This window comes from Apis florea, unplaced genomic scaffold (genome assembly GCF_048593485.1).
Source record: "Apis florea isolate Af1SG1 unplaced genomic scaffold, ASM4859348v1 contig_3764_pilon, whole genome shotgun sequence".
Classification (NCBI taxonomy): Eukaryota; Metazoa; Arthropoda; class Insecta; order Hymenoptera; family Apidae; genus Apis; species Apis florea.
In genome coordinates this window covers 193,199-481,556 of record NW_028256841.1, presented here as the reverse complement: position 1 = coordinate 481,556, position 288,358 = coordinate 193,199, and the positions used below count along the sequence as shown (strand labels likewise).

The following is a 288,358-nucleotide window of genomic DNA, read 5'->3' as shown; positions in this document are numbered from 1 at the left end:
ACGTACGAAAAACAAAATGAAGGCGCTTGCGCCGCCGCTTCGGTATTGAGCGAGGCCCCCGGCGCCTTTTTGCATTTTCACCCTTTACTCCACCTCACCCGGCCTGACCGTGGCTGCCCACCCCCCTGCCGGGACCCCTGCGTGCCCCCCACCTACCCCCTGACATCCCACCTCGCCAGCAGCCTCGCTCGTTCTCGTGCTCGTCGACCTTTCTCCACCCGCCCCTCCTCCTCTCTCGCTCTTTCGCTTCCTCCTCCGCCGCTTCCTCCTCCGGCGAGATTCCGGTGTTTCCAACCATCCCTCGCGTCCCACCGTCGCGCGACCCTCCGCCTCGCAACCTGCCGCTCGCTTTTTTGCATTTTAACACGTTTTTAAATGGATGGAAAAATAAATAGCGCTGCTTGATTCGATTACGGTCCCCGGGTAATCGGTACCCTGCGACTCCTCGCGGACGCCGCCACTGATTGCCTCCATACCTTCCCCCGCTCGCTTTTTCTTCGCCTCGTTTCTCCTTCGGCCTCTCGTTCCTCCTTCGAATCGAGAGCGAAGGAGGAAGAGAAATTTCGTCCTCGTTCGAAGGACTGGCCGAACGATTTCCTACTCTCGAATTCGATCGGAAGGTTCGTGGCGTGGAAGGCGAAGAATGTTAATTCGGGGTGTCCTACGCGAGGCACGGTTACGTGGCGCCCTCTTTTCACGAGGGATGCTGGAAATATCGAGCGAAAGGGAGAATCTAATCGCACGGACCCCTTCAGTAATTGAATCGTGCGTTAGAAGTAGTGCGATTCGAGAAGGCTACGTTCGCTGTGAAGGGGGTAAAGAAGTTGTGGAGATGAGGTTTCTTTTTTTTTCTCTTTTTTTTTAGAAAGTGGGACATTTTCCGAAAGACAAAGTGAAATGCTTGGTTTTGGAGTAATTACGTGATATTTGATAATGATATTTCGTGATACGTTGCATTAAGAACGAGTGCATAGATAATTAATTGATTCATTTCATTACGTAAATTAGGTATTTATGATTGCTTTTCTTTTATCAATAATTTATTCTTATACCTGTGTTTTTATACCTCTTAGAGTTTGATAATGATATTTCATGATATAGATAAGTTTTTGCATACAGCGAACCAAGCAATTCAGTTATTTTCGAAAGTATTTCAGAAATATATTTGCGTTAGACGTAGAAGCTTCCATTATTAATCTCTCTTTTTCCTCCCTTCCCACTCGTCTTTAAACATTTTTTGAATTTTAATTAATATTCCACGTTCTAAATTCACCACGTTCCACCATAATTACCACTAATTACAAAATTCAAATATTAATTATTACAATTCTACCAATAACGTCATTATAGTTTTTCCAATTATTCGCTCAGAAGTGCAAAACGGTTCTAAATAAATTTCACAATTTGCTCACTTCCACGTCATTAGGCGCGTAAAATTATAATACGCCATCATCCTCCACATCCACACATTTGAAAATTACAATTCCAACTACCCGTTAATTCTACCGTCCAGATCTCCATTACCATCACGGTATACTCTCTCATTTACCATAAAAAGTGCTCTCAACTTTCCTTCTTCCTTACCTCGTACCCTTAAAGTTTGCCGAGCGACCGTGCCACGGATATTTTTCTCCCGTGAAAAACACTCTCGCGGGGTTTTCCTTCGCTGCTGCGAACGAACTTGAGCCGAGGGGGGAGGGATGCTCGTTGAAACTTTAAGAAGCGCTCGCAAAGTATAATCGTGTCTCTCGAGTAGGGCCAACAACGAGAAAAGAACAGGAGGAAAATATAAAAGAAGGAAATATGTGGTTTATAATGCGGGGACATATCCGACGAAAGAGTAAAAAGTGGAGAAATGTTTTCGTAGGCGTGTAGTACCCGCGGGGGCGGCCCCTCTTAATAATCTCACATTCTTAAGCACGTCGACTTAATTTACATTTTAACCGCTTCGCGAGAGAAGAGGAAAAAAAAAAAAAAAGAAAAGAAAAGAAAAGAAAAAAGGAAGAAGAATTACGTTTCTTTCTAGAGACGCGACCGACCGTCACCCTTGACCACTCTTCTCACCTTTTTCTCTCTTTCTTTTAAACCCTTAGCAATCCTCGGACGATGTTTCTCGGGAGAGAATAAATTTTTATTTCTCGTGACATCGAATACGTTAAAGGCAGATGAAAGAGATCGGATTAAATTAATAGATAGAATCCGAGAGGGAATAAAATTGTTCCATTTGATTGAACGATGAATTGATTTCTTCAAGGCGATCATTCGTAAGGAATCTATTATTAAATATTGGGAAAAAAATATGATTGGTTTTAAGTATTACGATTAAGTAGAATTATATTTTAATTACAATTTAATGTTTCTTTTATTAGTGATGTATAACAAATATTTCATTATTTGTTTTAATTCAGTGAACGATGCTATAGAAAGAGATCGAGTTAGTTATATGATATGCGTTCAAAATGCATACGTATGCAATAGAAATTTTGTACGAACTGTTTTTTAATAAAAGAAACTTTCAAATTTATAATTTTCAATATTATCATTGTAACTCATTTGATATAATATTTACAGAAAATTTTATATTTCAAGAAATATTTAAGATATAATCCCTCTATCGAACACTTTATTGTTACTAATTAAAAATTACTTGACAAAAAATATAAAGTGATTCATTGAAAATTTACACTTTGAAATATTTAAGCTATCCTCGCAAAATATAATTCATCAAGGAGAGATATTCTAATCTACATCCCCTTTTCAAAATTTAAAGATCCAAAAGTGTTCGTAAAAAGGAACATTACGGGAGAAAGATCCCAAAAGATCGCGATTATTGCTACGTCATATAAAAGGTTCGTAAAATTGTAGGTTAATTCCATAAGACAGCCTCGCGACAATCTTTCTTAATGCTCTTTCACGAGCTGCTGCGCCCTCTTCGAGTGCGCATTTATTAAGGGTTGTTACCCCCTCCACCTCGATCCATACACGCTTATTCGCTCGCAGCTGCGTGTGTGCAAGTTTCCCCACCAGCCTCGAGCGAACCCCACTCCAACTCCTTTCCTGGCCCTTTCATAGAAAATAGTGGTGGGGTGGCGCGATTAGATGCATAGGGGAGGTTAGATGAAAGTTTAGATAAAATGCAGGGTGCGTCATCTCGACTCTCCGCTGAAACTGCTCGCCTTGAATCTAAACGTGCACGAATGGCGTCCAGGCTACTACGTACTCTTCTCTCAGACAAACGAATATATTTTATTCTTGCGCTTCATGTGATCAATTATCGTTTCTTTTTCTTCGTGATAAATATAATATATTATACGTGGATTATTTTAGAAATTATATTATTTATATCGCTTTCTGAGTTATATATATTTTCCAATAAAAATTTTATTTTCAAAATGTAATCATTCCATCATTGTTAACTTCTTTTTTTACAAAAATTTTGAACTTAATATAGGTTTTAAACTAAATACGTTTCTACAAAGATAAAAAAGAAATAAAGAAATAAACAGAATATCGATAGCTAGAACGTTTTTTTTTTCTTTTCACTGATAATTGTATGGAATTGGCAGTATTAATACATTTTATTACATCGTTAATAATCAAGCGTAATCGGTTCAACGTGATCGTATATAAAATATTCTGTGTATAATATCGGAAATCTTTAGATAGCGGAAGGACCTTGGTTAAGAGAGAACGTTGAGAAGCCACTTAATTAATACCGAGAAAATTAATAAATGTATCCATAATGGTTGTTGGAATGTGAAACAATCCGTGGAATATACTTGATATCAGCACGTTTTTAATATTTAATTTTTCAATAACGTTTAATGTGAGAAACGATACATTTCAATCGTAACAAAATTTCGTTTTTCGTTTGTGCGATTAAAACTAACTTTGGCCATGAGATTGAAACTGTTTCGAAAAAAAAAAAAATGTTAACACTTCGACGAATGAACAGATTCGATTACGTGTTAGATAAAAATTATCTAGTCATTGTTTTTCTTTTTTAACATTTTTTTTATTATTGCTTTATTTAATTTTTGCAACTTGATGATACTTCGTAAAAACAAAAATGTATTTTAAAAAAGTATAATTTAGTTTTTTTCAATAAATTGAATATTTAATCGTTGTACTACTTTATATTCAATAAAAGTTTATTGTGAATACAATTTAATTGCGTAGATTACTTTACACATTAATTGTATTTAATTCTATTACGATTATTATATTACTATATTAAAATTTTATCGTAATTAATTAATAATCAGAATAGTTCGTGCAAATTTACATTTTTATTAATGAATAATTATAAAAATCGAGTGTGAATAGAAATCTGTTTTACAAATATTACAGCAAGCGTGATATATTATTATTTAAAAAAAAATTTCGTTTTGTTTTTGCAAATATAAATTAAACATTCAAAATTATCTTATTTTTAGAAATTAATTCACCTACGTTTCCTCTTTCTCTGCCGTATTAATTCTACCATTCTAGCTGTATAATTCTACTTTGGCCAGCGAATCCAACCAAACACAAACACCTCGTGACTAAACGAAACTCATCTCTAAAATGGTTCTACCTCAAGTCTACTACAGACTCCTGAATAGTCTTGCTCTGAAACAGATTAACAACCTTGCTGTAATAAAACATACAATATCCAACCTCCGAAAATCTATTTGCCAATCTAGCCAAAAAAAAACCGATTCTTCTTTCAGCCACACAATACTCCTTTTATATCCAGACCGACGATATGCATTTATCATATTCAATCCGTTCAAAATTCCTTCCAATATTTTCTCAACACTCTCAATTCGAAATCTAGCTGCAATTATATCGCACACACATATAGATTCCAGCACTGAATCTCATCAGAAACTCGCGACCATCCCCAACTCGCAACGAGCCCCGGAAAACCGATTTTCCTCGGGCGACCCCGCGATATATTCGTGGACGCGATACCGTGGGTGCACAGGGCCAGGTGGACGTGCGATGACGTTGAATTTCCAGGAAAAGGGGGGGGGGAGGATCGCCGTGCATATCCAGGAGCGCCGCACCGACGTTGCATCGCGCATTATTTAATGGACGGTTTTTCGCTTTGTTCGGTCGACTCATTAACCACGGGGGTTCCCGATTGTACTTTGCGCCGGTTTTCCGGTGCAACAGAGAACCAGCGGCCTCCCCGTTGTACCAGGGGGGATACAGTCGCGTCGTTGCATAATGAACAGGACGCCGCCACCCCCCTAGAGCTCGTGCTCCGTGCCTCGCCAACCCCCCTGTTTCCCCGTGGCCGCCTCTCGCCGCCTGCGTGGCCGCCGCCTCCTCCTCCTCCTCCGCCCCTACTCCCCTCCCATCGTGTAACCACGTTCATCCCCCTCATCAACCTATTATTTCTCCGTATTACGTTACGTCGCGTTGCGTTACGTGCCTCGCAACGCCGCGACGCTGTTCGAGCCTCGTCGGAAACAGCAAAAATGATGGGGAGGGGAGGGAAAAAGCGCTCGCGTGTTCCTGAGACTCGCGAGACGAGTCGAGGATACGGGACCAAGATATAGTGCGCACGAGGAAGGGTTGTTGTGGTTGAGGTGGAGGGGGGATGGAGGGCAATGCCTCATCGAACTTTGACACGTCTTCGTCCGATTGGCGGGGGGTAGGATCGAGGGTGTACATTCGGTTTCTGGTTGTTGTTGGCGATGGTATACGGGGCAGTGTGTTGGAATTTTGATAGGGAATCGAGTATTTCGAGTATTTGGCTTGGAGCTAGGTTTTTGGCGAGGGATAAAATAGATTTGACGAAAGTTTGTTTGGACGGATAGGATTATGAATATTGGTGGACCAAATATTTGTATTTTTGGAAAGAAGAAGGATGGACAGGAGTTTTATTTTAATTTATTCTTTGTTGTCGATATTGGAAAATTTAGAAATACGTTTGAATTTATGGGGATGAATCTATATGTATACGTAGAGTTTTATTAAGAAGGATGTAATCTATCCCTAAGAAAAGATTCTATAGTGTTTCTATAGTAAAAAATTTCTACAGTTATACGATTGATTTTACTTTCAATTATGCTTCTCTTCTCGGAGAGTCATTTTTGGAGAATTTTCAGTAAATTATTTTCAAAGTTCGATGTTTATGATCGAACAATTCCCATTATTTTTCGTATTTTTCATCATTAATCGATCGAAAATTTCTCTTAACGACAACATTCACAACATACGTACTCCGAGATCGAGATTATAATTCCCCTAATAGATTATTTTGCATTATATCGTTATGTAGAGAGGGAAGAATGACGCGTCGAACGAGCGGAATTCGAAATATATACGAGAGTACTTTGTGAGATTAAAGCACGTTCGCCTTATCCCCCATCTCTTTTAGCCGATCCCGATAATCCGGTTCCAGGCACGAGCCGCCTCATTGCCGATTCGATGTTAACGTTCGATTCTTCGATCGAATGAAGCGGGCGCCACGACCATTTTTCATTGACTTTTTTCCTTTTTCCTTTTTCTTTTTTCCCCCCAATCGCGCGCGTCCATCGCTGATAAGAAGCAAAGAAATCCATGGGAAACGGCGATAACTGATAACGAACGTCTGTTTGCCGTCCGAGGACGGGGAAATATGTTATACCTGTTTTTTACTACGACTCAGAGGGTAAATTACAACAAGCGTTTTTTGTAACTCTTCTCTCGGATCTCTATATATGTATATTTCTTCGTTTCTTTGTTTCGTTCTTCTCGACGAATCGTTTCCCCCCTTCCCCGATTCGATTAATTGATTTGTCGAAAGATATAATTTCGCGAGATGTTGGATCGGTTTTCTTTTTTGCCATTAGTTAAACTTTTTTTTTTAACTGATCTGATGACAGTCGTTGATGTTAGAATTCGACGAACGTGCAAATAAAGTTGTTCACGCTTCGTTTAAAATGAGAAAGTGAGCACGTATGGATGTGAAATATATTTATGTGACGTTTGTTTCGTATGTAATTATATATTGCAATTTAGATAAATTGTGAAATTCTAAATTTATGTTGCTGGAAATTCTTTTATAATTTTATATGTTTAAACTTGGATATCTTGTGAATTATCGTCTTATAATATCGACGATAAGACAAAATTTAATAACATTATCAATCAAATTGAAGAAAGCAATTTAATATCGTTCAATTTTTCAATTTTGTTTCTCTCGTTTTTTATCGTTCTCACTGAAAATGGCGAGGTGAAATGATCTCATCGTTGGAGAGAAAAAATTGCGAGCATGGGTACAATGATAATGAAACTCTGAGAAACGAAAGCACGACTGGTACGTGTTCCAAACATCGATGTAACGTATAAAAGAGATACATAAACTTTGACAAGTTTACTTTGTACGTACATCGTACGATTAAAACCGATTCTCCCAGTAGTGAGGCAAAAAAATCTCGATATCTGCACGATAACCCTTTGTTGATCAATGGTTCATTACAATTATTCGAATAAAACTAAAAATATTCTCCTATCAAGTTTCCCATTATTCTAAAAAAGTGTATTTTATTCTCAACCATGATTCAATCGTGATTCGAGTTTTAATTTCATCTTTTCTCGTTCCAGTTTTCCAGTTATATATATAGAATTATTCATCAATATTTATTTCATCGCGAAAAAGTAAACGTCGTTTCTACAATTTTATGACGGATTTCCTAACATCTATATAAATATAAATATATCGTTGCATTTATAAAAAGAATCAACCATAAACAATTTCCAATCATCTCCTCAAAACTAATTTTAACATCTGGACGACATCGTGAAAAAGATTTCGTCGATATCTTAGACGAAATTCGATCGGCCGAGTCGAACAATCGAAACATAATTGATTCCCTCCACGAACCTCTCATCTTCCCGCGTGACAACGAGAAAACGCATTAAATCAAGCTCCGTTCAAACAAGAGGAGCCCTCGTTTGAAAGCCATATCCCCCTCCCCCTCTTCCAATAGAGGAACCCACCCTTCTCTCGGAAACAATTCGTCGAATCAATCTTTTAATCGGGCAAAGAAACGAAACAGCTCGGCGTAAAGGATAATTACATCCATAGAATTCTTCCTCCCTTTATATTTATCTTATGGCCGGCCACGCGAATTCCGAAACGCAGCCTGCCTCTCGTTCGCCCCTGAATTTCTCCTCCGTGTTTTCAGATATCACACGCGAAACTCTTTAATTACGAGATAGAACGGGAACGAGGAGGCGGAAATGGAGGGACAACCGGTTTCCAAGCACTCTTTTTCCCTTCTTCTTTTTTTTTCCCACCACCTTTTCCGTCCCTCGTCTCGGCGTGTTTATCCGCTACCTTTCTTTCGCTTCATTCAAATGTCGGCCAGACGTTCGCGAATTAATGCAACGCGGTATGCGAGAACCACTCTAATGATCCGTGAATTTTCATCGCGACCAACCACCCTCCTCTTCCTTCTTTTTCCAACGCGCGCGCGTGCATGGCCTCTCCGCAATGCGTCCTAACGTACAACTATGCGACACATATTGAGCCAACGTTTGCCACCCCTGATGCTAACGTTTGTAAATAGAGTCGGTTTTCTTTGTGCAATGGATACGTGTTTAGCGCGATGCTACCTGCCTGTGAAAGATATGATATAACGATATACCGTACACCGAATGATGATGGTGACGAGGGTGGATTTTTTGAAGGATTGAGCGAAACGTTAAAGTTCCCGTAGAGAGAAACGAATATTCATAATTGATTAAAATTTGAAATCCCTTCCTTGTCGATAGATTCTCTTGGAAACACGAATGTTAATTGATTTTAAACGAACGAATCTACCCAAATGCAAAGATACAGTTTCGAATAATAATAATAATAATAAAATCGGAGCTCGATCAAGCGAAAACAAGGAGTGAAAGAAGGAGCGGTGGAAAGAACGATCGGGGTGCAAATGACGAAGAGCCACTAGAAATTTGGTAACGAGGACAATCAGGTTCCAAGAGACTTTTCCTTCCACTTGCGGCGAGGATGGGGATTGTCAGGATGAGGATGGTGAGAGGGATCGGCGTGAAACTATGCAAAAAGTTTCCAACGACGAGCCGGAAACCGCACCGATTTCGCTCCCCTCCCCACCCTGGCCCCGTTGTTCCGCTCGAATTTGGAAAGAGGACTGTACGATGAAAATGGAACGCAACTTTACAACATGGACAGACACGTACAGGCGTGACAGGGTGGTGCCCTCTGCGGGCTAAAATTAGAGGGTGCTGTCCGAACTTCTCCACTACACGTTTGCATTTCCTATGCACTATTTCCCAGGTGTGGGTGCGTACAGTCGGCGATGAAATCGCGTCGCGGGCGAGTTGATACAAGTTGGCCGAATTTGTCAGCTTATAGGCGAGCAGGATCCGTGGTGTGGAGCAAGGAGCGATGAATAAAAAGCTAACAACATTCGAATTCGAAAGAGCGAGAAAGTTGGGGCGAGGGGGATGGGGTGGGGGAGGAGTAAAAATGAATGAAACTCACGAATGAAATTGCTTTCGTTTTTTTTTCCACGGTTGCTCGAACCATGCGTCGCTGTTTGTCTCTTCCTCTCTCTCTCTCTCTCTCTCTCTCTTTCTCTTTCTCTCTCTTTCCTCGTTTACGTTTCGCTCTCGTCCTCTTTTTCCTACTCCTTTTTTTTTATTTTCTTCCTTTTTTTTTTTTTTTTTTTTTTACTCATCCATAATATTTTATAAAATCGATTTATTAACACGTGTCCAAAACGGTGCCGCGTTTTTCTCGCGTTTTCTTTTTTTTTTTTCTTTCGAAACGATTTCAAAAACAATTTGGAATACAAATTAAACGATCGTTACGAATAATAAGTAATCGAGTCGATCAGGTTCAATTTTTATAATGAGAAATCTCTAAAACGGCTATCTCAGAAATAAAGAAATAGTCATAAAAAAACAGGAAAGAATTTACTTTCCGTTCAAGAACAACATCCAACCGCGACACAGGAGTCCAGCTGAGGCGCGCTTACCCCCTGTTGCTTCCTGCCCCCGTAACGGCATTCTTTTCGCCCCTCTGTGCGCAACCCTCTGACCTTTTTACCCCGGCTCGCGTGACCTCGACTTTTGCCACGGACTGTACACACATGTACACACTCGCGTACCCTCTCCAGAGGCATTAGACGCAGTGTATCGGCGGCCGTGCTCGTGCGCGAGTATTAGACACCATGCCCACAGCTCATTTGCCAACTCCGGCAAATTTACCAAATTTAAATGCAAAATCGGCCGGTGCTACGTCGCTTCCCGTGAGCGCGAGCGAGTTGGAAATAGACAGAAATAGACGAAGAGAGAGAGAGAGAGAGAGAGAGAGAGAGAGTGGATCGAGAGGCGGAAAGAGAGAGAGGGAAACGGGGATACGAAACGAGATAGATCGAGCGAACGAACGTTGGGCGATATACAAAGGGGAGGTGGGGGGAGGAGAGGTTGAAAGAGGACGGCGGAAGAGCGAGAGAAATATAGGAATATAGATAGATAGAGGAACGATAGTATCCTAGTTGGCGCGACGAGGAGGAGGAAAGAGGGAAAGAGCCGGTGAAAGCTGGATGGAACGAGGGGCCGAGAGAAAGGGAAAGAGGGCGAACGTTGTAGTGTAGGAGACTCAAATGGTCGCTACGGTGCAGTATAGTAGTCGGCTGGTTGTCAGGCGCAGCATGCGATTGGTTCACCGACCGTGTGTTGTCTCTCTTCTCCTCTCCGCTGCGCTCCTCCACCCTGCGTCCGTCCTTATTTTCCGCCGTTTCCACTGTGTTTCGACTAGCGGCCCCCCTTTCGTTTCTATCGAGCACCACTATTCCTACCCCTCGGCTCCTTCGCGTGCCTCGCCTTTGCTTTTGCGCGTCGGGAACCGATAGGGGGATGATAGTTCGGGCGGGTGAAAGGAAGAGAAATTTGAGGGAGAGGGAAGGGAATGGGATTTTGTCTTTTTGTTTTCGAGGATTCGGGAGAGATGATGCATCGTTTTGAGGAGAGGCGGTTGAGGGTTGAGGTTTTCAAGGTTTTCAAGGCGATGTAAATGATAGAGAGGTTAGATATATTTTTATCTAGATGGAATCTGGAAATAGCAATCGTGCGATTAAGAAAAGTAAGTCCTCTGCTTCAAATATCATTTCTATAATGATATATATATTAAAGAGTTTTAGTTCATCCAGATTTCTAAAAAAGAAGAATAGATTTCAAAATTCAATATTTATATTTATTCATTAATAAGAAGAAGAAGGAAGAGGGAAAATTTATTTTGAACGAAGTAAAGAAAAAAAAAAAAAGAAAAAACGTATACGTTCAAAGCGAACCGAGTTATCACTGCGAGCAGTAGGTTAAATGCCACACGACCACAGGGGATGATTACTGACCGCGTTAATTTTTTCGCTTCGGGTGATCTTTTCCTCGACTCAACAAACGCGGAATGGACACCCTCGAAACACGGCCATTTACCATAAACCGAGAGAACCTCTCACGACTCGGCTCATCCCCTAAAAGAAGCAAAAAGAACTGGCGGGATATTCCTCCTCGATATATCATTCAATCCCAATCTACGAGTCGATGAAACGCGATAAAAATATTTCCCGATAATCGAGTGCATCCTCGAGTTCGGATTTGAGGAGGACCGTGCAATCTTTGTTCGATTAATTCGATAAAACTATTATCCTAATCCACGTAACGTTCCCTTGTACGACCACGTGATCGTATTTTTCGAATACGATCAAAGAATTATCGTACCAAAATTTTCAATATGGAATACGTTCATATTTCGATACAAATTTACAGAGAATAATGGCCGATGACAAGAGATTTCGTTTAAATTTTAGAAACAACCAGTGACGAACGAATTGTTAATTCCTTGAACAAATTATATCTCATATATTCGCCAATAAACGAAAATTTGTGATGGAATGCATCTTTATCTTAATGGAATAAGCAATTCCAAGATTACCAAGAACGAGATACCAGATGAAGAAGATCAACATCAGGATCGAATCCTAAATCGTTCAATGTCTCGAAACCTTCCCTTCCCTTTCCCTCCTCATCCAACCCCCTTCCGGTTCGGTCGATGGTCGCGATCGAATTGTTGCCAATTATTATTTGCGGTATACTTCGCGCCGTTTTGTTGTTCATCGACAGTGGCGTTTATTATTCATCGTTCATCATATTGCGGTGGCCGTTACAGCATGCAGTTACAGCGGAACGGTCCGGAGCAGGCTGCACTGGCGCGTGACGTTACAGCTTTACATCGACGGTTACACAGCTAAACGGAAAAGAGAGGGCCGCGGTGGCGGCGCGAGCGCGAGCTTACGCGCGTGCACGCCCGCCCGTTTCCGCTCGTGTGTGCGTCGAAATGCAAAATGGACACGGCACGCCGCAGGGAGAGGTTTATCGCGAGACTCTCCTACTTTTTCCTTCCTCTTTTTTTTTTTTTTTTTTTTATTTATTAGGGGGGTTCTCTCCTGCTAGACGATAGTTTCAACTTTCTCGAACCCTCTCTTTATTTTTCCTCTCTTTCGTTCGACTGTGTGTGTGTGTATTTTTTCGGTTTTGAGCGAAAGAGAGACGATATGATCGGCGAGAAAACCTTTCTTTTCTTTTTTCTACTTTGATCTATTGCTGATGATTAAGATTTTTCTTGAATTCTAAACATTCTCGAATATGGAATTTCGATAAGAAATATTCGATCAATCTGTTGCTTGAATGTAATCAGACGTTGAAAGATTGGATGAAACGAAGAAAGGGTGTGGTTTTTTAGAGTTCCTAGATAATAGAGATAAGTGCTATTTTTTTTAAAAAGAGTTCCACAGAAATTTTTGCATTGTAATGAATAATCGTTCGATGCACAGTGCTATAAGTAACCCATGCACATACACTTACGTTTCAGAAATTGATATATTTGAAACAATGCATTGAAATTTTCGTGCTCTTTCTGTAGATAGACGTTAATGTCACTCGAACGAAGCAGCAACTTAAATGCATCTCGCAGAGAGACAGTTTAAAATTCGACGATATGATTTTTAAAAATCCTACAGCTTTCGAAACATCACAGATGCAAATGAACTATTTAAAAAATTGCGCTCTACTACCTCTGTTGCAAATAGAGAATATAACAGAAACTGTTTTTTTTTTTTCCCCCCCTCAACTGTCTGACGCGCGTCAAAACTTTACAGCATCGATTCGTGCATTATATTTGTAATTCGTGCAGGGAAGAGAGGGGGGAAGGGAGAAGGGGGGGAGGTAGGGGGCTCTCCCATTTTCTTTTATTTCACCGCCAGGAATGGAAGCGATAAATTGTCGCGGCGCATTTCGCTGGATCCTGAGAGAGCAATAAAAATGTTGAGTCTATTTTTTTATCCTTCTTTTTTTTTCCGTTCCGTTTTGTTTTTTTGTTTGTTTTTTATTTTTTTACCTTTTTTTTTTTTTCTATTTCTCCCGCTCGCTTAGCATTATCGAACCCTTCGAACGAATCGATTTTCCTTCGCGGCCAAAAACGATATTACGAGTTATTACGCGTTTGAAGGGTTTATCGATGAAAGAGGTTTATCAAAATGTAAATATATTAGCGGATTGTGTGTATGCAATGATTACGCGTGTCTATTTGCACGGAATATCTGCGGAAATAAAGCGGCCGTTACATTTGGTTAATACAAATCGTTAATCCGCGATTGGCCTGCTACGCGTCCGACATGAATTTCCATTAAAACCGAAAAATATAAATATTTGTCGTTGCACATCTTTACACGTGCACAGCGTAACGCATTGTTGGCTCGGTTTCAAACACGCCCCACCCCACGCAGCCCCGATCCACGTTGTAAACGTTTTCGAAAACCGCTTCGTAATTATACATTAATTTTCACTTTTTACATCTACCACTTATCGTAGGCGGGTGGATGGCTGATCGGGCGCATGCGACCAACCAAGAATTTGTTTTTACGAATATATATATATACACACACACACGTACACATATATACGTGTACACGATGGGGTGTACACGCGATGTGATCGCCAACCCGTGTTAATTATTAAAGACATTTACCTGTTGAATTGATTTATTTCACCGTCAGAATATTTCGGCCCAATACGAAAATTACAACGGGCAAATTATCTTTTTAATTAATCGCGGAATAAAATATAAATTGACCGCGATGCCACCGATTAAATTAATACGCCGCTTACATCGTGAACAGCTGTTAAATAAATTATACAAAGAATTTCATTCGAGAGATCAACAACTTTCCCCTATAATTCGATTTCGATATCGAAGCGGAACGATACGTTTGAAAATATATGCGGAAGAAGTCTTTAAGAGGAGGAATTGATTTGATTTGAAGAAGAGAAACAAGGATGGCTGATATTAAGGGTAATGATATAAAGGGAGGAATAGCCTTGCAGAAGATATATCTCTCTTTTTCTTCTTACCCTTTTCGTTCGATGTAATTTTCAATCCCCATTAAATTTATAGAATCGTTTCTCACTTTACTTTCCCGTGAAAAGATAAGAATAACGACCATCTATACTCATAAAATACTTTATTTTCATGTTTCTTCTCGTGGTTCGATTATTTTTAAATCAATCAGAATTCGATTTTAATTTTGTAAAAATAATTTTACTATTAATATTTAATATTCGTGTGCGCCTTTTATTTCTTTTATACGATTTATCATTATTGTGCAATTGATATTATAAATAATTACATGGTGGATACTTATTCATACTTATAGAAAAGTATGATGAAATTTAAAACAATTATGTATTTATAAAACATATCGTTATCCTCGCTTACAACGTGAGAATTGTGAGAATTCTGGATCGGTTTCTACATTTCTTGACACAATTACTAGCTGTGTATATTCAATTCAATTTGGTTCGATCTTTGGAAAAAAAAAGAGGGGTTCCACGCTGCGTTTGCGGAACAAAGTAATTTAACACGAATTAACATAAATCAGTCGAGTTTCACGGGGTTATTCACTCGGCCGACGCTGCAGCAACCCCCGGGTGCCACTCTGGAAACCACCCTCGCCTGATCCCAGTCAGTGGCCGATTACAACGTTCCGTCAGAAGTTTTTCATTTTCAAACTTTTCATTTCCAGCCCAGTCCAAGACACGCCCCAAATTGATTTCACATTGCCGAGCTTTTCCACTTTTGAACAGGTTGGCTACGCGTTTCAATAATTTTCGGTATGAATACTGGATGTGTTTTAATTATTTGAATATTTTTCTTTAACATTTTTATATGGAAATGTAAAATGCCCATTGTTATGTTACGCGGTTGACAGGGAATTTATTAATCTTTAATTATAATTTACATGTAACTTTAATGTGCTGTATACTTTATGCAATAAAATATGAAACTGCAATTATTTTCTTTCTTCTTTTTTTTTTTGGAGGGTTTTATTTTTTTTATTTTTTTTTTTTTTTGCTTTAATCTACAAAGGGAAACACGTGTTATGTTCCCACCGAATATTTATGGTTCATTAGAAACAGATATTAATTAGTCATATTGTGTTTTGGATTTAATGTAAAATTCATAAAATTTGTGTGATAAAAAATATTAATATAAAATATTGGCATATAAAAAATATATTTCATTGCTCAAGAAAAGGAAAATTTATTCGAAGAAAATATCCGTATTCCGAGAGCGGGAAAAATGATTTCACAATATTGAAACCGAATCTTTGGAGTTCATTGAAATTCATTGAATTTCATAATTGTTATATGTGATATACAGAGAAAAATAATGAATACGTAGAAAAGGTAGCGAAATAATATCTATCGACTTCGTTACATTGACTTTAACAAAACGCGTTTTAATATTATGAAACATTACAATAAAAAATGAAACTCAAATATACTCAAACGAAGAAAGTATTGAAAAATTCAAAATCATCCAACGTGCATTGATTTCATCGTGATATTATTTATATAACATGTGTTAGAAATTATATATTTTCCAAGCAATTAAAATTAAGAATTTAAAAAAGTTCCTTTTAATCGTACGTTTAAATTATTAAAAAAAAAAAGAAGAAAAATTTTAATTATACATATATATCATACAATATAGATGTTATTAAGTAACCAACATAGCTCCTCGATCATTTCTTCTGTATATAGATAGAAGAGCGTGTAATAGAACAAATAAAAATTCATAAAATCTGTGCAACTCTGCTTTGTAAACACCTGTGATTATTAAAATGATAATTAAAATTTTAAAAAATACGTAAAGCGTATTTACAGATAAAGTTCTCGTACAGATATCGTGTTCTTCAAAAATGGAAATCTGGTCAATCATCTCAAGAACCAAAAACAAATACTTGTGTAAAGATTGCATCGAATAAGAGTTTTCTTTTCGTAACACAATTTTTTCCCAATTAATATCCATTTAACACGATGATTTAAGAGTCGGATATTAGCGTCTTTTTATATTTTCTCTAAAAAAAAATATATGCATTTGAGAAAAATAATTCGTTAGAATAAGAAAACTCGTTCGAATTCTTACCCCTTTCGCGTTCAAGAGGAAAAATTGCCTCGACATCGTGTAACTTATAAAACGTAAAACTCATCAAACTATTTATACCGGTCGTTACATTTTCGGAGCATTGTTTTTTTTCGCTTCTCGTCCAATTTGAAACGAGCAGCGCACGATTTATTTCTATTAATGTGGAACGGTGGCACGCGCGCGCGCTCGGCAAAAGGACGTAAAAAAGCATCTTAATATTTTTCGAATATTCGTGACGTTTTATGGGAAACCCCTCGAATTTCGCTTTTTCACGCAAACGCTTGCCGAAACTGGCTATACAACAATTATTTCTGCTATGCACTCGATGTTGAATGTGTTGAAATCGAACAAAAAAAAAAAAAAGGAAGAAAAAAGAAAAAAGTACACGAGAGGTCGTGGTGGGGGGATAGAGGAAGAGGGAGAGAGAAAGAGAGAGAGGGGGAGAGGGGGAAGAAAAAAAAATTCAGACTCACATGCCGCGCGCATCTTGTTCAAGCGGTTACAATTCGCAATACGTGGTGTCCCACGCGAAATGGATACAAATGGATTTGTACGATGGAAATAAAACAATACCATTTACAAATAATAGACACTTGCGTGAACCGTTTTTCCCAGTCGTCGCCAGCTAGTGCCATTTACATTTCAAAGTTATTCAATGCCACGCTCTATGTACTTTCTCGTATTATATCCATGATTTTTTTTTTTTTTATAAATTTTGAAATAATTAATTATTATTAATAAATAAATCAGCGAAAATTTTTTTTAATGACGTAATTCATCTTGAACGGGAGAATTTTTAATTTATCACGTGAACGCAATTTATCATACATTGCGTTCAGAAATAGATACTTGGAAATATTCTTGTCATCTTGTACGAGTGGCTCTCTTATACTGAAATTCACACTCGGTTGAAATGAAAATGATTTTGAAGGTAAAAGTTATTTCGCCGTTGAAATAATTCGACATTATTGTTTATGATTATAAATATATGAAAAATACAATATATATTGAAAGACTTCAAATATTTTTTGTTATTCCATTTGAAATTACAAATAAGGATAAAAATTTATTTAAAAAAAACAGTTGCCCGATATGAGATACGTGTAAAAATTTCTCTCGTGTAATCATAATCAATAAGAAATTATTTGAATTCCTCCAGCTATGTTTTATTCGAGGCACACTGTGTTGTTTATATTTTATTAAACTTGATTCAGAGAACAACGATAAATAAATGTATCATTATGACGAATAATTTATCGACTTTCATTCATTCAGCATGCAAAGGAGATAAATAATTCGAACACAAATAACTGAAAATTAAGAAAGATTAAAAATCAACTCTGACTCCATGATACTTACTATCGTACCATTAACCATGAATTATTATCAAAACTGATAATAACTCGAAGGGAATAAATCATTGTTCAAGAATTATACGCAAAAATTGAACAAGTTGCAGAGGCGCAATAATTTTCAATTTCATCGAGAAGCGCCGATTATCGCGTTATGGAGAAAAGATCGTAGAGCGGCGTAAACAAGATGAAAAGAACAAGGCATTAATGGCCGAACGATGGCCAGTGTATCCGCCATTTATTTTCCAAGGGGCCGTGAACGCACGGCCATGCGGGCATCATTAACGCCAACCTTAACCACCCCCCATGTGTGTCTTATGGCCGATCCACGCTCTCTTCCAGGTTTATTAACCATTTGCGGCGGGCTGACCTCTCGCTATCCAATAACTGTTCACCGCCGCTCGTTCCTTTTTATCGTTAACCAGGATAAGGCCAGGTGTATCGCCTTTATTTGCACCGCTGGTCACGTACGCCGATCAGTTCTGTCACTCTCGGGGACGCGCTCGTTCCCGAGGAGCTGTCGCGTTTTTATTATTTTTTTTTCTCCTCTCTCTCTCTCTCTCTCTCTCTTTTCCATGGATATGCATTGTCACGTTGTATATTTGATACACGCGAAAGTGGCGGAATGTCGCTTTTTTTTTTTAATGGGAAAAAAACGGAGCTTTTTTTTTTTAATGGGAAATCACCACGATGCTCGCCGCTTGTTGTCGTCGCTGCTGTTGCCGATGTGACGGAATTATGAGCGCAGACTCGTTCTTTTTTCTAATGTTATGAGATTTGTAATTCGATCGTTGGAGATTCGAAGCGACGGTGGATTCACAACAGATTTTGTTTTTTTTTTTTTTGTGATTAATGCAATATGCTAGTTCATATTGCATAATCTCTTATATGAGATTAAAAATTTACCAAAATAATATATCTAAACTCTTTTCGTATTCCTTCCTCCTTTCTCGACCCCCTAAAATTTAAAATTCAAATGCATTTCAATGGATATTCTTCTCAACGAAAAATACGAGGATCATCTCGAAGACGGTTAAGATGCTTCCTCCTAATTTTTCCCATCCAACAGGATCAACGAATTTTTCGCGGAACGAGTTTCATTTCCTGAATGGACCACCACGACGGTTGCCCGTGACCCGTTTTATAAGAAACCCGTTTATACTGGACCGCCACGAGGGATGCTGCGAGTCGATAGCGGTAACACGAAGCGTATCCCCACGTGGAGAGATCAGTGGCGATCCAGTTTTTTGGAATGAACCAGATGAACCGGTGTAGACCCCACCTGGACCGACGAGAGAGACCCCCAGCCGTCATTCAGGTTTCTATTTGGCCAGGAAGTTCCTTTGATATTCAGATTTGACCAGGTTTCACGCGATCGCCACGCGATGCTTTGGGGGTCCTCGGTGCTTTCAGTTTAGTTTGTGGCGTGCGTCAATGTGATCCAGCAAAGAGATGGACACAGCCGAGACATTTTCGCGACCAAGAATAGAGGAGGGATCCGCGAGGCACATCTCTTTGAGCCTCTTTGAGCTACAAAGGGCCTACTGTGAAGCTGTTGAAGCAAGAAAGGATATCATGACTCGGCCATGTTTTATTCGCTCTCCTTTTTTCCCCTTCTAAATGTCGCAGGTATGATTTTTCTTCGGTATTAAGAATTATTGCGAAAGTAAAATTGAAGGTAAATTCGGAATAGACGAGGATATTTTACTTTCATATTTCATAAAAGATATAATCTTATCGCACAGGTCTTCTTTAGTTCTCGTATTTTTAAATATTATTTGAAAATGATTCTGATAAACATATTATTTCGAATATATTCTACAATTCATTACGACGTGTATGATGTAGTGATATTAGTAATGATATTAATAATCTTAGCGGTATGTGTTTTTATAAATATAGGAATTTTTATATAGGTCTTTAAATGTTTATATTTTTTTTTTTTGCATTTCGATATTTTTACAAATATATGTGTCAATACTTGGAATACGGGTATTTTTATTAAATTTTAAACTACATATTTTGTCACTTACAGAATTTTTCCAGTGAGCCCAATTATTGCAAGAAATATGAAATTCGAATTTTGTTTTTGTCACTTATCCGACATAATATGCGACATAATTTTGCCGTAAAAATTAGTTATGACAATAAAAAAAAAAAATGTCATAAACACACGAAAATAAATGAATCTAAAGAAAAACCGCTTCATCTATACTTTTAAGCGAATCATTTTGATATCATTCGTTGTGATGTATAATTCAAAAGATGGAATATCTTCAAATTTTAAGCATATTTAATTCGTGATGAAATTTTAATCGTACGTGCAAGTGATATTTCATCGTTTTGATACAGAGAATCGAACAAATATTAAAGAAAATAGAAGGAGTCATCGATTTATCCAACCATTTATCCATTATTACATAAAAATCATTTCGAAAGGAACGATTAAAACCTCGAATAAAATAAAAAAAAAAGTATATCCTGCCAAAATTGACTGTGGTCGTATTAATACAAATTTTCTAATTCAATTTCGCATTTTAAATCATAAATCGACCTTCATTTAAATTTATTCCTGTATACAAAAAGTACGTGTCCACATACACCATATAATTTCATTTTCATCCTGTATATACGATACATAAAACGATCATAATTTCGAAATTTATTAGCCTTTCCGCAGAAATCGATGTACGAAATTATTCCATTACTATGCTCTCCCGTTCCCACAAATACGAACGCTCACTCTCCAAATATAATATATGTCTTTCACAGTTTTACTTTTAACCAATGTTTTAATATCAGGGACATTCGATTAAATTTCTATCGGATAATATTTCCCGACGCGAAAAAGCATCAACCGGTACGTATGATCCAGTATCCGAATTTAAACAAGCCAGTTGGTTTGAAGGTTTATCGAATTCTTCGATCTCTGCCTTCCTTTTTCCCTCCACGTCCATTTTGTTCCTTTTATTTCGTCACCCGCGTCGAGCGGCCGCGCTCGCCGCTCTTTTTTCTCCATTCGTCGAGATCGCTTTAAAGCTGCTTTCACCGGCATCCTTGCAACATCCCGCCTGCCTCTCGTTCTTCCTGTCTTCTTTTTCCGCGTCGAGCAACGCTTTCATCCTTCTTTTTCCATCCCTCTTCCTCCCCCCTCTCACTCTTTTTTCCTCTTTTAATCCGGCGAATCGATCAGACGTAACGGAATTAACTCACGATTTACCGATTTATTAGCAGCACGCTCTTCTTTAACGTTTCACGCGTGCACCAGTCGCTTTTATTTCCCTTCCGATCCCTTCACTTTCGTTTTGCATTTCGTTAACCGTTATCTACGCGTTCGGGAATATTTATCGACCGATTTATAAGATTTATCGATAAGAATTTTTTTTTGTTGCTCGATGCTAATTTTGATATAATCTGGATTCTTTTTTTTTTCTTTTTTTTTTTTTTACACCTTCGACTGAGATTAAGATTATACTGTATTTTTAGGATATGTCTCCGTGTTGAAATTGATTTTAAAATATTGATGCATATATTTTCGGTCAGAAATAAAACGAATCGTGGCGAGATTGAAGAAGAACGGTGGAATGGTTTTATTCGAATCAGATGATTTTAAGCAGCATCTTTTGGGATAATTATTTATCGAGCATAATAAGCATAGCGAATCAACGAATCCCAAATTAAACGTATTGGAAATTTTTACGTTGGAAGAAATAAATGAGATGATTTATAATTTATAATATTCTATTAGTAAACTTTTTATTATTATTAGAATTGATAAGTTATAACTTATAAAATTTTAAATAATATTAATTTCATTTTGTAAAAAGACTGTAGTTTTACTTTCTTGTTCCGTGCCTAATTTTTAGAAGGAAATGGAAACAATTTAATGAATAATGGATATGTTCTTACGTTTTATTTTGTAAGTATTATTTTTTATATGTAAAAAAATTCCATTTGACGTAGAAAAATGTTGTGTAAAATTCTATTTTAATCCAAATTAAACGAATCTTCTCTCAAAATCAACGAGAACAATTGATAAAACGATATACGTACATTGAAATACAAACAAATAGAATCGGCAAATCATACGAAAAACAACTATCGATCGTTCAATTGGTTTGTTTTGGTAAACTTTCATTCTGCGCACATAGTTGTCAATGGCAATGATCAAATAATTTCATATCTTTCGTCAAACACCACGATTTTTAATAATAAAAATCCGGAAACCTAGATACACGCTAATTAAATTAGAAAAAAAAGAAAAAAAAATCTGTTTCCAATCAATTGAAACGAGATAACTGTTAACATAAATCATTTCATAAATTAAAATCGGATGTTAAGGATCAAACGATTCCCCCAAACGTATTTCCAATTCATTTTCCACCCCGTTAAAATGAACGTGTACACGAAAAACCGTAGGACGAACGTGAGAATGCTCGGCATTCTCGTGGCGCGTTATAAAACGGCCTTGACCGAATGATACTGAAAAGAAGCTAAACTTGAAAGCCGGCCGCGACGAGCAAAATGAACAAGTAACAGAGGGTAACCCCGGCATTCTTGGAAGCCTGGCTAAAACCCGTTGTTCAGCCGGTGCTTCAGCGCGAATTGCAACTAAACTAAACCGCGTTTTATCCACCCCCTTCCCTCCTTACCCGACCATTCTCTTCCATCCCTCTTTCACCCCCCCCCCTCGCCAGGATCCTCGCCGTCCTCCACCCTTGGACACCGAGTCTCCCGCGGGAGAGCGGTTAAAACAAATGAGCGGGCAGCGGCGGCCTTAAATTAGCGCCGGCAAGGGGTGGTTTTCACTTCCACCCTTAAATTAGGACTAAGCCCGGTGCCTTCAAGTTTCCCAGTTTTGATCGGGCGAGTTGCTGTCGTAAAGAGTTACGCGGATTAATCGCTCGGTGCCGATGATACCCCGGTGTTGGAGGTCGATGGCTGGAGTAGAATTTTAGGGGTAGAAGGGGTAGGTGGAAAGATGGCGTTGTTTTTTAAAACAACAAGTTCGTTGTATTTTGTAATATTTGTGATTACAATGTTAATCCATTCCTGCGGGACTCGATTTTGTGGTAGGATAAATGTGGTTAATTCGTCAATGTTATTTATAGGTAATGTAGAATATATATGTGTGTTCGTGTGTGAATTGTAAAATATACGTACGTATGAAAAATATGATAATTTATAGAAATACCGTGATCAGTTTGAAAATGGTTGACCAATTAAAATCGGTTAAAGCGGATCGGATATTTAAGAAAAGATTGGTATCATTTATTCATTTTGAAACATCGTATCTATATTTATATTTTCATTGTTTCAAATTCAAAATTTTAATTAATTTCTTAAAATATACGAAGCTTATTTAATCATTCGTTAAATCTGCGATAGTTACATCCAATTAAAAATTGTTTATTCATTCTTTTACGTATCAACTAAATGAGAAATAAGTGCTCGTTTCCCTCGACTCAATTCTTAACAAATACACGCGAGAGAAAAGAAAACTGAAAGGTTTGAATAAAAGAGGAAAAAAAATCAGATTCGATTAAAACACCTATCACCCAGGGTAATACGAGACTTCTCCTCGAAGAAAAGATCCATTAAGATCCAGAAGTTAAGCCGGGAAGGTTAATCACGCGAGAAATGAATCCTATTAAAAGCCACGAAAGATCCTCCCGGGTATTTTACGACGAGGAGATTAAATTCTTTTCTCCGTTATTGCTCGCCAACCGACCCTTCATCACTTCTTCCAACGACTCTTTTGTTCCCGCGTTCCCCAGACCCAAGACTCTCCTTCACCACCCCCTCCTCCTCCCCTTATAATAACCTTCTCGTCCGAGCGTCTTCGTTTCACCCTTAATCACGAATCTAATTACCCTCGCCTTACCTCTCAGAGCCTCACCAGTGCTCCCGAATCGGTGGTGCGCATCGGTTTTCACCCGGAGCAAAGTTTAACCCCCGAACGCGTCGTTCGTCGGGGGTAATCAAGCCGAAGGGTGGAGGCGTTCGACCCAGGTTCGAACGGCGGGCGAATGTCAGCGAAAAACACTGTGAGAGGATTTGGTCAGGGAGGGGGAGGGGGCGCGAAATCAGTCGCGGAATCGCGCTTAATCCAATAGCGGTCCTTAATAATCGAATAAAGCCGGGTCCGGAGAATCGCATCTAAGCAGACGTTGGCCATGTGTGTATGTGTGCGTGTGTGTGGATGGTTCGAAACGGGTGGGTCACATCGAGGAGAGAAGGTGACGCTGGCATAGGAAATCTAGTCTCTCTCAACCCCCTAACACCACCCCCTGGAACACCATTTCCCGGAACTCACTTGGTGTACGTCGCGCGGCTCGGTCGCGGCCATGTTGCCAGAATTGCCACCACCTACCCCCTTTCTCCCTCTTAATATCCCACCGCCTAGTCATCTAGTCCTGCCGGGTCCGCTATGTAAATGTGAACCAACCCGACCCTCCCTCTTCGCCGACCCCCTATATATACCTCGCCCCTCTTCTCGCCCCTTCGACTCGCCCGACTCTTCTCGCCGTACCCCCCGCGAACTACCCCCCAACTAGCAGCCCCTAAATCTAAGTCTACCAGCACCGGTACAGTCCCGGGGAAAAAGGGATCGAGAAATAAGGAGGCAGATGCGCGGCCATCGCGATTAGATGCTCGGATGGTGGAATATTTTCGATTGTTCGGGGAGGAGAGTTTTTAAGCGGAATGGAATGTTTTTTTCTCGGCGGTGTTTCAATTTTCATGTGTTGCTTTTAGTGGAGAATTGCGGGTGGAAGGGGTTTGCTTGTTTCTCTCTCTCTCTCTCTCTCTCTCTCTCTCTCTCTCTCTCTCTCTCTCTTCTTGTTTCATGAAGTATATTTCGCGAAGTTGCGAGAGGAAATGGAGGTACGAAAAGTAGTTGTGCTCGTTATAGGTAAAGGGATGTGATGCGATGCGTTTCGATGATTAAAAATAGAAATGTGTGGAAAATATTACTATATTATTATTATTATATATAATATTACTATATTATATATTAATATCTCTTTTTTAAAAGAATATATCTATTATGAAAAACGTATTAAATTTTAATACATTTCCTGGACCAATTCACAATTGCTTGTTCCATTTGAAATATTCATTGTAAAATAAAAAACATCTCGAAACATTCCGAATACATTTCCGTAATGCATATATCATTTCCAAAAGGAAACAATTCGATCGTATCTCCTTAAACCGTCCAGTCCCCAAACACCCCCAAAATTCGCAAGAATAATCCAATCCTGTAAAGGTAAAAAACGAATTTCCATTCCTCTCGGAATTCCAACCCCGAAATAACAAAACGGCCGATTCGTTCGCGCGTCGCCCCCGCACCACCCCCCCACCCGGCAATTGAGCGAGGGGTTGACTCATTACGGGCAAAGAAGTAACAGGAATTCCCAGATTGCTAGCAAGCCGGGGCTTTCGAGCCCGATGCCCCCCGGGCAACGTTGTCGTCATCGCCATCGTCTACGTCCAGGTCGGACGATGCTTCGTCCGCATACACACACACACACACACACACAGATATACACACACGCGCGCGCATACAGTTACAGAGGAAGGGCGCCATTACCCCACGGCAGCAAGTTCTAAGCGCGCTAAATAATGGCCGCTAGAAATTCAACGGGGGGTCGAAATGCCCGTATGGCGCTACGAGTATTCCAACCACGCGATTCTGTGTTCGTTCGTGTACGTGTGTCTTCTAACATACGCCCCACTTCCATCCCCGTAAACCATACTTAAACGTCCACACGTGTGTGACCGCTTTTCTACGTTGAAAAGACCACCTATATATCTATAGTACGTGTATACGAATATACATACCATTGTATTTGTGTTCGAAACTTGGGTTAATGTATGCGTGCGTGTACCAGTCGTGGGAGTGGGTATTAATTTAGGCACGTAGTCCTTTACCGGGCGAGCTAAGAAAAATGCCTGTACGTTGGGGAGCTGGCCCGTTAGAATTTAATCTCACGTCATAGAAGGGCGGCCCGGCTCATCGACGCGTGTCCGTGAGGGTGTGAGCCTCGCTCACGCACGTACACCGCCACGCTCGGGTGGACGGGGAGAGCCCGCCTCGGCCGGAAGGCCGAGTGGAAGCGGAGGAAAGGGCGACGTAAGAAAAATGCGACTGCGGGAGGGAAAGGGAGAGGGAGAGATGAATGTGAAGGTAAGGACGGGCGAAAGTGAAAGAGGGTTGGACCGCGAAAGTGGCCGGGGACGCTTCGAAATCACTTATATCCCGTTCCTGGTAACTCCTGGATAGAGGGCAAGAGGATAGAGACACGTACGTGTCCACCGAGCGAAAGAATGTAATTGATTACGTTTAAGCAATTAATTAAACGATTAAGTGACGGGTGTTGGGAGATCGAATCGAAAGGATTTAGGGGAGAAATTATTGATCGAAGAAGATAGACTCAAATTTTTATAGATACGATCGTGTTAGTTCCAAAAATAATAACTGCAATTGATAAAATGGGAGGAAAAATTAAATTCAAAAAAAATTTCGAAGTATATTTCTAAAAATATATATACTACTTTTAACTCGTGGAAGGAGTACAAGCACGCAATGGTGATAAGTATATTTCTCAAAGCGGAGAAAAGAAAGAATCTGATTTTCTCTTTCCTCCCCTGATTTTCACAATTACCACGAGAGCGTGTCCTAAGGGATGAAGAAACGAAACGAAGAATCGGAATCCCACTCTTAACTCCCCGACAATCAAACTCTCCCGCTCGGTTAACGCGTCGAGGAAGGGAAAAAACCTCTCTTTCTCTCTTTCTCCCTTTCTTTCCCTGTTCGTGTTTCGATGGAGGGAGGAGCGAGGTGGTTGGCCGCAAAAAAAAAAAAAAAGAAAAAAAGAAAAAAGAAAGAAAGAAAGAGAGAAAGTCTGAATGAAAAGGTAGTGCGCAAACAAAGGAGAAACCTGATGGCGGTGCCAACCTGAGACGACTTGAAGGGGAAGAAAGAAGCGTGGAAGAGGGAAAGATACGTGTGGAAAACACACGAAGGGAGGAAAATTCGCGAGGAAAGGGTACGGCGTTGAGAAAGTTGGTACGGTGGTCTCGCATTGTCGGTGCGGTCTTCGGGCGTTACACAAACACAATGAGACTAGGTTGAGCGTGGGTTTAAGCGACTTGCGTGTTGGTTAGCTGCTTGTGAATCCGGGTAGGTCCGACGACTAGGAGAGAAAAGGGGGATACACGAAGAGGTGGCGTGTGATGTGGAAGAGGAAGCGGAGGGAGGGGAAGAGGGGAGGTGGAGAGAGAGGGTGCAGAGGCAAGGGGGAGGCGAGAAAGAGAGTGAGAGGACGGCGGCGTTGCTGGCTGTGGCGATGGTCGGGGGTTGTCCCTTGCTAAGCCAGCGTTAAGGGTGGCTTGGAGTAGGTACGTAGAGCTTACAGGAAGGTAGGAGGGACGAGAAATTCATGGAAGAGGGACGGAAGGAGATGGGAAGAGCGAGAGAGTGACAATACCGGGGGGAGGGGGGGCCTGTATGCGCGTTTGTAAGCGTTTGGAGGGAAGGAGAAAGGAGATAGAAACTAGAAACGGGAGGAGGGAGAGAGAGGGGAAGGGGCGAAACGATGAGGCGGCCAGGTACAGAGGAAGGACTGGATGGAAAGAGAGGAAGGAAGGGTACATCGTAGGAAGAGAAGCCGGAGGTGGTGAATGTGGAGAACGAAGAGGAGGGCGGGTAAGCAGAGTGTGTAGGTTGGCAGTCTTACAGATCAATAAAGCTAACCACCCTCAACCTCCCACTTCCCTCGGCCCACCCTCTTCGAATCACCCACCTGACCACCTTCCACCACCTTCTCCTTCTCATCCGCCACCTTCTCTCCCCTTCATCGAGCTGCTTGCCTCAAGAACAAACCTCAATATGTCTGACAACAATACGGACCCGATGGATTAGACGCTTCCTCTTCTCTCTCTCTCTCTCTCTCTCTCTGTATAAACACCAATATATATATACGCGTGTACACGCAATGTGTACGTTCTCGAGTTTCAACCCCTGGCAGTCCATCTTCCAAGGGGATGCCTGGTCGCGGTGGATGTAGACGCCGCGGACGCATACGGATGGAACGATCAAACATCGGGGGCGATATCACTTCTGGCCCACGATACGTTACCCCTCGTCGTTTCTTTTCTTCGACACTTGTAGTATAGCCACCAGGTCGGCGGAATCTACCGGCTATTAAATTCTCCGAAGGGGGGTTGAATATTCATGGGCCGATCTCCGCATCCAGCTTTTGCTTTCATCGCCGTTAATTGACACTGATTCCTTGACGGGCTTTTGGCGCGATGCGCTCGTTCTACACGACGTGAAATTAGATTTAAATCGATCCGCGACGTAACCTCGTTGCGGTCATTTTTTTTTTTTTTTTTTTTTTTTTTAATCCATCTATCCGCGGCAACTTGGAGCCCCGGAAACCGACACATGGTCGTCGCATAATTATCTATCCGGCTGGATACGGTCTTCTTGATCCGAAGTTTTACCGTATTTTGAAGTGAAATTATCGGATATTATAGTTTCTTTTGGCGCGTGATCGTTCTTTTAACGAGCGATCAAATATTGGAAAATAAAGACCAGATGAAATAATAATCTTTCTCGCGATACGATACTACGACTTCTGTTGTTATTGTAAGCTTTTATAGATGCATATAAGGGAAAAAGAGAATCGGATGCGATTTCACACGCAAAAAAGTGTAGCCCATATCGATTCCATAGATTACATATAACGTTCTGGAGGAGCCCGTATAGCGAACCACATTCAAACAGGTGTACGTATTTTTCTCCGCGCAGAGAGAAGTCGTCGGGAGTTACGTAGTTGTCGGAAAAAAGATAGAGAAAACACGTAAGCACCAGAAATTGCGATTATCGTTCTCCTTCTTTCCTTCGTTTCCTTTCATCGGTGAGAGTTCTTAATAAAATTTTACATTAAATAATTTTTCATTAAAAAAAAAAAAAAAAGAGAAAGAAGAAAATTATCTTACACAAAAGAAATCTTACAAAAAAAAAAAAAAAGAAAAATTTCTCTTCCTACGAAAAAAGAACTCATTCACCCTTTGAATGGTGCGGTGTTTACCCGCGGAAACGAAACAGAGAGGGAGAGTAATTGCTCGTGCGATTTTTTTTCCTCCCCGTTCTCTACTCGTTTTCTCCGAAATTTTCTCCAAGCCAACAAACCCTTTCCCATCGTGAAGCTCTCGAGGAATGAAACGGGCACACGTGGAAGAAGCGAGACGAACGAATGGAGAAAGAGCGGACGGATGCTCGCTCTTACGTGTCCCCGTACGTGTGTAATCTTGCCGTGGTTGTGTGAGGGTGGCGCGCGTTCGGGAGGGTGGGAGCCAAAGTTCACGGACTGAGCGTCGGACACGCACACACAGCCCCTGTCACGACCCCTTTCAGAATATTTTCTCGGTTCTTTCTTGCGGACCCTCACCCTAAGCAGGACAACGTAGGGGGTAGCTTGAGGTCCTGGTAAGACCCCCCACCAGCGATGCTCCTTATTGATCGTCCTCCGGCCCACCTACCGAAAGGGGGGCATACACCATGCTGGTGTATGCTTTCTCCTTCTCCTTTATCCTCGCTTAGGTCCACCCTCACGGGCCACCCTCTCGCCTTTGTAGCCCACCTACCAAAAACCACCCTTGCTGTCTCATTCTCGCTCGAACCTGGCTCCAACCTCTCTCTCTCTTTCTCTCCCTCTCTCCGACCGGCTCGAAGCAGTTTCCCTTCGTCTTCGTCGCTCCACGGTGTTGCTCGATGGTAACCATCGGAGCACAAAGAGCCACCGTGATCCCCCAGCGTCTGGGCTAGCTACCACCACGAGGGTAACCGATAGTCGTGCAAGTATAGTTGGCCTAGCCGAGGAGACGACGCTACCGGCGACGTCAATTTGCCGGCAATTTCGTTCCCGGGGAAAATTGATTGCGGTCTAGAGAAATTCATAATTAGCTAGACGTACCTGGACCGACGTCCTGGACGGGAATGCTCCTGGCGGAAGTTGGCCCTTAAGCGTGATTAAACGTCGGGATGGATGACGTGGATCGGAAACTGTGCTACGCCCCGCGTTGCGGGGGATTTGAAAGTAAGAAATGGGGATAGGTGGATGGGTCGGTTCGTGATTTATTGGGGATGGTGATTTCGAATTGGAAAATGGAATTCGATATCAAAAAAGTTGAAAAATTTACATGAGAAGGAGAAACGTAATAAAATCAACTATGAAATATATTCTACTTACTGATCAGACTTGTCCTTATTATCCTAAATTCTTGTCTTATTATCCTAAAGTCTTGATTCAATCGATATGAATGATCGTGTTTTGCGTATATTTTCTTTGACGTCAACGATTACGATTAATAGCACTCTTGTAATCGGAGGAATAATGGAAGTAATAATAATTCATACGCGGTCGAAAGAAAAGGAAGTCGAAGAGGTGGGTGACGTAAGTGTTTACAAAGTCGGAGAAAAAGAGCGGCAAAGTCGAACAGGTGCTGAGCACGTGGTGGATCGATGCCCGGCCAGCATGGGTTACCTCCTTTTTTTCCAGGCGGGGCTTTTCCCGAAGAACCGCGCATAGCCGTTTTTCATTCATATTTCCACGGTCGTGACCCGTTCATCGAAGGCTATAACGCCGCGCTGCGAAATCGATTTTGAATGGCGTACCAGGCGCGCCCATCTCCGCCTCTTTTCCCGCCGCGAATGTTCCCCTAGGTCGGGGTTACATTTATGTACCGTCGTGTCACGTTATATATATATATATATATATATATGTATATATATATATATTTTTTTCTCCCCTCATATTTTACAATCCGTCGACCCGGCTGAGCAATAAAAATAATGCGATACACAGACAACCACTGTCACTCCGACTGTAAAATTCGGTAGTTCGTGAAAAAAATGTACCGTGAGATTCGAGATAGTTTCTTCAAATTTAATCGCGATAATGGATAATTTAGGCGAGATTGTAATATTTATGGTCGCAATTTTTTTTTTCTTTTGAATGGCGTGATTAGAGCATGTCAAACATTGGTGCGCCATTTAATATATATAATGAGGATATTAAATTTTGTAGTTTTTCTATTCTAAGAGAAAGATATGAAAGAATGTCGTAAGAGTATTAAATTTGTTTTTATATAATGAACATTGAACTTATAGGTAAAATTATTGATTAGCTTTTCGTACATCCTGCGAATATAAAATTAAAATCTATATTAAGTAAAAATTTTATAACTATATTTTATAACTTCATCCATTCGAGAGAATAGACGTTTCCACGTATCAAAGTGAATAAGATCAAGTAAACACGTGATCGTTTACATTATCAAAATGAGCTCGCTTACAAATTTCGCTCCTATCAACCCTTATAAAACGTTACACGGAATGAAAAATTTTCCTGTATCATCGACTAAACATTCGCATCCGTTACAGAACGTAACAGAATATCTTTCCACTCTTTCCATATCTTTGTAATTACAAATCATCGTTCCTCCGGCAAGGTAAACCTGACATCGTTACAATTTTATTTTCTCGAAGCTACTCCACAGAGGGACATAAATCCATGGTCGTAGATTACCTTACCTGTTTGTAAAGTCCCGCTGAAATCGGAGTATTTGTCCTCCTCGTAGGTTTCTCTTGTCAGTCAGCCACCGAACGAACCGGATAACTCGGTATAAGTAACGTGATTCACGGCACGGCCATTAAACGAAATAGATACTTCGAGTTTTTAATTGGATGTATTTTTATTTCGGGACGAATTACTGGACGAATTACTCCCCTGGCTGGCCAGAACACGCCGCGCCAGACTTCGTTAGATTGCCCGATCCACGTTCGCTTTAACGTCCCTCTTTTTCTTTTCTTCTTTCTTTCTTTCTTTTCTTTTTTTTTTTTTTAGTGCCAACATTTCATGGTCCGTAGACTCGCGAGACGATAAAAAATCGCGCGACTACGAGGATATCGCGCGACGATCCTGCATGACGTAGGAATTTCGCTCGATAAAATTGTCTTAACGAGCGACACATTCAATGGCGTAATGAAACTTTTCCAACGACGGTTTGTTCGCTCGATGGATGATCGCCGTTGACTGCGACGTAATACTATTACTATAAGAAGAATGGAATGAGAATAATATAAAATACATCGACAGATTTAAACGAGAGATTGATTATTATGAAAATTTTGAAAATGGTCAAAAGTGATTCTTTTGTAATTATTTTTGTATAGATTTGGAATTAAGATTAATTCAAAATTACTTTTGGTTTCGCCGCTGCCGAAGTTAGTCGCTTGTCGAACTAATGCCGGTCTTTTTTGGAAGTTGTGTCCCAACTCAGTATGACCATGTCCGACAGTCAGAGGCACGATGTCCAATAATGATTGACTCGACATGTGAATTGACTACGACCTTTCTGTTGGAGAGTTGGTGCTGTAGTTTTGACTGCTCGAGAAGTATTTCGGTAATGATCGTTAGCCAGGAAGTCTGTTCGACTCTCTTCCTGGCTGATTGGGGAGTGTCTCAATTATGAGTGGGGAAGATATCGATGTTGTGATTGGGTATCAACATCACGCGATTCGAGATATAGGCTCAGGGCGGGCGGGCAGGTGGCTTGATCCAAAACATTCGACGGTTAAGGCGATTGTTATAACGTAAACATAACATAGACAAGAGACGCAGCTGTCTTTGTTTAGAGTTACGGAGCCTCACCGTCGCGGTCGCGAGAAAAACCGTAACCGAAACCTTCTCGAATGTTTACAAGTCGCGATAACACTCGCGACCACACTTATCGTGAAAATCAGATATGTGTTAGAATATTGTATCAGTGTATGTAATAAATTGTTGTATAAGAATTTAATTAATTAGGAATCTTGAATGAATAACAGTATATTTTTTTTATACTTACAATATGATAATGTGTTATAATTTGTAATTTATATTTGTAATTATACCTATGCATTGCAGAGCAGAGCAAAGGAGATTTAAATTATTGTAATAAAAATTAATTAATTTAATTAGATACGTAAGATTCGTCGAGACATTGAATGAAAGCGAAAAAATAAAATTCTCACTCTATCATGTTTTAAACTGAAAAATATTTAATACATTTTTCTATGTCATTTTTATATCGTTTAATTACAAATTGTCGTAGTCCTCTGGATTAAGTATCACGATTAATTTTGTCTCGCGTTACGTTATAACAAGTGCGATCAATTTCGCCTACGCGAATGTACCAACTTTTTTAATTCTAATAGCTATTATTACCCATAAGTAAATAATTAAAAAAAAAAAGAAAATAACGTAAAACCATATCGCATCAAATACACTTAAATCGTTTTATTAAAAATTACCACACATCTTATCATAATCGTTCCATGAAATTTAAATTCTATAATATCTCAATTCTAACAATCATTCGCAAAATTTCAAAGAATCATCTTTCAGAAATAAAAACCAAAGCGATAAATTATCTCCAATAATTCCTGATAATGCGTCATCCCTCCAAAGACAATAATTTCTTCGTTTCGAATCGGCGAACGAAATCGATCTTGCGGACGAGAAAAAAAAAATCATCCGTGACGACGATAGCATCCATAGTAATCCAATAAAAATCAAAATTGTCGAGGAATCCCGCGATGGGATCGGGGATTGCGCCAATTAAATCGCTTTCGCAAAAATCCATCGATACCTCTTTCATCCGTCCTTCGAATGGAAAGATGATGAGCGAGATGATCGGCCCACTCAGAGTGCCAATTTATGAGGGACAATTTAGGGGGATGGACGGTGGTCACGCAGCCACCCGAGCAGATAGGAGATATAGCTGATCGGCGCAACAGCAACAGCTGATGGCTCGCCGTTATCTATCGATCCATCTATCGGCCAGGTATCGATATTGTAATAGTTTACTAATAGTCGTACACGATTGTTCGCGGAGCTTGGACCCGTGTCCATTGGCGAGGGTGTGGAAACAAGGAAGGCGGTGATACGGAGGGGAAGGAAAACGTGTGCGGGATGAAAGAGAAAAGAGGGTAACAAGCGCGGGCCGATTGCCCGGCCACGGAAATTTTAACGTTCTATAACGTGCGGTAAATTCGATTATTCTTGGCTACGGATTTCTCACTTTTTGCTCGACTTTGCTCCAACGTTCGTTTGCCGCGGTTCATGCACACCTGTACCGGGAATACCGGCGAAATTTCGCCACGCGAAATCGCCCGTTCTCTTCCCCCCAATTTGATTCGATCGAATGTCGGATTGCGATTTGGAGGAGGGTGATTTGTGCTTTGGAGGGAGCCAAGGAGTCGGTAATTCTTTGAGAGTTTTTTGGTAATTATTGAAGATCGTGAGAAATTTTATTTTATATATATTAATATTGTGATATCGATACGATAATAAATATTTTGTTGAATATTGTTGAAGGAAAGATTGGAATAATTTGTATATGATATAGAAAGTGATATAGTAATTTTTCAATCGATTGAAGAGTAGCAATCTTTATATTACTATTGGATTACATTTACACTCGTATTCCATAGGAAGCATTAATAAATGTATTAATAAATTAAATTGTGACGAGCAAATAATATAATTAATTAAATATTACTAATTAAGGGAGTAGATGAATTAAACATTTCAAATGGAAACTAATCAGATAACACGAATATCCAATGATTAAATGTTAAGTATTAAAAAATGATTTAATATTTTCAGTATACAATGCAATCTGTTCTCGATAAAATTACCATCTTTTTATAAATTTTCTGTTAGTTCTATTTTCGTTAGTACTTACATATATAATTATTTATACAATTATACGTTTAATTTAATATTGTATTTAATCACAAGAATATTTCCCAAGTATATTCTCATGTACAAAAATTAAATTCATTTTTACTTGCTACATTTTCCCTCAGAAATTTTATCAAACATTCTGTTTGATCACTATTATACTATCTAATCGGTCCATTATCATTTAACTTCTTTCATTTTCTATTAGAAAAGTAAAATTAAGTATTATACTTTCAAATATTACTCGATAATATTTCGTTCCCAAAGAAATTGAATTTAAACATTTTTAGAATACATTTAGTGTTCCCTACATATTTCAACGAGGTGTCTGTCTACAACTCGTTACTTCTACTTACACGAAACTCGCAAATGTAGTTGCTTGCCTGAAAACAGCGCAACAGGTTTTAATAGGTCATTCATTTTTTATCGCCTGAATGAGAACACATGAGAAATTGTCCTCTTTAATAACTGCTTACAATTAAGAATATTATGAAATATTTTGCACCATTATAAATATGATGAATTACATTTAGAAATATTATCTGTATAACCAGAAAAAATACTGCTAAATATAAATCAACGTTATACTTTATGATCAATCTTCACATTGAATTCATCTATTTCTCAAATAATGTTATATTACGTAAATTTAAATATCAATATTACATTTCTAACATTACATTTCATTTAAAAACTTTCGAATCGAATATAAAATAATAATTACGCGCAAAAATATCGATACAATTAATTAATCAACGTTCCTCCTTTCTTGATATTATTATACTTAAACATCAAAATTCAAATATAATCGACAAACAATAAAAATTTTCCAAAAATTTCACCCCAAATTAATTGTCCCAGCGAAATCTCCCCCAACCCTCTTCATCTTTTTCCGGTGGCGGTGTACAAGATGGACAAAGAAGGAAGGAAAGTGACCCATCCTCGGGTATTGCCTCGCGCGCGAAGTTGCGCAAATATTTCACGGCGAGTAATCCATGTTTCATAACGTTAATGCACGAGATACGCTACGGGCCCGCGAGGAAGGAATGTTAATTTCATACGCGCGATATGCATGTGCATGTATTTAAATATTTTACAATCACGAGCCCGGGGTACTTGTAGTTTTTAATATTAAATAGTTGTTCGCTAACAAGCACTTTATTGTCTAATCTGGATCCACCGTGGCACGGGCCTGCTACGAAAAGTAGTTAACTTCCAATTAACATACGCCGGAAGGGGGAAATATTACTCCCTCCTCGTGAGGGAAATTCGTAAAACGTGGCGATTGCAAATTAAAAAGCGGCCGGTCACCGCGATGTTTCATTACGTTCGAAAGACGACGGCCGGCTTCGCTTTTGCAATAAAAAAATTTTCGTTCCAATCCTTTATTTCAAACCCGATATGTGCGGATATCCGTGAACGATGGCGAGCAACACGTCGCACAATAATTTACGCTCCTCGTACGTGGCGCGTTCAAATGTTACTGCAATAATTAATGAAACTCACTTGTTGCGAGAATCTTTTAACGTTTCATGAATCGTAGCCGCTTTGGAAAACATTTCATTGCGGCGGACGCGTTTAAATGTCGCTGAACGCCGACCTGGCTACGTGCGCGAGTTTCGAGAGCATCGAGGGCGGGCATAAGGGTTGGTTTTATGTTATTGGTAAGCGATGTCTAAATATTTGTCCACGATAAATGATAAAGAATGGTTTAATTAACGTTTGATGATGCGAAATAGTTATATTTGCCTGTGAAAGTGAAAGAGTGTAGAGGAACGATGATTCTATTTGTATAGAAAATATTTGTAATTTCGCCATAAATAAATTATAGGTGAATAAAATTGTTATGATTTCATGATTTTGTTTATAAATTGGAAGAAGCTGTATGTTGAATAATCTACATTGTACAGTACATTGATCGTTGTTTCTTTATTTTTTGATATTCGTAATGAAAAAATGAGAAGCTCATTGAGAAAATATAAATTTTCAATCCAAAAAAACTTTAAATAAAGTTACATTTTGAAATAAAAATGTATATCTTAAATATTAATGTTTATTAAGTATGCATGGATTTTTTTTTATTTAATAATATGTTAAATTATCATGACTCTATAAATATTTTGGATTATTTTTATTGCAAAAGTTAACATTTTTCCCTAAATGTTCAACTAATGCAACAAGCATTATTTAGAGATATATCTTCCTATATATTTTTAGCTATTAGTTCGTGTTATTATCATTATATCAGCACTTCCTTCTCCAGATATTACGATATTACATGCTAAGCGATATTGAAAGCATTTAACCTAGATAGATAATACCAGCTAATACAAAGTTCAAGAATTTCAAAATTCGTTAGAAACTTTGGAGAAATATTAATATTGTGCACAGAAAAAAAAATAGATTCTATTTAAATTAATTTAATCGATATTCGAGTTATTTCAGATCAAATCTTAATTAATTAAAGATTTTGATTATATTTATATCCCAAGTTAGTAATCTTCTTAAATATAGATTGAAGTCAGCTATATTATAAGGTAAATTTCACTTCTTAAAATCCTAATTAATAACCTAAAATCCAAAATTCATCAAATTTCCTTGCTATACAGAATTCACAAAAACATTTCCACCCTGTAATTAAAAGAGACAGTTAAATTACTTACGAAACACGCAAAAACCATAACACATAACGAACCAACGAAAAAAATTTCTACCAAAACCTCTCTCTCTCTCTCTCTCTCTCTCTGCCACGAATAAACGAATAATATCAAATTGAAGAAAGTGAAACAAAACAGCTAGCCAGCCACGTATACGTATTTTAGAGTGTTGTGAAACCACTTCGGCCAGTGAGAAACAGACGACTTTCTGTTTTGACTCGTGGAATTAAGCGCGCCGCCCGATCTTGGGCGGATCCCGGGCTCTTTGTAAACGCGTGTAAACACTTTTTACCGTCGCCATTAGCGATGGCTAGCCGGTCATCGTGGACTTTGGCCGAGGAACACGGTGGATCGCGTGTCCTCAAACAATCTACCCCCTTTTTCTTTATTTCTTCCCCCGTGCCCCCTAATTATGTTTGCGCTCCTGAGTGCTCCCGCGCTTTTTTCTTCTAATTAGTCACTCGGTTAATCATACTGCCAACGCGTCGTACGACTGACGAGCTCGCCTCACCCTTTTCTTACCCCTCCTCCTCCTCCTCCTCCTTCGTGTGCATTTTCAGAAAGGAAAAGTGAGCGTCGCGAGATCGCTTTGCATACTTAAGGCGGGACGCATCTCATGTATAATAATTCGACCGATGTTAATGTACACCCGTGCGAAATTGCTGAGACTTTGTTAGAACGATTGTGTGCACTGCAAATTTTACATCTCTTACCTTTTGGTTTTTGGAATTTTTGGGATGGGGAGATCGATTGCATTGAATGGATGGAATTGATTGAACTTGGGATATTGATTTATAATTTCTTTTGTATCATTTATACTGTTGGTTCGTTCATCTGTTAAATAATTTTAATAATTTTGCTCCGACTTTTTGTTTTATTCTTTAGAAATTAGCCATTACGTCAATAAAAATTTTTGCTGTAATATAAATACGAATGTTAATGAGTGGATCGTAATGGAATATCTTGCTGGTGCTTAAACAATGATAATAAATAAAACAATAAATAAATTGGTATAAAAAGTTCAATCCAATTCTCCAAATGTTATAACTTCGACTACGTTTTATTTTCATCCCTTATTTACAGCAACATTTTATCGAAATTATGAAAATAATTAGAATTTCAAATATGATATCCGAGTTACTCACGAAAATTCTTCTATACGATTTATTTAGTGCAGACCATTGATTTCAACTCAAAATCAAAATCAAACCCACCTTTGTCCAACACGAAAGAAAATTCAAATACGATTACCAATCGTTAAAATTACCCATTGTTTCAAATCCTTTGAAAAATAATCTACAAACCACGTTTCTGTCCGATTACTACAATCGAAACTAGTATTAGAATTTCATATTTTCTCGAATACACGAAGATCGATATTTCCTTTAAAAAAAATATTATCCAAAATATTCGATAAACGAAACGTAACAAACGAACATTATTCATAAACGAAAAAAAAGAAAGAAACAAATCCACTGATACCCCACCGAACCGATGGTCCACGACCGATAGAACAGTTCGAGTTGGTATGGGACGAGGCACGCGGATCCGCTCTTTTTCGCGGCGCGTTTGCGCGCGCCACGCGCCGGGGGTGATGGACCAACAGCTGTTTTCTCATGTGTCGTGACGGCGCCAGAGCAGCGAAGAGAGGAAAAAAAAAAAAAAAAAAGAGCGCGGAGACGGGTGGCAGGGGAGGGTGGAGAGGAGCGAAGCAACAATCGAAACCATGTCGGGCAACGACCGTGGCCCGCGCGTCGCTCTTCACAAATCGTCGTAGTCGTTGTTGTTTCAATGTCGCTGCCCCGCATCGTGGCCGCAGCTCTCCTTCTCCTCTTCAACCGTGGCTATTTACTTTTTCTCCGCGCTCCCTGGAATTTTCGCGGAAAAAAAGCGGAAGCTGGATGGTCGTTAAAGTATCAATTAGTTGGAGGAACCGGGCGAGAAAGGGGGTAGTGGAAGAAGTGGTCCGGCGAAAAAGAGGGTTTCTTTGCTGTAGTAATTAGTTTCCTGGTCGGCGGGGAAGGAGGGAAAAAGGAGGAGGTTGAAGGGTCTTCTTTTAATGATAATTGGTTTGCTCGAGATTGGGGAGAGAGGAAGGGTGGGAGGGTGGGAGGGAGGGAGGGAAGGTAAAAAGTCGCGATCGGAACTGTATTAAGCGGTAATCGTGCGAGCCGAACGTGTTCGATTGAGAGGTAATTTTCTCTTTTTCACCTCGATAAGGTGGGATATCGTTAGCAGAAAGTGATGTGGTTACTTTGGCCTGGTATTGTTTGAGAAAACAGCTTTGATTTTAGGGATGGATTCTTTTGTTTTCTTGGAAAAGAAAAGAAAAGAAGATGATTTATTTTATAATTTATTTCGAAATGTATTAATAAAAATTTGATCCTTTCTTGTTTTGTTCAAATCATTCGATCCAAGGTTTCTGCATAAACTTGGGAAACTTACTAACTGTAGAAAATATAATTCGAAGTTCCGTGCAATATTAACGAAAGATAAATTTCAAATAGAAAATTTTCTAACAAATTTTGCAACAAATTGCAAATGTTAAATTATCACGTGGGAATTTATAATGTAGCCATTTCTTTTTCATAGTTCAGAGAGAGAACAAAATTTTCTTTCAACAAAATTTCCTAGAAAATTGTATTTGAAAAGTCATCGAAACGTCAATGAAATGGAAACCGAGTGTTTCAACCAACAAAAAAGCGCGCGAGGCAATGCAGTGGTTTACTTTCTCTTTTTTGAATGAATAATGAGCTGAGGTCGTATTTATTCCCGTTCATTTCACATGCTCATTAAAGCGTCGGACGGAAAGTGTATCGGTGCTAAAAGCTCGGCAATAAATACAAGATAACCTGGTTAATTCATATTCCTCGGTACCGTTTGCTAATTACTCGTAATATCGATTTCAGGTGTGCAATTGTAAACAAGATTAACGACCGTCAAAATAAACTTACATCGTCAAAACAAGGTGTACAACCCGTTTCCTTTAATTCTATATTGGACGAACAAGCATACGAGATTATCGATAAGATCTCGAAGCATGCCTTTATTAGACACGTTAATTTTTATCGTGTGTTATTCACAATTATTACATTTGGAGAAATATTCATCGTTCGATACTATGCATTATTGTCAAATATATTTTCCTGAATAGAATTTAAATTTTATAATTGTGATTACTATTAATTAATTAACTGCTTCTTGAATTAATTAACAGTCATTATCCAATAATTGCTCGTGATAAATTTTGACGCAAACTTTTTACAATCATTGTCACACATACAACTGCCTATTATAAATCTTTTCATCGATTTATTTCAACTATATGTATATTTCCTATGGATAATTATTTCATGTTATCATTTTACGTTAAATATTTTCAATAAAATAAAGTATACCTGTGGACAATGATGTATCTACATATCGATAAAGGAAAGAGGAAATATGAAATGGATTAAACCGATAACGAAACATAATCAATTCATCGATTGTACGTATTAAATAATTCTCCTCGTATCAGTTTTTATCCATCCGTGAATTTAATCCATCATCTTGAGTGAAAGTTTTTTCAATGATAAAAAAAAAAAAATATGAAGAATCGAAAGGAAGACTATTCCACGTACGAGTTTCATTCTATTAACTAGTTTTTAATTAATCCCATACGATACCACAGGTTCAGCTCAAAAAGCTAGGACAACCGGCAGGTATATGTATATTCCAGCCGCATCAGACTTTTTCAGAATTGTTTAATTAATTATTTATACGCTCGTATATTTCGTCGGTTTGGTGAGTGACGATACGCGATTACCAGTGTACCAGTCGAACTGGAATTCATCGTGCCGCTTTAATTAGTTATTCGTTCGCTTTCGTTTCGCTTCGATCGAGTTTTCTTCCAGTTATAAGGCCTCCATCGGAATACATCCGACACAAAACTCTTCTTTTCCCCCCCTAACTTCGTGTTACATTTGCTCGATTGATTCGAGGGTTAATTAATAACAGATAGGATAGATTTTGACATTTAAATGTGAAATTTCCAATTAAAAGAAATTGTCTAAGAATTCGAGTTCCTCTCTCTCTCTCTCTCTCTCTCTCTCTCTCTCTCTCTCTCTCTGTTTTTTCAACTTTCATATCGATGTGATAATTAAATTTTGGAATATTTAGAAAATCTCTTTCTTTGGAGTAACAACGGATAATAAATTAAATATATTGCTTTCATTTACCTAAAATAATTGGCAACAGGAATTTTTTTTTAAATTTAACGTTTGTTCCCTTAAATTTGCGAATTAGGAAAAAAAATATAAGCGTGGAAGAATTCGGGGCGCTTAAAGAATTCAATTAAGTGACACGGAAATTGCGTGAACAATGAGGCACCGTTTTGTGTGCTATTGACGGTGGAATTTTTTAATACCCACCCGTGGGTAATATCATCGTCAGATTAAAAACGTTATCGTTAATTTATTACAAAACCAGATTGATCATAGAAATTCGGTTGAATCAACATGTTTTGGCGCATGCCTTAATAACAACTTGTAGCTTTGACCACCATAAATTCTGCGCCTGTCATTTAACTCTGATTCAATATGCAGTCAGTCATTCCAGTGATTCGATACACGCGTCATTAATCAATCTCGTAGCAAAAATTGGCGTGAACGTTGATCTGGGATCGATACTATCCTGATAAAGATCAAATTTGAGCAAGTGATAACCTTTAAATTAATATTTCCAAATAGAACGTTAACAGATTATCTTAATAAATTGCAGATTGCAAAGTGTGAAAATTATTTTCACACTTCTAAACGTATAATAAATAATTTCTCATCAACACTCAATTTCTAATAAAACGAATACTTTATTGTAAAATTATCTCAAATATAAAGGAAAAGCAGAAAGACGGAGACAAAGAAAACTATAAAAGAAAAGAAAAGATATCCCCTTCTTAAAGAAAGAATTAATAAAAAAAAACAACCTTGAAAATTCGATTCCCTCCAAATTAACAGACCGCCTACGACGCGTTTCGACAGCGAAAGTGTATAAGTGCACGTGGCTCGGTAAAAGTGTTTCCCGAAGAAATTAAAGAGTGTGTGCCCCTCGAAACCGTGCCACAACCTTCTTTATCCTGACAAACGCTGGAGGAGGGAAGGAGAGGGAGGGTGGAAAATCGCTGCTGGCCAAGACAACACACACACACATACACACACACACACACACTCTCTCTCTCTCTCTCTTTCAGGGAACGGTCGGTGTCTCAAAGCTCGAATTTCCATATTTCCAGCGAGGCGAGGTTCGAGTTAGCGAGCTTCGCTGATCACGTAGACACACGATCGAGCAAGCTCGACTCTCGTAGTTTCGCGCTCACGCTTTCGCCCTCGGGGGCTAGACAGCACCAGGAGGCGGTTGTGGAGTGGGCCGACGAGGAGGAAGGCGGTGGGAAGGCAAAGGAGCACCGTGAAAGGAGGGACGGAGAGGAGCGAAATCGAGGACGAGCGGGACAGGATGGACGGAAAGAGAGAAGAGAGGAGAGAGAGAGAGAGAGAGAGAGAGAGAGGCGACCGCGGGTGGCTAGTTGGAGAGGCGAGGAAAGAGGGAGGAACGCTTGGTAATTCCTGGGGCAAGGAAGCGAGGGTCAGTGGGGCGACAGGGGGTGCGTTAAGCCACACCCGCAAAAACAGCCCCCTGCAGCTCCAGCAGCGACCGAGCGCATCGACCGACCAGTTTCCCCACCATCGGTACCGCACACAACGCGAGCGACAAGTTCGACTCGGTTTGCAAAAGCTTCTCGAGGATACCGGCTCTAACCCTCCCGCCCACCCCGAAAACCCCCTTTTCCTTCGACCGCCGCTGCTTCTATTCCCGCTTCGGGATCCTCTTTTACACGGGTTATATGTGCATCGTTAGGTGGTCCGTGATACTCTCCGACACCCCCGTACCCCACCCTGCCTCCTCCACGATTCACCGTTTACCCTTAAAGGTTCATTTGCACCTGTACGCACACATGTATGTATGAATCCTGTGGGAGAAGTGAAGGCTGGACAAGCGTCGAGAATTGGGTAGGTAAGATAGCTTGGAACTCGGTTCCAGGAGGAGGTTGTTGAGAGTATTTTTGCTCGTTTCAATCTATTTAATTTTTATTTTTAACGGGTGGGACTCTTGTATTGGAGGGAATATATCGTTAAGGATAAGCGTGATGTTTTTCGTCAGTTGTTTATTTCTGAAAAGAATGAATTAAAATGAATTAATATTTTTATGTTATATGTGTAAGATGTTTAAAAAATTTTAGGTACGAAAAGTGTAAAATATAAATTAAATATTGTGTTAAATATTCGTTAAATTTAATGGGAAATTTGTAAATGCGAAATGACAGAGGAAATGTGAAAACAAATAGGAAAATTTTGATTTTCGATCGATGTCCATTAAAAGATGAAGATCGTTGAGGTGTATTGAAAGATGGACACCGTTAATAACGCAATATCACCTATTTGCTTCCGCGTTAATCACGCTTGATATGAAAACAAAAGATTAACGTCGATTGCGGTATTGTATCGATTACGCGACGTTGCCCTTTTCTCTTTTTATCTTCGTCGTGCGAGGGGTGATTTATGCGTCCTTCTTTTATTTCATCTGGAACAAGTGAATCACTTACGCTGCAAGAACGGAATATCATTTTTTATTATGCTAGAGGCGAATGTTATACCGCTTTTTTCTCGACTCGCTTTTCTTCTCAGCTTTTCATCTATAAAAATTATATTAATCCCGTTCATAATACGAGATTTACAAGTGTTAGAATCGTTTGTATTTTTTTCTTTTCACCAAACTGCTGAAACAAAATTAAATTTTCTTCTAAAAGAGAAACGAATTAAGAATATCATCCATCTGTATACTCTTCTTTTATCGATGAATTAATTGACACGTGAACAATTCAGATTTTAAATATTAATTTCGCATCTTTAGATTTACATTCTCTTTTCTAAATTGAAATATTTTTAAATTATGATAATATTGAAGAAATCTCCATTATTACGCATGAATTGTTTTAATAATATTACGGAAATTAATGTAATATAAAATAAGTAAACGATTCAAAATATTTAAGAAACGAAAGAAAACAATTATCGTGGAAAACCAGGCATTCGTTTCATGTTACGTTTTAGATTGTTTATAGCCTCGGGTAAATTTACGGGCGTAGCGCATTAACATTACAAATCTCCGCAAAACGTTTCCTGTGTTTTCCGAAAACACTCGCTAAATTATTCGGTCGTTAAACGAATAAAATGAAAATTCATTGAAATCGAGCAACACTCGGGCACCGTGTCTAAAACTTGCTCCACCTCCCCTCCCCACCTCCTCTCCTCCCTATTCCGCAAATATTTAAGATTCAATCTTCAAATGGAATCGCGATATTATTCCTTACAACGAAACGAGTTTCTATTCTCCAAGGGAATTCTAATACACCATCAGCTTATAAGCTGCACGGGGAGATGAAAATCCCCTCCTCGAGCCACCCCCATCTCTCCCTCCTTCCGCTTCTCTCTTATCTGTCGATCTCCCCACTCCTCCAACTCCTTCTTCTAACCCTCAGATGCCACCCCCAACATCGCCACTTCCACTAACGGCACGGCCAGCTCCATAACTACCCGCCAACCCCTACAACTTTACCCTCCTCCTCCGTGACACTGTGCGCACCCTCTCGCGCAGGCGGCCAAGAAAACTGCGAAAAACTCGGCTTTTTACGCGGGAAAACTTTTCGAACTTCTCCACCGACACAACGTCAGCGCACACGCAGATGGGACGAAAGTTTTCCGAGGGGGGGGGGTGTGGGAGAGGGCAAACATTACCGCGTGAAAGAAATCTCACCCCCTCCAACTCTCGCCCGGCGAGAAAACTGGATGGGTGGGAGAGAGAAGGAGATATAACGAGGGTAGTTTCAAAGCTCTTTCTCTCCGTTAATTCGCTTTATATAATTAACCGAGGGAGAAAATAAGTGGCGGGACATATAAAAATATATTAACGCCAAGTTTTACCTCGTTATTTTTTTCTTCTTCGGCTATCGCGAACTTTTTATATAAAAGAGAGGACGGAACGTTAGAAATGTGAATTTATGATTATTTACGAGTGGAAAAGCGAGGAGACGTGAGAAACTTTTATCGTCCACTCTTTTATTTCAATTTCATTATTACTTGCAATATTATAATAATAAGAAGGATGATGATAATATAATTTTACAATAAACATTTCCTCATCTCCGATTATAATTTTTGATATTCAAAACTTCTTTTCACAATTACAATCGTGATCCTGATATCGATATGTCTCCTTTAAATATTTTAAGCTTTATTTTTACCATAATTGTAAATTTCCGCCCAGTGATAATAAACGATTATCAAACATTGAAACGTCATGGGACGATCTCTAAATCCCTGTATTAAACGTTCACCGTCTTTGTTCCGGTTGACATTCGCCGTTAAACGCAAACCTGTCAGGGGTGGAATCGTCGTAGATAGGGTAAATACGAGCGAAAGGACGCAGGATCCATAGACGCAGAGTCATAAGGGCGGTATGGGTGGGCTTTAATTAAGGCAAGTAGAGGAAAGAAAAATCCTGAGGGAATTTATAGAGGTCGACGGATCCACGACGGGGTTTAAGGGAGCGAAGGGAATGGAGAACGGAGTTGGTTGAGAACGGGGGGTCGTTCCTAAACTCGAAGGATGTGCCCATGGTAATTTAGACCTACGGAACGACTGCGGCCCACGTAAAGGTCCAAATGTAAAACAGACTGTCCTGCGTTAATTCCTTTAGACGATTAAACAAATAACTGTCTGACTCCTCTTACTCCTCTCCCCATTTCGTTAAAATGGATTTATCGGATTTCGATAGAATTTTAAGATACATAGATTTAAAGTTACGATTTTTAACCTCTTGATATTATTTTCCTTAGATATATTCGATAATTCAATTATGATATATTTCTTTTCGTGTTTTTATTTTTATTATTATATCAGATCTTTTCATAAATAATGCCATCTTACAAGCTTTTTCAAAGAATCTTTTATTATGAAATTATGGTATATTGAAAATTAAACAGATTGTTAAAACAAAAGAAACGAGTAATTTTAATAATTCATTTACAAAATCTTTTAAATGACAAATCGAATTGGCATTAGCATTGGACAAATTTCCCAATTGAAACGAGAAGAAATTTAATCAAAATAGAATTAAGTGTAACAGCTTGAATATAAACTATTGCTTCGCGAGATTTAATTTACATAAAAATCGTGATCGAGCGATAGAGTCAAAAATTCGCCTCCTGGCGAAGACAAAGCCACGAAGGCGTGCATACGGTATCCCTCGAGGAAGGGGGCGCCACGCCGGAAATCTGGGCATGTATTCCGGACCAGAATCGCTCTCGCGATGGTTCGGGTCACGCGATGTAACACGCTCGTCTTTTTACCGGAGTTAAACTCCCGGGAGAATTTTCCTGCGGGAGGGGGTGGCTCTATTAGTGCACCGAATAATGATGAGTTTAAACATGGCGCCGTCGTGTACGGATACATAGGCGCTGGCCACTGACCAGGCCGAAGGTAGTTCGCTCGGATTAACTTGGTCCGTTGACGAGGTGATTAAACGTTGATTAAACGCAGACTAAATTGCAGTCAAAAATATCGATCCTCCTTGCCTTGACTCCGCCATCAGCCTCCTCCGCCACCACTCCCTTCCCCGCCCCCTTTCACGGCGCCGTCTCATCGCGGTACACGCTTTCCACGCTACAACTCTTGCCGCTCGCATTTTATCCGTTCCATCCACCTTTCCAACGGGTCACCTTTCAAACCCCTGGTAATCAGGGTTATCTTACTCCCGTCCTAATGGAATTACAGCACCGCTTTGATACAGTTGCGTCTCGTACTGCATAATTACGAGATTGCTTAACGACGCGGATTGGTATGCGCGCATTATTGCCGAAGACCGCGGCCACAGAACGATTCTTTCGTTGGTGGAAATTGTCCAGACACGATGAATCTTGATGAAATCCTTTGTGGGAGACGCATTTTTTAGAAATATCGATATTTCGTGCATAAACATCTAGTAATTTTGTTTATTCATTTCCATTTTTGAATTTAATTTTTACACAAAATAATAATAAACTTTTAATTCGAATCAAATAAACTTTTCGGATTCCATTAATTTGAAAATATCTTGAATCATTTGAATCGTTAATACTTATTAATATATATATAAATCTCTAAAATAAAAATAGAATTGTCCAAAAAAGGAATTATTCGTCAAAATGAATGAAAAACATAATATTACGATACTTTTACAGAGAGTTCCGTCCACTCGACGATCTAAACTCCTTCCAAAATTATCGCTTCTATGGCTAATTTCATTTACATAATTCCAAATCACGCTCGACGAGAATCAAACTCGACCAATTTCCAAAAATCCTTTGCCTTTCGATCGAAAACCTTTTCATCAACGATACCAGGAACAGCTAGTTAACGCATTAACGCCTTTCGCATGATCGAGCGGGCACGATTTTTGCACGGTTGTTCGCTGAGCCCGGCAACGTACAATTAGCGGCTCATTAACGATGGATGCGTCGACGTGATACCAAGTGCTCTCATTGATTCCGCGATTCGAACGTCGGCGTTCACGTGGCCGGGTCTACTGTGCACACGCACACGCGCCAACGCGCACAACATCCCGTGAATCCGGTCTAGGAATCGTTTCCCATAGTCCTCGTCGCCCAGGAGTTCGAGATATCCTCGATGGATCGGCGACTTTTAAGTCAATAATCGATCCGATTATCGTCAGAAGCTGGCAACACTTTTCGTGGATGCGTTTTCATTTTTCGAATGCGTGATTTAAACGCGGCGACTTTGAATCGGTACAAACGATATTAATCTCATCGAATGGACAACTTTTGTTTTTAAATTTTTCGATTTTTGAATTGAATTGTTATATATTAATAACTTAGCTTAATATCATGGGAATGTAAGAAGATTTGTGAATCATGTAATATGTTAGGTTAACTTATTTTGTTTGTTGAAAGATGTTAAAACAAATTGGAGTAATTGAATGAAGACAAATGAATTTTTTCAATTTTAAAAATTCAATCTCTAATTTAAGAAATTAACATTTGTATGTAGTTTGGGTGCTTCGAGGTAACAAATGTGTTACTTATTTTATTAATACTATTCTCTTCTCTTTATTCAATTAGTATTCAAAATTTACCCCTTTTTCTTGCTCTTGACTTTGTATATCTATTCTTTTTTCGTTTCAGCCTGTTGCAACCATTCTCTCTGCATCGTTCGATAGTTTCGATACGCGTTTATGGTTACGCAGATGGAGAAGAGGCTTTCTCGATCGACCTTAATTGACTCGTACACGATGTTCTTTTCTTCTTTTTCATTGCCTCCCCCTTATTGGCCTGGGAACGACGAGATAATTCTGCGGGTTGGCGCGACCCCGCCACAGAGAATTGAAAATCGAAGAAGAAAAATATTTTTCTTGAGGGAAATTAGCTGGTTAAGCGGTTCTCCAAGGTGGTTTTCAATGGCTAAAGGATCGCCCTCCTTCGGGAAATTCTTCTGCATTTTTTCTTTCTTTTTCGAGAGAAAAAGAATAATTGACCGCACGTTCTTAGAACGTCAAGGATCGAGATTAAGTAAATGTTTGATTTCACGGTTCGACGTCTTCCTCGATTCCTTTGAAAATAGAAGAATGCCTGGAATCTTGATGGTGAATCGTCTGTTTGAAGATGCAGATTGATGGGATTTTAAAGATGAAATTTTTATCTCCGCCTTAATTTGATAGAATTTATATGATGTATAATTTGTTTGATTAAAGAAGATAATTTTTGTTTTGTGATTATGATAAACGAACGATACAAACTGTTTTAAATTAATTTTTATTCGTGATATAATGTTAGAATTAATATTAATTTTGATTTAGTTTAATCTAATATATTTTAAGAATATAAGCAAAATAAACAGGCATTTTTAAAATTCTTGTTAAATGTTTTTCTTGTTAATGTATAATGATTGAACAAACTCATATCTCTCACGTTTTTATCGAACCCGGCGATACGTCACGCAGCAAATACTACGCAGAATCCGCTTAAAGATCGCCATTACGAAGCGAAAACCGAAAACACCGCATCCCCTTCCCAAGAATTCCCCCATTTGCATAATCTCCATCTAAACAACCCCCTAATTCCGAACATTACCCGATACCGCTCCCTCCCTCTCTCTCCCTCTCTCTCTCGCATGAACATCAAACGCGGAAGACAGAGAAAAGAAACGAAAATATAGGAGAAGAAGGAGAATAACGGATAAAAAGAAAAGAGACGAGAGAGAGAAAGGGAGAGAAGATTGGCCCGATATCCGCGTGCCAATACACCCCGATCGGTGTGCTTAGGTGGCGAGCACGGTGCCTCGAATCACAATACAAGTCCGGCTCTCCCACGCCGGATAGCGCACACGCTCACAGCAAAGAAGTGGACAGCCTGGCCCTGACACTCAGAAGCACCATCAGTTATACAGAGACCACCCGCGCGACTCGACCATGCTCGCACACCATCTCAATGGAACCGGTGACACCAACACTATCGTCGAACTCACCACCACACACGCGAACCGTAACACATGGCGACGTGGCCGCGCGAGGGGGAGGGGAAGAGAGGGCAGATCGGCTAGATGGGGGGATGGTTTTTTAAATCTAGCCATCAAGGATCCATCCTGGCCTGGCTGAATGCCCGCACGGCACACATCGAAACCGATCTAACGCGGCCGCGCGCGTATTTGTCGGCCGCCCATTATCCTCGTCGAAATTCAATTACCGGTGCGGCCGTTGATTCCATTTTTGCGAGCACCTGCACTTCTGCCTTACCTTCGCCTTTTGCCTCTCCCTCCCTTCCCTTCCTCGCGTTTTACTTTCACCAATCCCGCTTAACAACATTGACGATGATTGTCAGAATCAGAATCTTGTTTAAGAAGATGAAAATACGGCGAGTATTTTTTTTAGTTTTCCTCGGCAGAGATTCGAGTATTGGGATTTTAAGTATAAGAGGAAAATAGGGGGTAAGGGGGGGGGGTGATAATATTTTTGACGATGTAATTTTTTAAAATAAATCAACGCGATGAAATTTATCGCGATAGGATTTCTGTGTGAGTATATTATATATTATTCAGGAGTGGAAGGAAGCGAGTGGTACGAGTCGATGAAAAGGGGGCATTGTCGCTGTTCTGTTTTTTATCGATCTACGAGAAATTAAAATTAAAAAAAAATATTACGATTAAATAATTTTACTATTCCTATTTGGTAAAATTACGCATCACACTTTGTAACAATGCTTAATACAATTTTAAATACAGAAAATTATTGACTTTCTTATGATGTAAAAAGGATAAATAATAATTGGAACGTTTCAATTAAACCATCGTATGAAAAATACATTATTGCACGAAGCTTTATAAACTATTTATATATTTGGAATATGCATGGAAACACAATTTCAAGTAATAATTTTACAAGATAAATAAGTAATTACATCATAGAATGCGTATTGTGAAATTTATTTAATTTCTTTCTTTCTTTCTTTTTTTTTTTTCAGAAACTTTTTCCCGCTATATAGAATATAGAAACAACAAAAAAAAAAAAGTCATTGTTCGCAAACGACCACGTCAAAATCGAGCCGCGCATCATTAAATTATCGATCGTTAGAGTATCGTTTATTTTTTCTACGAGTTAACTTCATTTTCTAATCAACTTAAACGTCTGTTTTTCGTTTTTTTTTTTTATTTCTTTTTTTCTTTTTTTTTTTTTTTTTTTCGTTTCTCATTCCACGGAAACACGATCGAAAAGTGAAAGTAGCATCATCTGGTCCCGCGATACAAATGCAATTCTTTTTAATCAAATGCAAAGTGTAGGGAAAACGAACAACGAGGAGATATAATCACGGAACGAGAACCGTGTAACGCAATCCCGTAAATTTGTCGGCTTCCTGTTATTCTCGTTGAAATTCAATTACCGATACCAACGGTGGCAAAGTTACATTTTTGGCACGGACTGTACCACCAATTGTATTGTTCCGTCGACCGCCACTTATTTTACTTTTGTTCTCTTCCTTCGGGCTTCATCGTTTACGAAGTTTTCTTTAATTATCGTACATACAACCCGCCGGTTAAGTAATTACCGGCAATTGATACGTAATATAGGGGTTAACAACGATGAACGTTGGATGCCGATATTAAATTTATGTTAGCTGAAGAAAATTGTATTTATTGGATATGATCATTTTTTCTTTCACAATAGAATTGGCAAATAAAATTTTCACATATGTTTTATTAGAAAAACGTATAGATTTGGATAGAGATATAATTGTATTTATTTTCATAATGCTACTATAATAGAATATAATAGATAATATTACGTTTTGTGTAGATGATATTGTAGATTCGTAGTTCTAGTATGATAATAAATGTAAATGGTTAAAAATATGGATAAAAATTTTTTTACGGATATTGTTATATTATTTGTAGCGACGTGTGTAAATGAGTCGTAAACCTCTGTTGAGTAGTGGATAGAATGGTTATATTAGCAGCATGTGTTGTGACAGTTGTATAACTACAATGTCACACGGAATTTAAGTGGTTTATAATTAATGATTTTATAAGTAACGTGAAATAAATGGAAAGTATTTATAGAAACTTAATATTTAGTCTGTTATATATAATAGTTTTTAGAGAAAGTTAATTTTTTTTTTTTTTTTTTTTTTTGATTAAACGAAACGATTATTTCTGCAGATATCTTAAAATTGACCATTTTTCAGATTTTCACTTTTTTTAAATTATTATTGTCTACTTTCGTGTTAAAACCTGAGCATGAGTAAATATTATTTATCAATTCCTAACATTTTAATTTATGATTATCGAAACTAATGATATTAATGTATTAATTTATTCGATACTTAATTAAAAAAAAAATAAAAATTTTCACGAATCATACATACGAAATAATATTAAATTAATAAGTAATCTAATGTTCTTTAAAGAAGATGAGCATAGATGAAATTTCTTTAAAACTTAGCACAATTTAAAAAAATTTAAATTTAATATAAAGAAGAGAGAAGTCTGAATAAGTCGAATTAATTTACGTTAATTCAACACCATTTTTTAGAGATCAACTTAAGTACATATATTATATATTTTCGTGTAACTTTACTCTGCATTGCTTTCGAAGCAACGAAAGCTAAACACCTTCGCGATAAATTGAAAGTAAATTTGAAATAAAATGCAGGATTTGGGCAAGATTCTGCAAGATCAGTGAAAACGAGGGGAACAAAAACAAACGTTGGAACCTCTCGACGGATATTTTCATTGCAACTTTTTCACCGACCGACTTCCTCCGATATCTCCGATAGAACAAGGGAAGGTAAACTCTTTTTTATTTTTCTATTTTTTTTTTTTTTATTTCTACAAAACAAAAAATTTTTTTTCAGGTTAATCGAGAACCGATCAACCGCACGGTGCATTCTCGAAAGCCCGGCATTGTTTATCTCGCGATTGGTAGACGCGATTGAAATCTTTCTCTCGCGCCCTCTTTGTTCCCGGTCTCTTTTGATTCAGGATGTTCATAGACAAGCTGCAACCGTCTCTTTAAAAGCGCGAATCCACCACGCGTTGAAACCTGAGACGACGTGACGTTGATGCAATTAAGCTTTTGTCTCACGTCAAAATCCTTTGTCATTTCTCTTTTTTTTTTTTTTCTTTTTCTTCTTTTTTTTCTTTCTTTTTTTCTTTCTTTCCTTCTTTCTTCCTTCGTGTAATCGCGCGTTTGTAATAAAACGATCGGTAAGCTTTGCTTTTATAGCGAGAAATTTATTTGAATTTTTCGTGGAAATGTTGCTGCGAAGAATGTATCACACCCTTTGTGTTCAACGCGTGAGTTGAATTGAAATTTTCTATTTAATTCTTTTACAATCGTGTTTACAGATGTTTATGACAATTGTATGTTACACGTGTTTGTAAAGAGGGTCCGTGTTTATTTCACTTGATTTTTTTAAATATGTATATATTCACACAGCGGTGTGGAACATCGCTGTTAATAATTTGAGTAACATCGCCCCAATGTTTTTCATAATTCTTGTCAAATATTATAAGGTTAATGGTCTCGCTAGAAAATCACATTTTTCACATTTCATATACTTTTCATCGTAAATTTTCCACCGCATCGAAGGAAAACAAGGAAAAAAATACACAAAAATTAGAATAATTGAAAGACGAAATCGAATATTTAAAACAAAAAATCTATTATTTATCACCTCACCGATATTGCCCAAATTTCGGCACGATTTAATCCTATTACCCATAAGTAATCGGAATACGATTACACGACTAATTGTGAGAAACCATATTCTTAAAAAAAAAAAAAAAAATTCTTTCATCACAAAATTTCCACCGCAAAGAGAAAGAATGAAAATGAAATTTTCTCTCGAAAGAGAGAAAAACTAAATAACCAAGATAAATGCAAAAAGGGTGAAAAATTAAAGTATCGGATATATCTGACTAATTAAAGGGACAACGAATTCGTGATAAAATTCGGAACTGTTCCATCAATCGATGCCCCGATGAACAAGGATGTCCATTCACGAATGTTCAATGGGCGAGGAGTCGCGAACTTAATATCCGCGTATCGCGAAATTACCATCTGCCCGGACTCCCTTCATTTATTATTTCCCTGTCTCCTGTCTCCGATTCACTTTCTTTTTGCTTTCACGGTCCCCGCCTTTTTTTTTTCCTTCCCAGACGAAGGGGTTGCGTGTGCCGAAAAAAAAGAAGGGAGAAGGGAGAAGGTTGTTGTTCCGTGCGGGAAAGAAAGAGAGAGAGAGAGAAAGAGAGAGAGAAAAGGAAAAAAAAGAAAGGAGGGGAGGGGGAAAAAAAATGAAAAAGGTTCGTTGAAAAACGACGTGCCGGGCCACGATGACTTTCGGAATCATTTTTCAAAATGTCTGCCACTGCCTCGAGGGGGGGAGGTGGGTGGATGGTCGGGTGGGTGGGTGGTTGGAGGGGTCGGAACACCGACGAACGAGGAGGGGGGGTGCGCGGGGGGGGGAGGAGTGGGTGGTCAACCCCCGTAGCGAAGGGTGGCAAGATGGCGGCGCACGGTAAATCGATGGAGGCTAGTCACTGCAGGCGCCCTCGCTTTCACAATCCCCAAACTCATCCCCCCGTGCCACCGCCGCACCGCCAACCTCTCTGCAACCCCCCTCATTTTCGAGCTTCACGCAAGCGCCCGCACCCTGGACACCGTGTCTTTGCTCATCTAAGAATCATTATGCACCGATGACCCACTACTCGTGACGAGAAAAATGGAAAAATTCACTTTTTTCTTTTTTTTATTTTTTTATTTTTACCCTTTTTCTTTTTTTGTTTTTTTTTTTTTCGTTTTTCTCCTCTTTTTTCCTCGGTAAGGAAAAAAAAAATGTTATTTCTCGGAGTCGTAATGCGGAGAGGAATAGTTTCTTTTTTTTTTCTTTTTTTTTTTTTGGAATCGTTGGATGGATCGTTGAAATTGTGTTTGGAATGTTTATCTTTGAGGATTATTCTGTCCTATAGAAGGAATTCGGGAGTGTGTTTGATGGTATCGTTGGTCATTTTTCGTCCCTTTTTCATCGGGCCAAATACTACGTGCTATCCATTGACTGGAACACGTCGTCGTATCGGCGAAAGCGGAGAAAGCACAGACGAACGTATTTTTTTCCCCTCCCCTCCCTTCTCTCTTTCTCTGCACGGACCATTCGTTCTTAACGATGTATTGATGAATTACAGTTTCGCCTTGCACACGACCTTATTGATTATTAACGTTCGATCAAAAACGATTAAAAGTGGACTCGTTTATCGAGTTACATAAAAATCCCTTAATCAAATAAAGATCGCAGTTTGATAGAAATCTATTTATTTCTTTGCATTTTTCCTTTTCTTCCGGAAGAGAAGAGGGAGAAATACTTTTAATTTTTTGTCGTTTAAATTTTCTCTAAATATTGAACAGATGAAATGTAAATTCATTTTAAAAATACTAAATTTTTTTTCTATTACTTATCGATCTTTCAAACTCTTAAAATAAAAAAAAAAAAGAAAAAAAGAAGAAGAACGAAAAGAAAAGAACGAGGATTTATAAATAAACGATAAAAACGAAAGAAATCGGATAAATCTGATCTCGTTTGTCCGCTCCGTTTAAAGCTCATCGATAAAGAACGGAGAAAGAGCGTTGGATAAAAGAGAAAAATAAAAGAGGAATATTAAGTATGAGCAAGCTGATCGGAGGATTATATCGACGTAAGAGATAAAAAGCGACGAAAGAATCGGGGAGAGATTGATTTTTATTCGCCATCGCACACATGGACGGACACAGGTTACGCAAACCTGTTTGATTCTGTCTGAGAAACGAACCCTCCTCGCCAAGGGTGAGAACTTGCGACGGCTGAAGGAAAAAAGAACACGCGAAACCACCACACGTAGTCGGCCGGGGCACAACAGGTTTCCGTCTCTTAAACCTTTAACTCCGAGATTTTTCCTTTCGGTCATTTATTTCGTGCCCCGAAGGGGATTACACGTGTGCCGCGTAACACCGTTAAAATAACTGAATTAAAGTCTGCTAATCGCATAAAAACGCGTTAAACAGAGAGCTGTTCATTCAACGACAAAGGATCTTTATGAAGAATGCTAGGAGTTTCCGAGAAATCCATAAGGAATATTGTTTAAAGAAAAAAATTATTCGAAAGATAGAATTTATTTTTTTCTTTTTTTTTTTTTTTCATGACGGTGAACTGAAAATTGTGTTTGAGATAATTTTATGAAAAAAATTTTTCAAGATACAATTTACTCGAAAATTATCGTTTTAATTGATTTTAGAAATTTTGTAAGGATTTTTCCAATAATTTATCGTTTGTTTCTAACGAGTAGTTTTTTGCAGTAATTTTTTGCCAAAGGGACTTGAAAATAGACTGATGAAAACTATCACAAAATTCACGATTTTCTCGTTTACATCGTTGCAACGCTGTTCTATGTATTTAAACAATTTTGGAGACTAAGAAATTTATAATATAAAAAAGGAAAAGAATTATACATTTAATTAATAAATAATACAAAATAATTTAATTTAATACATTCATATATATTTAAGAATTCGAAAAATTGAATAATTTTTAGATTAATATTTTCATAGTTAATTTGAAAGAGGAAAATTTTTCTCCACTATTGAAAAATAGAAAGTTAAATAAATTTTTTTATTTCAATCTATTTTAATAATTAATATATACGATAATAAAAAAATTACGTATGCGTATTATTTAGACTATATATCTTTGTACATTAATTTTATCAAAATCCTATTTTTTAATTACAAGAAGTGGAACGAATCATTTGTAATTTTAAATACATATTCTTCTCAATTATTTTCGACATTTAAAAGTAATTTTATGAGACAGTGGAATAAGCACAGACGCTGTCAAATGTTCGATTGCAAATTGAAAGCCGTTACGTGTTGCATGGCTCTTTGTTAAAATTATTCCATAACCTGTCAAGGGAAACGAATCTAATAGTATATATCGAATCAAAATTTGGTACGTTTTACATGATGTTGATACAAATAAATGAATTAGCATCGCTCATTGTGATGCTTTTACTGAATTAAACTCTCGTTATTTCGAATACAATATCGTTTCATGCAGTGTTTGCAGTTTAAATAAACTAACGGAAAGCGTCAGCGCACGGTACAGGTTGTTTAAAAAAATATGTTCAACATGTCCTGGGCACATAGGTAGAGCTTGAGTAAACAGAGAACACATGGTAGAAGAAATGAAAATTATATTTTCACCAAAGATATTATTTTCCATTTTGAGAAGAAAGAAATAATTATATCGTTAATATATCTTTTGTGCAACATTAAAAAACAGTAAATGTTTTTTTTTAAGAGTCCGTAATAGTAGGAAGAAAGGACATTTAATAAAAGACAAAAAATTTCAAAATTTGTAACAAAACACTTTTTACGACAGATAAAATGGAAATAGTGAAACGAAGAAAATATTTGAATTTATTAAACGAAACTGGTATCAATATAAATTCAATGATTCTATTATTATTATTATTCAGTAATGGATGCAATTTAGTATTGCAATATTAATAGAGTTTTGTACTAAAAACTATGTTTCAATCTTGTAAAAATGGAAAATTATTACAGTTGTTATTCTTCAATAAGTAATAAATAAATTATAATTAATTGTTAAACGTTTTCTATTATTTTCACTACTTCACTATCAATTCAGTTAGCATAATGTATGAAACTAAATAATAATCAACAGCTTTATTGCAAGAAGAATATCATTTTATAATTTGTTGTAAATTATGATTAAAATACAAAATTAAAGCAATGCTAATAAAATTTCATTATATGTCAATTGATTATGCAATTAGTAGAAAATTTTGTCGTAATTTATGCCATGCAAAATTTCGTTTCGATCAATGCTGTTTTACAACTTATCTTTTGATTGCAATACATGTAATTATTTTGTAAAATCATATTTCGGGTTGAATGTCCCTTTCTGCTTGCCATTATTGTTATAATTTATTCATAACAGTTTTAAGATCCTTAAAATAATCGTCGAATAATTTCTAGTAATAAATAATATAGAAAATTAATAATTAATAATATATTAATATAATGTTATTGATCATATCAATAAATCAAATTTTATAATTTTTTAGAAACGTAATAATATAAAAAAATAAATTACCACAAATATAATGTAGCAATATAGCAATATAAATACATATTTTCCTTTTTTTAAAAATATTTTATATAATTTATAGAATATATATAGACAATTGATGAACTATTTCCATTAAACTATATGAAATATTAACTGCATCATGATAATACGAGTATTATAATAGTTATTTCATATTTTGTCTAGTTTCGTATCAAGTAAATATTACAAGCCATTGAACAATAATACTTTATTGATCAATGGCTCACATTGTGTAAATTATAATAAATAAATAAAAATCATGAATTTTAGAGTTTCATTTTAGAAATAATATTTTTAATTATATATAATTGATCATTATTTCACAGATGACTGCTACTCCATAATGAAATAATCATTACACACATAGACTTAGATTACGTATATAATTATCAACAAAATTGGCGAATATGGTATCACATTAAATTCATCAAATTTTCCATAATTATGTTTTGCATAATCTCTAGTAGCTATCAAGAGATAGCTGATCATTATCCATAAAGAAATTAGACGATTATTATTGTTTTCGATGTCTCTTCCATTATTTTACGAAATTTTACTACATTTATTTAAAATAATTAATTATTTGTATTTCAATATTCTTGTAATATTGAATTCTAGGAATATCAGGTACGAGTTAAGAGTCTCTGATTTTTTTTTTAAACTTTCTGTTAATTTTAAAGTGAGAAAAAAATTGAATAAAATGAAATTAGAATGGCGAAAAGAATAATTAAACATAAAAATTCTTTTATTGGTTGTTGTTAAATGTTGTTACATCAATAGTTGCAGTTTTTTTCAGATGTAATGTCTGCTGCACTCGTTATTCTGAGCGTTCTGTATATTTGATACGATACATTCTTGTTTATAGACAAATATAAATTTTACCTGGAATGTTAAAAAACCGTCGTCACTTTTTTTTATTTTTTACTGAGATTGTTTTTATTCGCCCACTTCAAACATTATCTTCAATATCGTCCCCACTATTGATCAAACAAATGAAATGTTCACACTTACACAAATCGCAATATATTTTTTTTTTATCATTTAATCGAATATTTTTATGAATATTTTTATATTTTTATTTTCCTTTGAACTTAAAAATTTAATGTCAATAGTATTCGAGATATGTGCTTATTGATTATCCATAGTAAGTCTATACTAATAAATTCAAATATCTTCATCCCTTTCTTTCTTTTTAAACACCACGATAAACTTGAAATAATATTTCAGTGAAATTGTTTATCGCAAGTTTTGAATATTGCATAGAAACATAAACGAATATCAGACAGAAAGAATATAGTGCCACGTTATATTTTACGTTAAATTTTTAAAAATAATTTTTTTAATAATGTTTGCTGAATTCTATATCTTTTCGTTTCTATTAAAAAAAGTCACAACGAAAGTTCCAATATGTTCTTTCTTTCAACAAGGATAATGTGTTAATTAGCAAGCTTTGTAAATGATCTAACGCAGAGGTGAATATCGTTGAAGATGTTCGAGTTTCGTCAATGGTGGTCTGTTTGAAAGGAAGGGATAAAAAGCAGCTTTTCGTGTACGTGGAATTCCTCAGGTGGACAGAAGGTACGGAATGACAATGGATATACCTGAAATACTAACATGGAGTGAAACATTATCCTGCTATGGGATGTCCCAAACAGGAATGCACCTGATGCCGTTTCAAAAAAATCCAGGCTCCAACTACAAAGTCCTTTGCGGATCTGTGCATCCTGAAAAAAGCCACCTTTCAAAGTTATCCCCTCCCCTAGTGGAAAATTTTTTCGTAATGTCATTAAAAGGATAAATTATTGATGACAATGTCGACAATTGTTATTATTATGTAAATATTGAAGAATTTAATCGAATAGACGTTTAATAAAGTTGAATTATAATTTATAAAATTCTATTGAAAAATGTTCAATATTTATATATAAATATTCAATTGTAGTTTCAAATTATATTTTGAGAAAGTTGAAGAGGAAAAATAATGAATTCAAAAGTCCGAGGTTTTATAATTAATTATTTCTTAAATGGAATTTTAAATTGATAGCATTATTTATTAACAGTTTTATTTCATATTTAAGTTATTTTTGATCAAAATAACCTAATCTTATAAAAATGTTGTTAAAATGTAGAAAAGAGAAATTATATTCAAATATATCTCTCGAATTAATAAAATTTTATAGTTTAATAATATTTTATATTTCGTAATTTTTTAAAATGAGAAAAAATAAAATGATATAATTTGAGACAATATATATTTGAAATATAATTAATAAATGTGACATCTGAGTTTAAAGAAAGATCAAAACCGGAACCGGAAAAATTTCACTCGAATTTTATTCTAATCTTAAAGAATACACTTATTTAATTTCGAATCGAATATAATAACACTCGATTGTTTTCTATGAAAAATTGACAAAAAATTAAAAATAATAAATTATTTTTGTATAAAAGGACATTATTTATTTAAAAATAAAAAATTTTATAATTAATCATTATTAATAATTATCCAAAATCATATCTTTTATATAAACTTATTATTAATCTGCATTTATTAAAAGAATCATCGTCTTATCAATGCAATTGATAAGATTCACAATATGCTAATCTTAATAGCATTTAAGCATTCATTTGATATTAATCATCTTTAATATATTTCACAATGAATATATTTACCTTCAAGAAAAATCGATTCGTTATTACAAAAAATCATTTATTCTCTTTTTCCTTCCATATAATTCGGTTAAAAATAAACACGAAATTATTCATAGCGACATTTAAATGATAAACACATCCGACGTCAAAGTGAATTATCGATCTTCTCTGCTAAGCATACGATTATCAACTCAGATTTTCCATAACCTTTCCATTCCTCGATTGAATATTAAGTAAAATCTGCGTAATATCAGTCGAAAACGAAAAAAATATATACAAATAACGAAACATAAAGTAATGTATCTAGATTTGATAAAAATTGCTTATCGATCAGCCGCCCGTTCAATTTTCGAGTGGTCACTTTACTGGAAAGCAATTAATGTTGTTTTCTGTTCTAAACTGTCTATCACTAGCAGTTAGTTTTTCAATTGATCGACTCTGAGGCAATCGGAAGCGCCAATAATCTACCCTTTGCCGTGAATATTAAAGCTTGCCCTCGTGGCTAGTAAGTAATTCACAGGTGTTCCCTTTAACGCTTTGAAATCATTTTGCGGACCAGCCTTTAATTCAATTTCTAACGTATATTTCAATTCCTTTGTTGTTTCAGCATATCGTCATACTATAGTTTGAAGAAAGATTAACATTTGTTTAATATTTTCGTTTACACTTCTTGATTCTATTATAATTGAGTTTAAACTTTAATTTATGCTATTCAATGATATTGATGATATATTAGGCTTCGTTTTGCACGATGCTAAAAATAAATGATTAACAAATCGAGCAATTATGAAATATAAATATCTCTTCAACGTTGTTAAAAATTTACATTAAATAGTATTATCGACTAAATTGTGATTTCTGAAGTTTGCTTGTAAATTTATTGTTATTTTTAATTAGTAACTCGTAAAATTCAATTATAAAAAAAGAACCAAATATATATCGAGCAATAATTAAACCAACCAATAATATCTGATGTGTTTTTCGAATACAATAAAAACTGTTTATGACAAAACTTCGACCTCGAAATTTTAAAAATTCACACAAAGCAGAAATCCTCTCGAAACAAACTATTGATTGTTTCTCATTTACCATTTATATAATCTACCACAAACACGATCTCATATTATGAACTAAAACAAAAAAAAAAAAAACAAAAAAAACAGAAAGAGAAAGAAATTAACCATTCTAAAACCCAACTCAGAAACCAAAATAACCCATCTCTGTTCGCGTAACAATTAGTGGAGCGAGCGTTGGTCCTCCGATCGAACCATCCGTAACGATCGGTCATCGGGAAACGAATCCATCGTGGCAGACATTTTATAGAATTTCAGCATATTTGCGCTGCACTTGTGCACATTGCCAAGTGAAAATTGCCGGCCGGGAAAATTGTCTTCCCGGCAGAGGCGGAAATCGCGGCCTAAAGAACTCGAGAGCTGCATCGGCACCAGTAATTCTTGTCATCTGGCCGCCACGTGGATCCGCTTGGCCGGTCAAGATTAAAATCCGAAATTGACGCCCAGGGAGAAATTAAAGTTGTAAAGTTTCCGGTATCTATCAACGCGGCTGAACTCCATAAATCAGCGAAAAACGGCACCCTGTTCCTCCGCTTCGGCCATCGAAATATTGACACCGTTCGCCACGCTCGTTCTCTTCTCGAGCGGGGACAATATTTCCCCCGCCCCGTGTCCTCCGACATTGGTCATTTATTTTTCTCAGAAAATTGATGCTCGACGAGATCTCGCTCGTACCCTTTCCCTTCCTTTCTCTTTTTCCCTCCTGTTGTCGGGAAATTCACGCTATGCTCGGGTTCACGCGTCGAGGATTAAAATTCTGAACTGCTCGTTTTCGAATTGTTTCTTCGAGATATCGTATTCTATCGGTTATTTTTCTTTAAGGGGAAGGGAATATGTGGTCGAAAATGAATGCACATTTCGAGAGTATGATTTTGTTTCAGTTTTTGCGATCGCAAAAATGATACTTCTGCATTTCTTATTATTAAGTTTTATTCAAAATTCTCATTGTAAATATGCGTGACAATATTTTAATCAATGATATTTATTTCGAAGAGAATGATTTTTTATTGAAAAAAGAAAAAATTATATTTGTATCGCTAAGTAAGTAGAAATTTTTACGAATCGGTGTTTAAAAGAATGAAGAAAACTAACCCCAAAAAGAGAACGCATGGAAGCACGATTAACGAGGAAGTAACGTACACGTTTCCTCTGGTCACCCTTCGAGGTATATTTAATAACCACTCCTCGTTTTTTATACCCTTGCGGAAACTCGTTTCGTGACCACTTCTGACCGTGAGAAACCGGGTCGACGAGGGACTGAAAAACCTACTTTCTCGAGGGATACTTGCCCTGATATCGCGTATTAGGCGCACAATGGTAGAGAATGCGACATATATATATATTTACGATTCTTTTCCTTCATCTGCAAGAACAAACGTACGAAAAACGTACAGTTCTGCTTATCAATCGTTTTTCAATTCCGTTCTTTTCGTTGACCCTCAATTAGTCATGAAATTGATCAAATTAGTAAACGGGCCGCACTCGTTTCGAAATTTTCCACTTTGTTGGCCGGGACGATCGTGTGTGAATACATGTTCCATGACGTCTTTCACTGAATTTACGCGTGCATTGCATAAAATAATTGCTAAATGAATCGCGACCCTGTTTTTCCCCGGCGTACTTATTAAGCAAACGTTTCGATTAACACGGTGATTAATAACCAAGGTCATCGGTTGATGATGATATGCATCATATTTACAGTGCGGACCACCGCGTTTCGCAGCCAGAAAACAAGCGAAATTTTAAACGATCATCGAAAACAATTTAAAGCTCGTATCGGCTCGTAATATCTCCGATAACGTGCTTCATTATGCCCCGGTCAGAAGTAGTACGTCAGTAATTAATTGAAAGTGTTAATCGAATGAATCGAATTTCGAAATGTGCCGCTGTTTCAATTGAATTCCAAAAGTTTGAGATATTTTTATCGAAGTTTCTTCATCGATTTTCATTCATATTTAAGATTGTAGAATTTTGATTATTTGATAATTATTTGCTTTGATCGTCTTATTATTGTAATTGAAGACAAATTGTAATAATGATGAACATTTGTATTCGATTTAAAATCCATTCGAGTTTCTATTGTTTAAAAAATTTAATGATATTTATTTTATAAGTTATTAAAAATATAATACGCTTCTTGAAATAAAACTTGTGATGAATTCTTATGATACAAAATAAGTTCGATTCTTATTAAAGTAATTATATTTTAAAACTTGTCAATTTTTTTTAAACACTTCTAATTGAATGACATAGAAAATAGAAAACAGAAAATAGAAGTTAAAAGTTTAATAAAAATAAACTTATTTTATTTTTCTTCCAATGATATTAATTGTTTAATAAATTAAATATATATACAAAAGCATAAAATTAAAAAAATTTTAATATTTACATATTTTAAATCACGATAACAAACTGTTGCGTATAAAGTTTCTATATTAAAAATAAAATTTTGACTTTTCATTAAAAAAAAAAACTAGAATGATTAAAAATTTTGTCATCAAAATCCACTCAGAAAATAGAGAAAACTATACCATTGAAATCCCTTTTTGATTTATCCCGATATCTCAATCGGTTGCCGAGATATAAGGATTCAAAGTTTTCATAAGGCTTAAGACGGCGCGAAGATTATGAATGGGGCCGCGACGCCGTGACCTACATTTTTTCCTGGAAATGCGTACTACGTTCTTCCAAGAATTGTTTACTACGCTTTTCCAAGAATCGCGTCTTCCGCTTGTCTGGAATTTGGGATAGGTCAATGCGACAAGGTGTAAGCGAAAGATCCGAATAAACAACAAGGACGGAGATAATAAATTATTAAAAATTATCCTTTCCTTTACACGACGATATCTCGGGAACCGGAAGTCGTATCGGGATAAATAAAAAAGCGTTTTAAAGAGGAAGGATCCGCGCTTCTAATGGTTTTTCATTTATTGTCCAGGGATAATTATCTTCGGAGATACAGTGATTTAAAGTTTTTCTAATTTTAATAGGATTTAATAAGGTTTGCGGTAAATGATTAAAAATTAACTTTTCTTTACATGACGATATCTCGGGAACCAGAAGTCGTATCGGGATGAATAAAAAAGCATTTTAAAGAGGAAGGATCCGCGCTTCTAATGGTTTTTCATTTATTGTCCAGGGATAATTATCTTCGGAGATACAGTGATTTAAAGTTTTTCTAATTTTAATAGGATTTAATAAGGTTTGCGGTAAATGATTAAAAATTAACTTTTCTTTACACGACGATATCTCGGGAACCAGAAGTCGTATCGGGATGAATAAAAAAGCATTTTAAAGGGGAAGGATCCGCGCTTTTAATGGTTTTTTATTTATTGTCCAGGGATAATTATCTTCGGAGATACAGTGATTTAAAGTTTTTCTAATTTTAATAAGATTTGATCAAGTTTTAATGTAAGTTATGTAATAAATATATATATATTTTTTTTAAAATATTACTTAATAATATTACTTAACGATATTTCAAAGATATCTGCATAAAAATTCAAGTTAATAATCCAAGAAATCTAATTATTTATTTATAATTAACTCTTCGAGCTATATCGTATATACATTATGAAAATTTTCATATATTTTTTTATTCCATTTATATATCAAATTAATATAATATAATATACAATCAAAGTACAAAGTTAATCGTATTTTTTAATGCTTATTTAATGCTAAAAGAATTGAACTTTCCTTCGACTTTGTTAAGAAGAAACCAGATGTCCAGATAGAATTTCTATATAAAGGGGTCAGAGTGAAGGAATCGTAATGCAAATAATGGAAGATCGAACTACGAAACGAGCATAATTTCAGATCATAAATACGTAATCGGAGTCAACCCAGTCGGTCACTTAAGTTTAATTGATTCTTATAATGGTTATCTTAATTGATCATCTAACTATTATCGGATTGAATTACCGTGTATTTCGACGATGCCTTATGGTCTCCCACAGTTGTGTCAACATCTACATCTACCCAAGGAATAACACGATCTGTGTGATCTGCATGGATTTATCTATCTAGTAAATAAGGCAATACGTCAAAGTCGTACAACAAAAAATTTTGATAAGATTTGAATTAAATTAAATTAATTGAATATTGAATTTGAGAAATTTAATTTTAAAAAAAAATTAGGAAAATCAATCAAGTTTATAACATTTAGGTTATATAAAATAAAGATTTGAAGATTTGGAATTTTAAGATTTTATTTAAAAATCATATTGAAAAAAATAAAAAAAATTCTTCTAATCAACTTAGAATCTAAAATTAATTTTTTTAATAAAATATAATTTATTATAAGACATATTTAAGAATATTAAATATTAAAAATATAAAAAAATATTACATCATTATAAAATATTAATATAAATAAATATCATTTTGTAATACGCAAAATTTTTTACTTTTTATTTTTCTTATCTACGTATATTTCTCAAAAGAGTGTTCTATATTGTCTGAAAAATCTCAATTATTCATTGTAATACAATTATATTATTTACTATTAAACAGTAAATTAAGCTCATTGAGTATTTCTATAAGTAGATACAACTTTAATTATTTACTCTATTGAACAATATATTCACAAAATTTACTTGCATATATATATATATCAAAATTTATAATAGATTTATAATATACCAATTAACTATAATAATATCTATTATTACGAATACAGGACAGTAAATATTTAAATATATATTTTTTATATCTTTCTATAAAGTAGAACAAAGAATTTAATACTTCCACTGCATTCTTTATCACGTGAAATAATTGAATTTTTATCGATATTAAATAGAACATTTTTAAATAGTACGATTAAAACTTAATTCATGTAAAACTGAGAAAACAATTATGCCAAATATCTCGTATACTTGAAAATTCTGTATTAATAAAAATGGATAAGAGTATTTAGAATTCAAAACTGTTTCAAATTTAAGTAGGCAACTTCTCGGTTCGCATAAAATCCGATGGATTACTCGAGAACATTACTGCTAATTTTGACTTAACTGAATTCATTTTCAGGTACCTAAAACTTTCGAACACTTCATATAATTCCAAGCAACTCGTAATGAAATTTTTAAATGTTTAATCCATTTCAGGTATTCTATATTTCCTCTATGATATCAGAATAACTATCCCTTTTATGATATTACATATCATATTTTCTTAAGTTCAAGAAAATTGTTTAAAAATAATAAACATTTTGTTTTTAAGATTCTTATTAAGATAAACGCATTAACCAAAATTTTTTTCAGTCTTTTTTTATAATTCAAATGGTTTTGGATTAAACGTTTTTATTTTATCTAATTCGTTCATTCAGATATTTCGAAAATTTTTTAATATTATCCGTCTCGATAATAATTATACTTTGAATAGATTCGGTTCACATTTTTTTCTCAAACGTTATAAAATAAGCTCGACATAGCTTTACATAGCTCGACACATGTTTCGAATATTTTCAACATCTGTATCTGTTTAAGCTGCTTTATAAAAATCCGCAGTCTAATAATTGCAAAGCCAACCGTGGCTACGTCCACGTCAAAATTCCAAAAAGTGGCCAAGTCAGGATCGGAAGAGCGTACGAGTGTGGACAGGTCGTTAATAAACCTTGAAGGAGGCCCATTAATCATCGGCTATCTCGTGGTCGAGGTTGGCCGTGTAAACACAGGCTAGGTATTTGGCTAAACGCGCTTAAGTTCCGCGACCATTCTCTCTCTCTCTTTCTCTCTCTTTCTCTCTCTTTCTCTCTCTTTTTTCTCATCTCTTTGAGTTGGCAGTCATACAGGGCCTCGAAGAACTCCTAGGGACGAAGGATGAGAATAAAAAGCAGGAGGGCGAGGGATAAAGATGGCAAGGACGTCCTTAATTCAAATATTGACCGTTCATTTATCAAGCGGCGTGGCTTCGATCCGCGCTAATTAGCTTTTCCTGCTCGTTCCTGGATTCCGTTTCCGAGCTGTTACCTCGAGCGGGTTCGACGCTCCTTTATTTATCGGCCGTTTGATCTTGCCGCGTGGCAGATAAGCAGAACGCTTTGTCTCGCGGCGCGTACATTTGATATCGATGGGAGAGGCCAGGACGAAGGGTGGACGCGTGAAAAAAAGTCGCCATTCACCGCCCATCCCTTATTAATTAGCAATCGTCGATTGATTGCCATCGACCGTCTGAATTCCTAATACTTTGCCTCGTTTCCTCGATTGAGATCTTATAGGATGGGTGAAAATGAAGGCGGAAAGAAATCAATTTTGTACGAGAATCGAGTTACTCGAATAAGGCTGATACTCTTAAAGCATTACTGCAGTGATTTTAATTGTAACTTAAGTTTTTTTTTCTAATTCGAATAGAAGAAATCTGTACAAAATGATATATAATTATTATTATATCAGAAGTGTTCATTAATTTGAATATTATATTATTTGTATTAATTATTGAATTACTTAAAAAGGGCGTAAAATTTATAATTAAGGGATACACATCCAGAAATTTAAGTATAATTTTAAAACAAATTCAAATATTCAAATTATGATTTTTAAAGAATTAGAGAGGGATTAACAATGAATTTCGATTTTCGCTGAAACAACTGTTATATGAAAACTATTTATGAATACTGTATTGGAAATAGAATTACTCATATCAGTTTATAATAAAAAACAATTGTACCATTGAGACAATGGTCTGTTTTGATGTTCCGTTCATTTACATAAATATATAAATTAAAATAAAATATATCTATCAATCGCATCAAATTGTTTAATAATTTCCAACGACAAATGTAAAATATTGCCAAGATATATTGAACATCTATAATGGAAGATTTCAATATTAAAGTATTAATGATCAATTATTATATTATACACCAGAAGAATCTTGTTGTGTTTAAAATCTGCAATTTCTGATAGAAAGACATTTCACCATAAAATGTAAATAGAAATAATCTTTTGTAAGTGTACAAGTTAATATTTATTTGAAAAAAGATAAAAATCCAGTTTCAAATGCAAAAAAAAGTTTCGAAATAATTTCATTTAAGATTTTATAAGAAGGATAAATTTCATGTGGATAGAATATATAATTTCTCTAGAAGCTTCTCTAATTAATTATTAAATTCGAAAATTTTAAAATCTTTTAAACCCGAGGAATTAATAGATCATCGGGATCTCTAGTATAATATCAATAACTCTCGTAATTACAAATAATTGAAAATAATTGAAAGCCTATCCTCAGAATTTAAACGATATAAAGTATAAAGAAAAGCGATACGCGTTTTAATAAAGAAACCGAATATTATCCTACAAACGCTACGATAGCGTTCAGCCACTTTCACCCTAAAACACCTCTTTACACGTTCCTACAACAACATACGTCGATAGTTCTCGTGCCTTCACATCAAAGACATCCGACAACCTATCGAAACCTTCTACCCTTCATTAACCAGTTAACAAACCGACTCTCCATAAACGAGCGCACTTCCAAAAGTCAAACACCCTCGGCCCCACCATATGTATATTCATCTCCCCCTCCTCCCCCCATAACCCGTTCTTAACCCAGAACACGGAAGAATCGAAGATGGGCCGCCGCTTTAACACGTGGAGGGGCCGATCGGCGTTACAAGTGAACCAATAAACGTCACATATCCGCCTCGAATTGCGGATCAACCGCAAGATCGATTATCCGTCTCGCAGACGCGCTTTAACAAATATGGCCGACTACGAACCTGCTCGCCTGAGCAACGCGCTCCTCGTGCACGCGGATAGTCCATCCGGGGCAGTCCAGTCAGTGTTCATCGTGCACACGCGCACCAACACGCGAAAATGCACGCGCAATCACGCTCAAGCACACAAGCACATACACGCGTAGAAGCGGACGAACGGCGCGCCTCCTCCTCCTCCTCCTCCTCCTCCTCCTCCGCGCGTTCCCTGGCCGGGGAACCACTCTGCCTCCTCCTCGAAGAAGGAGAGATCGTACGGAAGAGAACGGAAATGAAGAAGCCGAAATTGGAGAAGCCGATCGCGGGCGTAGGAAATTCGCGGAGAGAGGTTGATGCGGCTACGACTGGCTGGTGATGCAACATAAATTAAACTGCATAGCTAGCCTGCACACCCCAATCAGCCCCGTATCCCATGGCCATCGTGCACAGTATTATCGGACAGCTGTGTTTGCGTGGCCGTTGCGTGGGTGGGATCCATGACACGTATAAGCGTGCACACCATGTTACGGTGCGTGTGCAAAAATTGGCATTGCGCGAGGGTTACGCGTCCGCAGCCCGCGCGATACCGCGCGACGCGCGGACCGAGCACCAGCCCCCGCCGTCCCCCAAAAATACCACCCACCGGATCCCTCTTCCTCTCTCTTCCTGCCACTCTTTCTCTCTCTCTCTCTCTCTCCTCTTTCGCGATTACGCGTCATCCCTGCTCGCGGCCGCTTCCCTGCTCGGCTGCCTTCGTTGCTCTTCGCTCCCCGTGTCACCCTTCGCCTGATAACGTTCTACGTTTCTCCTTTTTCTTTTTTTCCTTTTTTGGTTTTTTTTTTTTTTGGTTTTTTGCACTCTTGTACTCTTTTTGGAAGAGGAACGGCCGACTGACTGGGCTCCACTGAGTTGCGCCGATCGCGCTTTTTTAAATTATGCGCGTTTTATGCGGGGGCAGAGAGCCTTCGCTTTGGGATCAGTGGAATGGAGAGACAGTGACAAAGGGACGTCTACGAGTGTGAAGGGAGAAAGTCGCTGGTTGCGTTTAAATTTGTGTCCGCCCGATAACGATTGACGGAAAATGGGGTGTATCTTGTCTCTTCTTGAACTTTGTATCGAGATGTTAATTAGCATAGGTGGGATGGAGTACGTATCGTGAACAAGTAAATCCTAGCGATGATATATTGCAAAAAGGAAGGAAGAAGAATAATAAATTTATGCCACCTAAAGATGTTCGAAGTCAGTACTGTTATTAAGTTCTTCGTGGAAAAAAAGATACTTTTATATAGCAGTCTTGAAAATTTTATAACAACAATTGTACCAACAAGCCCAATTCTAAATCTCTCCTTTCTCTAAAAAGAAGACGGTGACAACTCTTCTTAGAAATCAACAACACTGTTATCCAATTACAAAAGTGATTCGAACACGGGAAAGATCAAATCTACTACGAATCTCGTGGTGGTGAAGTCACCGGGCGACACACATAGAAACTTTAATAAATCCTTGCCAACAGGGCGAAAGAAAATCAGGCCGTGGTGTGTCCGCCCCCCCCCTCCCACCGCTCGCCAATATTTCCTAAATATCGCGCGGATAGCCGTGGGGATCACCGCAGAGATAGATTGGAAACGAGTCGGCCGAATTTCGAGGCGAGAGACCGCGCGTCGCGTCGCGCCGCGGCGACTCCCGTCCGAGAATTCGGAAACGGGGTGAAGTGGGACAATCCGGCGCGGCACAAGTGGCGGCCAGGAATTTCAATTTTCGCGGGTGCGTATAACCAGATGAAAAAGTCGCGACCGACCTCCATATCCGCGCGATAGAATATTATATAGCGATCGCTCAACGCTTTCGTGATCTGTTCGCGAGTCGGTGGAATATCGCGTTCAATATCGTCTTCTAACGGGTCGAATTCGATGAGAGGGGACGCGACAAGGTACAAGAAATGGAAAACTTGGCGGAGGAGGAGGAAGAAAGGGGGAGGGTGGCAGAGAGAGGGATATGAGAGAGGGAGAGGGGAGGATGTTGGGGTGGATGTGGGAGAGAGACGGGTGGAAATCGTCAGTTCCCTTTTAATTGAAAACTCAAGTGCCCTCGCGATCTTAATTAAGGGTTGGAAATTTTCAGCTCGATCGATTGGATAAACGAGAGAGACTGGACCCTATCGGTTGCTCCGCACTCGACCAATGGTCATTCGCGCACCGTGCACTTTACACGGCTATTTTTTCGTCCCTCCTTCTTCCTCCTCTTTCAATCATCCCCTCGCTCTCTCGCTCTTCCCGCCCAGTTTCTCTCTTTTATCGCCACTTCTCGCACGATTCTTCTTCTTCTTCTTCTTCTTCTTACTCTTCGCGTGGGGATTCGTGTAATGTCGTAATTCTGTATCGAGTCGATGATTTTATGAACCGGCGATGAAACGAAGGAGGATGTCGATTGTGCACGACACGTCTTGGAAAATATTAGATCCTTGGATATTTACGATACCACTTTAGAGTCGTGGAAAGCAGATTGCATCTAAAGAGAAAAGCAATATCAAGGGCTTCATCTCGAAATCGTCTATCAGTTTGATTTGTTTAAATATAATCGGAATCATCTGTTAAAATTAGTCAGATTTTACAAATGACTATTCCAGATGGTATGGTACAACATTTAGATCCTTATGTATTTATGCTTCTATCAATTCCATGATTCCACCGCCCTAAACACGATTGGACAATTGATCATTGTTGCTTTGTTGCTGTACTGATAAATGTAATATCAAAGCAGATCTAATGTATCATGCTATTTAATGTCAGACTTTTCGGAAGAAGTTATTATTGTATATTAAAAATTATTATGATTTAAAAACTTTAGATCTTTGTTTTAATTCACAATTTCTTCGAATTCTTGAAGAAATATAATAAGGAAAGTAAAAAAAAATTTGTATTATCGCGTAAATTATATGAATTGGACGAGCCTTTTTTGTGATAATGAAATAAAAAAGTAAAACTTCACGAAACTTCTTCATCAAAATGAAATCTAAGCAAGCTTTTCAGTGTTATACGTGGTTGAAACAAGGGCGAAACTCGAGGCTTTCGTGATCCTCGAGTAGCAGAGGCCATAAGCTCGGCTGCTTGCTCAGAGAATGATCGATATTTAGACTCTCCAGGGTTTCTGTTTCTCTCATGCACCGTTAATTCCGCTTGTTGGAAACGCGGCTGCAATCGTAGCTTGATGTTCTCCGCGACTAATTTGCGCGTAACACGAGCCCACCTGAGTATCGGCTACGCTTGCCGGAAAATTTTGGCGTTGATTACGCCGACAGGCTCTTTGTCACAGTGTTTAGATAATAGACGGATCATTGTATTGTATTGTAATGGGTTTTCACAGGCATTTCCAATATCATGTGAAACGCGTCGACCATGTCTATATTACTTCGAGCATAATACAGAAAATCGTCGGTGATCCAAGGTGGGTATTTTCATTAATTTCGTTTGTCCATGGAAGAGATATCGTCTCGTTGAGTGAATTTCTCGATGAATTTTATCTCGTTAAATTTCTTCCCTGGTTGACATATTTTTGGAATGTTATGAGAACAAGAAAGATCGTAAATAATGACTAGGAACACAAATGTACTTTCTCTTCTAAGAATGGTATAATAGAATAAATAAAGATCCTTTGATTGTATTCTTCCTTTGGTTTAATGTTTATTTATAATGTGTGTTATGACCAGGTACTTCTCTCTCTTTCCATTGTAATAAAAGGTAATATTGTACTTTGACTAATTATATTACGTGTATAATTAGATGTAATCAATAAATTCTTTTTCTTTAAATATTGTATCAATTTTACTATCGCATATATAATTAATTTAATAACACGAGTACGAGTATATAGAAAAATTCAGTTTCGAATTAATGCTAGAATCTGCATTGAGAAAAGGAAATAATTTAATTTGGAATATTTATAAACATGAATAAATAAATCACTCATTAAATAATCTATTATATTTAATTCTTTCTTAGAGAGTAATTAATAGTTTCGATTTATAAGTTTTAATTTTATAAAAAAATATTAAATTATATTTAAAAAAATTTATATAAATCATTCCTAATGTTGTTATTAGTTTATTAATATCGATAGAAATTAATTCATTAGCATTATTTTTCAATTTAATTTTATTTATTTAATTTTGCATTGCATTAAGTTGAAAATGCAACTAATGGACGCCTGCAGTCTGCAACCCGTTGTACACATCAGTGATGAAAGAGTCAATCCTCAGGCGTCTAAAAAAAAAATTCTTGTAAAAAATGATCACTCTTCAATCCTATAATTTTTCTTTTTTTTCGAAATTTTTATTTTTTTAATTTTTCTATGTATTTTATCTTTTTTTTTTTTTTTTTTACAATTCGTACATCTCTTCGAGGGCATGAATTCTGCACGGAATTCGTAGTTTCTTCTCGCTATCGATTTCGTTAGGAATCTTCGTTACCGATCATCCCTATTTCTGAATTTTTTTCCACAGAATGCGCATGCGTTAAACTCGATTAGTTCGCGTAACACACGGTAGGTGGCACCAGCGACCTGCTTAAAAAACGGTCAAAGTGTTGTCCGCGATACTCGCGGGAATTAACAGAGCGGCGAATCTTTTGACCGGTTCCACAACGTTTTACGACGCCCTTCGGCTCCATGTTGCGGTCTTATGGCTATTTCAGTAATTAATTACACGAATTAAAGCATGCTTACTATGCAAAAATTTAAACGAAAAGAGATTAAGAAAATTTACCTAATAAGCCGCAATATGTATACTTAATTGATTAATGAATTAATTTTATCATAGACTTATAATAGTTTTATAAATCCTAAATTTTAAAAACTTGTTCTATATGTTATTTAATTTCTAATTTTATAGTAATAAAGTATTAAACTTGGACTGTAAAATGAAAGTAGAATATCAATGTCAACAATGATCTAAATTAATTTATTAAAGAATCTTTTATGGTTAGAAATTTCGGACCTTTTTTTAAATAAAATAATATCCATTAATACGATATCTGTTTCAAAACAAATAAATGAAATAATTACCTTATTATTTAAAAACGTATTAATTATCTCTTCTTATTTTACTAAATAAAAAGAATTGAAAAAAGAAGAAAAAATGGAAGAATTTTAAAATCGAAACACACTACGATGAAAATCATAGTCATAACGAATGACGGCCAGCGGAGACGCGTGAACATTTATTAAATTCAAATTTAAATAACGATTTATTTATTTAGCGTCAAGTAGAATTCGATTGTTATAATGTATGCTAATTGAATCAATCGGTGGCCATTAACTTCTACTTCATAATTAAAGCCTCGTTATCAAGTGAAATTTGTTATCGGTTACCGGAATAAAATAATTCCGGAAATTATTACCGAGAGAATGTGAGCTTTTCCTTATTCGTTCGACTGGCCATCCTCTATCGCATTACCGCGATTCCGAACAACCCCCCCTCCTCATCCCCAATAAAGTTGTAAAAGTCGATTCACGTTTACACAACCACGCCGAACAACATGTTGCGCGTTAAATTAATAATTTACAACTGGATTTGAATTCGCCTCTTTGTACGCTTATACTATATAACTATAGGGTATAAAATTATATGAATCATACATCGATTTTTAGAAGCAAGCCAAGTGTAGATATTTTATCATAATTCTGTTTAATTGCGTGTACAATAATAGCATTGAATATTAACTACATATTAACTTATAAACTCAACTATTGAATGTATCTACGTACAAATTAATGTATTTATCTTTCGTTTCAAATTTCGAATTCAAGTTCAAATTTCAATAACTAATTCGCCTTTTGCTTCGCTTTCGTACTAACAAATAGTTTCAAGTTGCCAAGTTAATTATTTTTTATTGAAAATATTTGTTAGATTTTTAATGGATTGAAAATAATAAGATAATCTGTTTTTGACTAGACTAGAATAATTAATGTGAAAATATTTCCTAATGTTCGATTAATCATTATAGTTTCTATTTTTTGATTTATAATTATAAATATTTTCCATCGTTCGATTTAATATTACATTCTTGAATAATTATTATAATGATACATATTAAAGAAATAATTGCACTGTTAATGAAAATATTTGTTTATTTAAAGAGGGAAGAATGTTTTTAAAAAATATTACTATATATAAAGATATTTATAATAATAATGTTTTAAATAAAATAACAATTATTAATCATCACATTTCTCGATATTAATTATAAATATTCTACTAACTAATTTCGAATATTTTTATGAATATATAATAAAATTTAAATATAATGTTCATATTAGATTACTTATAAAATATTAATGTAGACCTTAAGTGTGAAATTAATAGATATTACAAGTATTTTATAATTTTGCTTTTAACTATCAGATGGCGCTAAACATTCGATAATATTTCATAAATTGACTTAAAGTTGTAACTCATAACAGAAAATCTTCTTACTTAAATGCCACAATTTCACAACATATATATATATTTCAATTTCACCGTAACAGTTAAAGTTTAATTTATAATAATTATACGACGATATAGATCATTTAAATATAAGTTCCTCATTGTTCCTCGTGAAACGCCACTTATCTCGCTCGTTTCCGTAAAAGAACTTTGAAACACGCGTGCACACCGATTCCACGCTGTAAAATATCGTTTACCAGTTACATCGTTGTGGAAAACTACACGGCCGTCCCTTTTTAGGATCTGCTCCCCATAAACCGAACCGTGGCACGCCTGATGCGAGATAACTGTGTATGCATCCGAGGCCACGCCACGTTCATTCCCTCTTTACGATCTTTTGCACGTTTTGCTGGCGTATTTAACAAAAACATGTAAAAACTCGATCGTCTTTTTTTCTACCCCTTTCTTTTTCCTTACAGAAAACGGGACAATGATGTATTCCAAGATTTAAATAAAATTACATTAAATTCTCTTTGATCTTATTAGTCTCTTGCCCGAACAGGGCAATATTTTAATCTGGCTGGAATCACTTTAATCACGAATCGCGTGCCAAGGAATGACTGACTTGTTGGTCGATCCAAAGAAACGAATTATGCGCATACATAGTTGAGCAAAACTAGAAACATATCAAGGATCAATTATTGCGCATGTGAATAAATAATGTGGAACGATATCGTTTCGCGTGGAAATGTACTTCAGTGACTCTTCCTCTTTTATGTTGAGTTCATTTATTTGTTTATCTAACCTACATTTTGAAATTTCATGAAATGTAACACTACATGCAGATACCGATTCAATCGACGTTAAACGGCTATACTAGATACTAGTACTATATCTACTATGCTTAGATATAATAAAATCCTCTTTCAACTAGTTGAAATAAATCTAACCTAACTCAATCGAATCTACAATTATTTTTCAACCACTTATGTAATTTAAGATATCTCTTTCGTTGTTGAGAATCTTATTCGAACATAATCTAAAATCAATAATCATTTTTGTGTAGACAAAATATAAATTATTTGTAACGCACACGATAAAATATGCATTATAGATTATTATTTTTTCGTATATCTTATAAATTACCATCCTTTTGATTTTCCAAGCATTTCGATATCCTACAATCGAGCAGCAAAGCACACGCACTGAGAGCTCTCCTCAACGAACTCGAGTTTCCCACAGTGACAGCTCGTTAATTCTCAACCGTCGAGTCTTTTTCGTTTCTCGTGGTTCACGGATCGTTGTCCGGCTCGCATTAAATATACAGGGCGCATCTGGTCACAAAAGGCCGGAGTACGGCCATTTATAATCGGCCGGTCTTGGCGTGGCTACTTAGCGGATATTTTCCGGTGAAAAGGTGCCGGTTGTCGGAGGGAAAGGTAACAGTTCAAAAGTTCACGTGAAAAACAGCGTCAGGAAATTGCTAGGAAATGGCCACCCTTTTTTGACCAGCCTCGTCTCCACCCTTGTCCTCCTCTAATGGCCTAAAACGGCCGCAAGAAAGAAAAGTCTTTAAAAAGGCACGGTGGCCGTCGACTGAAAAATGTCGCCTGTTCATCCATCGGGCTCGATACAATCGCGTCCTCGAGGAAATTAAAGAAATCCCCGCGGATTCTTGGTGAAATTCGTGTTTACCAATGCCTCTCCTTTCCGCTCGATGGCCCTCATGCGTCTCTTTCCATCGTGATTGCGATCGAAGAAGGCGAGAGAATGGATGTTTCGCTGTTTCATGCTCGTTGATTGGATTCGTCGAAAGAAGATTGTCCGTGAATCGATTACGCATTTTTTTTTTTATTTTTTATGCGAGAGAAGTTAATTTAATCGAAATACACGAGTCGAAAGTCTTGATTGTTACATTTTTGCACCTTATTAATCTCTGGCCAAATTCTGCTTTCTCTTCGTCTGTGCCTTTTAATATATTTCGCGAAATTGTTAGAAATAACTTGTGGCCCGTAAGTGACAGAAAATATTCTGCAAGTGAAGTTATAGAACGATTTCTACACGAGTGTGTGAAATGTTGAAAGTTTGGAATAAAGTTTAATTTAGTTTATGGTGATATGGATAAAATTATATTTTTGGAATTAGAACTGGAAGGATTGTCACAAATTTATGAGTTAGTTGAAAAAGAATAGACCGATAATTGCGCTTGAATGCTTTAAAACAAGTGTTGCATTACAAACTATTTAGAGTGTAAGTGATGTTTGTGTGCACGCATATACATTTACATTTACTTGCATTTACATGATATTTACATTTACTTGGAGAATTAACTTTGTAATAATAGATTATATACATTTATACAATATACAAGATTTATGCATTTATTGCATTTATACAAAGGGATATACAATTGAAAGTAACTTTTATAAATTTACCATTTGAATAAATAACGTTTACATATAAAATGCTAACAATTGGAATTGCTTGCGTACAATTAATATTAATCTATAATTAAATTAATAATAAATGTATTAAATATTGATCGAATATTAATATTGTCTCATTAAACAGAGTGTTTTTACAAAATTTTTAATAAACATACACGTGAAAAGTTGGCTCGTTTTGCGCATTTTCAATCAATCATTGAATCACAATTCCAACGTTTATGGTTTCTTGACGACAAACCATTTCACACTGTGCCCATTTAACGAAGACAGTAAAATCGAAATTACACGAGGGTGTATACGAGCTCGTCCAAGATTTTTACGTCGCCGCTTCTAGCAGTTCTAAGGTCGATTCCTTTTACCGTAGCTAAAAGTTATTACCAAGCTCCCTTTCTTGCAAGAAATTCAAAGAGCATAACTTCTTGGAACTTTATTTCTTCTCCGTTTGCGATCAGTAGGGTGTGTAAGATTTTCATCGGAGCGAGAAAAGAAAATAAGCATGTATTGTTAAAAAACTAATTTCTTTGGATAAAAATAAGAAACGATATTTCGATATTTGAGTAGATGTTTTATTATAAAACTTACGATTTTTTATCACACTCTAATCATTCCTCGCTCAAAATGCGCGTTAATTAAATTTAATTTATTATGCGGATATTACCGTAATTATTAGTGATATAATATAACAATTATACACATTTTTCATTTAACTCGCGGTTACAGAAGCACAAATTATCTAAAAAAAAAGTCTAAAAGTCAAAGCTAAAAAAAAGGAAAACAGAAGAAGTTTAACAAAGTAAAGCGTAATTTACAATTACAAAGTGTAACAAAATTTTTCATATTTTTAATTTATACGTACGCACACGTGTATAAATTAAATATACATATAATCTGTCAAGTAAACAAAAGCTATTTTAGAAGCTCAACTGCAGAATGAAAAGTAAATTTACCGTGATAAATATATCCTTGCGAAACCAGCTAGAAGAACTATACGCAATTAACGAAAGAAGCCTTTATTCTTCGGTAACAAAAAAGAAAAAGAAAATAACAAAAATCCTTTTCCAACGGATGACCCATTATAAACGACTTACTTTCATCCACCATTCATCAATGACACGCGCAATCGACGTACAATCGTACACAACACATCGTAAAAAAAAAAAAAAAAATGTAAAAAGCGACGACAAGTGGTCTTCTTAATCTTCCAGAAATAATCGCAGCGAAGAGAGAGCTAGAGAGAGGGTTTCTTCACTCTTGATGAAGCTTAACGCGATCTCAGATTACACGGCTGAGAGGATAAGCCCCGGAAGAAATTAAGAAGAACTGTTCCGCGCGAAACAACGACAACACAACTGAGAAATAAGGCAAAGGCAAAATAAAAAGAGGGGGCTGGAAACGAGAGAAAGAAAGAGAGAGAGAGAGAGAGAGAGAGAAATGTTGGAAGATCGCTCAAAAGGTATCCAACCGCGTAACGTGTAATATTTAAAACACCTCAAAGGCGATGTAACGACAATGGAAAGCGGAGGGGAGGAGTGGATGCGTCTTTATCCACCAGAAACTTTATCCACCCCCAAACCTTTTCGTTTCACTCTCTCTCTCTCTCTCTCTCTCTTTCTCCTCGTTTCACGTGCACACCTTTCGCCTCGCTTGGGGTGCACTTTTTCAGCCGCGGGCACAGCTAGACTCACACACACACAGCTTGTATAAATACAAGCAAAGAAGCGGAGAAACATAAGAGAGAGAGCTTTCTCCTTTCTTAACGCGCCAGGCCGGTCACCCTCCCCCCATCTTCCCTCCCCCTCGGCCGTAAGAGGAAAGATTTATATGCGCGGGTGCGCGTGACCGCAAGAGACTGCAAGAATAAAGCCACATCGTGCTCTCGATCCCGAGCTTTTTACTACAGCCGAGAAATCCTCTTATGCAACAGATAAAACCTGAGCTGCGCCGCTCTGTTTACCCCCGCCCCCTGCCTTGTGTCTCACCACCCTCCTCACTATTCCACTTCTACCACGCACGCCACCCTCCTCCTCCTCCTCCTCCTCCCCGTATCCGTTACTCCTTTCGGGTTAATGGTTTCATACGTTCACGGTTTAACCCCGGATAATACGGGTTGACGATTTACAAAGCCGCCCCGATGATGGCAATGATAAAAATAATAATCGTAATTCGACCACGATAATAATCCGCGGTGTTGCGTCGTATTATCGTGTTAGTTCGTTGTCATCGTCGTTATTATATATAAATATATATATATATATACATATATCGTCGAATAATTACACGAGAAACTCGCCCCTCTCGCCCCTCCTCGTTGTATAAAACAACGCGCGATTCGAAACGCGGAGGGTGGAGGGTGGGGGGCGGGTGGGTATCTTCCGGTTAGCGGGAGGGCCGGGGAGTTGGAAATCGCGGCCGCACAAATGCTGATTAATAAATTATTGAATTTATTTAACACGAGTGTTATTTACATTTAATGATTGATTTTCATACTTTTAATCCTTGGCCGCGTTACGGGGAATCCGCGCAATTTACCCTTCATCCTGATGGCCGATGCGGCGGCCAAAGTAAATTACCGTTTATCGCCGATCGTTGTTCGTCATTTTTTACTTTACCCGGACCACGGTAATCAATTAACCGGCTCGGTTTAATCATCGCTTTATGCGTTATTAATTTATTATCCGGTCGTATTAACAATATATAATGCCGCCGAGGATATTAAATAACGATATTCAAAATCGACGGGACGGGAAAAAGGTGTAATATCTTTAGGACGTGTCTTTATTCCTCGATAAATCCGTATGTTAATCTAATATGATTCTGTTCCGACAACAGGAGGAATTTAATCTGTGGACATTTAACGTCAGAATTGCAAAAATGTATGTATTTAAATTATCAAGAAAATTCGTCCAAGCCTTTATCGTAAAATCCATGTCCCTCAAGTGTGTCAGGAAAAAGAAAAAAAGATCTTTCAATCAAATATGAAAAACAAGTAAGAAAAATATCTGCTGGACGTCTTGTCGCAGAGATTCGTCTCGAAACCCATACCTTCCCACGAATTGCCAAGTTCCAGGTTCAGGGAGGGCAAAGAGTGGCGAATAAACGAAGAAACAACTGGCTGCCAGTTTATATCTCTGGCGACGCTTTTTCGTGTTTCTCTTTTACGGTTACCGCGCCACGACGACGTGCACGAGATATATATATATATACATATATACGAGGGCCCAACTTGCCACCAGCGTGAAAGGAAAGAGAGAAAAAGAGGCGATCGTGTCGGCAGCTTTCGCCCAACAGGGCAGGGAAGCTTTACGAGGTTCTTTCTGCCACCTCGTCGTTTCATTTTACGGGTCGTCGCCTTCTTCTTCGCGATTTCAAACGGAGAGAACGGCCTATACGAAACTGAGCCTCGCTATCGACAATTCTCCTGCACTCGTTTCGATTTCTTTTATACCCTTCCTTATGTCTATCGAGCTATCATTCTTGGCATCCGCGAAGATCTGCGAAATTATCGTCCAACTTTTCTCTTCTCGTTTTTTTCTCCATTCTTCTGGTCCGTTCGAGCGAATAATGTTCTTTTTTTTTATTTATTTTTTTTTTATTTTTAATAAAGTGAATAGAGAAATTTACATTTGCGCGTGATTTTAAATAGTCGTTACATATAATAATATTTATTTATTTCGATGAAAGTGAAAATATAGGATTTCGCTTTGAGCAAAACCATGGTAACAAGTTCCCTTTGGTGGAGACAATCGCGGGATATCGGGATAATTTGTCCTATCATCGGAATTGGGACAGTAAAACACTGTCTAGCCGTGGTAGCTACGTAGTTTTAGTTAATTCGCAGAAGGCTAAGGCTTCTCTCCACGCCGATCGTCTCCACCTCGTCTGTCGAGGATGCATCGCGTGCCCTCCCCCCGTTCCAATGGTCAGCTCAGGACCCTCGTGCACGTAAATCACGCCGCTGCCGCAGATCCAATTATCAAATTGTCCGGCACTTCACTCGAGTCAAGAGAGAACCGCCTGAAGCCGCAGGGGAAAGAGGGAAGGGAATTCGATGCGAAGGCGAATCTCCGACCAAGAAAAGAGGGGTGTTAAGGGGTGTGAGAAGCGTCAAGATGAAGTTGAGATGGAATGGAAACCGGGAAATGCGATACAATGGAAAGGAAAAAGAAAAGAAAATCAGATTTTTGGAGTACATTTTTTTCTTTTTGTTTTTTTTTAATCCTTTAATCTGTGTCTACTTTTTAATTTGAAATTGTTGAAACATGATAGAGTATAGAAGAGAAGTGTTTCTTTTTTTTTCTCTCTCTCTCTTTCTCTTAATGCATAGAAAAATCTGGATATGTAAAAGTTTAATTTTTTAAAAGGAAAATATTACGTGGAAGAAGGAATGGATATTTATGAATACAATGAAATATTTAGGTTTTGAATATGTATATGTGATCAATGTGTAACTTGTTATTTAATAAATTATGATTATGGGAAGTATATCGTTGAATTTTTAATTCGTTCGATTTCCTTTTTTTATGAAAATTTAATATTTAGTATAATTTTCTAACAACGTGTTGTATGAATACGCAACTCGTTTTAATATTACCTTTCAATCCAGTTACAATAACGGTATTTTGATATATCATAATGGTATTTCCATCGGTACAAGCATTTCTGAATACCTGCATTGGTATACAATAAGCTATTTACCATAACAAAGATAACTGGCTTTAAATAGAAATGACACCGTCGATATTTCAATAAAAGTATTGTAAACATAAACAAAATAAATTAAATGTATCTATTATCCTAATAAAGTTGACAAACTTAATTAACGATAAAAAGGGAATTATCTTATATTAAAGACACTTCGATGATGAAATATTTTTGATAAATTTTCATCAAACTGTTACGTAAAATATAGCCAACGAAAAAACTTTAATAAATTTTCTCTATTAAAATAATGATAATTTCTTAAAATCCATTTTTTAAAATCTGGCTACCTGTCATTACATATTTTCCACCATCTTGCAAAATTAAAACTTACTCTATCATTTTTTTAACTTCATATTTAATAATCCCAAATTTTTAATTTCCATTTGTAATTTCAATCCATGATATCTCGTACAAAAATTTCTACAACTTTCTATTTGTAATTCTAAATTAACTACTATTTCGGTATATAACGCACAGAGCAGGCGATAGGCAAGCCTAAGTGCCGTGAAATGGCCAACTAAGGGAGCAATAGATTCTACTGGGCAAAACCGCTAAAGACAGCTCGACGTTAACAGCGAAAATTTATCACTTAAGTGACTGGGAAACACGCGAACCCTGGGGACGAGATGTATTTCGTCGTTAGATAAGGTGATAAGTCGATAAAAACAACTGTAATAAGTAGTAAACACGGAGGAAAGAATTGATTATAAAAATGGCGATGAAGAATCAACAAGGCGATCTTATGATCTTTTCCTTCACAGAAGTTCGCAATGAGTTAGAGGTTGCATTCGTTTTTACGAGATTTTTAATTTACATCTCCGTATCGTGAAAACATAAATATAAAAATTTTATAAATTATACATATAAGAATTTTTCGAATTGTTTGTATAGAGAATTCTTGAAAAATTATGCAAATATATCAATATGAGATTATTCGAATAAAGTATAAGAAAATAAGTTGAAATACATTATTTTGATAATCAATTTTCAATTACAATTTTATTAGAAATGAACTTAAATGAAATTATATTATATTATTTTTTAGATGTTATTATAAAATATATTTGTATTATAAAATATATTTATTTATAACAATAGATGTAATATATATAAAATATTTAATACAATTAATAAGTTGTTTTTATTTTATTCATTTATTATCTATTTTAAGTACAATGGACAGAAGATAGAAAAGGATAGAAATTACTTAAAAACAAGTACTAAGTGCTTGTGTACTTAGATACAATCTTAAACATAATTAAAAATCAACTCATAAATTACAATAAAACGTTCCTATTGCAAAAATTACTTTATCAATTATATCGATAGATTTTCAAATAGATAATTATCAGAAAAATTCGTAACAATCATGCTTAAGTCATACTGTATAATTCACGATCCCTATCAACAACAACCCTAATTACACTCATAATGCAATTTTTTTTCTCTCCCCTTCATAAAAGCTAATGCCTATGCTAATTTCTTTCTCACCTAAGTTCAATGTTTCCTTCTTGGCGCTTATACCGGAAGGTGGTTGTTAGTATCTGGAAATACAAACCGGATGTACGTGCAGAAAGTGTACATACACCCTCTTAACACGCGATTCTAATGTAGACATCGTCTTAAAGGCGAAATTAATTCAGTTACGACATACACGCAATAACGTAATCGCAGCAACAAGTTAACTGCTCCTTCGAGATCGAGGATAATTGAATATGTTATAGCAATGTTTAGTAATTTTTCCTCTAAATCAAAATTTTTATATATTTTTTAATATAAAATTCTTAAAGTAAGTAAAAATTTGCTTTTCAATCTTTTAAAGATTAATATTTTGTCGATTTGTAAATACTTTTTTCTCACATTAATTTTTAATGTTTTCTAATATTACCAATAATATTTAAAAATACAATATCTATAAAAAAAAACCAATATGTAATCTTTTCTTCTGTTCTAATGCTCAAAGTTATCTATTTCTAGTTAAAAATAAAATTGAAACGAAGAATGGATTATTACTAACCCTGAAAATTAATCGACATCGCGGAAATTAACTTGCAAACTGCAATAAACAATACGTTTAAGAATTTTCCAAAGTCTGAGAGCGTTCTCGGAAGAGATATCACTTTTATCGCTTCTTCGTAACTGACCCTGAGATTGATAGACATCACCTCATTTCACGAGTAACATAAGTTGTAGATAGTTTTTCATATTTAATAAATGATCATGTATCATGTTCTATAAACAATATTCTATTTGTTAATACTGTTCAGAAATTATCGGTCTGCTTATTAAGTATAGTAATTTTTATAATTGAGAATAAGGAAAAATTAGCCAATAAATATTCTGATTTATTAGAAAAATTTTTTAAAAAATAATAATTCTAATCTAATTTATCAGAAAATGTAAAGAAAATAGAATAAAAATTTTAAATATATGGATTTGGAATAATTTTCTTTTAATTTAAATAAAAAAGAATAGTGTTTTTAGAATCTACGATAACAGGATTTTTCAATTAATTAAGAGATAGAAAGTTTTTGCAGTAAATTTTAATTTATAGATCTACTGGCTTTATGTATTTACAAAATTTAGAATGATTTGGAAAAGAATAATTATTGATGAAAGTGATAAATAATAAAACTTTTTGATTATAAATTTCTTGCTTAAAAATATAAAGTTTTTAATTATTTAATTTATGAAATTATTTCATAATTCATATTGCATTGAATGAAAATTTTTTTAACAATTTTGTAAAATAATTATTTGAATGTATTCTGTTAGATTGAATATTTTGTCTGACTAATAATTATTGGTTATTTATAATATATTATTCCATCTACATATTCAAATGCTTTCTCATTACATATTCGAATAATTTATTGAAGCAACTACTCTGAAATTATCCAAATAACGATACGAATAACTATTGACAGTTTTCAATTCTACCTATAATCTATATTGGACAATTGTTAATTTTGCAAAAGTTACTCACAAATGCAGCATTTGAAAATATTAAATATAGATGATGATTTCGATTAAATGAGAAATATCACTACGTATTTTGATATATTGTTATATTTTCAATAGTATTTTATTATAAGTTTATATACATATATATTACATATAATTCAAATCTAATCACTAATCGTATCAATAGATACATTTCAAAATTTAATTTTAAACTTTAAATTATCATACTAAGATTTACGTTATTTGAAATTTCATGTACTATCTACAACACAATATATCAATATTGTCAACAAATTGTTATATGTCAATATTGTCAATACACAATGTTGTCAACACCACAATATGTCAATTTTCAAAATAACATAACATGATTTTGTATAGTTACAATATTTTGTACATCACTATCTTTAAAAACCATTAATTAACCATCGCTATCTTAAAATTGAAATTTCTTTTCTTCTCCTAATTATTAAATAGATCTTCGATAAATCGCATACAGATACTAAATTAAAAAATTAATACATCAATAATAATAATAATAATTCAGAAAATAACACAATTTTGATATCCCCATCTTCAATATCTCAAAATCTCTTACGACATTAGAAATGATGATGAAATTCCTCATTAAATATCCTCATCAAAATCGATTCTCTTCTAATCTTCTAACTTTACCACAATTTTCAAAAGCTATCAGCAAAAAAAAAAAAAAAAATTGCTTGTAACCCAAATGAGGCAACAGAAACGCAACAACTCGATCTCCTTCTGGATGCAACGAATTAATCGGAACGGGCATTTAATTATCGCTTCGATAAAATGACTGGTCGCTCGTTTGTTTGCCGATTATCAAAACCGCGCTCGATAAATGTTTTAATTGTCTTCATTGTATTAAATTGCAAGCAATAATGCACTTGACCAGGCGTGTTCATCAGTCAGAGAGAAATATTATTCGCGGTTAACGGAGTCCCGGTTGCATACATTTTATAATAATATCGTGTTTACGTTAAACACGTGATCGTCGATTCAAGCAGCTCGTTGCCCTCCCCTCTCTCGATGCTCCGTCTCGCTCGCACGGCCGTAATCGCGCGTATCGTGTCTCCGTCTCTCTTTACATTTGGAAAATTTAACGCGAGCTTCGTTTTTGAACTGGTAACACGTTACCGGTGTACAACTCGTGTATCGTATAAATTTTATTCGTCAATGAGTGTAATTTGACCTTGTAAGAAGACACGAATTGCTGAGTTAGAGATTTTAAATTTTCAAAAAGGGATAATTGTTGTAATCGATCGCGTTTGCATTATTTCCTTCTTGATAATTTTTTTCTTCTCGCATCATTAATAATGATATTAAAAATTGTGAATTAAAAAATATTAGGAAAATATAATTTGTAATAATTCCAATACTGATTAGTAATATTTTGCAAGTTAATCCATTATAACGATAAGAAAATTGATGATGAGATAAATAAATTTGCAAGATAATAAATTTTGAAAGATAAATTTTGATATAATTTGTTAATTCACTGATATAATTAGTAGGATTATTATTGTATAAAAGAGACGATTATCAATGAGAGGGTTAAAGAATTTCGAAACGAGTATAAAGTTAAAATGTTAAACTTCCATAAAATTATAATACATAAATTCATCATTACAAAATCAGATTTACGATATTTTCATTGAAATTAATTATAATATTGATTTAAATAAATACAATTAATGAGGTAGAAATTTATCAATCTATCGGATCGTACATTTTCTCTATCAGATCGTCAATTTGTATTAAAAATACATGTAAATCTTAATATATAACGATCTTACGGATACCATGAAAAAAAATTAATGAATATGTAATGAAAGCGATAAGCGATATCAGCGCGCGATTTGAAATTTTTTAAGGTGAAATTGGTGACTGCGTTTCCAACACCGGCGTAAATATGTTCCATGATAAAATTTTAATAATACAAATGATATTGAATTCCATAAATGATTTTGTAAATCCTTTATGATCGTGCAAATAATAAATTTCGTTACTTTGTAACTTTCGACGATGCGTTTTATTTTATAATGTTTTTTTCCGTTTACCAACCGTGTTTTCCAAACCTCTCGATATCGCTCTTTTTAATTTCGTAAAAATCCTATCTGATCTTGCGATATTGCTCGACGTTTTTAACGAAAAATTCCATTTACGATTTAAAATTGGAAATGAGAACGAAAACATATCCTAATTAATTCGATTTCAAACGAAAAAACATTTGAAAGCCAACTCTAAATATTTATTTCATTTCAACATCGTTCAATTGTTTCTATCGTCTTGTTTTTTCTAATACATTCTTAATGCCGCGCAACGGCAAACTATTGTTTCCATCCATCGAATGATACAGAATCTTTCGTATTTCATAATATTTTGCAATTTTAATATCAAATAGAACAATTTTTTAATTAAAAAAATTTCCCGATATACTTTCAAATATAGAAAATGTAACTTTTAAATAGGATACATTTATTATGGAAGTTTCATATTTGCAACAATTTTATGATCATAATAAAAAAAAAATGAATATTTTGATAATAAAAGATTCCATTGCAATGCATGTTAATTTTATTAAGTTGCCTATTCTTACATTATTAAAAGACTATTTTCTTTTCTGTCTACGTGTCTATTTAATCGTATTACTTTCTATATTCTCTTCCCATTAATTCCTTTAAATGCGATACAAGTTTAATGACATTCTCTAAAAAAAAAAAAAAAAAAAAAAATACTTCACGCTTAAATTTCTTTCATTTCTTTCATCATATATAAATACACAAATTTAAAACCATTATTTAATACTAAATACATTATAGAAAATATCTATACTTCTATACTCAATCACATAATTGCATTCATTCTTTCAATATTGCACGAATTTTTTCTTATAAGCATCCCTGCCACTTGTTGCAGTGTTGCCGGGAAATCAAAAAGAATCATTTTCGAAATAACAAGCTTGGAAAAAGCAATTTCAGTCACGATTAAGGAACACGTTGCACTCGATTTAACGCCTTGAAACATTCAGCTTGGAAGTTTATCGGCTGCGTGTTTTCGTGCCGAGTGAAGCGTTCGATTGCACGGAAATAATTTTTAGCCCCGAGAAACACGGGATGGAATCGAAGGGGGAGAGGAAGGAAGCGACGACAGCAATAAAAAAAGGGGGGGAAGGGAAAGAAAAAAAAGGGAAAAAGAGAGAAAGAAAGTAATAGCGGTTAACGGATTTATTCCGGATTCCCAAAAAATAAGCGCGCGAGGAGGTCCTCTCTCTTTCCCTCGGGGAACGACAATTGAATCAATTTACAGGGCGGTTTTGATAGGCCGTACGACATGTGAACGCGTTACACGGCAGGTGTTTTGAAATATTACGCCGGTGTTACGCCAATTATCGTCGACAGGCTGCGGAAAAAAATGCGATCGACAATTACGACCAACGTCAGATCGCGATATTTTTTCGGGTTTCACGGATTCTGGGCCGATACGGATTGAAAAGTATCAGGGAAATACACTTGTATATTCGTAAAAGTGATTAATATTAATATGAATTAAAAGTAGATTGTACATAAGTTTTTTATAGAGTCAAATATATCTTAAAGGAAAAGAATTCGTTTAGTTAAATTTTATTATAATTTGAAATTGGTACGAACTTTTATAGGAAATACAAAAATTAATGAGAAGAACGATAGGGAATGTATTATTCGAAAGATCAGAAATCCAGAGATCAAAATCAAACACAAATGTTTGACGATGCAAAAATATTGAGACATATTCATTTATTTGGTAAGATTTTTATTAAATGAGATGAGATAGACGTGGAGCGAGACGTCTTTATCTTCGTCTCGCATTGTAAAAATTATACATGAGCAATATAGAAGGCAAATTGATCGACCTCATTACCATAAACGTAAAATATCGTTTGAAGAGATGAAGCGAGTTCAAAAGTTATATTATCTAAAAATACTTTGCTCATATTCACGAACAAACAATCCTTTGTAACCACAAAAGTTCCAACTAACTTGTTTCATAATACCTCATTTTATTTAGGGAATATTCATTTGTTATAGCTTGTGCTCTTATATGCATAATTGACCCTTCGTATAATGATATCGATAATAATGCTTCGATGCATGCAGTTATTTCGATTTCATTGAAGTTTTTTTTTTCTTTAATCTTAATCCTGGTAATGTCACGAACTCTTTTTTTCAATATTTAAGCCTTACTTACTTACCATCGTGCCTGAAGATTTTATCATCGTTTCTCGTATTTTTGTATCGAAATTTTATCTTTAAAAGAGAAACGGTTAAATATAATATGATTACAGCAGCATAAAATAATTATTTCATAGTTAAACATTAATTACTCGCGATTCTTAATTAGAATTTGCAATATAATATTAATCAATAAATACAAATAAATGCGACTGTTTATTCCGCTTATTTTAATGAAAGCGGTGATTCTGAAAGTCCATCTGTTGACACATACGTTGACGCATACTCTCATTCATTCAAAGCTTCAACCTAATAATAAATAAATATGCATAATAAATAAATATAAATATGATATCTCGTATTAATTTTACACTTCTTCCCTTTATCTTCTACGAGGTATAGAAATATCATTTACATTTTATTACTATTATTATTCATTTATTTCATTAAGATTAAAATACATGGAGCTTAATAACGAAACATTTTATTCGATCAATTAGATCTATCAAAATAATATATTTTGTAAAACAATAAGCAAAACGATTAAAGCGACAAACTGATTAAGGATTATACGATATAATTTATTGGATTAAGAGGAGAGAGAAAGAGAGAGAGAGAATAAATAGTTACTAAATAATAGAAAGAGATTATTCGAAGCATAATAATAGTCGCGATAAGGACAATAAGTAAAATTTTTATTTCGATTTGTCGAGATAAAAATTTGTCGAACACATAGAACTCTTACATCAAGTTCCAATATTGTCCTGGTTAACAATAAACAGAATAATGAGTACACAACGTCGTACAAAATTCAATCATACAAATTAACTGCTTGCATCAATTTCGTTTACTTTGTAACCCAGTCGAACTGGACGATTCGATCGAACGAATGGACGAAAACGCCAAATGTTTGTTATACTTTCAAATTATACTATCGAGGAATTAATGACGTACCCGGAAACAAGATATAAAAGTTTGATTTCGAAAATACCGATCGTGATGTAGGAGCACGAATTCGAAATCTGTTTTACAACAATCGATAACAGCTGCTCGCGATTATCTTCGATTATTCCACGTGTTTCTAATTTATGTACATTATATGAAATTTTAAACGTGTAAACATGTTATTTCTCCAAATGCATTATTATATTATTATAATAATTATTATTTATCATTATATTATAAATTAGAATCATAATTGTATTATTATATATATATTATTATCAATTTATTTTATTATAATTATTATATTATTAAAAATATTTAAATATGTTATAAATCTTATAAATAAAATACATAAATTATATTATAAATATATGTACGTATTATTGAATGTTAATGATATTCAGAAAAATATATAAGAGGATCTTACATATCATTTCATGTACTTATATTTACCTTGTATTTATCTTATTTGTGGAAAAAAAAGAATTATTGTTTCATTGAACTGCTTGTTCTACTGAGATAAGAAACGACAGGGGGTTTGGCATTTTTCTTTAAGATTCCTAGAAACAGAGAGATAAGCGCAATTTGTTTATTCCACAAGTTTACCTTGTGGTCGGATCTTGATAAAATAGTATCAGCTGCGATCAAAAAAAAAAAAAAAAAAACATCTGATATTTCGTCAAAAAATAGAAAAAAATATTATCTTCTGATTTACCGATTGTATAAATACCCATGTTACAACGAAGATGATCAGAGAACTGTAAGTGATCGAAAAAGGTAAGTCAGTTATTATTTTAATTATATACATTTGTATTTTTTCAAACAAACGAACTCAACTTCTCTGATGACTTTTTTTATGATATCCTTGCTGCAATTTTTTATAGATATTTTACAATTTTAACGTTCGTTTAAAATGAGAACACTGTTTGTAATTCTGGCCATTTGCTTCGCGATGATTCCATTAATCATGGGTTGCAAACCACCTGGTTTACTAGTAAGTAATCTTTCAACAATAACAATTAAATTTAAGAATAATTTTTTAAATGGAATATAATTGTTGGTATAATTCGCATTTTGTTATTAATATTGAACTAGTGAGAAATGGATGCAAAATGGATTTAGTTAAAATTCAAATGACATTTCCGTTCTTCAATCATTTTCGATATATCCAATGATGACTGGCTCCAATTAAATTTTCATAATCCTCAATGAATTTCAGTTTTGGATTAATACTTATACACCGTTTCTGTTAAATATAAATAAGATTGTTATTTAAACATTGTTCCGTTTCAAATTTTCTCTAATCGATTTATAATAATATTTTACTTGAGACGGACGAAAAAAATAATACAATTCGAAATAACCAATTATTTTAATCATTATACAAAGATAGAGACGCAAAAAGAATAAATCGTTTACCTCATACAATACACGGTATAAAAGTATCTGATGATAATAAGTACTCTTTTAATTGAAAATATTTCATTCAGTTGAAAATGTTGATACAATATAATCATTATTGTATTAACTTTTATGTAAATACAAAATAATATCTATAAGATAAAAGAATTGCTACGTAGCCAGATAAAATTATATCCATGTAATAAATATTCATCGTTCAAACTTTTTCTTAAAATAATGTCCAATACCTATACACAGTTCCAACCAACGTGTATAACAACTTTTTAAATGTAATCCGATACGTTATTTAAATTGCAAACGATCGAGAGAGAGAGAGAGAGAGAGAGAGAGAGAGAGAGAGAGAGAGAGAGAGTATAAATACATTTTCAATCCGCTATATGGCACGCAATTTAGTGATAGACTCGTCGTACATTTGTTTACAAAGCGAGGAATCCCTGTGCGACGTCCGATAATTTTTCGAAATTTTTCGCGACACGTCGACCGGCTCTTTTCGTACGCACGTGAATGGCTAATCATCGGGTGTAATTTGCCGTAGTGCTCCGACGACAAAGACTGCTGTGGACCGTTAGTATGCAACCCATGGGCTGGACGATGCACCAAGAAAATGAGTCCACCGGTACCACCACCGGGCTGGGTAAATCAGTCAGAAGATCCAGCCACGTCACCTGTCCAGACCCAATGAATCAACGATGGATCGATATCAATGTTATCTCGTAGCCCTAGCAATCTAGTTAGATATTCGTTAAATTGAAATTTTAAAAATCTTCTTTACGTATATTTATATTCTATTTATGTTCTATTATAATGATATTATGTTTAATATAATATGATCAAAAATTTGGAATCATTTCTCTTTCAACATCGAATATTAGTTATTAGTTTTCGATTGAAAGTAATAGTTGATAGATATATAGATTTCTTGTGAATATATGTATATGTTTTATTTCCAGGTAATGGAATTTTAATAGGATTCTTTTTTTCAAATTTTTTTATTTTAAAAGCTCTCAAGTGATGATAGAGTGGAGAATTGATATGATTTTTAAGTTATGTATTTTTTTTTAAGTTAATCTTTTAGCATTATTTCTAGATGATTGATAAGAAAGTATTATAATAGGTATCACTACATTTTAAATTTTTATACATATATTTACATTATACCTTGATGATTCATAAAAATCAAGAATAGTTTTTCTATTTCTTTTCCTTTAAAATTATAATATAAATGTTTTATTAAATTTCATTAAATAGCTTTTCCAAACTTTTCCAAATTTTTGCCCTATAATATATCTATAATACATAATTAAAATAGAAAATAAATAGATATAAAAAAATTTTCTATCTCTATCTATAAATTTTTTTCGATGAAAAAAATATGAAAATTTTAAATACATTTAAGATATTAAGATAAGAGATTAATAATTTATAATGTATTAAATAAATAATTGGTAAATAAGCAAATAAGAGTCACTGAGAGTGATGACATATTGAAATTTGTTATCCATTGATCGAATCGGACCGCATCCATTTATCAACAGTTGCCTGATCAATTTCGAAAGAGTATGCACATATAACGTTATGGTTGAATTTAAGTTTGTATGTTATCGTGTGAATTGAAATATTCGCAATTTAGAGAGTTGCATTAGTAAATGATAAAGCGGAGGAAGGTTCACGGGCAACCACATTTTCCAATGAAACATAATATGAATTATTTATCGTTTGACAAATATTGTTTAATTTCTTTACTTTATTGACAGAGTTCTTTTTACTAAATATAATCTTTATTTGATGTAATTGATTTACAGGAAAACTTTTACACAAAAAGTGTTTTTAATTCGACAATAAACACATCGATTAAATGTAAATATTTTAGTGATTAATTTGATCCAGAGTTGGAAACTGTAAAAGATCAGTGATAAAATAAAATATAATTTATATATACATAAAAGTAAAGAAGTTTTAAAGGATAAAAAAGATAATCTAAATCTAGAATTATATTCTTAAAATCGTTAAATATAAAATTATTTTCAATTTACCTAAAAATTTTAATTCAAGTCTTGAAAAATCTTTTATTTATATTTCAAAAAAATTTTAAAATTACAATTGTTTATTGAATTTGTGCAAAAGAATATATTCATGAAAAATACATTAAAGACAATTTCTAAGTTTTATCATTTTTTTGGGATATATTATTCAAAGCTAAAAAGCTAGAACTTAATCCTAACATCAACAATTTCATTTTCATTAGGAATAATGCTAAATTGCAATTTTAATAAAATATAAAATTTCAAAGCACATTAAAGTGAAAGAAAATGATTTGAACAAATATTTTAATTCTGCAAGAAATTTTAAATTTGCATTATATCTATTTTCTCGCTCTGAAAGGTATTGAATCTCTGTCCTGTGAAATATAATTATTAAATTTTTGAGGAATAATCGCAGAACCCGCTGAGCCATACGTAATAGAAGTAATGTTTCAATTTCACTGCACATTTTGTATTGCACAAGTATAACAGTAAAAACGAATGTAATGGTGAATTTTTATGAGCTATGTGCAATCGGATGAAATTCAACATAAAATATGAGAAAAGTTTGCAGTTATGTTCACAATGCTCTTGTTATATTTTTCTATTAGATTTCTCTATAAAAATATATATAATTAGCACAAAATGCTCATATACGTCCACATAAAGAGAATAAACATGAAAAATAATTTATGATTTGCTTATTAATTTAATTATAACTTTGTTCATTTTATTTCTCCATAGTTTGTTTATTAATTTAATTATATATAATAGAATAACTTCATTTATTCTTTCTTCGATTATACAGATCGTTAGTACAATCAGATAGAGGATAATTCTATGTAAAAAGAAAAAAAAAGTAAGTCGAAAAAAATTAAGTTTATTTCATTTGAGGCTTCGTTTTCGAATTAATCAAGTTTGGAAAATTTTCAAATACAAATAAATGCTGATTAGATATTCGCAAATAGTGATGATATACATTTATTTTTATCACATTTATGACTAAGAATTACTCATAAACTAATATATTGAAATTTTGTTTTAGGAATAAAATAGCATGAAAACTAAAAAAGTTATTTTTTATTCTTATAAAATAATATAAAATAATATAAAATAAATCTTTAAACGAAATAAAAATCTATTGCTTCCATTTATATCACTAATTTTAAAATCTTATTTTAAAATAAAATAAATTTATTTTATTTAAAAAAGTGATCTATATTCACAATTGATTGGATTAAAATAATACATCTACTTATTGTTTTAAGCTTTAATCTTGCGATAACAAGATATTTAAATAACTTTGTCAATAATGTGAAGATAAGAAAATATCGATAAATTATATCACGATATTTAATATTCTGTATGTTATAACAGAAAAATAAAAGTAATTTTCGTTTGCATTTTTTTAATTCTTATAATACTGTTATACATAATAATAATAATTAATTAATTTAATTGTTACTAATGAAAAATATAATTATTCAATTAATGATTTAAGAATTCTGATATGAATATTAATTGATATGTAAATGAAAAATAATACCATTTTAATAACAATTCAAAAATTTGTTGTAAAAATTTATCTACATTTTATATATATCATTATAATCAAAAAAAGATTCTTTGCATACATTAAAATAATATAAAAATAAATTTAAAACATATATATATATACATAGATATACATATTACTTGTTTTAGCGTTAAAGCTCTTCTCTTTAACAATTCACATAGACGGAAGGTACACACGTTGCGCGAAGCTTTTCAAAAATGATGAAAGGACACGGTACACTTACGGCCCGTACACTAAATACAAAACTTGGCAAGGTTGATTTAATTATGAGCGTGCCTATAATTAAAGACACGTTGTTGCTTTACGCATAGTGTAGTAACCATGAAATAATATCGTATGTATATGTATATAAATAACGAAAAAAAAAAAAAATACACTAAATTTTTCTTTTTGCCAAGAAAGAAAAACTTATGCATCCTTCCACGGAAAAGATCAAAGCTTTCAAACGACCCAAACTTTCTTCCAACTCGTCAAAACTCGTCTCGACGATAAGTGAACGAAATTGAAATAAAAAAAAAAAACAAAAAAAACGACAAAATACATAAAAAATTGTAAATTTCGATATCACAACGCACAGTCGTATCGTATGGTGATATTTTGAAAAACAGAGTTATCATGGAGAAAGAGAGGGGAAGAGTGAAATCCATGGCGGATCGTGGTACGTGGCGAAATTCAGTGACACTAAAGGGAAAAAGGAAAAAAAAGAGAGAGAGAGAGAGGAAAGGAAAAGAGAAATAATCGACGTTTTCACTTGGCTACCGTCTACGGATAAAAGGACAATATTACCGGATGATTCGGTTTTCTTTCCTGTTGTTTCCTATTAAGCGAATTAAAGAACAAGAGGGCTTTGTTGGCAGATCAATGGAATGTATAAAGCCTGCAATATGCAGTCGATGGAATATCGGTGCAGAAAGCAAAAAGTGCTCGACCATTTCATAGCGACGAATGGAAAAAGAATGTTCGCGGTGGCCGCCTCTTTTCAATTGTTATACAGTTTAGAGTATAATCGGAGTGAATTATAATTGCGATGAAAATAGTACATCAGGTTTTGACTTTCTCTCGAATCTATCGAGAGATTTGATGCAGGAGTATTATATTTCTCGCAAAATTAAATAACAGAGGCCAAAAAACGATTCTACAGATTTACTATAATTCAACGTATTTCTTTTCGTTATCTCCTCTCTCCTTCCTCTTTCCTCTTCCTCTTTACTTTATATTAAAACAAAAGATGCGCGATACGAGATACGTATACAGCGAAATATTTGAGGTCTAGTACAAGGATCAAAGGTGAGGTTTCATTGCTTACGCTCACACAGTTTATCGTGAAATTGGAAAATGAAATTTGCAAGCAACAAAGACATCAGATTTCTCTGCTTTATCGACTTCCGTGTTATTTTTATTCATGCCGCGTTAGGAATTTATATATTCTCTAAACGTTATCCATTCGATTTTTTCCTTCTCGTTTTTTCTTTCTTTCTTTTTTTTTTTTTTTTTTATTTGAGGCAAATAATCACAAGGTTATATTGTGGTCTTAAATCTAAAATATTTTATCAATATAAACCTGTTAAAAAAAAAAAAAAAACAGATAAAAATTTATTGTGTATATATATATCGTGTACATTCAGCTTCCAAGAACGGAAAGTATCACGTATTTTCCATTTGCGACAAATTCATCTTTTTTAGCTATAAATTTTCGTATCTCTCTTGAATATTTTTTATTATTGAACGAAATAATTTATACATTGTATAGTACGTGATTATTAAAATTAAAAAAATGAAAGGAATCTTTTTAAATATTTAATTATAAATAATTTCATTCTTTTCCTTTATCTTAATATCTAATTCATATATTTGATATTTATTTATCATAATTAGATTCATTATATTTTAATTAACTTAATAAGAAAAGTATCTTACCTACTAAAAATCGAGCGTTATTAGAATAAATTGTAATTATGATCAATAAAACAAAATGGCAAATAAACAAAAAATAATTTTTAAGTTTGATTTTAAAATATTAAAGTCTATATATAAGTCTTCGTACGACTTTTATTTACTGATATCTATCAATTTTTGTAAGGTAATTGTATCATTGTAACATAATATTCCTGGATAATTTCCTTAGAAAATTAATAATGAAAAGTGAATGATAAAGATTCTAGATTCTCTTTTTCCCCCTCCGAAAAAGAGAAAGAACAGGAGGAAGGAAGAGAAGAGTGGAAAATTCATTCAACTGAAAATTGTTAAAATGAAAATTCATCGGCGTAACAAAGGGCGAGACAAACGCGTGTGCATTTCTTAAACAATGAATCACGTGGGCAAGAAGTATAACATTTCTCGTTATTACCTCTTGTACTCGTCCAGCCACGCGCGCGTGTATACACACATGCACACACGGGCAGACGTATATAATACACGACTTAACAGCGGCAAGAATGACGCGATGTCGTGGTATAAAAGCATAGTATATGGCAAGTTGAGAAACCAGTTAAGGTCGAACTCTTGAGACTATCGCTGTGTGAAGAAAGCGCCGTGAAACCATTCCACAGCCTCTTCTGGTGAGTAGAATTTATGCGCAGTTTCTTCATCGAGGATAGATTTCTTCAGATTAAAATCGAATCGTGAGGAAGTGTCGAAAACGAATCAATTAAAAAAAAAACATAAATTTGTTTATTTCAACAATAGTTTCTAGTGATTGAATTTTATTTAATCGTGATTTTGTAATTGAAAAGGTCAATGGAAAAGTGATAATACAAGTGGCTGTGTTATCTTTGATTTGAGAAAATTGTGATTAAGAATAGAAATTTATTCAATTCTTTTTTTTGAATATTATTATAACCATTAACGTTTTTTTTATTATATAGAAATATGTATCATTTATTATATTTTATTATTATAATTAATATTAATACTTAATGAACATAAAAGGAAAATGTAATAGCTAAAATACTAGTGTAACAAGCAATGTATAAGAATATAATGAAAAATTGATAGTAAAATGTATTTTTAATAGTGAATTATAATTCGTGTTGAAATAATATATTTTTAATGTTCCATTTATTATCGTAACTGATTTATCGTATTTAAATTTTTTGAAGGCTTCTTCAAAGATAAGAAAATGTTCAACAAAAAATGATTTCGTTAACTCGTGCAATGAACTTTGAACTTTTGTTATCACGTATTATTGTTTTCATTTTAACATACTATAGATTTCTATAGATGGATACTATAGATTGCTATAATATTGGTATACATTCAACTTTTGAGATCACTGTATTTTTTTTCTTCAGATAAACTGAAACATTAACATTTACAAAATTATTTTAAAATATTCGTAAAAATGATTTATCACTACGATACAATATTGTATTGTACTTTATTTTGTGCAATAGTTTAATTTTATTTTATTATTACTTTATTAATAATCGATAATGAAATTTGTTATATCTGACAAAGAAGACAATGAAAGCTTTATCATTCCTAATAATTACGAACATCTGTGTTTTAGGATTAAAATATTATCTTGAATCGTTTCATAAAAATAGAAAAGCCGCGATCAATAACAGAATTATATAGGGTGTCCTGTATGTATTAGTAATTCTATGTAAAAAATTAATCGAAAATACACAATCAAATTTGGGGCTTCGTTTTCAAGTAAAATGAAATTGAAAAATTTTAAAATACAACTATAATCGGTTTTCCTAATTAGATAAGAATGTATTATTAATAAATAATCTACATGTGAAAATAAGTAAAGAATATACAATGAAATTTTATCGCTTCTTGTTTTTAAAAAATTCAATAGTCAAGAAATATAATCGATGAATTTTATCAAGAATTAACTTTTAAATAAAAAAAAAATTATTCTATTCATATGTATAAATCAGCTATCGATATTTAATCAAGATATTTAATCAAGAAATAGCTAAATTTTAATTATATTTTAAAATTTTTTAAATAAAGCCTCGGTGAAAAAATTTTATTTCATATTTTCGATTTATTATTTCACATAAAATCATTCTTCGTATAATTAATGACAGGATACCCTATAAATATTCATAAAAATACAAATAATTTCGATTGAATGAAAATAATCAATTCTTCGATGAGTTTTGCAAAAGGAAAAGAGCGATGAGTTTTATTAAACATGAAAGAAGTTTGCTATAGTAAATACACGATAACTGTTTGACTAAGTAGATTGATGCCGTTCATGGTCAGCCGTGGCGATACGCTTTAGTCATACTTTGTTCGTTATTCAAGAACGAGTCAGGTCAGTGGTTAATGATTCATTCACGGACACCTGCATACGTTCTTCCTGTGCAGATCTTGTATACGTATTTACCAAGTTGCGTAATAAGCTAGAATTTCATGAATTTATCTAACCTTATCTGATTCGCGTCTTTTTATAAATACGATTGGACGAGAAGTAACTGCGTTGAAAAGTACAGTCTTTAATTTTTTCGTTTGTTTTATTTTCCTTCGAATTTTTTTATGAATAAATATATATAAATTTAATAGTTGAAATAACAAGTTTTACATGTTCGTTGCTTGACTATCGAGTTAGGATCACATATGATTTTTTTAGATTATATAAGGTTAAATTAAATGTGAAATAAAGAGAATCAATAAATAAATATATGATTGTGATGATTGTAAATAGCAATTAATTTTTGTTAATCATCAATTACATCATTAATAACTCTCGGATGCTGTAGATAACGTTTCTATCGTTTTAATCAATTTTACTTTACATTTTCAAATAGATTCAAGTAAAAATAATAATATAAGATATTGCAAATTATGTACTATTAAATTGTTACTTTTCTTCGAGATCTATATTGAAACGATATAATCACAACAAAGATTCTAGAATGTGATATGAATTTTTTTTTTTTATTTTCAGTGTAAAAATACATTGCAAAATGTCCAAGTTTTTGCTTCTCGTTTGCATCCTTTTGCTGACTACGAACATCGTTTCAGCTGCCTCTAAGTGTGGCAGACACGGCGATTCCGTAAGTATAGCTTTATTATTTCTACATATCACGAAATTTTATAATTTCGTACAAGCTGACGACAATAATAATAACAACCATATGTTTCGTAATCTCATAATCTTATAGAAATAAAAATATCTATATATTTTTCCACTTTAGAGAAAAGACATTTAAAATCTTCTAATTATTCGATGATTCTTAAATTATTTGTTCTTCTCTTCAAAGAAGCAACGGATCAAAAAAATTATTTTCTCGATGAAACTTTCACTTTTAACGATTATCACGGTGCCAAAAGAACGTGTCAAAAATATTCGAGAAACGAGTCACAGAGCGTTCCAGACGTAAAAATAATAACAGGGTTACGCGAACCTGGCTCGCTAACTCATGAGTCTCGTGAACGTTGAGAGCCTAAAATAGAATTTTAAAGCAGTCGTAATAATATACAACACATACTGTTGCCCAACGTTTATATCAGATGATAAATAACGTGAATTTATTTCTTCATTTCAGTGCATATCCAGTTCCGACTGTTGCCCTGGCACATGGTGTCACACGTATGCGAACAGGTGTCAAGTGAGGATCACGGAGGAAGAGCTGATGAAGCAGCGTGAAAAGATCCTTGGTAGAAAGGGGAAAGATTATTAAGTGATTAAGATATTTTTAACGATGATTGTATACGTATCAAATTTTCTGGAATGGAATTGAATGGAATCAACGTTCGAAACGAAATTAATTTCTAAACAATATACAAAATATACGGATAGACGAATGTAAATATACGAGGCGAGGCGAAAAAGAAAATAAATGGGATGAAAAGTGTATGCGAGTACAATCAAATTAATATAATTTTGTCTCACGTGATTCTTCTTCTTTTAAGAATTGAATTCGAAGGATTTCCTTGTTATTGGATTGATCAAAATATTGGCTTGATATTAAAAATTACTTTATATTTAAACACATTCTTTCATTTCGACTGAATTTGGTAATGAAACGGAAAGACAAAATCTTATACTTTGGTAGTTAATTTATAATTAATTTTTTCGTAATGAAATAAAAGAGGCAATACGCAAACAACAACAATAGAATTATCGTATCCATATAAAATATCTATTTGATTTTTATCAGACAAACTTAAAAAGCGATTTTTAAAATCCGAAACGGCTTCAAAATTAAAGTAGAAAGATTTGTCCAACTCCAATAATTTCTTCAAACATCTAACAATGACTCGTCCGAAGCGAATGAGGTTAAACAGCATAGAAGAGATTTCCACACCACGAGAGAGGTCACGACTATTAGGCACACGATTATTATTATCAGTTCGTACGAGATTATTGCGTTTCTGAGGCCTGGAACGCCGCTTGCGCGATAATAGCTTGTTGCAACGGGAGGGGATGCCGTTTTTATGAAATGAAATTCCGCCGATTCGACTCGAAACGATATTCGAACAAGCTTACTTGGAGGATAAACATTTTAGAAAATTATACGCGATCAAGCATGTAATTGCACGACGCCCGGTGGAAAATTGAGCGGCGTTCGATTGCGTTACGTGCCGTATTGCCCGATCGCGTGTGTCGTATCGCGATTTTCGAACTTGCTATCACCTTTAAATTCCCCATCTTGGGCAAAAACATTATCATTTTCCGTTGTGAAACGCATGCCTCGTCTTTCGATAAAGGCTCTCCTCGATCGAAAATGCGAAAAGATTAGAGGAAAAAAAAAAAAAAAAAGAGCAATCTGATAATAATCTGGCACGAAAAAGGACAGGTGCGCGACAAGAGAAAGGGTGTTGTTTAATCGCCTCGACTTATCATTCGATAAAGTGGCAACTGGATCAACCATATGTGGCTCAATCGAAATCGCCTCGTTCTAGGAGCACGAGCAGTCTTTCTGTGTCTCGAGATTCCTCACGGATAGGGTAATAGGTCGTCACTGGTTTTTTTTTTTTTACCTGTCGAGCAAATGAGTACATCTAGGAACGTTAATGTTCGCTCTCTGAGAATCGACTGTTTTTCCAACATTAGTGGTTCCTGGCGCATCGATTTGCTTCCTATGTTTTTTCTGTTTTTTTAATCAGATGCCCCCTTCTGGAATGAAGAAGTTCGTTTAAATTCGACTAATATTGTTTTTTTTTCTTTCTTTTTTTTTTTTTTTTTTGATCAAACTTTTACGAATGTATATTTAAGCAATTTGTGAAATGTTTTTTCATTATGATGATAAATTGGTTATTAATTTTTGTGAAATGAAGAAAGGATGATTGACGTGTCGATTTTATGAATTATAGTATTTTTTCTTTCCTGATTATTTTTATAATATGACTATATTTGTATTTAGTTTAAATATTTTTTATAAAATAGTCTACAATAATTGTTAAAATTTCTGATAATATAGATATTATACTTTATTCAGTATACTACAAATTATAAATATAAAACGTAGAAATTAAAATATTATACACAAGATTTTATTTTAGAATACTTTTTAAAACAATTATACTATGAAATATTCTTCGATTAAAATTTTACAATTAATTGAATTGCTTTATGACATTGTTAAATCTATCTCTGTATCTAAATAGCAATTGTTGTAACATCGTGACTCTCCGTACACGCTTCAAACTTTCCCATTAAATCAATGTTGCAGTACATTGAAACGATACGTACTCTAACCGGAATGATATACTAATTCCTTGAGCAATTTCACGTATATTTTGAAATCTATCATCTCTACTCGTAACATGTTAACGAAAATTAGAGACGGAAACATAATTTGAAACATCGCTTTTCCGTCTCCATGGTGTCGCCGTACTTCACGCTCGAGATTTTAATTTCCGAACCGAAGTTGTTTAAAAATTCGAAGAGGAGGCGGGAAGGTAAAGCCTCGTCACTTGGAATAAGTTATATCGGTCGAGCTGCCGATGGTCCATTAAAAAGCATCCTAATTTCGAAAAGTGGACGTACTTTGAATCAAAGACCGAAAGCTTCTTCCGTTCGTTAGACAAAATTTCCGTCGCGTTTCAATCTCATTAGTTTCAGCTTAAAGTTAAGCGCCTCAACTCTTTTTGGCCGGCCTGTTTCCGTTCTTTGACCATCGTGCAGCTTACAAAGTTCTTTTTGGCCCAAGTTACGATCGTGGGAGGGGGAAAAGAAGGAAGAAGATGGGAGCAGGAGGAACGATGTCCCAAACTTGATCTCGAAGACGTATATTTTCGTTAAATTTCGGCTTAATCTATGATAATCGAAGTCAAACGTTGACGATGAGGAACGAAAATATAGTTTTGGAACAATGGAGTAATAATATTTCATTAATCTCTTAATCTTAAATCCTAAGTGTTTGAAATTATAAAAATTAATGTTTGTTTCAACGATAATTACCTTACGATACATAAATAATAACATCGATAACATAAAATTGTAAACTGTCTTTTATACAATTTTGAAAATCTTAGTAAAAAATCCTAATACTTAAATTATTGTATTATACAACGTGTTAAAAATAATATGTTCAAACAGTAATTATCGATAGAAGAAGATAGATAAAAGAAAAAATTAGATTTTATTTCCCTGGTTGATTAAAATACTTTTACTTTTGTTACTGAATTTTATTTTCACAAAGATGATTCATAACCCGTTCAATAAGCCAGGCAATGAAATGAAGTCTTCCTTGATCAGCGTTTATTTAACTTTTATTCCCCCGAATCTCGATCCGCGCGACTCTGATAAGATGGAAAAAGTCCTATCTAGTGGATCGAAGGTAAAGGCATCACTGGGCAAATATTTGTACGTCATACTTTATCGTGTCCCAGCTTAATTGCCATATGTTATACTCTCATACCTTGTGTGGGTATACCTTCTGTCTTAGGTTCGATGCGCATAAAACGATCAATTTCAAAGAGATTGAACGTTGATTCTTTCGAACGTTTCTGGATTTAGTATTAAAGAGATATTTATTTAAATTTTCGAGTTATTCGAATCTTTGTGTTATTCGATCTTCACATAAACAGAGATATTTCATTGATTTCTTTTTTATAATTAAATTAAAAGTGGTAAAAAATTGAAATAGAGAAGAGTAAATATTTCATATAGTAAAGAAAAAGTTTTGGAATTTTTTTAAAATTATTCTTTTATTTCTTCCGAAAGAAATTTTAGTATACTGAATTTCCATCTTCTTTTTTACATTACATGTGACTTTTATAAAAAATTGAACGCTTCACATTCAAATAACATCGGGAAGATTTATAATAAGAAACTATTTTAAAAACTCGTGCTTCCATATTTCTTACAAAAAAAAAAAAGAAGCACAACTTTAAATCGAGGAATTTAAAATATTTTTCGATATTATTACTCTTCTTTCCCGCGCTACAGACAAATCGTATCAAATATAAGAACGAAAAAAAATTATGGCCATATCATAATTCTTCTCTTTCTCTAAAAAAAAAAAAAAAAAAAAAACAAACAAACAAACATTAGATATTCGATTTACAAATCGCAAAGAGGGATCGCGAGAAATTAAATTTCATCGCCGATCGAAGCAAAAATTACCGATCACCTCGACCCGAATCAAGAGGATCATCGATCCGTAACCTCGAGGTGACTCGTTCGTCACGCGAAGCGTTGAACTCGTTGGGGGAAGGGGAATTGGCGCGAAAGTTGGGAACCAAACGAAAAATCGTTGCTGAGGAAGGAGGACGGCAACACCGACAGAGAATCGTTCGAGGGAAGGAAAGTGGACGGAGACAAACGGAGGAAAGTACTCTTTGCCGAGTCGAGTGTCCCTTTTCGTGGTTCCTTTCAACTTCTGTTCCGGGGAGGCGGAAGCCGAGTCCTTCACTGCTTTTAAGCCCGTTCTCGTCGGAAGGCAGAGAAGCTGCTCGGAGACACGTTCCAGGCCAATTCCGGTTCGCGCTTTCAGGAATTGGCGAACGTCGAAGAGAAGGACCGCGGAAGAAGGACTCGTGGAGAGGTACGGGCAAACGGAAGAAGGAGGAGGGGGGATGATAATGGAGCTGGCACGCCGTGAACATTCGGGGGCCATGATATGAAAACATTGTCGGATGTAAGCCGGAAGGCACACAGCAATGTGCTGAGCTTGGCTGAGCGAGGCCTCTGTCGGCGCGCTGCAACGTCAGGACGTCAGGATTTCAGGCAGCTCTCGTTCGAGTCGCGGATTCCCCAAAAGCGCTCTCAGGCCGGCAGGCAGGGTGGTTGGAAGGACAGGGTGCAAGGAGCGGGCGCCGTGTTCGCAAACCGTGTACAACAACGAGTTGTTGAAACGCTGACGAATCTGACGCGCGCTTTTTGCGTCAAATTGTTCCTTAACTCGCCGGGGACCGGTCTCCGCGGCAAATTCGGGGATTAATCCGAAAGCCTCGCGTTGTTTGCGCCGCATGCGGATTTCCTCCTCGCCCTGTAAGTCGCTAACTCGCGCCCGCAACTCGTCACTCGCTACGCTCGATGATGGATTAAGCGCTCTTCCTCGATCCTCGCTTCTTCCCTCTATTTCGAATCGAGGTTATGCGATGTAATTGAGATCGTCTCTGATCGGATCGAAAAAATACACCGATTTTGAAAGAGATTCTTCAAATTTAATATTTTTGGTAATATTTTTTTGAAACATCGATTTCGAGGCTTGGACATATTTATCGAATTATAAACGATATAAATGAAGCGAGGACTGAGAATTTAAATCACTAACATCGTCCTACGAATTAACGATAGTTTACACGAGAGAAAGATTTTTATTAGAAAATTCTGAGAAAAAGGTAATCCAGCAACCTTCTTCGTCGCGTAAAACGACTTATTCACGATAGACACGAGCGGACATTAGTGATTTCCCTCCCTTTATCGTATCTCGATCTCACGTTCACGAATAAAGGGGGTGGTTGGGAAGCGCGTATAGGCCTATACGATAGCGAGAGCAGTGTTGGTGAGAGAGGGCGATAGTCAGGCAGCGCACGGTCGACACAATACAAATACCTAGAGCTACTTAGAGAAGAGGGAAATGGGACTAGCCATTTAGGGCAAACTACCCTCGAGTTGGCTCACGCGACTGATCTTATCGCCAAGCCGCTTTCTGGCTAGGATGTGCGTTCTACGTGCACACACGCGGTTATCACGCTGTAGAATTGATTTCTTGCATTCGTTATTTCCCTGAGACCCGGCCTGGTGTCGTATCTTTCAACCGGACCGGGAATGTAACACGCAATAAAGTAACAGTGGAAATCGTATCTCGACAGGTTGTGTAATGAACGAGGGTACGGTCAAATAATTTACAATAATTGATCGTGCCATGACAGCTTTTTCCTTAAGCATTCGAAAGATTAATCAAATGAACAAACCGTTCGAGACGCTGTAACTGTCGACTAAAAATATTGTTCGAGAGTAATCGCAAGCTAAGAAATTAGATATTATTTTCTTTTCTTTATCCAGTTTTCATTAAAAAGAATTTTAAAGAAATATTCATTTATATAGTTTTCAAAGAAGATATCTCTAAGAAGATAACATTTATATAGATACCCTCTTTATTTTGTAAAGGAATTTTCATCGGATGATTTTTTTCTTTAAATAATTATTTTTCACCAAGCAATAATATTATATTTACGTAACAAAATATTAGTTCACTATAGAAAGAAGTTTAATTTTTCTCTTCCCGTGGAATCTCATCACGATTGGAACACGTGTTGATTCGATTCGTAAGAGATTCCTGTTATGGCTCGTGGAATCTCGTGCCCCTCTCGCGTTCGTAGTTCGCGCGTCAACATTCGTCGTATTCCAAGATTTCGATCGAAACTGGGATTCCTTCCTTCGTTGGCTGTCACGCGGTATTCGCACAGTCAACTCCTGATGCATTTTCCTACGATCCTGTGGATTAAACGGGTTCAATCTTCGGAGTAACTCGAATCGAACTTAACAGTCGGTTAAGTCCGAGTGGATAGTCGGTTTAGACCAGAGGCCACAAAGTTCGAAACGTAAGCCGGTGTACTAGGACTAGGAGGGTCGGTCGAGATCGTGGATACTTGCCAGTCTTATCTCGATTTGCATAAATTCATAGTTTGAATCAACGGACGTAAGGAAACCTCGCCAGAAGGACCTCGCTCCCATGCTGACAAAACTTTCGTTTCCTTTGTCCATCCATGAAATTTAGTAATAAATATTTAATGTAATTTTGAAATTTCTAATTCTTGATCTCGTTTTTGGAAAAAGAATCGATTTTTCTTTTTTTTTCAGCACGGATTTCAGAGAACAATAAACAGATCTTTCCATTCCAACGATGAATGGTAATTTCTGTTTCGATATCTATTTTTCCACTATTTTTTTTCTTTTTTTTTGAACTCGAAATAACGATTTTGCATCGATCACAAATTAATTAGCCGCATATTTTTGCGAATTTATTAAATGCTGCTTATCGGTTGCCATTTTTGTACTGTAATATCGATTAATTTTTGATTTTAAAAGCGATCAGCTACTTTTTCCCGTATATTATTGCAGATTAACGACGAAGAAGATGCCGCAAATTATTTTGAATTTTACTTACTTGCCAGAATAAAAAACAAATCGACACATAACATGTTATTAACAATACATCGATTCAATAATAAGATTCGCAGCAAAATTACGATTCACAATAGAAAGAATGGAATACAAGATTTCGATCCGTAAAATTGCGTTCAATCCGAAGAGAAGGCCGAGTATCATCGCTATCATCTTTTCTCAAAAAAAAAAAAAAAAAAAAAAAAAAGAAACTCGATGAGCAAACTTTTACGCGCTTGCCTCTCCTTCCGGTTGGCGCAGCCGTTGCACGACGCGGCCGAAAATTCGACGAAAGTTTGCAGCGACGAAGAATACTTCCGGCGCGTGCAGAGGCGAGCTTTATGGAATTAATAAAATATTCACTCGGCGGACAGACGGCAAAGTAAGGCATATAATAATTTTCTGGCACGCCACCTTGTGTGCTGTCTCCGCGGACGCGGGTCATACGTGACCATTATCACAGGATCTGATCAGAAAATGGCGCAAACTCCGATAAATAAGATAAATAATGTAGCGGGGGCTTTCTGTATAGGAAATTCCCGCGAAAAACTTCGAAAGTCGCGTGCACGTCCATCAGCGTGCCGAGCTCTAATATAGTGTTTCAAACCTACGATTGCCCCCGTTCAAGGAGATTCGCTCTGGAATAAAAAATCGTTACACGTCTATTGATTGGTAAATTATTGGTATCTGGGTTTCACATCGCGTTAGAAACTTCAAAAGTTGAATTGTACGCATAAAAGATGACTCTTTTAAGGGATATTGGAGGAAGATCTTGTAGGAAGGGAGAAGCAAATCAAATTTTTGACAGCTTTTTTCGGGCCTAATATATTTTCTCTGTTGCGTTTTATAATTTATGGAGGAGGAAGTGGAAAATGATTTCTATTCCCTCATCTTTTCCTCGTTTTATGAGGAATGAGTTTTAAAAAAATTAGAGTTAAATTAGAGTTAAATTATTTCCTGAATTAATAATTTTTTTTATCTATCTATCTATTCAATGGTTACTAATTAATGTATGAAAAATGTGTTTTTTAAATGTGTTAAGTCAAAGTAATAATTCTAATTGGAGCGGTTTCTTTTAATTTCCCTACAATTGTTACAAATGGTTCTATCCTGTCTTTGCTGAAAGATGAAATTGATAAATGTTGCCTGACAATAAATTTTAATTGCGACGTTCGATCATTTTCACCGATTGCAGCGTGATTATATAATCAGTAATTATTCTTGATGCATTTAAAAGAAAATTACGTGATGTTAAAATAGATATGTTTGAACAGAGAAAGGAAGGATGCATTAATCAAAGTACGTTGCGCGGCTTGCAGTGATCTACACGTCTCATGGTAATTTTGTGTTATTTGACTAATGAATGTAAGAAACGTAGGTCTCGTTTATAAGTAACAGAACATCTGTTAGTAATAGTTAGTCTTATATAAAATAACTGATAGTTAAGTTAGATTATAGAATTTTAACAATTTAAAATAAAAATTTGTGAAATATTTGATACACGTAAAAGAACAAAAATATTGAAAACTTGTTTTTTTCCCTTAAAAGAAAATTTATGTACAAGATAAAAATTATCGTAAATTAAATAATTAGATATATACTTCTTTTTTTATCTAAAGAAGAAAAAAAAAAGAAATACGAAAAGAATTTTAATCGATCAATAAATCATCAGAGAATACAAATGGATTACGAAATGGATTACGTTCCAAGAAAAATACAATCAATCAGATTTAATTGCATTAAAATAATAATCGCTCAAACAGACATCTTTTTCTCTACAATTTGACGTAATTTATCGGTATTTACACGGTACTGAAAATATCTATTTGTATATTTTATTCCCACAACTTCGGAGCGTTACTATCACACAGTAATCCCATTTCTCTCGAATCGCTACAGGTTTTTAAAAAAAAAAAAAAAAAAAAAAAAAAAAAGGAAAGAGAAAAGAGTGGGGAAAAAAGAAAGGTGAGGGAGAGGAGGAGGGGGCAGGATGGAAAAAAAACATATTGTATCCACAATATCAAGCAAGTTTCATTTTTCACAACACGGATACATTTGTTTACAAAATATTTTGGATACAGAGGTTCGAGATATCATGTTTATCCCGTACGTACATTTCGCAAATGCATTTCATACATGCGTCACGCATGTATCCATCATTATCATCCACCAACGATACCATTCTAAAACTCTAACCGTCGTCGTCCCTATACATATATATATATATTCCAAATATGTCAAAATCCAAATCCTCCACACACTTTCTACCACCATGATTCGATATTAAAAGCGCGGTAACACCACCACCAAATCCAACCACACATCCCCTCACACACATACCCTCCCCCTTTCGCAGTACATACCAACGTACATACCATCGAAGAAGAAATCGAATCGTATCTCGAATTTTTTTTATTCCAGCGCTACACGAACCGGTGTGTAGAAATCGAATCAGTGTGTGTCCGGCTCTTCTTCGGTGTTTCGATCTTCGAACCTCCCCTCCCCCTCCTCCCCTTCCTCGCGAAAATCTCGCGGAACGCTGACATTTTTAATGAACGCGGAAGTCTGAAATTTCATGGGAGATGCGGCGGGTGGTCTGGCGAGGATGCGCGATAATCATTAGACATAGATTCGCAGGGGTGACTGTCCGTTCCCCCGCGACCCATTCCTCCCCTCCCTGCCGGCCTGCCTAGCGCCGCACTTATCCACCGAAATTCAGGGTCCCCTCCCCCCGCCGCCGCCACTCACTCACCCCCTCCCCCTCCTTTCCCCCGCGTACTCCCCTCGCCGCCCCTAACCAACGGTCGCTCCCTCCACCCGGTTCTGCAGGATGCAGTTCCGCTCGCAAACTCAAACTGCAGCCGTGGGGGATGCACGGGGTGGCGAGGTGGTGCAGTCGGTTACCATGGCGACCCATCGTCACTGGACACCCTCATCCCACGTTTCCACCCACGTTCAACCCCCTCTCCTTTCCTCCCTCCCTCCCTCCTCACTCTGTGCACGGTGATCCAGCGGCCGGACAACATCGTCCCATGCCGAGCCAAAAACACTGGTCTCTTATTACGCGGCTAAGCCCGTGAATTGTCTTCCCTCCGAGCCCCCCTTTTGCCCCGTTCGCCTTTCATGCGAACTCTACCCAAACCCAACGGGGTCCAACTTGATTTTCGACTATCTTCGCCTCGCCCCGAAACCCCTTCGCCGGGGAGAGAGAGAAAGAGGGGAGGAGAGGGGTTGCATCGTCCTTCAAGACGCGAACGAGTTCCGGGATATGAGTTGAAATAGAGCGATTCTCTATTCGAATGTGGTGGTGGTCTGATGCGTTTTGAGGTTTTTTTTTTTTTTCATTATTATTATTCGCTGGGAAAGGGAAGGATTTTTCTTTTTTTTTTTTTTGCTTCTCTTTTTTCTCCCCTCCCTTGTTGCAATTTGTCTTGGAGGGTGTTGGAACGAATGGGGTAGAGAGTTTTGGGAAATTATGGGCAGGTATCGATCCGGTGTTATTAATATGATGCAACGGTTGGTTTCGTTGTCGACGTGTTTTATGCGAGGACGAATTTCAATTGTGCGAATTTCGAATTGCAAGTATGTTTTAATAAATGGAGAGTTGCCTTGGAAAATGTAATTAGATTTTATAGATATACATATTTAGATGTTTTCGTTGTTCTTTCTTGTTATAGTATTGGATTGTAAAGTAATAAGATGGAATATTTGTAAATATAAATTTAGTTTCTCGAAGAAAAATGAATATATTTATTTCATCTTCGAGTTCTCATACTCGCAATTTGAAATATCGTATTACACGTGGTTTATATACACGATTAAATGGTTTCGAAAATACATACGGTATAAGAAAATACAATTTTTCGAAAAAGTACGACTGCGAATTCATACCTCAATTTTTACCTGTAATACAATTTTTAAATAAAAAAATTTTCACGCAAGAGTTACCTCAAATGATTTCTATTCCCTTTCTCTCTCTTTTTTTTTTATAAATTCACTTACAATGTTCTTTTCGAAAAAAAAAAAAGAACGAAACTTGTTACGCGAAAAAAATTTCTCAATTCGTCATGAATAGAAAAAAAAATAATAGTTTAATTTCACTCTTCATCGAATTCGCCAGTATGAAACGGTATATAGTTAGATTAAAAATATTTTAATCAGGATAGAGATGAGACTCGGTCGAAAGTTGGAAACTAATCAAACGTAGGTTTATAATCTACGTAGGTTGGTTAAATGAAATAACAGCACGTCAGAGGTTTTACATAACCGGTAAGAGAGCGTGACGTCTTAATATCAGATATCCGTCGACTAACCGGATGACAGCCACACCCCTCTCTTGGTCACGCGAGAGACGACTTTTCAAAGCCGCCTCAAGCAGACATAATTAATGAAACACAAGGGAGTGGAAAGTGTAAGCATTTTAACGACTGAAGTCCCTAAAACTTCTGGATCATTTCATCCTCTCTCGCAACACGTTTCTGTGTATAATTCAGAAATATAATGTCGTGTAAAAGCACCCCTTTATTTCATCTCAGAATATTCATTGCGCTGTTCTTAAGATATTTAAAAGGGCCATTGTAAAGTTCTAAAGAATTTAATACTATGTGATGAAAATGAAAGGATAATAACGAATTGTTTTGTGAATTGTTCAAAATAATCTTAATCTTGTTATAATTTTATAATACGCAGCAGATACATTTTGTAAAATTAATGATAAATTTTTTTTTTAGAAAGAAGTATAATTATTTACTTTTATGATCGTAATTTGAATCGGTAAAGTTATATAAATTTCTAGATATATTTAATATGATTTTATTTTACCAATAAAAAATTAACTATTTCAATGTCACTTTTTTTAATTCCTATCCAAATTCTCAACACACTTGATACTTAAGAGTATAAATTTCATCTGATCTGAAACTTCATTCAACGAAATACAAATGAAGGGACCCGTCATAAAACGTCGAACAATAAAATTCGAGATCGAACGGCTTCGAAATAAAATTTCAACCCCCGATCGTTTATCCCGGACGATTTAACATTAATAATTCGACTTACGCAATCCCCGTCAATAATTGGTAAACAGGACACGCACCTGAAACGATAGTAAATCCTGGCGGCGCGTTTATAGATACTAAAGCTACGGCTCAGTGGAGGATCGATCGATCGAACTTGACGATACGATCGGCCCGTCTACCATTACGTATGATCGTATCGGAGGGGGTGCACAACCCCCTTAACATGTGTCCCACTGGCACAGTGACCCTGTTACCCGTACACAAGACCGGCACATTCTCGCCGAGTACACAGCCATGCCTGGCCACGTTCTACCCCTGCCCCGTCTGTTGTGTACATGGACACGCACGTATTGGTCCTCATCGATACCGATCAAATACCGAAGATTCTGAGGCAACCCGAGTGTATGTGCCCTCCGACCGAGGCGCCTGTTGCTCGTCGCCTCTTCCTACGAAACATTCCTGGATTTCGCGCTTTCGATGCCACCGATTGCCGCCCCTGCAATATCTGAACATGATTGTGATTTTTCTCACTTGGGATTTGGGAAAAAATAGAAAGAAATGGTTGAGAATCGAATTGAAAATTAATTATCATAGTGGAATAATCGATTGATATTGATTTTTTGAAAGAATTTTTTTGGAAAATTTTAATTAATTAACTATTAAATATATATGAATTTCTTTTCGATGAAAAGTAATAGAATTAACTTGTGAAAGAGTTAAAATTAAAGTTTGAAACAAAGAAGTTAAAAGTTGCAAAGAAGTGTTAATAATAATTTCTCGAAGCATATTTAAAGGATATTTAATATTTATTTTGGAAGAGAGTATTATATTATTTAAAGTAATACTAATTTAAAAGTCTTATAAAATTCCTTTTTTATATTTTAACTTGGACAATTATTTCTATCAGCAATTGTTATTATTCAAAAATTGTTTTTATCGATCAATTCTTAAATTTACAACGATAAAAAAATCTCGAAGCTTCGTTGAATTTGAATCGATATATCTGTATAAAAAATCCACGACAGAAATAAAACAAATTTTTATACAATTTATGGGGAAAAAATATTAAACACACGTATAATAAAAAACAGGTTGAATAATTTTTATTAAGCAACGTTTCGTTAAAAAAAAAAAAAATCGAAGAGCTATCAGCTTAATAAGCTCGAACGCAACCCCGATGTCAGCCACATTGTCCTCGGCCGATGTCATTAACTGGAAACGTTGTAAACGCGCGATTGACCAATTATCGAAGGGGTCCCGATCGAAATACCGATCGAAATATCGATCGATCATTGATACCAAATTTATTATTGCATGTATTTGTCCAGCCTAATGAACAGCGCGCGACCGACCTGATCACGTTGTTGTTCCACGCATACGCGACACGCGTGCACGTATACGCGTCATAGACGCGATTACACGCGTGTATATAATATATACACGTATATGTCGCACCCCGTGCGATCCCGTGTTTATTTCCACAATTCAGTCGAGTCATAATACTATTATCAAGGGGTGAACCGTGGGTGGGAGTGAACCACCGTGTCGGTGTATCGTGGCACACGACCCACTGATACGATGACCCTATTGAACGTGCAATATCGCACGTGTGTCGACCCATAGTTAGGCTTCAATTTCGATCCGGGTCGATAGTCTATCACCGTATCTTCTTTGGAACCCCTCGACGCGAGAGGGAAAGTTTTTAATTTGAGGAAACGAAAAAAAAAAAAAAATCTATGCGTTTCTCTGATGTTAAAATAAAATGCCTGATACAATGTACGAGCTTGAAAAAAGATTTGAAAGAAGTTCGTGGAAAAACAAGATTTTCGTTTCCTCCTTTCTTCTGTCTTAATTTTGGCAACAATGCACGATGATTTTTTATGAAGAAGTCAAAACAAGGAAAGAAACTTGAAAGAAATTTAGACATGTGTATAATGATTAGTAGAGAGTAATATGAGCATGAATTTTAAAAATATTTTATTCGAATTATATAAATTCCTTCTGAATATCTTTCATAAACTGCAATCTACGTATACACCGAAAATTCGTGTGATCTGCTTGACACGGATCTCACATAACCGATTTGCATATAGATCACGAAGAACCTCGGTATTTCGAAGAGTATTCCCCTTTGAAAAGGAACCTCAAAGGTGTACGATCGAAACAGATCCTTGAACGTAATATAATCGACGTAATTTGTTCGACGAGTCGTCGTTATATATACGCGGTTGATTTATTGTGACGGCGTACCGTTGTTGCCAGTAATTTTATCTCCATCGAACGTTTTTCCAGGAAATCGAAATCAAATGGGGGTATTAATATCTCATTGTACGGTCGCGTGTCGGCGACACTTTCCCGGCGTGCGCCGCGGTTTTCCATCGGTTTATTTCCCCTCTCCCCTTTTTTCCACGCGCATTAAAGCGAACGGCCGCCAGTCCACGTGCAACGAATCAACCGTGCCCGCTTATGGAAACGACAAAATATTCGCGATCGTCGAAACAATTACTCGATGTTTGTCCTCGTATTAACCAATCGCGTCGGTGTCAATGAATATAATGACGAGGGGAAGTGTTTGCGTGTAATTAGCATAAAGGTAAAATGGCCGGTGGAAAATGATTACGCGAGGGAAAGAAATTCTTGAATACGTAACTTTATACCCTTCTGAATCATTGCTGTGATGGCAATGTTTTCCCCGATCACGTGTTTGCTTTCGAAACCAAACTTTCGCCTTTAAAACATTTCGCCGAGCGTTTAGGATTAGTCGCATACTGAACAAACTGTCGGTTGATAATTAACGATTGGAACATTGGTCGAAAATAATGTATTTCTAATTAAACCGATGCTCTATGTTAATTTCAACCCTAATTAGAGATGTTACAATTTATTGCGGGAGATTAGGTTATGTTCATTAGTAGTAGGTATTTGTAAACCGATGTAGAAACCAGGATCGACTATTTTTGTGTAGAAATTGATTCAGGTATCGATGTTATCTATTGTGTTTCATAAAATAACATGATATCGATATACTATATAAACATAACATCATACATCGTAAAATTTTATATGTAATATTTAAATTGCGGATTTTTGTCCAAATATTATATTTTTCATATTACACATGCTTTGCATGTTTTACATATAATAATATAAATATTTGGTTACAAGTGTGGTTAAAACTATCATAAAAGTCCATAAAATCTGTTTGATTAATCAATATAATTGAATTCGTATGGATATATTGAATAAAGATCTAATTTATTTTAATTAACTTTCGAAATCAATTTAAACTGTATTATATATGGTTAATAAGATTGTTGCAAACAATATTTATCCAAAAATAAACATATTTATGGCATAATTTATCTTAAAATTCGATTAAATCGTATTAAAATTAGCAAAAATTTAAGTCTCTGTAACTCCGAGGATAATGATTTTCAATCAATGAATGAAAAACCATTAAAAGCGTGGAATCTTTCCCTTTAAAATGCTTTTTGATTTATCCCGATACGACTTCTAGTTTCCGAGATATCGTCGTGTAAAGAAAAGTTAATTTTTAATCATTTACCGCAAACCCTATTAAACTCTATTAAAATTAGAAAAACTTTGAATCATTGTATCTCCGAAGATAATGACTTCCGGTCAACGGTTGAAAGACCGTTAGAAGCGCGGATCCTTCCTCTTTAAAACGCTTTTTTATTTATCCCGATACGACTTCCGGTTCCCGAGATATCGTCGTGTAAAGAAAAGGGTAATTTTTAACTATTTTATTATCTCCATCCTTGTCGCTTACTCGGATCTCTCGCTCGCACCTAGTCTCATTGACCTATCCCAAACTCCAGACAAGCGGAAGACGCGATTCTTGGAAAAATGTAGTACGCGATTCCTGGAAGAACGTAGTACGCATTTCCAGGAAAAAATGTAGGTCACGGCGTCGCGGCCCCATTCATAATCTTCGCGCCGTCTTAAGCCTTATGAAAACTTTGAATCCTTATATCTCGGCAACCGATTGAGATATCGGGATAAATCAAAAAGGGACTTCAATGGCATAGTTTTCTCTATTTTCTGAGTGGATTTTGATGATAAAATTTATAGTTCTTCTCGTGTTTTTTATATAAAAAATAAAAGCTTCATTCGTAATTTTACGCGAATGTAATAATCTATTGAGGTTGGTTCAAAGTATATATATATTGGAATAATTTAGCATATGTCTTACGAATATTCGAACGTTCTAGCTCCATAAAAATTTATAATCTAATGATATTAATAGTTTAATGTAATATATTATATCGTATATTATGTCACGAATATATCATGGATTTTTTTTCTTACTTATGACTATAAAATTGTTATTTAAAAAGAAGGCACTGAACAATTTCAGTATTATTTTCGATTAAATAATCATGAAATATGATACAAATAATATTAAATATTTAACATTAAGATAATATTCAATATTATTTAACGTTTTATTATTTAACTAAGTAACATAAAATTATTATATTAAATATATTTATTTGAATTATTGATTTCGATATATATATATATATTTATAAATCTGAAAAAAATAAATTAAATTTTATGTTTAAAAATATATACAGGATATCTTAAGTAGTTTGACAAATTGAACATAAATCATTGTGTCTTTATTCTGACGAAGCTCTTAACTAACCGGTCGGTTGTTGCTCGAATGCCTGTTAGTCCGTGAATAGAGTGAGTTTCGAAGGTTATTGCAAATAAAGATAGTCCCTTCTTGATAAGGCGGTGCTAAGATACCACAGTCCCGAAGCCAGTGGCGTATCTTGATTGGAATCTTCAACCCTCGTGCAATCCAACCTTTGCAGGCAATGCACAGAAGATTCTGGATTTGTGTGTAAGAATCGATTCTGTTTGCATCATATTGCTGACTGGCACGAAACAAAAGAGAACATGATTCTTGTCACTAGCAATGATAATATTCGTAGCGAAAAATTCAAAAGACTTTAATATTTTTTTCTTTTTTGTTTTTCATTTTTGATAAAAGAACTAATAAATTAAAAAATTAATACGAAAAAGATTTTACAAATTATAATATTTCGTCTCATTTATTTTAATAAAAAAAAGCTATAAAATTCGCGTAAAGTGAATAAAATGGATTCAGAAGCATAAGTTAAATTTATTTATCTAATAAAAATTTAAATTGAACTCTGCTGCTTATAAATAATCAATTTAAAGGTAATAAGTAAATCCAAATAAATAGATAAGGGAGTGAATTTAAAAATAATTATCAATATAAATTCTATCGAATAATTTGAAAATAAATTAAAGCGGACTGTTTAGCATAGTCCTAAAGATTAATGGATTGAAGAGATATTTACAAATTCAGAATACTGTAAACGTCATATGATGATTACACAATCGATCACCTACACTCGAATTTCAATTTTTGAATTTTATCGTTCCACACGAAAGTGGTAAATTAATTATATTATGCTCGTGTAAATACGGCAATGGCAGATAATATATAAATAATTTCAAGCGGCATCATTAAACGAAGTGTTACATATTGCATTTATCAGAAGCCGCAGATAAATCGTCATTTCAATTACTTTATGATTATTTTCGTATTATTTACGTATACTTTAAACGTACATTTTTTCTTATTTCGAATATTACAATTATATGAAACGCACACGTATACGTGTGAAAAGGGAAATAAGCTTATTCCATCAACGCGATATATTTCAACGCAATAACAAGGAAATAAAATACATCTATTAAATATTCAACGAAACAGATATTACTTCACATTTTCTTTCGATATTTGACACTAGTTTCGCATACTAATGTCTCTACTTATATCAAGACGATAAATTTTCATTCTATAATATATTTATTTAATAAGAATTATACACCGTCCACTTTAAATTTTCGCTTCTTCGTTCAAACAACTATTATTGAATAATTGAAGCATACGTCATAAATATAAAACACACGAAAAGATAATACGACTTTTTTATTTAAAATACCATGTGAAATAAAAATATTCAATAAATTCCTAATTCGAAACGAATGTTGAAACATATCCTTCATCCTTCCCTTCGCCGATTGACGAAAGGAAGGGTTGGTTGCGCGCGAACGAATTTCGTTTCCGCCACTGTTAAAAGTCGTTGGCGATATCGTGCGTGCGTATACACGTGCCTGCCGTCACGCCCTTTAATTATCATACTGGCCATCACGCCATTACACTTCCGTATACAATTACTTAGCCGTTCTATCGTCGCAAGATTCATGCGAAGATGTCGGCCCATCAAGATTAACCGAGTTTGTCGTTTCCTCGAAATAGAATCGTCCTGCTAATTTATCACGGCCACCGCGTATATACTTACTTACACTCGTGTATTTTGTATATTATACAGCATAAGAATATTATAATATATAGATTTGATATTTTAAAAGGAGATAGCTTTATACATTTTTTTATCGATTTTAAAGTGATTTATATCAGATAAGCATATTGTTTCAACGTGAATTGTTACGATTCTTAACTTATACGCTGTATTTATACTTTTTAAATATTTATCTTTTCTCCCTCTGACGAAAGATTATAATAGGAATTGTATAAAGTTGAACAGCAAATAAAATTTCGCGAACTCGTAACTAATTAATTTTCAAATTTTTAGAGATCAAAGATTAAGAATGGATGGTGTTTCATAGGTAAAATAACGCACAGAGAGAGAAAGAGAGAGAGAAAGAGAACTATGTCGTTCGTTTCGTTGAATCAGTGCATTACGCGTCATCGAAGCGGCGATGAAACAATGAATTAGTCAACAAGTGAAAAGCCAACTCTCGGGGTTCGGGCCGATGGAGTCGCGATTTACGGGTTGGGAATGAGGCGCGTTATTTCAGTAAAATTTCCTCTCATCGCGTCGATCGACGCAGAAAAACTAATATTTCTGCGCCGGTATTAATTACATTATAAATCCACATAATCCCACATTATCGCACGCCCTCTAATTGCCATCAATAATTATCGTATATCTGTCAGCGGCCGAGAGCGTTGTTAAAATAATGTTTAAACTGCACGCTTTAATTACATTGCTACCTGTTGCTGGCTGATTGCAAAATAAATATTTATTTGTTTGAATATTAATCCGTTGCCTCTGCGTTACCCGGTGTTGCGAGACGACACTGGAAAAATTGAATCTTTAAGTTCGTAATCCTGGAAAATAAGTCTGGATTTGGAGGAGCGGTTCTAGCGTTTTCAACTAGACTATCTGTGTGCGTGTCTATCGATAAATCGGTGAATTCAATTGGAATTTATCTTCGTTTAATTTTTTTCTCCTTTTATATATTATGAAATTTTGAATTTTAATCTTTCGTGCTTTCCTTTGTCGAAAATTCTAGTACCGCAAAGTAGTATCGTTATATACCTTTTAGTCGGATAATAGATTTTCTATTTTTTTTCTATTATTCTTTTTTTTTTTATCTTATAAGAAAGAATTAAAAGCTAGACATCAAAATACATTTATATATATATGCTTCAAAAATATTTTTTATAAAAATACTACGAAATATAAAATTAATATAACCTCATCGTTTCCTCGTTGATTGTCAATAATTAGATTAAAAATTTCAAAGGGAGGAGGAGGGGAAATTATCCGCACTTAATTCGTTGGAGAGAGAAAAAGATAAACTGCGCTCTCATGCTTCGCGAACTTTCCAGGAAAGGATGTAAACGTATGGTGATATCATAACTTCCGACTTTGAAGTGCTAATTAGAAACTTACAGGGGCGATCGTAAAAAAAAGAAAAAAGCAAAGAACGAAAATAAAGAATAAAAGGGTGCAAAAAGGGCGAGGAACTTGGGGGGAAAAAATGAAAGGGAGAGAAAAAAGAAAAGGAAATATCACCCGTGCAGCTCAACAAGGCGTTCGTTCGCCTGTCGCCTGTATTTCGTACGGCCAGTTTAAAACGTTTAACAGCTCACGTGTGTATCCGTGCACGTATTAAAACCTTGCAAACTTCTCGAGCAACGGTTACGGTAAAAGTTATCAAACAGCCGGTAAAATTTACTGCCGGTCAAACTTTCTTAACTTTTCCAACGGCTGCCGTAATGGCTTCGATATTTAACGAGTGTCCGCAACAGGAAACCGTTACACCGTGCCAAGGAACGGTTACGATAGTTTGAAAGATAAAGAAGCCGACCAAGACGAGACGAAGGAAATCGCGGTTGGGGAGTCGGTTAAAGAAACTCAAAGGGTGGCCAGGGTGCGTGTCGTGGGATATGCACCTGCTGGGGGGCCCCTTAAGGTGCATCGCAGCACGTGTTGTAACGTTGTGCTTAACATGCGTGACGAAGACGTTCAGTGGCCGTTTAAAGGACCGGTGTCTTCTTGATTCGAGTGCCCTTTAAAAAAAACCAACGATTTTACTTTTGGAACGTAAAATATTTAAAGGATTCGAGAATTTTTAATTCTCTTTTATCGAAATGTATATATATAATTTATTCTTTGTTATATCGTCAAATTTTTATATAAGAATAATGAAAAATGCAATCTTTAATAAACTACCGTTCACGTTTTCTTCCTTTCTCCGCGATATATTTCAATGATAATTACACCGCGAACGGCTTAAATCGAGAGAAAAGCGAAGAAAGAAGATTGGGCCAGACACAATCGAGTGTCAGAACTTCATAAAAGCCGGAACCGACACCGGGCGTCTCGAAAGAGAGCGTTGCTCTCATTGAAAAGGCATGCCGAACGGTGAATGAAGAAGAGAGCCAGCCTATTCCTTTTCCTCGCTTCTTCGAACAGAGAAGCTTTCACGCCGGCTAAAGACATCCCTTAATTGAACGAGGACTGGGTGTTCATCACCAAAATCCGCCCATTGGTCCTACTCTCAGTCCGCGCCACTTAACGGGCTTCGTTAAAAGCAAGCAGAAACGTCACCACGAGTCATATAATAGAGAGAGCGGGTATAGCTTTGCCAAGTCTCAAAGAGCCTTCGATAACACTCCGCAGCCTCTGGCTGTGGAAATCGTTTTTTCTTTCTTTTTTTTTTTCATTCGAACACCTTGAACACTCCCCCCTCTCGCATCCTATCTACCCCCTCCTCCCCCTGAAATGAAACGAGCGGAAGCGAGCCCTTAATTTAACCTGAAACGCCACTCGTCACGAAATTTCGGTGGCCGTTTTCGAAAGTGAAAGAGTCCGAAATTTGACGGCAAGCGCATCCCCCTTACGAGTGCACTCGCGAATGTTAAACGCGTATATACGAGTGCGTGGATGCGTGCGTTCCTGAGTGAGGAGAGGAACGTGTTGCGGATTCGCGCCGCGGAACCATTCGGAGAATGTGGTGGCCCGGAACGGGGGATTTCGGGCGCCATTACCGTGGACATTGTCCACCGGAAATCATTAAACTAAAATCTAACTACGGGCTAATAATTGTAAACCCGCCGCCTATTCTGAAAGCTTTCTGTACTCGAAACTTGGATGGGATCGGGGGAAGGTGCGATGATGGAGCGGATTGCCGGACGGATGACGAGTTTCTGCGAATGTTTCGGACGAATTGTCGAAGGGTGGTGTATTATCGATACACGATAGAAACGCGGCACGATTGCGACTACGAAACTCTTCGTAGTCGTGAATGTTACTTTCCAGTTGAGGCGATTTCGAACCTGTCTGTGACAGGTTTCGAAGCTGGATTCGATGATCTTGGATGAATATTCTTTTCTCGAATTATATTCTATCGCGACGACTGTATCGGTTTTTTGAGAGAAAGAGAGAGAGATCTCAATCGAGTATTCGATCTGGATTGAATAAATTCCGGAATGTAATTATACAATAAGAAGTGTAAATGTGCAATTATTATCAATACGCTTTGTGTTATTAATTTTCAAAGAATTCAGTCGTTAAAAGCTCAATTAATTCTTTCGCAGAACTGATATAAAGCTGATAATTGTTATTTCGAATTAATACCGTATTATGCATACCTATTACACGCGTTCCGCTAAATCTTTAAATCCTTCGAAACATCTTCCATCATCCTTTACAATAAATTACACTAACAATATTTATTAATAAAAGAACCGAAACTCCGTCAAATTCCGCGAAACAATTGCGTTTCTGACGCAAGTGTTGAAACGATTTGCTCATATTTACCGATAACGCTTAATAAAATCACGAGGCAACGAAATTTCTTTAACGAAATCGCAGCGGATCAAAGTCACCGTTAATCCCCAGACGCAAATCAAAATCGACAGGACCAGCGACGAATCCGGTCCAGTCTGGAGGAAAGAACCCCTGCGTCGCGGAGTTTAAATAACAATTTCACGGTAGAAAATGAGCCATCAAAAACAATGCGACAGTTAAAAGGTTTAATTCGACTGGTCAAAGGTGGAGTCTGTTTGAGTGCAGTCCTGCAAACCTGAGCAAGGGAGAGCGAGAAGCGAGGAGGCGGGTTGGCGTAGAGGAGGGCGGATGGAAAGAGAAAAAGAGCAATTCCGGAGGATGAAGGGGATGAAGGAGGGGGGGGGGGGTCGAGATATACGGGTGGAGAGGACCAAGTTGAACCTGTACCTTTCAACCTACGTAGCCGACAACCTTTCGTGCAAACGTAGATACGCGTGTACTTGTACATCGCCGGCGAATTATTATGGTAAAACGGGTACGAAAGCACCCCCCGATATCCCTACCTGCTCGTGTTCAAATGTATGTAGTCGTTGCCCTCGATGTGTGTAGCCAGCCAATACGTGCGTGCGTGAGTGCGTGAGTGCGTGTTTTCACGTCCCGTATATATCCTCGGCTATGAGTAGTTACCGGTCGGAGTAGGAATGTTAATACCGCGGCTGTCACCGGCAGAACGGCAGGGCCACCAATCCGTCTCGACCGGCCTCAGACTTTTCCCACGACTCGTGGAAATCGAACACCGACGATCGTGCTGCCTGCTCTGTTTCCTGCGCAGTTCTCGTTCGAGCCACGTCCCCTCTCCCAATGAGAATTGTTGATATATGGCTTGTTCTTGAACAATAATACGTATTACGTATTATTTGTCGAGACGTTTGTTTATTGTGAATGAAATTCGAAGAACGAGCGATAGGTATTTCTTCCGAGAAATTGGATTAAGCCTCGAGAAACAACAACGAGAATTAGTTTACATTTTGATATTTATAAAGAAACTGAGGAATACACTCAGATTGATTGGTGATCGATCCATCTCGTCTTGTATAAATAATCGACTTGTATAAGCGTGTAAATTATCGAAGAGCAATTAAGAGAATACAAGTGTTGCTGATATCCGATAAAACGGATAGAAAAAAAAAAAAAACCACTCGGAACGGAACCGATCTCGATGGTCTCTTAATCATCGAGAGATAAGTTTCTCGTAATCGAGAAGCAGAAGGGTCGCAGAAGGAAGGAGATTAAAGATAGATCAGGGATAGAGGAGGACCGGATACTTATTGTTGCGCGGATAGATGGGGCTGATACAGACGCCTCCAATTAAACTTCAAATTCAAGTTATCACCGTTACGAGAAATCATGAGAGCATCCTACGTATTGATTATCCATCGGGCGCAACATTTTTCCGATTTATTTCCTCCGCTTTCGATAATAAAAAAATTGACGTAACCCATTGATCGCGTTTAAACATTACACATTATGAACATTTCAACCGTTTAATCCAACTACAATTCGTTCTACGCATTTCTGCCGCGTGTTCCGCAAACATCTTCCGCGTGTCAATGACGCAAGAGACTGCATCTCCCTGACGTGTACGTGTCAGAGAGAGAGAGAGAGAGAGTTTGTGCATCAGTTTGTGCTGTGCATCCATGTGACTCGTATATGGGCGCACTCGAAGCTGATGGAGTAGGAAGGTGGAAAAGACTGACTCTAGGGAGTCGATGCTATCGATTCGGTCGATCTATGGAACCTGAACGCTCACAAATCAACCTGTACACCCGTTTCCCTCTATTCCGTGCACGTTGCTAACCGATAACTATTACTTCCCGTTGCTTAAACGCGCCGCGCAACGTATATATTTTCCTCAACATCGAAGCGAGGCAGCAGGGTTGTAGGGAGGGGAGGGGCAGAGGAGGCGGTGGATGCAAAGGCGTGTCAAACGGTAATTACTTGTAATTATCGATTTCGGTGGGCGGGGGAGGGGGAGCACAATCGAAGAAAAGGCATCGCTAGTCGAAGAGAATTTTAATTAAAATTCTGTCAATGCGCGGGCATCGCCCGGAATGAAATTAACCGGATAATATGAAATTGCGCCCTGAACTACTTAACGTAGTTTGTAATATGGATATACTTTTGCATTCGGAAGGAAAACGAACGGGATGGAAGAACAAGAGAGAGAGAAAGAGGGGGGGAGGGAAGGAGGGAGGGAGAGAAAAGAAAAAATAATAAATGGGAGGAAATGGGGGAGGGGAGGGGGAGGAGGAGGAAATAAAAAATGCGTTTTTTCGTTCGGTGCATTAGCCGGGGACTCTTGCGCTGCGCGGCTTTCCCGCGCGATTAAAAGCAAAATGACGTTAATTAACGTGAACGAGCTTACAAATATACTGCTACCCTGTGTAATTCCATCAACTTGGCGATTTTTCAATGCGTTTTCTTTCCCATCCGGCGCGGGAGCAGTTCGAGTTTCCTGGCCTCGCGAATATTCGATTTCGCGAGACACGAGCAAAACCTCGACTTCTGGACGTGGAGCGGGGCCGTAATTGAAGCCATTTACATACAGGGGCTGGAAAGTCAATTTGGAATTTCTGATGGTAATTCGTAACGCGAAATGAAATTCTGTATTGTACATTTTTTAGTCACGGCAACGATTTCTTTAATTTTGGATTTGGAAAAGCTATATATATATACGCTATATATCGCGGGGAAATAAAAAATTCAAGATAAATTGATCGTTGCGAGTTGCATTTTTTACAAACGCGTAAACGTGTAGATAGAAAAAAAAAGGAATGGGACAAAGAGAGGGACAATAACTATCGTAAAAGAATGGGGAAAAAAAAAAAAGAATAAATAAATAAATGAACACGACGATACAAATAATCACGCGAGCAGAATCGAATTTTCGAAATTCCCGCCAACTTTTAAACATCCTGCATATCCTTCCAAATCTTTCCAAACCAATTCCAAACAGGAGAACAGAAACTTTACAGAAATGATAGGGAAAGAGAAAAGAAACGTGGACGAAACGCGAAGATGAAGATGAAGAAGCACGGAGGGAGGGCCACGGGGATGATACGAGTTGTCCCCTTGTTGTTGTTTTCGTTACGGGAGTAGAGGGGGAGTACGTCACGAGACTAGCGAAAGCTGCGCAAAAAAAACCGCAACCCGAACGATCTGTAAAAAGAGAGGAAAAAAAAAAATAAAAAAAGAAAAAAAAAAGAAAAAAGGGGGAAAAAAAGGAAGGAGGGAAAAAATCGAGGGGGGGAAAAAAAATAGCGAACCGCTCCATCCCCACCGCTTTTCCTCCCGCCCCGGGGTCTGCGTGGTAGGGGTGGAAATGAAATCGACAGGGCGTCCACCTATCGGTCCGATGGCACGTATACAACACACGATCGCATACATCGGCACGCCTCCCACACGGCCGCCCGTGATGCTTTGTCCACGTGTGTCGCGATACGTCGAACGGAAGCTGGCACACCGACACCCCATTGCACGCACGCTCCGTGCGCGCGGGTGTGTGCGTGCGCGTGTACGTGTGTGTGCGCGCGCGCGGCGCCGTGTTGACTGAACGTGTGTACGCCGACATAACTAAACAAGCAACAAGTGACCTTAAAATCTGCGAATAAAAATACCGGCCACTGATCGGGTATCGTGCGCAGCTGCGAGCCTGCCGGTGGCGAAGGGGTTGCAGGGTGTGTTTCGCTATGCCAAGGAACCACCGGCAACTCGTTGCCGCATGTAAACACCGGGATCGTAGTTTTAGAGAAAAAAAAAGGGAGGGGGGAGAGGGGGAAAGGGAAAGAGGAAAAAAAAGGTGGGGGAGGAAAAAGAAACCACTACTGGCAATGTCAGTCGCGCTTTCCTTTTTTTCACCTCCCTCCCACGCTCTTGTTTCTGTCAATAGGAGAAAAGTTTTACCAATCGGTTACGCGCGTGTAACTTAAACTGGTTTCCTGGCTATGTCGTTGGTCGACTCGTAGATACACGTGATGTTTTTTTTCTTTCTTTCTTTCTTTCTTTCTTTTTCTTTCTTTTTTTAGGTTTATTTTTTCCCCCCCCCCCTCCTCGTTTCTTTGAGACGCGAAATTGGCACGCGACATTGGCGAGTTGATCGTCGGAGTTATTCACGGGTGGTAATTGGTGTATATGGCGGAGTTGAACGAGTTGGAACGTAGTAGGCACGTAGGTACGTTTCGGTAAAGAGCGAGCGGAGTTTTCATAATGGAGAGAGGGAAAAAAATTGAACGATCGATGAGGGGTGGAAATTTTAACGAAACTGCGTTCGTTCATTCGAGTATTATTCGATAATGATATTTTCATTACTTTGGCGGGGGAATAGAACGGTGAATATATTTAATCGAAGGTATTGGGACGTGTAGAAGGTTTGAACGGAAGGAAATGGATTAATTATTTTTCTTTCTAACACAGGGAAAACAGCTGTTTCCCCTCCCCCTCTGAAAAAAGGGAAACAGAATTCGATCGGTGGCGGAGATATGAAATTAAAGAGCAACAAGTGACCTCAAAATGAAAGAACATAAAAATGCAAACGGCCGATCGAGAGTTTTTACGCGGCTCAATCGAACTCAAAGCGGAGCGCGAGATCATTCGGAAAAGGGGGATACGGGGTTAGAGTAAACCGAGAGGTAAAAAGGGGTGAGAGCCGACATGGGCAAGGGTAGTGCAGATAGATAAATACTTAGAAGTCACGCTGCTTTATTGACCATTTCTGACGTCATCCTCGACTACAAAGAAAACCGAACCCCTCTCGTGGTGCATATCTTGGGGGATGAAACGAGGGATGAACCGAGTTTCATCGGAATTAAAAGCGCAAACATCGAGATCACGAGAAGCTGTTTGTGTCAAATTGAACGAAGCTTTTTCTTCTTCTTCTTCCTCATTTTCAAAAAAATTAATCAAATGAATAGTCCTCATAAAATTTGGAAAAATTAAAATTAAATCGAACAAATTTAATCTTGAAATTAAAGGGAGAATGAATCCCTAAACTGAATTTCGCGTTTCGAACGCGAGTGGAAAATCGAACAGCCCGAAAAAAAAGGGGGGAATCGAGAGAAATAGAAACGCTCGCAAAGAGAGAAGAGCGTCTTTGATTCAAGCCGTTTCTACGTTAGTTCCAATATCGGCCGTCTAAGCAAGAGCTCGCCACTGTCCAGCGACCCTTTCACCAGCACAAGCAACTTTCAACCCCTTAGCGCACACGGACACGTCTCCACAGACGGGGGTGATTTTTCTTTGGAACACCAACACTGGCCCGCGGCAGTCTCACCATCATGAACACAGACTCGATACGAGCATGCATCAGTGGGGTTGCGCGTATCCTCGTTTCGCCTCGTAAGGGATAGCTACCCCTCTCTTTTCTCGAGAATCGCGCATGACCGAAATCATTTGCGCTCTTCCTCGCGCTACCTTCATCGAAGCAACATCAAATTGAACCGCTCTCTCCACCGTACGTGAAACTACTTCGATTGTTATTATTAACGTCGTTGACTATGATAAAAAAAAACTATAAAAAGAAAAAAAGTATATTACAAACGTACGACATTATATCGTCGTGTATAAATACGATATACGTATCATCCTATCCAATAATATATCCGAAATATTATCCCAAACCAACTGATTTTTATAATACCTCCTCCTATAATCAATCCATTTCTTTCCATTTTTATCCCCCTTTTCTTCCCCTCCCCTCCCCCCGTGAAATAAAAATAATTTATGCCTCCATAAATCATCTTAGTCTGCCTAATTTCCGTTGCATTCGTTTCGAAGCTTGCACGCGTCCAGCCTATCCGATATCAACGTACACCATCGCCTCGAAACTCCCTCCTTCCCCCCGTTACACCTCGGCGTAGTCGCGCACACGTACACGGGGCCAGCGTGATAAAGTAGAAACGCTCTCCGTTCCTGTTCGCAACGTGCGCAACGCGTACGTCCATCCTTTTCGCTGGTTCACCGTCGCGAGCGCGTGGTCAGCTTGCGAGAAAGCTCTCCCTCGTTCCAACGGTGTCTATTCTATCATCCTCTTCGTCTTCATCCACACCGACCGCGCGGCGAGCCCTCTCTTACCCGCCCGTTACCGCTCCACGAGCCCCGTCTCCGTCCCACACGAGCGCTGGCCAGTCGAGTACGTCTCGGACGAGTTCGGGGATGTTCGTGTCGTTCGCAGTCGTCCTCGTCGCGCCCCCGTGGACACCACCGCGCGTCATCTTCTTCTCTCGCAATTTATCCCCTTCCCTTCGGCGTAACCTGTTCACCCACCACCAACGATTCCGTCGCGAGCTTCCACGATCGAGATCCTCCTCCTCGTCGCACAAACGACTCCCTCGTTGATATCGTCTTCCTCTGAATTCATTCAGGGCCGGCTGCTGGCCTCTAGTTGCCCCATGCAACCATATCTTTCTTCCAATCCAGAATCGATCCGATAAACGCGTCCCCTTCGTCTTCTCTCTCTCTCTCTCTCTCTCTCTCTCTCTCTCCTTTCCTTAAATGCAATCCGCGTGCAAGAGAAATCCGTGGATACCGTGACAACACCCGATCTAATGCTAATAATTAATTCCTTTATTTATAAGAGAAGAGATCGTGTCGATCTCTTATAATCTCGCGTGAAGAGAAAGAAAAAAAAAAGTAGCGCGACAACTTAGTTGGCGTGAAACGTCTCGTATAAATCTTGAATTTTGCCGGGGCGGGTAGTCCGTGGCAAGGGGCGGTCATGTCCTCCTCGTCGTATTCACTCTCGTCCCCCTTCCTTCTCGCGCCGCGAGAAGGCGCATAAGTCGGTCCTTGTCGGCCGTCCGGCTCTCTCTGTCCCGCGAATAGGTCGGCGCCGTTCTCGCCCACGCGTAGCCCGCTAGGAGAAGCAGAAGCGGCGAGCTTTCGAATCCGGACGGTAGAGGAGCCACCGTCCGGGGCAGCGGCCAAGAGGGGCCACCGGCTTTCCTCCGCTTGCTGGCCGGCGCGCGTGTTTCTCTCCCTTCGGCTTACAGCATCCGCCGGAGCTTCTCCTCTCTCCGCCTACGCGGTGCGAGTGTGCCGTGTGCGCCAGTGCGCCCGCAAGCCCGCAAGTTCGCGCTCCGCCACGCAGCCCAAGCTCTCTCTAGCCGCGCGCTGATCGGCCACGTTCGTCAGCCGGGCCCCACGCAAAAAGGCAGCGGGGCCGCGCGCGAGCCGACTGGACACACACGACGGACGATTTCTTACTTGGTAAAGATTCGAAGACGTAACACTTAACGGATTGGACTCGACGGGCCGGCTTGGCGAGCAAACGCGTTCCGAGAAGAAGAACAGTTTATACGTGTATATATATATGTATACACATGTGTATAGATATATATATATATATATCCAAGGAAACCGATCGTTCTTATATTATTGTATTATTAGTACGTATTTAAACGCTCGCCGCTCGAGGAAACAGTTCGACGACGTGGTGTGACACGTAACACGAGTGGGAAACACACTCGAAACACGCGCGCTCCTAAATCCGACAACGCACGAGAAAGAAGAAAACCGGGCAGTGACTGTGAGGAAACGAACAGGATATCACGGACCGCTATCCAGTGCGCTGTTTTCGTTTGTGAACACACCGTTTACGCACGTCCTCGAACACGTCTTCTTGGGATTCGCCGCGATCGCACAGGTGAGTCCACCGGGATTTTTCTCCTTCCTTTTTCTTTTCTTTTTTTGCTCTTCTCCTCTCCTCGATTCCTCTTTTTCCAAACGGAACGATTCTTTCACGAGGTGAAATATCTCGAAGATTTTTTTCGAATGTACGTTGTTCAAACGTAATTACGAATTATCGTCAGACAGGATATCGAATAAACGTGTGTGATTCCCCTATGCTTTCGATAGTTTTTCGTTTCTTTCTTCATTTATTTGTTCGTTATTCACGATATTTCGCAACGAGGTTGAAGGAAACTGGTTTAGACTAGTGTCATTATTCAAAGTGTTTCCGTTCAATACTCGTAACCCTGTCTTTTGTAAAGATAATCGTTTTAATTATTACTTTTACTTTTCTTTCGTGTTTTCTTCTTCCAGTGAGAAGGATTTATAAATATCTTTGTTTCCTCCCCGTTTAGAACTACGATTAATTATTAATTCTGGTTGCTCGATCGAATTGTTTTCGCGGTATAGTGTTGTTTCGAAGGTGAAGGATATGTTTTTTCATTCACGATTAGACGATTTCTCCCCTCGGTCTGAGTGGCTTGTCTGTCATCCACGGATACATTCCCCTTATTGTAGCCGCTTCTCGAGCAAAGATGCGTGTCCGATTGTGTGGTGACACTCGTGGTGATAGTGTACAGTGGTGGTGGTGGTGATAATTGTGGGCCTAAACAACGCGATTAAACGGCATGATCGCGATACGAGGCGGTACAAATTTCGGGATCTAATTGACGAATTCGTGACACGAATCGCCCTGAATGAAACAGTGAACAGAAAGTGACGTTTGTTTCTAAGAATTCGTTTGAAAAACACGTGTCGAGTGTCGGATAATTTCGCGTAAAAAAAAAAAAAATAAATAAATAAATAAATAAAATAAATAAAGATCCATCGACATAAAGTGACAATTACGTAACATTAATATCGCGATTATTAAATCGCGAAAGGCAATCGTGGAGGTGCGAGTATAATGAAAATCAAAGTCACGTGTGCGCTTAATTAAAATATTGCGAATATGAATGTTTCATTACCGAACATATTAATATTTCAACACCGTGTAACGCCAATAAACATACGTCGTTGAAAAATTGTGCAATTGTTGTGCAAAACGGAAAATAGAAGAATTTTTCAACACCAAATACGAATCTCCGCCTAATTTGAGAAATCGTAGTCGGTGAAAATCGTATGGATAAACGGACGTGTTTCGATTTGAACAGAAACGGGATTAAAATCAACGTCGTTTAATTGTTATAAAATTTGCAGAACGATCCATTTCTTTTTCTACCTCTAAATAATCGTGAAAAAGTATAAACAAGTTGAATTTTGAATAATAACAAAAATATAGAACATCATAATTGTGAAACGTGTTTTTGTGCGTGTAATAAAAAGTAGGTACTGTCGATTCTCGTCAGACTATACGCCCGGAACAACTCTTCCGTCGGAAGTCGGTCGTGTTTAGAAAGCAAACACTGCAAATCAACTGAAATAGAGCAAAATAGAATACCATCGATCCCCTAAAACAAATTTCTATTGAATGTTAAATTAAAAAATTCGAATACCATTTACGTAAATAAAATTGATCGATCGGGACAAAAATCTAACGTTCGAATAAACCGAGAATAAACAATCTCAAAAAAATATTTTCAAAATCTTTACCGAAAACGATCGTTCTAATATTCGTTCTAATAATCAATTAACAACAACAACAACAACACTTTCGTGCTGCACTTATTGAAACGCTTAAATTTCGCATAAACTCGAAGGAACTCGTCGAGAGATGATAATTCTCGAGAAAAATTCTCCATTTAAAACGCACAATCACCACCACGAAATAATCTGCCGAAATAAATTCCCGAATTGGCTGCGTTGGAGGCTGCAGAGAATGGTCTTCGGCGTAATCACGAGAACTCCATTGAGTACGAAAAATTAGACACTTCCACGATACTACAAAGGCCCCCCGATCGTGGCGGCGTCCCCGTGGAACTGAGGGTCCGAAAATGAGTATCCAGTATTCGATCGCGAATCCGGTGGAACCAGTTTCGCCGGTCCGAGGGCGAGAAGGGTTGGTAGAAAAGAAAGGGTTGGAAAAAAGAAAAGGGAGAAGGAAGAAAGGAAAGGAAGAAGGAAAAGGAAAGGAAGAAAGAGAGAAAGGAAAGAGAGACGCACGAGCAAGGGCGGTCGTGCGGGAAGGGTTACTGGCGGAACGCGGAAGCGTTTTGTTGTTGAAATACCGCGTGGCAGTTGGCAACTCGATCGATGACCGCGTATAAACAGCTAATAATCAAACGAATCGTGTCATAAACAATCCCACGATGGGGAGGGGGGCGGTAGAGTGGTGGTAAAAGTATAAATGAGTTTCGATCGCGGAGTGGGGTGGACCGGGCCGCGGGGGTGGGAGGTGATCAGTTTGAAAAGCACAGGAAAACTCGACCCGTTGAAAAATTTCGTTTCGATGTCCAGCTTCCATTTCGATGTTTCCAATTTTCGGGTTACACCGACGTGTTGTTCCCTGATTTTTCCATCATTTCTGGATTTTTCCCCGTTTTTTCCAGACCTTCGTCTAATCTCGTTCAATCCACTCGACCGGTATTATATGAATATAACCGCGATAGAATAACCGCGAACAATTTGCAAAGTAAATTTCTATTAATTTTGTATTTCGCGCTTCGCGTGACAATTTATATTATTTCTTTTTTTCTTTTTTACGTTGATATAATCGAACGCGTCGAAAGTAATAATTGCCATTTTCTATACGACGATAATATACCGATTATAATAAGTGGTATAACCGATATTTCTGATGTCTTTTCGAAGATTCTGGAAAGAATAACACGGAAAGAGAAACACTTGATGCGCTTGATCGATCTCGAATCGGATCTTGTTCAATCGATGCCCAACTTCTGAATCATTGGATGCGTTCAGATTTTGCGTAGGTTGCATTGAATACGTCGCGCGCATTTGATCAAGTCCGCGCTGCTACTTTGAAAAGCTGAACGGTACTTTTGCGTTGAAAGGTTTCATTGACGTTTGTTCTTGTTTCTATTAAATCGTAGAGGCGATTGCACACGCTGCGGGAAAGAAACGAGCTCGTTCCACTGCGAGAAGTCAGACAGTCGGGTATGCTCGGTTTTATTCATCTTACTCTGCACACGGCATGTCACTAGATCAAAACGTATCTCAGACTCGTCCTGCTTAAACCGTTGTTCTCGTGTTAAATTTATATTTCCATTTCGTATTGAGACTCGTACCTGTTCTTCTCGTAAGATCTTCTCTTATCGAAATAATTGATTCTTCTCAAAATTTGCATTGTATCCAATCGAAAAGGAGTGACAGGCGAAAATCTAGGGAAAACGGAGGAGCATTTTTGCAAACACTCACACTTTCCAAAATCTAGCAAAATTTTTCCATCTCAAAATCAAAGTTGATATCGTGTACACTCCCGTGTATAAATCTCGTAGGAACGTAACACGGATCACAGGCTGTATTTCATTCTTCTCTCTGTCATCCATCGCCAGTTTAATCTTTCGCATCCCTTTACGCTTCGTGTCAACACTTCCGTTAAAACCAGACAGACCACTCTGTCCCTTCGCTAACTCGCAAAACCGGATTCGAACGGGGCGCGGAATCTTTTCGAGACCCAGTCGAACAAATCCAACCCCTTATTCCCCTTTAATCGGGGGGGATGAAAAAGAAAAAAAGTCCGAAATTCTGACCTCTTTCTCTCTATCTCGCGAGAAGGAAAAAAGAAACGAAAAAAAAAAAAAAAAGAAAGAAAGAAGAAACCAGATTCGAGAAGAATCTGGGCGAAAACTAAAACCCCGGAGGTAGCAGCAGGTAGCAATAGTCCGATCAGAAAGAAACCGGGGCGAAAGTGATCTTGCCGGCCACGTCACAGCGACACTACGCTGGAATTGAATACATACATACGTCGAAGATCGATGTGCCTAAAAAAAGGTTCGAAAAAAAAAAGAAGAAGAGAGAGAAAGAAAGGAAAAAAAAACAACAACACACTGACAACAATATATATATATATATATACATATATATACCGATTCTGTGAAAAAGCACGAGGTCGTTCCCGTTGTTGTCATCTCCCGCTGGTGGGAGACCGAGGGTGGTCAAGGTGGGGGGTATGTATGTTCCGAGGGTGAACGGTATGATAACGTCGAACAGGTCGACACGCGATGTATCGGTCGGAGAAGAGAGGAAAAAAAGGGGTGCAGGGGAGGGGAGGGTAGAGGATTGAAGGTTGCCCCCGAAAGAATCGAAAGTCCCGTCGAGTCGAAAGGAGAGGGAGAAAGAGAGAGAGAGGGCGCGATCGAGCGAAGAAGAAAGGAGTAGGAGAGGGTTGAAATGGGGTTGGGGGTTGCTTGCAAGGGCTAGTGCATAGAAAAGAGAGAGAGGAGGGATCGGGAAGAAGGGGTAGCCCGGTGTCGAAGCGAGAAGGGGTATATAGATGGTAGAGAAGGTATAAGGTGGGGTGGAAGGAAAAGTCTGTAGGTTTGGTAGGGGTAGGAGGCGAGGGTGAGTGGGTTAACTGCAAAACCCGATCGCCCGTGTTTTTATCTTAAGACGACTCTCGGAGTAGAAGCCGCGTAGGAGACGGAGAGAAGAAGGGGATCGGTGGTTCTGGAAGGGGTTCTTCTCAAACCTCGAGCAGGTCCAGCTGGAGGGGTAGAAACGACAGCGGCGGCGGCGGCGGCGGCGTGGACGTCGGCGGCGGTGGCGGCGTGCGTCGCGGGGTATCGAGGTTTCTGGTGGTGGCAGTGCTGGACCGTCTGGGGGTGGGTGGGGGGTGGCAGTCTCGCTCCTACGGAAGAAATGGTGGGGATAAGACTACCCTCGGAGGCAGGAGTGCGTTTGCGCCGCCGCCGTGGAGGTGGCATCGGGTGCTAAGGGTTGCTTATTCGCCCCAGTCCCTGGCGGCGGAGGGGTGGTCTCTCTCTCGCCCGCTCACGACGGGGGTGGGGAACCCCTCGTCCCCGACTGCAGGGTTAGGGTGGTCTTTAGGTCTGTCAGTAGCAAAGCGGCGGCCTCATCATACGGAGCTGCCGGGCTGACCAGCCAGGCCGAAATCACTTAAGACGCGTACACCTTGTAATATAACCACCGTAGAGGCGCGCGCGCGCTCCCGCGTCGTTCGAACTCACACACGTACATACATACACACATACATACACATATATATATATATAACACACGTAACATACACCGATATACACGGCTTACCCAACATTACGTACATGTGTGTACACGTAAACGCGCGCGCGCGACCAAAATTGTATATGTATATATAAGCTCGTACACGCACCAACACTGCGACTCACATACGCACAACTGCCCAACCAATACAGGTCGATTCATTCGCGTCACACACGGTGATCCATGACACACGGTTGTGCCGAGAACAACGCGCACTGCTCTATCTTATACGTGCACCGAGATACATCGAGCCAGTGGACGAACGCGAGCGCGAGTTATCGGCCTTCGGTGCTTCTGAGTAAACGTACGCGACACTAAAGGACACGGTACGGAGAATACGTCGTGCGGACACGCGTACGTGAACAGTGGTGGTACGACAGTTTTAGACAGGAGGTGAGATGTGAGAGGTGGGGTACACACCGGACCAGTGTGTGGTGCTCGTCAAGTAAAGAAACGCGAAAGGACGAGGTGATTCGGTGCGTGAGGAACCCTAGAAAGAGAGAGAGAGAGAGAGAGAGAGAGGGAAAGAGAGAGAGAAAGAGGAGGAAACGGGATCTATATGTGTCGTGATTGGTATTCGTCGTTGTGTACGTCGTCGATGCCAGTTATCGTCACGATGAAACGATCGTGGATTAGTTTACCGCCGTAACAGGACGTGGTTAGTTTGTTCTCGTGGATGAAAGATGCTCGGGATTGTATAGAGGAAAGATGACCGGACAGTATCGCGTTGGTCAGGCACAGTGTGAAAGAACATTGTGAGGTGCCGGTGGAAGGCAGACGGGATCCCCCCTGCTTTTTCGTCACCTTGGTCCAGTGCTTCGTCGACCTTCGACCGAGACTGTTGTGTTCCTACGTACACCTCCTATGTGATCGACTCGACTGTTCGTTTAAACAACCTCGTGTTATAATAATATATATATATATATATATATACTACGTCGTGACTCAGTGTGACACGTGTATTTTTTATCGTCCGGATAACGTGGCTGCGTCGAGAATAATATAAGGTAATACATCGTGACGTCCCCCCCCCCTCCCGCCCCCTCTTGTTGACATGTGTTTCGCTGTTCGGACGAGTTCAAGTGATTCCAGTGATTATCACAGATCCACGGAATATTCTTGGATTTCGGTCGACTTCGGTTGTGCCTCGAAATATATTATCGACAATTATTCCGTGATAATCGGGAAAGAAACATGTGCTACGAGAAATTTGGCCAGAATATTGACCCATCTTCTTTGTGAGATTCGATGGTTTTATATCGCGTAGAAAGAGTTTTGACCGATCGAACGAAAAGGACATCGTGATGTATATACATACATATATGTATATATATATGTATATATCTTTTTCTTTCCCGATTATTGTGAAGTGTATAATAAAAATTAACCGTTTCAGTGAACGACAGTTTGATCCGTTTGAAATTTTGAAATAGAATACGTGGTGGAACGACAAGTATATAGCCGAGTCTCATGAAAAATTTCGTTTGTCAAAATTTCGGCGACGATAAATTCATGGTTGTTAGCCGGTGACTCTATCAGTGGCCACGGATTGTAATTTTAATGAAGCCGCCTTTTGCGATTTGTACGGAAACCGTTGTTCGACAGTGATTGCGTGCTGTTTTTCAAGCTCAATGAACACGCGGGCCGGTGTTTAACATACACGCATAAACACACACACACACACACAACATACGCGAGTACACACGGAGGGAGAGAGAGTGAGAGAGAGAGAGAGATAAAGAGAGGAAGAGCGTGAGAGAACGAGAGAGTATTTAAAAAAAAAAAGGGAAAAAAGAAAAACGCGTTCGCTTGTCGAACAGCATTGAAAAGAGCAGCGGATCGTATTATTCGGTGGTGTTTAATTGAGATTTAATTGACCCCTCCATTATTCATTGCGATTGTCAATGAGCGGTTTACGCGGTGTATGCAACCAGTGTTTCACTTTCGTTCCCTCGAATACTTACAACGAAATACATTTTATGTTTTTTCTGTTTTTTTTTTTTTTTTTTTTTTTTGCGTTGTGTTGTGTTGCATTTTTATTTACTCCTTCTCCTTTGTCTTCTCCTTTGATTTCCCTTGATTTCGCAAGTTTGATCCGTGCAAGTTTCGCGTCACTCGCTCTAGCGATGATTCGACGATTCATTCGATTATTCTTTCGTTTCGTTCGAAACGAGAGAGAAATCTAGCAGGAAATAAGAAGAAGGAAAAATTCATATATATAGAAAAGATTCTTGCACTGTCAAATTACTCTTACGATTTTAAGTTAAATTTAAATTTCTTTGGTACCTCTGTAATTTATTCGCGCGTTGATTCACCCGTGTCACGGCGTGAAAATTTCGATAATTTCGCTCGGAGGAAACGGGTTACGGGCAAGAATAAAGGGGGATACGAATAAAAAGGAATGAGCCGAATGAGCACCGTGACAACGATTAATTAGCACGGGAACGAGAGCATTGCAGCGACGTATCGAGAAGAATGGGTACGCGTGACGTTTCAGTAATCATTTTAAACCCATTTCGTCATTCCAGTCCGCCCCCTCCGTCGGGAATCTTTCGTATCGGGCCATAGACACGTTCCCCTCCCCTCCCCATCCTCCCCTTCCCCTCCTCCCTCGCGATATGCATCGCGTTCATTGCCACTCTCTCCCTGGTTTTTGTCCATCGTCAAGTGGATTCCATCCAATAATGCATCAAAATCGTACTGTCACCCAATGAACACCGATATTTCACTCTGTCGCGCCTATCTATCCGACAGCTGCCCTTAATAAATCGTTCAAACACGGGTCGTCCTTAACACGCTCCTAAATCCGAAGAATTAAATTTAAACAAAGGATCTCTTTTATTGGGAGGGAGGAAAGGGTTAATTCAGAAGTTTCGAACCGAGAGGGAGTTTCATTGGTCGATTCGACGTGGATTGAAACGCGAGTCGAAGAAGTGGATTCAGATCGTCGAAGTCGGACCTCGGAAACGCCTCTTAGTGGTAACAGACGTGTCTGGTCAGACGGCGACCAGACTACACAGGGGTTGCGATTGTCGTGCGTATGCAATGGTAAAGCTTCATTGAAGGGAATTATATTTATTATGATCAATAACTAAAACTCTGTTCATCGAGTAACTGGCTACCAGTGTTCGGTGTGCTGTTCGTTTATTTATCAGAAGCGAGAAACACTTGAGTTTGTTCTTCGATCCTCAATAATTCAACCTGACGTTGTTATTTCGGTGCCGTATATAACGTTTCCCAGGGGGGATTTCTTTCTCCTTCGTATGGCTCCTGACATGTTCCAATTATCGATGTTAATTAGTTCAACTTGTTATCACGGAATGTACTCAAAACGATACAAAATTTTCTATGAAACTGTAATCGATTTTAAATTTCGTCTATTTATTTAGCGATTTTTATTAAATTTCAAAGATCCTAGAATTCGAAATTCCAACCTTCGATCAGAGTACATTTCATTCGATAAAAGGCCTAATATACCCTTTCCCTTTTTCTTAAACTCGATGGAAAATTAATAGAAAAAAAAAAAAAAAAAACGAGTGACTCGTCCTTCTTTATCAAAAAACAAATTCAAAAGATGAATCATACGCGTCGCACGAAATGTCACTCGACTGCATCATCGAAAAGTGAATAATATCTTCGTCAAATTCGACGAGAAGAGAGCTGCGTTTCTTCTGCGTTTTTTGAAGAAGCAAGAGAGAAAGAGAGAGAGAGAGAGAGAGAGAGGAAAAACTATGCCCTTCTTCGATAATTCTTTGATTCGTAAGGGGCCTTTGACCTATAATCAGCGTACGTGTCGAACAATACGGGGCAGCTGTCACTGTCCCTGTCTCTGTCGCTGTCGTCCGTTATCAACATCTGCCTCGTAAAGCAGCGCGTTCCGCGTATGCATGTACGTGCACGCACCTACACACGCGTACCACGGGTGCAAACAACGCCGGAGCCAGCATAATCTACGACAGCTTCGAATTCAGAGTTTCACGCTTATCGCGAGCACTCCTTCCAATATTTGTTCTCGGCGAAAGGGGGATCGAGTGACTTTTATCAAATGGATGTATTGTCACCGAGAGAATGGACTACGCTTTCCCACACGGGAACAGCCTCCTTAACGTTCCGCGATCGGTTTCCACGGGGTTCGTTAACCACGCACGGCGTGGCACAAAGCTCGCCTCGTCGTCCGTAAGGAAACTCCTCCCTTGCTTTCGACCGCCGATTTGACAGCTCGATTCGACAGCGTAACGATGGTGTCGCTTGTTTCTGGCTGACGAAAAAAAAAAAAAAAAAAAAAAAGGAAGAAAGAAAGAAAGGAGGAAAGGAAAAAAGAAAGAGAAGTTGAATGCGATCGTGAATTCGATTCGAGGTCGTTCAATTAGTAACGAACCGTGGATGAAAACGACCGTGGTGGATGGTTGGAATTTTTTTGTGCAATTTATATTACACCACTTTTGCGTGTCGTGAAAAAGAATCGATTATCGAATTTTATGGAGCCTGTAAAAGTTGTCGTGAAAGAGGAGGATAACGCAGTTGCTAATTACTCTGATGATTCCTTTCGTCCTTGATCCGAAAGTCTGAAGCGCTTCGAATCGATCGTTGTTTTGGTTATTTATGCAAATTTTAAAATTGTGTGAAAATTAAGCAATTTTTTTTTTTGTTTTGAAAGTGAATTTTTCTTTTTGGAAAGGAATTTGAAGGTTAAGATAAAGAAAAGCGAGGAGGGAAATGATAATGATGACAAGAATTTTTTCAATCGATTGTTTGAAAAGCTTCTTTGATTAATGATTTAAGCAATCTGTCACGTTTTATCGCGAATTGTTAAGTCATATTACGCGGAAGTTGGTCTTTTCCATCGAATATGTCATATGTCAGGGATCTTTACAGTATGCTTTAATAACCAGATAAGAAAATCAAATATTCACACAGCGGTACGACACTTATAATTTCAGCAATAAACTTAATGAAATATACCATCAGACGAATCCATTTTTCTCAAAGAAAGTACATTTTGCGTAAAAATATTCCTACGATAATAGAGAAACGAAAGATTCGATTCTTTTTAAAAAAAAAAAACATTTCTTATATATCTTTTCCTATTATTTACCATTCATGAGATTCATATATTTAATCATTCGAACGATGATGAAATGTCTCATTTTGAGAAAAATTGGTAGAAAAAATTCGAGGATGAAATCCGCCGACGGATTTCTTCGTTGCTTAGGTTCTTAGGTCTCCGCGATCCACGGATCTTAATTAATTTTCCTAAAACCAATTTGCCACGGGGATCACGCGAAATCTCGGTAGCACCGAGTCGGCGAAAACTTTTTCCTCGAGCGCGGGTGTTCGAGGCTTAAAACCGGGTATACGTTGCCTAATGAAATCTCAGAATCTCGCCATTAGGAATCCCGGGGGTGCGTCGCGTTTCTCAAACTTCTCGTTCACTTCGCCCGCGAAACTTGAGCTCCGCTTCCGGCTTAACTTTACGCCGCGTTCCGGCAACGTCACCCAACGCGGCGACTCTTTGATTTGAAGAGGAAACGGAGTCAATTTCGCATTTCAACTCTTGCCTGAAATTTTACATTTATTTTCGAAATATTTCGAACGATATCTTTTAGAAAATATGTTAGAAAAATGATAAGAATGTTTATTATTTCCTCGTGTAATTATTTTTTTCTATCAGGGAGGAATATTGGAACGAAACATCTATAAAAATTCTATTAAATTGTAAGTTTCAGATTGGATAAAAAAAAAAATCATGTGTCTCGAACGTATAGATTTTGGCAAAATGAAATTTTAAAGAAACAAATGAATCTTAAAAATACTAAATTACAAGTTCATTTAATTTCTGATGAACTGCTCCAATTGATTCAACTGTAAAAGTCATTTTTCATTCAAGACATTAAATATATTCGCGAAGATCGAACGATTAGGCGAGTTTCCAAACGCTGTCTCGCTTCATCCACTGCTAAGTTTTCAGAATGCAGGGTTATGTGTTGGCAAGTGTTGAGAACGACGACTGTTCCCAAATGACGGCCGTTGTCAGAATTCGCTAAGTTTTCGAGTGGCGCGCCGTGACGCATCTTAACGTATCCTTGTCATCGTTTGAGCAACAAAAGTTTCATCGTTGTCGAGCCTAATCTCGCGAGAGTCGCGAGTTACACAACGCGAATATCATTTAATGGAAATATCGTCCCAACACTAGGCAGCCGTTCTTACCGTTCAATTTGTAAGTGATTAGACAACATTTTTAACAATTGTTATATGACACAATATATAGGAAATAATTATGAAATATTTCTCAATTTATCTTGTCGCGATCTTTTCGCGTCTTAAATCATTTCGATAATATAAATTAACAGATTTCAAAATAATATTCTTCTGTGTTCCATCCAAAAATATCTTTCTATATAATCTTTCTTTTGTTCGAGAGACAATTTTCCACCAATCGCTAAAAAAAGTAACGCTCTCTTCCGTCAATCATAATTACAACGAGTTTCTTCTTACATGCAAAAATACGATTCTAAACGTCCTTAATACGTCAATTGATAAGCGTCTTAATTAATAGGACGTGATAAAAACCAATAATCGAATATTAACCGATCAATGTCCCCAGCGGGAAAAAAGTTAGAATTTACCGATGTCTCGAACCATCTATAATTTATCTCCTTGGGTCAATCACGAAGAAAGAATTGCCGTTTATTCGATTCCAAGCATCGAAAAAAAAAAAGAAAAAAATTAATCGAATTTACTTTTCTATCCATCGATTACCCGAAGATCCTACACACACGTGTACACGTGTTCACCTCGGCTCCTCGAACAAAGGAAAGGAAGAGGAGGGGTTGAAAAAGTGGAAGAAGAAGGGAGAGAAAGAGGGAGAGAAACGATCGCGGCTGGGAAACAACATTCGCGCACCGTAGCCGTGAAAATGAAATCGAGAACAATAAAAGAGCACAGGAAGATGGAGGGCCGGGGCGCCCCTTGTTTTTGAAAGATTTCAGGCCACGCAGCGGACTTTTACGAGCCCTCCGCGAAGGAACCTCCGCCGCTTCTAAGCTCGTTGAAACAAATGTAGCCGAATGCCGGCCTATTTGCATACTCATTGTGCCTATAAGTGCTTCACCCTAAAGCCTGGTTGGCTGCTCTCTCGTCGACGATGGTATCAAGCTGGAGGAGGAGACGAAAATTTCGTGATCAACTCCTCTAACCGACCAAGATTTATCCTCCAAATTAACGATGCTCGTCTTTCTTTCTTTTCTCTTCTTTTTTTTTTTTTTTTCAATGCTCACGGTATCGTTATATGTTTCGCGATATCCAAAATCACACGCGCGCGCGATAGAGCTTATTTTTCCTCGAATATTTCGAAGCCGAAATATTCGATTTCACCGGTGATGAAAAATAATTTCATTGGTATCTGATTGAAACGATATATGTCGGGAGAAAAAAGGGAGGGGGAAGGGAAAACAAAAATGGAAGCCGTAAAAGTTCTTACAAGCGACGTTTAGTATCGACGTTACGTATAATCATTTTTACAGTTTCACGAGCTTAACAGGGGAAAATGTTAAAAGGATTCCCGGTTAAAATTTTATCCTCTGCTCTATTATTATTTAAATTGCGGGGGAAAAAAATCGGATGGAGGGAAATATATCCCCGAGCGACGGAGGATGAAAATATGGATGAGGAGTTGCGCCGCGGAGAGAGAGTTTTGGAGAACGTGGACGCCTTGACGAAATCATACTCTTACAGTTGAGAAATCGCTCTTATCGGTCCCCGTTTAATATCTCACTTCCGCCAACAATTAAGAGAAAACCGCAGAATATTCTTTCTTCGATGGAAAAAAACTTCCTTGAATCGACACACGATGGTTATCAACCGTTAATTACGGTCAGTTAATCGAAGGAAAACCAATTTTCCGATGAACTTCGAATCAAGGAACTATCGTTGGGAGATTGGATACTTTTTACCAATGGTTGATTACGAGGATCGTTTGAATTTCTCGTTCTGCATGTCTTTTTGTTGATACATCGGTGAGATATATATTTTTCTATCGAGATCGATACGGCAAATATGAAAAATTGATGGAGCCGAGAAGATTTCGGAGACGTTTCATGATTCTAATTAAAAAAAGAAAAAAAAAAACAACGAAGAAATCCTTTAATTAGAAATAATTTAAAATAGACTCATAATAATCCATTATCTCACGTTAAATAGAAAGATTTGGTTATTTATAAGAATATCCCGAATCGATATTTTCTTAAGAAACAAGAATTTTAAATATTCTGTAGTTATTTATTAATTGCACGAATACACAATGATATAGATACAAAATTGAATTTCACATACTCTCTAATTATATATTAATTCTTTTAGTGTCAAATTTTTGTCCTCGAGTCTTTCTACCTCTACGAAATAATAATAATATCATAAAAATATACCAATCGAAGTATAAATTAGATTGTCTGAAAGTATTTCTCAAAAAGTATTTCAAGAAAACTATTTCTACCTCGTTAATTTCTCGATAAAAAAAAAGAAGTTTGAATCGCGTCAATTGATCCTCGAAGATATTAACTTTTGCACCGTTTTGACCTGTATCTATCATGAAGACTGGGAGTACAAATGTGTTGCAAACAAATAATAATAGGTGGGTGTATGATTACACGCAGGTTCTCGCGGGTTCCTTCAATTATCCGGTAGCGGGCGCGAAAAGCATCGGTGTTGGACGCTGGCCGAAAATGGGGAACTCGTCGCAATTAATAATATTGGTAATTGGTGTACGCGTGTCGCGTGCCGATGAACTTCAAAGGTCATCGATTGGCAGCCAGTTTAATTAACGCAATCAAATGAAAATATTAATGCACGCGTCGCAGTGTGCGTGAACGTGAGGGAGGGGGGGATCGGTGATGGTGGTGGTGGTGGTGGTGCGCCCCTCGCGACCGTGAGGCTCATTATGCAAAAGTTCGTCGCGCCTCCCCCACGCAATTCGTGCAATTTCGATATTCGTTCGGCCCCCAAAAAGACTGGATACACGCGTTAAATCGTGGCATTGACCCAAATCGAATGATTTCGAATCCGGTTGCGTCGCCAAGTTGCCCGCGAATTTGTTTCGAAAATTCGATTTCGAATCACCTCGCTTCCATCTTCAACTTCTCCTCTTCAACGTTGTTTAAAATAGTTTCGTTGCTCGTTTATTAACAAATACCAATTATTTGTTATAAATGTAAGTAAGTATATAAAAATTATTTAAAAAGTTGATTACAAATGGCCTATCTAAACGTAGCGTCTCACGAAAAATTATTTCAAGAGCGTGTGTACATTGTGACGAAAGAGATAGCCTAACAGCGGACCGACGCCTTGCCGACCACGCTTTTGATAACGCGTGGTCGCACAGTTTAGACGATAATAGAAATAGAGGATTTTATTATTAAACATCGCGAAAAACTATTAACTGATAAAGTAAATCGAATATTAAAAAATTTCGAAACAATAATTTCCATAACGTTAATACCAAACGATTCACAATCTACAATAAATATTGCACGCTGCAAAAATAAATTTGAAAAAGAAAGAGAAGAAAATATATATATATATTGTACTGCCGTGTAAATATATTATAAGCTATAGTTCAAATTTATCAACGAGGAAGGATGTCTAAAGAGTTTGATTGCGAGTTTATATCCGTTCGGTTGGTGCTCGAGGCCGAATTTATCGCGCAAGGAAGCCAGGAAAAGCGTCGCGGCCGCGGAAAAAAAATAACATCGAACATTTAATTGAAGACCCTGCCTCGTTGGTGGGTGCATTAACGATAGTTTTATAGAGGGCAAAAGGAGGAGAGGGGGCGCAATCGCAATTTGAAAACGGCTTTTAATTGCGTTTTCCCTTCCTTCTCCTTCCCCTCCTCCCCTCCTCCATCCACCTCCTCCCCTCCTCCTCCTCTTTTTTTTTTTTAAACGATCTCGCGTAGACCGTGAAATACCATTAAATTATCTCGACGATCGTTCCGAAACTAATTTCGAAAAAAACGTCGGTATAATAAAAGTAAAACGCGCTCGTGCTCAACATTTTTACGTTTCGAACAATGCATTCCCCCCGTTGAAAGGAGTGCTCGAACGAAACGACACTCGAGCGGAAAGATCCGGAAGGCCGCGATGAGATCGCGAAATTGAATATGTTATTCAATATTCGTTTCAATTTTTTCTTTTTCTTTTTTTTTTTTTTTTCCTTTTTTTTTTCCGACCAGAAACCGATTATTTACCCGGATTTCTTCTCCTTCTCCTTCCTCCTCCGATTTCCACGAAAAAGACGGGAAGGAAGGGAAAAAGGGGGAGGTTCTCTAATGTATCTTTTCCTCGATAAGGTCCTCCTCCTCTTATCTCGAACGATCGTGCGCGCAGCTTCACGCCGCGCAGCCAGATACGTTACATTAACGTCCCGGAAATCGTGCGGCTTTCTGCTGTTGGCTCAGTGGCAATTGGTCGTCCTTCGTCACCCTCCGCAATTGTCTCGAGGATGCGAGCCGATTCTCGCACGGTAATTGCGAATCGACGTGTCGCGTTAATGCGTCACAATGCGCGTCACGCATCCCAGCGGCTCGACTCCGCCGTTAATGCGTAGTCTTCCACCCGTGGGAACACGTGTCCACGACTTTGGTCGGGATAAATAAGAACGCAGTAACTCGAATCATCTTTATTTCGAATAATAATAAAAAAAATCTTAATTCTTATCCGTGATCGATGTTTCGTTTCGATCTTCGGCGTTTAAATCCCTCTTTAAATCCCTTTCGAGATTAAACAATTTTTAACCGATTCGGTATTCCAATTCGAACGCATTTCATATCTAGGAAAGTTCTAATAAAATTGTCAGGACATTAAACTTCGAAATTAATTAATTAAACCCGCCATCTTCCTCCTAAAAAAATTTTCACCTCCTAAACTTCCAATTACGAGAGCTACGAGAGCTACCTATACACCCTTCCATCGCCTATTTATCATAGAAAGATCGATTCAAAGGATGGTGACAGGCCGGGACAGAGTGCTTCTCCCAACGATAATAACGCGTCCACGAGCGCGTGCACGCGAGCGCGGTTGTCCATGGATGCACACTCGTATTGACAGTGATGCGGCGAAGTAAACGGGCGATGCGTCAAACACGTGAACGCGCGCACACGATTCACCCGTGTACACGCGTGTGTATTCGTGTGTGGACAAAGGACACGAGAAAGAAACCGACCCGTAGACACATACTAATTAAACGGCGCCATTGTCCGCCCCGTTGTGCGAAGACATGCTAATTACATTTCGAAGGAGAAGTCTTTTTTCGCCCCATAGACTTGGCCGTGAATGAAGCGCGAATCTCTCGCCACCGTTTTCTTTTTTCCCTCCGAGAATGAAAAGGATTTCTCCGTTTCTTTCTTTCTCCTTTTCCTCTCTCTTTTGCCTCTGTCTTTCTCCGCGCACTGAATCGACTCGTGTGTAACAGTTCGTAACATCCACGGGCCGACCCTAACGTCGTCATTGTATCGTGTCGACATATATGCACGATGAATATAACGATTCTTTTAAAAAAGAGAAAGAGAGAGAGAGAGAGAGAGACCTACTCTCGTTCGAGACTTCTCCTGAGACAAAGTTCTTTTTCCATGGTTGAACGATGACGATTTCACGTGCTTACACGAGCACGAGTTATATGTATACGCGTGAATAAATATATCGGTGTCGAGGCGCGAAACAACACACGCACACGCTTCCAATCGAACAACGAAATCCATGAAAACGAAACCTCGATATACTGGTAATTAGCGATCGAGGCTCGATAATCATGTCGGTTTGTCGGCGGGCATTGTGCCGCGCCGCTTTATTCATCGCATTTTGTTGTTATTTTGTATAAATATTTGCGGATTTTAATATGAAGTGGCCGGCGGGACGGCATAATGCGAAGGTGATGCAATTTAATAGAAATTACTTGAAATTCATTAAAACTACCGGCGCGCGAGCATCGAAATTAATTTATGCCCGTCGGTGAAACATTTGCCGCGATAAAATCGAAATTATTATAAATTCCGATGCCGCTGCTCTTGACCTTGTTGCATCGAATTAAATGTTTAAACGGATTTCGAACCGATTCGTTCAGCGGCCGCTTCGAAAATGAGAGGAAAAACAGTGTGTTTCGAACAAAATACGATACGAGAATGTAGGTTTAACCGACTAACCGTTCTTTCCCCGTTTCGTTTGCCCTCTAGATTGACGAATGACGACGTAACAGAGAGCTGGCTGGTGCGCGGATACTGGGACACAAGAGGTGAGTCGAGCTATGATTAACAATTTATCGAATCGTTGTTGTTCTCACACTTGAAGATGACAATTCTTCTTTTTTTTTTAATTATTGGTGCAATAATCAATTTTGCACCGCGAAACTTCATCAACTGATGATTAATATTAATGAATTGTAAAAATAATTTAGAAACTTTATCTCGTAAAATATGATTACAACATTACAATAATCTTATTAGAAGAGAGGCGTTTATTTTATTTTCAGAAATAAAAGTGCATTTTTTTTTTTACAATTATATATACATTACAAAGAGTAAATATTAGATATTTATTTATTTATAAATTCGATAAAATGAAAAATAGAATGCAATGATAATAATAAATTTCATAAATTCTCAAATTCAAATCGTATGATTATATCTTTACGCGTATAAGAATCTGAATACGTATAATAGAAAAAGAAAAAGAGATACGTATTGAGATATATCTATACCGATCCAGCCAATTCACAATTGTCATCTTCCAGTTGAAGCCTTTCATATCCAAAGATTAAATAATGCAACTATTTTGAATATGCGGCTTCCTTTGACGATGCATTCGTAATTTCCTAAGTGTCGGTATCGTCGAGTCGCTCGAAAATCATCACGCGCGGAAACAAGCGCGAAATTAAGCGACCAGAAAACGCGAGGAAACTGAATGCATATTGATTACGCTCGCTGAGAAGAAACGAGGGAAACGGTATTTATATACGATGAAATATGTATCGCATTGACACGCCAAAAGAGCGAATGCAACACGTGTGAAAGATAGCTTTCAATCTGGATATTTCAATATTTTTGTCTGCCATGTTCCTTTCGACTTTTCGACTGTTCGACCACTTTTCAGCCGCCTCGTTAAAATCTCTCGTTCACCCTCTCTTCTTGTCGCCTCATCGATCGGCTAATAAAAGTGCAACTTGTTTTTCATCTCATTTCGTTAGATATTTTTAATCCTAAGTGGACACGTGTATATAATTATTAACGCTTTAATAATTTTTAATCACAGAATTTAGTTAGTAGTTCGATTGAATCGTAGATATGAAATTTAACGATCGAGTGGAATTCCTTGTCAATCATTGCCGTATTGAAAAATAAAGACACAAAGTGGAAAAATTACAAATTTAATATCCGGTTGTTTAATACGTAAAGATGCAAATTAGTTTCATGCATAATTCACGAAAGTAAAAATGTACTTTTATTATTTCAAATTGAAATTGAATTTGTTTCCTTCTTTCCCTCCCTTTTATCCATTTTTATTTCCGAATTAACAATTTTCCTAGATTCCTTTTACGCCTATAATTCCGTTACAATGTTCTTGAAATTAGGAATATCAAATTATTACATACTTCATTTGATAAAAATTTGTAAGATCTGTTTCGAAGTAAAAAAAAAAAAAAAAATACAAAAATTAATCCATCTCTCATCGTCAGAAAGACGGTATTAATCTCGAGTACTTTCGAAAACAACCGTTCCGTGAACACAAGCTTATCAACTTTCCTTCAACTTCCCCTTAATGAGATCTATCAACTAAAGTTTGTGCCTTACAGGGGGGCGTAGCAAAGCGTCCCGAGCACCGCAACTATTCATACGAAACAACGACGCAAACGACGATGAGACAGAGTTGCCGTCGAAGACGGATACTTTCGTCGGACGAAACAAACTTTCGTGGCCGTAGGCCGCCCCCGCGTCATCCGGCAAAGGTTCTGATTCGACCAGTGTGCATTTTAATTCCTCCCCGTTAGACTCTCCGCCGTTCTTTTTTAACTTTTATACACCACCGTCAGGATTATGCAAGCAAAAGAGGCGAGGTCTTTCCATGACGCGGGCGAATGCTTAGAATTTAAAATGCATTTCATATCGTTATGCTCTCCGCTTTCTCTTTCTCACCGCGCTCTTCTTTTGCCGGGCACCGTCTCTCGCTTCTTCTTGCACCATCGCGCGCGGCCCGTCTCCCTTTTTTTCCACCCTCTTCCTCTGAACACCACCTCTTGTATCCCTCTTCCTCTCTCCCTCTCTCTCTCTCTCTCCCTTTCTCTCTCCTTCTCACCCTCGCCACCCCCTCTCTGTCTTCGTTCCACTCCTCTTTCCAAGAATCAGTCCTCCTCTGCCCGCCCGCTCAACAGACGGCATATATGTCTTTATGAACGGTATGTGGAGTAGACAAGTGCATTAAAACCTCGGGCGTTAGTTCAAGCTTCAAGAGGGAGGAGGATGACTGGGTTTGTAGGAGGAGAAGGAGGAGGAGGGTTTGGATGGAGGGCCGAGGAGGACACACAAAGGAATGCAAAGTAAGAACCACGACCTCCGCCAACCCCCTTCTCGCGGCTGCCTGCCCCCACTCCGCGCCTCATCCTTCTTGGCAACCTCCGCCTCCGCTTCCATCTCCGCCGCCCATCGCCTCTTCCTCCTTCTTCACCGTATCGTCCTCCTCTGCCGGAGGTTACAACGCATTATCATACAAGGCGGTCCTCTCCTCGCCTTCCCTTAATTGTTTTCCAACCCCGCCGGTTCTCCGCTTCCTTTCCCCCCATCCCGAACGATCCACCTGGCGAAAGAGTCGTGTCTCCCTTTGCCTTGGACTCAGCGAGGCACTCGTCGCTGATCGACGAGTGGTCACTCGTCGGGTGCCGAATTCCACGCCTTCGAGCGCGATCATCCGCCACGGTGTTTCGACATCAAAGGCGAGGAACACTTTGTTGGAACACGATTGTGAGGAGCAAAGTGTAACCACGGGAGGGAATCTCTCGTGAGGATCCAGCTGGAGGATCTCCTCCTCCTCCTCCTCCTCGCGGAAATAAGGATCAGTTTGGTGAATTTCGAACGAGAAATTCTCTTTTTTCTCTTTTCCTATTCCCCAAGCGGCGAGGGATTCTTTTGAGGCGAGATTGATTGAAAGAGGTGACGAAGGACCTTCGTGTCCTCAATTATCGCGCCGTTTCTCTCGTTTACGCTTTCCGCAAGGCAAAGGGGGCGTCGATCGTGGTCCTTTAAAGACGAGAACGTTTGGGGAGGGGGGCTGCGTTTTTTTTTTATTTATATGAGAATTATGCTGAAAATCTTCGTCCGTTTATTATTTCTTTGATTCGATATTTAACACGTATGTGGTAAATATGTAGTTGTTAGGAAAGAAATTGGTACAAGTTATGCATAGTTTGCGTCCTATTCACTTTGAATTATTATTGGACATTAAGGTATTGATAATTTTGCGGATACGACTGTTTATTTAATTTAATCGTTGTAATTATGGTAATCCTCGTTTAATTGCACGACTTGTGATCGCGTCGTTACACTATTATCGAGAGAGATAGAGAATTATTGCCGTTGCCAAGCGGCATTCTTGTTCGTTTCTTGAGCATTTACGAGAGTGAGAAATAAAATGAAAGAAAGACTGTTGCTTTACAATTTATATCGGGAAACTTATTATTTAAGTTCGTTTAAAATTAAAATTAAATATAACATTGCTCAAAAATGGTTTAAATTCTATGCTCTAACTCTCGATTGGATTATTTAGATTGGACAATTTATATTTAATGTATGTTTATGACTTCAATGTATCTCGTGCAACGATATTCGAACGTTGAATTATCGACCAGATAGTTACAACGAAAAGGTTAAGAGGTTAACTGGCAGTGGTTTACACGTAACCACCGGTTGTCGTCTCAAAAGGACCATAGTGGTCACCGGTATTTCCATTTATATCTTCTAGAATGATTAAAGTGAGACGAGTTTCATCGATATTAGACAATTTTTCAACAACAATAATATACCGAGCAGGAACGACAATTTTTGCAAATTTTCGTCGTTACCTATTTATCCCAGAATTATCGGCAATTTTCCAATAACACTTTCTTTCGTTCCTTTTCTGGACCTCATAGCTTGTAAATTTTTATATTCACGGTTTTTATTTTAATTACCTGTTATCGAACGCTCATCTTTATAGTTAGCAGTTAATCTTACCGTAAAATCGTGTGACCATACAATAGCCAATAAGCAAACGTATTATTGGCAGTAGAAAAAGAGAAAAAAGGAGAAAAATAAAGCTAAGCATAAAAATACCATAATTTTGCCGCCCCTGGCCGCTAGTGGCCAACACTAGCGATCCTAATGCCGGTCGTAGGCACCCATACAGGTGTCGACGTGTTAATGCGTAGGAGGCGAACGAATCCCAAAACGGTTCCATGTTTTCCGCGTGCTCGTATATTTTTTCCTCTCGCGACGCGTTTCATTCGCGTTTCGCTCACCGATTACAATTTGCCGGCAAGTTGTTTGCCGCGCCAATTTATATTCGGCCAGCTCGCCAGCACGTACGCGTTCTCCGCTAACGTTCGGTTGCTAGGAGACGAACCGGGCCGCGGTCTGCAATTGAAATTAATTTGGTTGACTTTTTGAAAGCGAGCACGGACAATGGTTGGCGCGCAACCCGAGATGCTTCTCGCCACGGTTCTCGGTCGAAATTTCGTTCGATTCTGTTCGCTTTTTCGACGTGACTCGTTTCGTTGTATCGTTACATCCCCTCCCCCCGTATTCCTTGATTTAAGGAACGTTTCATTTGCGTGGAAATACGAATACGGGGGAGAAAAGAGAAAGAAAAATAGTTCTGGATAGAGAAATTATTATTTGACGATAAGTTTATCGACTGTTCTGCGGTACGCGCACGTGTAAATGTGTGTCTATTTGCGGATAATTCCGTGATGTTTATCTATGTAAATAAATGTGGCGTTTGAGTATAGTGTTTATTTAATGGGATAGAGAATCGAATTGTACTTCGTTTTGTTTTGTCGATGGGGGATAGGTTTACTTTCTGGGTGACGGTATCTGTTAAATGTATTGTTTGATGATCATTTTTCGGGAATAATTTTTCGACGTGGAAAAAGAATCGAGGAAGAAGGTAAATATCTTTTCTTACGTTCGTTCGTATTCGTATTCACGTGTTCGCGTTTGAAGGAAGATTTGTTTTTGTTAACGTGTAACGAAGGAACGAAAATGGATACGAAATATTGTGTCACGATTCGTTACGTTGAATGTGTAATATTCAATGATAAAGGTATAAATAGGAATAATTATCGTATAATATTATATTTTAATAATATATTCATTTGAAGGATGATTATATTTCTTTAACATATTACTTAATTAACATGTAATTACCGAGCAATTGTAATTATAATACAGTTGCAATAATTTATGAAATATAATTATTCTAACTATAATTGTATTAATTTAATCATTGTTATTAGAGTTAGAACGTAGAGTTGGAAAATTATAGAATACCTTCTTGTGTTGAAGTGAAACGATAATAAATTTAAGAATAATCTTCTTTATTATCAATTTGATAGTTATTAAATATTTGCTAAATTAATATTATTATCGTTTCTATTCTACACATAACACAGGATATTCTCAAAGATCAGCAAAACTAACTAGCTGTTCCGTGACAAGTTTCCAAAGTCTAACTTTGCGTTCCAGATCGACATCTGTTTAAGATGAAACGGTTCACCCCCGATTAACCCCAACGAATGTGACATTTCTCAAACTCTCGTTAAGGATTCTACGATCGTCGATTCAAGTATACCCATGAATAATCGTTCTCTAACCAGATCAGCATCCCCCAGCATCCAATTTTCGATGTTCAAAAATATCCTCTCTCATAAAAATGATCCAAGGAAACGATAATACGAAATAAAATTAAACGAAGCTGCCCAGATTAATTCAGGATTCGTTCTTCTCAATTCCTCTCGATATTTTATATCAAACTTTCATATTAGAAGACCGGAAATCCAAATATATCATGAATTTTTTTTTCTTTAATTTAATATATAACGTGATATGTTATATTTGGTTACACTATATATACATTAAATTCGTGGAATATTTTTGGAGAATCGATTCTTAGGATTAAACAATCATAAAAATAGATACACACATAAATCCGAAAATATTATCAATTGAAAATAGTTCATCCCTTTCCCTTGAGAACATCAAACGAATCATTTTTACTGTCGATCGAAACTCAAGAATTAATTCGATCGTTCTATTTATATGGAACTAGAAGAGTAAACTCCTTCCACGAAATTGCACGAACTTATATCTTGGTTAACCAAATGTATAACAGAAGATCTCCATGAGATCTTTCAATGGAGAATTTTCAAGAGTGACAATGGGTTCACAAACACTTTCTTTCATCGGGTGCACAGGCCCTCTGTAACGCAATTACAAAGCTGTAACATACTAATTCGGTTAATTCCAAATTATCACCCCTGATTTTACGCGTCGTCGAGCATCGTTAACACGGCGGTCTCGTGCGCGCGTTTCGCCGATAAAAGCGATTCCCGTCGATTATGCATATGAGCGACGGAAACCGTCGGAAATTTTATTACGAGAAACCAAACAGGCCGCGATCGCGAAGCGGAAGAGGCCCTCGACCGACTCGTAATAGCGAAAATATTAATTCGATACAACGAGCGAGAATCGTGGAAGGGGGTCTGTTCGATTATCTCGATCGTTGGTTTGAAAACTATTTTTCGTAAGGGTGGATAGGGTTTAACTATTTGTTTACTACTTCTTTACTACTCTTCGAGAATGGACCCTGAATTTCAGGGGTTTGACAAGAATCCTCGATAAGATAATATCGACAATAATCTGTTCTTTCGTGAAATATTTTGACAAAGAAGATATGAATTCATGTTGAACGAATTTCATAGAAGTATAATCGAATTGATATATTTTAAGAAATAATGAATTCGAGCTCGTGGAGCAAACAATTGGGGAAGAAATTTTATAGCCAGGGAGGAAAGAAGGGAGACTTATTAATGAGCAGTATTTCACGAGAAGAGTTGGCAGATCTCCGAAATCGGGGAGGGGGTTGAAGTGAATATCGGGCGTGAAGTTTGACAGTGACCCCAAATGCGAATATAAAGGTTCGTCGAACGGCACACGACCTTGCTCCGATCGCAATTTCTGATATCAAAATACATCGATTTACACCTCTATTGTTCCTCGATTTGAAATGTATCATAAAACAGCGGGATGTGTGAATACCTGGGACGCATCCCCTGTTTTGTATCGTACAGCCAGTCGACAGGGTTAATGGTTTTCTGAAATTTTTACCCGATCCGCAAAATCACCGTGCCATTGCATTTTTCTTCTCTCTTTTTTTTTTTCCATAACAAACACGTATAATCGAGCCTGGAATTAAAACCCAATCGTTGGAACGATTTGGTGTATTCATTGAAAAAAAAAAAAAAATTCGAGTGGTATTATTTTGAACAATTTTTATAAATTGATTAGATATCATGGATTGCGTTTAACATGGCGATACTATGTATGATGATGAAAAATTGCAATGATCCATCGAATCAATTATTTCGAAACGTGGACCGATACTTACCAATACTTACGTGACATATTGATTAGAAGAATGGCATTTTCCATCCCAGTACAAAAAATTATCCCACTCTCCTTCAAAAATCTACATACAATACATAGTGTAAAGATATGCAAATGAATTTTTCAAATTCCAAAAAACATGTACAACGTATACAAACAAGTGAAAAGCATTCGAATATCCTTACATATCTCTAAAACATTTCAAATCTTCTCTTCCAATGAAATTACATCAATTACTACACTCGCGTGTTATAAATTCCTTTCCCCTCCCCCCAATCGTCAAAAGACGCGAGTGGACTCCTATCATCACCGCTAATCAAGAAACGGTATACCCCATTTTCTAATCACGCGACGAGTACGACGAGGACCTTGACAACTTCCCGGGGGTCTGGTCAGGTTCTAATTAATCGGCTCGATCGCGGAGAGAGAGAGAGAGAGAGAGGCAAGACCGGAAGTCGAAGGCGAGACTCCGTAGAAATAATTGGCTCGAGCTAGGTGGAGCTCTTACATCATGAAAAGTCGAAGAGAGAGAGAGAGAGGCAGAGCAGCGGCGGTGAAGGCGAGGTGTGCAAGTGCATGGAACGAAGGCGAGGCAATGCACGCTGAATGGCCGTCGAGAATGGCGAACGACAATGGACGATCGCCGCTTCTTCCGGAACGTTCGTCGCGTTTCCCGCGCGAATCCACCGCCGCCCATTGCGAACGGGGCCGGATCTTCGCTCGGTGGGCCCCCATGGACGCGATTGGACCCGCGCGTCGGCTCCGTTGTTGGCCGCCAATCGCGACTTTCGAAACCGGGGAATAAAGAATCCGGATAATTGCGGCTGGCTCCCGCTGCCTTTTCGAGATGGAGGATCGATCGATTTTTGCCGAACGGCCTCGAGCACCTCGAGCCGCCTCGATATCGAGTTACCTGCCACTTGGGGACGTTATTATTGCTCAGGATGAGATGTCTAGGGACGATTGCCAGTTCCACCAAGGTAGCTATGGAATTCTTATGGAGAGCATCGATTTTCCTTTTTTGTAACTCGATCATCGAAATCGTACGTATTTTTCGTGGTTTTATCATTTATCGAGGAATTTATGGAATTTGATATTATTATGATATCTTTGAAAATTTCTTACGTTTTTTGGGGGTGTGTATTGAATTTGATTAATTGTCTTTGTGTCGTCTTTTTTTTTATCGATGAATGGTCGGCTTGTGGGAGTTAGCTTTTACTAGGACTGGAATTTGGAGATGTAATTAAAATTGAAATTGTTCTCGAATCAATAAATAAGTGATAACACGTTTCTCAATATTTATACATTCTCAAAGAGGTGGTACACAATTTCTTGAATCAAATGCAAAAACGGCTCGTACATACACGCTAACTTATTCCCACGAAACGTAATATCTTGATTAATTTTCAAAAATGCAATTTCTCGATGCGTTGTTACGTAATCGAAATCTTTTTTTTTTGACAATTTCCAGAAAGCGAAGCAAAATCGAGAAAAATAAAAGCCCGTGTCAAGGCGATCGAATCGTGTCAGGCACGCACGCGAACTAAATAGAGCTAAACTAGAGTGCTTAGATCACGTTATAATGAACGTTGTACGAAGATTATGCCCGTGGATGGAGAACCTATTTACATAGATGCGGGAGGGTGTGTTTAGGTGGTAGGGAGAGGAGAATTGCGTGGTCGGTACGAGGGAGAAATACGTTCGCTCGTGTGCTTGCATTTGCACGTGTAACCGAGATTATGCGATATATGTGTGTCATGTGGCTTATATGAGTTCTCAGTGACGGACACGCGAAGATGACTCTTTGTCCGTTGTCTTTATCGTACGACTCCGTCATCCTAGGAAGGGAAACTGCATGTAAATCGTCTAAAGCAACGTCTTTTTCAATCTTTAACAATTTTTCCACGATTCAGACTATTATTAACCGTTTGTTTTAATAGATAATCATAGTATATTTAGAGTTCTATTTTGTTCCTTGTTCAATCCAACGTGTGAACGTTGATGTTACATTAAGTAATAAAATTAAAACGAATTTACAAACAGGATAAAATACAGGGCTTGTAAAATTTGTTTCCTTTATTAAACGTACAGAAACATTATGAGAGTGATATTAATTTATTAATAACACGAATCTTTTGATTTTCTGCTCAAATTTATATTAAAGAGTTTCAAGATTTCAAACATGTATTTTAAATATGTACTTTATTTATTATCGATAATACTCGACCCAACAACAGTAACATTTCAACATCCTTCCTAAAGGCACAATTACATCGAAGACTCTTCTCGTTATAAAAAAAAAAGGAGGTCGCGATGACTCAAGTGCGAATGTCGTAGGTGTTCGGGGAAAAAAAAAAAAAAAAACGCATCCAAGGAGAGTGTATCGCCGCGGGTCTTGCGAGATATCGTCGCTATCGTCCGGCGATATTTCCGGTTCCTGCCCAAGAAGCGTGCTCCCGAAGATAAATCGTTTTATCACGCGGCGCACTGGACTTTATGTGCCGTTCCTGAACGGCCGACCAAGACGACGGCGATGACGACGCAGCAACGCAGATAATAATTAAAGAGAGGGAGAATATAATCCTGAATCACCGTTCCGTTCGGATGCGCGTTGTGCACCCGTTGTCGCCTCTCTCGTCACCCGCGTTTAAAGACCGATCCCTCCTCTCCTTGAGAGAGAGAGAGAGAGAGAGGACGATTCCTTATCTTTTGCGTCCCTCCCCCCTCCGCGAAGGACAGATTCGAACAGAATAGAGTCGAGCAGACTTTTCTCCCTGGACAAGACGCCCCGATCGGAAATCTGTCGCCCGATCGCTTACGATATTTTCCGTCCGCCCGCCGTCCGCCTCCCCCTCACCCTCCCCCCTCCCAGCCGCGAGTATTGATCGGAATCTCCGGTTTTTATGGAACTCTCGGCCTGGATAACGCGGAACCTCGGATATCGGCGATCGCGTTAACGATAAACCCGATAATTTTTTCGCGTCCAGAATCGAGTTCACGAAAAAGTTCACGAATGCAGAAAAAAGAAATGATGGGGGGAGAGAAAACGGGTTGGAAACGGGTCGAGGCGAGGGAATGGAAAAAAAAAAGGAATTCTGTGGACGAAGTCGATAAAGTCTGCAGTTTTCTCGGAGAATGTAAGGAGACGTATCAATGGGGTGGGGGGATTGGAAAGAAATGACGTAAAAGAAAGGAAAAAAAGAAAAGACAAAGGGGATGAAAAGGAGGAGAAGAAGCATCTGGGAGAAAGCATCGATCAAAGTGAAACGAAACGATGCTCCGATTGGCTGGCCGAGGAGGAGGAAAGTCTTGGGAACTGCGAGGTAAGAATGGGGAGAGGAGGGTGGTTGGCTCGATCGAGAAGGAAAATCCGGGGAGAGTACGAAAGGAATTCTGTGGAGCAGAAGAGGAAGCTCTCTGTGTGGGAAGAGGAGAGGCTGCGAGTTGCATCGGCGGTTGCAGGAGAAAGAGAGGAGGATGGAAGCGAACGGTCGAGCCATAGGGCCGGCTCGTCTCATGACTCGCGGTATAAAACAATATTGATTGGTCGTACAATGCGGGTGGGATTATGGGGTGGATCGGTCGTGGGGGCGGAGAGGGTGGACCACGGTGCATTGTGCTCGCTGCGTCCGGTCAAACTTTTCATCGTCCCTCGCAGCTCTCTCTCCCTCTCTCTCTCTCTCGTTCTCTCCTTTCTGCTCTCCTTTCTTTTTCCGTCCTCCGCGCTCACAGACCTCTCTGTCCCTTTCCCGTTGCCCTTCCGCCCCTCCCTTCGACGCTCCTTTTTTCTCTTCTTTCCCGAGACCCCCGATAATTATTGCAGACTGTTGGTCTGCAATTCGTTGGACGCCCAATTCTACTACCGATTCCCGCCAACTTGCACGCTTCCAACTTTACCGCCTTCCTGCTCGAGGAACTTAAGATCCTGGTCTCGGTTATCGATCAGTTATCTCGGATGATATCGCGATAGAGGATTGTAACATTTTTGTTCTGTAATATTATATTATATATTTGAATTGTGAATGTTAGAAGAGAAAGGTAGGATCGTCTTTCTTCTTGGAACTGTATAACGGGAATTGACGAGTGAAAAGATATTTTTCAAAATAATGCTACGTAAAGTAATGAGATTCATAGAAAGGGATAAATCTATCGAAAAAGGAAAAATAAAATAACAGATTCCAGAGTATGGTTAAAAACAAACGAATATGGAATATACGATTCGTTTTGGAGAAAATCAGATTTAAAAATTTATCGAATGTATATACATATTTAACAAGCAAGCCGTTTGTGAAAAGGTATCATTAACGTTATTGCGTTTACATAAACGTTACATACTGTTTACGCGATTCTACGAATGGAAACATTACCGCATGAACATGATGAAATATTATTTGTTCAATTATTTATTTAATTTGTGTTTAATCTGTTAACTTAAAAATTATTACCAATAAACTGTTCAATCACACAGTGATATTCGTCTTCGTGTCTTTGGATAGATACACATATATTTACAAGAATCTTGTATAACACTTTTTAAATTATTAACCATATATAATAAACGATAACCAAAATTCGTTTTAAAATGAAAATTTTCATTATTCCATTTAATAGAATACAAACAAAAAATTTGCACGAAAACAGGAAACTTAAGAGATTGTCACGATAATTCAATTTTTCCTTCGTTGGAATCGATTTCGATATCTTATTCTTCGCTCTGTGCAAGGACGCACCAGCTATCGCTATACCTCGCACACGGCAATCAGCCATGCGAAGCGATTCACGGGTGTCGAGTGAAAAACCAATTTTTCGTTCAAACAAAGTATTACACAACTTTGGTAATATTTAAATCTCGTTGCCAGTCGATTCTGTCGAACGGTATGCGGAAACTTTGAAAACTAATATCACCGTCGACTCCGGCTGACAAAGGCTCGGCCCCGACGACACTACGCATACGTTCCTTCCACCCCCGCACAGACACACACACACACACACAGTGGCGCATTTTATAGATGCTCGCGCGCAAACACACGCGTTGTGTACACTTGGATTACTCGCAATTACGCTCGGCAGATCAGATGACTCCTCTCAGCCGGCTGCTTTATTGCGGCTTTATTAAACGGCTTATGGCCGATCCATGTAATCGCGGAAGGAGACGTGGTGAAAAAAATGAGGCACCTTTCCCCGCCCTCGGATAGGTAGAGGCCGATACACCTGGGATAACGAGAGAAGGAGGAAAAGGCGAGATTCGAGGAAACGATGCTTTGAAAAGCCGTGAAACACCAGCCTAAACCACCCTGGCGTCTACTTCCCTCCCCGGAAATGCTCTCTGCTTTCAAACCTGGACCGTAGCAAGTGTATCATCGCGTAGTATGCGCGATAGCAGCATGTTGGCCAACAGGTACGGACTCGAAGGGTACACAGAACACGAACGCGGGGAAAGGGCGCTTCTATGACTCCGCGATTGCCACGTATGAGGGAAAAGTCGGAGGAAATCGGTGGCAAGGTGCGCCACTCCGGGATCGTGTACTGGAAAAAGTCGAAACTCGGCAAACTCCTCCTCCATCGTAATGATACACACGTGTTTATGGCCAACTTCCCTCCTTCAGACTTGTTACAGTGGATAACTCGCGTGCATCATGCTCGCCGAATTTTCCAAATATGCCGGACAACTTCGCCAACGATCGTCGTCGTTTTCTTCTCGTCCGACGATCTCCCTCCGACCAAGCAACTTACGCCGATGTACTCAGCGACGTATATTAGCATTCTTGGACAGAGATCGAGCGATTTATTCGGGTCGTCTTTATCGAAGATAATTTTGTTCTTTGATTTGAGACGAAAGTTTATTTATTTACTCGAGTCGAGACATGTATGGATTTCCTTGTCGCTTCAAAATTTCGAATCGATCCCCTCAACGGAAGTGACAATCGAGGTTCGTCCTCGCCCCCGTCGAAGCGGTTAAGGGGAGGGAAGGGAAGGAAGGACGAGGTTCGATCGAGATTGTTTCGCGAACGGTTCGACGTTTCGACGGAAGAAGGGTGGACATTCTTGGGAGGCGAGCACAGCAGTTCGGTAATTTATTTCTTGCCGGATCTCCTGACCGCAGGATGCTTGACGAGGGTGGCGTTCGGGTTCATTCCCGGAGTGAACTCGGTCGGTCCGTGCCGCCAACTATTTCGGAATTAATTAAACTATCGAGGCGACCGAGCGTGCACGATTGAATCGTTAATTAGCGACTGCCCTCCGCCGTAGGTTACGTAACCCGCCTCGCCCTCCCCCTTTATTTACACTTGTCACGTCTTCGAACGTTGCCTTGGGGATGTTGGATCGGTTCGATTGGAATTTTACCGCGACCGATGTGATAAATCGTGATGATTTTGTATAAGAAGATTCGTACCTTTCTTTGCCCATGATGATTAAGCTATGTATTCGTTGAGAATTATAATTAACAGAGAAATATACTATAAATTTATTAAAAAATAAAATTCGATGATCGAAATAATCGGTTAATCGTATGATTCGATCGGTCAAGAGATATCTTAGACAAATTACAATACCATCTCGTTACCACCGACGGGAGAAGAAGAAGAAGGAGAGAGAGAAAAAAAAATCTCGATTAATTTCGGTTATCCTACCGCATCATCCTTACACTGGGAATGGAAATTATTCGATTCGTCGTCCATCCGCAATTTCCCTCTTCCTCCTTTTGAAATTATACCTGCATCGGCGCCGAAAGACGGCGCAAGATTGTTAAGAATTGCACAATGCCGCGCGACAAATGAAGCGTTTCAGAGGAACGCGGAATCAACCCCCGCTTCGTACGTGAAAACAAGAGGGGAGCAGATCGAGGGGGGTTCGAAAAACGAAAAAAAGAAAAAAACGAGAAGAGGAAAGTAAAGACAGAGAGAGAGAGAGAGGAATGGAGATGGTCCGCGCGGTGCACGAGCCTCGGAGCTCCATCAAGCCCTTCGAAGGGTTATGAATAAGGGATGAAGTTCATGCGTAGCGACGCACATACGCCGCCGGTGTCCACGCATTCATACGAACTCGGCCGAGTTTAAGCTCGATTGTATGCCGGTAAACGAATAAATGTGCAAATTTGACGAACCAGCTCCTCTCTCCTCTCTCTCTCTCTCTCTCTCTCTCTCACACACAATCCTCTCTCTCAACCCCTGTCTCCCTTGCCTCCTCTCCTCATCTATTGGAAAAACGGACGCGCGTACAAGCACGCCTGTCAGCGACGAGTGTACGTGAGAGAAAATGGAGGGAGGCAAAAAAAAAAAAAAAAACTGAGTATTATAACGAGAGAGAGAGAGAGAATTTTGCGACGACGAGAAAAAGATAGCATTATGCGGCGTACGCCCACGTACGTCCATACTTTCGAGAATTTTCCCGTGGAGATGCGTGAGGCCGCGTTTTTCCGAGCCTCCCCGGAAAAATTCGACGTGTACGATATATTCGTGAATATTACACGCGCAGATTGGTAAATGCGTGAGTATACCTGCACCGTGGAGTGCGTCGATGGCCCCGAGAGCATGTTGACGCGTGGATCGGCCCTGATGGGCGCGCTGGGCGTTCCTACGCGCGTAGTCGTGAATAAAAATAATTAACGGAAAATATATACGAACGTCGAAGCGGCGATTGATTTACGGGAACGCGCGCGAAGGTACGAGGCGGGACCCGTAATTTCGCAAAAACCGCGTATCTGCGGGCTCGGCCCCGATTTTTGTTTTTACCCCGACCAACCAGATCGACTGTGCACCTCGTACCTCTCTCTCTCGCTCTGTTCGACTCCCTACCATCCTACTCTCTCTCTCTCTCTCTCTCTCTTTCACTCTCGACTCTCTGTCGATACACGTATGGACAAAAGAGGTGCGTGTGTGCACGCGTGTCCGAGCCTCTGTACAAATTTACGTTTTACGTACGGTGCACGGGTTCGGGTGTGCGTGAAATTTTTTTTTTCTTTTTTTTTTTTTTTTTTTTTCGCTACTCATCGCTCCCTGAAAACGGTGCGGCGGATTCGACGGTCCATGATACTCGTTGCCGCGGATATTACGGATAATTAAGCAATACCTTTTTGCATTTAATCAAATACACTTGCCGACGATCCGAGGATACTTCGTCACGGACAATCGTGTTTTTTGTTTCCGATCGGGAGGGTTTCGACCAGCTTGGCCGGCGTTCGATCGACAGGCAGTTTTTCCGTTCGTTTCTTTTGGAACAGATTAATATTCTTTTTTTGCCGACGGTTCGTCGAATACACGCGGTTTATCGAAGCTGATAAGCGATCGTTAACGAACATCCTTTCTGTCGAAAGTGTGAATATCCTTCTTCTTAATCGAGTTAGAGAAGTTGCGTTTTATTAAATCGTTTATATAAATATGCAATAACTGCAATGCATCATTATTATATTGAAAGTGTAAATATCGTAACGATTCAGTTCAAATATTTTCTTTGAATAATCATATTTTCAGTTCCAATATTTTCACATGTTCAAGTAACAAACTAAAGTAAATAAAAGTTTCTCCTTATGTAATAATCTGTAGAGACTGGCAACGTTAAGAGAGCCGTGCAAGCGGTAATTCAAGCTTCGCTGATACTCGACATAATCTCGACGTGGTCTATCAAACGCCCGTTAATAAATCTCGCTCGTCTATTCTCCTTCCCGAAAGGGTTTCCGCTAATTAATCGCTTCTTTCCTAATATAATATCGCGATTGTCCTCCGGTTACAATCTTTCCTCCTCCCCCCCACCCCCCTCCCCCGCTTCTCCCCGTCCGCAAAAGCCATTCTTCCTTCCTCCCGTAAGCTCCCTCCCACTCCTTTACCACGGTCAGCAAACACCGAGAAGAATAAACACGCGGCTCCTCTTTCTTCCAAGATAATAACTTTTTTAATTAGAGAGAAACGGTGGCGCAGCCTCGGTGGAGAAGAGGAAACAGTTTTGGTGAGAAAAAAGGAAAAAGAAGAGAGAGAGAGAGAGAGAAAAGGAGGGACGCAAAGTGGAGACGACACGCAAAGCGCGGCGCAGTGACGTAAGTAAGGCAGGCGGCGGCCGTCGTCTCTTGCACTTTGCATTATCTTATCCCCGAGAGGATGAGGCAGTTTACAAAGCAGCGCGAAGCGGCGCAGCCGAGGAGGCGATTTAACGCCCTGAACGACTTTCTCACCCCAGAAGACCGGGGCAGGGGTGGGAAACGAAGCACGAGGCGCTAGAGAGAGCTAAGAACCCCGAGCGGGTGCAAGGGAGAGAGAGAGAGACAGCCCGATAGAAGAAGTAGGCCGGGCGAAGAGGGACAGAAGACGAGTCTTGTAGACATAGGGCTAGGGTGCTTAGTTCGCCCGGTGTGAAAAGCGGAGAAAAGCGCAAGAGAGCTTTTTTTTCTTCTTTTTTTTTTTTTTTTTTTTTTTCTCTCCTCTTTTCCCCCAACCAGGCCTCTGAAGTAAGTGGCTACATCGTGCATAGCACGTAAGTCCACAGGTGTCCGCGGACAATGACTCGCGTCCCTGTTGTGTGTCTGCACACGCACGGTCCCGTGGATAGAGTCGAGCGCGCATGTGTGTGCGCGCGTGTCACACGTTTTCGCGGCCCCCGTTGCGTATGCACGTGCATACGCGCGGATCCTTCGAAGGGGTTGGCCTACCCGGGAGAAGTCTCTTAATTTCCGTGCTTCGGGACAAAGGGGAAAAAACGAGCGCTCGAGAAAAGAGGCGAAGGGGGGCGGCTACCTTTCTCCTTCTATCTTTCGCCTCCCCCTCTCCTTACAGCTGCTCCCCGCCGTGCACGTCTCCTCCTACGCGCCGTTTCTTCTTCATCCTCCTTCTCTTTTCTCTTCAACTCTTTGCTCTTCGATGGTAAATAGTATGTGTGCATACGAGATAGAGAGAGAGAGAGAGAGAGCAGTGGGAGACATCCAGGACGACCACAAGGGTGCACCGCGACTCGATATCGCATATATATATATATATATATATATATATATACGCAAGCATTCGCGCATCAGACGAGATCCTTTGACTCTATCTCGTAACAGGTTCGCTCGGTGGAGCAGCCGCGGAATCGCCGTGACTTTAATTCCACGATTGTTTGTTCCGCCTTCCCTCAGAAGTTAACTGAAGTGGCACAGAAGTTTTACCGCGCAATACGTGCCATTATATCTTCGGTTTATCCTGCGATTGTGCGTTTATCCCGCGGAACAACCCAAGCTCCGTTTGTCCCAGCTTCTTTTCATTAGAAGCATATACGCGTTTCGAGTGTAATCTCGTTCGAGGTTGTCTCGTTCATCGCGGAAGCGCCTCGCCGATTTTTCTTTCTTTCTTTCTTTTCGAAAATATCTCGCGGTGTTTTACTTAGAAAAAAAAAAAAAAAAGAAAGGAGAGGAGAGAGAGAGCTAGAATTCCCTTCTCGTCGCGTCGGTTCGTTGATTTCTTCGATCGAGATATCGAGCCTCCCCCTCCTTCCTCCTTTCATTGCGGCATTCGCGATTCTTATACGAGCCGTTCCTTTATTTCCGAAGTTGACGGTGGAAACCAGCAGTTCGTTGTTAATATTTATTGGTGCTTATTTGAGCGCGGGACAAAGGAGGGATTTATTGGAATAGAATGTAAAGGATAAAGCTTAAAAACGGTAGCTATCGAAACTATCGATCGCACGCTCGAGATTACCTTTTTCCACCCCATTGTTGTTTCTACTTGAATTATGAATAGTATCAAGAGAACTATTCGGTTGAATTTATTCTTGGATATTCAGAAGGATTGTTTTGACATGATACATCCGTGGTATGATTGCATCCATTTTCAGAATTGTAATTAACGAAACGTAATTACGAAACGTGCGTAATACGTATGCGGAAAACTGATTATTATTTTGATCGAGTTAATATAAATAAAAGATGCATTAGGTATTAATTACTCAATCAGAAAGCTAATATTTTTCTTTGCTTGATTAAAAATAAAATATTTGAACGAGTTGTCGAAATATAATCGTATCAACTGGTGGTTGACAACTTTAATCAACCATTCCTTTGACTCATTTTTAATGAATCAATAATAAAATATAAAATATTTGCATCTATATATTTAATTCCTCTCCCGTCATATAAACCAGTACCAAACTGTGATTGATTCAATTCACTAGTTAACTAATTATTTCCATTATAATCACCATACTTTCACAGTTTCCGCAAAAAAAGAAAAAGAAAAAGAGAAATGCCATCAACTGCTTACTACTAACAAACTCACTCTTTCCTTGGATATAGAAGACATTTATAGACAATGCTCTATGCTCTAATAAATGATAGACATGACGACACAGAAACTCGTGTCCCACGTTTTTCCAAAAATCGATCGGATCAACCACCGGTTGAGGTGTAACTTCACCTCGGTCTCGACTTAAATCCATTTATCCTCGCGTTATTGTCTCCGCGGCTGGACAATATTTCGACATCTGCCGAATAGAGCAGCTGAGAAAGAACAGAAGAGGAGGAGGAGGAGGGCATCGTCTCAAATTACTCCGGGCGCTCCTTCGCGTTTCTCCCTTCCCGCGCTGCGTGCAATGTCCGCTAATCTCGAAAATCCTGAAAAAGGTTCATCATCTGCGCTTGGTAGTAGGTGGCTGTTTGTCTGTCTCTACGTCTGTCTGTCTGTCTGTCTGCATCACGACGACTGCATAATACCGCCGGGTCGTCTCGTGTTTACGGCATTTTTGTGGGCAAACAGAATCGACGATCTCCTCCACTTTTCTTACCGCTTATTTCCCCCGTCCACCCTCGCTGTAACTAAACGAGAAAACGAGAGGGCCTCCCTTTATCTCCGCGGTTGGCGCAATCTTTTGTCGGTGTGCGCCCGAGCGGCGCGCCGTTGCTCTGCATATTTTGAATATATCCGAAAGGATCCATGATCCTTCTTTTCGACCGTAACGCTCTCTCCCTCTCTCTCTCTATATATAGATATATATACATTGCCTTTTCTCGTCACGCGATCGAGCCAGACTTTCAAAGTGATCGAGTGCATCCCCGCTGGCTCGGCATCCTCCTGGCCGGAAGGATGCATCCGGATGCGTTTTCGAGGGATATTGACGTAATAGTACGACGACGGCTTGTTAAATATTTATCCCCCGAGTCTGGGAGGGAGGGACAATGGACTCGAGCCGTGGAATAACGGGGACTGGAAAAGAACGGCGAAGGATCGAAAGTCACGCGCCGTTTAGCTGGGTTGGATTTCGCGAGGAGGAAGAAGAAAAGGAAGAGGGAGAGGATCTTGGCCCGGAAACGGCAGCTGAGAGGTTGGCCGTGATCAATCCTGTTAATCGACTCGTGCGGGCGGATTTTGACGGATTCTGAGAGATTGTGTGTCGCCCCTTTGTCGGGACGATTCGTTGCCGATCAACGACGACGATCGATGATTTCGATGCGGGTGGAGGAAGAACGGTAGAAGAGAATGGTTGGACGAGTCTTTGATAATTGATAGAATCTGTGTAGAAACAAGAAGCAGGTACGTGTTGAAAGAAGGCGATTATTAGATTAGAGATAATCGTTGGTGCAGGGGACACGCGTGGAATAAGTTAAAGTAGAGAGGAGGTTGACGACTGCGAAGGGTTTTATCTTCGTTTCCACGTAATTTCCTCGTAACGCCAATTTTCCTCGAGACTAGTAACCCTTCACGCCACGTTCGAGCGCCCTCTGGGAAAACAAAGGTGTCACTTCTTCAAAGAGCTCTTGGCTCCTCTGACTCTCGTTCCTCTCTCTCTCGCCGATTCGCCGAGAAAGATTCCCTTCCTTTTCGCACCTTTTAACCGAGCCGTTTCATCTATGTCGCTCTATAGATTTTATCCCAAGTATCTCAAGATTCTTGGCGAACAGCCCCACTAAACTTCCATCCCCTTCTTCCAAGCGCCAAGAAAGCACTTTATCTCCTGAGGGGTTGCTTCAACAGGTTACAAGACATCGGCCGTTTCGTTTTTCTTAGAGCGTAGTCTCCCCTAAGAAACGCTCATCCCCTTGCTTTCAACCCGACTTTCTTAGCCTACGGGAAGCGTCTGCTAATTACGAATCCCTTTTGTCGTTGATTTTCTCGCCTTGTTAACCATCACCATGGACAATAAACCGATAAACTTGCCGTGAGAAAGTAATGTATCGAGAAGATTTTAATCTTTATACACTTCTTTGAGGATTTATCTTATTGGAAAGAAATATTGGCCGTTCATTTTGTTACTCGCGATTAGCACAACAGTGTTATATCGGTGTGAATTTTTATAAAAATATTTAAAAATTTGTTTTTTCATTGGTACCGTAAATCTTCGTTTCGATTTCTTTCTATCTCGATAATTTATATTATTTTAATTTTTTATTTTTTTAATTTTTTATCCTTTGGTTTCGATTTTTTAAAAATAATGTTATGTTTTTCAATAGAAAAAGACGAGGAAAGATGTTAAATATTGTCTCGAATTTTTTTATAGAAAAAAAAAATCATATTTTTTATTAAACGTTTTTTTTTCAAAATCAATTATTCACTTTTTAAAATTATAAAACATTCTCGATTATTAATATTTCTTTAAATATTACTCCACAATGTTTACACACGTTACAACGTTTCACACGTTTGTTTATATTCGAAGTACAAACCGAGGAAATTTTACGACCAAAATATTCGTAATATTTCCAAGAAGTATATAATTCGTAGAAGTATATATAAACGTATTCAAAACACGCGATTTCGACGAAATAGATAATCCATTCTCGCTCTCGTTCTAATCCCACCACGAAAACAAACGAACTCTCGAGCTCGTATGTTATTATTGCTTCGAATCGCGACGATAAAGGAGGTCCCGTCGTATCGTCTTGAATCCGCAAAGTGGAATCGAAATCGATATAGTTCAATCGGAAGCCGACCATCCCATCGAGAGGGGTAGCTCCAACAGGTTACAAGACGCTGAGAGGTTGATCTTAGTCTTCGTTTTCCCCCCTAAGGAAACACCACCGTCCCTTTAACATCTTGGTCGTTTCCTTCCATCCATCGCCCCAAGAAAGCCCATCCTCTCCACCCTCGACCAGTTTTCTTAGCCCTTTCACGGGCGAGGAACTCTTCCCCCGAAGAATTTTCCGGGCTAAAGGGTGCGGATAAGGAATCTTTTCAACGGGAAGAGGCATCGAGCGAGGGTGATGGTGGATAGAAAAGAAAGGAAAAGCGTTTTCTTACGACGATACCTCTCACCCTACTGAAGCTCAAGTCGCTTCCACCCCCGTGCCGCCCTCGAGGGAACAAGATATCAACTTGTTGCTGTCCGGGATTGAGCGTGTTGGCCAAGGATCTGGAGGAGGGGGGGATCGAGGTTTTTATTTTATTATTTAGAGACGGCACGCGAAACCGACCCTTCCCACGTCACGTTTCTCCTTTTTCTTTTTTTTTTTCCTCCTTCCTTCCACGGATTAGAATCGTTTTGTTCCGTGTTAATAGAAGATGAAGAAGAAGAAGAAGAAGAAACTTTGGTAAGTTGAAAAGTTACTCTTTTTTTTCGCGAGTGTTTGTGCGTGTGTGTTTTCTTTGTACTTTTCGAAGGGTTGAAGCGATTAAAATTTTTAAGAGTGTTTTTATTCCCGTGAAAGAGTCGACTTTATCATCTTCTTCAGAGGTGAAGTGAATTCTAAAAAAGGAAGGGAAGTGTGTAGTGTGCACGAGTGAAATGCACGAGTTATCGGAATATGGTGCATATCGGATTTCGCGATAAAGAAATGTTATTCTTTATCGTTGTTGCCTGGATGTTATCTCTTTCCCCTTCCCTTTTGCGTCTCTCTGCAGTTTTCAGAGTTAATGCAATGAAAATTTATCGATACGAAATCGATACATTTTTTTATGACGAATAATTTTAAAATTGATTTGAAATTCATAGTATTCGATACACGCGCGTCTTTATATACATTTGATCAATGAGCTAAAAATACAAGTGTTTGATTTAAATTCAAAAGTAATACGTTTTCGATTTAATTTGGAATTTTTCAACTTTCATCTTGAAAAGAATCAGATGTATCGGATATGAAAATACGGAATTGTTTCGTTAATGGTGGTATTTCAAATTTCAACAAACATTTCGTGACAAGTTTCCTCAACTTGAACTCGAAAGATTCCCAGGACATGCATCCATTCGGAAAACACTTGTTGAACATCGAACTAAGATTGCTCGAGCTAAGAAGCCACTTGTTGCTTCATCCTTCCTACAAGGAACTTGCTGTCCCGTTTCAGGATACTTAGCGATAACAGCTAGATTTAACCTTCCATACTTTCATCTCTTTGTTCGATCGAGTGGAAACGATTCAATTTCCTCAACCTATAAATCATTCTAAATCTTCCAAAAAAAAAATCACTAAAAATTGTACAAAGTACAAGGAAATACCAATATACAACGAAATATTTTCTATAGGCAAACATTTTTAAGAATAATCTCGATCTTTTATTCCTGGATTTTTTCTTCCTTGATGTCTCTTGTTACTCTAAATTTTTGAAAAAATCTGAAGAAAAAGAAAAATTCGTTTCAGAAAAATTTAAGAATGGAAATTTTTTTTCTTCAATTTTTTCAACGATTTAGTTTTTCTATAGAAAGTTAAATTCCAAAGGAAATGGTATTTATTTGTATTTGAATTGTTAGAAATTTGATCAGATCACACATTAATATATCCGTAATAATAGATATAATTTATAATTACAGTTCTGCGAAGGACGTATCCCTCGATTCTTCGATTGAAATAATCCATTAACGGTGGAACGATTAGATGAAAGGGGCGTCTCCTGAGGCAGGGGCCACGTGTTTCTAGCATAGTTGCAGGCACAACTTGCACGCACAACACCAGCTTAATCAATCGTATCGAGAACACTGACTTCAGATAGGAAATTCGTCGAAAAGTGAATGTTCACGATTGCTTCCCATCTGCTGCCCCTTCGAAATTAATATCCGTAACTATTTATAAATTTAATAATATAAATCCGTCGAGGGTATAGTATACTTGATTGGAAAAATTCGCGCGAAATAAATAAAATTTATTGGTACACGTTTCGTTTTCGACGACGTCGATACGATTGACGGAAATCGGATAAATTTGAAGAATGAATCTCTTTTCTGAACGAACGTCACGCGAATATTATCTTAAATTAGAATTATTAAATCCTCGAATAAAATTGTTCATCGATATTATTATTTATATCGTATCTTTCGAATCAAAATTCTTTTTTACGTTTCGAATTAATGAATCGATAATGAAAGTTAAATCGCGATTAAAAAATCAGATTTTTAAAAAAGTTAACCACTTTGGCATTGAAATTATAAATTTCTCAAAAAATGAAATAATACTATACGTATTTATTTTTATTCCATCAAATCATTAATTTGCTTGATCGAAACTCGATCGATCGAATTTATACAAAATCTACACACACACACACACACGCGCACGCACACCACGCACACAGATACACATACACACGCAAGTAGATTTATCGAACATTATCAGAACATCATCGTGCGAATTACCTATAGAGGTTGAATTGCAAATCGTTTCAAACACTCTCATTCATTCGAGGCACTTAGGCAAATACCGTTTTTGGTGGCGCGAAAAACAGAGGCTGGCGCGAGATTGATGAATTTCCAGCGAGTTAACATCCTGAATGAGGGAAGTTGAAAAAAAGGAAAAGGAAAAAAAAAGGAAACGAAAAAAAGAAGAGAGAAAGAAGAAAAAAAGAAAATACAAGCTCACCCTGAGACTTGCGAGATGATTAGATTCTGCCACGTGTCCATTGTGCGTAGCCATCGACGTAACGCCCCTTCCTGTGCGCGCGTGTGCGTGTCATTCATGCGTGTCACCGCTACAATGCGAAGACGCGGAATCGTAATCTCCCATCACTTCGAATCGAGAGAATTTATTTCTCTCCAGAACGAAATTTTGCAATAGATTCATTATTCATTCTCGAGGGAGAAAATTCGTTAGAGTTAGAGTTCGTTTCTTTTTTTTTTTTCCTTCTCGAATCTCTCATTTTTTTATGTTATATCACTTCGTATTCAAAGAAATTTACGATTTCAAATTCGTCGAGGCGTTAATCCAACGCGATAAAAATTCTTCCCCTGATAAATTACAATAGTCAAAAAAAAAAAAAAAAAAAAAAAATACAATGATTCAACTTTTGATGCACGGTATTGCCGCTCCCCCTGAAGTGAAATAATGCCAACTCTTCGGGACAGTGTTATATTGCCCATAAAACCTCCCCCTATAAGTTCACCGGACGACAATTAAATGTAAATCACGTATTTGCGCGAAAGTGTAACGCAAACACTCGGTAAACACGAGACAAACTAGCAACGGGGGGATCGTTTGTGACGGGTAACTCGAACGCACGCGCGCGAATTGCGGTTACACGGTATTTAGAAACCGATTTCCCCCTCCCCCCTCCCCGATGAACGCGTCTCTCTCTCTCTCTCTCCCTCCCAAAAATCTACTCCCCTGAAAAAAAAAGAAAAAAAAGAATCACGACACCGCAGGAAAACAGTGGAACGATTTTTCAATCCCCGTGGCTAATTCCTCCGTCCAACATCGAGGGTATCGTAACGAGGTTTCGCGGAAGGGAGTTCTCTCTCTCTCTCTCTCTCTCTAATCGTCTAATCGTCATGGAACGCACCCTTCTTTGAGAGACAGAGGGAAATTTCTAATCCGAGAGGAAAGATAAGAGGCACAAGGAAAGAGAAGGGAGAGCACTGAAAGAGAGAGAAAGAGAGAGAGAGAGAGATTTCAATCTTGGCAACGATCGAGATTTCCCATCGAGACGACGGCTATTTGATTTTCAACCCCATCGTCCCTTTGACGATCGAGGGCAGAGAAAGAGAGGCGTACGATCGACTTTGGGCGCGGTGGTTTTATCGAGTTACGCAACGAAAGGCAGTCGGCCAAGTTCTTTGTCTAGCGGGCCATCTGTCACCCTCCTCCTCCTCCACCCTCCCCCCAGAGAAGTGAGGAGACGTCGTCGTTGGAGGGAGGGCGCAGCGACAACGGCGTGGGCGTTACGACGACCTACTTGCGCCTCGGTAAACGGTTCGTCTCTGTCGTCTGCCCATACCGTGTTTCCCACGCCAGCGATACGAGATCCCGATAAAAGTGAGATAGGCGCGCGGGACAAGTAGCGGACCTCTGCAAGGATACGTGTATCGGGTATTGATTTTCCACGTACGGAGTTACAGGGTGAAGCCGAGACGCGACAAAGTTTATTAATCTGCTGGGGCGGGGAAGGCAGTGGACGCGTCTGCGTAGCCACGAAACGCGGGAGGATACGAAACTTTTGATCTTGTTTCGCCGCTCTTTGAGGAAAAATTTTCAACGCGCGAATTTTCTTCCATTCCACCTTTTATTTTTTTATTTTTTTTTTTTTTGAATATTTAATCTTGAATGAATTTTCGGCGACTTTTGATCGAAAGCGAAACGTACGTTTTTTTTGAGATGGATACTTAAAAAGATGGGTGGAAGGAAGGAAATATTGTAACGCGAGTTTCTATTTCCGAATCTAAATCGATAGAGGATTTAAATTAATTATTCGATAGATGAGAAATTTACGCGAAAGGTTCGAAAGATTTATTGATATAGCACGGGAACTGTTGTTGAATTCATTGTTTCGCCGCTCTGTATTCTCAGTTTCGTTCGATTTTTTTTTTCAAAATTTTTAAATTCTCGGTCAATATTCAAAAATAGGATAGTTTCAGTAATAATACGATATAGACACGGATTTAAATGGGTGAAATAATAATACGATTCCAAACACGTGATTATAAAAATTCTACAATATCGTTGTAAATATTACAATCTTATCGAAGGCAGTTATTCATCGATATCGGAATGATATCAGAACAGGTTTTTAAGAAGAGAAATAAACTAAGAAAGAATCAAAGAATTCGTGTCTCTATCATCTTCACCTATCTATTGTTAATTTTATGAAGACGCGTTTCTACTCGTCGTAACAATTAATCTCGCTCGATCGCTTTGAATCGCTTCCGTATCATGGCCAAGAACCTCGTTAATTCGCTTGGATGGAAGTTTCGCCGGTCGGCAGTATAAATTGGTCAACCTTTAGGCGCAGAAACGGTGGAAAGGAACGCGGGAGGAGGGGGCTGGGGAACGTCTAATACATCATAAACTTGGGAACAAAGAGGAGAGAGAGAGGATGTCGTGGAGAGAATCCACCGTCCCCGGCTATCCCCGGGACAAAACTTTGCCTATTTGTTAAGTCTTGCCCGCCGAAACTGTCTCAGATACTGGCGTCGAACTACGCCTCACACCTATGACCTCCTTAATCTCGTCCTTCTTCCTTCCTAACCCTCCGTTGTCTCGATGCATCCCACCAGGGTGAATAGGGGGCCGAAAACGCGCATTCTGATTTCGTGAAATTTCGTCGTTGTTTCGAGGGAAATTGATGACACGCGAAAGAAACTTGGCGAGAACGAAGAAAATGAAAGGGATGGGATGGGAGGATTTACAACAATTGTAAATCTCGCGTAGAAATTTAAAATTATAAATTTGTTTTATTATTGTTGTTCGCGATTCTCGAACAGCAAGACGAAAGTTGTCTTTTATTAATTTGGAATTTATATAGTGATATAATAAAAAGAATTTTTAAAAGGTGAAAATATTATCGATCATATTTCTTTTTTTTTTTTTTTTTAGTACGTTTTTTCTAGCAAAGGCTAATAATAAAAAATATCGTTAACAAATCGTTTAAACAGCCAATTCAGGAATTAGTCAAACGCAAATTATATTCCTTTTTTTTTATCTGCTGTAAATTAAATTTATTGATTATTGAAAGTAATATATATATATATATATATTATAAAAGTTGGTTCAATATAAAAGTATACAATTCCTTGTATATACAAATAAATTAAAAATTGATCAATAAATAAACAAATGTAAAATTGAATACGAAATACCTTAAATAATGTAGAAAACCAGTCACGATTGTCAAGTAGCCACGTATCGTTATCTACAATCAACCATTTGCAATAATTTCCTTAAATTTAACATTTTCCACCGATCTTTTTTTCCCCGTTTCGAAACAAAGGTCGTTCAATCGTCCGAAAACGAAAAAAAAAAAAGAGAAGAGAAAACACCAACTCGAAGACAGATACGTCTCGACTCTACGACTCGATGTAAATTAGGGGAAAGGCGCGCTAACTATTTCGATCCTATCGGGAACTGGATCCGCGTTGGGAGCGAGAATTCGAAATTAAAAAGTTTGGAGCGACGAGGCGAGGTCATCTGCATCTAAATTTTCTCCGGCGCAAGTTTCGGTTGGCGATTGTTTCAAAAGGATTTTAGCGTTGTCCGGTGTCCGGAGGGACAACTCGAAAACTAGAAAAAAAAAAAAGAAGAGAGAAAGAGATAGAAAAAGAGGAGGGGAAAAAGGAAGAAAGAAAATACAGGGAAAAAAGGCTGATAAAATTTTTTTTGTTAGCCGTGCCGTGATGTATGCGTGATCAGAATTCGCGAAGTTTCGCGCATCTGGTTCGAGGCGAAAGTTCGAGTGCGACACCCGCACATGACATCGCTGTGTGTATCGAGGGGTGGGATGGCGAGCATCGGGGGGAGGGCGGTTTCATTGTGACGACAATATCGCCTTGGGCGGCATTGGCGAGGCAGAGATGCAAATTTCGTGGAGGACGGCTCTGTTCTCCGCGTTTTCATCCATGGACGACGGAATTTAGTAACACCGCCAAGGAACGCTCGATTCTTCTCCTTGCTTGCCAGCAGCCAACAATTAATTTATCCCCTCCGCGAAACGTTTTTACACGAATCAACTATATTATTAAATTTCTCGAATATCATTTGTAAAACAAGAATTTAGAATTGGAATTAATTTTTGTTCATCGACGAGATTTAAAATTTGCAATTTCTCTTCTGTTCCAGGGGACGGCATCTTTCAAATCGCCACGGCAACGTTCATCGTAAGTACCTCCAGTTCATCCAGCTCGATCTCTCCACAGCAACGCGCCCCTTTCCTCCGGTTTCACCCCTCGAAATCAACCCCCGAATCAACTGTATTACGCGACAAACACAGTTTACAAACTCTCGGGAGAAAGCGAGTTGAATCTCTTCTCGCGAACAATGGTCCAATAGTTTCTCGATTTCTCGGCGTTCTACGCCAATGCGTGCATACGCACGAGTGCAGGGAGCAACGGAGGAAAGGGGTTGACAATGCAGCTGCGAGGCGGGGTGGCAGCTTCGTAGTCTCGTCGCCGTCGTGGTCTCGTAGCCGTCGTCGTCGTCGTGCAATGTCAGTGGCGATAGCTCGGTGACGGAGACGAAGAAGGGTGGATGGACGCGGGGAAGGGTGGCGCTCGAAGGAGGAAGGGGAGGTGGGTAAACGGAGGTGGGGACGCTCTAAGGTACATAATCACGCTTGCCGATTCCTTCTCTAATAAAAGTCTCGCTGTCACAGCCCATCAACCCTCGCCTCTAACCGGAAGAGATCCATCTGACTCCCCGCATTCTTTCTTCCTCTTCTTCTTCTTCTTCTTCTTCTTCTTCTCTCTTGCACACGACACGTGTGGAGAAAAGTGCATGTGCAGCTAGCACGAGCATGGATCCGCGAGATGCACCCTTCCCGCGACAGGATTGTGGGGGAGGGGGTGTGTAAGAAGACAAAAGTGAGCGGAATAGCGGAAAGGAGGGCCTGGAAGGGGTAAACACGGGAATCGAGCGAGATACGGGTCAGAAATGCTTGCCGTAGCAGCATCTGAACTTGCAATTTTGCTCATCTCCCCACTCGAAGATCACGTATCGTTTTTTTTCTCGAACTCTACCCACTTCTTCTCCGGATGAAGGAATTGACGTCCGTGCGCGCTCGTCGATATCCCGAGACTTACTCCACTCGGTATATCGATTAGGGAGCGAACGACGATCCCTTCGACGGATCGAGAACGATTTGCAAATTAATTTGGCTTTGTCGGTGGATCGTCCGCGATACGCTGATCCTCGCGGTAAACAGAGACTCCCGCACGAAATGCTCTTCATTCCTCCTCTCCTCCTTTTTATCCTGTCCTTTTTACTCTGTAAAATGTTAATAGGGATTCGATTGTGTGTGTGCGCGCGCGGGAATCAGTGAAATATGGTTCGTTTCCGAGGAACGCAAGATGCATTCGAACTTGATATTTTATTTAAACGGAACGTTATAAGATAGGAATTCAATCAAAAAAAAAAAAAAATAATCATCGTGCATTTTTCATGAAACTGCTATAAACTCTCTTCTTTAACGATTGTTCAATTAACCGAATAAATTAATTATTCGATACGATAGGATCTCGAGTAAATAATATAGAAGATGAAAACGTGTTCTTCCTTCTTTCAAACGGAGAGAGAGAGAGAGAGAGAGAGAAGTCCATTAAATCCGATACAAATCAAACGAATCTACGAGTGGATCTACGAGAAACACGATCCGAAATCAAGGGAACGGAAGAACGTGTACACGTGTATTAAAAAAAAAAGAATAAAAAAAAAAAAACGAAGAGAGCCGGACCATTGAATGGAATTTACCCTCCCAGGTTGTTAAGGCGAGCCCAGGGGTAAGGGTAGCACAGTGTCTTGGTTTCAGGGTCAGGATCTTTAAAGGGCCAAGCGTTCGAGGGTTCTTGGCCTAAACAGGTCTCAAGGTGCATGTCTCTGGTGGATTTAAAAGGCCCTCAAGGTGGTGGTCGTGTGTAGGATGGAAAAGAACCCAGATGGCTCGACCTACCCCACCTTCCCTTCCCACCCACGTGTCTAGCCGCTCGAGCCTCGAGTCTCGACATGAAAATGGATTTTCCTTCGCCCTCTCGCTCCTTCCACCTGCCCCTGTCTCCGTCCCTCCCCCACGCTCTACCCTACCCTACCTCCAACGTCCTCCAACACGAGGCGAACGAACCGTTTCCCTCATCCGGCACGCGTTAATAACGTATCTTGATGCGGACGAGAGAAACTTGGCCGTTCGACATATGTTCCTAAGTCATTGTGCACGATGAAAAAAAAAAAAAAAAGAAAAAAAAGAAAATACAGTTGTGCTCGCTCGATCCGAAGCTTCTCACGTTGGTTCTCGATGATGTGATGGAGCTACCGTTAGAGAAATTGGGGCCGGAAGATGGTGAAGAAGAGAGCCGGCCAATCTGTCGCGGAAGAATTGGAAAGCTCGCGCGAGGGTGGAACCGAAAAAGATAGAAGAGGGCACCGTTGGATTCCTCCGTTTCTCTCCTCTTTTTATTCGAGCCACTTTAGCCGGCGACCCGTTGCGCTCGCATGATCCCACAGACACGCTCGATTTCGACAGACACGCGCGTGGATACGTACTTGAGCGTCGTATACGGATTGTCGAAAGAAAATCGCAGATGTTCCATCGCGGGGCGAATCGTGAAAATAAAGTACGATAGCGTTGGAAAAAAAGTTTGAAAGTTACTTGCTCCGTTTGGTTCGTACTAATTTCCAAGAGCTAATATCGTCTAATCTGATATCGTGTCAAAAGAAGGAAGGAAGAAGGAAATTTAGTTGGATTTTTCGTGGAAGAAAAGGCACAGCACAATGCAGCAAAGTTTCCAGGTGTGGGGCTCGAAAAGATGTAGCAGGCACGCGTATTCGTTTGGTCCGGCACGGAAGGTATATACTACACACCGCACAGACAAAAGGTTTCACGGTCAGGACATTATGTTTACCACACGAAACGCCCCCGCAAACGCCTTGTCCGGAAGGCCGGATGTCTCGTGCTGAGAAATTACCGGGACGGATTTACGAGCGGCGACAAATCGGTGTGCAGTTCTTCTCTTTCAACCGTGAACGCGTGAAAACGGTCGTGTATTCCTCGTTACGGGCCACTTTGCCACGGTTTAAGAGGCATTAGCCACTTTGAACACGCCGGACAATGTAACGTCTCACTTTGCGCACGTTTTTCGCTCCTTTGTACATTTTTACGAGGCCCCCCTCCCCCTCCCCTCCCGTTATAATTAGCCCAGATCCCTTTCTTGTTCTGGGTGAAGGAAAGGTGAAGGCCTTTAGGCGGGACAGCAAATTTTCCTTGGCTTTATGGAATGGAATCGTTCGATCGAAACGGCACGATAATATTCTTCCCTAACGAGATCTTTTGTCGATTTTCGTGTACGATACACGCGTGTTTGCAAGGAGAGTCGTTTTAGGGCGACGATCTTTCTGCACGACGATTCGGTCATAAATTATCGTTTCACTTCGAAATCCGATCCTTCCTACAAAAATATTCAAAAATTTACCGTCACGTCGCATAGGACAATCGTTTGTTTCAAAAATTTATCGGCAAATTATTTTAATTATCGCCGCTATAAATTCATATTCTATATTATCCCATTCATACATTTACAAACTTCCAAAATATTGTGTATCGTACATATTTATTCCAATTCCTCCAATTTCCTCGAATACGGAAATCGAGATCAGTCAATTCGCTGGACCACGTAATTCCTTCGAAATAAAATATCTCTCCCTTTCGGCGGCACGCACGTCGAGGAGAGGGGAGGGGAGCATCCGAGCAAATCGATCGAAAGTTCGTCACCTTAATAATCTCTTTCTTGTTCTCCCTTTCCCCTCGGTGCCCCGGTTGTTGCACGCGAGGGAGCCAGCCGGGCGTCTGGCCAGACGGAATTTTAATGGGGGCACACAGGCAGCACCCCACGGCAGTTCCGTCCTCTGATGTGGAAGTAGCGGCTCGTGCTACTACCTGAGCAGCTGCGCGTGTGTGCGAGGAGAAAGGGGGCTCCCTTGACAGAAGTTTTATTTTATTTTGCCTTACCTTATGGGGCCTACCATTGGTGGAGGGGACCGCGATGTGTCGGTGGAGGAACAGGGAGAGGCAGGAACAGAGACGAGAGGAAGAAAGGAAAGAGGCCCCATGGGTAGACGCCGCCAGGTACCCGCCGAACGTCACGGTTGAGAGGGGGCCATCTGCCCCCTAACGAGTGTGTGACGTCAGGTGTGACGACGCGCTCTACCCGCGTCTTCCATACACGCGCGATAACGTATATATATATATATATTTTTTTTTTCGCCTTTTCGTGTCCTTTTCAAAAAAAAAGAAAAAAAAAAATATACGCGAATGGCAAGCTCTCTCTCGATTTTTGTTTCAACTGGCGCGCGACGACGACGAGGAGTGTGCGGGGAGGGGGGGCGCGCCGGTCAATTCACCGGAATCGAGGCCGAGCTGCGTTTTCGCGGTATCCATTTGCCGCGATTGTGCTCGCCGCAAAAATTGTCTCTTTCAATTTGCCCGGTGTCGCCGCTCTGTATAAAATATGAAGTTCGGGGTTTCACGGTTAATTGTATTGGCGTCTGAAGGGTCACCTTTTCAATTCGCGAAATTAATTTCGCGAGCAGCGCGCGCGCCACCGGGTCCACTCGCTCGCCACCCCTATTGATCGGAAAGTTGGATGCCTGTACATCGATCACGATCTCCAACCAACCAACTTTCCCGCCCGCGTCTCAAAGCTGCCCCTCGTTAATGGGAAAAACCGTTTTTCCGCCGTGATCCTTCGTATAATTAATTATTTCGCGAATCGGGGAACGGTTGGTGTGTGAACAACGTGGTATTCCCACCGCGTTGGAGGGGGAGGGGGAGGGGGCATCGATTGGTCTCGAAAGCGCGCTTTTTCGTCGGAAACGGGGAGAAAGGTGAAAGGTGAAAGGAGGAAGTTTGCCACGCGCGACTTACGGACGTTTAATACGCTTCGATACGTTAGGAAGTTGGTCGAAATAGGGGGAGGGGAGGGATAATTGGTCGCAACGAGCTTGGTGAATTGCTAGTCGGAAATATGAAGCGACTCTGGTTCGAAGTTTGCTTTCTTTCCGGATCGCGGTTCCGAACGAATTTATTTCGGTTCGAATAAATAAATAAATAATCGGCAAACCCTTTGCTCGGTGATTATTTCGAGGGATTATTTCAAAGCATAGCTATTTATCCGATTTCTTTTATTTTTAAACGATACGATTTAGGTATTTTAGAAATAAGAAAGAGAGAATAAAATAATCGTTCGGAATCATTATTAGGTAATTAATTTTCTCTTGTGAAAGCTATTGCTATTGAGGATGAGTAAGTGGTTTGGCGTGATTGTTCTTGTTAGATAGGGACACGATATTGCGTTTCAACGCGTGGCAGCATGCCTGCGACTCACTTTTATCGCAGTAGGCGTATTTCGTATCTTTAACAAGACCGTTAAATTGTTCTTTATCATACGGCACGGGTGTTATCGTGCTGGGCGGCTTCTGGAGATATATGCACGCACACTTACTTGTCCTCAGCACGCCCAGAAAGCCTGTGCGTGATTTCTGCTGTTTACAAAGAACGTTCACATCCGAAGAGACGAGCCAGACTTTTCCACGCGCGTTGACATCCATTTCAAAGTCGTCGTTCAATCACCGTCAAAGGATTCGAGTAAAACGCGTTCCCAACCACGCGAACTCGTCAAAATAGAATATTATTGCGCAACAAAAAAACAGCGGTACATACGTTGAAATTTATTACGACAATACTCTCCACGTTCCTCCCCCCTCCGCACCGTTTCTCTAGATTTATTGAAATTTTTCTCTTTCTATCGTGCGATTATAATTATTTTCCTCCATCGTTGCTCTTACGTGCTCGCGATTTTTATTCGATTTCATCGATTTTTGAACGAGAACATAACTTAGTCCTTCCGTGTTATTATTGGAAAAATGATGGACGACACAAAATTGGACGCTATATTTCGCTCAAAATTTCTTATTTTATATACAATTCAATATCGAGAAATCTTGAATTCGCGTGTAAAAATAGTAACGGGACGAATACTTTTAAAAACTCTACCCACTCTCGCTTCGTTTCGTCTGTATCTTTTTTCCACTCGAAAACGGAAATCAGGCTAGAAGGCCAATGACCCCTATTTTATTTGACATCTCGAATAACAGCTGTTCCATCGTAACAAATCAAATATTACTCGAGTAAAAAGCTTTTCAAATATCTTATCTAATTTACTTTTAAACCATTCTTTAAAACAATTTTCTCCTTCCTTCCTTTTTTTATCCTTCGAATCGATTCGACGCATAACGTTTTACCAAACATCCCTTAAACTCAAAACCTCGCAACAACCGCTTATATCATCGAAATATTCTCCCATTCCAAAAATGCCACCACCACCACCACCTTTGGAATTTCGAATATCAATCAATTGAAATATCTGGACAAGGCAATGGGAGAAACCGCAAAACAGGCGTGTCACTGACCATCCGGAAAACGCGGGATCGCGCGTGTAAAGGGTTGGCTCGGCATGCGTGCAATCTATCAAAGAGTCAAGAGAGAGAGCCCTCCTTCAATCGGCGCTCGGTCGCATTCTTCGAAGCGTGCGCGCGGTGAAGAGAATCGTGCATATGCATATCGATCGATCGGTTTGGTCGCGTGTTACGCGCCTTGCACGAACAAGCTCCAAGTATAAGTACGTAATACGCAGGAATGAAGGGGCATGCGTCACGGAACATCTGCCGCGGGCGCGTGGCCCCCGTCCGTGCCCCAAAGAGCATCGACTGAAGAGAAGGGTCCTTTGAGACAAAGAAAAAGTATGACGTACCGGCAGCTGCCGCTCACGGTGACGTAGGGCCCCCTTCTGTCTAGCAGGAGCACCGATCACCTAAGGTGAGTCCTCGCCTGGGCGAAGATTTATCATCATCGGTGATCGCGTGCCAACCGCAACTCTAATTCACGCCTGAGGCCTCCCCCCTCTCGTTTCGGGCGATCGAAATCGTTCAGAAGAAATTGTCCCGAATTGCAAATGAAAATTTTTCCCACGATTTGAAGAGATTAATTTACCGTGTTAATCTTGATCCGTGGAAATAGAAGATATTAATATTTCGAGAAATAATTGGATTCTAATTTTCAAGATGCGTAATAATATCGTCTTATTAAGATTCGTCTTTGGAGACGTATAATCGAATATCAATCGAACGTGCGTAGAAAATACACCATCGTGATTGTCGTTTGATCTTCCATCGTAGATAACGTTTAACTTCCTCTTTTCCACCAGGATGATTCTTACGTAGCTCGGCTTCACGTGGCAGCTTGAAAGAGGAATTGAAATCTCCGAAGGACGTGCAAACAACGTCCCCGTTCTCCATTATTAACCGCGATCGAGCCACTTTCATAAACATCTGGAAAGTTGTTTAACTTGGACGTGGACTGATGACTTGCGAAAATATGGCGTGTAACGACTCGACTCGTAATAAGCCCTCCTCCCAAGGCTTCCTTTTTTTTCTCTACTCCCTTCCCCTCCCTCGCCTGCCCGATAGAGAGACGAAGCAAAGTCCGAGAGTCCATCCTCAAAGCTCGCAGGCCGCTGAGTGCATGCCTTTCTTCTCGACAGAGACGCGGAAAGAGGAAAGGAGACAAAGACAGAGAGGCACGCGGTGGTAAAGCGTACTAATCTCCCAAGTAGACACGCTAATGAAAGCTCGGATGCCACTGTCTTTCCCAGTTTTTTTCAAGGCTCGCTGTTGTACGCGCACCTTTTGTCTCCCTGTTTTCAACGGAAATTAAACCCAAGACAGTGAGATTCCCTGCGTCGTAACAAGGATTTTGCATTCGGCCGATAGTAACGTCGGAAAATATCGAAGAATTCTACAGACATTCCGTACTTATGGATTAGTTTCACCGTCGTGCCACCGTCGTCTATTTCTCTCGAGTTGGAGAGCGGAACCGAGAAGAGATTTTGCAAGAAAAAGATTTCACTCGGAAGATGGAGAAAATATGAAAATTCACTCGATAAAATTCGAGTTTAAATAATTAATTAATTTCACGATGTATTTTTTCCGAATATTCGACCGATGACTGAATTATTGGATAGTAAGGGAATCGAGAAGGGAGGTTGCGTTTGAATAGGTAAACATTTGAATAAGTCACGGTCGGAGTAAAATTCACGTGCTACCCAAAGAATGGCGTTTCTGGGATCCTTATTATTACCTGATGGTTCTTCCGCGCCCCTGACTAAGGGTGCTCCACAGTACCTCCACCATTCCCGATCTCCATGCATCTGTCAGGGCACGCGAATCGCCCTTGCACTTGAAAGATGAGAAAAAGAAAAAAATAACACGTCCACGCCAGTAATTCTCCCCCTCCCTTGAAGAAGGGATCAATTAAACCGCTCTTGTTCAATTGCATGAAATTAATTCGTATAAAATGGGAACACATCGTTTCTTTCTTTCTTTTAAATTATTATATTCGGTCTCTCGGTTTCTTTATTTCTTCTTCTTCTTCTTTTTTTTTTTTTTTTTTTTTCGTACATAAATTCCTGGCTTTCGAAATAATTTCTGTATTTTGTCGTAAAACGTCACGAAACGGTGGAAAAACATCCACGTGTTATCCGTGCTAATATTTTTTCTTCGGTTTTAAGTTATTTTAAGTAATTTTAATCGCTTTATCATTTTGCGTTCATTTGTAACAATAGATGTAACGAAACAATCTCTAATGAAATTGTAACGAGTAGATATTCCTTCGAAGAAGGAAGAGAAGTTGTTGAGGGATCGGATGAATTAAAATAAGATTATATTTCGGAAATACGAGCAATAATATTGTTTATATTTCTGATTAATTTAATAATCTTGAAATTTTCACGCTTTAGCCGCTCTTTTGTTGCCGAGTGAATTGTTATCGAAGGGTGAAAATTTAATGCAACATCGTTGCACGGAATTCGTTGACGATTACTGGGGAGGATTTAATTTTCGAGTTTTTTTTAAAAGCGAAGAAAGCACGTGTTAGAATAATCAAGTTTACCTGAAAGAAATAATTAATTACCGGGGGGAGGAGCATAACTGCGCTCGTCCGCCAACGTGACATTTCATTTCCTGTACAAACAGTGTCAACTTCCTCCGTTCCCGCGTCTGCTGAATATTTAAACGTCTGTATAAATATGTCGCGACTCGTATTTTTCCTGACCCCCCACCCTTCAATTTCAAAGCGTCAATTATTCTTGTCCATTATGTTTCGTCCATTCCTTTTCTATACGATTCGTAAAAGTTATTAGAACCGATTATCTCGATCCGTGATTTCTTCTTAACGATACGTACGTGTATTGTCTTATCGACCAGGAATAACGTTCTCTAAAATTTAATCTATCCAAAATATCCCTCTCGAATTATTTTTCTTTTCGATTGTCCATCGATAATCTCGTCGTCGAATAGAGAAACTTTAAACATTTAAACAATTTTGAAGAAACGCACGAATTGTTATTCGCGTTTCCAAAATCGATTCAAGAGGGAGAATATACATAACTTGTGCCCGCAACATAAGTATCCATCGTACGTGCGCGTTTCTCCCCTCGCGCACGTCAAATCACCCTCAAAGTACATCCATCCTCGAGGAAGGACATGGACCTCGAGGATCTTCCGCGGGACGTTTTCGCCCGAGTCATTCGGTTTTCATGAGCCGAAAGAATTGCGAAAGGGGGTAGCGAAGGGGTTACTGCTCCGTGTGCAAGATAAAATTCCGGGAGAGAGAGGAGGAGAGGAATAAAGAGAGAGAAGATCGAGAGCACAATGACCGCGGCGAATCACGAGTGAATTTGAGAGCGAAATCGCGGGATATTGTTTGCGAGACAGATGCATCATACACATCGGAGCGGAGAACATGAGTTGCTGCCGATGAAAAGAATTCGCAAAAGGGCCCAGCCGAGCAAAGCCGCGATTCCTTTGCATTCTTTCATCCCAGGAAGAACCCTTTCATTTGCATCTGTCTCCGAAATGCAAAAAGGCCTTTTCCAAAATACAGATGTCCCCGGGTTAGACCGCGAGCAACCGCTCGAGTGGAACGAAAAATAGGATATTGTGCGTTTCTCGGCCTCCTCCAAGACATTCTCCACCTTTCAGGAATCTCAACCCTCTCGTAGGAGGCAGCTGCCTCTGGAGGATCACAGGATCATCTGCTTCCCCCTCCCTCCCTCTTCCTTGGTCGAAGAAAATCGCGCGTATCGAACGAATCTTCAGGATCGACACTCCGCTGGAGTGAACGATTTCGGGTCGAAAAAAAGTTTCTTTTCGAATGTTCATCGATGCTTGTTCTTGCTGTGGAAAAATTACTTTCTATTCTGAAAAACGGAACAGTTACAGTTTCGCGCGTAATCGGGGAGGATTCGATCAAGGGATTTTAGAAATTGTAAAGTAGGTGAAACGATTTTTTCTTTTTTTCTTTTTTTTTTTTTTCTATTCGCGGAATACAAAATATCGAGTTCATCATTGCGTGAATCTCTCAAGATACGAAAAGATTCGACCGAAAATATATTATTTCTGAACGTTCGTGACTTATCTCGTATCGCGCGGCAAATTAATCACGCGATTATTTTTGGACCACGCTTCGAGTCGGCCGAATTTTTCCGCGTATAATAATTCTACGCGTCGTTACAGTCGTCCAGTCGCGGATCGCGTTTATCGGTGTCGCGTTTATCATCGTTAAAATATTCTGCGAAACGTGAGTGTCGATACGTTCGTTTAAACGTTGTTTACCGAAACGCGACCGTGATTGAAACCGTGAATTCGTGAAGGCGTTCGTGGATGCCGATTATCAATGGAGAAGAAAAGGATAGGAGAAGAAGACGAGGTGGAATCGAGGATAGAAATCGCGGGAAGAAGTCGAAGGATCGTATAAAAAAAGGGGGGGGAGGGGTAATAATGCCTATCTGGCATTTCGATTATCGAGATCAAAAAAGATTTTCAACCTCTCTCCCCTCCTCCCCTCCCACCCGTAGGTGCGCGCGCGCGTATTAGCTGACAGGTCTGAAATTGCGAAAAACAAAGAAGGGACGAGGAGAGGGATCGCGGAGGCTGCCGCTCTACCTGGTCAGCAGACGTATATATACACGGTGGTCCAGAAAAAGAGAGTACGCGTTAGATCGAGTTTGCTGATTTTCTGTCGTACGTAAATTCCTCGCCTTTTTTCCACCCCCTCTCCCCAGCCAGCCTCGCCAGCTGAGCCACCATCGTGCCGCCCTCCCTCCCCCCCGAGCCTCGGTCAGCTCCCGACCGTGCTCTCTCCTCTGGAACGCGAGGACGAGGGGCGGCGGGTGACGTGCGCACTTTTTGCGCGGAGATTTTTCGCAACGCCCTTCGGCTTGTCCTCCACCTCTCCACCTGTGCCACTGGCAGCAGCCCCCCTCCCTACGCCCCAGCCCGCTCTGCCTAGCCTAGCCGCGTTTTTTATTTTACCCCGCGCGTCGCCGCTCGGACCGTCGGCCGATCAATGAATTGAAGCGTCCGTCCTTTTTCCTTTTTCCCTCCCTCCCCCCCCTCTTTTTTTTTCGGTCAGCTCCTGCCTCTCCTCGTTCGACGCACCGCCGCCTGCACGGCTCTCCGTCTCCTTTCCCGCGCCACGCTCCCATCTCTCTTCGACCTGCCTCCGAATCAACCTTCTCCCTCCCTCGTCCTCCTGCACCCTCTCTGCATCTCCTCTTTCTCTTTCGGCCCCGCTATTCTCTCTCTCTCTATCGCTCCCTAGTTTTCTCCTCTCGACCTCTCTCTACCGTCAGTGCCGGTATTCGTTCGTTCGTTCGTTGGTTCGTTCGTTGGTTCGTACGCTCGTTCGTTCGGGCCTCTCTCTATCTGCACATCTCATTCTATTCCCGTACCCTCCTGTTCCTCCTCTCCTGTTATCGTCCTTCTCCACCTCCAGGTCCACCTCTGGTCCTTCTCCCGTTCGACTCACCCTTCCTCGCTCGGAGAGAAACGGACTGGAAGCTGTCCCGCTCCCGCTCCCCGGCCCTCTCTCTTTCCTGTCGTTCCTCCAACGGCCTATTCGACCCTCTATCCTTCCTCCGTCCCTGTTCCACGCTCGCCGGACACACGGCCACCCTCTCTCCGTTCCCCTCTCCCTCCGTGCACACGTATATACACACAGCCGGCCGGTTACCACGGTGCATGTGCATCCCACATGCACCTGCAACCCTCGCGTTTCGCGATCTCGCATCGCCGGATAAATCTCAGTGACGGTTGTACGGGAGCGATAGAGAAAAAGGGTGGCTCGAGCGGTGGAGAGAGAGAGAGAGAGAGAGAGAGAGCGAGAGATGGCGATCGTGGTGGAAGGAGGAAGAGGAAGGTTGGAGAGAGAGAGAGAGAGAGAGAGATGTGCGCGAAAATCGGTGCATGCGCCCTGGACGGAGAGAGCATTGCCTTCCCATATATTCGCCGCTTCTTTCCTCTCTCTCTCTCTCTCACTTTCTCCTCCTCGTTGCCAATTTTCCCTCTCTCTCTCTCTCTCTCTTCCCCAGACTCGCTTTTTCTTCTCTCCGCCTTTTTTTCCACGTTGCACTTTTATTTCGGCAAAGACCCTCGGGGGTTAATGCGAATTTCCACGTAAAGTGACGGACGCGCCTTCGAGTAATATCGCGCGAGACGCGTGGCCGTAAACAAGCAATCCCGCCGGAAATGGAGGAGACCACCTCTCCCTCCTCCTCGCGCTCCTTTTCGCGGATGATTCTCTCGGCCGGGAGGATGTGTAAATTATTGGAATCGCCGGTTGAAAGGGCGAAGATCGATCGACGTGGGGGCCATTTCGCGAAAATCTTGCTTCGCGAAATTCGCGAGGAATTCGGATACGGATCGTTTTTGTTGTTTGGAAAGACGTGCAACGATTAATTAAAACGTTGCCGAATAGAAGATATCTTGAAATGTATATAAAAAGAAACGAAAAAAAATCGATCGAATCGCGGGATTAGATATTTGATAAAGTATCTAAATTCGAGTACGAATGATTCGTGAAATAGAATCGGTTGTTTCGCTTCGCGATTGATTTTTCAAGAGATCGAAGGAAACGATGGAAACGACGATTTAACGAATACGCCGTCACGCTGGCGTAAAGCATCGATACCGGGTGTTTTCGTAATGGCAACGTGGATATGGGGAGAGGGAGAAAAAAAAAAAAAAAAGGAAAAAAATTAGCCGAGTCGGCTTACATGCGAATATCCCGGGGAGAAAGATACACAAATTCCGAAAAATTATTACCAACGCGGTCTCGTATCGGTGTTTCAATATTTTCAGAGATTCACTTATCTCCCTGCAGCATTCCTGCCGTGTTATTCTTCAGAATTTTGTTTTACGTACTTCCATATCGTATATCGCGGTTGCACAGCCGCGCTGCCTCCACAGGCCGGCGCAAAAAGCGTTTCCCCTAGAAACCTGTGCCACCGGCAAATATAAAATTTATAACGCATTACGTGCTCGCGAATATCATGACACGTTCATATCCGGTTATCATCTATATATATATATATATATATATATATATATATATATATATATATATATATATATATATATATATATATATAAAAAAAAAAAAAAAAAAAAGAAAAAATAAACACCGAAGAGTAAAATAATAATAATAATAATAAAAAAAAAGAAGATAGAACGATGAAAATGTTAATAATCGTTCTCCTTTCTTCTCTCTCTCTCTCTCTCTCTTTCTCTCCCTTTCTCGTTCTCGCTCTCTTTTATAAAATTATTCGTCTCCTCTATTTCTTTTTCTCTATCTCTCTCTCTCTCTCTCTCTCTCTCTCTCTGTCCCTATCTCTCTAAAAAGACGTAAGTTTATTCATTATCCCGGACGTACAGTACTGGACACAGTAGTCGACTGGACAATTGGACTGCCAACCCCATCGAGGATAGCCTGGGAGCCCCGGCGGCAAATAAAATCGTATTTCATCCCCTTGCCGGCGAAAATTTTGTCTCTCTTTCTTGCCGCCCCGTTCCCTCTCGCTCCCTCTCTTTTCGCGGCGCAAGCTCGTACATCAAAGCTCGCATGCGTCTATCTTCCTCCTCGAATGTTGCTGCTGTTGCTGCTACCGCTGCTGCCGCTCTCCCTTCCTCCCTCCTCGCTCGCCTTCCTCCGCTTCCATGCTCGAGCCATCAGCTCAAATCCCCCCCTCCTTCCTCCACTGCTCACCCCCGTGAACCGCCACATTACCCAACTACCCCCTTTTGCCGCCCTTCCGACCACCGCCACCCACTCAACCCCATCCTGTGTACAACTCATAAACTTTTGTACCGAGCTTTAGTAGCTGCGAGCTAACTTCCGGTTCTCGTGACACGCTCCTCTGTCCAGTGTCAGGCGTCAATGATGCCAATCGAGAAGTCGGCGGCGTGTCACGGCTTCGTTTTCAAACACGGGCCGCCATCGACGTTCGACGATAGACGCGTGTGTGTTCCATGCGTTCAGCGCGAATATATTTACCTTTTTTTCTTCGATTCTCGTCGTATATCCATCTGGATCGATGAACAGAGCGTCGCGAATTTCTTCTCCGCGATTTATATTTATCTCGATATTTTTCTTACATCTCGTTCCCTCTTTCTTCTCTCAACGATATTTGGGGAAAAAATTGTGATCCGTGTGATTAAAGATGAAAATTTTATCTCGAAAAGAAGGATTTCTCTCGACATCTACTATCGTTTCATCGATGATCGATTTTCAATTCACTTTTCAACGATTAAACGTTCAGCCCCCTTAGATGAAACGCGACCTCTGACGACTGAAAAAAGGACTAGTTAGAGTAATCCAAGGGATAAAATAATCCCTGGCCGCGAGGGAAGTTACCTCGAACGCAGCATCGCGATTTATTTCAACCCTTTCCTGGCCCAGGCATGCAACGGTGGTATCCTAAACCCCTGGCGGTGGTAAGCTAGCTGACCACCAGTGGTTTTCATCGTATATAACTCGATTAGCCCTGAATTCTCTCTTTTTCGATATAATTCAACGCCAATGCAATTTTCAGTAATTACTGAACAGAGAGTGGCGTACAAAAGAGCGAACGAGTTGGAGAGAGGAGGAGGAGGGGGAGGGGGAGGGGCGGTTAAGGCCGGAGATCCCATCAAACTCGCGGAAATCCCCGGATCTTTATGGGAATCCAGAAGAGAAAATTGCGAATCGCGAGTTGTTTTTCTACGTTTCGTAAGAAGATGCGACGCGACGAAAAGAGCTAAGAGCAAAAAAGTATCGCTTTTTTCTCGTGGAGGAGAGAAAAACAGGAGAGGATATCTCTCTTTCTCTCCCACCTTCGTTTGCGCGAAAGATCGTGGAGAAATTTTCGTCCGAGGGAATTTGATCGACGGATTTACCATTCGGTGCGAGAGTTCCAACGGAAGAGGAGGAGAGGAAAACGGCGAGAAGCATGAAACAGCACTTCCGCGCTGATTCTTCAGGTCGGTTAACAGAGCTTAGGAAGCCGGTTACTCCTTTCTGAATACGAGAAAGGGGAGGTGGAAGGGGGAGGGGGAGACCTTACTTATTAACCACAAATTACACGAAACTAGGTTGGCGGAGGAACATTTTTTTTTTATTTTTTTCTGCTCTCGCTCTTTATTCAACGCGGCGAGCGAGATTAAAAGTACAAGGAAACCCGGGATGACGACTGGCTTTCGACGTTTACTTACGCGTTTCCTCTGCCGCGTCTCGCCAATTAAAAAACCCGACTTCTGCCAATGCGGTTTCCTCGCCGGGTCTCGCATTTGTGACTGACAGTTTCCATCGGGGCGCTTGCCGCCTGCCGCGTTAAAAAAAGAAAGCTCGAGCGAGCGCGAGTTGAGTGGAAGAGAGAAAGAGAGGGAGAGAGAGAGAGAGAGAGAGAGTAGGTAAGAGCGGGAGGGAGGGAGAGAAGGAGAAGGAGGGAAGGAAAAAAGCTGTTTCCCGAAAACCCTTCCGAGCGTGCACATCAAAAGCATCGGGCGGATGCGGAGAGAACGGTCCGCCCTCTTGGCGCACACTCGAAGGCGCGCTCCTAATTGCGTTATCCGCGGCGAGAGGAGAAACGAAATGAGGGAAAAAAACTGTTATAATTTTTAATTGGAGAACGCAACTGTCGTCCATCAAATTGGACCATTTGGCACGTGGCTGCCACGCGAGAATTCCCGTTAAACACCCCCATAGCCCAACCCCTCCTGGGTTAGGGTCCACGATTTTCCTCCGTGGGGGTATAATAAACAGGTGCCACGTGTAATAATTACGGTGCCGCGTCGGGACAAACGGCGGTGATCGAAGGGTGTTCGCGGAGAGAGAACATGGTTTTCGCGAGAGAGATTATGATTCTTGTGTTTTTTCTAATATTAGATCGGCGAAATTGATGATATTTATGGATGAACGTGTGTTCAACCATTTAAGTTTGTTTTGTTGATGGATCGATGGAGTACGTCGAGTAGTATCGAGCGTGATGAAAATATTGGAACGATCAAGGGACCAATGTGCAAATTTTCTTGTGCAAATTTGAGAGAAAGTAATTAGGAAAGAGTTGTGATTTATTTTTTAGATAGGTGTGTGGAATAATTTTGATATCTTTAATCAATTTTATATACAAACAGATAAAAGTTTTTGACACGAAATAAATAATGTTTGTGGAATTTTCTTGTATTCGTTGTTGAATTGAAAAAGTTTAAGCTGATATGTTTGATCAAATGCGATCAACGATATTTGGATATCTCTCGTGTTCTCTTTTTTTTTCAAACTTTTTGAGATATTTAACTTTCCAATTTAAAATTCGTAATAATACTTCGTAAAGTTTGAAATTAAATGTCTTTCTTTCGTTCAATTAAACGATATGGATGAAAAAAAAAAAACTGATTTTATCGATCACAATCAATTATTGGGGAATGAAGAAACAACGGTAGACGTGTCTATATCCATACATTTGTAAAATTGCTCGATAACGTAGATCACAACGTTCACTTACCTTATTACAAAAAATTTATCTAAATTTCTTTGCTCGATATTTCCTACAGAAATTTCTTATTTCCAATATTACCATATATTACAAATCTATCACACTTTATTCCATCTATTTTTCAATAAAAAAAGTTTCCAGCAATAGAAAAAAACGTCAATATTTTCTAAAAAAAGAAAAAAGAAATATCAAATATTCCTCGTGCGTGAGAATAAAATGGAAGAAGTAATACATCGTACAGCAAGTTTAGAAGAAAAATTTCATATTGATAAATCTTTTTCGTGCATCGTCATCATCGCGCGGAGTGACAAAGTAAAAGTATTTCGTTTCTCGAAATAAAGAGAACGATAAAGAAAAATAATCATGAACCGAGTTGCAAATGATCCACGGTTGTTCACGAACGACCATGAAAAATTCTTACGAAGGGTTGAAACAGAATAGGTAATGCGTCTTCCAGAACAGATCTGTCACCTAATTTCTCACGATACATTTTTTTCTTTCTTTTTTTATTTCTTTTTTTTTTTTTTTAGCCCGTCGACGCAGAACAGACGCGGCCAAACAGATTCTTTCCATTTGTTTCGATCGGCGAACGATCGACGCGCGTCCTCACGGCCGGATCCGGAATCGAGTCGTGAATTTTACATGCGAGGAGGGGCCGTGGCAGCGTTCGCTCGCGCCACATCGCAGGAAGTCTCCTCTCTCTTCGTTATGGCGGGTGAAAAAAAAAAAAAAAAGAGAACGAGAAGAGAGGGAGAGAGAGCTTTTGTCGCGTTTGCAAATCGAATCCGTCGTCAAGTGCTCGTTCATATTTCACGCGGCGAGCTGCGAACGTTGTTCTCCGGCTGGAGGAGCTTTCGAGGACATCGCTATCGAATGGTCAGAACGCGCGGTTCTTCGAATCGGTGATGGCTTCTCGTTGTTCAATGGCGTTCGTTGTTTTCCATTCGTTTGACATATACGCTCGAATCGTTTGTTCCGTGATAAGGCGTGGCCAGACGATGCGATTTAATATTTGAAAAATGAAGGCAAAATTATTATAACATTTTTGGAGATATTGGAAGATAGATAAAATTTCCTTTCGATCGAGTCGATTATTAATACGTCGTGATTTTTTTAGAAAAAAATATTTCGAAATCTGAGTTGCGCGTTTAATGTATATTTATTCCTTCCGTGATTTAATTTTTCACTCATCTTGTTCTTTGACGAATGAATAGTTAAAAGGTAATGAGTTTGAGGAATATGGATACTTATGCATAAAAGTAGTATAAAAGCAGAAAAATTCATTCCTTACATCATCGATTAACACGAATCTGAATATTTAAACGAGCTTCATCGTTCGGCTTGACATTTATCATCCTCGTAATTCAGTAATGAACGCTCCAAGACAAAAGTGTCTATTTATTTATTCTATCTCCACCATATACGTTTGTCGTCTGATTTATTCAATAGACCGGTATTTCCGCGGAGGAAGAGAAATAAGCTACATTAATTAACCAATCGAAATCTAATAACTCATTTTAAATAAAAGTGGATACAACGAATCGATTAAAAGGAAGAGGATAAAATTAATACCGGTAAAGCGTTTCGAAACGAAGAAGAAGAAAGGAAGAAAGAAAGGAAAACAAGGAGAGAAGGAAGGAAGGAAGGAAGGAAGGAAGGAAGGAAGGAAGGAAAAAACGAAAAAGTAGAAATAAAAAACGAAGTAAAAGCCACGTATTGCTCCCTCGACGGAATAACACATCCCGGTATAAAAATCGTCAAACCATAAATGCATTCTAAAAGAAAGAAACGTTAACGCAAAGGTAACCGGCGTCGAGCGTAACGAATTGGAGGGAAACAGCGTAGCTGAATATCAAGGATATTGATCGAATCCCATAAATCCTCATCGTGGATGTCGATAATCGGAGAATCCGATAATCGAGTCGCGAGGCCGACGTGCGCAGCTAACAATCGCGGAAAAACGAAGAAAAACGCGAGAGGTCGCCCCGCCGATCGAAACCAACTCTCCTCCTCTCTCCCCCCCTACGCTCACCCTTCGACCGGCTTGTATTACGCGAACGTCGAATATCTTCCGTAAAAATGGCGATTAATCTCGGCCGTCGAATCTCTCTCCCTCCCTTCCTCCCACTCTTTCTCTCTCTCTCTCTCTCTCTCTCTCTCTCTTTCTCTGCAATCTCGTGCTCGAACTCGAGGATTGCCTCGATCCTCCTCCGCCCTGTTCATCGCTGCGTCCTTCGGCAAGAAGACAGGCGAATCGGCGCGCGTTCTCCTCATAATTAAGGAACACCGTTTAAACGGTGGTGGCGCACGGTCCGTTGGCTGCTCGGGGGTTGGTCGGAATTGTAACTTTCTCATGAGGAAAGAAACGGCGAAAAAACGGCTCGGTGCTCGAGATTTAACGCATTTCCCGCGGTCGGAGGCCGCTCATTCTTCCCGTGATTTCGCGTCCACTGATGCGTGTCCGGCCCAGACTTTTTCGACGAGCCGTGCCTCGCGTATCCGCACGCACCGAACCGCGGCACGCCTCGCCCGAATATTCTCTTCTCTCTGCACGCATACACACACAACACACACACACACATACACACACACACGTATACATCACCTCTGCCTCTTTTTTATTTTTTTTTTTTTTTTATCTATATCTATATCTACACGCACACAGTTAGACGAACGGGGGAGGGAGAGGGGCGAGCGCACGCGCACGTTTGCACGTGGGAGCGAGCGAGAGGCGTGCACACGCGCGTGGAGTTGGATGAAGCGAGAGGGAAGCCAGGAATTTTCTACCATCGTCGTCGTCCTACCATCGTCGAATCCAGAAATGCCGTCGTGAATTCTGCATAATGCACGGGCCACGCTCGGCCGAGCTTCCTGCATAAAATAATCTCTTTCCGCGATCGCGATTCGCGGCCCAAGCCGGCCAAGTGAAAGAGTGGCAGATGTCACGTTGCCGCGTATTTTTCACCGATCCACCCCCTCTCCCCGCCCTTTCCCTCCTCTCCTTTTTACCTACCCTGCCTCCCCCTCGCTTCATCTTTCCACCACCAATTCCATCCTCCTCCTCCTCCTCCTCCTCCTCCTCTCTCCCCCTTCACATTTTCTATCCGTCGTCCCTCTTTTTCGCGGTTGTCGTCGGCAGGGACCGAAACGAGCCGAGGGCAAGAGAAAGATAGAGAGAGAGAAAGAGCGAGAGAGGAGAGGGGAGGGGGAGGAGGAGCAGAAGGATGGATAGAGGAAAGATGAGAGGAAAATGTGGTGAAAAAAAAGAGAGAGAGAGAGAGAGAGAGAATGAGACGAGGAGGGAGAGGAGGGGTTACACCATGGGGAGGCGGCGTGACAACGTGTGTGCCGGGAGACGTGTGCGTGTACGTGAGAGAGGGTTGAGATTACGTGGGAGGAGGATAAAGAGAGAATTCGAGAGTGGCGATGAAAAAAATCATCTCGTGCCCGGAATCGAGCCTTCGCCGATTATTATCATTATTAGCCGAACGATGGCCGCGAATTTGGCCTTCGGGGAAAGGGGAACGAGAAAAAGAGGGGGGGTGGGGGTGGAGGGGGACACGCCTCCCCGTGGCGTCTGAGAGGCAACGGCGTCTAGGAACAACGCCGATGACACCGGGCCGGCCGGATATTAATGGATTACTGGCCGTCCACGGGGAGATGTAATCCGTGGACCGCCACGGATCTACAACGGCGCGGCAGAAATAAGCGAAACGGATATCACTTTTGCACGCTCGCTGTCGACATTAATGCCTTGTTTCCTGGGCGGCGCTGGTTTTTAATTAATACTTGTTATGTCTGACTAGCGCGCGTTCCCCGGTTCTTTCGTTTGCTGAAACACGGATGATATGTTGTTTGCACGCCGGGACAATGGACGCGGCGCAACACACAGCAAGGATTAATGGGAGACGGTCCGATGATGTAATTCCAGAAACGTTTGATATTTCGTTCGCGCGGTAACAGCGATTTTTTCTCTCTCTCTCTCTCTCTTCTCTCTCTCTGTCTCCCCCCTCCCCCTTTTTCCGCGTGTGTGCGCGTTTTTTACGCGTCTCTCTCTCTCTCTCTCCGCTGTTTCTATCTCTCTTTCTCTGTTTGGACACAGGATCAAAAGGTGGATACGGACGAAACACGGGGTATTATCGATTCGGGGACGCGAGGTCCCTCGAATGTCTTGGCGGTGATAAAAAAATTTTCGTAATTATCCTTTGTTATCCGATTATCGAACGTTTCGGGTTTATATATATATATATGTATACGCGGAATAAAAAAGGCGGTTATCGCGTAAAACGTCATTTTCTGGGGAATATTAAACGGCGGACAGGGGGAAACGAGCGGCTACAATCTTTTCAACGGAAATCAAATATTCTGAAAGACAGGGCGAGCAAACGAGGTAAAAAAGAGACGAGAGAGAGAGAGAGAGAGAGAGAGGAAGAGCGGAATGGACGTGGAGATGGTGGACGCGGCTGTATGACGACGGCAGACAAATTAACTCGACGCGCTGGCGAGCGCATATTTTCCTGAAATTAATAAAAAAATAACGGATAGCGGATGCTTCAAGCGCACACAGTGGCGCGTTACATGCACGCATAATGTGCATAAAAAATCCGGTACGTCGGCTTCGTTTAAAAAATTCAACGTATCTCCCAACGTGCTTCCTAGCCGATGCGACGCTGGACAATTTTATATGTAAAAGAGACGGGGGTGGTACGATGGGGGGTGGGGGCAAACGAGGAGAAAGAGAATGCAAAAAAAAAAAAAGAGAAACGGAAAAAAAAAGAAAAGAAAAGAAAGGAAAAAAGAACGGGGGAAAAGAGAAGACGTTAAAGGTAGGAGAAAATTAATCGCGATTAAACTCGATGAACCATCATATAGATAAAGCGCGAACGTTCAAGGGTCGGGCAAAGAAACGAACACAAAAACGGCCCTCCGTCAAAAGAGAATCGCGTTCCGGCGATGCATTAGCGACATACGAACCCATTATTTTTCACGAACTTAATCTCCCTTCGAAATGGAAAATCGAATTCCGCGTTTCCCCGAGTTTCCCGCTCGCAGCGCGAACGGAGAGAAAGAGAGAGAGAGAAAGAGAGAAGGAGGGAGGGAGGGAGAGAGGGAAGGAAAATCGCGGCGCGGTACAAGCGATCTCCGGTGAAACACTCGTGCCGCGCATCATCCTCGATCACGCTCGACCATCCTCAAAGCTTTGAAGAGTGGCATGGATTTATCCTAGACCGGTATTCTAACGAGAGAATACCAACACGCTCAAGGACAGGGAGGAGAAAAGTAACGGGGTGGACGATAGTAGGGCCGCCGCGTGGCGCGAGAGCTCGACTCGGGGGTGCGTCGACGAAGGAGGGAGACGGGGTTTCGGGAGAGAAGAACGAATTAGCCCAGCGGATTAGCGTCCGCATATTTTTGCAAAAACGAGATAATGCAAAAAAGCGCGCTGACCAGTCCGGCCAGGCTGGTGCGGATGCTGCGTAGTAGAAAGGCAGGTGGAGGAAAAGGGGGTGGTTGGGCGAGGATGGTTCGTGACGGACGGAGGGCAGGAGGTGGAGGAGGTGGTTGGAGGTGGATGAGGGGGCTGCGTCGGGGGTGGAGGGCGTGGCCAGGCGGCCTCTGGCAGGTTTCGAACGAGAAAGAGAAAGAGGAGCCGCGTTTCCGTGGTACCAGAACTCGCGGGAGAGCGAGGCAGAGGAAGCGAGAGAGAGAGAGAGAGAGAGAGAGAGAGAGCGGCGAAGAGCCGGCTCGGATGGTGAAGAGGGCGAAAGAGAGAAAAGCGGGAGAGAGGCGATCGAGGGAAAAAGGGACGGAGGAGAAGGAGGAAGGGAGAAGGAGAGATCGGAGAGAACGGTGAACGGTATAGTACGGACGGAGAGAGAGAGAGAGAGAGAGAGAGAGAGAGAGAGAGAGAGAGAAGAGAGGAGGAGAGAGGACGAAGGTGAGAGAGAGGGAAAGAGAGGGAGAGACGACGAGAAAAAGTTATAGATGCACCGTGTGCATGTGGTTCGCGTACGTGGGCCGACAAGGGGCGCGTGTGTTGGTGCGTTGCATACGTGACACGTATGTGCACGGCACGTATGCACCGGCGCATACGATCGCACACACGAAGCCGCGCATACCCGTCACATACACGTGGCCGCGTATCGAGCATGGACCAGTGTGTGCGTCTCGCTATAGCCAACGTGGCCCGTGGGGCAACCGGGGGATGGGGTGGGACAAAGGGGTAAAAATCATTGCGCGGTCCAGCCTCGAGGCTGATCGATGGTTGCTGCACTCACCCCTGCATCTACTACCCTCTACCTCTCTGTGCCCGTACCCCCCGACGACTACCCTATACCACCCACACCCCTGCCGCCGCCGCCTCCCCCCGCGCGCACATTCACTGATCCCTGGGACTCACTGACTGGCCAGACAAAAAATGGCCGGTTCGAAGCCCATCCGCCTCTGCCCAGGCTGACGTCGGGTGTTTGATGACCTCGGGGTGGCAAGAGAGGCCCGGGAGGTGAAGGGTGCAACTACGAGTCAGGGTGCAACCGACGGCGGGGGACGGCTGGTGCACCCGAGGGCCGACGGCCGGAAAACCGACACCCTCCGCCACCCACTACAACCCACCCTGTCCATCCTCCCGACCCACCTCACCTCCCACTCCCACCCCATCCTCCTCCCCGCGTTTCGTCCACCTACAAAAGGGTGGACGCCGGGAGGGAATCGATGACGGTAGATGATTTTACGTATACTAGTTCACCGGTCAGCTCTGCCCTCTTTTCGTGGATTCGGTAGCTTCGCGATTCGCCGCGGACGAGCCGTGCCGTATTTTGACGCCTACGAACGCCTCTCCTCACGTGTTTCGAGAGAAGCGTCTCTTTGAGCTTCGTTCTATCTCGAATTTCTCCTATCACGAATCTGTCGTCCTCGTTAAAGGACGTGGGAGTAAAAAGGGATAGGCGGATAAAGAAAACAGGAAACAAATTTTTCGACAATTTCTCCCTTTCCTCTCTTCCCTTTTACGCTCTTCCCTCCTTAATTGTTCTCCGTTATCGCGGAGAAATTTTCCATTCTTTAATCGAACTCGATTATCGATTTTGCGTACGCGCTTCTTAACCAGTCCAATCGACTCCGCTTTAAACGGTGTCCGGTTTTAAACCCCAAACATTCGTTTGTTTCGCTACTGTACTCTATCGAATGCAACGAACCCGGAAAGAAGAGGGAAAAGAAAAGAAAAGAAAAGAGAGAAAAAAAAAAAACTGTCGAACGACCAAAGTCGTTCCCTTTTGAATGTAGCCCCTGGAAATTTCGATCCCCGACCGAATGCTTTTTCACAGAGCCGGCCCTCTAAAGTCGATCGTCGGGCAAACCCTTCCCCCTTCCCGCCCCCGGTTGCCGAAGCTCTTTCCGCGCGCAAACTGGCGAAGTTCAACGCCAATGACACGTCGTCAGGGCCGTTAATGATGCGCCCCTACCCCCGAGCGAGCGGCGCCTACACTCGACTCCCGATCCTTAGGTACACATCCCCGGAGACAAAACGCTCCCTCTGCAACCGAGGCGTCCTAAACGGATGTGTGTATGATAGAATTTCTTCCGTCATTAAGAAAGCCTTACAATGTGTACGGGTTTCTAAGCGCGGCCGTGCAACTGTCGTCCGTGTCGCGCCACCCGAGTCAACGTCACGGCGCCCGTACCCGGGGGACAAAACTTTCCCGATCCTCCGGGCGACGAAAGTACACCCGGCTCCCCATCCTCCTCCCCCTTTCTGTAGTATATATCCGCGGTGTCTATTGAAGTAACGGTAAACGCGACTCGCGCGAAAATTTCTCGCACTTCGCGCTCCAGATTCGCCACTTTCTTGTCTCCTCTTTCTTCCTCCCTCTTGCCTTTCCTCGCCTTTGCCCCCTTCGCCAGCCAGCCTCCTTTTCCGCTTCCCTCGCTTCGCGCTTCTTCTTTGAGCCGCCGCTTCTTTTTTTTTCTTCTTCTTCTTCCTCTTTCTTCTTTTTCTTTTTTTCTTCTTCCTTTCTCTCTCTCTCTCTCTCTCTCTCTCTCCCTCTCCCTCTTCCCTCTTTCCAGCGAAACTCTCCCAGGCCGGTTGAATGGTTAAGCGCGTCTATGCTCAGGTGACGACTCCCGTGGAGGGGGCGGGCGGCGACGGGAGCCGTTGTCGGCATTATGCGGCGCGAGTTTTCCACGCGGGAGGGTGGAGAACGGAGATGTTCATCGGTTCCTCGTGCCGCGAGAGGATGTCAGAGGTTTGATATTTTCTCTTTGTCCTTTAGAGCCTCGGCGTTTGGAGAGCCTCGCGTCCTCTCCTCGTGCCTCGTTGCCCCGTCATCCCCGTGAAGATACACACAGATCCCGACGCGTGTACGCGCGTTAAACTGTTTCCGTCCCGCTTCCTTCGATTCGTGGTTTCATTTCTTTTTCTTTGTTTTTTCGAATATTTAGGTAGGTTGAATGAAAGAGAATCCGGGCTTTTTTTTTCATCCGAATAGTTTTAACGGAGATCACGTTTTAATTGGATGCTCCTTTAATAGACGATATCGATCTTTCCCTGCGCACGATCGAGAAGATTTTCGTTTTAAATATGATCCGGTGGAAACCGGATGGGAACGAGAACTTATTTGTATATATATATATATATCATCGATCCGGGTCAATCGAAATTCAGTTTCGAGGAAAGAACGGGGAAAATAAATATAAATTACAATTGATATCCGGATAAATCGATCGGTTAACGGGGCGCGTTTATTAACCGCCTCAAGTTTCCCTATCAAGTTGCGCATAGAAGCGCCGCCATCGTCATCCCCGATGAAACGATGGATCAATTGCGATTCATCGAGGAATCGGTCGACTCTGCAACCGAGTCGGTGTCCTCTTGCCGTGCCCGTTCCTTCTGACACGGCCGCGCGTTGAATCGCGCGGTCGGTCTCGCGACGCAAAGTGGTCCCATCCAGCTGTTCGGATCCAGCGCCGAGCACGGTTTCGTTCCGTCGACATGCCGGCAACCCTAACCGAGTCGATTCAGAAAGCGGCGTAGGAGCAGGAGAGGACAAGAGGAGGAGTGTATATGGATATAAAGTAGCTCGAGTGCGGCCGATAGAGACGGAGAGGGGTGGTGGTTCAGTCGAGAGAAAGAGAGAAGAAGAGAGAGAGAGAGAGAGAGAGAGAGAGAGCGAAGAGAAAGAACTCGAACCCGGCCTAACCTACCCCAATCGAGGGCTTACGTTGGAAAGCTTGCACGGCAGCGTAGCGAGGCGGAGGCAATGGCAGGAGAATCATCGAAAAGCCCGGCGCTTTGCTGGGTGGTGCAGGGTGAACGAGCTACCGGTGCGCGGTCATTGAATGGACGGAAAAGGGAGTAAAAATCATTGAAAAGCGATGACTGCAGGCCGACGCTGGCAGAGTGGATCATCGAATGACCAGAGGCCACCCCGACCCGCTCCTACCTAGTCGCCCTCGTGTGGACCCCGCTTTCATGATTTCTACTGGAAATTAGCCAACTGGCTAACGACCAAATAGGAGCCTTTCGCCTTCTCCCTTCCTCCCTGTACACCTCTTGTCTCTGAATCTCTGCCTCTCCTCCGCCCCGCCTAGCCCTCTCCCTCTTCTACCCGCTCTCTCTCACTCTCTAGCTCTCTAGCTCTCCGTCTCTTTCTCATCCCACCTCTATCTCTCGCTCTCTTTGTCTCGTTTTCCTCTCGCGAACGCGCCCTGTGTGTCGATCGCCCGCCTGCCTGCCTGCCTGCCTGCCCCCCCTCTCCCCCTCCTCCCCCCTCCTCCTCCTCCTCCTCCCCCCGTTCCCTCTCTTTTGCTCTCGAATTTACGCCCTCCGACGGTGCACCCTGTCGCTCGATCCATCGGCCGGCCATGTCCGCGTTTTTATTTCGCGAACTCTCCGGCAGCGTCACGATCGTCCGGCCAATGTCCTTGCTCCCCGAGATTTCACCTCATCCTCGGCCGATCGATGATCCACAATTGCCTCCCCCCGATTATATCTTCGCACTTCCGTCCACCTGTTTATGCTTTTCGATACCTTTTCTCAAAGATGTAACAATAATTAATTATCGATCGATTATCTTTCTTTCCTCCGGTGGAAAGAGATCGTTCCGCGAATATATTATGAATATCGCAGCTTCGGACGAAAAATCCGAATTTTTAACCCCCTCCCCTCCCCCCTCCACCGATCGAGAAACGAAAGAAAGGAAGGAAGGAAGGAGAGAAGTATAGGAGTGGTCGAAACAGGAAGAAAATCCATACGATGTCGTTGGAGGCACGAGCGCGAGTTAGGGAAACGATCAATTAAAATGGCCGTGATTGGGGAGGGGGAGGGGGAGGGAGGAAGAGGGGCTCGAGTGGGCGCGAACGCGAAAAAGTCAAAGTTAAAGTTGAATTCGTGGAGGCGGCGTGGCGCGAGCGAGGTGGTTCTCCGGCGCAAGAATATATCTCGAAGGAAATATCGGATGATACCCGGGGCCGATTCCACGCTAGGTGGAAGGCGGAAGGTGGGACGGGACACGGGAACAAAAGTTTCGCGGTTCGTGATAGAATGATAGACGTTTGTTCGGGAAAGAAAAATGCAAGATTCGCTGCAGTCACGAAATGGCAAATTGGAGTTGAAACTTGCCTCGTACGGGTTTGGGATAGGTTGGGTTAAGGCGTGACGGCGGAGGGCGAGGGGGAGGGCCGTTGCCGGGCGGCGGAGGGGCGGTCGGTCGGTCGGTCGGTCGGTTCTCGTACGGAAAACACAGAGAGAGGGTTGAGGGTTCTGGTTAATCGAGTTTCGTCTCCACGGGAGATTACGAATTCGTGCGTATCGTTTCGAGCGCATCCCGCCCCTGTTTAATAACCCAGATCTGGGAAATTATAATTATATCTCTTATATAAGACCAAGCTCTTTCTTATTTTCACGACAAGGAATCCTTGGCTACTCGTTGCTCGGCAATTAATCCTTTGGCGAAGGTGTTGGCGAACAATACGAATACGAGTCTTTTCTCTTTTTTTCGATATGATTATTGATATGATTATTCGAGAGTGAAATTGTGAATTGCGTTCATTGCCTCGTTAAAGGTAAATACAAATGTGATTTCGCTTTCGAAAATATTATGCGTATCGTCGAAAATATCAGAATTTGACAGATAAAGATAATCCAATTTGCGATATATTTAATAAAGTTAACCTTGCTCGAATAAATGTTCTTGACGTTTGTGCTTCTTTTATTATATACATTTTCATATTGATAAATGGATTTTATCGAATTAAATTTAAATCGAAGTAATTCAATTTGAATAACTCTAAATATCGTTGTTCGTTCAATTGAAACTGTCTGCCTTACGAACTTATGACTTATGCGTTGAAATCGATTTTTAATCTTAAAAATGATCAATCATCTTTTCTTTCATCTACCCTTCGATCTTCATACTCTTAATATTCCTTATCGAAATCTTGTCGAATAACGATCTACGATTTCTAAAATCATCGGCCACAAAAGAATCAATCGTTCGAAAACGAAGACTTAGAGATAGACAAGACATAGAATCAAGATCATAGACTCATGATCTTACTCTGGAAACTCGATGGAGAGGCGATGGGGTGGCGGCGCCACAGATAACCTTAAAAAAAAATCTTAATGCGGCTAAAGTTGGAATCGAATCGGGACGCGAGATGCCCGCGGCTCGCTGGAAAGAGAAAGACGCGGAAGGTTAGGGAAGGCTTTGGAAGATATACACACGCACGTACACATCGTGGGGTGGGGAAGGGGGCGTAGGGTGCAGAAACCGTGCGTGCGAATCCCCGAACGGAACACATGCAAGCTTTGATAAGCTTTGGGAGCACATGTACACACGGTAGCGAGGCATTCGAGCCTCTGGCATCGCATAATATTACGTAACGCGCGATTCAACGGGTTCCTTTTTAGCGCCACCGGGCCGCGTTATGAGAAAGATCCGTCGAAAGAGGAGATAATACGCGGCGTCTGGCTCTCGCGCGATCTCACGCCGATCTGCTCCCGCGGTGGCATTGATGTTCGAAAACGGCCGGCATAAGGCTCTCGCTTGATACAGTGGCATCGTTGGGTGTCGTGTTGAGTGATTAGGAACCGGGCCTTCCGAAGGATTTCTTTGATCCGAGAAAAAAAGTTTCGATATTCGGAACGAATGATCATGGCCGAATAATTACATGCATAGACATAGATTTAAATACGTAATCTCCTTTGTGTAAGACGCGTGATAATCAAGACGCTTCGATTCTACATTGATTGATAAAAATATTGAATTTGAAACGATTGAATCTGTTCTCTCTATCGTGTCACGAAACAGGGGGGTGGAAAATATAAACGAAACGTTAACTGAGACGTTACACCCAGCCACTCTCGTAACAGAGGAAGCAAACGAGGATCGCAAGTTTCTACCCTCGCCGCGTTCTTCTTACGTGTCTCTCCGTGTCCCTCTTCTTCTTCACCGCGAGATATCATAGGGCCGAACCCCGGCGTTGAGAGCCAAGGGTTGCATCGCGGACAAGCAAGGCGCGGAGGAGGGCGGAATATCGCCCCAACCGAGGTCTGGTGGCGCGCTCTCCCTCCCGTGGAGGGAGAGGACGCTTCAAGGAGGGTCTCCACTGCTTATTTATTTCTCCATTTGAATTTTATTATCTTGTTCCGTCGTTACGGGGAGCCCCGCAGTTAGTTCTTCGTTTTCTTCCTTCTTACGCCCGCGACACGAAGAAGAAGGGAGGGGGGAGGGGCGCCACCAAGAAGGACCGACCGACCGACCACGCGAGGGTGATTCCACGGAATCAGCGGCGCGTTAATTCGAACACGATAATGGATAACCTCGATGTTTTCGCCCTTTATTGAGCAAGTATCGTATCGATACCTTCCATCTTACTTTTCCCAGCATTCGTCCGCCTTACGTAACCATCGTTTACTTTTATTTTACATATCGAGCATTCCCATACCTTCTTCTTCTTTTTCCCAAGTGTCCTAGAAACGAAACTCAACTCGCTGGAACGTGGAACGAAATCAAGCCGCTACGTCGAACGACGCAGTTAGTTTTCCCGCGCGTTTGTTCCTCTTCTCTCTCTCTCTCTCTCTCTCTCTCGAAGGAGGAGGAGGAGGAGGAGGAGGAGGAGGACGGTGAATATTTTCGCGAGCTGTGCCTGTATTTTAACTCGGCATAAGTTTTTTAACATGGCCATATTACGTCCGCGGGCGTCACTGGGCAGGGAGAGAGAGAGAGGAAAAAAGGCAAGAGCGACGAGCAAGAGGTGGGAAGGGGTTTAAACATAAGTTTCGAAGGTCCTCCAAAAACCGACCGGTTCGCGTGCACCCGTAGGTTTGCCAAATTGCCGTGTAGAAAAAAAGTTCTCTTTAAATCGTCCCGCTCTATCTGACCGCTCCCGTGCCACCCCCCTCCCTCGTCCTACGTGCCTCTAGTCGTTTCCGGGCATAGAAAACATGTGTGCTAACATGGCACGCTCAACCTGCCGAACGTTAGGTTAAACGCGCGTGTACGCGCGGCCGGCCCTCCGAGTTTTGTGGACCCTTCTCTCTGACCCTTCAGCCCGCCCGCGAAGTTGGGTTTATCGATCGCTGATGCAGCCCCATGCCACGCTGCAATTTCGGTGTTTTCGTCATTCGAAGAAACTCGTACGATCGCGTTACTCGGGTAACGTTAACGGGTTTTCCTTTTTTCCTTTTTTTCTTTTTTTTTTTTTTTCCTCCTAACTCGAGGTTTTTCTCGTTTAAGTTTACGATTCGATTCGTGACGATGACTCGTTTTCGAAATTTTATTCACGTCGAAATTGACAACAGGGAGTGGACACGGAGTGGATTGGAAGTGCGAGTTTAAGGAGGAATTGTTTAACGATTAATGATTATTTTTTTGGAACTGATCTAATTTGTTCTTCGATCTTAAAATATTATTCGTAGTTTAACGGTTATATATACATATATATGAGATCGAATGATTAAATGTATCGTTAAATTCCATTGTAAAATTTACGGCTTCTGAAATTTTTAAGAGGAAACAGAAGCAATACGAATCGATCGCAGGAGAGAAAAAGTAACTGTATATATATATATATATATATGCGTAATAAAAGTGTCGCGTTTTCAATTAAATCAAAGTTCGATATCCAAGGAAGGACATCGACTCTTTCTTCCCCAAAGAGAGTCGATTCCTCGGGGATAGGGGTGACTACCTACCTTAACCTCGCCACGTTTATGCGCACTTTAATCTTTTCGTTTTCGAACTCAGTTTTATCCTACTTACCTTCGACGCTGGTTCGACTCTCGTCAGTGAGTGCAGAAGAAGGGTTCCACGGTCTTTCTTCCCTCTCGACCGAATCCTTCCGGCTCCCTCTTTTGCCCTCCTTGCGAACATGACTTAAAGCTCGCCGTCCTTCAACCGGATGGGGTTTCGATGGGGTGATTTCGACGATTCGCTCGTCGACTGCTTGCGAGCCTCTAACTTCGTCTCGAGCCGTGGCCACACCGTGGGGAAAGGGATCTCGCCTCCTTGGAAACTCGTTAGACTGACGAATTTATCAGGACCCCCTCCCCTCGATGCTTTAAAATGCATGCAGCCGTGCATATTATTCCACGATTATTTATTTCTCCGGGGAGAGATAATATCGATGGGATGCTCCTTGCCGCGTGCATTAACGCGGCCAGCAATCGAGACGCTTCTTCGCTCCAAGGTTTTCGCGGAGGGGGTAGTCCATGAAGATCGTTTCGAAAGAAAAAAGAAACAACTTTCTGCTCGAGATCGAAAAGTTTGATCGAGTTCAAGGAAATGTTCGATCTCAGGGATAGAATTTTTTAGAATCGAATCTAATAATAATAATTGCCGAATCGTTTACCCGTCCGAGAAAATAAATTTCAAGAGAAAAGGAGGAATCGTAACCAGTTTCGAAATAAATAATTTTGCTCGATAAACGAAAATGTATCGCTTCGTCGTCTTTTTTTTTTTTTTTTTTTCTTTTCGATTATTCCCCGTCGCGGGGGGGAGAATCAAGATGTAACCCGTTCCACGAGCGATTGTTATTTGGATCCAGAGGAATCGAACCTTCCCTCCTCCTCCCCCTCCCCGCCGCCCTCCCTCCAACCTCGCCGGGTACACCGAGAAGTTCGACAAGGGTTGTTCAAACTTCGGTTCGGTTCTCTCGTTTCGAGGAAAAATCGCTGGTGGTGCTTGTGTGCCGAGCGGAACCGCGCGATCGAGCGAAGAAAAGCTCGACTTGACTCGACAAGGCCTTGCTCGACGTTCTCTCAACTACACAGGCATCGGTCGGGAGAGAGGAAGAAGCTCCTCCCGATATTCCCGGAGCGAGCATTAAATCGGTCCGCGACGTGGAATTTTCTTAATAGCGAAAACGAGCTCTGATTCCGAAGGGTGACTCGAGGAGGATCGAGGAGGAGGGAGAGGGATGAGGATAGAAGGCAAAATGGGGAAATGGGCGAGGAAGGAAGAGGAGCGGTAGATTGATGGAAGAAACGAAAGAAACGGGAGCAGAAGACGAGGAGAAGAAACGAAGGTATCGAAGGGGTGAGGAGGGCGGGAGGAGTGGGCGAGAAAGGGGAGAAGAGAGAGAGAGAGAGAGAGGGAGGAGGGAGTGAGAGAAAGGAAAGAGAAGGTCTGAGAAGTCCGCTACCGACTCGACGACCTCCACCACGGCGATGAGAACCCTTTAAAGAGAGACGGAGAAGGAAAGAGTTAAGAGTCGGGTTGATGACGGGCGTAACGGAGAAGTAGAAAGAGAGGATGGCGAGGGGGTAGACGGGGGTGGAAGAGGTGGCGGGTGGCGTAGTCGGGGGAGGGGGAGGGTGGAGTAGACTGGATGGAGGAGCCCACGTTGCAATGATATCGATTCCAATGCTTCTTACTAGACGCGGTTGGTTAGGGTGGGCAACCCCTTACTTTTTATCCCTTTTCCTCCGCCTCACTTCCCTGCACGCGCCCCGATCACAGTTCTCCTCGTCCTTCCCCACCAACCCTCTTCCGATCCTCCCGCGATATTTTACTCGGTTATTTTTGCTAGTCTTCCTTTTACACACACACACACGCACACACACACACACACCCTCCCCCCTCTCCAACGCCATTCCATCCGTTATTCCACTATCCACCCACAACCACCCTCCGTTTTACGTGTCGCGCTCCTCTTTCCGTCGTCCCGTTCGCGTCAGTCGTCGGTCACTCGGGAGGACACCGTTGTGGCCGAGGACGAAGTTATCTCTGTACCTCGTCGAGGGGAGGAGCCGGGGGAGGTAAGGAAGACGAAGTTAACGAAGTGTTGTGCCGCTCGACTCGACTCGATTGCGTGACACGGAATTTTGATTGCGCGGGAGAGAAGTGAGTCACACGGTGCCTCGTTAAATTCGATGTTTTGCCCGGACGGACGATTAATCTCCATTTCGTTTCGTCGAGATAGAGATTCTGCCGCTCGGTTTACCGTCCACCTCTTTATTGTCGCGCGGCAAACTGCTGCCGAAAATGGAAACGGAGGAATAGTCCGTTCTTGTCCCCCGATTTAAACCGGTTCACTAACCGGCTCGATGAAACGGTGGCGGTGGAATTAAATGTATTAACAAGTTCTTCTCGAACGGTGCTGGTTAAATTCAAACCCTCCTCGCGCTTGCACGGGGCCAGCCCAGAAAACTTTGCCGGCGCTACACTTTGAAGCACCGGCCTCAGTTTTTCTTGGCCGCGATATTATTATTCTTTCTCCGCCGCGAAACTTGCCTGAACTTCCGTATCCTTCTTATCCGTGCCTCCGCTTGATGAACTCTTCACCAAGAGGAGAAAGTGTGGGAACCGAGAGTGGAACCGAGACAGAAGGTAAAAGAAACCGAGGGGAACCGAGGAGTGAGGGGGAGGGATAGGATTGCAGGCGACGAAATAGATGAGAAGAATTCGAGGGGGGTTGGTGGGAGGGAAAAGAAGAGTGTGTGTATATACATATATATATATATATATATATCTAGAGATCCCCTGATTACTGCGAATTCCGTCTTTTTCGCCGTCTGTCTTTTCGTCTTTCCCCGCTTCATCCACTTGACAGAGAGCGGCCTACCTCCTCCTACTACTTCCCCCTCCCAGTTGTCGCTCCTTCTCCTTCCATCCCACTCCTGTTCGCTCACCCTTTATCTATCCTTCCTGTTCCCTCGTCCCTTAGCTGATTCCCCACCTCTCTTCTTCGGCCCTTCTCTCTCTCTCTCTCTCTCTCTCTCTCTCTCTCTCTCTTCTCGTCCTCCCTCCCCGAGCAGGCTCTCTTCGTTTAATTGATTTCTTAAGACCCGATGGGGGTTCGCGGATGTGACTCGAACGGATGCAGTTTTTCCTGCTTCTCGCCCCACTGTCCTCCAGCCCTCCATCCCCGCGGCTCTTCGTTCACTCCGCCAGGCACTCCCGGATTTTCTTCTTTCTTCCTTTTTTTTTTCTTTCCTTTTTTTCTTTTCTTTTTCTCCTTCGACGACGACGACGACGACGACGACGACGGCGGCGGCGACGGCGATGCGAAACTCGTCGATGACGACGACTACGACGACAAGTACGAAGAGAGCACGAGGAGGAGGACGTAAACGGACATGGAGATGGACTGGTTGGAAAAGGAATAGAGGAGCGGAGAGAGAGGAGGAGTGCACCAACTCGTGGGAGGGGGATGCAAGATATTGCAGCCCCGCGGGACACACAGAGACGACGTAATCTCCACGACGGAGCCGGAGACGTATTACAATCCCGCGGTCCTCCAACCACCAAGTCACTCGGTTTCCCGTGCATGAATGGCCCATTCTCCTTGGCCTGTCTCTAGGAAAGTCTCTATCTATTCCGATTACCGCCCCACCCCCTTCCTCCTTCTTCCCTCGCGCAGAACGGTGTTCCACGCTCGGAACGGCGACGAGCATCACCGGAGTTTTACCCTGGTTTCCCAGCAGCGGCGTGCCCAGGCCGCCGGCTTCGGAGAACAAAGATTTCATTTTTCACCAGACGCCAGGGACCAAGGCGGCGGGTTCAGGAACGGAGGCGGAGGAGGAGGAACGCTTCTTGCGTTGCAGATTTCTTTCATTATTCCTCTTAATCACGCCTCGCTGCGCTGACTGCGCCGTTCCTCTCGTGAGTTCTGACGCGCGGAATCAGGACAGCGGATGAGATTCTTTTAAGAAGACGCCCCTCCTCCCCTTTCCTTCCGCCAACCCCTTCCTTCCCCGCTTTTCCAAATCATCTTCCACAGCTTGGATTCTCGATTCTCTCTCCCTCTCGAATAATTATTCTCTTATATATTCTTATAACGGTGTCTTCTCCGTGACGACGACGACGACGACGACGTCCTCCTCCCGCCCCGTGTATCACGAAAAAATCACTCGAAATGGAAATCTCGAGTGTGTAGAATTTATTGGAACGGAAACGGTATCGAAGAAAGTTGACCGGTTTTCGCGTGATCATCCACCACTTTTAGTCTCTTCCGATCGTTGAATCGGGAATGATGGAAGCGTCTCGTCTTCCCGAGAAAGAGAGAGAGAGAGAGAGAGAGAGAAAAGTAAATCGAGCATGGAGGTAGACGACGACAAGAATAACGATTCACTTCCCGAATGTACCTTCCTTAAAAACATCCTTCTACTCCCCCCCCCCCCCTAGCACAGACGGTAGCCCCCTTCGTCCTCGAGAATCCGCGCACTTCTTTTCTCCCTGTTCTTCGAGCGTCTCCCCGCCAGCCTCTGAAGCTTGTCTCTCCCATCGTAGACGATATATACGAAGGGGTGCGAAGTCGTATGAGCGTGTACACGGAGCAGGAATTGAAGGAGGAGGACGAGGGCCAGGACGAGGGGGACCGCGAAGAACAAAGAGTGCAAGTATAAGGTGGACGGGAGGGAGGGTTAGCTCCGGGGGGTGGGCTGGGTGGGTGGTGCATATAAGATGGGCGACGTACAATGCACGCACCCTCGGCGCACTCGAGGCTCCTCAAGCAATGCCCGTGAAGGGGTGAAGGAGGGTACGGAGGGAAGATTCCGAAAACTCGGCCGCTCAATACGTCCGTGCTTCGAATTCACCCTCGTATTTTCTTTCCTCCTTTCTTTCCGTGCGCGTCTTTCCTTCGAATCGCCCTCCCACCCCTCCTCGCCTACCTCTCTATCTATACATCCATGTGTGTATATATATATATATATATATATATATACATACACATTTAACCTCTCGCTCCAACCGGCGACGGCCCGCTCTATCCGTCTCCGTTGATCTCCTCGTTACACCCTCTCACCCTCTACGAATACCGTCTACGACAGCGATCGCACAGCTCGACGCACAATCAGACCGATCGAGCATCGTCAGAGACGACACCAGGAAGCGTAATTGCGTTTAATGGGCCTCGAAAGGGGGATGGAACTTTGCCGTACCTACCTCCGCCCGCAGCCCTGTTTGCTTTTGCGCGACCAAGCGGTTTCGTTTCCCTGCTATCGACTCTCGTTTAAATTGCCCGAGCTTCCGGCCTGCCCGCCGGCCCGCTCCGTTTCTAATAGATCATTTCGTAATGCATATTACTCCGCGTGTGCCTCTCCCTCACCTCCTCCCCACCGCTAATTGACCGTCCCGAAATTACAACATTACCCCGCGTAATTAACGCGCGTAAACGCTCCGATCCCGCATCGATGCCCGAAATAATAATAACCTTATTGTATTGTAACGGGCCGTTCGCAAGCAAACGTTTGCGAGCAACACGTGCCTCGGACGAAAATTCGAACCCGGTTGCGGAAAAACTTTGGCGTTTTTCTTTTTTTTTTCTTTTCGCGTGGCACGACGAAGGTTCTCCTCCGCCTTTTCCTTCCCCATTTCTTTTTCATACCCCAAGGTATGTATATATATATATATATATATATACACCGATACCCGACACGTGGAGATGGATGGTTCGAGCTTCTTGCAAGAGGTTATTTGAGCACCCCTTGCAAGGTGGTGGCAATACACCGGCGACACTCGAGCATTCCTTGCGCGTCCTCGGGAGGGGAGGAGGGATGGGCGGTCGGAGTTGAAGTGGAGTCATCGTTTGCGAGAGTGCTTACGAGCCCAACGTCGTCATCCTCCTTTTCCCCCCTTCCTCCCATCTTCCACGAATCTCCATCCGTCTCTCCGTCCGGAGAAGAAGACTCGGCGGCGAATCCTCGAGCATCGAGGCGTCGTCTACAACGAGAGCGGCGTAAACCTTATTCTTACGCCACTTTACCACCAAGATGTTAGTCACGGAAGGGGGCACTCTCGTGGCGCAAGCGTATATAATCCCTTCGTCGTAACGGTGGCGAACTTTCGAGAGGACGGTCCCTCGTCTCGTTCCCTTATCGCGTATTACTTCCTGTCTTCCTTCGTCTCCTTCGTCTCGTCACGCTATTTGATATCCGGAACCCAGTTTACACGCGATGAGAAAGAGAGAGAGAGAGAGATCTATCCGACGAGAACTTGGCCGGCTGGCAAAGTTTCCCGCGTCTTCGACCCAGTTCGCACCGTCTGCATCCGCGACATCGACATCGTTCAGAATTATTTTCAAAGATATTATTACTGGATCGTCCTTAGTCTTCCATAACTTCGTTTCTCGAAAGGTTCTTCTTCTCGAGAGCCTTTTCTTTCATTGGGATTTTATCGAGATTCGACGTTTGTCGATACCAAACGATAATGGAGAACAGTATTTGAATATTATCCGGTATTATTGAATCTAGTGTAGAAAGTGAATACAAAGTGCACAATTCGGTTTAATAAATATTTATTATCGCATCGAATAAAATATAATTCTACGATTCCACGAATGTGGAACAATCGCAATGTATACATCGATCTCTTGTTTTTATATAATTTCATAAACGAGATTATTCTTCATTTCTCGTAAACATTCCAAGGCTGAAGAAAATTCTTGGAATAACGTGTAGTTTTCAACGTGTAGAAAGGAACGTATCTACACACACACACACACACACACACACTATATATATATATATATCGTTTAAATAAATCGCGTGTCTGATGGAACATTTCGCCGACGAAAGTAAGTCGGCCACGATTCAAGCTGCTCCACCATCATCCACTCGTTCGAGTTAATCATATCGTCAAATTAATGCCCTCGCGAGCTCTAGTTCGGTCGTTAGCTAAAATACCCCATTCATCCGTACCCTTTCCACAGAGCCAGAAGCTTTTCTTCGGGCATCGCTAATGCAACGTACATGCGAGTGTAATCCCTGCACAAGCTGCCGGGTATCGTACAAAGGACGGCGCTGCAGACGGTCGGATGCAGCCACCTCCTATCGGAACACTTTCCTGCATCGTTCCCGTTATCTTTCTTCTTCAACTCATCTTCCGGGCGACGGGGCTTACAGAGAAAAATCGTCGTCGTCGTCGTCGTCGTCGTGGTCGTGGTCGTGGTCGTGGTCGTCGTGGGCCGTCATTCTATTCGTCTGTGTCGTTCTCCATCGGGAGAGTGCTACTTAGAGAAATCAGAACGCGCGGCACGGTATATACGGATCCTCGTGCTACTTACGTCGTAAATAGAAGAAGGCCAAGAGAAAAGAGGTATCCGGTGGAAGAGGAGGCTCGTTGGATGCCTCGAACTCCAACGTTAATGTCGAGTGCACGCTTACTCGTCGTCAGAAGAGCTTTTCTTGTTCTTGATGCGCGTTGGACAATGGCGAAAAAACACTCTCCCTCCCTCTCTCCCTCTCTCTCTATTCTATTTCGCCTCCTCTGTCGTTCTACCGGGAAGTTTCCTCGTTCGGGCAACCCCTCAGCGGTCTTTTACCACTCCTGTCTGTTGGCTTTCGTGATGACACGAGAAGTCGGAGGAGTAGAATGAAGAAGGAGTACAGAGAATGAGAAGTAAGAGGAGGAGGAGGAGGAGGAGGAGGAAGATGAGAGGACCACGAGAAAGAGGTGCCTCCTGAATGTCCTCCACTTGCTTTTCTTCTTTTCCTCCAACCTTGGCTCCTTCTCCTTTTCTACACCGGAAGAAAAGACGCGTGGAGGTGGAGGAGGAGGAGGAACGAGCGTGGAAAGGACACAAAAAGTGAAGCAGCGATTTGAGACGCGAGGCATTCGCGGAACTTGGCACCACCCGGTCCTTTCGTTTCGAAAGAGAGCTGCTACGACAAGGAGGGGAGGTGTGGGTGTTGCCTTCAGGAATTCAAGAAAGCTGCGCCGTTGAATGCGTCGAGGAGGCACGCTTTTTACCACCTCCTCCTTCTTTCTTCTTCGTTTTTCCTTCCTTCGTTTTCTTTTCCTCTTCTTTTCTCTTTCTTTCTTTCTTTTTTTCTTCTTTTTTTTTTTTCATCTTTCGCCCGAGGGTCCAGAGACGACGGATCCAGAGAGCAGAGAAGGAAGTCCACGAGCGATAGAGAGAGACCGGGCGAAAAGAAAAGCGTATAATATACTCGAGTGGCGCGGATTGTCTCTTTCTTCGCCGCGCTACCACCTTCATTCTAACACCAGCCCGCAAGCTTATTAGCCACTCGACTCGTTGCTTCGTCCTGAAGAACTCCTTCCTTCGCGTATCCAAAAGAGACGATCGTGTCGCCTCTTTAAAAACGTCTTTTCTCGGGCAAAGGAAATTATTCGAGGCGCTTTACAACGTCAAGTGACTTCTTTTGGTTGATTTGAATTTATAGTTGAAGAAACAACTTCTTTCAGATATCTTTTTCATAAATTTTTCCAAGCAGTATTAACACGAAATATGAAGTATTTCGACAATTAAAAAATCGATTTATGATTTGTGAGATGATATGAGATCCCAGTTGAATATTGAAATTATATTTGTATCAACGAATCAACAGTCCATGCCCCGAAATAAGTATACGCTCTGTCAATAATAAACCTGTCACCACGGCTACAAGAATACCTTCGGTCTTCTCCAAAAGCGACATTTTCCTGAATGGAGGAAAGGAAGTAATTCATGGTTTAATCACGACCGGAATATATTACGAGGTGTGTCAAACGACGAAAAGGCAATATAATTTTCTGGCGAGCGCAGAGTCTCACCGAAGCGCGACAAATAGGCGGCGGAAGTACGTATCCACTGGACCAGGTATCCTTATATACTGGAAGCTTCCACTTTCATGGAGGAAATGAGCTCTCGCTTCTTCCGTTCCGTGCCGCGATACGAAGTCTCGATACGAGGGCGGCCAAACACGGAACAATTTCGCTTTTCCTTCCATTTTTGATTCAATTTTTCACTCGTGCACGCTATTTATTACGACCACTTGCACTTGGTTTCGATTCGTCGTGACGAAAGAGTCGATCGAAAGAGAGAGAGAGAGAGAAGGCGCTAATGCAGCAAGGATCAAACGAAAAAGGAGAGGAGGAGGAAAAGGAAGAGCGATTTTTATTCGATATGTTCAATTTTCTCAATCCAGGCGTGGTAACTTTTTATTATTACGGTTATATTATATCAGATTTCTTCTCTTGCGAGCTCGGGTAATGTTGGATAATGGAGTTTGAAACAACAGGGCGGAGCGCAGGGCGCCGTGTGTGAAACGGGTCCGAATGGGGAAAAAAGGCCGAGACAAAAAAATATTTACCCTTCTTTTTTTTATTCCATTACTGCGCACAGCCCTCCCTTTTCTTCCTGCGTTGCCGACGAAAAACGACGAAAAATGATATTGGAAATCAGAGGACGGGTGAAAAAGTGATTTTTCGCGGATGTTTAGAAAACATTACCCGGCCCAGGGCCTAGGGGAGAATTACAACGTGAAAACGAACGAGACGAGACTTTCACAAGACACGACAACAACGAACGAACGAACGAACGAACGAACGAAAGCTTCGTTTAAAAATTCGTTACGGATCCTTTATCATTTTATCGAGTGCTGCAATTTTTTCTTTTTTTAATGAAGCACGTTAAATGTAATTTTTAAAACGGGATATATTTCCTTCGATCTTTTTCAACCGTCAGTATGGAAAAATTAGTTCGAATTAAAAAATTATTGAAACAACGAAATTGAATGATGTGTATACATAAAATATACATAAAATCTTAAAAAATCATCTCGCAACGTATCGGTCATGAAACCAGAATCAAAATTCCAAAAAAGGAACGCAATTTCCGGTTAATCATTCCGTTCATCAGCGCGAACGACAATACCGATCAGGATGGTCAGAAAAAAACGCGAGGAGGTCCGAAAAAGAAGCGGCGACGGCAGAAAATTAAGCGAATCGAAACTCTCTCTATCCGCTGCACACGAATCTAACGCGATAGGACGGCTCTTGTCGATCGATCAACCCCCTGCAAACCCCTCATCCCCGGCTGCGCCTAATTATTAGAAGCCGCCAATTACCATCGATAAACCATCCCCGAAAATCCTTCCCCCGTGCCCCGTAACCCGATCCAAGCCTCCCCACACGCCCCTATTCTCCCTAGATTTCCATCCTACCTCCACTCCCCCACCTGAGTTACTCCATCGACAAGATTCTCGCCGTGTTACGAAACGTGACCGGAAACTCGTGTGCGCTGGACCAAGTAACCTCGGCTGGAAACCTCCACTTTTCAAGAGGAAATGGGGCCGTGGTTCACGTCGTTCCTCTCCTCTCCTCTCTCTCTCTCTCTCTCTCTGTAATCGGTCAGAGAGTGAGACAGAGAGTGAGAGAAATGCGGATGTTCGAACGAGGGAGGGGAAGGGGAGTGGAGAAAAGATGCGATATAGAAAAGCGACGATGGCCACATGGAGGAGAGAGAACGAGAGATCTGATCAGCGAGGCGGTGGAAAGATTCGCAGGGAGACAATGAGCGGATGCGTTGGATGGAAAGAGACGGAGCGATCCAGGGGAAGGGTAAGTCGTTGGAGGGACGGAGAAAGAGGGAGGAAGGGAGAGAGAGAGAGAGAAGGTGTCGTATTAAGGGGAACGATACCTGTGCGACTGTCCGCCGTCCGGACGTCCGTTGTTTTGTTACAATCACGTATATGCCCGTGGCTAGACACATCGGCATACCGTTGCGATGTACCTGGCCAACCATACCAACACCACGAGGAACCGTGGAGCCAGGATGTGACTCGGGGCACGGCTCGAGTGGACGGCCCGCGATGACTCGAAAGGTGCGGGGCCCCGGTGTTCCGGCCTTCGTCAACGCATCATTGTACGTTGGCCAGGAAATGATGTCTTAATTGACTACCTCCTCCCTCCTCCATCCTCACCCCCCCTCCCCTCCAGCCGCATCGGCCATCGGCCAGAATCGAAAAGCGCCATTTCCACTCGCTCGAATTGCTTGCTCGAGATTGATTCCGAAATGTTGGGATGTCACGGCACAGGTTTATCGGGGGCTCGTTAACGGCGATTACGGAAGAGGGGGAAGGGGGGGAGAGAGGGGGGGCCTCGGCTCAAGGATCAGAGGAGGATCAGAGATGGAAAATCTCGCTCGTTTCTCGCCGCTCGTTTTGCTTTCACGCGATTTCGAGACGGAAACGAAGTTGCGAAGATTGTTGAAGGGAGATTGAACGCGAGCAGGCTAAATCGATCGAGTCTTCTGTCGGATTGGAAAAAAGAAGAAAAAAAAAAAAAGGAAGAAATATTTGGTTTGGTGTGAAGTTTCTCTCAAGCGCGCGTAAATAAATATTCTTCGAACGAAGAAGAGAGGAGAGTCTTCGTGTGAGATTAAGTTAGATTCTTTTTTTTCTTTTTCTTTCTTTTCTTTTTTTTTTTTTTTATACAGATGTTATAAGATGTTATAAGCCGTTTATAACAGTAAATTTCTCGACTAAAATCCCCTCCCCTTCTTCTCAACAAATATTAATCAAATTCAAATAACGCTTAATGGGACGGTTTAGCAAGGCTGAGCCGCTTAAACGTAGCAAATTTCTTCCTTCTCGATGTAAATGGCAATACACGAACGCGATGCGAACAAATTGACCCATCAAATTCAAATTCTAGTATATCATACATCCGCCCGTCCCGTGTGCATCGATATCGATCCGATATTTACAATTGCTGTGATCACCGTGCGCAGGAATAACATAATACAAATTTCTACTAATTCCAACCCTATCCATCTTTCTTCGCAGTGCATACAACTGAAAAACTGAATCGGTCAATGGCAAGCATTACATTCCTAAGTTGTACCTGTGCGCAAGTTTAAAATAACGGTTACACGTGCGGGGAGTAAAGAATACTTGTAACAAAATATGCAAACTTCTCCGACCCCTTTCGCGGGGCGGGCTTCAAGTTCTGTTTATTATTTCAAGCGATTACCAACAGCGTCGTCTACGTCCACTGTATCTAATTGATGCAACGGAGGACGTTAAAGGGGTCGCGGATTGATGAAATATTAACCCGTTCCTTCGTCGCAGTTATTTTCTTCTTGGGGAGAGAAAAAAAAAAAAAAAAAGAGGCGAGGACGACATCAAGGGAAGGAAAAAAAAAGAAGAAGAAGAAGAAAGAATATAGGAGGAGAGAGTAAAAAAAAAAAGGATAGCTTTAGAATAAGCGATACGAACTTTGTAAACGAATAAATCCTCTTTTCAACTTGACGATGGGATATACAGTGGGGTATACTTGTACGTTAATTAACAAATGAGTTAAATCTAACTCGATATTCCGTGACCATTGTCGGCCTTCATTGAGGGAGGGAAAAATATTCTTCTTCGTCTTCGGTAACCAAGTTGAAATTTTCAGAAACAAATTCAGTACAATCGCATAATTCACGATGAAAATGAAATATTGTGTAATAGAATTTTAAAATATTCCATACAGTGTAATTATAAACTTTGTTTCTTCCGTTCGACATCTTAATATGGAAATAACCAATGACCGTCGCGTATTGTGCGATTCACAAAACAGTTAACGAATTGTATTTCGTATTCAATCCCATTTTTTTCTTCCTTCTTCTTTTCCACTCCTCCACTCTCTCTCTCTCTCTCTCTCTCTCTCTCTCCACGTTCTCGTCTCATCGTGGCCATAAATTTTAGGAAAATTTTTTACCGCTCTAAATATACCGGGATGAAACAACGTGAAACTGCGCCCACGTTTCTTTCTCACTGCTCGAAGTCGAAGGCCGTAAAAGACTGTCCGCCGCAGAAATTCGAAGGCAGTAAAGACCGATCGTAACAAGCAACGTAACAAAGTGTATTATAAAAGCATTTTATTGTTCGCGGGAGGGCTTCGAAATTTTTACGCGTTCTCGCGCTCGCGTCGCTGCTTGGAAACGCAAGATATTCGCGCCACTTTTTTTTTATCTCTCTCTCTCTCGTTTGAACAGAATCCCAACAAAACGAAAGAATTTCCATGATTCGTGACCGATGACTTCTGTGATTATTAATACTTGTAAAAATCTTTTCAGACACTCGTCGAATTCCACCACTATTCGTATACGTATAAATTATCTTCTCTTCCAAAATTTTTCGTCGAATTCGTGCACGATGAAAAGAGAAAGAGAGAGGAGGAGGAGGAAATCTGGGAGAAGCACGGCACGGTGCTTAGCGTGACAGATACACGCGCGAATACTCAGCAAAGAGTAAAAGGAGTAGTATCCGCCACGGAAACGCACAATGGCTGACGCGCACACGCGGCCAGGCCGTGCAATTACCAGCGTGCGCGGGTCTGAGTCACGCGTGTGCACGCGTGCACCGACGTGGAGGAGGAGAGCGCGCGCGGATCGCTCGTACGCCTCCCACACGCCTCGTTTTTCCTCTGTTCTTCGTCGTGCCGTGAATCCGCAACAAGTTTGCTGCGCGGCGGACGCTCGCGTATCGCTCACTGGGTGGGTCTAATGTATCGTGATTACGTATTTAGAGCGACAAAGCGCCCGGGAGAATTCTCTGGGACAGTCATCGTCGCTCGACCATGAATGCGCGCGTAAAATAGTCGCGATTCCTTCTCGCATTCTCTTCCTTCTTTCTCCTCTTCCTTTTTTCTTTCCTTTTCTTCCTTTCGGTATGTAAAGAGACGCGTACACTTTCGAGAATTTTTGCTTCATCTTCTAGATTCGTTTCTTTTTTCTTTTTTTCTTTTTTAATTAATTAGGGAAATTTTAAGGGGGATACTTTTTAAGAAGTGGATTAAAATGAAAGGTTTTAGAAGTTCCAGAATGATAGGAAAAAGTCATGTATAAAGGTTTTAACGATGTGACGCGAAACAACGTGCGTGTTCTTGCGACAGCCTTGAAATAAGTTCGCGTTCCATGGAAGTAATTAACGCTGTTGTCACGTAATCGAGGAATTGAGATGCGCTCGTACACGCCCCACACCTTTTAACCGTAATATTACACTTTGCTCCGTAAACGAAGTTATTTTCCTCGTAGAAACAATGTTTTCCTCGTAGACGGAATCGCATTTTCGCGGAAGCTCAACGCGTTCCGCTTCACAACTGCATCCATTCTTTTTCAACAATTTTTCAATTGAAATATTACCTCTTTCCTCGAAGAATTTCGAATAATAATTTTCCGTTTCTCCCTAATTATTCGATAACCCGTTCAAACCGGTTCCAGAAAGAAAAAGGAAAGAATTATTCCGTCCAAGTTTGCAAAAGGAAAGAAAAAATTTCGATCCTCTGTGCTCACGCACTCACGCATGCACGCACACGCGCGCAGAGAGAAGCCGGTGGAAATCGAGCCGAAACCAATTATTCTCGCGGCGGCCGCGCGCTAATTAAGCGCGTGTACGCTTAACATAAATAAGCCGCGGCGCGAGCGAGTGGCTGTAATCAAAGGAAGGCAAAGGTAAAAGGCGCGTGATAACGCGCTACGAGCCAGCTACGACAGCACTTAAATCGTTCAATTATCGATACATCATCCCCATCCGCGGGGTGGGGATTTATTCAACGCCGTCGTTGAATCAAAAGCCGTCCTTCTCCGTTCGATAGATCAAAAATTCTCTTCCCCCGTTTGATCGGTCGCGTAACAATAATGAAAATATTGAAGCGTTAAGGCGCGAGGATAATGAAAATACACAACGCAAATTAAGATGCGCGATCGGAATAATATAACAAGGAATCGTGTTGATAAAATTGCTCGCGCTCTCTCTCTCTCTCTCTCTCTCGCGTAGACGAAAGAGATAATTATCGACGAAGATCGACACGTGGGTGCGTGGGACGCAAAAAAAAAGGAAAAAATAAATTCGACGGAGTATACAAGTTTATTCGCTCGTACACGTACGAACGGGTTTAACCAGTCGTCCGTTAAATTCGATCGAGTTTGAATTAATTAAGATCGCACGAAGGAAAGAGAGGGCGGGGGGGAGGGAGAGAGAGAGGAAAGAAGGGACGGAGAGAAAGATCGTGAACAGGCTTTTGATACGAACAGGCCACGACGACAAACGAACGCGAGCGAGCGGATGCAAAGCCGGACGCGGGGACATTCGGTATCATGGGCATCGCGTTGAATCAATCGTTGCACACTTACGTTTACTTAATTGCCGTCGAGAGAGAGAGAGAGAGAGAGAGAGAGAGAGAGTAAGGGCCTCAAAAGATTCCCCTGCCGAAGGTCCGGTGGCCGCGGATGCAAGTGGCTCGATTACCATAAACGTTCAAAGGCCGGTGCTGTAGCTACTGTACGGGCTACGAAACGGTGTCCCTGTGAAGATACCAGCCTTTTCCTCCTCCCACCCGTTTCTTTTCCACCTTTATTCCTTCCTTTTTTTCCTTTTTTCCTTCCTCGGTGGTAAGCCGCAAGGCAAGTGTCTTGACCGGAGAGGAAGAAAAGGAGGCCCGCTGGGAGCCCGAGATGAGCTTCCGACAAGTGGTTTCTCCTTAAGAAGACAGAGAGACGATAGGGGTGAGAGAACGGAGATTGGTAGTGGAAAGATAAAGTGGGAGAGGGAGAGAGAGAGGGAGGTAGAAGCGCGGAGAGATGGGACGGAGCGATAGAAAGGGAAGGAGGGATTATGGTCGTGAGTTTGTCGAGGAACGATGGCAAGGGACGAAGAGGGGTAACTCAAGACGGGTCTAAGTGAGTCTTCCGGCCGACAGGCAATGATAGCCCTGAGAACTGACCCGACCCCCGGATATGTGTTGCGCGCATATGTGGGGACACAGACACACGGACGTGTCGCGAACGTGTCACAACATTGTCCGCCTGCTATATTCGGCCTGCGGCTAATGGCTTATTTCGTAAATCGGAGATTCGTAATGGGGTACGCACGCGTGACGATATAGGTAAGCCGGTATGCGGTCAATTCGGCATAAGCGGTTTGCATGATGCCGAAGAGTTTCGGCTGTTGAGGTTACGAGGTGAGCGTCGAAGACCGGGCTATTAGGGATGGGAAGATGAACGGCGTTCACGAATGGAGCGAATGCTACACGAAATTCAAATCCGTCCGATAGACGGATGATGAAAATTATCGTGTTTTCAATTCTTTCGATTGAACAAATTTAATCGTCGTTTATCGTTCGAAGCAGGGAGAAATTTTTAATGCAATGAATTAAAAGAAGGCGGTTAACGTAAAAGATGTTAAGTTTCTTTAGTTGAATTTCGAAGGGTAAATTTTTAAAATGCACGAAATACGTCTTTCGAGAATCGTTTCTTCTCGAATCGCGAAACGTATTACACGGATTACACGACACTGTGTAAATCACGTAACGGTGACATAATGCCTCCTACGCTACCTCGTAGTTGCCAGATAATTAGTTGCTCCATGCTCGAGCAAGCTTCGTAAGAATCGTGTTGTTCAACAATCCTGAGAATTACGCTTGGATACTGAATATAACAATTTTCATTTCTCGTACGATCTTCTCCAATGTTCTCCAAATAATAAAATAAACCCGTTTCCTCCAGAATCAGAAGAAGAATGCAACGCATATGTTTAAGTTCACCGAGGTATCCAGTCTCGATATTTCGCACGATTCTCCGTATAACTTTGAAGAAGGAAACCTCCTCCCACCCTTCTTTTGGCGTCCATTTAATCGTCTACTTCGCAATTTTAATTTGTGAGAACGACGTGTCATTAACACCCGGCCGACCATTTGCCGCGTCTTACTTATGTTCGACTTAAAGCTTAATGAGAGCCACGCGGTAAGTTGGTGCGCTTAATGACGTCGAAGGTATCAGTTTGAAGGGATGAGAAGGAACACGCGCGCGCGCGCGCGTACACGCAGGGGCGAAGGGGATCGAGGACTTTTAAAGGTCGTAGGACGATCGATGGCCTGCGAGCGCGCCGATTAAAGGAGTCATTTGTCTTCTTAGCCACTTTGCTTGTCAAATCGAGCCGGCCTATTATTACACAACGCTGTTAGACGCCTTAGATTTAAACGCGCCCGTTTCAAGCTAATATCCTCCGACTCGAGGCTACTCAAACTTCTCAAACAACCCTTTTGATTTCGCGCGATCCTTCGATCTCGACCACCCCCTGCTACAACAACGCAGGAGTTGTTGGAAATTCGGCGACGTTCGCTCGTCACGATTTGTAATTGCCTACGTAGGATCGATAGGTTCGATGCTGATGGCGGGATCGTGCGTGGAATTTTGCCGCGAGATGACAATGAGAATTTTAATATTGGGATGGAGGAAGTTTGAATTAATCGAATTCCTGATATTTGTCGTATTTTATTGAAGCTTTCTTTCATGTTATTGGTTTATCACGGTCTTTAAAATTCGATCAAATTTTGATACACACGAAAATCATCTTTTTCAATTCGAACGGATTTTCTTTTAAACTATCGTCCAAGTGCAAGCAAGATGTTGTTACTTATTTTCTTTTTCTTTTTCATCTCGATCGATAATTCTCGCGTCAATAACGAATCAACTTAAATATTAGAACGCGATCGAGAAGAATATTATTCGAGAAAACGATATTTCGATCTGATAAATTTTCGTCAAACTTCGACCGTTAAAAACTTGCTCGCTTTGTAACTCAATGAGCAATACTTGAAATAGTATCATTGTATCAAACGTTCGCGCGTTCCACAGTCGTGTCATATTTTCCCAGAATTTCAACGCTAACAAGACAAGATTAGCCGAGCTATTTAGAGACACGGTATCCAATAAATAAATTACCAAGCGGTCGCTCGATGCACCTATACACCGAACGAAGCGAAGCACACTCGACGTCGCCGGGGTTCTCGCCGCGCCGGGGGGGGGGGGAGGAACAAGACGGCACCCTATTTTCTGAGAAATCGCGGGCAGAAGGAACGCCTCCCCGTGGACGAAACGGAAAAGTGCGCGAGGGAGAAGAAAAAAAACATTTTTCCTTTTTACACGAGTCGTATGCACCGTGGCGGCGCTACCCCGCTAATTAGCATTCTCATTGAAAAAGGCTTTTCCTCGAGCGAGGCCGTGGTGGTCCTTAGCTCCGTGGATGCGCGGGGGATCTCGAAAACGAGGAAAGGCCCCTCTCCCCCTCCCTCGAAGCACAAAGGGAGATAGCAAAGCTCGTGGCTCGACTCGGAAGGAAGGAGGCGGCGGTCACGCAGCCGTTTCGGTGGCGGCGCGTCTGCTTATTTACTAATTCGAATGTAAATAATCGCGCGGGGGATCGCACCGGCGAATAATAATCACGCCACGAATGGACGAGGCCTCTCTCTTTTTCAGGAGACGAGCTTCACTGACCACGTGGCGCGGCGTATGGAAAGTATAGTCGTTGCCCAGGTTGGCGCAGGTGTGACGGGTCAATAAATGACCGATTCCCGCGATCGTCCAGGTGTATCGCCTTCCGTACCATTGTCAACAAGTTCCGGATCTGAGATACCCGCCTACGTATACGTATCTATCTCGGGGGATATACGCACACGGTTCTCTTTTTTCCACCTTTCCTCTCTCTCTCTCTCTCTCTTCTTTTCCTTTGTCTTTGTCCTTTCTTCCCTTCTCCCTCCCTGCTGCTTCCCTTCCTCCTTCTCTTCCCTTCCTCCTTTCTCTCTTTCCATTTTCCGCTTCTTTCCTCTTTGTTTTGTCCCGTCGAGGCAGAGCAAAACGCCGAGCGCGAGCCCGTGATCAATTCATTTTCCAACGACGCGGCGAGCGCGTGCATTCAATTTCTTAATGAGGTTTATTACACTCCACTCTTTCTCGCTCCGCCTCCCCTCACCCTTTCCCTCACCCTCGCGTTCTTCCTTTGTCCCGCGCTCTTTTAACATTCGCGTTTGATAATATTTTTATTTCCCTGTTATTCTCACGCCCCAGGTGTTTCCATTGTAACCTCATTAACATTGCCGCAAACTCGATACACACTTTGGCCTACCTCCCCCCTCCTCCCTTTCACCCTCACGCGTTCCCTCGAATTTTCTCTCATTGCCGACATATTTCGGTTATTATATATAATATATACACCAACGATGTATATCGAACCGTCTAGACAGATTTTCCTCGGCTCGGATCACGTCCTCGGTTACGGATCCTGTCACAGTTATCTCCAGCAAAACCGACGGAAACTTTTTCTTGTTCTTTCTGCGCGTCCACCACCGCCCCTTCCTCGTTCTGACTCTTTCGCTTCCTTTCTCTCTCTCTCTCTCCCTCTCTCTCTCTCTCTCTCTCTCTCTCTCTCTTCACCGGCTCCCTTTTCTTTCATGTCCTGCCGCAAGGTCTCGTTTTATAACCACGTAAACTCTGTTTAATTAACGCGTGGACTGAAAGAGGAGGAATTTTCGATGTAAGCGGCGCATTGCACCGGCGGTGCATAAGGTACGCGGCGCGCATTGCGATGATCCTACGTCGGTGATGGAGTTGGTCGAGACGGTGGAGGAGGAGGTGGAGGATGGTTAGAGGTCGGTCTGCAGGGGTTGCAACAGGGAGGACCGTAATACCGGGTGCCGGTGGTCGTAACGGTTGATGATGGTGGTGGTGATGGCGAGATGGTGGTAGTGGTGGGTACTTGAGAGAGCTCGCCGTTTCCCTTATTCCTTCAATCAACGTCAGCTGGGGAGGCGAGTCTAGTGTGTACCCTGAGCAAATACTCGCGTGCTCCGCACTAGAGCAGCATAGAGCTCAATGACTACATCATCCACGAAGGTGGTGGTTAGCTAGACGCGCCTTTGCCCCATCCGGGCAGACAGTCATCGAAATCGATTCTTTCCGTCATATAAACGGCCAACTCGCAAATACAAGGCTGTATTATAGTAAATATACACCGGATGATGCGAAACGGAAGCTCGGGATACGCTCGGCAAGACCTTGCGAGAGAGATCCTCTCGCGAGAGTAAATCGCGTTCGTTAGATATATGATATCGATGTGATAATTGAGCAATCGCAACAGATGATCGATTCGTTCGTTCGTTTCTCTTCGCGTTCAAGTTTTCCCTTCTCTCCGAGCGCACGGGTGTCGATGTCTCGCGAGTGGAAAGGTCTCGTTAAAATAGGAAGGAAGAGGGCCGGATACACGGCGGTTACGCATGCATCATGGGTCGTCTAAACAAGCTGTTTAGACGACTTCAAGTTAACCCAAATTGACTCAATTGGATTAACCGCGCCGTGGCTCACCCGACACTTGGGAACCGGCCTGTACCGGCGTCACCGTATCCGCGAGAGAGCCAGTCCTTTGCTTCTCATGCAAATACGCGTCGCGTTATTCGCACCACTTCAGCCCGTTCAGTCTCTCCCTCGTTTCTCGCTCCCGAGTCCTTTTTTCTCTCTCTCTCTCTCTCTCTCTCACCCGTTTCTCGCCCGCCCCCTCCGCCCTCCTTGCCTCGTTCGCGAATTTAGCTGGTTAGCTGAATTGACGGCGTTTGGGAAAATTGCCTCGTCCACGGTTCGTGACGGGGCTATCAGAGAGGCTTGCTCTCACAAGGAGATACCCTCCCCGTCTTCTCCAACCGTTTCCATCTCCCTCGCTCCTCCCCCTCCCGGAACGTCGATCTCTTCCCCGGATAACGTCGCACACGCACACACACACACACACACACACAGCGTTTGTTGCACAGTTGGGTTGGACAGAGGACAGAGGCTCTTTCGGTGGAGGAGAGACCCGATCGAGCGCGGGCCACGAAGAGTCTTCCGCTCCTCGAGCCAGTTTCGCGTGCACACACGTGACGCGGTGACGCACGTCGTTCTCCTCTGTCCTGTCTCTCATGTCAATTTGCAGCCGCGGAAGGAAGAGACGAAGAGGCGGGACGGTGGAGGAAGGGAGAGAGAGAGAGAGAGAGAGAGGGAGGGAGGGAGAGCCGCCAGAGAGAGCCGCTTACGTTAAATCGTAGGATCGGGGGAGTGTTGCATGTTGGATTGAAGTGTCCGTTCCTTACCGTCGTAACGGTATAAACGTATGTAACGCCTCCTCCATCGGCCTCGACTCTTCTTCTCTCTTCTGTTTCTGTTTCGTGATTCCCCCCCTCCCCCCGGCCGAAGCGTATCCATCTATCCGTCTCTTGTCGTCGTCCCGGCCGACCGGCCTGTCTTTCTCGCTCTCCCTTGGCCGCTCTCCGCGATATATGGATCGTCGGAAGTCACCTTCCTCATTATCATACCAACAGGCTCGCTCGCTCACTCGGGCACAGCCTTCATCCTGTGCCCTAGTCACTTACGAGGGAGCGGGTGGCCAACCCAAGTGTCGCCCGCGCCAAAGTCGAGCGATGGCCAGGGTGGATCGTGCCGGTACGAGGCGAGAACCACTGGCCTGGGGGACAAGACGCAAGTCCATTATACTCAATCACGGCGTGATTGGCTCAAACGATCGGACCACCGCTCGCCGCGCGTCGTTCCACGGAGGCTCGCGCGGACGTGCCGCGTTGAGTTTCGTAACGTCAAGAAGGAAAGATCCTGCTTCGCTCTCGACCACTTCGAACTCGCCCCACCTCGGGCTTCCTCTTCCCGTTCTTTTTTTCGTTTCTTCGAACAGAATCTTCTCGAGAGACGTTGCTCGACGATATTTTCGAAAGCTCGGCTTTGGAATGAGAGGAAATCTGAAGAATTTCAAAGAATCTCCATGTTCATTTCGTGGTCAGAAATCTTGAAGTTAAAGAGTTGCTGGGGCAGCTTTTATTTTTTTTTATTTTCTCCGGGGAAAGAAATTTATATAAAAACATTTAACTTTGCCTCTTTCTTAATGTTCCTCTTTTTTCTTTTTTTTTTTTTGTTTCGTGGTAACAGCAGTAGCACGAATAATTCGATCTTAATTAAAAGGAACTAGCCGCATGACAGTCAAAGACAACTGCGTCGGTCTCTTAATTCATCAGCATCCGCTCTGTAAATTGATTCGCAGTAACCAGGTGTTTCCGATTTCGTGAACGATCAAAGGTGTGTCCCGTGCACTATACAGCCACGAATGTAGACCAAGGTCCAGCTGCAACAAAAGACACGCTCTTAACGACGTAGATCCCATTTCGTGTCTATCTAATCCCCGCATCTGTTCCAGATAGATTCCAGAGAGATGACTTTCCATCTTCATCCTCTTCTCATCCCCCATTTTTCTTTTTTTTCATTTCTTCCTTTCCCAGAGAGAGAGAGAGAGAGAGAGAGAGAGAGAGAGCTAGAATTGTTGGAAAAGCAAGCACAGAAATCGGTATCTGTAATCGACCGATACGAGAGCACCTTAATGACGTGAAACCCTGTAGCCTTTTCCTCCATTTTTTCCCCACCCCTACCCCCAGGGGGTGGACAATAGCGACGATATTTCCAGCCACTGGTATCGAGGTCTTCGTCAGCCTTTACGGTGCAATGCGTCTTCTCTTTATTTCCCGTTATTTCTGGATCACACAAATGTACAAGTTTCGTAAATAACGAGCTGAGAAGAAGAAGCGGAATCGTCGTGGTCCGCTAGCTGGCATACTTTTCGAAAAATTGCCGCGACTTCGAGGGACGGGTCGGCGGGTACACGCGATGATCGTTCGCCATGCCAAAACGGCGGTGAACACGGAACTTTGGCAATTGAATATAATTAAGTAATCTCGACGCGAGAGATGGCCACGAGATGGGCGGACGAAAATGGGGAAAAGCCGGCGCGGCAAAAAGCATGGCCGAGTCGCGTTGGCCGACTGCCATAAGGAGACCTCGGAATGCCAACGACAATAACGCCGATAATCCTGGAGGCTCCCGGTTGCCAATATGCTGCGGACGTATCTACATAACTGCCTTGGAAAAGTAGCCCGTGGCCAATAAAAAGCTAGCTGAGAGAGAGAGAGAGAGAGGGGGGAGGAATCTGTCGTTAAGCCTTCTCGATCTGCTTCACCGCTGATTACTCTCAGAGATCCGTGAATCTGGGACTTGTGCTTGGCACGGGGTGGAGCTCTCGCGACGAAAATCCAAGGGGTTGGTTTTGGACTTTGGTAAGGGAGGGAAATGAGGAACGATCGAGGGGGAGGGATGGAAACGATTGGAGATTTATTTACATTTTAATCGAAATTCGTCGCGTGAGCGTTGAAAATTACCTTTATCGCGCGGCTAATTTCATCAATGCTCGCTCTTCCTTCGATCACATTACGAAGTTCGAGGATTCGTGTATCAATTGTTTATCCTCCGATATTTTTTTTTTTTTTTTTTTTTTTCGTGTTTGGAGATGATAATTGACGAGGGAGAGTGAAAGATGGACGTGTCTGCGAGTCTGAAGATGTATCGATTTTCGATCAATGATTGGGAAGTAATATCGTAAATAACGTCAATTCGTAGGATCTCTGTCACGCTCTGTGATCGTCGTGATAAAATTGAAAAAAAGGAATATTATCTTAACACGTGTGTAACTGCTTCGAATTATTCCGATATATCGATCCAATTGTTTTAATAGTAGCAAGAATCATTCTCATTCTTATAATTCATTTGGAAAACGTCAACTATTTTAAACAGTTTATTCGTAAGCTATTTAATACGCGTCAACAATCCAATTTCCGTTTAATTATCGAAATAATTTGTAGCTTTGTCGTGAATTCCTTCCTTTCTGTAAAAATCCGTTTTCACGTCCGGCTAACACGTAATTTACCTTTCGTTTATTTCTCTTCAAATAGCAATTTCCTTATAACAACTATTGCTCGTTCCCCCTTCCCTCCCCCTCCTCTCCCAATAATAATTTCCTGGAAATCAATAAATATAAATATAGCTTTTCTACATCTGCATTCGTATTTAAAACATTTTAGATAAAACGAAAGAGTCTTAAATCGCGATTATATTGAACGTTATATAAGAATCGCAAACACTTTCATTTAATAAATTTATTACCGAATAATAAATTGTTTTAAACGAAGCGATAAGCGAAGATAAAGATTCGATTGTGAACTAATAATTTTTACGAAATCTACAATCACGAAACTAATAATCACTTCGATTATTTTAACACGCTATAAAACTCAAAGTTCACAATCCAATGATTTCGTAAACACTGAACGAATAAAAATTATAAAATATCCATTATCGTAATTCATACGAAATTGCAAAATTACAAAATTATCGATTACAAAGAAATCCATTTCTCTCTTTTTCGAAATTTTTAATTCTTCCTGAAAAATACTTAAACGTGCTTATGCGTCTCTCCCTTGCAAGCCAAATCTTTTTTTTTTTTTCGAACTTTGGCGTGCAATTACATTATAACCGACCCCAAGAATCTTATCTTGGATCGACTCTTATCTTGGATCGAAACGGAATGTCTGGTCGAAAGACCGTTACTCCACCCAGGCACGAGTCAAATCGGTCGCGTGATTCTTAAGACGTTCGTAAATGTGGTGGGGAGGGAGGGGAGGGTCGCCCCAAGACGTTGGAGACCGACCTTGTGGCCCAACAATGGCAACAAGAAGCCGAAACGTCGGTTACTACTCGACCAACGGCAGCTGGCACGCGCTCCTTCCGATTCCTAAGACCTTTCCTTCTGCCTTCTTCGCCCCTTCCTCTTCGACTTGAGTCACGAGCGCGCCAAGGGGCGGAGAGGAGAAGGGAGAAGCCTGTCTGGAGAAGTTACCTTACCTGAATCCGGCTGTGGGGATACCTGGGCATTTAAATCGGGGGACGCCTAACCACCTGAATGCTAGCAAGGGGGCCTCCTTGATCTTGCACTGGCGTAGAACGAAGGGGGTGCTTCCTTGAGGTCGAGCTCAGGAGACTGATTTCTCGAGTGAATTTAGTAAAATTTATCGAAACGATCGTTGTTCCCTTGTAAATTTTTACAACGAATTTTTGCACGTTGACGAAGATAAAGAGCTGGTTAATTTGCTCGAGAAAGAAGAGAGAGTGATATTTGATAATTCATTAAGCAACGTATAATAAGCAAGGATAATTATTGGACGAAAAAATGGAATTTTAAGATCAACCTCCTTGAAATTTTATAATAGAAAGAAGAGAGAAATAATAAAGATCTTATTAAGGAACCGGAAGGTTGAAACGGAAATTTTCGAATCTGAATCCGTGGTCGGAAGTTTAAATGTCCCTCGAGACTTCAACGAGCGTCTCGGTGCAGCGTCTACGCCGCTGAGGGCAAGGACCGTTGTTCCTACTTCCTCCCCAGAAGGAGGACGAAGGGCGCCTGAAGAATTTTTTGTACCTTTCAATATTAGACGTTAGCGTTTCCCACAGGGAGAAGTCATGGGAATTACTCGTCGAGCGAGAGGAGGCCGCGTGAATCGATTCGAAAATTCCAAATTCGAAGATTTGCGATCTCCACAAGCTCCTCCCTTCGTTCGAAAATCATCTCTCTCACCTGCTCTCTCATCCGAAAAAAAAAAAAAATATTATTCCTGATATCGTAAAACGTGGACGTTTCAAAGGGAAACGGAAATTCGGCTAGAAATTCCACTCGCCCCTTTAATTCGAGACGATCTTTCTCCGCCCGTGATAATTTGCAAAATCGGGCGATAATGTCGGGCAATGTCACGGGCAGATGGTATATACCCCTCCTGCCCATTCATCCCCCGCCTAACCGAAAAATTCCAGCGTCATCGAGTCCGCAGCGGCTGTAAAAGAGTACGCGCGCCCGCTCATTATCGCGCCGTATTATCTGTAACGCGGCGCATCATGAATGGGGGACCGAAATCGAAATGAAAACGCAGGAAAGGTCATGCTCGCGTGCCAGGAATAACACCGCGAGGTTGGCCGTGGCGTTGACCCACATTGTTTTTGAAACGCGATTAAACTCATTGAAAACGGCCGAAGGTAGATTAATGGCCCCCGGGTCGCGTAACCGTTCGCGGGAAAGCGAGGTAAAAAGCGAAACAAATTTAACGAGCTGTGAATTATGAAAATCGGTGACAGGCCGAGCCGCTTTTAAATCCTCCCTCTCGCTCGCCCACCTTCCCACGCCTTCCGCCGCTCTGCCTCGCTGGAGAGAGAGAGAGAGAGAGAGAGAGAGAAAGAGAGTTCGGTTTGGGCGCGTGCCAGTGAATCGAAACGATTCGAATGCAAAATAATAATAAAACAGTGTGCGGAGGGTGTGCGGCGGAGGGGGGTGGTGACGTCGGGCCGGCGGAGGAGGGAAGGAGGTGGCGTGGGAGAAGGGGGTGGAGGGAGGGGTCGGCAGCGCATTAACGCAATTAACCTCCAATTAATAACACATCAATTGACACCCGGTCAACTTGTTGCATCGGAGCAACCCGATAATATGCAGAGCGCGTGTGAGCCGTGTGTATATACGTGCGCGCACACCTAGCCACTCCGTGCCTCAGCCTTTGTGTTCGTGTATCATTCCGTGTATATAGAACAGAAACTCTGTCTCTCTCTCTCTCTCTCTCTCTCTCCTCCTCGCTCTCTGTTCCTCTGACTGTGTGTTATTCCATTTATCTCTCTCTCTCTCTCTCTCTCTGATACATGCGTATATCCTTCGTCTCGTGATTCGACTGTCTGACTGTCCGTCTGCTAATCGTGTACATACGTACGTGTAAATACACATTGACGATTAGAGACGTCGTGAAACGTCGCGTGGTGTCGTCAACGGGAAAGGGTTGAAGGCAAGAGGATATAATAAACGAGACGAATGTTAACAATAATTTAACTATATATAAGGGGGTGCATAGCGATGCGTGCAGGGGTAGGACATGGGCCGATGACCATAGCCGAGTTCCCATGCACAACCCCCTGCGAACACTCCGACCACATGACACCTAACGGGGGGAGGGGGTGGAATTCCGATGCACATGCCACGTTGTGCCACGTTACCTCGTTACAACGCCATGTGGGGTGGTACGCGCGCCATGTGATGGCCGCCGAATAGTGGAACTTGCTACCTACTGTCCGCTTGGTTCGTGCTTGTGTGCCAGAAGGAATTGAAGGAGCCACGAAATAATATCGTTTTTTTTTTTATTTCGACCAACTTCCACAAGGAAAATCTGCGCGACGAGTCGAGATCTTGCAAGGTCTGTTTGAATTCTCTTCTTGAATTTCCAGTCTATCGTGATTAATTCCTGTTATTATCCCTGGGGAAGGGAGGAAAATCGAAATGTTTTTCCGGGTAAGAAAGTTGTTCAACTATAGGTTCAACGTCGATAGCACGAGTTTGTTCGTTTCGTGGGCGGAGGATAGAGCGGCGAAGGAAGGATCGGAGGAGTTTTCATCGATAGATTCGTTAAAAAAATTTTCGATTCGAGGTATCTTCCCTTTGAAATTTCATGCAAGTGGTCGATCCGACGATAGAAACCGCGTAATGGACGATAAGAGATTAACGAACGCTAGCCCCGGGCTCTTTTGTGTTCCGGTCTCTTCCTTAATTACCCGGGCTGTAGGCGGAAGTTATCTGCGTCGATAGTTGGAAACAATGGCCACCTTAGATCCGTAACCCCTTAACTGGTGGAAAATCTTTGGGAAAAGTTCACGAGATTACCAGACCCACTCCTCTGTTAACAGTCTAATGATTAATCTTTCTTCTTTCGTCGATATCTCAGCTTCTTCTCCATCCTTTTTTTTTTTCGAGATTATATTCTTGAAACATTCGAATTATTATTGGAATTCCTTTTATTATTTTTCAAGGTGGTGTGTTGTGGTTATATATCTTTGATGTTGTCGTTGGAATCCGTGGCAGGGAATATCGAACAAGTCGATTTTCAACCAGCGATTTTCTAATCTCGTTCCACCACCCCACCGATATGACCAGCAATCACCCCTTCGAATCAAGTCACCTGCTTAAACGGTAAATATCGCATGACGCACAGGAAATGGTTGTTGGTGGTTCATCAGGCTGTTTTCGCCTCGCTCGAAGATGATCGATGCGAATGTCATTGTCCATGGAAGTACATGGTTTAGTAATGACAAAGTCACGTTTCGTTACTTTCTGGCTGACGTGTTTTGTAACTCGCCTAGGTGCTTGATCATTTCGGGACGTGATTATAAAAGCACGGGAACAAAACGATTTCGATTCGTTCATTTTGCCCTATCGACTTAGACTTGGTGTAAAACAATATCTTTTAATATAGAAACTATTATTAGAAATTTATTATCCAATAATAAAATATATATATATATAAAGAAAGTTTTTATCGATCGATTAATAATAATTCGTTTACAGTAACAATTTTTTCGATAACGATTCGTCGTTCGTTGGAAAGAAATTATTTAAATTTACGTTACAAGATAATAAAAAGTAATTTAGTCGGAGGAATCGAAACGAAGCGCATCTGCTCACAACGATGCGCGCAACATCGACAATGGGGTCACGAAAGTCTCTCGAACACATCGCCGGGTATACACGTTTCTCGCGTGTAATTAGCCCGGCGTGTCTACTTCCGAGTCGAGGCGGTGGGAGAGTTCCTAAAACCATTTCCGGCCGGGGCACCTTTTTATTCCTGCCCGTCCCACGCATGACGGCGCAGGAGGGAAGTGGTGGTCAAAACGTGTACGAAGGACAGAACTTTGCCGACCCCCCTCGAAGCGGGGGTTCCGTTCTCTTCGAGGCAGGTACGATCGTAGACGTTATCGAGCTTGAGACCATATGTCACCCTTTCGACCAACGATCGCACCCCCTCCCCGTATGCCACCTAAGATAATTGCTGGGGAGCAATATCTTTCTTCCTTTCTTTTTCTACTCTTTTCGATGATACGTTTAAAGTATCACGTTTTTAAAATATGCTCGTACGTACGCGTTATAGAAATTATTTTATTAAAAATAGAATCTGAATGTATATTTTCCAACTTTTTATAGCGAAGATTATAAAATTTTCTTCGAGTGAATGCGAAAACCTTCTTCTTCTTTTTTCTTTTACATTTTTGCCGAAAGAATAATTAAAGATGGCGAATAAACATATTGCTAATTTAGAAATGATAATTACACGTACCGTGGACACACAGAAGTGTCGGGTTCTAATTCAATTTTCATTCGCTCCCTCCCTCCCTAAGTCCTTCTCATTGATTCGACGAGGTAAACAGAAACAGTGGATAATCGTTATTCAATTAGATGCATCGTCGAGGCAGGCGAATAATCGATGAATCCTAAGCTGTTGGCTTCTCTCACCCTCTTCCTTACGCGATCGCGCGAACACGAGGAGAGAGAGAGAGAGAGACAGAGAGAGAGAAGGAGGAGGAGGAGGGAGGAGCGGAGCGAAACTGGGAAACGCGCACGAGAGAGAGTCGGAGCTGGCGCGTTCCGAGGGAAAAAAAGTACAACGATCCCCGTGCTTCCACCAATTCGACGCTTTTGCCACGTGTTGCTATATACGCTAGCTTCCTCTCTTTGAGCCTTCTTGTTGCTTCATGAGCCCCGCGTATATATACGTCTAGTCGCTCTTCGCCGATATATAGGGGCGAGTGCCTCGTGTCCTCGAACGCAGGCGGCTCGTGCGTAGGCAAACTATGGAATATGTCAGCCTATTGAGCGCAGGTGCTTTAAGCTGCTCAGCTGTTGCTTCGAATCTCATGCACATTCACCGCGATACGTGTATCGCGTTGATATTGGTGCACACTAAGCAGTGCGTAGTACACCGTATCGGCTGTCCGCGTGCGTGCAAACCGGCTCACGTGTTCCACCCACGCACTTATGCGTATCGGCAATTGAATGGTGAAACGATCGGGGTCCCCGCCGCGAGCCCTGTCCTCGCTGAATGAATTCGTTAAACGGCCGTCGATTATCGTTTTCATCGCGCGATTATCGTTTCGTAACCAAACGTCGTGGAAATACTTTTCTGAGCTTAAGAAGACGAGATAAATCGTCGTTTTTAGGAAGAAACGGGGAGATTAAAAATCGAGAAGATCGAGGAAGGGTTTTTTTTTTTTCACAGATCTGAAGTTGGATAGAGAGTGGTAAGTTTCGTTCGAGAGAGTTGAGGATTTCCTTTCCTTCTGCCTATCGATCAACGTGTAATCGACGAAGAGTCGATTTGCCGGAACAAGCTACGTTCTGAATAAGAAATTTAGCGCAAGTAATTTTCTTATAGTCTTTCTTCGTCTTCGTTGTCCAGCATTTCTCTCCAGAACTGTGGGCAAGACTTCGGCCCAAGTTGAAAACACACATACACACACATACGTTACAGGGCTATTCTTCGTCTTGTCGTCATGATCGATTACCAGTAGTATTTTTAACTGACAATTTAACTTGCTATTCTCTCCTATAGTTACACCAGTGACTTGATCGTGCAATGAACCGATACGATTTTATCGTACGTGCGTTTTATTTTGCTTTATAAGAAATTTTTCCTTCCTTTTTCTCCCGAGATTGCGATGTTTCTGATTTCTAAACTGGAACGAAGAATGGAGACGTTTCGTTGGACACGTTATCGGTGAATTTCGACTTTTAATTCGAAGGAAAATTAAAATTTCACTAAGCGCATTAAATCTAGACGATAAACTCGTTTCGCTGTAACAATTAAATTACCCTATGTCACACGAAGTCGACGATAGTCGTACATAGTATCAGACACTTCTATCTAAATCGGAAATCGTCGGAGGTTCTATATACGGAACGTGTTTAAAATAAAATACGATTCACGAGTATAACTCCTTCGAGGGTGATACATCGCGTGTATCGATCGCGTATCATTGAACGCGCGGCTGGTTTCTTTTTTTTTTTTTTTTTTTCCTTTTCTTTCCTTTCTTTTTTCTTCTTAAGGATCCTATAATTAACACACTGCAACTGATTTCTGTTCCAGACGAGATAAGAAGAATCGCGGGAAGGAAAATCGAGACGAGGGAGCGAGGGGCACCTAGCCCTTTGGCGAGCTCGAAGGATGCAGCTCCCAGGCGGGAGCACTAGAATTCCGCCCGCGAGAGCACCGGCCTCAGTTCTCGTGATTATAAACGGAAGTAACATCGTATCGAAGACTGTGACGAAGAAACGTAACGGAAACTGTAGCAACAGTAGCGAAAACGGCGGACCCGGTACGAATAGCGACAGATACATAAGGAATAACGATAGGAATAACGATCCCGTGCCGCGTCTCCTGATAAGAAATCGCCATCCCGAGACGAGGACGAGCCGCCGACAAGCCCGAGTCACCGAGAAGCCCCAGCTGTTGGCGTCAGCCCCAAGGCGGAAGGATCGGGGCGAGGAATAGTAAAAAGAAAGTAGAGAAAAATCGAGGAACGACGGAAGAAGAGGAAGAGGAGGCAGGAGAGAAGGAGAAAAAGGTGAAGAGGAGGAGAAGGCTAGAGTTCTTTGGGAAGGAGAAGGGTGCCGACGTCGTCGTCGTCGGCGGCGGCGGCGGAGGAGGCGGAGGAGAAGGAGAAGGAGGAGGAGGAAGAAGAGGAGGAAGAGGAGGAGGAGGAGGAGGAGGAGAAGGCGGCGGCGGCGGCGGCGGCAGAGAAGGAGGAGGAGGAGGAGGAGGAGGAGGAGGAGGAAAAGGAAGAAGAGGAGGCGGCGGCGGCGGAGGCGCGACGGAGGAGAAGGAGGTGGAGGAGGAAGAAGGAAGGAGAAGGAGAGCCCAAAGACGAAGAAAGTGGAGAGGGGAGAGTGTTGGGGATCAGAGTGGGGAGGAGAAGGTAGAAGGAACGAGGAGAAAAGACGGCTGTGGTAGGGGAAACGGCGAGAATAGTAGAGTAGAGAAGCAGAGGCAGCGCGCTGAGCCACGAGGGGCTATTCGAGCGAGAAGGGGAGGGGTGACAAGGAACCCTGGCGGGGAGGGGACGCGGAGGCCTTCGGGGGGCCGACCAACCAGACGGCCGATGATGTCATCGGGGGAGGAGACCGAGTATTTCGCCCCCTACGGAGCAACTACGGAAAGCAAGCAACAGCGACTCCAGAAGAAGCAGAAGCGCACCAGACAGCGCGTGGACGCCGGCGAGCCGCGCAACAACTACTCGAGTATACCGCACTTCACCTCCCGGCCATCCTTCCACGGCGGCGGTGGCCTGTACGGTTCTATCTTCGGTGGCAGCGGACCAACGCACCAGCAGCAGCAACAACAACAACAACAACAACAACAACAATCGCAGCAACATCACCCGTCGCAATCACAATCGCAGCAACAACAACAACAACAACAACAGCTCCAGCAGCAACAAGCTGGAGCGGCAAGCAGTCAAGGTCATTTAAGTACAGCTACGACGGGTCCTAGCACTCAGCAGCATTCCGCCCACGCGGCTTTTGGCTTCTTCGGGGCACCGGGTTACGGCCCCGCCAAGATGTTGAACGAGCTACTCGGACGACAGGTCAAACAGGCCAGTGACGCCGGTGGCTCGCCGCCAGAGGGCGGCCACGGGATGACCGGTGCCGGCATGGACCCCGCTGCTAATTTGCAATCCGGTGCAGTGGTTAATTGCGACGATCCCGCCACCGCCGAGCTCACGCAGCACATGCTCCGCGATATACTCCAAGGGCGGAAAATTTCTGCGCTCGCGCTGCAAGAACAGCCGAACAACAATAACAGTATACACAGCAACAACAACAACAACACCACAGCGGATCTACTTAAGTCACAGCAGCAACATCATCAAAGCCCTCAACAGCACAACAACAACAACAGTGATAGTGCACGTAGTGGTGCAGTGCAGAGTGGTGGGGAGGAGAGTGGTGATGGGAATAACGTCGTGAATAACGCGAGTCACAGTGATCGTGATACCGTGATGCCGGGCGATGCTGAGGATAGTGCCGAGGACGCAGCCGCGGCCGCACGTGCCATGGAGGAGGCGTTCGCCGAAGCTGGTATGGAGCCTGGAGCGAATCTCGATGGATCCGATTGCGAGCAGAGTTTACCACCTAGTCCCACGCAGCCAAGGTCAGGGTCCGTCTCCGTCAAGGAGGAGATACAGGACTCGTTGAATATCAAACGAAGCCCTAGCCACTCCCCTTGCCCGATCGTGCCCAAAACGGAGGCCAACTCGCCGACCACGGAAACGAAACGCGCCCGTGTCGAGAATATCGTGAGCACGATGCGTAGCAGTCCAGCCCTACAAACTGCCACGGTGAACGGTTGCAAGAAGCGTAAACTTTATCAACCCCAGCAGCAGACGGTGCATCACGTTCTCCAGCACAGCGTCAACGATACCATGATGGACGACGAGGAGGAGAGCGAGGAGGAGGATGATCCGTCGACGATCAGGCAGAAACGCGAGGAGAAGGATAATCTCCAGACCCAGCTGAAGAAATTGCACGAACAATTGGCAGTGATGCAGCAAAAGTACAATGAGCTTACGAGTAGAATCGATTCGGACGCGGGCGAAAGCATCGGCGCTCCCCTAAGTCCTCAGCCACCGCTCAAACCACCGCAACCTCATCCACCGCCGTACAACGGGCTCCCGGCCCTCCCCACCGAACACCCACACGCCGCGGCAGCCGCTATGTATCACATGGGACAGAAACTCTACCTCGAACAGCAACAAGCCGCTCTGGAGAGGATGAAGCAGCATCAGGAGGCCGCTGTCAGGCAACAGCAGCAGCAGCAGCAACAGCAGCAGCAGCAGCAACAACAGCAGCAGCAACATCAACGGCAAAGTTCTCCGCCACCCCCTCCGAGTCAACCGCAGCAACAGAGTCAAAGCAATACAGGCCCGTCCACGCCGCAAACACCACAAATGCAGCCAGCGAGCACGCCTCTCCAGCACAAAGAATTCCAGGAAAGGATAAACGTGTTTAGAGGGGCGGCGGCAGCGGCTGGCACCTCGGGCCCCCATATCACCGACGAAGATCTCCAGAGTCTGTCCGACACGCTGAAAGCGGAAATCACCTCGTACTTGACGAATCTGATCGACAAGGTGGTGACGAGGTTCGTCCAGCAGAGGAGGTATCTTGGTAAACAAAGCGAGGCGGCGCAAGTCGCTGCCGAGCAATTGAACAAGGACCTCTTGTTGGCGAGCCAAATACTCGAGAGAAAATCGCCGAGGACGAAAGTAGTAGATAGAGGAGCACCACAACCACCCGGTGGCCCAAACGGGCCACGGGGGCCCCACAATGGCGGGCCCCCACCTCCACAGTCTACGGGTTTCCCGCAAATCGCGTCCATGGGTGGTGGACCCCATGGTCCACATTCTGGCCCCACGGAAAACAATCTTAATCAAATGAATCAACTGCCCTCGCACGTGAGGGGCAGGATGTTCCAGACACCGAAACCGCCAACCATGTACAGCATGGCCTCCATGCAGGCGCAACAACAACAGCAGCAACAGCAACATCAACAGCAACGAGAACATCAGCAGAGAGAGCAGCAGCAACGTGACCAATACTGCAACTTGAGGGGCGACGAGAGAGAAAGCAGGGACTCGGAACAGAACGAGGCGCTTTCCCTCGTAATGACACCGAAAAAGAAACGCCATAAGGTAATTATCATCTTTCTTACATATTTTGTGTAATAAAAAAAATACCATAGATGACTTTTCCGTAGTCAAACGTATTCACTTGTTGCATTGTTTACTACAAGTTCGAATCTGATCGATTAAATTGATCACAAAAATTATTTCATATATATATACATATACATATATATATATATGCGTATGTATGTCTTACGAAATACTGACGAATATTTCAAAAAATATAAATATAAATTCACGTTTAACATTATTGATATAATAAATTATTACAATAATGCGAATTTCGATCGCTTGCTACATTTTGTGTGTAAAATATAAAACGTGAAATATATTTTTATCAATTATTCGTTATTTCATTTCAAAATAAAACATATATACTTACAAAATATTCGAGTAGCTGAATACTTTTATATCCAATATTTGTATATACAAGTGATAGATATTCGTCAGTGACAGAATATACGTATCCCTCGATTTACGCAGAGTCTTTCTTTTACACGGAAATAAAAATATATTGATACAAAAAATATTGATACTTGAAAGAGAAGCAAAAAAATAAAATAGACCAAATTAGAAATATTTCCTTTTTAATTTCCATTTAACCGTATAAAAAAAAAAAAAAAAAAAAAAAGAAGAAGAAAGGAAAAAAGGAAGAGAAAAGAAACCGCGTAAATCCCGAGGGATAAATATACTCTTTTAGTTTAGTTTAGTTTTAAGTAGGCTAAGAGACTGAATTTCACGATTGTAAAATCGATGTATCAATTAGTATTTCCCTCCGCAGGTGACGGACACGAGGCTGACGCCGAGGACGGTGTCGAGAATCCTGGCGCAGGAAGGTGGTGGGTCGCAAGGAGGCAGCGAGAGTCCACCACCCCCGCCTCCACCGAGATCGTATCACCCGCCACCACCGATGCTGCCAGTCTCCCTGCCAACGAGCGTAGCGATACCAAACCCGAGTCTCCACGAAAGCCAAGTGTTCTCGCCGTACTCACCGTTCTTCAACCCTCACGCGGGTCATCCAGGCCAGGTACCACCTCCTGGCCCACATCACCTGCCTGCCAGTCCTCCGGGTGGAGGTGTAGATGTCAGGGACTCCCCTCCACTGCCCCACATGCCATTGCATCCTGCCTTATTGGCGGCTGCCCAGCATGGCAGTCCAGATTATGGACATCTCAGGATGGACAGCAACGAACGGCCCAACGACTGCAACTCCGACGACATCAGCTACGACGGGATTCAGCCTACAATATCCTTTTCTAATGCTAATGTTGTGTGTGTGAGAGAGAAAGAGAGAAAGAGAGAGAGAGAGAGAGAAACGTAAAAGAAAAGAAAGAAAGGAAAAAAAAAGATGATAATAATAAAGAGAGATCGTCTCGATTCGCCTTTTGGTCGTTGGAAGAGTTGGAGAACGTCCAGAACGATGCGCGCCAAACACGAGGGGGCACGCCGTTTGTGTAATAGTTAGCGAACTGTCGAAGTTCCCTCTCGAAAACGGGTATCTCTCTGTTTGTTGGAGAAACAACACGCGCGGAATCTCCGCCGACTTTGTAACGCGACTGGTAATATCGCGAAGGGACAGAGTCTGAACGTTCTCCAAAGAAAGTAGGATGGAACTTTTGATATTAAATCGGGGGAAGGCATGCGCGGTTTAAAGAGCTGTATAAAGAGACGAGCGAAAAAACGAGCGTTAAAAAATGGTATAAAGGAGAAAGAGTTGATGACGATGCTTAGGAATCCAGTTTTTTCTTTTTCCTCTTTTCTTTCCTTTTTTTACGTTTCTTTTCTGAGAAATCCCCGCATAAGGGAACGCGAGAGGAGGATGAGGAGGAGAAGGAGGAGGTTGGAAACTTTGGAAAACAACGGGCAGTTGTAGGAGAGAAAAAGCCAGTCCCGCCAATAAGGAGAAGGAAGTCGGAGAGTAAAGAGTAAGGGTAGGCGGCAAAGGGGGAAGCTCGGACGAATGTTAGATTAGTTTGCCACGGAGTTAGGCTAATGTTGGCTGCACCTACGAGTAGAGTTTGTCCGGCAACAACGCGCGAGGTCGAAAGTTCTTTGCCTACTCGGCCCACCCTCTCGGCCTCGAGTCTCACCCAACTTTGCAAGCCAATAATCTGTCCTGCAATTTCGGAATTTAACCACGGAAACGAGAAAGAGAGAGAGAGAGAGAGAGAGAGAGAGAGAGAGAGAGAGAGAGAGAGAGAGAAATAGAAGGTGGTCCGCGGCGAACTTCCCTTCACCAGCATCTCCTCGACTTATCGTAGATAAGCCACTTCTACTACTTCCCCGACCGTATGAGAGAATGCATCGTAGGAATTCCGTCTCTACAGACTTGACCCCCAACTTTATATTCCTTACGCCGATATCGGATCCTTTATTAAACGTCCTTGTATACCTCGTTGCCATCCATTTTTCCTTGGTCGAGTCGAATCGGGAGAAGGAGGGGAGGAGGGGGAGAGAGAGGGGGGAGGGGGGCGTTTTCTATTCTTCACGGAAATATCTTTCATCGAAGGGTAGCAACGGTGACGCGTTCGACGAAGGATGAAGAGGCAGGAACACTTGAACGCGTGTTATATATCATCCCCTCGTGATGGAAAAACCGGCCACGCAAAAATACGCGGCGCATTCATAAGCGGGGAAGGCAGCGAAGTGACCTCGTAGCACTGCGCTTTGACTTCGTAAAAATAGCTTCGGCGAACGGGCGAAGTTAAGACACATCCTTCTCTCTCAGAACGATCGTCTGAAAGCGTGATCAACAGGCGCGAAAAGTTCAGCAGCTCGATTATCACGCATGACCCGGCCGGATAGCCTCTCGCGATGCTCTCTCTCTCTCTCTCCAACACTTACCACCGAAAGCACTTGCAAATATATCGAAGGGGGTCTCTCCCCTCTCGCCTCGACCAGGAAAAAAAAAGACGCGTGTCGCGCGGGGGCGTGAGGTGAACGCGTCGGCAACGATGCAACGCCGGTGGAACTGCATCGGCGTGTGTTGGTCCGGGTCGTTCGATCGGCAGCGCGGCGTTCTTTGCCGCCTTTTTAGTCGGCCTTTGATGTAAAATCAATGGCGCATTTTTTTCACTCCCTCCTCTTGGGGTAGGTCGAGCGCATGACCGGCGCGGCGCAACCTGCTGTTCACCACTCACCTCCGGATTCACCCTTGTCTGTCGCTGCTCCTGCCGGCCTTCCATGTATCCAAATATGCTTTTCACGCTGCTCGACTTTCCTCCGCCGGAATAACCCTTATTACTGTCTGCCATCTCGTTATCGCCCATCGACGAGCGCGCGTAAATGCGTCCTTCATCGCGGACGGATCTACACTCGTCGAATCGTTCGCTCGTGAAGGAAACGACATCGCACGACGAGAGCGACGATCACACCGACAGGTGTTACGTTCTCTCTCGCCCTCTTCTTCGTTTCGAATTTTAGAAGATTGCTATTTGGCTGTATTCCGGTGTTTCGATCGTACCTCTTTCGAATGAAAATTGTTTGAATTCATTTTTGTTTCGGCCTGGTCGATGAAAGGGGATGAAATTCTTGTTCAGGGAAGAGCACGCCTTAAAGGGACGGACGAATCGCGGCAGATTCGACACAGGATTAACCAAATAAGAATGCGATGAAACCACATGAAGAGATCCTATTACCGATAAGAAATCGGTAAGGCTTCCGTTGAGGATACGTGGCCAATCGTGGGTCAACCTCGGTGAGAACGTTTCGAGCCCTACTACCCTCGCGACATCCACAGCTTGTACGATTTCTAATCCAATTTGATACGAAGGAAACACGATTAAGTTTGAGATATTTTGCGTACACAGAAACAGATCGCCGTACAGAACGTCGTCCTTCTTCGAATTTTGTTTTGTTGCTGGTCCACCCATTTTTCCATACTTTTCTTCCTCCTCGATATAGAAAAAATTGCACGTATATTGCTGCTAAACTGCTTCATCGTGCATCATGTAGCAAAGAGTACAAATTACTGTTTGAAGAATATAATGAAAGAAAAACGGATCTTGTAATAATAATTGTACCGATAAATACACAATTACGTTATGAATAGATGAAAAGATGATGATGACTATGATATTATACGCGTTGGAATGTGTTTATGATAGAGATAACGATCATTTCAACGATCGTTTGACAAGCAAAAGTGATATTTCCTTAACCACGGTGAACTCGTCGATGCTAACACCGATACATCTGAGGAAGGCGAAGCTGATGTTCTTCTGGGTCAGGTACCCGTCCTCGTCCATTCTCAAGATGTACTTCCCCGACATCAGGTTCAATAAGAACAACACAGCGCAGCTGGTCAAGTGGTTCTCCAACTTCCGGTGAGTACAGCAATATTGTATTGAGAATTTACGGTTAACCACGGAAGTCGAAGGATTGTTTCAAACTTCGAATAACGGTCAAGATTTTGTAACATGTGGCCGTACAAATATTTCCCATGTATTTCTACGTTTTCTAACGCGCTCGATTTGTTTATTCTAAAATTCGAGGAATCACGAATCTTGAACGATAATTGAAACTAAACTTTCTAATGAATAATTTCGTTAATTAATAGAATTATATATTTTGTCAAAAATATTCGTTTTTAAAAATTAACAGAAACAAAATATCATTTCGATATATGTAATTATTCCAAATTACCGATCGATTAATATTATTAATTTCTGAATATATCTTTATTTATATTAAAAATTACATTCCAACACGTTTCCAAAACGCTTGAAAGGAACAATCCTTCGTCCTCGTAAAACAGCATGCACCTTATTTTACCAGAACAGAGCCCCGATCCTCGGTACGATCAACGTACGAATTTGCATAACACACCGTCCACTCGTCGTTCGAATTCCACATCCCCCTGGTAAAGACCGATCGTCGATATGAGATATCGTCGTCTTGGAACCCGTAGATCCTGGAATCGACGAGGAACACCTCCCTCGATTGACATCGTAACGCCACTCCCCGGTTTCCGTGTTGGCGCGGTTAAAAGAAACGCGGAGGATGTACGCGAATCCTGTGTATGCAAACGAGGACGAGGTTTTCAAGGGATCGACCACTCCCTGCGTAGAATCGGTCAGAACCCAAGAGACGAGAGTCACGATGGGTGTGTCCGAATCTTAATTACCCCTCTCTTCGGACGGGGATAAGTAACAGCGGCTACATTGCGGCCAGGTATGAAGAGCGTAGGAGTCATCGTTGGTACCATCGCACGTACCACCAGGCATTAGCCTGATTATAATTAGGCTGAGTACAGTACAGATCCGAGATATAAGGCGGCCGAGAAACGCGCGTGCTTCTGTCCCTACATTATTGCCGCTTTCTTATCGCGAGAGACGCCCATCCTCTTGGAGACCATAAGTTTTCGAGGCCGACCTCCAACATTCCGCGATGATAGTATTATTCCAGGAAAGAATATTTGTTGGTTCGTTACGTGATATAACGTTGGTTAAATGTATCGTGGATTTTGTTTCATATTGGTTATTATGAGTAATGGAATTTTTCTGACGCGATGGAATCGGATTAGGAAAATTAGTGGAATTTAAAATACGCGATTTATCGATTCTTCTGATACTTTTTAATTTATCGGGTTAATTTAACAGGTTAATGATGATCTAGCGTTTGAACGTGTTGTTTCGTATTTACCCAATTTGAAGTGAAAAGTATAAGGAGCATTTATTTTTTTTTTTTTTATATATATATAATTGTCCCTCGATTATCACGAGAAAGTAAATCACAGTTTCGAAATTAGCAATGAAAATTTATACGGATTATGAAATACACGTACGGTTCAGTTTCAATCATCGGCATCGAATCGTGTCCATCATCGTTCCGTTGATCTCGTACGAAATATTCGAAGCACTCGGGCGAGCAGGGGGAGACCGGCCGCGAAATTTAATTAACGCAGGAAAAGGTCCATTAAAAAAGCTGGTCCCATGGAAATGAGGAAAGGGTACACTTAAAATTCCGCCGGGGGAAAATGAGCGCAAAAAAAAAAAAAAAAAGAAAAAGTTGTTCGAAATTTTATTCCGACGGTGAAAATAAACGTGTACGTTCGAATCGCCTGTTCGAAGCTGGTACCGAAGGAATAATTTCGAAATCATTTCCTGATTTCTGTATCGTGGAACGAATAATCGATCGGAAAGCGCAGTACCACAAAAGAAAAAAAAAAGGAAGAAAGAAAAGAAGAGAAGAGAGAAGAAAAAAACGCGAGCGCATTTGTCCACCGTGGAAAGAAGAAGAAAAGAAAAAAAGGAGCAAAGGGCAGCAGAGCGAATCAGTTGCACCGGAGGAAGTTGTCCCTCGTGCCGTTGCTCTTGCGCTCCACACTCCTCCAATCTCATCCTCCTCCTCCTCCTCCTCCTCCTCCCTCCTCCTCATGGCCCTGTTTCGTTCTCTCGAAACATTCTCCATCGAGAAGGCAGCGAGAAAGAGAATCGGTTAGAGTGGTTGATAAGAGAGGAACGGGAGGAGTGTGTTTGCAAAAGTTTCAAACGTCCAGTAAAAAAATTGCATTGGAGGCCGGCTTCCGCCGTTAAGCACAAAGCTAATTACCGGCTGAATATATTTCGGTACATTTTGTCGTGTCGGGACCGGAGGGGTCTTCGGTCTCTCTTCTTCGACCTAAACCACCCCCTCCTCGCCCCCATTCTTCCCTTTTCCTTCGTCTCGTGTAGCTACTCCCGATGACGAACCAGACGAACACGACAGGGGCTCCCGCTCTTTTTCAACGACGATCGACGAAACCGAAAGGCCCTACATACAAGGCCCTTCGTCCACCCTCCCTTCTTTCCCTCGACTTCTTCCCAGGCTCGCATAGAAGAAACAAAAAGAGAAAAAAGGGAGATTTCGATCTCCCTTTTGATTTAATAAAGCACCGAAAGATCGAGCATTCGTTCCTTTCGAAACGGGGGCAGAACGGTGCGCAATTAACCCTAAGCCCCAAGTGATAAAATTAACGCGGCGGACCCATCCGCGGCAGATAAAAACTATTGCTATCCGGTGGAGGGAGAATTGACCGCGGAGGGAGGAAAAAAAAAAAAAAAAAAGATCCACCCCTCGGAACTGTTATAATCTCAATGCTTCCAGCCTGGCCGTGTCCATAAATAATTACCCGCGTCTACCCCGTCGGCCACCCCTAACGATCGTGAAAGGGAGAAATTGACAACTTTCCTCTTGATAATCCTTGCATATTAGTTTCGTACAAGTTTTCCCGTAAAATGGCGATTAAAGGACGACACGAAGGTGCCAATCTCGCGGCTCATTAGGCACACTTTCACCCCACGGACCCTCTCTCCTTTGACGACTAATCACGTAAGGGTTTACCCCGGACACTTTTTCCTCCTGGCTCTGGTACGGCAGTCGTTGTCGAGCGTGCTCGATCTGATAGCCTAATGCACGGCTTCCTATGCGGAAATGCTTCGCCACATTATTCTACGCTGCCTACGGGTGCTACACGGACTACAACAACCCTCCTCCTCACGTTGTACTTTTGTCACGAGAACCGAGTTCACTTCCGACTTACCGTCGTCCACGCTTTTTTTTCTCCCTTTCTTCCCTTTTCAATCTTCCACCGATGAGAATCGTCGGTGGAGGACGTTCGATTTAAGGGACGGGTATGATCGATCCCCCTTCCTCGGCCCGACCATCGAATCGTTTCTAATCGAAGTGAATTATGGACGAGATTTAGATAAGAAGCTGTCGAGGTGATGAATCTTCGGCACGGGAAAATAAGGGAGGAATCGATCGATACGATCGATAAAAATCAGAGAAATTAATATTTTGAATTGGATTTCTTGTTCTTCTTGCCTCTCTTTTCTTTTTTTTTTTTTTACCCTTGATATTAAATAGCAAATTTATTTGTATTAATGTGTAGCGTAAGTGTTGGAGATAGTTTTAAATGAGGAGAGGGGGGGAAATGAATGATAAATAAAAAAAGAGGAATAATCTTGGAAATCGAAGTAAGAAACGTGAACTGTATCCTAAGATAATTATCACGTATATAAAACCCTCCCTTTTTGCAATTTCATTCGACAATCCTTGTGAATAATTGTGAATAAAATCCCGATAATTTTTCCATCTTTAACTGTCCGCATCAAAAATTCCAGCCGGGGAAAACGTCGATCGCATTTAAAATTGATAAACATAATGTACATGCATCTCACTTCGCTTTTCATTCGACAAGATATATGTATACATATGTATACATATGGCAGGCGTTTCAATCTTTCAACATTGTTCGTGAAAATAACAATTTATAAACTATCTTGTAACACGCGATTCTTTATTTATTACGAAAGTAATACAAATTCGCTCCATGAAAGATAGTTCATTTCTGTTCATTAATTCTATTCGAAAAAGTGTATTCGCGAAAAAAGATTACCCTTTGACGAGCTAATTATTACGCGGCAAGCGTTAAGAATTAATAAAACATTCTCGACCCGAGAGAAAAATACTTTCATGTAAGAACGTTTCCTTCGTTCAACGAAACTATCGGTCCCGTATCGAGAAGACGTAACGATAGAGGAAAGGGTGGGTGAGAGGGGGAGTCGTCGTGGAAAGCGCGGAAGGGAAGGGAATCGAGAGGAGAGAAAGAGAGGGACGAGGTTTCACAAAGCGATTCTTCGCACCCTATTTTCTCACGCGCACGTCGAATCGAAAGCACGTCCGATATCTTACGGAGACTCGTTGACGTCGAGCGTACATCATCGGATCTGCTTATACCGACGACGATATTGACAGCCTTCGTTCGATGAAGCTTGCCGGGGGGGATGATTGGGGTCGTCGATGACAGGGTTGCGACGCCTGTGTGCGCGCCTCGAACGTGTGTCATGCTCGTGTCCTCCCTCTCTCTTTCCTTCGCTATATCTGCCTGCATCTCCGCCTCTGTCTGTTTGTGCGCGAAATAAGGGGTGGGAAGAAAGGGGTGCGTAGGCGGAGGGAGGAAGAAAGGGTGAGATGCGCGGGAACTCGGGTTGGTACGTTATCAGATCTCACGGTAGGACACGCGACTCGGCCCGGAAGATCTTATCTCGCGGCGATGGAAGGAATTTTATGTCGTATAATGGACAGCGGTGGCGTACACACGACACAGAGACGCCTCCACGATGGATCTGCGTCGCGTGGAGCAGCCCCGGTTCTCGGTAACGAATAAAAGGCCGCCCGCGATTCTTTCTTCCTTCTTTTGAAAGCGAGAGAGAGAGAGAGAGAGAGAGAACCACTTTTTTTCAGCGGGGAATTTTTTTTTTTTTCTTTTCCTCGGTGATCGTCGGACCGACCACGAGCCAATTTAGAAATCGTGGGAGGACAGGGTGGAAAATAGATGGAGGAGGAGGCGTTCTTTAGGATATTTTGACGTCACGTTGGTGAAATATTGCACAAGGATTGATTCCTCTTTATCATGGGGAGTTATCAAGTTGTTAGTTACGAATTAGAAAATTGAAATTTTCGCTGGAGATACATTCTTTGGAAATATTTTGTTTTTGTCACGTTATTTGTCAATGTTATTTGTATTTGAATGAAAATTGAGGAGCACGATTTTTTTTTCGATTTATCATGCGACTTTTTTCTAACGAAATATTTAATTTAACGGATATTTTATATTAGATACTTTTACAGATCGACGTGATGTTTCTTAAAAGAAAATTTAATGTGAATCATATAAAGTAATGATAAATATAAAGTAATCATATAAATATTTGGAAGAATAGAAAGTATTCTTTGCTCCATGTGAATAGCTTCTTAAATCAATAAATCAATAAATTGTTTTGCATCAACCTGTAAATAAAGGATCTATGGTAAATGCTTTCTCAATTGAACATGCATATTAAAAAATATATTTCAAGATTAAGATTTTATTTGAAGAATCATCACGGATCAATCTTCCATGTGATATTCGACAAAACTCTAAACTCACTGATTAAAAATCACTATGAAATTTTCTCCAACATTTCTCAATCGATTATACATACTTCTTCAACGGTTGATAAACCAATAATTCCTCGCTCATTGACTCGTCGTCACAATCCCCACAATCAGAGGGAAATAAAGTCCGTGTAAAGAACAGCGACGTGTCTTCGAAAAAAAAAACCAACGTGGATAAACATAAACGTAGAAGAAGGAGGGGGGAAGGGTTAATGATTAAACGCGAGTAAAAGTAATAAGTAGAGGAAGTGTGCGTTGTAAACGAAGAATCGAAAGCTCTCGAGCAGTCGAATAATGAAGTCGACGATGAATTTACCCAGTCACGCTTTCGAGGGGTTGCTTATCGTCTCGAAATCCTCGATAATTCTTCAACGAGGGTGCGCGTCTCTCTTTCTAATTTCTCCTTCGCCTCGTCCTTATCAACCGACGATCGTGCTTCGTTGTGGACATTACCACCCTGTCCCCGCTGACCACGGTGGTTAGGGTAATGACGCGGTAATTTTCTAAACAGGAATTTCCTTTTCCAACCCCTATCTACCTGGCCACGAGCACGTGACCGGTCGTTAGCGTCTACTTTTCTTCGTCGTCCTTGCGAGTCCATCGTTAATAAAAAAAAAAAAAACCGGATTATTTATTTCGATTCGAAAAATCAGGACTCCGATAATTTTGTTTTAACGGATTATTATTATTCTTTTTTTTTTTTTTTTTTTTTGAGCCACAGTTTCTTATTTATGGAAAGGAAACAAACGAATGGATAATTGTTGAACGCGAATTAAAAGGCGGATATTTGCGGTGTCGCTAATTCGCCACCAAGATTAATTTTCGATTTTTAGCTATTCGAAACACGTTTAAAATTAGTCTAATTATAGTTTCTACTTTTCCACCGATTTCATAAATCAGATATGAACGAGGATAAACGAAACGCATCGACTGAAATAGAACGAAAAGAAAGGAACCATTAATTTCAAAATAAACCTTGAGTAAAAAATCGTTCCTTCAAATCGCGTCAAAAAAAAAAAGAAAGAAAGAAAGAAAAGAAGAAAGTACAGGCGAATGAAAAGAATAAGAAATAGTGAGAAAAGTGAAATTGAAGGCGGAGAAGGGAGGTGGTAGCCCGTACGTTCACCGAAATCTCGACTACAAACGGGCTGTGTGAGAGACTGCAGTCAATCTCCAGGCGCGGGACCACGCGCGTGTTCCGTGTACTCCACCGCCGTGGATGGCTTGCGTTTTAATCCCACAAGATTGTGCATGCCTCGTAGGAGGAGAGAGAAGTGCGACGCTGGGGGTTGGCTGGGCGGGGAGGGATAGGTTGGCGGCGGAAGGCGTGCGTGGGCGGCCGTGGTGGTAAACAGGCGAGAGCAGGCGAGGGCCATTTAGCGAGAAGGCTAGACACGAGCGTCGCCACGCGTGTTCTTGCACGTATGCACGTACGCGTGTGCACCCATACGCGAACGATGACGACGACCGAGCCCCGGTTTTCTCTTATTGTGAGGAATAAGCTGGCTGCAAACCACCACCGAGGAGGGAGAAGGAGGGTGGGGTAGCCGGAGAAAATTCGAGCCTTGAGGTAGTAGAGACACCGGGTACACCCACTCGGCTAAGCTACGAGAGCGAGAAAGAGGAAGGGGGAGAGGAAGAAAGAAGGAGAAAGATGTCGAGCCATACGTCTCGTGTGCAGACGTTTCGTAGGTAAACGCGTGCAGGAGACGCGTGCTTACGTGTTTCGTGTTCGTAGGCGCGGAGTACGCGAGGCTTCGGGGGGTAGAACCGGAGGAATGCGAGCCTTGTAATTACTATGCTCTCGTAATCTTTTCTATACTTCCACATCTATGAATATCTCTCTCCCCCCGCTCTGCCCACGCTTCTTCCGGTTCTGTTCTTCTTTCAATTCGTTGCCTGCTTCCTGCTCGCTGTTTCACGAGTCTCTCTTGCTCGTCCTTTTCCGCTGGTCGCTACGGTTTTTGGACACGCGACATGTATGTATGTATGTAATTGGACTCGTTTCCTGCTTCGTCGAGCAACACTTTTATTTCACATTTAGCGTGTCTTCTCTTTTTCCTTCTCTCTCTCTCTCTTCGTTTCGTATAAAATACGATTTAAGAAAGAAATTGTAGCATAAGAGGCTTAATTTTTCGAACGTCCTTCTCCTTTCTCTCGTTTCCTCTCTTGCTCTCGAACCAACGAAGTTGATTCATCGCGAAAAACGAAACGATGGCTGTCCAACAGGAACGAAGCACATCTTCGGGATCGTTGACATTACTACCGTCTCCTTGCTTCAGGATTTCGGCTCGTTTCTGAGAGGGAAAGTCCTCTCTTTCGACTTCTCCTTCTCATCCCGCGTCGACAGAGTCCGGTCGTTGAGAGAAAGAAAGGATTCCGGGCGAAATGAGCAGCACGAGTTCTTTGAGACAAAAGCCGAAAGAGAAACGAAGAGAGAGAGAAAGAGAGAGAGAGAGATGAAGGTGGTAGGGCCAGAGGTAATACATCGAACATGGAAAAGGGTTGGGGATGGCAGGAACAGTAAGAAATGGTAGGAGTAGGAAAAGGGAGGGAAAGGAGAAGACGATGAGGACGAAAGCGCGGGGAAAAGAAAGGGGTAGAAAGAGGTGGAAAGAGAAATGTATCATGGCAGTTGCGTAGCAAGCCAGGACCAACCCTCTAATGAAAAGAAGGAAACTTTGGTCTTTGACTTTCGGGCCGCGGCCTTGCTGACGGCTATACCTGCTCCTCCGAAGGGTAGAGAACGAAGAAATGGGAAAGAAGAAGATGCCGCCGCGAGGCCCTCGAGGAGGCACACAAAGGAGGCCCTCACCGCGTTCTTCTCGTTCCTCTCTTCCGCGTCTCTGTGCTGCAACACAGTTGCGCGAGTCCTGCACATCCGCCCATCTGCCAAAGAGTGTACACGCACGAACGGAACGGTGAAGAGACGAGCGGGTTATATAGATAGTTGAGCAAGATCTCGAGGAATTCGCGCCAGCTCCTTAATTAAAAACTCAGTGCACGGCACAATGGAGTGGCAACTCTTTGGATACATACTTGGATACACTCTTGCTGCTCGGCTACCGCTACCACCCCCATTGCTGACGCTGGTCTTCTGAAGATAGGTACCTACAATACCGACTCCCAACAGACTACTTCCTTTTCCATAGTAGCCATAGAGTAGCCTTACCCCTTGCTCGAACGAATATATCGCGATTTTTCCATTCATCCGCCCCCCCAATTCAATTCGATCGTTAAATTTGTATCGCTTGTCGTTTGAGCTGCTTTCCTCGAAAAGTCGCATCGTTTACATACAAGTACACACGTGCATGCATATGTGTTTTTGCACCTGTAAAAAAAAAAAAAAAAAAAAAAAAGAAAAACAAGAAGACGCACTCGTATAACAATTCATTTCGAGAATTTTATTCACACTTTCTTAAACTCTCCAACGTAGAAATTGCGAATATCGCACGTTGGAATTATCGTACGATCGTATATTCGATTCAACACTGCACGAAGATATCTTGGCGCGGCAGGATAGCAGAGCTTGTCGGCCGAATTCCCGCGAGGAAGCGAATTTTTCGGAAGAAGGGTAATCCGGCTTATGGCGGTGCAGCCGGGATGAAGCACCCTGCATCGAGTCAGCTTACCTCGTACGTGGTGGTTGTGCGCGTAAACGGCAGTCACTTAATTAAAAATTACTTAATTACGTTCTTGGCACTAATTAGTGGCGCTTGGCTCTCTCTCGCCCGTGCACCTCGACTGCCTAGGCACCGCTGCCACCTTCTCCTTCTCCCTCTCTCTCCCTCTCTCTCTTTCTCTGTCTCTCGCGCGCGCGGTCCGCCCACACCACGACCTCCTTCAACCCTCTCTCGCCTTCCTCGACCGTTAGCTGCCTCCTCCATCTCCTCTTACACCCTCCTTCGCTTCTACACTCCGTTCACAACGCTCAGCCGGCAGCGAAATCTCTGTCTTGGTTTGCATTCTTCTTCTCTCTTCCGCAACGCGCCCCTCGCCCGCCTTGCCACCCGCCAACAATCCAACACCCTCTCTCTCTCTCTCTCTCTCTCCCCCCCTCTCTTACCCCTTTTCTTTCCCTGCTCTCCGGAAGTCAGACTAGCAACGAGTTACCCGAAGCGCCGTAAACTTCCGGTTAACGTTATTTCTCTTCTTATTCGGTTTTCTTCGCGGTTTTCACGCACTGCCGACCCTACACCGCCCTCCCCGTGACCCGGCTTCCGCAGGGATTACCCCTTTGTTACCGGGTACACGACTCCGGAGTCATCTTTGAAACTCGAATGCTATATATATATATATATATATATATATACCTGCACAAGCAACCGGAGCACCAGTTTCTTTCTTTCTTTTTTTTTTTTTTTTCTTCTTTTTTTCCCTCATCGCTCGTTCTGATAACCCGAAAGAGCGAGAGAAATACGCGGGTGAGCGAGGGTGAAACGAAGCGAATTCGTTTGTTGTTTCCCTCTCGTTCGATACCGAACCTCGTTTTTTCTTTTTCTCTTCTTTTATCACGGCCCTTTCCCTTCGTTTTTCGTTGCCATCTTTTCGAGATCGATCGATTCTTTTTTTTTTTTCTTTTTTTTCCTTCAATCGCCGACGGAAAGAAAGAAATCTCGAAAAGCTTCTCGAGAGTAATAAACCTGGCTGTCGACACCTTTGCCCGCGAACGATCAGAAAGGGAAGGGGTAGTGTGTATCCTCGACACGGGGGGGGGGAGGGTGGAGGGGTGGGACGAGCAAGGAAGAGAACGAACAAGCTTACCACCCTCGCGAAATGTCAGCGTACAACATAAGGGGTTCCTGCTGGCGTTGCAGCGGGCAAACGGCAGTCAGACGGCAGCCGTAGCAGCGGCAGCACCAGCAGCACGAGCATCGTGTCCTTTTCGAATTTTTTGATAATGAACACAAGTACGAGAAACACGACGGGTATTGGCTGGGCGGCAGACAATGCGGTGGCCGCAGGGTTATCGCGGGAGGAACAACGAAGGAGGCGGGGGCGCTGGCTGACGGGGTTTCGATGGGAGCGAGCCTCCGCGCGGGGAGAGAAAAGGAGAAGGGGTGGCGGAGGGTGATGCCAGGGGACTTTATAGGGGATGTAAGCATCGCCACTGCAAGGCTAATCCGCCGCTATGAGCTGCTACTTGCAGCATGAGTACGGTACACTCCCTGCCAAAGATTCTTTTCTCTGCCACCGATCCACCCCCACCCCACTCCCACGATGCCCCCTCGGGGAGTCTTCTTCCCGGCTTGGTCGAACGGAACCAGTTCGTTGACCCCGAACGACGAAGGACGAACGAAAGACGCGGCTTCTTTTCCATTTTCTTCTCCTCTCCTTTCTTCTCCACCCCCTCGAGAGAGAGATTCGAAGTCAAGAGAAGAGGTTTCACGGGTTGAAAAACTGCGAGGAAAAATAACTCGTGATCAGGAACGTTTGAAAATTTATCTCTTGCGGAAGACGGACGGGGCAATTATGATTCGATCATTGGCTAGATTATTAACCCGCATCGATGCGGAATGGTGTATAAAACGATGGGCTCGGGACGATTGATTAGATCCCTGATGGGACGGTGGGATATTGCACGGTGGCCTGATTACGTAAAGCCTCCGGAGAGAGAGAGAGAGAGAGAGAGAGAGAGAGAGAGAGAGTCTCGTCATTCCCGGGGTATTTAATATCTCGAGAAAAATGCTTGTGACGTTCTAAAGAATTTTATTGTCCGGGCCGTATGAGGCTGGGTCCGAGGGCTCGTTATCCGTATTCCTATTGTTCGCCGAGTGCATTCCTGCCGGGCGCAAATTACGGCGAAACATCTGCCGGCTACCGTACAATATCAGCCTCTTTGCCTAAGAAATATCGGAAATAGTTGGCCGATCCGCGAAGGAAACACTTGGCACGATGCCTAGTTCCCTCTCGGCGGCTTTGCTCCGGTTCCGCTACTTGCCGATGCATTACTTAGCTAGCAAGTGCAAGCAAACGGCCGAGAGCTTGCTAGCACGAGCAAGGAGACCTAGAAAATTCATCGTCCGCGATGAATGCGCCGAATACGGTGCTTGCTTTTTTTTTTTTTTTTTCCTTTTCCCTCCCTTCTTTCTCTCTTTGTCCTCCTCCCATCCCTTCTTTCCCTTTCGTCTTCTCTTTCTTTTCAAACTGTGGCGCAACTCTGTGGCCACACACATATACACGCGCGCGCGCGCGCTACATCGAAGGAGGGAAAGGGATGTCACGGAATTAAAATGCGATATTGACCGCGTCCCGGGCTAACTAAATATTGATCGTTCTCCTTTGCGATCTCCTTTTGTTTCGTTTCGCGGCCGGGAGAGGCCAACTGACACGAATATCTTCTTTTCTTGCCTTAAGACGAGGCTGGTGGAGTCATTAACGGGACGGCCTCGGTTTTCTCGCGACACTGATTCCACTCCTTGAACCCCTTCGCGCTTTTCTTCTCTCTCTCTCTCTCTCTCTCTCTCTCTCTCTCTCCCTCCCTCCCTCCCATTTATATTATAACCACCGCTTCAACCGGAGGTAATTGTTTTCCGTGGAGGCAGGCGGTCGCGCGCTTTTCAGACGCGGCTAGAAGAGCGGAGGAAGTTTCGCGACTAAGGCCGAAGACTAACGCGGAAACGAGAATACCCGTTTTTTTAAGCGAATTAATTCCAGCGTGAGATCGTTAAGGCAAGTGCCAGGCCACTTTCCACCTACGCCCATTCTTTAAATTTACTTGTCATCTCCCCTTTTCTCGCTTATTATATCCTTTCTCAACCCTGGCCCTGATCTTCGATCGGCTCTATCTGCATCCATGTGCATCCATCCTAACCTCTTCGATTCCTATTTTCGCTCGAACGCTTATGCAACGTTACATTTCTATCTGGTTTCAAACGCGTTCGAAATTCGTAACAAGCACACACTCGTACTTCTATTCACTTCCTCATCCGATCGTTTCTTTACCCACAATTCTGAAATCCTGGAATCGTTCGTGGATAATAATCGTTTATCCGCTATCACAGCGGATCCAGCTATCGACCGTCATTTTCCATCCACGCTCGAAGGATTTCCACGGCGGCGGGAGGGGGAGGGAGGGAAAACGCGCGTCTACTACATCATCCACCCTCTCCTGCGCTGAGTGCGCGCAGGATCTGGCGCGCGAGCGAGCGCGTCATCCGTCGAGATACCAGGCGCTCGTTGCCCGGAGACTCTCTCTCTCTCTCTCTCTCTCTCTCTCTCTCTCTCTCTCTCTCTTCCTCTCTCGTTTTTGGGCTCCGCACGAAAAACGTGAAATGATAATGTAGCCGGTATCCCGCCCTAATCGGCTTTGTATCCGCCGTGATGGCTGGTGGACCGAGGGGGAGGGAGGGAGGGAAGTGCAGGCCGGGGAACGAGGGAGGTGGCGGGATCCTGGGGGCAACCGGGAGATGCAAGCCTCCTCCAGCCTCCATGGAGGATTTAATTTACATCCACTGGCGAAAAATGCGGAAAACAGTTTATCAAAAAAGTTACCGCGCAGGCTCCGAGAGGCTGAGGCAGAGAGGCGAGAGAGATAGCGAGTGGGATAGGAGCGAGAGGGATGGAAAACATGTAGCGCAGGAGGAGGTGGTGGTGGAGGAGATGCCGGAGGAAAAGGGGGTGCGGGATAGAAAGAGGGTTCACGACGGCAGAAATGAAATTGTCCGTGCATGGATTACCGTCGACTTCGTTATACCCTCGAATTAGTCTCCCCCTCCGCCCTCCCTACTTTCCTCTTTCTTTCGGCTCTACATGTCCATTCTTCTACCTCTATCTCGCGGCGCATCATTTATTCACCGCTCCTAAAACGGCACTTAAGTATTTTTTAATAAAACCTCTTACCTCGTGCGAGTACTTATACCTCTGCCATTTATTACGCCACGAATTCTTCTTCTTCTTCTTTCTTTCTTTCTTTTTTTTTTCTCGCGTCTTTCTTTTATTTTATATATATATATATATATACCAACTATATATCCGATAAACACCGACTTAATTTTACCTCCCTCGCCTCCTTACCACTGCTACTTCGCTCGAGATTCTTGTTTGTTGTTTCTTTTCTTCTTCTTCTTCTTCTTCTCCTCCTTTTTTTTTTTTTTTTTTTTTTTAAAGAGAGAAGCGAACGCGTATTCTCGTTTCTTCGCCTATTTTCGTATTCACGAATTCAAACGTTAACGTTTCAGGCCAGGCTCGATCAATTTTAATGAATTATCAAAGACGGACGAGGGAATTGGGGGAAATAACGATCACGCGTAAAACGATAGTGGCTCGTCCGATGCAACTTTAAATTTCTCGCTAATCCCACGGGGTATCGGTCCGATGCCTCTTGTGGCGGTTCGCGGCAAAGCGAATCGGGATTCGAAATCGGCGTGGACCGAGCGTAAAATTACTGTTTCGGCCAACATTTACCCCGCCACTCGCGGGGGTAACGTTCGACTGGACAGCGACTCTGAATTGATTTCGTTTGAAATCCCATCCTCCATCTACCCTCCTACCTCTTCTACGTCCGCCACTCACTCTTCCCCTTCCTCTCTTTCTCTCTCGTCCAGGATCGTTGTTCACCACCCTCGGCCTTTCCCTTCTTCTCTCTCTCTCTCTCTCTCTCTCCCCCCTCGCTCTCTTCTTCCTCGCATATTCCTCTCTATTTCCCTCTCCCCCTCATTCTCTCTCACTCTGACGCCCTCTTCCTCCCTCTCTTCGTTTTCGAATCTCATCCGGGTCTCTGACGCCTACGTACAGAGAGACCGAGAGCAGGCGAAATGCATTTCGATCCGCACCATTTTCCTATCTGGTCGCATCTGCGTGTCCAGCCTCGAAACGGGGGGAGGGGGAGAGGGAAGAGAAAAAAAGAGGTAAGCACCGGCGCTGAAAAGAGGGGAGGGGGTGAAAAAAGGAGGGAGGAAGAGGGAAGAGAGACTCATTAGCCGGGGCAACGCGACACGCGGCAGGCAGAGAAAGTGATGCTGCAATCAATAACCGGTGACGCTATTTCCCGATCCGTGCCCCCTTCGAAATTTCTGCAATTTCGCCACCCGATTGCGAAACAATGCGCGCCACACGATTCCCGTTTCATACGTTTCGCGCGCGTTCTTTCTCCCCAACCAAGGCAAGGAACGACGCGATCCTCGTTTTGCGACAACTACGAACTTTGAATTCGAGATTGCTCTTTAATTTTTTTTTTTTTTCTCTCTCTCGATTTTCTCGAGGCAAGGATGGACACGATGGTGTATCTTTTTAGATTCGAAATGAACGAGAGAATCGAAAATTCTGCTTCTGTTTCTGTTTCCGATCTTCTCGAATCGGAAGATAATTGTTCGAATCGAGCAATTCGAAAATACGGATAAATTTGAAACGAACGACGTTGGATTCAATGATTCGATTTTTTGGATGGGGAAAAAAAAAAAAAAAAAAAAAAGAGAGGATACGTTCACGCGTGGACAAAGGGCAAAGTTGCTCGCGCCACCGTTCTCCATTCTCGCAATCGAGCGCGGATAGGAAAGTTGTGCCGGAAAGTTAGAAGCCGTGGATCATCGATATAATGTAAAACGCTACGACCAACGTGCGGCACATCAAAAGAGCGAATTGCAAAATAATAGAGCAACGCGGTTAGTTCAAAATTCAACGAACCCCGTCGATGAAGGCTGGTAATCAATGAACCTTATGCGGAACAAAGAGATCAATGAACGCGAATGACTCGATGATACCCAGGCCAGAAGCAAAATAAACCCGGGGCTCGTGAAACTGGACGAGAGAGAGTGAAGTGAAAGAGCTTGGTTTAAAAACAACACCTGAAAAAAAGGGGGAGGGAGGGGGGGGGGAAGAGTAAAAAGAAAATGAAAAAAAAAAGGAAAGAAAGAAAGAAAGAAAGAAAGAAAGAAAATGCGAGGGAAAAAAATAGAGAGAAAAAAAAGAAGAGACAAAGAGAGAAGGGATTCGTAGGAAATTCAACAACGAGGCGGCCCAACCGATAATATCCGTCGTCCATCCTCGAAGACCGGGTAGAGGGTCGGTGTCACTGGTCCCGGCGCCACGTCATTCGATATTTTTGTCAGTAAAACGATATCAGGCAAATTGCATCTGTCCTTTACACCGTGGCTCCGAGCCAGATCAAACAGTGTTCGTCCCTGGATATTACTCTTCCCTCGCCGCTAGCCGGTAGCCAGGATTGCACTTTCTCGTTCGGGCGTCGATCGAGTGCCTTTTTTCACCGTGGATAGGGCGCGCAATAAATTTAAAGACGCTCGAATGATCGGTAAAATTTTATCATTTCGCATCATCGTGTACAATTTCGTCGAAAGCAAAATCTCTCTCTTATCGATAATTATACCTATAGCGAAGAGATGGAAAAGTTTCGTTGGCGGGCCTCCGTGAAAGCCTCGTAAGGGACAAGCCACCGGCTTGTTAACGTTACCTTTAATTTGGCGCTCCTCCAAAAGAACTCATTCGAAGCGGGCGCGGAGGCCACGGAGCCTGGGCAATGGCCGTCGAAACGGGACTCTTATTGGCGTCGTATGTAAATCGCCCATATGCCGAGTCAGTTCTCTTGAGCGCATCGCGAGCATGCGGGCAAACGAAGCACGCCAACCACGACTATCTTACGACACGGTATACGGGCGACAAGTAGGCCGTCGTGTCGTTGTCGAAGGAGTGGCAACGGACGTGTCGTGCGAGAAGAAATTATGGAGGCCTCGATGTATTCTTTCTCGATAATCATCGCGTGGACTCAATGAAGAAATAATTCGTGAAAAAATAAATTAGAGTCGAGATCTTTATCGATCCTAAGTACATACATAGAACGGAAGATTTCACTGGATGCGAAAGAGCGCCGAGATGCGTGGTATATTAAAATTGTTTCGGAAAAAATTTTATTTTCTCAACAATTTTTCCTCTTCCTCGTTCATCGAAAGTGTGCATCGTTAACAATTGAATAATCTTTTTTTTTTTTTACCAGAGAATGGTATCGTTTAAGAACTGCTCGAACATTTGCAGAAGATATTCCTTATTCTCCTATCCCCGATGGCAGACAGTTGTCTACCAAATCCTATTTACCGTTACCCAACGGTCTATGTACACTAAAGATGCTGGGAGGGTGTCTATCACCCCTAGCTAACCTACTGCCCTACTGCCATGAGTCTCACCCCTGAAAGAGTCTCTCTCTCCGTCTCTCTCGTATCTCTTTCTTTCTTCCACGGTCTTTCACACGTTCTCCATCTCCCTTCGCTCTTGCACAGCTCTTGCCTTTTTTTTTCCTCCTATTTATCCCCCCTCCCCCCTTGTGTCACGTCGCCATCTTTCATCGCACGCGTAACGGCCTTTCGGTAGATCGGATCACGAGATGATCTCACGATATTCCCAACTTTCCGTGGGACGAGGGGCGGCTGTGTTTTTTCAAAATTTCTCATACTCTTGGAAACGGTCCCCCCTTCTCTGTACAGATCCCCTCGCAATCGTTTCGAATACGACGGCAATTTGTTGACGCATCCAATTCTCCCCGTTATCTCGATGATTACTTACACGTGAAATTAATTGGAAAGAAAATTCGAATTGCAAAATTTCAAAATTCCATTCGTTCGTTCGGTTCATAAGCGGATCGATCCGCTTCGAATTGTGAATTGTGCTCCATTAATAAAATCCAAGATTGTCTATATTTTCAAAAATATTTCTGCCCGGATTGGTGGCAAAAACGTGTGGAAAATTTTCGCGAGAATGATCGTACGATTCGACGAAGGAGAGGAGGGGAGGGGTGGGATGAAATAAAGAAGAAGGCTGGTGGTTTCCTTGAAAAAAACGCGACCTAGACCCGCGCCACTATTTCGCGTTACGGCTCTTTCAGGCTGCGGATCCGTAATGTGGTTTAGCGTGGCACGACAGGAGGTAAACTTGACGACAAAGAATTATTGATTTTTTTTTGAGCGGGTTGAACGAGTTGCTGGGCGGCTGAAGCGGTCCCGGTAGGGTATTCGACAAAGGATGTTTTCCGAGTCCCTAACCTAGGTAACCCTTCTCCTACGCTTCTGCCGCGTGTGTACGTGTTTCCGTGTGCCACCCGGACTCTCCGTGGCTCCGCTCTTGCCCCCGCGTGCGACGTGTGTGCCAGGGGTTCGTCCTACTCTCCTTCTCGCTCTTCGCTCATTCTGCTTCCATTTCCTTCTTTCTCGCTTCCGCCTGTCCTCTTTCCCCTCTTTTTCGTCTCTCGCTGCCCACACGCCGTGTGTACTCAGCCGATGCACCGAGGACTTAACTGCCTCATTGTCGTCCCAGCAGGCATCCGAGCTTCGGGACAGATGTGCAAAATTTAAGGTTAGAATACCAGAGAAATCGTCACTGGCGTCGAGAGCAGCCTCTTTCGTGGTTCTCGCGGTTAACGAGAGTCGATGACCGACAGACACGAGCTTCTTGCGTTTCATAAATATGTACACGCGTGTCTCCCTCGTGCAATCGATTCTTTCCAGCCCGGAAAATCTTCTCGTCGTATACGCGATACGAAGTAGAAGTAGAAATTCTTTAAAATCGCGAATTTCAAGTTTCCAATAAAGGAATCGTCTCTTCCTCTCTCGTTCCTTCTTCCACCGCTCAAAATAGAAAACAACGAACCCATCGGATTCGAACTACCGTTCAACTTTCGTAACACGTATCCTCGATGCCATCGGACGAGACGTTCGCCCGCATTGTTCCTATGACTATTATACGAAAGAATTAAGTTGCGTCACGCGATAATCAACCTCTATAATATATAAAAAATTCCACTCCGTTCGAGTCTTGGCGCGTGAATCCGAAATGAAGCCGAAAATATTCTTCCATACGAAGAAGGTTTTAACTAACATTTTCCCCCGATGGGTGACGAATGATCGCATACGCGCACCAATCGAAGAACGCTTGACGAGCTTAGCGCACAGTCGAAGAAGGTCAAAGACCCCCGAGGGGGAGGGGAGCTCGAATTCCACGGTCAAGTAAGACGCTCGAGAATGCATCGTAGCGGAACCCGGTAATTGAACCATTAAAAATTCGCTCGATCCCTTAATCAAAGAATACGTTTAGCAAAGCAAAGTGATCGACAACAGGGTCGGGTACCGCGCTCGTCTGACATCCCGTGCATCGTTGCATCGTTGCGAAAGGTGACACCGGTGGTGGGTGACAGAGCACCATCACCGCCGGCCAACCCGAAGCTGAAAGTGCAGCCACGTTAGAGCTCGGTCTTTTTGGAGCACCGTACTACCCAAATAGTCTAGTCCAGGCTTTCGCACCTTATGCACGCGAGGCTGCACATGCATAGTGCAACAGCGGCCGGTGCATCGGTGGCGGTGGAGGAGGCGGCGGCGGCGGCGGCTCGACCGTCGGAGAGGGGGGAGGAAAAAATCGATCGAATAAAAAAATGCTTGGCCGATGCCGACGTGTGACGAGGACGCGAATCGCGGCCGATAGGTGGAGGTGGAGGAGGACGGCGGCGGCGGGGGTTGAAGGAGGAGGGGTGGTGGTGAAGGCGGACGGGGGCTTAGTACGGGAGAGCGCAGAAGGAGGGATAGTCCGGGACCATTGAAGAGTGAAACCGCTCAAAGCAGCTGCCCCCCTCCCCCTCTCTCCACCAACCTTTCACCCTCCTCCTCGCCCGCCCGCCCCCCCCCCGGATCCTCGCCCGGCTTCGGCTTGCGCGCCCACCGATCCCAGAACCTCGACTCTCTCTTACGCTCCTCGTAAGCTTTGAAAAACCACCCCTCCAACATCGTATCGTACAGTATCCTACACCCATCCACCCACCCCCTGTAACCGCTTTCTTCTCCTCTTTCTCGCACGCCCGCCCGTTTCGTTGGTTGGTTGGCTCGTTGGTTCGTCTGCACGCTAGCCGAGAGCGGCTTTCCCTTAAGAGAAGCCGAAAAACCGAAAGCGCCAAGAGGTTGGAAGGAAGAGAAGAAACCGGGTTACGTTTCCTCTCAGGCTGTACGAGAACGTGAACCCTTTTCGTTTTTTCGGACCGTCCGGACTCTCGATGCTCGTTTTTTAGGGTCGGTGCGCGGCTGCTTGTTGAACCGCGATTGCGGCCGCCATGGAACAACTTCCTGAATGAGGCGAGTCGCGTGGGTCCAGACCGGACAATTGCTCCGCATTCCCGCCGGCTCAACGCGTTCCGTTTGATTGTTTTCTTGTCCCCTGGTGTATATGCGCCAGTTCGATACACGCTGGACTGGTCGAAATCCACTCTACTGTAGTAGCTGTAGGAGAGAACGTATTCTGCTATGGAACGCTTTTCCGAGTGTTGCGTGTTTTTTTTTTTTTTTTTTTTTTTTTTTACTTCTCCAACTTAAAGGGGTCAATATAACACGGGAGAAAATGTGTAGAAATATAAATAGAAAATGTGTGAGCTCGGCCGCCATCGGTTACGAGAAAATATGCAAATAATAATAATAATAATAATACGTAGTTTACTATGAATGGTGGCTCGCGCCAAACCTCTCCTCGCTCGTTCTAATGCTCTTTGCATGATAAATTCAACTCGAACGATTCGCATTAGCCAAGCGTGTGCCACGGAAGGCCAAGGTTCGTTCCGTCCGTCCGTCCGACAGTGGTGATGCTCCCCGAAGCTTGACGTTAAGAGAATGAAAACGAGTTATCGAGGAGAAAAAGGGCGAGGATCAGCTCGAGCGAGGGGAGCCGTGTTGAAAGGGGGGCCGAAGGGGGAGGGGGGCTTCAAGGCTTCAGCCAGATGTAAAATAAAAGAAGAGGGAGAGGAAGAGAGAAAGAAGTGGGAAGGGGAGTCGAAAAGCAAGGGGCACACGAGGAGCGTGCATTGTAAGATCGGCGCGTGCGGCACGCGGAGCCTTCCTCTCCTCGTAAGTCTGTGCCCTGTGTGTCGTGTAGAACCCCCTCCCCCCCCCCGTGTGTGTTCAGAACCGGGGCCCCCCTTCGCCCCTTCTGCCTTTTCGTGCCACCGTTTCTCTTGAGTTCTCTCTTTTATGAAGGGCGAGGGCCCAGGAGCTCATTGTCGGGGCCACATCTGCCGCGCGATCGCCCAACGATTGTCTCGCAAGCTTAGGAAACTTGCTCCTCGTCGGGGAAAAAAAAGGTGGCTTAGCAGCCGGGGCACACGTATGCGATTCCCCTTTCTAGGGGATGACCAAGAAGGGGACGGCTGTTTTCGTTGCCACGATGTAACTTTTGCCAAATGTCTATCCGCACGTTAATAACTTCACTAGCTTCGTCTTGGCTCTCAGAAATCGGTCTACGAGATTTCTCTTCGATTCGAAATATTTCACGGAGCTATTCGAAAATTATTATTTCAGGGGAAAAAAAAACTCAAAAAAAAAAAAAAAAAAAAAACGAAAAAGCTTTACTCATCGTCACGTCGTTAAAAATAAGAACGAAACTCGAATAAATAAAGGTGATTGAAAATTTTCTGAAACAAGGATGGGGGAATAATCTAGTTCTACCAAGATCCATTCAAGTCCTTTCTTCAAGATCTCATCGCCCTTGCACAGTGACAGACTGAAACAGTAATTACGATTTCCTCCCGGTAAAGCAATTTAAATAAATTCTCGCTCAACCCCGCGAGAAAATGATCCAACTCGTCCACCTCCCCTCCCCCTTTTGGAAAAAAGTTGGCCGCCACGACTCGTCACCCTAACCGAAACACTGTACCGGATATTACCCCTCCTCGTCCTCGCAATCGACAAGACCGACGACGCGAGCACGGCCACCCTTGAACCAGCGCGGAAACGCATCCCCGGCTGGGTGAGTGGAACGAAGAATCAAGTAATCACTTGTTAACTTGTATTTTAATTACTTGATTTTCCGGGGCCGCGCCGTGGTCGAAGAGGAAGCCAGGCCTTCGCCACGACGAGCCCCGTCGTCGTTTGCCGCCGCAAGTCTAGAGTACAGATGGCGTTAAAGTGTTAATTACTAATTAAGGAGGGTGCAGCATCAAGACCCCGCGCGACACCTTTTTGAACGCGCCCTCTGAATGGACGCTTACGCCCTGACGGGCAAACGCGTGTACTCACCCATCCATCCGCGCTCGTGAGCCACCCACCACGCACACCCGCGCGCTCACACGCGCACACAACGTCGTCGCGCGCGATCTGTTGGCCGCAAGAAAGAGGAAGAAAGAGAGAGGAGGCGCATCCGTGGAAAGTGTTGCACGCGGCGACGTGAGACGATACGACGCGTAACGCGCGCGCAAACACGTAAACAGGAGCGCGCAGACGCTTAATGCTCTCTCGTTATATGCACTTTCACGCCTCGTGCCCGTTACCCGTGAGGATAAAGTGAAGCGCGTGGCACGACGTTCCTCTCGAATTCTTTGCGAGCTTCTTCTTCCCTCTTCTACCCGTCCGCGAGACGCGGTTTTTCCAGCCGCCATCGGCCACGAGCGCCACAAAGCGGCGGGGTGGCTACGCGCTGAATTTATCCCCGGTGATGGCGGATGAATGGCCCCGGGTTCAACGTCGCCCACGATGTTTCCCTGTTAATTGTGCTGAACGCGCCTGTATTCTATAAACGGACCCGTTTCTGCCCGATGATAATTATAAGGTGAAAGGAGGCTGCCGCTGGTAATAAGGAAACGCGAGGCTAATGTTCTCCCTCTCCCTCTCTCTCCCTCCCCCCCCCCTTGTGCCCCGACGGTTAAATCCACCCCTCGAGCGTGCCGGTGGACTTTGGTTTTTTTTAGACCAGTTAGTCGGTTTAGAAGTTGGGGCGAGGGTAAAGATTAAGTGAACGAAATTTTCAGCGTCTTTGTGGCGTGAAACCCGGCTCGGTTTGTCCCGGAATAGGGGCCCAAAGATCTGCGCTGCAAGAGTAGGCAAAAAAAAAAAAAAAATCTCTCTTATTTAACAGTGCGTCTCTTTTCACAGTGTTTACAGAATGTTTAAAAGCCCGCGTTTCGCCGGTTGGAATATTTTTATTACCCTCCCTGTTCGCATTAGTTAATGTTTCAAACTAGTATTTTAATCGTTTCAGTTGAATTCAAAGGAGCGTTTCAATCGTGCCATTTATCGTGCCAGCTTTATCGCGAAGCACTTTTTTTTTTCTCACCATTCGTTAATACACGTAATTTCTAATATGCGTTATTTATAAACGTTGCTCTATCGTCACTCGATCGTATCGAGAAATCGTGAAATTCGACGCGGATTCCATTTTATTTCCAAAAATAATCGCCAATCGAACAAATATATATATATATATTTACGTCTCTCTCGAACGAAATGATCGGCACTCCAAACCATAAATGGGATAAACGGTGAAATTCAACCCCGAGATGGATAGATTTAAAGGATGCAAAAGTTTGCCAGATCCCGACCCGTGGAACAGCTGTTTCACAAGAGGGGACAAAAAGGTTCCAAGGTGATCGAGGCCGCAGCCGACACTTTGCGAATCTTGGCGGATTGTCGGCCGTTCCTTAAGCGTCTTCTCCCCTTCGAGAAAGAGAGAGTCGTTCGTGGGAAAGTTCTGGCAAGAAAGCCGCGCGAGGGGTTGAGAGAGAGACTTTAAGGGTCAGCCCTGGTCTTGGGGAGCCGAGGTGTTCAGCATTGTCGAAGGTCGGCCGACTTGGCATAACCGTTAAAAGGGAGCCGGCTGGCTGGCTTAAGGAGCACGATTGAAGATCTTTGAATAGAGGCGGGCAAAGGAGGAGGGGTGTAAGGCGAGAAGACGCGAGTCGTCGTTACGCCCCGAGTCACTTTACAGTCTGGAAACGCGCGGCCGATTTCTCGAGTCGCGCTTTTCCACGCCCCCTCTGTTTCCTACACCCCTGTTTGCCGAGTCAGAATGCAAATAGGTTTTCTTTGGAGGAGAAACGGGAAGAAAGTCACACCGCGACGCGTTTCGAAACGCGAGGTTAAGAAGGAAGGGAGAAAATACGAATCGAGTCGAGTTGAAAGAAAGTTTCGACACTTGGGATCGACCAAAGAGAGTGGCGCGAAATTAAAAAAAAAAAAAAAAAAAAGAGAGAGAGAAAAAAAACAGCCAAGTGCTGATGTTCCCCCTTTTAATTAGTGCCCTCTCGCCTATACGGCGTGGAATCCGTTTACAAAAGCAACGCGTCGAAACAGCAACCCGCGACGATGAAGATCACGTGGTATGGAAGAAGGAGGCGTCACGTCGACAACCATCATTGCCATTAAACGCTTCAATACGCGGCGCCTCTAAAGCTCGTATTGTTGCCTTACCTGCGCCACAATACCCACCATCGTGACGAAAAAGGAATCGACGAATTTATATGGTTGTCGCGCTACACCCCCGTTCCCCTTTGTACTCGATACGAAACCCGAAAGGATCGGCTACGAGGACTCGAGGAATCCTCGAAGGGCGGAAGAGTTTCATTCAAAAACACGTGGATGAATCGAAACGTCCGTGAAAAGAGAGATTAAAAAAGTTAAACTTAAAAAAAGGAGAAGGAAAATGCACTGTTAAATAAAAAGAGAGCAAGAGAGAGAGAGAGAGAGAGAGAGAGACGTATACGCGTCAAAGTCTATCTATCTACAATTGAAGATGGTTGATTAAAGACGAACAAATCGCGAGAAATAAGGATACTTCGTGATACTTTTACCCTCCCTCGAGAATATTATACACTCGCGAGAGGCTAAGGATCGCGAGAAAAACGCGAGGTAACGATTTCCGTTCGCGGCGAGAGCTAATTACGCCCTCCTCTCAAGACACCCCGCATCTTCGCCTCCTTCCTAGCCTCCCTCTCCCTTTTTATTATTTCTCTCTCTCTCTCTCTTTTTTTTTCGGTCGCAAAGGCAACCTCTCGTAATTAGATGCTAATAATCAGCACCCTCCAGGAGGATCACGCTCTTTTCCTCTCTCTCTCTCTCTCTTTTTCTCTACGTCGCCCCGTCGTTGCAACGCGGGGCGCAAGAAAACCCGAGCCCCCTGAAGAGCTTATTATTATCCTAATTATACAATACTATAATGAATGACTGCGCGGCTCACCCTCCTAGCCCTTACTCTCACTATCTTCACCGCTCTCTCTCTCTCTCTCTCTCTCTCTCTCTCTCTCGCTCCTTCTCCTTTCTTCTCTCGCTCACCGTTGCTCTTCTCCTCTGTGCACTTGGTGGCCGAAGAGTGGCAATTCTAGCACTCGGGCTTTTTGTCAAACCGACTACGGAACTAGCGCCGTCTCCCTCGCGCCCTTACACCCTATTATGCGGCCAGCCTCGTCTCTCGTCCCTGGTTTTCTCTCTGTCTCCTGGTGTCTGTTTTAATTAGGCACTTCGCGGATATATATACCGTATCTACCACGCGGTATTACGTAGAGGTACATAAACCGAGGCGAGTCGAGGCGCCAAGCCCAGACCTAGCCCAGCCTGCCTGCCGTATCCCACCTATACTCGGCGATCCGACGAGCTTGAATGCGGTTGATGGGTGGTTGAGTAAGGATTATAGACGCAGGTGACACATACACGTTACCTCGGAGAGGCCTGAAGTCCGGGGGTGGCTCTCCCCCCACCACCCCGATGGGTGGGTGTTGGTGACGTCGGTTCAAGGAGTCGGTTGAAATAGAGTGACGGAGCCACGAGATGGGAAGAGCGAGCGAGGAAGGGAGGGAGAGACGGAGGAAGAGGAGGAGGACGCGTGCACACGTGAGGGCGTGCGAAAGGGAGAGCGGCCGCGAGAAGGGAGAAAGTGAACGCGGGTTAGGGAGGAGGAGGAGGAGGAGGAGGAGGAGGAGGCGTAGAAGGGGAGCGGGACACATGACGATTCTGCAGCAGAGACGACACACACTCCTCTTTCAATTCTCCTCTCTCGTGTGCACGCGAACCTTCTCTGGCTGACTGCTGACTGATAAGAGCACGCGAAATTGTCTTAATTGGCGAGAGAGCCAATCTCGAGCGATCGAATGAGAGAAGAGGCGCTCTCTCGCCAGGTCTCCGCCACCTGACTTCTCATCTCCTCCACTGCTACCGCTGCTACTCGCCCTTTCTTCTGGACTGCCGCTACTCGTGGCTGCGACGCGCCAAGGATCCCATTGTTTTCTTCCGTTGATTCGAACGCGTTCGATAGATCTCGATCCGTGGATCTTGTTCGTTATCTCAAGTGTCATCGGCTCGTTGCTCGTTCTTATCGATGGCTGAGCTTACTTAAAAAAAAAAAAAAAAAAAAAAACCTTCCCTCTCCCTTAACTCGAATCGAGAGGTGTTGTTAATGCGCGCTTGTTATCGAGGGGGGAAAAAAATCTCGCGAAAGAAATCTTTTCGTTGTTCAAACAAATGTAATTGTATACCACCGCGACTTGGATGAATTGGTTGCCTCTTGGTGGACAAAGGATGGAAGCTAACTCATCTTCGGAGAGGGAGAGGGATGAAAACACCGCTTAACGGAATTTTATTCCTAGAAACGACGGATATGGAAACGGTCGATCCTCCGTGCTCCATGAGCCGTGCACGATCCCGCCAGGCGGAAGCAATCTTAAAAATTGCTCCCAGCGGCACCGAGCGAAGACCAAGACCCGAAGGTTTGAACCGGTTGCTTCACATTGTCGAGCATTCAGGGATCTCGAGTTATACAAGCCGCAGTAGCACTACCCGCTCGTTGCTTTCCCGCTCAACCGTACTTCTTTGCATCCCCTCGGGATCCAAAGTGTAAGATCAACCTGACTGCCATTCTCGCTGCCATTCCTGGCCTGCTACTCTAGGATACTCTTCCACCTCTCTGTGTACGTTCGCCAAGGGTGAGGAGGATAGGGACCTCGGAGAGAAAAAGATCGGGAAAAGAATGGAAAAATATCCGAGCAAGTAGCAACCCGCCCTTCCTCCCACCTCGTCGCGTCAAGTCATTCCCGCGTTTTCCTCGCTCGACTTGTTCGCTCGTGGCACCGAAGAATGCGAGAAGACCGGCTTTCTTATTCGTCATCGACGTCTTTCACCATCCATCCCTCTTTTTCTTTTTATTTTCTCTTGTCCGTCGCGACGGTTCCCGATATCGCTCCGTTTTTACGAACCAAACGTAGAGTGGAAGGAGCGAACGAAAGCGAATGAAAGAAAGAAGAGGAAAAAATACAATGACGGTATAACGTGTTGAGATAAATCGTTAATAACGATATATTTTTAAAACGAGGCTGTTGCAACAGTTTAATGAAAATTCGCCCGTATAAACAAATGTTGAGATGCTCTATTTTCAGAATTCAACCGGCGCGATACCCTGACATTTACTTTATTAACGGTCTACGGTTAAAAACTTGCGTTCCTTTGAAACATTTTCGATCAAACATCTGCCCGTTAGTTCTTCTATCCGGAATAATTAAAACAAACTTTTCCTTGGAGATATCCGGAAGGGGAGTATGACACGATAAAAGTATCAAAGGCTTGTATGACCATAATCGTCTTACCATCGCACTTTCATTCATCCTTCTCGAAGAAACTAACGTCCGGAGCCTTGTCCAATTGAGAAAAATAATTATTTTCTTAATCAATGGCGGAGCGAAGACACAAAAGACGTCGGTTCAAAGTGGCTGGCTCTGTGTCGGCGTCGTAAACCGTTTCCTTTCCCGAGTTTTCGGTGAGATCCATCGAAGCGAAGCCACCCCTTGGTGCCTGCCGCCCCTTCACGGTTTCTCCGCGCGAAAGCTTGGGTCACTATTACTATACAAATTACCCGCCAATTAGTGACTTGTGCTTGTTTAACTGCGTTAATTAATGAACGTAAAACGGCAAACTTCGCGTCGGGAGCACAATTTTATTTTTTTCCTTCTCTTTTTTTTTTTTTCTTTCCTCCTCCTCCTCCTCCTCCTCCTTTGCGAGAAAAGGAGAGAAAAAACCAGCGCGTGTATCGCGCGATCCCGCGGCGTTTGTAAGTACACGCCCGCACTCGTTCATGCTTGTCTGTAAACGTCGGCGGTTGCCTCTGCGAGGGTGTCGAGGTCTTCTTGGACGATACAGTGTAACACGTTCTTAATAGTCTCTTTGAACCGCGTCGCTTGCCAGCCGACGAGGAGTTGTACACACCTCTTTGCGACTCTCTCTCTCTCTCTTTCTCACTCTCCCCCTCTCTCTCTCCCTGCCCTTCTTCCTTCTTCATCTTCTTCTGCCGCTTCTGCGTCAGACCACTTTCAGTATCGACCCCCCTTAATTAATTATCGGTAGTGCATTAGCATTCTACGTTACGCGAGAATCAACATGGCGCCCGCCATACGCTTTCGAAGAAAATATGTTTTAAACTCCCCCTCCTTCTCGAAACGAATCATCACGAGGATGTGTCTTCGTTGGATTAAATAAAGATGGTGGAGAGGACGATGTTTATTATTATGTTGTAAATGATGTTTTTCAGGAAGTAACGTTTAATTTTCGATCGTCTAGTTTTAATAACTTTTTGATGACAAATTGTGGATCGAAAAAGATCAAAGTACTCCCGGATTGAAAAGAATTTTAACGATTTTTATTATATATAATTTAAGGATTTAAAAAAATTATAACATTCAGCCCGTTATTTGTTTTACGTATCAAATTTTCAAATTTCAAGATCGATTCTAAAATTATCGGCGAAAATTAATAATAATATCGATGATTAATTTATCGTTACTTTTTCAGGGAGTTCTACTACATCCAAATGGAGAAATACGCGAGGCAAGCTGTTTCGGAAGGTGTGAAGAACGCAGATGACCTACGAGTTGGAGGCGACTCGGAAATCTATCGAGTTCTCAACCTTCATTACAACAGAAACAACCACATTGAGGTAAATTGATCTTGAAGATGCACAAGAAATATTAATATAATTAAACGTTACAATTTCCATTCACGGAGCGCTTATCAAGAACTCTTTTAAGCATCTTTTCTTATTACCCTACATAGTTTCTCATCTACATCCCGATCTCAATCCGAACCTCAACTTTACGCGTTAAATCTCGCAAAATTATTTCAAGAGAAACACCTATCCTTTCCTCCCCTCCCCCCGATATTCTCAATTTCACAACGAAAAGATACCGAGAGATCCGTTGTCGTAAAGAAGAGCAATGAAGAAACGGTCGTCCAACCACCTGCGCGCCCCATGATTCGCCAATGAATCAAATTTCCGTGACGTGCCGTTTTCCGGAATCGAGCTGTCAGAGTGGAAATTTCGATGGGGGCGAGAAAATTGGCCGGGAGTCGGAGACAGCGCAATTATTCGGCGGTCGGCCATGACCGCGCCACCGTTTACCTCGCCTTTCTCATCTCGCGGAACGCTTTTAAACGAATTCCAGTTGGTTTGTGTATATCCGTATCCGTGGAGTAACAGCGCGTGTTGCAAATCACTCGTACGTCTCTTACTTTCCCATTGTGGGGCGCAATTTACTTTCGCCACGGCGTAACGACCGTTGATTGTATTTGCAGCGGCGGCGGCGGTGGCGGCGGCGGCGGCGGCGGTGGCGCTCGACGGGTGCACACGTAAAGCAGCTATTTAATATTATTTAACGAGTCTCCTGGTGAAACCTGGAGTCTCCATTCTTACGGGCCCGGGTCACAATTGCCGCCCGCTTGACGCGTAATTAATTACTCGTGTTCGTTAATAACCCAAACGTACTAATTATAAGTGGTAACTCTTGGCACGGCCGCTCGTTAAGCGATACACGCGCGTAACATCGCTTTAATACTTCGGATACGCGGGTGAACTCCTTCGGTGAACCGTAATGAGCGGCGAGAAATTATCTTTTCCCTTCTCTTTTTTTTTTTTTTGTTTTTCTCTTCCTTTCGCTCCCACTCTCGCGGATTTTTTTCTCATTAGCTCAAACGATTGATCCCTTGACAGGATTAATCTAATTCACGCGCTTGCGCGTAATTTATATTCGCGTTCTATAATTAGAGAACGATTAGATTCGCGTGTTCTTACGTAAATATATATATATATATATATGTATATATTGTGACATGTATAGATATATGATAATAAAAGTTAGTTTCGAATCAGAAGAACCTTTAAAATCGATTCAAAGTCCTCCGATATATCAATATAGGGATCGTTGTGAAGGATATTTCTTCATAGGTAAACGTATCCGTCCACGTAACTTGTCGTAAAATTCGATCAAGCTCGGTATTAAAATTGGGAAAACTTTAAACCGTTGTAACTTCGAAGTTAACGAGTTTCGTTCGATCGAGCGGAGATGGTTGGAAGCGCGGAATCTTCCCCTTTAAAACGCTTTTTGAATTATCCCGATACGACTTCCGGTTCCCGAGATATCCTCGTGTAAAGAGAAGGATAATTTTTAATCGTTTACCATCCTCGTCCTTGTCGTCCTACTCGGAACTCTCGCTCGCGCCTCGCTTCGCTGACCTGTCTCGAACGGCAGACAAGCGCCAGACGCGATTCCTAGAAAAAACGTAGTACGCGGCGATTCCTAGAGAAAAATGTAGGTCGCGGCTCCATTCATTATCCTCGCCGCGTCTCAAGCGTTACAAGGAAAACTTTGAACCGTTATATCTCGGAAACGGGTCGAGATATCGGGATAAAACGAAAAGCGATTTCAACGGCATCGTTTCCTCTATTATCCGAGCGGTTTTTCAAATTATTATCCGACCGAAGAATTTTTAACTTCTTCTCACGAATATTCGAATTTTCGCTCGGTAAGAGACATTCGGTTTACACACGAATCCGTTGTGATGCAACATTTTCCACCGATACCGAATACATTTGAAATTATTGGCGATAATAGATAGATAGACAGACGAATAATCTAATAGGAAGGGATCGAAGAATTGACAATGTTGGATGGGATTTACAGGTGCCGAGCAACTTCAGGTACGTCGTCGAGCAAACGTTAAAAGAATTTTTCAAGGCGATCCAAGGTGGCAAGGACACCGAGCAGAGCTGGAAAAAGTCCATCTACAAAGTGATCTCGAGGCTGGACGACCCGGTGCCGGAGTACTTCAAGACCCCGAACTTCCTGCAGCAGCTCGGTTAAATCAGGAGGTCGCGTGGCTCTTGCTCTTCGTGGTGCGCGGGCTCATCAGCGCTCGTCGGCTCCCGGTAATAACCAAGAAACCGAGAAGGAAAAAAAAAGAAAAAGTAATAATAACGATAACGATAGCGAATGAAGGAACGGTCAGCGAAGAAGGATCGCATCCGCCAGGAGGTACACGTCCTTCGCGTAAAGCGCGTTCAGGTATCCTTAAACTAACATATCGCAGAACGAGCGTGAGAGAGAATGTGAGAGGGGGAGAGAGAGAGAGAGAGAGAAAGAGAGAGAGAGAGAGAAACAATGAGAGAGAAAGAGAGGGAGAGAGAGAGAGAGAGAGAGAGAGAGAGACAACCGAGAGAGAGTTAGGGAGATCAGAGAAGAGGGAGGATCACACACACACACACAGCGTAGTTCAAGGGAGGAACGAGAAACGACACGAACACGCGACGTACGGAGGCATCGATCATCAAATGGAACGATGAGGAGTGCCGACGAAGGATCAGGCTGTGACCTAATCACGAGACAACTGTCCACCAAGCGGGATGGGTGGATAATTATTTAAAAAAAAAAAAAAAAAAAACAAAAATAGCTTCGTGCCTTTATTAATAATAAAACCGATCGGAATTCTCGATCGGGATCTCGAGTTACTAGCGAGGCCACGAACTGTCCACCCTATCCCCGCCCCGTGGACGACACGCCCGACGACACATCGAGACGACACCAAGTCTTTGGAAGAGAGGAAGCGGAAGAAGAAGAAGAAGAAGAAGAAGAAGAAGAAGAAGAAGAGAGAGAAGAAACGAGGACGAAAGCGTGGTCAACGAACGGCAAGGAATTTTACACACGACACAAATATTAAATATTAACACACAGCTATACCCGAGCTAATATTGTTTTGTTGCGTACACGAGTTCACCGATTGAAATATCGCCTAATTTTTAAGTGGCATATACGAGTATATATATACATATATATATATATACTCGTTTTCTCCGAGTATTTGGGGGGGGAGCATTATAATAGGGAGCGTATATAATAATAATAATAATTAATCCCGCGACGACGGACGAGGGGGTGGCTTTCGTTCGAGCGAAACGAAACGACGAGGTGTGCCTATACTATACGATATATTATTATATATATATATATATTTTGTCCATGTTTCTAGAAGAGTGGGAACCGATTGATAATTATTATTATCGATATAACACGTGTGTGTAATATGGTGGGGCGTATGAGAGATCCGCTGGACGGATCCTCCGCAGCTTCCCTCAGTTGAGAGGCAGAAGAGGAACCCTTCTCGTGGATCTTCCAGGGGAACGACTCGGAACGGACTCGGCGTCCCGTTTTCGCCCTTCGTTTCGAGCCGTTTCTAACCAACGGAACAACGATGGCCAGTTTCACTCGGCATTCGTCGAACACTGTGTGTGTGTACCTCGTCGCGGTCTTTTCTTTTTTTTTTTTTTTTTCTTTCCCTTTTTTTTCCCCCTTCATTTTTCATTCTCAAAAAAAAAAAAAGAAAAGAAAAAGAAAAAGCGTACCTCGCGATTCGATCGAGCGCACCACCCTCCTTTGAAACGTCGTCTCGGTGGCGATATCATGTATTCTATCGCGCGATCTACTGCAACACAACAACACAGTCACAGGCTCGAGGGTGAGCCTGGATGATTTTGTTGTTTCAAGAACAAGAGTATCCTAGAATGGCGGTTCGTACCGAATCGACGGGAACGAAACCCGAAACCCGTTTTCTCTTGAATGGAAGTTTCATTTCTTTTTTCACATTATCTCGTAAGCAAAAATTACAACAATACGATTATTACCTGTACGCATTACCTGTGCAACGTACGTCATCAACGTGCGATCACGGGTCGATCGAAGAGGATATAAATCCTTTTCTCTTAAGTTGTATGCATACACATATTTCTCTTCTCTTTTATCTTAGCACCATATCGAAGAACGCGTTCGAAATCTCGGACATATATTTGGTTCTATTCAACGATGAAAAATTCGAAATCACATCCGACGGTGAACATTCCTAGCGGCGAAAGCTTCGTGAAAAATTCCATGAAACTCGGCCGAGCGTGACGCTGGAAATCGCGGAACCCGGCGACGATGATCGCGAAGCGGACGTCGATTTAGCTTAGCAACAAAAAAAGAAAAAATAACAATAATAATAATAATTCTCTGTCGTTGTATTTTCTCTCGGCTTTCGAAATTCGCTCGCCGACAGGGGAACGAAAACGAGGAGATCGTAACGGAGAGAGACCGCGTTGCATTCGAAACGAAAAGGAAAACACGGTGCAAACACGCGTTGAAGAAATTCGTATTCGCGCGTGATAAGAAGAGGAGGAAGAAGAAGAAAAGAAAAGGAAAAAAAAAAATAAGAAAAAAAGAAGAAAAAGAAAAAATTACGTAGAGATGTTTTTATGATTATAACTGATTAATTGATAGAATTATAATAAACGAGGTTTAGGCTAGTCGCAGTGACAGGAGTACGAGTAACAGGGACGACAACAGGGAGGGGAGAACGAACGCACGATAAGATAATTTTAAACGAACTTAACCGAGCACCGGCGATTTTTTTATCATTTCACGGAAACGAGCCGAGGTCTAGAAAAGATTTTTTAGAATTGGGAAAAGAATCGATAAGACAAATTATTATGATCATCGAGTAAGGAGGGAGAGGTGGGGAGATAAAAATTGATGTGTATGTATATATATATGTTTATATATATATATATATACATATATTGAAAAAGATGAAAAGACTAAACACTAAAAGAAGAAAAGAAAAAAAAAAAGAACAATCACACGCCGGTGCATAACTATATAAAGTAGATTATATTTAAAGAAAAAAAAAACATATATATATATATACATATATATAAATATATATATATATGAGAAATTGAGGTATAATATATACATATATATGTATAATTATATAAAATTATATGTATATATATTAGGCATATAAAAACGAAAGACGGATGTTGGCGCGATTAAAATTGCGTAAGGAATGTGTGACAGAGGGTTAGACACCCACGCCTCCCTTATTCCACTTGTACCCGACCTATTGCACACGACACTCGCGCGCGTACTCATTCCAACACACACACACACACACACACACAGATACACACGGACACAGCATACAGACATTTTATGTACGATGTGTTACACCCGTTTTCACACGTTGTACATTATCACGTTGTACACGCATACGAACACAAGCAAGTAGGGATTTGAATTCATTGCAGATGTTTTACATATGTGTTCTCTTATAATATGAACGTTTTCTTTTTTTTCCCCTCCCCCATCCGGTATATAAATGGTGATGTAGATAATTTACCGTGTAATGATTATTATTATAATTATACATATACATACGTCTCGAGTGGTAGCGAGCCCTTGTAAGTTAACCTAATTACTTTCTCACCCTTACTACTACCACTATAATTATCGGTATTACGTGCACTATTATTATTGAAATTATTATTATTATTATTATTATTATTATTATTATTGATATTATATTATTATTATTATTATTATTATTATCAGTACTATTATTATTATGTTATGTATATTATATGACGATTTTGTTTAAATCATGATTATAGAGTGATTATCGGTAGTCATTGATTTAATTTGTTTGGATTTATGTAATTAAGCCCTGTTTCAACGCGTTGCAACGCGATGTTTTCCCTATGTTCGTAATTCACCCTGTCCCCCTATTAATTGCGGTTATCATTTTTATCCGCCCCCTCCCTTTTGCGTTAAGACGAAACACTCTCGTCTCCACCCTCCTCGCCCTCCTCCCTTCTTATTCAATAATAATGTTTTCATTATTTAGTTATTATTGTATTTAGTTATTGTATCACGACGATCATTATCCTTATTATCATTATTATTACGATTATTATTATTATTATTATTATTATTATTATTATTATTATTATTATTAAGTACGAATTACACAAGTGTACATGGCAGAGAGGAAGAGAGGAAATAAAAAAGAAAGAAAGAAAGAAAGAAAGAGACACACGTACGTACACGTATACATTATACACACACGTTTCTGTAAGCGGTGAGTCTTAACCTAGTCACAAGTCACTAATGTTTTAATTTTAACGATCGATTTATTGATTATTATTTTATTTATTATTTACGAAGAATAAAAAAAAAAAAAAAAAAAACGAACTCACACTTGGACTCTAAGTTGTCTCCTTTTACTTTTTTTTCTTTTTTTACCGCGTTTTCATTTCACTTTGCCGCGCCACCTCATTCCCTACAGTTTCGTCTCATTTAAATCGCTTGAATAGATATTATCACACCGTTACAGAGTACGCGACACATCCTGTTCTCGCCAAAAAAAAAAAAAAAAAAAAAAAAGAAGAAAAAAGAAAAAAAAATTCAAATCCCTTTATATACACCGAGAACCGAACAGATTCGAATGGAACACCCCGTGCGAATCGTCCCGAGCTCAGAAACACATTCGACTGCCGCGTCTACCCGGCCTACCTTCGATCCAAAAAATTGCCGAACGAGGCGATATCTAACACGTCTCGAGCGAGGAGCACGAAAGCGAGGGCGACGCGCGAGTCGAGTCGAGTCGCGACAGAGACTAAAAAAAAAAAAAAAAAAAAAAAAAGATATTGAATAAAACGAGATAACAAAAAAAGGGGGAGGGAGGAAAAGAAATACCGGTCTATTCGTAAATGAGGGAATACAAAAAAAATTGCGGAAAATTTTCTAGAGACAGTGGCCTAAAATTAGCATCTCCGTCGGCGGTGGCCTAAGATTTTTTGGTCTAAAAAAGAAAAAAAAGAGAGAGAGAGAAGAAAAAGAAAACAACAACAAAACGTTCGGGTAAGGAGGCAAGGAAGAGTGCAAGGCTCGTTCCATACGGGGGGGAGGGGTTTCGAAACGACGATTACGTACCTGCTGCAGTCGCGATCATTTCGAATCTCGAAGCGATACCAAGGTGTTTTTCGATGGCACGCGTCGCCCTCGTGCTCGTTCGGCGCTCAGTTCCTACGTTACTCGCATCTACGATCAGCGACAACATCATCATTCGCCAGGGGTATATAATATATATATATCTATATATATATATAAGAGCGGTGAATCTCGAGGATGATTTTAATCTACCAATGCGCGAAGCGATCGACGCGGAACAGCGAAGTGGTGTATGCCCGCTGCGCTGATCCCGCGCGTTTGCGCCTCGGAACAAAAACACATTTGCACAAATCCGTTGAAAATTCGAGACGCGGAAAAATTTATTTGGTCGCGTTAATTGATCGACTACGTCTAATAATGTAACTTGGTTGTTTGATGAACAGGTATTAGAGCTACAGGAGAAATTGAAACGAAAGGTTTGTCGAATGGTTTGCAAAGCCGATAATATTAATTCGATTAGGTGATTAGGATTGTTAGGTGATCGAATTATTGCGATTATACGAATTATAATAATAATAATAACAACACGATCGAGAGGTATCTCTCGGTCTCTTTTTTAAATTTAAAGAAAAAGAAAGAAAAACAAAAAAAGAAAAAAAAAAAGGATCCTGGAGATCGATTATTTTTTTACGACGTCTTTATTTGAAAAAATTTTTCTCAACGATTTTAACGACAAACGATTTCGTGGAGGCTTCATCATAACATAGGGATCTCCACGAGGAACGTTAACTCCATTTTCGCAAAACGCATTCGTGGATTAAACTGAGCTCGCTATACTTCTTGCGTACAACGCTCACCCGTGAAACGTCTTTCTCGAAAAAGAAAAAGAAAAAAAAAAAGAAGAAGAAAAACGGAGCATCCTCCTCGTTTAACCGTTTAATGAACATTTAACTGCCACGTATACACTCGTGATTAACCAAAAAGGGAAAAAAAGAAAAAAAAAAAAAACAAGAACCAAGGTTGAAAACATTTAATCTAATAATCAAACCCCGCGTAAAGAAAAAAGAAAAGAGAGAGAGAGAGAGAGAGAGAGGGAGAAAAGTAAGCACCCTGATACTCTACCATTGTTGCGACAAAGAATAAGCCAGCCAACCGATAAACAGAAAGTAATAACCTGAGGGAAGCAGGACATCGCACCGACACACCGATCAATAGCATATTAACACAATTTGTTGAAACAGCTACAAAACCGTACCCAAACGAAGCTTTGAAACGGCCGAGCGAAAGCTCGGCCGTTTAACAGTCACACGCTTAGAAAACATGCCAACAGTTGACCGACAACAGTATATCGAAACCGGGACAAGATCCATTTCCAAAAAAATGAAAAAAAAAAAAAAAAGAGAAAGAAAGAAACAGAAAAATCCCGAGTCGTCCTTCTCATCGCAGCAGGCTCGCCACGTCGTTCGTGGGCATTCCGAAGATACGGAAGAAAAAAAAGAAAAAGATCGAAATCGGAACAAACATCATTGAAACAATCAAATAGTAAAAAAGCGATAAATCTCCGTTAATAACCGAGGAAAGCACAACCGTCACAAGCCTAATTCTCTATCCGGCCGACACCAGCTAAGCTAATTTTTCGATTTCTTTCTCCGTCGACCGAGGATCGAGGGAGGATCCCGGCGCGAAGGACGAACCGCCACGGATCACGCAAACGAATCGCGAACACGCGCTCGGAAAAAAAGAGGAAAAAAACTCTGAAGACGAGAACGCACAGCGAGGAGGGGGAAAAAAGGAAAAAACGGAGCCGAAACCCGCGTCCTTCTCGTCTCTCGTCGCGTCTTCCCCCGCTCGAACGATCATCGAGATCGCGGATAACGCGGCCCACGATCGTTGCGAGCTGTCGAGATGGAAGCTGTCCGAGAAACTGAGGGGAAACGAAACGAAGGGAATGAAAAAAACGAACGGGCTCGAAACTGGATAGAACGAAAGGGATTCCGACGAAACCTTCACGGGCAAGAGAGCCCGCGCGATTCCTGTTCGAGGTACGAATACGTGGATGACGAGACTGTGAGGAAACGAAGAAAGAAAGAAGAGAAAAATGAAGGAAGAAAGAAAAGGAAGGGAGAAAATGAGGAAAATGAGGAGGGAAACGAACGAAAGCCGATCGACTCGCCGTTATTACGTTTTGTGGAGCGGGGCCGTAAGCACGGAGAACGAGTACACGGGACGGAACGAGAGGATTTTCAAGCAGAGAAGAGAAGGGAGGAAACAAGAGATAGAGAGAAGGAAGGAACGAGTGAATTGTTTTTAATAAATGAGATGAAGGAAGGAAAAGAGAAAGAGAGAGAGAGAGAGAGAGAGAGTAGGGATGGAAAATGGAATAATAAGCATACGTACACATACCTAAACGCGTAAGTTTTAAGGAACACGTGTAAGCAGAATTAAGTAATAGTATTTAACGTTAACACTTGCAAGCTATTAATTAATTATATAAACGATTAAACTAAACGAGTAATTAATGCGAGATAAAAATAAAAAAAACGTAAATATAAACTAGAAAACAAAAGCCGAGCGGAAGGTCGTATCACGCTGCAGACGAAGAGAGGATTTTGCGAATATGCCGCTCTTTGAGACGGGCGGGCGAAGCGAAAATGAAAAAAAAAAAAAAATTGAAAAACAGATACACACACACACACTAATAAACTAATTATTATTATATGATTATATATTATTATTACGATTATTAACTATCGAGTTCGAGAATCGTCGTGATAACAGAAAAAAAAAAAAATGGTGGAAAAAAAGTGTAAGAAATTAGAAGATAGCTGTGAGAGAGAGTGCGGGCTCTAAAAAAAAGTAAAGAAAAAAAATCCGAGCGCAAGAGAGAGAGAGAGAGAGTGAGCACAACGAGAACGTTGGGTGTGCGTGTGCAAGAGAGATAAATGCAGAGAGAGAGAGAGAGAGAGAGAGAAAACGAAAGAGAGAGAGAAAGAGAGAGAAAGAACGAAAGGGATACGAACACCTCGGGAGAGAGAGAGGGAGAGAGAATGAGAAAGAACGACAGTGGAGGCGACGGTGAGAAAGAGAGAGAGAGAGAGAGAGAGAAAGGGGGAAACTGTGAAATAACTTCGAAGCATGTTCATCGAGAATAATAATTCCTCAAACTATTAGGAGCATAATTAGGGTATATTTATTATAACGAAATAACGCGTTTACGTTACGAAGAAGATTTACGTAAATGCAACGCACGCGACGCATAGGGTGAAAGTGTGCGAGCGAGAGAAAAAGAGGAAGGGAAGAAAAAAGAGGAATAATAAGGGAAGATATATATATATATATAAATAAATAAAAAAAAATCGTGTTTTTTTTTTCTTTTTTCTCCGTAAAGTCCGCGAACGGATGCGGGTATTATGCGCGCGATATAAAAAAAAAATTAGTCTAGGAAGAGAAAAATTTCGTGTGCTTTTTTTTTTTCTTCTGAAAAGTTGCGTACGACTGAATAAAATTAGCGCGAGAGGGAGAGAACGTGGGGAAGAATACGGTGAGGGAGAGAGAGAGAGAGAGAGAGAAAGAGAGGTAACGAGTGAAAACGCGGACAGAGTGATAGATTATTTAGAGACGCGAGTTGCACGATGCGAGAAGCTAAGAGTTTTTAAATGCGAGGGAGCGCGTGCGTAAGGAATCTAAAGGAGAAAGGAAAATTTTAAAAAATGAATTAAATGAGGATGATTAAAGGGAGTGAGAGAGAGAGAGAGAGAGAGAGAGAGAAGAGACAGAGAGAAAGAAAGAGAGAAAGAAAGAGAGAGAGAGAAAGAGAAGAAGAGAAAAATAAGAGGGGGAAAAGAGAAAAAAATTACTGATTGTTGACACCGAGTGAGCAAACTTTCTGTGTGATAATCTCGTAGTACACGTAGCGCGTTAAGTCTACAATACGTTTCGGTAGGGGATTTTTAGGTGAGAGCGAGACTAAAACTTTTTTAAGAAAAAGATAAAAAAAGAAAAAAACATTAAGAAAAAAAGTCGGACGAAATGAGAAATTAACGCGAGGCGAAGGAGACGATAACGTCGAGACCTACGATCGGGAGAATTTCGAGAGGTGTTTGCTTCCTGAATTTTTCGTGACTTCCTTGTTGTTGAAAAAAGAAAAAAAAAAAAGAAAGGAAAATTCATCGGTGGATTTGGAAACTTACGATCACCGATAACCTTATAACATATCATCGCGTGTTATCTTATTATCGATTCTCTGTCTGTTGATTGGTTACAGGGAACTCGACGAAGCCGTCGATTACTCCGGCTACTCGTCGATTTAACGTAGGCAATTAGTTCTTTGATTTGGGGGAGTAGACACGTGTTACTTATATACGCCGTGGAAAATTGCTCGTCCTCGACTGCGAGATACGAGGAGACGATATTTTATCATCACCGTTTCATTTACAGGGAAAGTAAAAAGAAAAAGAAGGCAGTCGATTACTCCTGCCTTGAACGCATAGATTCGATCCTTGGCAGGCCGCGATGTTCAAAGACGTGGTTCGGTTCGATGTTAACGTAAATCGTTTCACGTCCTTCGTTGATGATTTCTCGTTAATCGTGCAATAGCTTTCGTTCACCGCGAATGATATTTCGCTCGTTTCCCGATCCAGGGTTGTTTGTTCAAAGGGCAGTGACGAGCAGATTCAACGTTGAGAAAAAAGAATTTTGCAAAAGATAAAAGAGAAAAAGAAAAAAAAAAAAGAAAAAGAAACGAGAAATGAAGGGACTAAGATCGAGAAGAATTAGTTTCTAATGTCTTTGGCGCAATTTTTGAAAAGAAAAAGAAAAAAAAAAAGTATCTATTTCGCGGACAGTGTGAAAGGGAGGGAGAGAATGCTGCAGGGAGAAAGGGGAACGAGCAAGTGTGATATGAAAAAAAAAAAAAAAAAAATTCGTAGAGGTAGCGAAAATTCTAAATTAAAGTTCCTATCGCTTCGCCTTCTAGCCTGAACGTCGACGAGCGGCCTTTAAATAAACAACCCTCCGATCCCACACGACTACATCAATTGCCGTTGAACTACCTCGAATTATAAAAACCACTGACGGCACTCCCCCATCGACCTAAAACGGCCTGCAAGGGGTTGACTCGTCCCTCCGCGATCCCTCTTCTTTCTGTCCTACCCTACGCCAACAACCGAGCACACCTTTTCAGTCTACAGATCACGAAACGAGAGGCTGTCGATACTCCAGCTCTCGAAACCAGCTCTGAAAACTCCTCGATTAATCCCACGGTCACGCGATCCCTCGCGAGCCTCGGATCCCGGCTAGTCGATGGACGTGAATTTTCCACCTCGGTTCGATCATTTGTACAAAGAAAATAAATAAATAAATCGACCTCAGACAACCCTCAGAGAGGTCTGAGTCGCAAATGTGTGCCTCGAACGAAACCTCTCGAGATTCTGCGAAACGATCGAGGAATCCGTTCAAGTCGGGGAGGGATGGGTGGGTGGGGTCAGGGATGGGGGTTTAAGGGGATAGTGATGGAGACCGACGAAATTTTGGGAATGGTGTAGAAGCGTGTAGGGAGCCAAGTGTCCTTGATGCGACCGTCGTTGAAGCCACGAAATCTCGCGATCTCAACAGGTGATTTTTTCGAGCAGATTAAGGGAGGAATATGGAAGAGGGAGAGAGAGGGAGAGATAGAATCGAGGAACGTTACCATCGGGCGAGTGACAAGCAGGCGTCGAGAGAAACGAGTAAAAGATCAAGGGGGAAAAAAGTCACGACTGAGAAGAAATCCATGCGAATTGCGATTTCGGAACTGAGTTCGGAGCCACGGGCGATAGACGTTCGGCGTAAACCGATCCTAGTTGAGCGTGAGAGGGAGAGAGAGAGAGAGAGAGAGAGAGAGAGAGGGAAGTAGCGAGCGAGTAGCGAGGCAGAGAGGGAGAGAACGACGACGGGTGACAGGTATAAAGATGAACGAAAGTGGGAACGAGCGAGTGCCAAGGAGTGCGATTGAGAGATGATTCGAGCGAGTGCGTTGAAGAAAAATTGAAAAAAAGAAAAAAAAAAAA

General features: G+C 41.3%; 2 protein-coding genes and 2 long non-coding RNA genes across 5 annotated transcripts; all 4 read left to right on the top strand.

Moving 5' to 3' along the window:
• The first annotated feature begins 91,959 nt into the window (after positions 1-91,959).
• On the top strand, positions 91,960-94,111 carry LOC100864748 (uncharacterized). The gene is made up of 3 exons (XR_004224349.2): positions 91,960-92,008; positions 92,116-92,225; positions 93,189-94,111. It is a non-coding gene; the product is annotated as an uncharacterized LOC100864748 (long non-coding RNA).
• A 4,294-nt stretch (positions 94,112-98,405) lies between these two features.
• On the top strand, positions 98,406-102,063 carry LOC100864630 (omega-conotoxin-like protein 1). The gene is made up of 3 exons (XM_003691529.4): positions 98,406-98,808; positions 101,154-101,262; positions 101,755-102,063. The coding sequence occupies exons 2-3, from the start codon at positions 101,173-101,175 to the stop codon at positions 101,887-101,889; spliced, it is 225 nt and encodes a 74-aa protein (XP_003691577.1). The 5' UTR covers positions 98,406-98,808; positions 101,154-101,172; the 3' UTR covers positions 101,890-102,063.
• A 28,919-nt stretch (positions 102,064-130,982) lies between these two features.
• Positions 130,983-239,554, top strand: LOC147656460 (uncharacterized). The gene is made up of 4 exons (XR_015294392.1): positions 130,983-131,596; positions 149,039-149,097; positions 177,417-177,454; positions 239,041-239,554. It is a non-coding gene; the product is annotated as an uncharacterized LOC147656460 (long non-coding RNA).
• Positions 239,555-239,802: 248 nt separating this feature from the next.
• Positions 239,803-278,112, top strand: LOC100864189 (uncharacterized). Of its 2 annotated transcripts, none has more exons than XM_086915041.1 (5): positions 239,803-242,641; positions 243,402-243,881; positions 246,806-246,960; positions 275,071-275,215; positions 277,236-278,112. In XM_086915041.1, exons 1-5 carry the CDS (start codon positions 240,053-240,055, stop codon positions 277,413-277,415), a joined length of 3,549 nt encoding a protein of 1,182 aa, XP_086771167.1. In that variant the 5' UTR covers positions 239,803-240,052; the 3' UTR covers positions 277,416-278,112. The 2 variants fall into 2 exon arrangements, with proteins under 2 accessions (XP_086771167.1, XP_031770924.2); XM_031915064.2 differs by having other exon boundaries at positions 239,952-242,641; positions 243,417-243,881.
• The last annotated feature ends 10,246 nt before the right edge of the window (positions 278,113-288,358 follow it).

Coding starts and splice junctions, on each gene's coding strand:
- LOC100864630 (XM_003691529.4), top strand. CDS start 101,173: ATGTCCAAGTTTTTGCTTCTCGTTTGCATCCTTTTGCTGACTACGAAC. Junction 101,263..101,754: donor GTGGCAGACACGGCGATTCC/GTAAGTATAGCT, acceptor TCTTCATTTCAG/TGCATATCCAGTTCCGACTG.
- LOC100864189 (XM_086915041.1), top strand. CDS start 240,053: ATGATGTCATCGGGGGAGGAGACCGAGTATTTCGCCCCCTACGGAGCA. Junction 243,882..246,805: donor ACGACGGGATTCAGCCTACA/ATATCCTTTTCT, acceptor ACCACGGTGAAC/TCGTCGATGCTAACACCGAT. Junction 275,216..277,235: donor ACAGAAACAACCACATTGAG/GTAAATTGATCT, acceptor TGGGATTTACAG/GTGCCGAGCAACTTCAGGTA.